The following is a 220,000-nucleotide window of genomic DNA, read 5'->3' on the forward strand; positions in this document are numbered from 1 at the left end:
CCTCTGCCTCCTGAGTACTGGGATAAAAGGTGTGAGCCACCTACACCCGGCCTGAGAACATCATGTTAGATGAGGAAAAGCACCAAGATTCAGTGTGATCCACAGTCCTACTCAGACAAGCTCGTTTTCATTTACTTTCTTTCAAGTCTTAAGTTGTATGGCTCTTCATAAAATAAGAGCACAGGACCTAATCTCTTCAAATACTGTGCTGAAGTAGAGTTTAAAGTCCACTTCATTTGTACCCAGGTCCAGTTTCCTCTGAAACACCTGGAAGCATTCCTCCTGAGAAAAGAAAGCAACTTGTGTGCTTGGTCGTATTCATAAAAATTGTACTGTGAACCTAAAACACAAACAAGTCATTGTGTGGGCATGTCTAACATGGGACCTGGATCCTGGTAGCTTTTGGAAAACCCATCTGGGGTAGCAGGAGCTGTCAAAGCTTAGCGAACTCTCATTTTGTAAAGCCTCATGGAGACGCACAGGTAGGAATGGTGATGTTACACTTGAAAAGGGCAGGTTATATTGACATTTCTTTTTAGAAAGCTTATGGCAGTGACAATGCAGGATAATGTGGCAACATTGGGTATCTCTTTTCTCCTACTTTCATATCTCAGTCCATATTCCAGTTTCTTCTCTTCCTATGTTCAAGTCACTACTCATTGTTTATAATCTATTTTCTTTGAGACCAGATAATTTGATAAATTAACTCGTGTTATCATTTGTACTGTTTTTACCCATCAAATATAACACGTTATATTTTAAAGTATGTTTTTAGAAACAATATTTAATTTTTAAATATATTTTTTGGACTCTGTTGAACCCCTTCGTCAGCCTTCATGTGTAGACTGTTTCACAAGCCTGATTAGTTTAATAGTGGGGGTTTTCATATGTACCCTGGAACTTACACAGCCCTTCAAATGATGTATTTGAAGGGCAGCCAGCTTTGCCTGCCTTTCTTAAGGACTTGGAAGAGGAGAAATGGGCTTAAGATTTGCACAGCCTGGAGGAGTTCCTGAGATGCGCTTGTCACCACACAGAGGATGGTAGGCCTGCTGTACCTCTATAAGATCCACTTAAGCAGCCCTGCCAGACTTCCACAGTGGCTGTTGGAGGAACAAACATTTCTTAAGGGGAATGTGACAGATGTTAGGTCTGGACAATTCTTTGTTATTCATAATGCTATTCTACATGGTAGGAAATTTTAGCATCCCTTGTTTTATCCCATTGAATTCTAAATGCATCTTCCTTCCCCCACTCCTGCCTGCTAGTCACTGTGGCAACCAACATGCTTCCCACACGTTTCCAAATGTGTCTAACAGCCCTGGTGAGAGTTATTAGCTGATTTTTTTTCTAGGAATTGAACCCAAGACCTTGCACATGCTAGCAAATGCTACATCCCTACTATTAGATGATATTTGTAAAAGTCTTCTCTAAATATTATTTTATTTTATTATATAAATGTTTTGCTTGCTATGGATTCCCTAAGACTGGAATTACGGATGGTTGTGAGGCACCATGTGGATTCTGGGGACCAAACTCAGGTCCTCTGCAAGAGCACCAAGTGCTCTTAAGTACAGACCCATCTCGCTAGCCCCTGGATGACTTTTTAAGGCATTAGAAACTTCTCTACAGAAAGCACAATATAAACTACTGGCCTCACCTTCAAAGAGGTTAAATGACCTTGGGCCGCCACTGATCATAGGTTCCAGAATATATATTGTGTGGGGGAGAGGCAAAAAGGAACACTCTCCTTCAAGATTCTCAATCTAATTCCAGCCCACAAACTCCTCATGCTTCAGGAATCCAGACCACAACAGTGGGAGGTGTCTCTGAGAGAGGAACCCTTATTGGGTGGAGAGCAGAGCTTACTGAGGAGTGTTTGGCAGTTTGATGTCACAATTTCTTAAACTGTGACAGCAGCCCTTGAAGACATTATTCCATTTGAGGGTAGCACAATTTTAGAATTCCATCAAATTGAAGTTGGAGCTGCTATCTGTCTCATGATCATTTTCCATCAATCATACATAGGGAAAAACTGGAACGGAAGTACTATGCTTCATATGACATACTAAATCAGAACAATAGTGGCTGAGGACATAGCTCAGTTGGTAGAATGCTTGCTTAGCATGGCCAAAGCAAGGGGTTGGATCACCAGCACTGCATAAATCCAGCACGGTGGTGTATGTCTGCGGTGCAAGCACCTGAGAGGCAGAGACAAGAGGAGCAATGCCATTGCCAGTTCGAGGTTAACCTGGGGTGCATAAGACTCTGTAAGACCTCCAGAAAGCTCAGGCTTCCAGGATCTTAGCCCAAGACCTCGGCCACCCCAATCACCAGGCAGAGGCAAAAGCTTGATGCAAACTGCATGAGGCTTTATTGTATTTAATGAGCTAACTCCATGTTAGCTCGGGTCTTTCATCCACCCACCATGGCGGATGGCTAGCAAAGACAGTTCGAAGAGGCTGCATGGAGATCTTATAGGGCAGCGTAAGGGGAGTGTCTAGGGGTACGGAGAGGCTCAGGATTGGTGTGCCTCCAGGCTTGGAGGGTTTGCCCTGTGTTGATTGGTTAACTGGTTGTTATGGCCCTCCCAGGGTGGTTGCTATGCTCTGTGCGTCATTGCTGTGCGCTTGTCCGTAAAGCACACCCAGAGCCATAAAGCATAGCACCACCAGCTAACTTCTGATTGGTTCCTTGCCACAAGGCAGGCATCTGACCTCTAAGTGACCAAGGCAAGGTCATAACAAGCACATGTTACTGTCATGGCTGCCGAAATGGGGAGCTGGTCCCTTCAACTCTGTCTCGAAAATAAAGCAATTCAATCATTTTCATATCGGACCCTGTCTCAACAACAACTGCAAGGCAGCAACAAATTCTACTTTTGAAAAACCCACTAAAATATTTTGAATACATATAATAAGAAAGCAGCATCAGGCAGTAACTTGAGGAAGAAAGGAGGTCAGCTAGGGAAGGCCACCAGGGAGGGGAATGAAGGAGAACAAAGTGTAAGAACACATAAGTATGAAGCCTCTTTGATGAAGCCTGTTACTTTGTGTGCTAACCTAAAAAATTAATTAAAAACAAAACAAAACAGAAAATCCAAAGAAATCATGTTAACCTAAATATTTCACAAACAACAAAATGCAAAAGAAAGTATTCCGTGACACGATTTTTGGTGAATCAACTTCTACTAAAGATACTAATAAGAATAAAAACTACTACATACTGCCATTAACAAAACATGTGGTGAGCTTATGGTGACTAAATCAAAGTTTCAGGGGCCATAAAAAGTTTCGTTGGGGGAGTAAAGTCCTTTTGTTTTCTCTGAGATAAGATACATGTACAGGAGGCTCGTGAACCCTCACTGTGCCATTTTATTAAGAAGTGCTCAAAAAGCATGATTTACAAGACAATCACATGGAGAAGAACTTCTTTAAAAATTAACTGAAGAAGTAAAACATGGGAGGTGGGTATGTAGCTAATTGTAGAGTACCTGCCAGGCATGCAAGAAACCCTGGGTTCAGTCCTCATTACCCATAAACTAGGTGTGGTGGTACATGTCTGTAATCTACACTTGGGAGGTAAAGGTGGTGGGTCGGAAATTCAATGTCATACTCAGCTGTAAGACAAGCTCAAGAACAGCCTGTTTGCAATGCAAGAGACCCAGGAGAGACACCCAGAGAGAGACAGAGAGACAGAGTCAGAGAGAGAGAATATCTGGACAATATGAGAAAATGGAAGGTAGAGAGGTATAGATTTGACAGTATCTATATATTTTAGAGATATTGACTTGCACTTTACATACAGATTATTTGATATATAATGTTGCAGCTCAACTCCCCAGAGGTGGCTAAATTGCTAGTTATATTGAAAAGAAAGTAAGTCAGTTCTGTTTCTTCCCTAGTGATCCATGGTTTGGCCAGCAGCCAATGTGGGGAATGAAACCTATCACACCATGGGTTCCTGGGTGTGCAGGCCTTGTGGATCCTGCAGTTTCTATGCCATGTTTCTGAGGTTGGTGCATACCATGTCAAAGACTCTTGAAATATAAATAAACGAAAAGGAATCCATTCTTTTTTAGTGTCACAGCTACAAGCATTAGTCACTGTCCCTCTGAACCATGCTCACCCTGATAAACTCTGATTACTAGCAATAATAATCATCAACATTCATTTACATATGCATCAATCACATGTGAAGGCCATTGTGTCATGTAATTATTATAATCAATCTCATGGCCTAAGCATTATTATCAACATTTTAAATGAGGGAACCAAGTCTTAAGAGTTCTAGCTTGTTCAAGACAACATGGAATCAATATGGAAATCCTGGTGGCTGAGGCCTGAGTCTGTGTACTGAGAGCCTGTTTGAGTGAGGGAGGGCAAGGCACTTCCAGATCAGCCTTCTGGTCTCCACAGAGAGAGACAGTGTCTCTTTTATCCCAGGTTGGCCCTGCATGCCTGATCCCCATGAGCTGGTATTACCTGGCTCCATTTGTTTTTAAGTGGACTATAATAGAAGCAGTAGCAAGGCAACAAGTAATAGGACAAGAGGAGACAAGACCAATGACCTGAGTTTAGAGGCTGCTGTGCTAGGATACAGGATGATGACAGGGTTTATACACTGAGTTGCTGTGCTAGGATACATGATGATGACAGGGTTTATGTAGTGACCACTCTAGATTCCCAAGGCAGGCAAATCACACAAGAGCAATAAAACTACCCAACATGCCAAGTGGTAGTGGCATACACCTTTAGTTCAACACTTGGGAGGCAGAGGCAAGTGGATCTCTGTGAGAGATCTACTTGGTCTACAAAGCGAGTTCCAGGACAACCAGGACTACAGAGTGAAATACTGTCTCGAAAAACCAACCAAACCAAACCAAACCAAACCAAAAACCACCCAAGAGGGTGTCAACCAGTTGTGTCGTCAAGTCTACATCTCATCAGGTTACTCTCCACTGCTCAGGAGTGCTCAGCTGTGGGGATGGGGGCAGCAAGAGTACTTTTCTTGAATGCCGCAATACAAGTCTTGTGGAATAGATGTGCTTCACATACAACTCCCAGTGACTTAGAGAATGTCTATCTCCCTCTTACTCCTGAGAGCCACAGAGGAGTGCCTCACGGGGAGAAACTGTTTTTTCTCCACTTTATTAGAGTCCCTCTTGCCAAAGACCCACCTCACTACAGCTTCCCTGAAGACCCCACCGCCACCACCATGAAGGTAAGCCTGTTGACCCCAGCTGTCATCTCATAGCAGAGCTTCTAGGAGGAGTACCTTCTTCTGCTGGAGACGTCACCATTACCACCCAGTTTCAAGAGTTTCTGTCCTTTTCATCATCTTGGCTCCAAAACTTGTCCAAACAGTGAGGAGCATCAGGTCTCCGTGTTCTGTCCCCTCTTTACACACATCCAAGGAAAAAGACATTCTTTCTCCACCATTAGAGTATAAGTAAACACACTTTGGCTTGTTGAAAGAAGTCTGGCCCCAAATTACACAATCAACAGCTTCCATGATTTAACCAGAATAGTCTGGTTTAGGTTAAAGGTACAGTTTTATGCTTGTTTATTTATAATTAAAATGAATCATTTTAGTGGGTCCCCCCAAACAAAAACAATGAAATAGTGACATTAAAGATAAATAAATCTTTTCCTGAAGTGATCCAAAATAGAAAAACAATGAAAAATTGTTAAGTTAAGCCTTGGCAGAGACACATTTTAACATACACATTTTTTAAAAATCCAGAATTGGTATTTGAAGTTTGGTGGCTGACATAGGTTGTAGCAAACACAGAACTGGAATCTAGGTTTTCTGATTCTCAACCCTTTCTTGGGGAGAGAAGGGAGGAGGAGGCTGAGAGAGGTGCAGTCCACCCCCTGCCCTGTGGAAGAATGAAGAATGGGCCTCTCTGTGCTGCCCTGTTAGCTTTTGGTCATTTTCTAGGTATGTGTCATTTCTGGCTCTTGCATTTTCAACACAGCCTACTCTGTGCACTGAGCTCAGTGTCTCCGTGGTTTTCTGGAATGCTCACCAAGAGCCTCTTTCAAAGGGAGAGCTGCACAGGCAACCCAAACATTGCACAGCCCTCCTTCTAAAAGCTGCCTGTCTGTTTTGCTTGAAATGATTAAATCACTACCAAGACTCGTTTTATTGTAGGTTAGATTATACCTGAATTCCTTTCATTTTTTCCTTCGTAGATTCCTACACTGAAGTAATTTTTCTACCTCCACATTTTTATCCTTGAATAAGCTATTATATGTTCCCTATAACCTAGAATTATTTACACATGCTTTCCAATAAGCCAGCTTCTGCATATTTTCATGAATGTTCAAGCCTTTTTGCTTGGTGTGGCTGCACAGAAATAGTGCTAATGAGCTTTTCTGCTCATTTCCCTCTTCCTCGTTCAGAGCAGTGTTTCTTTCCTCATTCTCATCAGGAAGCAGAAACCTACCTAGCCCTCTATCAGCTCCAGGAATGCTCTAGGATGCTGAGGGTGTGATGTGAGAAAAACTAACGGATAAATTTGTAGTAGCTATTTTTTTTCTACATTCCTGTTAAATGCCTGCAAGTCCAAACTGTTCCTCCCGAGGCACAGAAAAATTCTCCTCCTCCCCAGGTAGAGATGGGAGGAAGACTATCTACCTCTGCTGCCTGATGGCTGTTAGGATGCAGAACCTCATCTAAAGTAGGTTAGCACCCACACGGTCGGCCCTCCATGTTCATTGGACTTCATATTGGTAAATTCAAACAATTTAGAAGCAAAACTGCAAAACAGGACATTTGCATTGGTATTCATCCTTTTCATATACACCTCAATTATTAGCTCTGTCTAAACAACAGAGTACAGTAACTATATAGCGCCGATATTTCGTTAGGCCTAAGTTTAAAAAAAAGGAGAGTGCGCAGTTACAGACTTCAGTATGAATGAGAACCAGCCCTGGGGGCTCGGATGCAGCTCCTTTGGCAGAGTGCTTACCTGGCTAGAAAAGAGTACCAGTTTTATCCCTAGCGCTGTGTAAACTGAGTATGGCAGAGTATCCTGTAATCTTAGCATTTCGAGGAAGAGGCAGGAGAACCAGGTCAAAGTCATCCTCTGCTATATATCAAGTTGGAGTTGAGACTGGAATACATGAAACTCTAAATAAATGTGCCTGAGAATGGGAGTCCTGTACTTCTCTCACTTCCAAAACCTTAGGAGTCTACATGCTGAGGGCTAAGACCAGGGACTGGCCAGCAGCTGTGCAGGCACATGCTTTTCGAAATGTGAATTGGGATGTTAAATAATTTAGTGTCCTTTAAAACAATGGTGGGGGTGGGTAAGGACCTGAGTTCAGATCCTCCAGCACTCCTGTGAAAAGGGTGTGTGTGTGAGCGCAAGGTAGCATGTGCTTGCAACACCAATACTAGGAGGAGAAAGGGGAATCCCTAGGGCTTATCGGCTATCCAGTCTAGCCAATCAGTGAGTTTCTGGTTCAGTGAGCAACTGTCTCAAAATTAAGGTAGAAAGAAATAGAGGAAGACAGCTGATATTAACAACCTCTGGCCTCCATACATATGTACCCATACAAACATACACTCTATGTATTCTTTTTACACATATATACATAGAATATGCACATATGTATATATTTTATATGTACATATATATGTTTGTATATCATATATGTATATACATACATATACATATATATATGTATATATATATATATATATATGCATGCTGTGGCTAGATACCACAGTTAACAATATTATATAAGAGGTTGACAAACAGATGAAGAGAGGGCCAGGTTTGCCATGTCTTTCCTTTCCTTCTCATATTATCGTTTTATGATTCTGTACTTGTTTAACTTCTATGCTGAACATATAGGTCCATGGGCTTCATGAGAACCTCTCCCTTCTGAGGACCCTATAAGATCTGAAGCATCGTGTTCAAATATAGAAGATGCGAACCCTGAACCTTCCGTGTCTTTCTGGAGTTATTAGCGCCTAACCAAGGAAAACTCTAGTGCCCCTCCCTTGTCACCTTTTTATTATACTTTTCCTGGTTTCGAAATACTAGGATTGAAATGAGCAGTTACTATAAATAGGAGACAGGAGGAGTGTGCCCAGAGAACCAAGGTGAGCCTTGGAGACTGAGGCGGGATTTGGAATCACTGGGCAGGGCAGGGCTCACTTACCTGCATGGCTGGCAGATCTTGTGTGCTGCAATTGTGCAGGGGACAAGGACACCTCTTTGTGAAGTCCCACTGAGGAGGTAAAGGTTCTAATGGGAAGTGACAGAGCCCCAAACTCTCTAATGACAGAGCTGAAGATAGTCAGGGATGAACCCAGAATTATATATAGGATTCTTGTAGAACTTTCCAGGAAACAGTTATTCTTTACCTGAACAATGTCTTGTTATATAAAGCAGGCTTGTCTCATTGTCCTCCTGCCTCAGCCTCCCGGGTCCTAGGATTATGCAAGCACACCAGTATATCCCATAGAAACACAGAGGGGAAAACGTTGCCATTGAAAGTTTGTGTCAGCCAGGCATGGTGGCTCACACCTTTAATCTCAGGACTTGGGAGGCAGAGTCAGGTGGATCTCTGAGAGTTTGAGACCAGCCTGGTCTACAAAGTTACACAGAAAAACCCTGTCTCGAAAAGTCAAAAGAAGGAGGAGGAGGAGGAGGTGGAGGAGGAGGAGGAGGAAGATGAAGAGGGAGGGAGAGGAGGGAGGGAGGAGGGAGGGAGGGAGAGAAGGAAGGAAGGAAGGAAGGAAGGAAGGAAGGAAGGAAGGAAGGAAGGAAGGAAGGAAGGAAGGGAAAAAATGATGGGCTGCTAGAGAATGGCACTCCAAGGGAGGAGGCACTGGCCAAGGGGAGGGAATTTAAGGGAAAAAAGTCATATTGCAAAGAAGGCTCAAGGTGGCTAAGAATATTCAAGAAAAATGCTTAACTTAGACAAAGGCAATGGATCCAGAGGTCACCTAATGCAGGAAAGACAGGGGTTCCCAGGAAAAGCCTCCTACACTTCAGGAAAGGACTGCAGAGTGAGCAGTGGTAACTAATGACAATAAGACCAAACTTGGACTCCAAACAGAAAAGGATGTCACATTCCTTTCAGAGACCAATGCAGGGGACAGCTAAGGACAGGCCCTAGCCCTATGGGAAACAACCGAGTGAAGGGTGGTAGAAAACAATACCTTGCAGCAGCATTCTTCCAGGCTGTGCTCATGTGCTTGTGCGTTCTCTCTTCTGTTCGCAGTGAGTTCCTTCATCCTCCACCCCCTTTTCTCAAATCTCACTCCCACTCCGGGTCCCATGTATCTAGGGTGGCCTCAAACTTGTGATGTCATTGAGGATGACCCTGAACTTTGATCCTCCTGTTTCTACTTTCCCAGGGTTGAAATTGGAGTCATACGCTCTAACACATCTGATTTATGTGATGTTTAGTTTAGCAGCTGGGTTACTACATCCCTAGCTTCAAATTTCTCCTGAGTAAAGTATCTTTTTGCTCCAGAACCATCTGTGAATACTAAAATGAAATAGATGGGATAAAAAGAGGAAGTGAGTCACACAGGATGTAGGAAAGGCTCAGGATACCAAGGCATTACCTTTGAGAGAAGCAGTTCTATTCTCTTTTGCTTCTGGATATTTATTGGCTTAAAAAAGACACTCAAGATTTGCCATCAGATGGGGGGGGGCAATGCTCCCCAGGTTTCTCCTGTAGGGTAAAACTTTATTGGTCAGTGGATTTTATTTTGTTTTGTGTTTTGCCTTTGAGACAGAATCACACACTGTAGCCAGGACTGGCCTCAAACTAATGAGTCCTCCTGCTCTGGAATACTGAGATTGCAGGCATGAGCCACGATGCCATGCATGGCCATTAACTCATGAGTTCCAGTGACAAACACTTCCCCATGCCTTCTCTAACCTACACCGAAGCACTGAGAAGCTCAATCACTTAAAAATCTTAATGACCAGCACAGGGAAGAATAGCCCCAGAAGATTATTTGTTTTCTAGAGAGGAATGAACAGGGTACAACAAGGAGAGTTGACATTTAAGCTGAAGAGCGATTATAGGTCTTGCCAGAAGCAAAAAGGAAAGAGTTTCAAGCAGAACAAATGTTATGTGTCCAGACACTGACAGCTCCCCAAATGATCATTTAGAAGGGCCTTCAAGGCAGTAATTGGACTCAGCGGTGGGTTAGGAGCTGTTTGTATATAGCATTTTATATAAGATTTATAAAATATTAAATTGCTCATATCAAAGACAGGATAGACTTTATGCATGTTACAGGAGATAAACCCTGCAAATCTCCCATTGTGCTGGGACTCTGAGGGAGCCATGAGCTGAGTCTGGCATAGTTTGAAGATCTGAAAGAAGGCAGCCCCAGCTGAAATACAGAATTTCAGTGGGAGACCAGCTGAAGCTGGGGCTAACATTCAGAATCAGAAAGGCCTTGAAATAAACACTATGAATTTTTTATTTTACCCTAAGTGGATGGCAAGCCATTGAGAAGTTTTAGTTGGAGAGTAACAGGGCCCTAGTTATATTTGAGAAGGATCATTTTGGCTCCTGCTAAGGAGGACATGAATTGCAATGGACCAGAAGCTAACATCTGTTGAGTTTCTGTGTGTGCCTGTCTCAAAACAATATGCTGTGCGTGTACTCGTTATATCTCTTAACAGCTGTGAGAAGTGTCTACTTTGCCCTTCACCACAAACAAGAAAACTGAGGTCCTTTGAGATGATGTAAAATTTCCTTGAGTTCAAAAAGATACGAGGAAGTGAGTATCTTTTCTTCTATTGTGCATTGAATGCTCGGGTGCAGCATGGTCTCCATAAGAGCTTCCCCGGTGGTTTTTCATTTCTGAAGCTAAAGGCTGTCATATCAGAGGGTAGTGAGCCAGGAAGAGTTAAAACATGGTTCCACAGCAAGAGTGTCTATGATCCTGGCTCTTCACCTGACAGACACTGGAAATAGCCTTGTATGATCAAAACTATCCTAGGATTCTGCTCTTAAAACCTTTAAAAATATTTTCAAAATCAATATTAAATACACAAAAGAAATATTTTCATCATTTTGGCAGATTGTTTTTCAGGAAGTGGTTGCTAGGAGTAAAATAATTGTATTATTTAGAGAAAACGGTAGCATAGATAATCTTATGAATTATTTTAATTCACACGCGCGCGCGCGCACACACACACACACACACACACACACACACACACCCACACACACACACACACACACATTAAAATAGAGCCACTTGAAAACTATTTTTGACAGTATTGGTGCCAGGCCACCTGCTTTCTGTTCACTTGAGGTTGTCTCTTTTCTCTAATGACTCTCTGGAAGGACACACTAAGGGTGTTACCACAGCATTGTCCTGGAGACGGTTGGAGGAGTCTGACCACCAGGGTTCTTCAGAGCCAACATCTGTCACCACCAACAGTTGCACTTTCAATGGCTTCAGTCCCCTACCATAAGTGTGAATGACAGCCAACTGCACAGTGTGTGAGTTATGATCAGATACAGTTGCCTTTATATTGTGGAAACATTCACCTCCGGGAGGAAAACAACATTTAACCAGCTGCAGGTGACCAGATCTCCCCCTTCCTCACACCCATCCCACCTCACTCCCATCCCCAAGGTTCGTGACAGTTCTGGGCCCTTTGGCTACGTATATCATTGTCCTTCCTCATAATGCACCCTAAAATTTTTTTGACTATTAACTAACAGAATACAGTTTTTATTGCTCTTGGAAAACTGCCATATGGTAAGCAGTTTATAGCTTTAGTCTAATCACTACATTTAAACATTCTTTAACCATATTTGGTATTCCGAATGTGTCACCTGCAATTCCCATGATATCTGTGGGGGGAAAATAGACATGAGAATTCATTAGTGTGTGTCTGCTGCTCTCTAGATGAAAACCACAAGTCCATGTAACCAGTGCTCAGAGTCAAGAATTGGGACCCAAGAGGCACCCGGAGGTCACATTGGTGAGCTAATACTTTACAGATGTAGGAGCAGAGGCACTGACAGATCAGGACATTTGCCCAGGTCAGCCACTTAGATGATGTTTAGTCCCCTAAGTCCCAGGTCAGAAAGACCCTGAGCAAAAGACATCCATTAAATGTTGAAATAAAGAAATAAAAGTTTGCTTGCTTATTTATTTATTTATTTATTTTTGAGACAGGATCTCTCTGCATAGCCCTGGCTGTCCTAGAACTCAATCAGTAGACCAGGGTGGCCTCAAACTCTTAGAGATTCACCTGCCTTTGCCTCCTGAGTGCTGGGATTAAAGGCATGCACCAACACCTCCTGGTTAATAAACGTTTATTCTTTAGACTTGAAATGAACATTATTTATTGACTTTCTCACTGTAACAAAGACGTGATTTTCTTCTTGGCATGTGGGCAGATACTAGCAAATACATTCAATGAAGGCATGCCCCTGGCCCTCTTTACACAGAGGAGAAAACCCACAATTATCAGGAGACTATGTATTGCTAGGATCTTCATCCTCACGCTCATGCTCTCTTCTTCTCCTGACTGTGGTATCTTAGGTTAAGCCACCAATTCATGCCCCCTTGGCCTCCTGCCTGTCATGTTGAGAGCTTTCTATTCCTCATTCCCTCCTTGCTTGTACAAACTAGCATGTCCCTCCTTGCTTGTACAAACTAGCATCTCCCTCCTTGACTGTATAAACTAGAACTTCTTCTCCGAGGGTACTAGCAAAGCTTGTATGTTCATCCACACAACTATTTCCTGCCTTTGCCCCTCATGGGATATCCACTCTTCATATTTCAACCACTCTCCTGGATTAAGACGATATTTCTAGAAAGCCCTGTTAAAAAGTGATCAGTGTTAGCTGGAAGGTGCAACCATGAAGGCAGTCCTTTGGGAAAGCCAAACTGCATGATGAAATTCAAGTTGGAGCCTGTCTAACTCCAAAGTGTAAGTATTTTCCTTAGTATCATGCCTCTTGCAGTGGAATGTGTCATCTGGTCTCAGTGAGAGGTTTGGCCAATACCTTCTGACAGTACCTTCTGACCTTTGGAAACTCTTGTTTCCCTCGGGAACACAGCACACAGTGAGATGGCCTCTGTCAGAATACATAAGCAGATGAATGGTGAAGGCATCTTTTTAATGACTCAAATCACACTTGTCAACTTTGGAGTTAGTTGTGGAAGTAACAGCTAACCAAAAAAGAAATTCAGTATTAAAAGCATAAAATGTGCTTCCTTGAATCCATGGATTCAAATATTTGGGGCTTATGTTTTTTAAATGGCCATTTATGGGTTAACAATTTACGGTGCTGCCAGAAGACTGGCTTCTCCAGTCTAGAGTGCTTTTTCCTACCTTTCTCTCAGAGTGGATGGTTCAGTTACAGCAAAATACATTTTGCTGTGGTAATAGCCTCAAAATTACAGATACTTAAAATGACAAACTTGTTTTCTAAAGCACCAAGGCAGAGAGAGCAGCCACTAGTTTTAGACATTGGCAGTAACTGTAACAGAGAGAAGTAGATGGTAGAAAATTACACAATGGGTTTTTTGTTTGCTCATGGTTGTTTTATTTTCTTAAACAGAATTATGTAAGCCATTTTATGCAAGCATATAATATGTTTTGAACATATTCCCTTCTACCTTGCTGTCCTTCCCCTTTCTCACTATCTTCCTCCCATCAGGCCCTTTTGTTCCCCATGTCATCTGTACATATACCATTGTTTCTATATATATAAAGTTTAGGGCTCACAAGTGAGACAAAACATGTAATATTTGTTTTTCAGAGATGGGGAAGTCATTTGGTGTGATTATTGCCAGCTGTATGCATTTCCTGCCAATTACATAATTTCATGGTTTTCTTTTCTTTTTTTTTTTTTACTGTTGAAAAAATTTCCATTTATGACATGTTTCCAGTATAGAGCATAGCCTAGCCTGATCCTCCTGCCTTGGCTTCCTCCAGGTTAGGATTATGGGAATGAACTGCCATGCCCAGCCTGTGTATTTTCTTTTAATGTTTGTGATGACGTGTCCATGGCCAGTTCAAGTGGCATGGGTACATCCAGCTTCAGGAAGAAGGGGGCTGTGGTTCTATCAAGGAGACAGGATCTGCTTTATGAGTAACATGCCAGGCTATGTGGCATTCTCTGAGTTGGTTAAACTCTGTTCTTTTTGTTCTTAAAACAGTGCCCTTGCCCCTGCTGTCATCCTAGATCTTTCAAGGTATATCAATATCATTTTATCTGTTAATTACATATGACATACAATGTTTATATCCTCTACAAGCTCTCTGTTAATTTTGTTAATATATCTGCATGTTATCTCATTGATCTGTGTGACTTTAGACCCATCCATTGTGGTTGGTATGAGTACATAAACAAGGTTCCCGTAAGTCTTTCATAGTATAAAAATTCTAGTAATTATGAAAGCTCGTTTGTTCTAGCACATTTCTAATTTCTAGGTAATAAACTCTAGGTTGAAATTCGGGGCTCCAGTTATGTTATTATCCATGTTTCAAATAGTCTTAGATATTCTGAAAACTAATATAACCTAGAACTAAATAGCTTAACATTTGAAACATTTGAAATGTTTACATATCATAAACACCCTGTGTTTGCACTGCTTAATCTACTACCTGGTTAAAATACAGATTGAACCATCAACGGTTTCTTATAGTGCCTAAAATAAAATTCCAACGACTTACTGTAGTCCACATGGCCTTATATAAAGTATGCTTTGCCTATCTATCCAACTTTATTCCTGCCATGCAATTTCCCTTGTTTACTTAAAAAAAACTTTCTTTTTTACTCCAAGCCCCTTTTAGGGTCTCTGAATATCTCGAAATGAATATTTTAGCTATAAACTAAATGACTTGATCTCTGGTCTCAAAAACTGAATTACCATCCAGGGCTGTGCAGATATCCAAGGTCTGGTCAGCTGCCTGAGACCATGTTGGTGTCAGGGGGCCATGCTGCCATCAGGTCATACTGATTTGGGTGGCCTGTGCTGCCACCCAGGGCCATGGTGTTGTCCTGGCCTGGGCTGCTGCCAAGAGTCATATCTGGGTCCATGGTCCAGTTGCAGCTGGGGTCTGTGTTGATCTCTGTGGCCCATGTTACCACAGGGAGCAGTAAGGACCCTGCATGTTGAAATCCAAGAGCCATCCAAGAGCCACAACCCTTCACTGGCCCTGGAAGAGCTGGCCCTACCTCTCACTGGCCATTACAGCAGAAGAGCTGGCCCTACCCCAAAGGAGAGAACAGGCCCATACTTGGGAGAGATAGCCCCAATGGCACAGGCATAGAAAAGCTGGCTCCACACCTCAACTGAGGGGGGGTAGTCCCAGTGGCCTGGACTGACAAAATCAGGTACCACCCAGAGCCAAATCCAGGGCTTTGAGTTGGCCCACTCCAACATCTACCTCATCTATGACCTGCTGGGAGTGTGTGAAGTGACTGATTCTGCCAAGCCATAGCCACAGGATCTCCATGACTCAGGGCAACAGCAAGATATCCAAGGGGAGTTTCAGTGAGGGTCCAGTAATGATGGCGTATCAGAAGTCAGAGGCCTTGAACCAGATCGACAACCCATTGCAATGAACATTTGCAAGTAAAGCTGAGTGGACAAAAGGGTATACTATGTGACATACCACAGTTCCCAACGCCAGTAAGACTAATGAAGAGGTGTAGGGAGGTGGAAAGATGGAGGAGTAAAATGGTTTTGTGTTTTATGTTTGTTTTTTAAAATTTTCTTTTGGGGAAACTCTGCAGGGGAGAGATGGATATGGAGGGACTTGGAAATGAGTGGGATTGGGGTACATGGTGTGAAATTCCCAAATAATCAATAAAAATATGTAAAAAGTATAAATCCTTTCTAGTTAGAAGAGAGACACACATTAGCCATTGGTGTAACAAGATAAATATTTCCACGTAAATCATGATGTGAAGAAGATGAGCCCCTTAACTGTATCTAGAAAGGTCAGGAATGGCTTCTCTAAGGAAGGAGGCTGTGGTGCTATTTTGTTTGTGCTCTAACAAATAATGCTTGCCAGAGATCAGCAGACAGAGCTAGCAACTACTTAACCATAGAGGTTTGGAGGTCTGCACAGACAGATAGGAAATGATATGGCTGGATGGAGAAAGGAATATAAAGTGGGAGGAGACAGAAGCTCACTCTCTTTTCAGCTGAGAAGTTGGCAAGGTAAGGTGTGGCTGTGGCTTGCTCCTTCATCTCTCTGATCTTTCAGCATTTAACCCTTTATCCGAATCTGGGTTTTTATTATTAAGACCAATTAGAACTTGTGCTACAATTGGTGGCCAATGTGGGGCATGAAACCACGACCCTGCCTTCAGGCAGCTCCCACCACATGTACTGCTTCCACACGATCCCTTGTGCATTTTTTCAGAGAACTGGCTCCCTCTCCCCCCAGGGGTTTCGGCTTCCCCTAGACCCCCTTTACTTGGGCTGCCACTCTAAACTCATGGCTATATGTTAGCAGCTCCAGCTATCTTTAGCCAGGCTGTTCACTACCTGTGCCATCTGTTCAGACATTGTTGGCAGATTTGGTGAGACAATTGGGATTTCTTAAAGGGGGGAATTAGCTTAAAAAAGAGATTTTTTTCCCCACATTAAAAAATGGGAAATACTATTTCAATGGAGGAAGTGTATGATAATACACTGGATAGTTTGAAATGGAATAATTAAATGAGAGGATAACTAATTTAGATGGCATTTAGGTATTATAAATTATAAACATTATCAGTCTTATCATATTTGTTTTGTCACTAAAAAAGTTGGTTAATATGAGTGCTAAGACATATATTTTAGAAAAACTTAATAAAACAGATTATAGTGATATTCAAACCCAGACAGAGGAATTTTATGGAGAATCAATTTTAGCATTGCATTATAAGGTTAGAGAAGAACAGCCTAAGTTTTTCAAACTTTAATTTATCAAGTCACCTTACAGGAACAACTGACAAATGATAGATATTGCCAAGGCTGTGCAAGAGTTAAATGGACCTCTGTGGAAACGTTAAATTTAAGGAGATTCAAAGAAGCGATAGTCTCATATGGCATGCATTCATTCACCTTTTGTGAAACAGATGTTAAACTCATGGTCAACTTGTAACAGAGTTATCCCTCAAGACTGGAGAAACTTGGTTATAGTAGTTTTGGAGCCTGGTCCTCAATTACAATGAAGGAACTGGTAGAAAGATGAGGCTAAGACCATTGAACAACAAAGCAGGGCAAGAAGTATGGAAATTTACCAAGACCAACTTCTGGATTACAAAGGCAATCTCCATTGATGACCATACCCTGGCTTTATGCATAATGGTAGCTTAGAATACTTGGGACAGAATTGGAGAAGTAGGAAAAAAATTGAGTCATTCACTAAAGTTACACAGATCCCAAAGGAAACAACAGATTTCTTACAAAGACTGACTTGAGCAGTAAATAGAATGATACCAAATCCATAAGCTGGGCAAATAATAATTGAATCTCTGACTTCTGAAAATGTTAATTCTCAATGCAAAAGGGTAATTAGGCCATCAAAGACAAGATTAGCACACTTGGAGGAATGGATCCAAGATACAATCAATAATGAATCTCATGACCGTGATGATGATTAGATAGGAGAGGTGATTTCCAGAGGTTTGAAGAAAAATCAAAGTGTCAAGTGTTTCCGTTGTGGTAAACAAGGTTACCTTTAAAGGGATTGTAAAGAGGGAGTTCCTAGAAACATTGATTTTTCTAAGCATAAGTCAAACAGAACAGCCCCTCCCTTCTGTATTATGCAGAAGGTGTGGCAAGGTTAGACATTGGACTAATGAATATAGATCAACAAAGGACAGTCAATTCTTTACCATTGAGAAACACCTTGAAGGGCCTCTCGAAGGCTCCCATGTCAAAATCGGTTCAGTCATTTCCTGTAATCATGGAGGAAACTCCTCCCCAGAGAATTAAAGAACCTAATGCCTATTGTAATAAAAACATACTGCTCTTGATGACAGAAAAGCTATAGAATAGAGAACAAAATATTCAGGCAAACTTCTATAAATGAACAAAGACCAAAATTAAAAATACAAATAAATGACATTGTCATTGAAGGTCTTATAGACACAGGTGTGGATGTAACTATAATTGTGCCAGAATCTTGGCATCCAAATTGGCCTCTTCAGGAGGTAAATGTTCAGCTTTCAGAGATTGGAGCATTATCTCAGGTAAAACAGAGCGTGAGATGGGTTGTGTCCAATGTATAGGGCCAGAAGGACAGAGAGGAAAATTAAAGCTATATGTGGCTAACATGGCAATGAATTTATGGGGTCATGATTTGTTACAGCAATGGAATACTTAGATTAACATTCCTCCAATCTTAGAAACAAACCATAAATTAACATGTTTCTGGGAAAAATATTAGAAGGTATTATAAGGAATAGTCCCTAAACATTCAGATTATACAAGAGCAGGGTGCAACAGCTACTGATCTTTCAAAGGCACCAACAGCCCTATCTTTGAAATGGCTGACAAACAAACCTGTTTTGTTTGAACATTGGCCTTTCACAACAGAGAAACTGCAGACTTTAGAGCAGTGGGTACAGGAGCAGCTAAATGCTCAGCATATTGAGGAATCAACCAGCCCTTGGAATTCTCCTGTATTTGTTATTAAAAAGAAATCTGGAAAATGGAGAATGGTAACAGATCTAAGAGATGTTAACAAGGTAAGATGAATCAGCCAATGGACTCTCTACAGTCTGGAATTCCTTTGCCTTTTCTATTACCTAAAGGATGGCATCTTACAGTTATCAATTTAAGAGATTGTTTCTTCATTATACCTTTATAAGAAAAAGACAGAGAAAAATTTGCCTTCATGGTGCCTACTTTTAGTAATTCTCAGCCTGTTAAGAAATATCAATGGAAGGTTATCCCACAGAGAATATTAAATAGCCTCACCCTGTGCCACATTGGAAATAGTATGTAAGCAACTTCCTCAATCTGTAATTTACCATTATAAGGGCAGTATTTTACTAGCTGACTCAAATGTTGATACTTCGGAATGTTTGAAGAAGTACAGAAAATTTTGCCTTGTTGGGGATTTACAAATTGCTCCTGAAAAAAATACAAAGAGAAGATTCTATTAATTATTTAGGAGTAAAATACGTATACAAAAATAGACACCAAAATGTACAAATTAGGAGAGATCGGTTGCATACACTGAATGACTTTCAAAGAGCACTAGTAGACATTTCCTATCTATCGCCCACTATTGGGGTAAAAAATTATGAACTGAGTAATTTGTTCAAAACCGTAGATGATGACAAGGACTTAAATAGTCCAAGAGAATTATCAGATGAGGCTGAGAGAGAATTGTCTTTGGTGGAAAAGAACTTACAGGATGCACATGTGGATAATTTGGATCCAAAGCTTGATTAAATTTTGGTTATTTTACCCTCTAAGAATTCTCCTACAGAAATATTGATGCAGATGGAAGATATTATCTTAGAATGGATCTTTTTGCCACATAAGCAGAGGAAAAAAAATAAAAACTTATGTGGAAAAGGTCTCTGAGTTGATTCTAAAAAGAAAATTAAGACTTCATCAATTAGCAGGAATAGACCCAGCAGAAATTGTAGTACCTTTTTCTGAGGATGAAATTGACAGTTATGGGAAGAAAGTGAACCTTGGCAAAGAGCTTGAAGTAATTTTTGGGAGAGACTAACAACAAATATCCCAAAAGCACAAGAATTCAATTTATAAAGAGAACTAACTGGAGTTTTCCTCACATTATATGGGCAACACCAATATCTGGAGCGCCTACATTCTATACTAATGCAAACAAATCAGAAAAGGCAGGTTACAAGTCAGAAAATTTAAGCAGAGTGGCTCAAAGCCCTTATGACTGTGTCCAAAAGTCAGAATTATATGTTATTTTCATGGTATTAATGGATTTTACAGAACCTCTTAACACAGTTACTGATTCACAATATGCAGAGAGTTGTTTTGCGTATTGAAACCACTGAATTTATATCAGATGATATAGAATTGACTTTATTTTTTTTTCAGTTACAAGACATATACAAGAATAGGAATCATCATATGTATCACACATACAATCCCATATGGGTCTGCAGGCCTTCTAGCACAAGGTAATGATGAAATAATAAACTATTGCTAGGAAATGTGCTGGAGGCCTTAGAATTTCATTTAAAAAGTCATGTCAACAGCTAAGGTTTAAAAGGAGTTTTTTTATTTTATCACTTGGCAACAAATCAAGAAAATTATAAGGAAATGCCCTACTTCTTCTTAATACAACTAAACTCTACTACTGGCAGGATGTAACCCAAAGGGTACTCAAATGAATGAAATCTGGCAGATGAATGTGTTCCATTTTGTAGGATTTGGAAAATTAAAATATTTACACCACACCACTGATAGCCATTCAGGGTCTCAATGGGCAACTGCTTTGAGTTCTGAAAAGGCTGATACTTGTACAAATTAAGACAGGCAATGCTCCAGCATATGTCTCTAAGAAAATGAAACAGTTTTTTATTTATTACAATATAAAGCATATTACAGATAAACTACACAGTCCTACAGGGCAAGCAGTAATAGAAAGATCAAATTGAACTCTAAAGGATATGCAAAATAAACAGAGAGGGGTAATAAAGACCCCCAGGAATAGATTGCACAATGCTTTATGAACTTTGAATTTTCAAAATTCAAATGAGAAAGGAACCACAGTTATTGGATAATAGAAAAAACTATGAAATTAAGTCAGCCTACATACATTAAAGATGCACTGACCTCATAATGGAAATCAAGATATGTGTTATGTTGGAAAAGGGGTTTTCCTTTTGTTTCCACAGAAGAAAAGCTATGGATACCATCAAAATTGATAAAAATTAGATTCGAAGGAGAGAGACCTCTTGATTAGATGAGGTGATGGGCCGGGTGTTGGTGGCACACGCCTTTAATCCCAGCACTCGGGAGGCAGAGGCAGGCGGATCTCTGTGAGTTCGAGGCCAGCCTGGTCTCCAGAGCAAGTGCCAGGATAGGCTCCAAAGCTACACAGAGAAACCTGTCTCGAAACCTCCCCCACCCCACCCCCTCACCCCCACCCCCCTGCAAAAAAAAAAAAAAGAGGTGATGGTTCATCAAACAGCATGGCTGTTCAATCTAAACTAACTTTACAACTAACAAATGCTTATCCTTTGATCAGTTATAACTTGCCATGAGGAAACCTCCCCAAAATTAAGGTTGGGGAAGGGTTTCGTTTTTTCTCTTTTCAGGAGAATGAAGACATCCAGATAAGGAAACTGAAGACCACTGGACAAATAAGACACATAAGGAAAAAAGGACAAATTGTCCAGGAAAAAAAAAGTCCCAAGAAAAGGAGTAAATTGGCCTGTTAGTATATGCCATCTCCAAGGGATAAAAATTCATAAATCTTTCCAATTATTTGTTTCTGCTTTCCTTTACATATAATGCAATGGTCTTTTTGTAATTCCAATCCAATTGGAGTTGCAGTGTGGCTCTCTCCTTCTCTAAACATAAGCATGCTTGTTAAAGTAAACTCCAAAATCTCTGTCTCATTTCAGGAGAGCCACCTGACATGGGACAGAAGAAAAACAAAAATTAAGGGACTCTTTTATTGTCCCTTAATTTAATCTCACAATCCTTTGGTTTTATTTTGACTCTTTAACAGCTTATCTTAAAGTAAAAATATTATCTAAAAAATTTATAAGATTAATATACATATTTAAAACATTTTGATATAAATGGTCATATAGAGTACTAACTAATGCTAAAAAAAGAATTCATCTAGCTCCCTGTACATGATTTCGGGTTTGAGTCTCTACTAGGCAACTAGGAATTAAGTTTTTGTACTCTGGATGTATATGTCAAATATTGTTCCTTTAACCTCTTTGAGATCTGCTGCATATGACATTAAAATGTTTAAGTTTTCTGCAGTGAACTATGAACATGCCTAACAGCAACCTTTGAAGTCTCCAAAAGGATGATGGGGCCCCACAATGATAATTCCATCAGGACTATGATAATACCACTAAGCTGAAAAACACCACCTAAAGATCTGCTTTGGATTACAAATTGCTCAGGACAATTTCGAGGTGACTAGCTGAGATGATCCAGCCTCACAGACTGCTCTAGCCTGAACTTGAGACAAGCCCTGCTCTTTCCCACTATGCAGAGACTGAACAATAAATGATACAGCTACCTCTCCCAGGACTCGAGAGTTAACCCAAATTTTTCTCTTCAGGATCTTCTCTTAAAGATGCTGTCGCAGGAAGTAACTTTAAGAACACGATGTCCACATTTCCAAGAGGCAGGGGATGGTTTGGGGTTGTTAAATGGATTGTGGATATTTGTCATTGTTTAGGAGTTGTTGGTCACAAGTTGTTAATGGTGATGGTCAGGGAAAAGTTTAACAAAGGAGATTATATTCAAATTTCTTGTTTTGAAAAGAAAAAAGAGGCTATAGATATGATAGGATATAAGGTAGATTATTTAATCTACTCTCAAATAATGGGGTGACAGAAATAGGATAAAAAGTTACGTTATTGAATCTACTTTTCTTTAAAAAAAAGATTTATTTATTATATATACAGTGTTCTACCTGCATGTATGCCTGCAGGTCAGAAGCGGCACCAGATCTCACCACAGATGGTTGTGAGCCACCATATGGTTGCTGGGAATTGAACTCAGTAATTCTGGAAGCCAGTGCTCTTAACTTCTGAGCCATCTCTCCAGCCCTTGAATTTACTTTTAAATAAAAAAAAAAGCAACTACTAGTCTTAAATATTTTACATTGGCTTGGATTTTTTTATATATTATACAAATTTAAGATTATTTTTGTTAGAACATACTGTACATACATTTCTAATTTTAGTCAAGGTATTGTGCCTATAGAACTCATTTAACAATGTAATGCAATTTTTTAGCCCTTGAAAGTTATTACCAACTACTTAGGATAATAAGGAAATGCAGGTTAGTAAGCAGTAACCTATTCCAATCAAACATAGTCATATTAGGTATGTTTTCAAGGTCAAACAGATATATTTTAGATAGATAGGTCATCTTCAAACACTTCAGAGATCTACAGAATATGACACATAAGTTGTTTTAATGACATAGGTTCTTTTTATTTTTTTTATGACAATGAGATATGATTGCTTCTGGCAGCACCAATCTACTTCAAAGAAGATGATGAGCATCAAAGAAACTCCTTATGGAGTTTACTTTCATTATGGCAAAAGTTAGTCACTGGGCAAGAAATTGCTCTTGCCTTGACTGCTGACAGTATGCTGTCCAAATTGGACAAGAAGGACACAAAAGAAAGGACTGCTGAATTTTGCCTAGACAAGGTAAGACAGCCCTTCAGAACATCCTGCCTCACAGAAAAGTCTGGCAGATATGCTAGGCCTGTAGGCTGAAGACGGGTGCCCCAATATTGCAGAGGAAGCTTGGGTGACTCTCCAGGCAGCCAGCTGTGTCTGTCACTTCTCACAGTTTTCGAAGTGGCTTGCTTGCACTTCCTGCTTACTCAGGAATATTTCCTTCTCAGTTCTCTGATAGAGTTGAAGATTTTATAGTTATATTTTTCCTTGTTACCAGATTCAGAAAAGAAATTCACTAAAGAAGTGTATAAGGCTAAGAGGCATAAAAAGATTATTTGGGGTTGGAAATGCAAGTTTGAATAGAAAGTGAATTAGGTACAACCTTTTGGATTCACCAAGATAAGATTAGATATGGAGAACTTTCTCTTAATTTGTCAATTGCTAATGGACTAAACATTGTTTTATTGTATTTATTGCCTATATATTATATATAGTTCTTGTATTATTGTATATAGTTTTTCTTATATTAATTATAGCCTTCTTTTATTTTAGACAAAAAAAGGGGATATGTGGTGATATTTTGTTTGTACTCTAACAAATAAAGCTTGCCTAAAGATCAGAGGGTGGAGCTAGCCACTAGATAGCCATAGAGGTCTGGAAGTCTGTACATATAGACTGGAAGTGATATAGCTGGGCAGAGAGAGCAATATAAGGTGGTAAGAGACAGGAGCTCACTCTCTTTTTGGCTGAGAAGTTGGCAAGGTAAGGGGTGGTTGTGGCTTGCTCCTTTGTCTCTCTGATCTTTTAGCATTGACCCCCTATACCTGATTCTAGATTTTTATTCTTAAGACCAATTAGAACTCTGAGCTACAGGAGGCATCTGAGATGAGTCATGGGATAGAGAAGTTATACTCAGGTGGGTATGGTAAAGGAGGATAGGGTATAGAAATACATGGTGCTTTTAAAATAATCCACCGAACTGCTGAGTGCATTTAACGTTTCTTTGTCAAATTTCTCACCTGCAGAGATCACATTTTAAGTGACTGTTTTGAAGTTGATTTGAATCCATAAAGTTACCTTGGACACACAGGGCTTAGGACTCACAGATGAAAGGAAAAATAAGGTGGAGGAAAACTTATTATTCTTTTCTCAGTGTAGCTCAACATTTTGTTGGGGGGGCAGGGAGAGAGAGAAATCATTTGCAAAGTTAGAGGGGTCACTCTGTGTTCAAACCGAAGCTTAATTAGGCTTTATAATGTTTACTGTGTCTCTTATTAAATCTCTGTTTTTAAAAGCTATAAGGTATCAATGTGATCCCTAAACAACCAAGAGTCATCAAGCATAAACTGATTGAAATATAGATATATAATTTACTGTAAGTTTTAAAAAGTATGAGGGGCTGGAGCAATAGCTTAGCAGTTAAGAACACTTACTGCTTTTACAGAGAACTGGGGTGCAGTTCTCAGCACCCACATGGCAGCTCACAACTGTCTATAACTCCAGTTCTAGGGTATTCAATGCAGGCACCAGCACACACATGGAGCACATATATACATGCAGCCAAAACACTCATACACATAAAATTAAAACAAGTCTTTTTAAAAATGTGAGCAAGTAAGGGGATATAATAAATTCTACTTAAACTAAGTAGAGTCAAAGATACCGTGATGGCTAATCTTCTCTGTGGACTTGACATACCTGGGTAGTGGGAACCTCAACTAAAGAATTGACATTTACTAGCTTTGATCAGATTGACCTGATGACATGATGATGAAGCATTTTCATTGCTAATTAACGATGTAGGAGAGCCCAAAGCAAACCAGGACTGAAATAGACACAGAAAGTTTGTAGATGTGGCTTTGAATCAGTAGGATGTCTTAATAGAAGCCCATACTTAATCAAATTCACTTAAATAAGTAGATGATGTTTCATGTGCAACAAGGAGTCCCAGAGTTGAGTCAGTGGCCCCAGAATGCCATGGAGCTTCCAAGTTCTTTTTCTGTCTCTGCCTTTAATTGGCTTTGGTGATCTCGGTTTGCTATGAGGCAGGATCCCTTCCTGGTAGCAGGATGGTAGCTATAGATTCAAGGGAATTCAATGTTCGTGTCTGGTCAAGACCAATGATGGGCAATCAGCTCTGGGAAACATTGCTATTACCATGTGGACTATTCATGGTAGAGTAGGACATGTCTCCATTAGCCAAATTATTATTACAGATGTTCTGAATGTTGTCTCACTCTACCCCCAAAATGAGTGAACTTTTACATTTAAAAGCCATGAAATGTACTTTAGTTTTTTTTAAGATTTTATTTATTTATTTATTATGTATACATCATTCTGCTCCCATGTACATCTGCACACCAGAATAGGGCACCAGATCTTATAACGGATGGTTGTGAGCCACCATGTGGTCGCTGGGAATTGAACTCAGGACCTCTGGAAGAGCAGTCAATGCTCTTAACCTCTGAGCCATCTCTCCAGCCCAGTACTTTAGTTTTAAAATTTGCATATTTGTATCATTCGGGAAACCCAAAGGTCTAGCTAACTATGCCCATAATAGCTAGATTTTGCTGGATAGATTAGCTGTTGCCCTTTCAATGGGGACTTCTAATTCCTACCTGCTGTAGCATCACCACTCCCTAATGTGCTGCACCTTGTCTGCTTTGCTCAGGTTACCTACCTAGTCCCACACTCGAGGAAATTACTAACAAAGAAGACATTCTGAGCCCTAGGTGCTTTTGTGTCTATAAACATAATTTGCATAGGCATTTCTTTGATGGTTCAAAAGAAATGAGGTCAATGGCCAGATCTAGCTGGAGGGTATGTCTTCATCAACTCTATTATTAATTAGCCATGTACCCTTATTAACTTATAATTTTTCTAGTTATAAAATTAAGCAATTGACATGTGCCACTGGAATATTACAAAGATAAATTAAATCTTCATGTTTTTATTGATGAAAGAATTATTTTTTATGGTTGAGCTAGTCATTAATAGTTTTCTCTACAAAAATAATTTCAGTTAAATATATACCTTTGTCGTATCTTGTATACAATCTGCAGTTGAAACATAGTTTCATGTGAATTGTCCTCTTGAAATATATTTACAATGTAGCTCCATTGCTTACCAGTTGCACTACCCAGTGTTGACTGCAAAATTAAACTCAAGAGTTGCTTTAATAACTTATTCATTTATAATAATTGTTAGAGAGTTGTGATGGCTTTCAATGCTGACACAAAAATTCTCTTATTGCACTATTTCAAACAGAGTAAAAGTGAGTGTAACACCCATATTTGCTTCAGAGTTTCCAAATTCAATCCAAATTCAAATTGCTATTCTAAGAGCTCAATTGCAAAAAGGTTCCTTTCTTTTCATGGTATTCGTCAGTTATAAACATTGGCTTTGCTTGGAGTGGCCAGGTGAAGAAGAAATCCTTTCTCTGGACATGCCAATCAGTCTCGAAAGGAAAAGAGAGAAGGCACAACCAAATGATGACACAATGGTGACATGGCACGTTGTGTCCTCGCATGTTTTATTCAAGGCCAAGTACAAAATCCAAAAAAGTGAAATGGTGAAATGTCTCTTTGGGAGGGACACAGATATTTGGGGACTATACTACATACAGTCTGTTACAAAGTACATTTTCTTCTTGAGCAGGAATCACTTGACTGACTTTTGGACTATTTACAAAGCCACAGGCAGATGCTAATGCTTAAGTAATAGGACTGTTTCATCTCTGGGATGAGGATATTTGATTTAAATTTCCCATGCATCCACAGAAAAATAAGAAAGTCACTTTGAAACTTAATGACAAATTGGAGGTTCCATTGTTTTCAGTATAGTCTAAGTACAAACAGTACCAACTTACAAACTCAACTGACCAAAATCTTCACCATATCACTGAATGAATTGTCTGTTCCCCCCCTCAACTCCCATTCTAGCCACCAGGGGATCCTCAAAAAAGAGGGTATTTTCAGTTAGACTGACAGCGTATGACGCTCATATTTAATAGAATTCCATTATTTTTGTGTGCCATTACAATTAAGAAAGATACAATTTCATTTATATGGATGACATATTTGAGAAGGTAATGAAAAAGCCTAAAATGGCACATTTTAAAATGTAATTGCTACATGCCTGTGTCGTAACATGCAGATTCCCCCTCCTCCTCCCTAGCGATTCTTTCTTAATTTTTAGGTTATTTGTAAGTAACTGGTACCTCGGGAACCAAGTCCAGCTTGGAAAAAAATCAATCTTTGCAGCATTCCTTTACTGTCTTAAGATATTTTGAAATTTATTTTCTAAAAAGTAACTAAATGATTTCATGCAGGGGTGCTAGTTCTAATTCTTTAAATAGTATTTTCCAAAGTAGCAAAATAATTTGAAATAATTTCCTTTCTGGTTTTTCAATAATGGACATAAGAACTGATCACTTGGCAGAACAATTTACCACCAGAGGACATTAATAGCTAACAGAGCATTATTGGTATTTTCCTGGGTGCTTACATTTGTTGCCATTTAATCCCCACAACAGTCCTATAAACTCTAGTGTTACCCTCATTTTAGAAATGAGAGATTTACAATACTTAATGCAGATCTAAGTTCAACACAGGAAAAAAGCAGTCATGTTCCATAGGGTTTGCCAGCAAGGCCTAAAGAGGCCCGATGAAAGCAGGAAGTAGCAGCAGAAAGGTTCCCCGAGCCTTCTACATTTCAACAAAATTTCAAACAAACCAACAGAAAGAATGTTAGACAGGTCTTTTCAGCTTTCATCTAAGGCAATGTTCCTCAGCCTTCCTAGTGCTGCGACCATTTAATGTAGTTCATCATGTTGTGGTGACCCCAACCATAAAACCATTGCTGTTGCTATTTCATAACTTTAATTTTGCTGTTATGAATAGTAACATAAATATCTGTGTTTTACAAATGGTCTTAGTTGACCTTTGTGAAAGGGTGGTCTGACCCCCCACCATAAGGGTTGTGACCCACTTCACTGGTTGAGATCCACTGGTCTAAAGAGAATTACTTGCTGCTATCCTCTTGGACAACAAACACTAAGCTCACCATTTGTGAAGATGAAGATCAGAAATGTACAGAGAAGTTATATTACTATCTTGAGGCATTAGCCTTTCCTGACCATGAAAGACACAGATGCATAGGGCAAGCACAACATTCTCCAGGTTAGGGCAGAAACAAAGTGCACACATTCCAGTTTCTCCCTTGGATTGTTGATTACCTCACCAGGGCTGTGAGCTGCATCCCACTTTGCAAGGTGGAGGCCCAAGGGTGTCTCAGTCTAACTACACACTAACCTGGAGAATGTTTCTTCTTGCAGGTATTTCCTCAGATTTTTATATGAATATAAAGTGTTTTGATAGGGATAGTTTGGTTGGAAGGTGATATGGTTAACTTGAACATAATAGAAACACTATTTTCAAAGTTGTATGTTTAAAATACCATTGAAGATAAAAATATATAAAATGAAGAAAAGAATCAAAGTATTCTGTCATATTTTTATTCTATTTGTAGTAGTTTTGATCTGGTGTAGCTTTTTTTTACTAGTTGTTTTATTATTAGAGGTTAAATCTCAGTGGCCTCAAGTCACTCAAGTTACTTTTATTTATTTCTTCTTTTCCTATGTTGGTCTAAAGAGAATTACTTGCCAATCAGTCTCGAAAGGAAAAGAGATATGCATATGTGCACATGTGTGTACTATGCTTACCTCTCTGTGAAGTTCAGAGGTTCTGGAACTCACCAACTCATCCAGAGTGACTAGCACTGAGTCCTAGGGGTCCACCTCACCCCCAACACATCTCCAGGGCTGGGGTTACAGAGACCTGCAGGCCTGACCCTCAAGTCCTCATGCTTGTAGCCAACCCCTCTACCCACTTAGTCATGTCCCCAGCTGGTAATTGTTAAATATACTAGAAAGTGCTTAAACCTTTAATCATCAGAAGTCATTTCATTGAGAAATGGGAGAAACTAGAACAAACTTGGTTGGTGAGTAGTCTGGATGAAGTTGAGAAAAAGGAGGCAGTAAAACTGATAACTAGCTGTTTCTAAGAAATTGAACAACACTATGGTTTGTAAGCCATCCATAAATCAGTGGGGGGGAAAAAGTTAGATGTAATTAGGGACAGTATTTGCAACCTTTCCCCCAAAATGTTATGTTTTCCCCTAAATACATCATAATTTTGATTCACTAATATTAATGCTTTTGAAAAGTTCACTGTCCTAGTTTGGCTTCTTAATGCCGTGAAAAGACACCATAACCACAGCAACTCTGATAAAGAAAACATTTAATTGGGGTGGCTCACTTACAGAGTTTCAGTCCATTATCATAGTGACAGGAAGCATGGTGTGCAGGCAGATGTGGTGCTGGAGATGAGAGTGCTGCATATTGACCCAGAGGCAGCAACAAGTCAATTCACTGTGACATTGAGGGAAGCTTGAGCAAAAGAGATCTCTAAGCCCGCCCCCACAGTGACACACTTCCTCCATCAAGGCACACCTCCTAGAAGTGCCACTCCCTTTGGGGGCCATTTTCTTTCAAATCACCTATTCACGTTAAGCAATAATGAAACCCTCCCAAGTAATTTGCAATTGTCTTTTTTCCCCCACAAGGTCACTTTCCTCACATTTTTCCACCTAAAGAGCAGATTGAAAAAAGAAAAAACAAAACCCAATTTAAAAATGGCAAGCCTGTGTTACGTAACAAGTGAGTACAGACATTCTCTGGTTCCTAAAATAGCTCAACATTTAAAGATTCATCGGTTTACTAAATCTCGTGAACTAGTGATGCACTTTACACTCTTTCCGTCTCAGATGTCCTGTTAACTTGATGAATCTAAACATTTTTATTTTGGAGAGAAATGTGTGCGCAGGCACGGGGAATACTGTTTGCCCCACAGGTCTGAAAGGATAAATGTACAAAGTGATGCTGGGCTGAACCGGTTTTGAGAACTGGTATTCAGACGCTTCTATTTTAAACCAGTGAAACCGCTTTTAAAATAGAAAAAGTATCTGCAATTTTGCTTCCAAGCCAGCAAGCACTAATGAAATTATCGCCGTTCAAAAAATTTGGAAAATTGGTGTACATAAAAAAGAAATAAATAATTTCAGGAGAGGAGAGCCACCCTTACTCTGGCCTTTTCTCTTTTCTCGTCAATGTTTTAAGATGCATCGCTGAAAGGATTTTTGCTCATTTTTTCCAAAACATTTCACTTCTGGGCAGTAGCCAACCATGGAAAGTTTTAAGCACATTTGTGAGAGGGATGGAGCTCGTCAGGGCTGCCTGGGCAGGACCGATGCCCTCCGAAGGGTGGACACATCCCCCATCACTAGCTGGGGGGCGAGCAGTAGGCGTGGACCAGGCGATCTGCCACCGCCCGGCCTCGCTCCAGCCCTGGGCGGTTCGGACTTGCGCGCTCCGGCTTCCCCGGTAGCTCGAGGACGCGCATCCCGGGGGCGCACCTGCCCGGTGAGCGGCCAGATTCCGGAGGCGCGGTCCCCGCCTAGCGTGGCCTCAGGCGGCCTGAGGAGCCCTGCCGGCGGGGCTGGGCGGCCGGCCACACACGTCACTCGCTCTTCTCCCCGCCCTCCAGGACCCCCGGGACTGCGCACGGGCGCCGAGACAAACTTGACAGATTCCCTCGCCAATCAGGAGCGAGGTCGCAGGCTGCGCCAATGGGAGCGCGCAGAGGGCGGGCCGTTAGCGTCCTCCCGCCCCCGGCCGGTGAGCGCGGAATGTCTCCAGCCCTCCCCTGCGCGTCTGCCTCAGTGCGGAGCTCGCGGCGGCGGCGGTAGGACCGGCGGTAGGCGGCTGGCTCGGCGGCGGCAGCAGCAGCAGCGGTGGAGGAGCAGGGACCACACCCCGCCGCGGACCCTTCCTCCTCTTCAGTCCTCTCTCCGCCGTGCGCGAGACCATCCCGGGAGGAGCGCGGCCGTCCACGCCCGGAGCATCCTCTGGTGACGAGCGGGCGCCGGCGGCATGATGCGGCTGCGAGGCTCGGCGATGCTGCGCGAGCTGCTCCTGCGGCCGCCGCCGCCGTTGGAGCCGCCCTGCGGCGCGCGCAGCCCCTCGGCACGCTGTGCCGGCGCCCCCGGGCCGGGAACCGGCCGGCCGTGGGCCTTGTGGCCGCCGCGCGACTCCACCCGTGGTGGGGCGGGGGCGGCCGCGCCAAGGGCCCGGGAGCCGGCGGCCTGTCTAGCTCGCCCTCGGAGATCCTGCAGGAGCTGGGCAAGGGAGGCGCACCGCCCCAGCAGCAGCCCGGGGCGTCGCCGCCCGCAGCCCCGCCAGCGCCGGGCCCCAAGGACAGCCCGGGGGAGACGGACGCGTTCGGCAACAGCGAGGGCAAGGAGATGGTGGCCGCGGGCGACAAGTGAGTGGCGTGTGTGAGCCGAGGAGGGGTCGGGCCCGGGGCGGTGGGCGGCATGGCAGCCGGGGTTCGCGGAAGAGAAAGAAAGCGATGCCAGGCGGCCGGCGACGGCTGCCTGAGCCATGTGATTAGGCCCGGCCCCGCCCGCGCCCCTCCGCCTGCTCCCACTTCCCCTCGGCGCCCGCGCGGGTCGCCCCGGGACGACCGGTGGTGCCCTCGGCCCGCTCGCTCCGCGTGCTCAGCGCCCCTGCTCGCGGCTGCAACCCTGACCCGCCTCCGGGCTCGGCGAGGGTGATGCCCGCACCAACATCCATCTCTGGCGAGTGACATTGAGGAGTCCAGCGTAGAGCGGAGCCTCTACCCTCCCGACTCCCCTTTTTACAGGCCGTATTGCCCCTGCCTGCCTCCTCTAAGCCTCTGCCACCATCCCACTGGATGCCAGATGTGGAAGAGGGCTCTTAATCCTTCTGAGGTGGATTTTTTGGCGTGCGTAGAGCCATCTGGGCCACCGGAAATAATGCTTGAGAAATGAGATTAGGCGGAATAGGGACATGTGGCCTAGAGGATGAGGCACGCAGCACGGACCACCTGTTCCTACGGGGACCAGCAATGTCTGATGCCTTCTGTGAGAATGACAGTTTTGTGGTTTTATTTATTTATTTATGTATTTTTTTCAAAGACCAAATGAAGGGTGACAAACACGCAAAAATCTAAGTAGTTTGGGGAACTTAATTGTGATAGGATGTTGACTCGTGTGGGAATTTAGCCTCAACAAAATTGGGTTTTCTTAAATATGACACTTATCTGAGCGCTTTTGTAATATAAACAGATTTAGTTCTCCCAACTAGATAAACGTTGTCTATTTTTCTGACTTCGTACTGACACCATGTGTCCTGTCTTTGAATTTTGCATTTCTTCCCAGCTCTCCACTGTAGCTTAAGTCAAACTGAAAGTGTGAATTTTATAACCTCAAGCTCAGGCCTGCTTAATGTTTCCTGTAATTGATGTTGGGACCTTCCTAAAACATTCCTGGTTATTTTCCCAGAGTGAAAAAATGCTGTTTCAAACCAAAACAAACAAATAAAAAAACAAAAGCACTTAATGATGGACAAAAGTTGTGCCACAAACTAGCTTGATGATGATGAGCACATTAAAATGTGTTGGTTTAGGTAACTAAAATCCCATTTTGTGTTTTGTTTTTAAAACCCAGACTTTGGTTAAATTTGCATCTCTACTGTTCTGTTTTAGAAAGTAAAATGTGTATTATGTATGTTTAATCAAATACAGGGCTCACCTTACCATCTGGCTTATTTGCTTGTGGCACTAAACACGTTTATGCTTAACAGAATTGCATAGTGCATTTACTACCATTTAATAGTTGGCAGGATGGGAGATGCTTTCTATTAAAAGTATATCTGGTTCTTTGATCCCCCCCATCTTACGACTCTAGTGCCCTTTTTTAAAAGTCAGATAGGAAAATGAACTTTTGTGAATTATGTTTCCCCAGAAGTTTCTGGTTTCATTGCCCTATTAATATTAATAAATCATTTAAGAGCAGTAACTTAGGAAGGCTATTTTGGCTAATGCCCCATCCTGTTTCCCCTCATTTTGCCCAGCAGAAGAAGCCAGTTTTTAGGGAGGGAATTCCCCGAGATTTGCTCAGATTCCTGGAGAGTGTTAAGTGCCAATAAAATAACCTTGTTTACTTTAGTTAAGGGACTAGACTAGTGTGAGAGTATGTGTTTGTACCAACACTTAGATAACAACTAAACAGGTTCAGAACCACTTCAGAAAATCCTGAGAACTTTCAGTCAAGGTTCAAGCCATAATCGTCAGGAATTTATGTAAAGTGAAGATCAGAAGAAAGTACTAAGGTTTGAAGTTTCTATTTGATCTTTTTTCGAAAAGTAAAGTTTTGCATGTGAGAAGCATGTCTTTCACTCTAAGGCAGCTCCTGATTGACCTTTCTAATTTTTTTTTATCATTTCTAAATTCTCAGCCTCCCAAGCATAGGTCTTCCTCAGTCAGCAGTCCATCTAGATTGCCAGCACTCTTAGGACTGCCAGAGTTTATAGTGTTACTAAGAAATAGCCAGGTGAAAATTAAGAGTTGCTGTTTTTTATACAAGGCTTAGAACAGTGTTGGGCATATGTTAAAAACTACACTTTATTCATTTAATAAAAGTTTCTTTTAGTTTAAAAGCCTTTTGTGGGTGTTGATCATTGAATTTCAGACTCATGTGACAATTTTTATTTTTAGTTCCCACAGAAAGTTTCTCTTGAAAGAAACATGTCTTACACGAAGCTATGTGCTTTATGCAGTTTACATTTTAAAACTTTGCTGGGAAATAAGGTCAGACTAAACTTAATGCTTAACCACAGCACTCTCATTAGTTCATAGTGCTTTTCTTTCATTGGTTCAGCCCTTATATTTTATTAACCTTATCATAAATTGTAGTTGTTGGAAAGTAATAAAGTTGTCTGTCTTTTTTTCCAAAAACCAGTAAAACTCTGAACCCATATCACCTTACACTATACTGTCACAGACCTTCTGACAAGGTTGTTACATGACTAACATTTTAATAGCTTAGAGATAAGCATAATGATCTTTGCTCAAGCTTTCTCTGTAGTGATCTTAATTTATTATCACCATTCATTCCATCATTAAAAGCCAAACAGCTTGGCTTGCTTCTTTTCATTTTAAAACAGTTTAACAGTCTGCTTTCCTGGCCACTTTGGGGTTTCCTTCCTCACTGAAGTCATTATTGCTTTCCCCACTTTACCTTCTCAACAGAACAGGACTTCTATTCCTTTAGCTCTGATACTCAGCTTTGTATAGATAATGCCTTAGTTCTTAAGCCAGGCCCTATCCTTATATTTATATTTGACATGACTTGAAATTTAAAATTTTGTATTGCCAAATCCATCATTTTCCCCCCTAATTGTCTGTTTTGCACACTGTAAGGTTGTTTTTCTCGAACAACATGGGCTAGAATGGACATTATCAGTTACAAATGTATTGTGGCATTAAGAGCTTTGGTTAACTTGCATGCTGGCTTAACAGATTTAAAAAAGAAATCAGATTTATATCTTCTGTTAAGTGTGATGTTCTTGATTTCATCAAAGCCCAGAAATGTCTTTATTTTGGTGAATGATCCCTAGGAAAGGCTGGGGTGTGTATGTGTGTTTGTGTCCATTAAATTACCTTTGGTTTGGACAGTTTATTTTATTAGGTAGATGAAATAACTAGTATGTACTTTATGCAAAACACAACTTTTATAGGATGCAATATTGAAAACATTCCATTAAAATAGCCACGAGACCAGTTTCCCATCTGTTTGACTGGTGTTTTAAGTACAATGTCTTGTATTGCTGCTGTAAAGGCATAAATTTATTAACTATTTGGAGAGCAGTTTGGTAGTTGTTAGAAAAAAAAAAAAAAACACATGCCCCTTATTCAGTAATTATGTTTGCATGTCTCCAGGAAGTCTGAAATTATAAAAATAGGTTTTAATTACACAAGAGTATTTAAATTTAAAAATAAAGTGCACACAAAAGTGGTTTCACCCAGTTTCAATGGTATTGTATAGCATATTTTCATAGTTCCTAGTTGTAATAAGTGAAATGAGAGAAGCACAAAAATTATTGCATTGTCTTTTGTGAAAATTGAATATCAAAGTAAGATTTAATAATGCATACTTCAAACAGTACTAAAAATGAAATTTAGACAGTATTTGGCAGATGTAGATAATATATTTTGATTTTGGATAATAAAAACTGAAATAGGTGACTGATACTTTCATGATCCTGAATTGCATCTACTTTGAGTTTCTAAAGGTTAACATTTACAATTCAGTGCTAGAGAGATGACTCAGTGGTTAAGAGTATGTAATGCTCTTCCAGAGGACTAGAGTTCAGATCGCAGCACCATGTCCAGCCCTGTAACTCCAGCTCCAGAGGACCCAACATCCACTTCTGACCTCTGCAGACACCTGCAGCACATATACTCACATAAACAACTCATACTTAAAATGATAATAGTTGGAAGGACATCTAATTTTTTCTTTTGTGCTTCTTAGTCTTCTCTCCTTGTTTTGTGATTTCCCTAGGAGTAAACTTTTAAGTCATGCACTTTTCTCCTGTTTGTTTTTGCAATGCAGAGGATTAAGCCTGGACCTTGCACATGTTATGCTACTAAACTACCTTTCAACTCTTTTGTCTTAATGGGAAGTAAAAACAGTACCAGTAACTATGTCATGTTTTTGAACCCTAATATTTACATTAAATCAGGCATCACATAGCCATTGATAAACCTGTATATGATCTGTAAGTAACTTATAATATGAACAAATTTATATAAAGTTCAATTAATGCAGAAATTCGAGTCCTGATATTTTAGCTTCTTGCTTGCAGCTTTCTTTTATTGAGAAGTCTTGCCACCCACAAAATTTAAGGAGCTACCAAATGGAGTTCCACCTTTTTTTTCCTGGTTTTTCGAGACAGGGTTTCTCTGTGTAGCTTTGGAGCCTATCCTGGCACTCGCTCTAGAGACCAGACTAGCCTCGAACTCACAGAGATCCTACTGCCTCTGCCTCCTGAGTGCTGGGATTAAAGGCATGCACCACCAACGTCCGGCTCCTAGTATTTTTAATACAGTATCTTGCATATTGGAGCAAGATACTTTATTTGTAGAAAGGGATGACCACTCCTGTTGTTTGTTCACTCCTGTCCTAAAATGTAGTTAGTTGTAATGAGTTCCTTTCTCAGCATCAATGGGATGGTTAAGTAAATTAATCATTTCTTAAAGCTGTTTAAGGAAATGGAGTACTAAGAATACAAAAATTTCCATGAACCATACGATCTTTTAAAGAAAGATTAGGAAGAGTCATAGATGGACAACAAAAATGACAGTATTAGCTGTGCTTATGAAAATGGACACTGTTTTCCCACCTCTTAATAGTTGTGTCTAAGCAGGATTTCCCTTGTGAATGGAAACATCTTAAAAAACGGAAAAAATTATCAGTTTATTTTTGATAACCTGCTGCTACTGTTATCCTGATACCTCATTTCTGGTTGTATAAGAAAAATAAGACAATTGCAAAAATAAGACAACTGAGACAATTGCATAAAATGATTAATGCTGGTTTTGGGCTGCTCGTTTTTTTTCTCATCTAGTCATACAAGACCAGCACTGTAGTTTGCTTACCCCTGCATTAAATGTATTTCAAAAGGATTCTTTGGTACTCTGATTGGTTCTGCTCCATTTAAAATGGTTTTCTTAGGATAGATTAATTTTTATCCTCTTCATTTTAACAATCCTCCCTGACTTACCTTCTATACCCAATTTTTAAATAATAATAAAATAAACATAGTAATAAACATAGGTGACCGTTTTCGACAGTTTTAGGTATACAGGTCAGCAACATTAAGTACCACCTATAGTTTTTACATTGAGAATGTATTTATAGGGGCTGGAGAGATGGCTCAGAGGTTAAGAGCACTGACTGCTCTTCCAGAGGTCCTGAGTTCAGTTCCCAGCAACCACATGGTGGCTCACAACCATGCATTATGAGATCTGGTGCCCTCTTCTGGTGTGCAGATAAACATGGAAGCAGAATGTTGTACACATAATAAATAAAATCTTTAAAATTGTATTTATAAATACTAAGCGAGTGAAATTATGTTTTTATTAGAGTTTATAATGTTATTTTTAGCAGCTCATTAACAGTTAGAATTGGAAAATGGCTTCAAAGATCATTTAATTCTGCTTTGTTTTGTGTATTTCACAAAATGCCCCAGAAGAGTAAATTACCTAACGAAGTTTATAGTAGTCCCCCTCCCCAACTGCTATCAACAGTTTTGTGAAGTACTTTATTGAATTAATTGGTCTTTAGATTTAGGTTTGGGAAAGACCTTAAAAATCCGTCTCTCCAACTGCTGCCCTCCTTCCCCCCATGTTATGCTGTGTAAAGGTTGTTTGTTACCTCTATTTAAATACTTGGACAAGAGTTCATTCCTGAAAAGGGCCACTCATTATATTTTTAGAGCTTTTCTTTTTCCCTTACTTCTCCCTATAAATAAGTTCTGAATAAGTCATCTATAGTGATACCAAAGTAGTATTTGTTTAAAATAATCTCCTTGCTTTGTAAAAGATTCTTAGTTTGGTTTCTGTTGCTATAATAGACATATATTTTAGTTCAGATTTCTATTGTAACAAAACACAACAACCAAAAGCAACTTGGGGAGGAAAGGGTTTATTTTGCTTATACTTTCATACAGTTTATCATCAAGGGAAGTCAGGGTAGGAACTGATCGGAGGCCATAGAGGAGTGCTGCTGTGGATTGCTCCTCATGGCTTGCTCAGACTGTTTTCTTATAGCATCCAAGGCCACCTGCCTAAGGGGGTGGCAGCACCCACTGTGGTCTAGGCCCTCACACATCAGTCATTATTAAGAAAATATACAGTAGGTTTGCCCCCACAGCCAGTCTGATGGGGGCATTTTCTCAGTTGAGGTTTCTGATTCTCAGTGACTCTAGCTTGTGTCAAGTTGGCGTACTACTAGCCAGCACAGCACCATAACCAAAAGTAAATTGGGCAGGAAATATAGTTTGGTTTGTGTCATCTTACAGGTTAAGGCCAGAGCTTAGAGCAGAAACCACAGAGGAAAACTACTGGCTTGTTCAGGATAGGCTGGGACCCCTATTTCAACTAGCAATTAGAATGCCTCACAGATATGACTACATTCCAGTCTGATCTGCTCATTAGTTGAGGGTCCCTCTTCCCAGGTGACTCTAGATTTGTGTCAAGTAGACAGTGAAGCCATGAGGAAGCAGGAAAAAATGTCATCTGGCATATAGTTTTAAAAATAGTGTTTAACTTTTGAATTCTAATAGTAAAATACATGGTTATGACACCATAAAGGCAGTAATTTGGAGAGGTATAAGGCAAGAATGCTCTTTGGTGTGATTTCTGCCTTCTTGTAAGTTTCAAGCTATTTTCTTTGGGTGGTTTTAATTTTTATATTTTTGATAGAGACTTGCTCTGTAGCCCTGTCTGGCCCTGAACTTAGAATCCTGCTTTCTCTGACCTGAATGCAGGGATTACAGGTACAAGTTGCCATATCAATCTTTACAGTTTAATGATCATGTCTCTTAGTGATGGTTTACATCTTTTCCTATGGACACAAATTAGTTTCTTCTCTTTTAAGCAAGTAAATATTTACTCAGTTTGCTAGCTGTGGTAATAAAGGACCATTTTAATTTTTTTCCACTATGTACCATAAAGTGAAAGAAGTGTATATTTAGTGTTATTTACATAGCTTTTAGGCAAAGTAAATACCATTTACCCATGTGATAAATATGTAGAAAGCTTATTCTGCAGTTTTTAAAGTAATAAACTGCCATTATCTAAAGTTTTATCTGACAGATCATTTTCTGTAAATAATTTGTATGTTATTATTCACTAATCTTGACAGCTGGTTCAATTTTTCTTTAAATATTGGGTTGTCAGTATTATTGAACTCTTCTTTAAGGCTGTTAGATCAGGATAAAATCTAGGAAACATGCTTATGCCTTGATAAACAAGTAGGAAGTAAGATAAAGGACCCAGTAGTGCAGTATTTTGAATCCCACATTCAGAGAAACAGACATTGAAAATTCTTGTGCAACCTTGGGAAGGTTCTTAATCTCTCTGAGTGCAGTGTCTTTCTCCCTCTGTAGTCAGAGATAGTGTTACTCATTTTTGTCAGCAAGTAAATTTGTTTAGTACAAGAAATTATTCAATATTTTTGTAATACTTACATTTCTGTTACCAGATCATTAATTATAATAGATTAAATAAGAATGTTTATAAAACACTTAGCACAGTTATTATTAAAATAGTGTAGGTGCTTTTTAAAAACAGTTCTCTAAGGTCAAAATTGTGTCATGAAATGTCATTAGCATTTTATAAAGGTTAATTTTTAAAAATTGATGTACTTTTAGATTTTTTGTTTTTAAACGTTGGAGCCTATGAGGTGATGGCTCAGCTGATAAAAGCATTTGCCACCCAAGCCCAGAAACCAGAGTAGGATCATTGGTAACCACATAAAGGGAGATAACTGACTCCTGGAAATTGTTTTCAGACTTTCCTCATGCCCCCATGGCTGCTTGCACTCACACACAGTATTAATAAAAAATTAAAACCTTCAAGGTTGGTGCAACAGTGTTTTGAAAACATAGATGATATTGATGGCAATATTGATGTTTCTTTTAGAAGAAATTTTGTATGTCTTATGAATGTACATGCTTGTGAGTCAGCTATTTTATTGCTTTTAAAATGTGTGTGTGTGTATTGCAGTAATAATTTGGGAAGTAATTTTATTAGGAAATAATGAAATACTAGTAGACTTTTATTAAAGTTCATAATGTTAGGTAATGTTTAATCCAGAAATTATTTAGACATGTAGAAAAGGTCTTTTCAACAACACAGATAGTTATAAACGGGCATGATCTCTTAGGTGTTTTTCAACAAGAGTAATGGACATAATTTACCCATGAAAGTTGCTATTTATATTTACAACTAGTCCAGAATTGATGACATTAAAGACTTAGTATTCTATTGCATTTTTTGGCTTTCTGAAATATGATTATATATTTCTCTTATGTGCATGCATGCGTGCATGCGTGCGTGGGTGTGTTTAAGTGGGGGATTGGTCTGCCTTAGACCTGTGATTCTTTTCGAGTGTGAGACAGGGTCTCTACTGACCTAGATTTCCATCTGTAGTCAGGCTGCCTTTGAACTCAGGGAGATCCTCCTATCTGAGCCTCCCAGAGCTGAGGTTGCAGGTACTAGTTATGCCTTTCTGAGACCTGTTATTCTTACCATTATAATATTTATGACAGTGATTGATAATTGGGATAAAGAAGTATGTTTTGAGTTTCTGAAACTTTTCTCCCAGAATACATTAAATTAGTGTATGATAGTTTATTTAAATGCTGTTCAATAGATAGGAAAAATTGCTTCCTTTAGAAGTTTGGTAACTTTTAACGTTTTTCTTACATTAGCTAATTAAGAGTTTTAGTATTGCTGGAAAAATTTTCTTCTAATACTCTGATTTATGAGGTTTCATTTTTTTGTTTCTTTTTTTTATATATATAAGTGTACATTGCTTTAGAAATAACAAGAGATGGAGAGATGACCTAGTGGTTAAGACCATTTGTTGTTATTCCAGAGGACCCAAGTTTGGTTCCCAGTATGCCTGTCAGGAAGCTCACAACTGATGTAACTGCAGGTCTGTGATATCTGGTGGCCTCTTCTGGCCTCTGCAGGCACTTGCACACGCACACGCACATGCACATGGAGAACAACTAGTTACTATCAATTGAGTGCTTATATTCTATCAGAGTCCATGCTTACAGTCTATTGGAATCAGCACAGGCATGGTTTTTATTGCTGTAGTATTCTCAATAGCCAGGAAGTGTAACTGTAGATGCCTATCAGGTAGATAGATAAAGGGAATGTTGTGTGTATGTATGTGGAATTTATCAAGCTATAAACACAGTGAAATCATTTACAGGAAAATGTATGTAAATGGAAAGCATCATATTAAATGAAATAAGCCAGACTTTAGAAGGAGACATACTATATATTTCTTTCATAAACAGAACCTAGATTTAAAATTGTGTGTGTGTGTGATAATAAAAATGATCCAGCATTGAAAACTATTAATGCATTTTTTTAACTTTTTTTTTCCTAGTGTGGTTTCTAATAGTACTGATTTGATTTTGGTGAATCAGTGTTTATTGTGGTTATAGTATTTATGATAAATGTATCATTTCAACAATAGTTTGGTATAGTGGTTATTTAATAATAGACTTGATTTTCATCCATTAGACTAGTCACACAAGGATTAATTTTGTATTATTTTCCTTCTCCTTTAGTAAAATAAAACAGGGTCTGTTACCTAGCTTGGAAGATTTGCTGTTCTATACCATTGCAGAAGGGCAAGAAAAGATACCTGTTCACAAGTTTATTACAGTAAGTTTATATTTTCTTTCAACTTTCAAAGGAGTAATACTGAGTCAGTCACATACTATTGCTGAAATACACTTTTAATGTTTATCTAACATGTAAGTTCTGACAGTGTTTCTCTTGTCAGATTTTTACCATGTTCCCTTCAAGGTAATAAACAATGAAAGAAAAAGAATGAAAAACTTGTCCAGAAAGTGGATAATAGTAATATAAATACCACATACATGATCAAGTCTTTCATAGAAACTTTTATATACAGGATTAAAACTTATAGTTGGAATAAGCATATACATTATCTGCGCTGTATATTTACAAACTCTTATTTTTTTAAAAACAGGCACTCAAATCTACAGGATTACGCACGTCTGATCCCAGGTTGAAAGAGTGTATGGATATGTTAAGATTAACTCTTCAGACAACGTCAGATGGTGTCATGCTAGACAAAGATCTTTTTAAAAAGTAAAAATTTCTGCCAAACCTTTAATGGTGATTTGCTATGCTGTATGCTGATTTTGCTTTTAAAACACAGTTTTACATTTTAAAGATCAGTGCTTTAGTGTAACTGAGAAAAGGAATTTGTCAATATTTCTTTGAAGAACAGTGATGGCATATATTAAAGTTCTATTATATACTGGGTTAAAATCAGTTGTAATGAAATGTTGTTTTGTGCCTAGAGATTATATTCTGTTTGGGTATTCTAGTCTGTCTTCATGATTTGCTGACTTTTTCAATTTGCTTTGTAAATTTATTTCCATATGGTGATTTAGATGGTGAACATCAGAGGACTTCAGACAGCTCTGTAGTCTGTAGTCCTTATATATTTGCAATACCTGATTCTCTTTTTTTCAAATGTATTAATGAATGGGTTTTAGGCTTTTTGTTTTTTGAACAGTTGAGAATTTAAAACAACTTTGAAGGTTAAAACTTTGATTTGGTTGAATGAGAGTATTTTGACATTGCTGAATTTGTATATGTTTCTTAATCTTCTTACTGTATTTGTAAAACAGCGTAAAATTATAAACAATTTTAAGACATGTTGTTTTTTCCTAAGCCACAAGGTTTAAGTTGATGTAAATCCAAGGAATTTTTACATTTAATTTTAGAGTTAATTGTGTGTGTGTCTGTGTGTGTCTGTGTTTAATTACCTTTCTTTGGTGGATTTAGTGATTTGTTCCAGATCTCTCCTGGGGGTATTCCAGAATTCCTAGGAGGTATAAGTATTTAAGTGAGGTTCTCTGAAGTTACTGCCATGCTTGTGACACTTCTCCAGTTCTATCTTCTCATCAGAAGGCTCTTGGTTCTCTTATTGCAGCCAGTGTTAATGTGTAGCTATTATATTAATCTTGCTTTGCAATTGGCATTAGGAATTTGAGTCTGTAGACCTATTTGTGAAGGGAATGAATTCACCTCCAAATTTATTTGTGTCTTTGGAGTAAGGGTTTGTCTTATGAACTGTCTATACAAAGTACTCTTTCTTGATTATGGTGCCTTCTGGGAAGTTACTGTAGTTTATTTGTGAGTATAGTTAATCGATGGTAGGTTGGAGTGTGAATAATAGGTATAGGGAGCTGGCTTTGCAATTTTTAAGGGAAAGCACTAAATTGTACATTTAAGCCTGCTTTAAACTGTACTTTATGAACATTGTTTCATTGTAAAATTAGAAGCAATTTAAATAATCTCTTAGTTATGGCTTTGCAATTTTTAAGGGAAAGCACTAAATTGTACATTTAAGCCTGCTTTAAACTGTACTTTATGAACATTGTTTCATTGTAAAATTAGAAGCAATTTAAATAATCTCTTAGTTATGAACCCAAAGAACCACAATTATAAAATTCTGTTTGTAATTGAATTAATATATAATAATTACCATAACTTTAAACACAAATTCAAGTTTTAAAAATCTGATTATAATATAGGCAGTCCCAAACCTGACACTGAAACATAGTAGTCTGTGTAGTGGGTCATAGTCAAAAGATTTTTCTTTGCATTTCTAAAATGAGATAACTCAAAACCTCTGACTGTGAGCTTTTTTAGTCCAGAGACATTACTTCTCTGATTTCAGTATACAAATTTACTAGCTGAGGTGCTAAAACTAAAAAGTCTCATCTCCGTGCTGTTGGAAAGGAGTTGTTAAAACATGGAATTCCTTTCTTCTGAGAGAAGAAATTATAAAGGTAGATAATTCAGGTTTAAGGCAAAGTGTTGATTTTTTTTATGGAAAATATATCTACTTAGCTGTTATAGTAGAGGAACAAGTCTTGTATGTGACTTTTTTTTTAACATGGATTAATGAATTTGAAGGTTGGAGGCTGCCTATGTCTTTTTATATAATAAATGTTTTTATACTAATATATGTTAAATTTACAAGAGGAAGAAAATATTTGTGCTAACATTCCTCATTCACTATTCATTTTTAGACTATAGATAAAAGAACTGCTCTTTCATGTGTGATCAGTTTTTGAATTTGTTTTTAGAGATAGCAAATGCTTTGCATTTATAATTATTTGGTTTTCTAAAAAAATTATGTATTATTTATTAATGAAAAATTCCGTGAGGAAAAATTTTGTAATACAATGTGCATTGTATTCATAAGACCTAATTGTCAAGACAGTGATTGAACAAAGCACAGATAATGATTTTTACCTGCTGAAAGGTAAAAGTATTTTTTCCTCAGAAAAGTTGCCATTTTAACTTCTATTTTATAGTATACCGATGACATCTATTGTAAAATATTTTCCAAGGAAATCTTTACTATTTGGACAACCATCGTTATATGTAGTTGGATTCTTCTGAAGACTGAATGTCTATCATAGTAACTTACCATTTAAGGCTATTTCCACATGGTTTTTGCTGATAACTTATGGTAGAACAAGCACCATACACAAAATTCTTTGTACAGCTTTGTTGACTATAAATTCTCTTTAAAGGTGTTGATTAATTTGATTCTTTTGAGATTTATGTGTATGGGTGTTTTGCCTGCATGTATGTCTGTGTACCACATGCATGTATTTAATCAATGGTAATTTAATTGGTATATTACTCAACCTCTTAATTACATTTATTTATCTGTGAAGTGGGAAAATTCTTCAGAAAGTATTGATATTTTTAAGGGTAAACATGATCATTAGTAATGCCCATTGTTTTTCTTTTTCTTCAAAGCATGCTGATTTAGTATTATCATTTTATCTGTGAGGAATCCAGTTACATAAATATCTTCTCATAACAATGGTCTGACTTAGACATTTTCATTTTCTGTCTGTCTGTCTGTCTTTCTATCTATCACCTACCTACTCTGTCACCTATCTCTTAGTGTTTTTGCAACAGGTTTTCTCTGTGGAGCCCAGGCTATCCTGGAACTCGCTCTGTAGACCAGGCTGGCCTCAAACTCAAGAGATCCATATGCCTCTGCCTCCCGAGTCCTGGGATTAAAGGCATGCAGTACTACCACCAGACAATTTTTAAAAAATCGTATTATGGGCCTTGCCTTAAAGTATTTATTGTAGTTTATGTTGTAGCTAGACGTTGATGGGTAGAAAGTTGCCTTTTATCAGTTAAATACTCTATGAATTACTAATACTCAGAAATCGTAAGGCTGTCCAGCTCAGAATTTAAAATGCACCTGAGGACTTACTTTGTTTTTGAAATGGTTTTTAACAGTGAAACATTTTTTTCTTTAATGTGTTACATTTACATATAGCCTGGTTTTGGTAATATAAAATTTATTATACTACTTCATAAGAAATTTATTATAAAGTATACATTACTTTTATAAACATCATTACATGTTTTTCACTCATGAAAATTGGTAAGTTTGACCAGACCAAATTGGTTTTATGTTACAAAGCTTTCAAAGTGTTATTCAGGGAAAATATATGCAATTATCTTAACTTTTTGTGAAATACTGTCCAGTAGTTATACAGGAGCTAAGAAAGATATGTTGGAGTTTACTTAGTATTGAAAAATATAATCTCATTTGTGGTGTTTTAAAGGCTGATTTTTGTTAACCAATCTCATGTTTAATATTTATCAATTCTAGTAGGATACAAAACTTGTTCTAATACTTGAACCTCAAAGAGTGCACTGCCCTTTTACTATTGGACACAATTTTAGGCACATCTAATTTATTTCTAATCTGTTCAGGATAAGCTAGATGGCAAGAAAGTAGCATGGGGAGAGTATGTTCTAAAATTGCCTTGGATAATTATCTCCTTTAATAAAAATGTTTCTATTCTCCTGATTAGTGTGTTAGCTGGTAACTGATTATTAGCTGATAACTGAAAGGTGCCCACTCTGTTTCTATCGCATTCCACAGGTGTGTTCAAAGCAACATTGTCTTGTTGACACAAGCCTTTAGAAGAAAGTTTGTCATTCCTGACTTTATGTCTTTTACCTCACACATTGATGAGTTATATGAAAGTGCTAAAAAGCAGTCTGGAGGGAAGGTAAGGTTTGGATACACATTTTCCTAATGTAAATATTTAATGTAAAGACAATAAACCTGGGTATTTTGTTTATAAATTCAGAAACTCAGTCTAGCTACTGTATCTGGTACTTTTTAAACCATTTTAAGTAAATACTCTTTATTGTTATTCTGCCTAGAGTGAAACCAAGGCTTAAAAAAACTTAATTTGTAAAATGACTGAAGTGGCTTTATATTTTTTTAACTAATAAAAATGACTGACATTTTTGCAGATCTGATATCCATTAATATAAAGTAAAATATTTCTAGGTTTTAAAAATTATCCAGAATAAGTCAAATATGGTGGTGCCTACCAGTAATCCCAGCATGTAGGAGATAGAGAAATGAGAGTTAGGAATTCAGAGGATGACTCAACTGTGTTAGCAAGTATGAGCCCAGCCTATGAGCCTGTGCTACAGAGAAACCTGTAACGTGCCAGCCCTAACAAGTCAGGCACCTGTTAGTTCTCCCAACCAAGTATTGCAAGTAGCAGAGACGCTTATATAATCTCAGTGTTAGAAGGTCTTTATGTTCTTTTTTAGAGTCTGCCTGTTTAGGAAGAGAGATTGTATTGGGAATTAGAGAGTGTAAAGAAGTCACCAAATGTCATACTGGTACTCAAAGTTATGTTCCTAATTTTTACACATATCATTAAAAGACTGAAGCTCCTGAATGTACTATAAACAGCTAGTCTTGGTGAAAGAAAACATACTGCCTGTCTTGCCTATCTTGTGTCTCTTAAGTTCTTTCCATTTTGGGTAGGTTGCTGATTATATTCCTCAGCTGGCCAAGTTCAGTCCTGATTTGTGGGGTGTATCTGTCTGTACGGTGGATGGGCAAAGGTAAGTATTTAAAAATCTGTGGAGACCAATTTTAACCCTTCGATGTTGTATTAACCCCCCACCCCCTTGAGCTCACTATGCAACTGAGGCTGGCCTTGAACTTACGTAGCATAACCTACCACATTGCCCATCAATAATTTGCAAAGTGAAAGTCAGTTGCAAAATACAGTCTCTTATAAATTCATGAAAACCATATTTGAGAAGAGTTTGTATTTTAAGCAAGCTGCTGACAAATGAGGATCCTTGCAGGATTATCAGAAAGTGTTATGATGCGGGAGTACTGTGAAGAAAATGATATGATTTAAAAAAAATCTCGATTAAGAGATACCTTTGAAAAAATGCTAAAAAGTGGGAATATTTTTTCAAGAACTATTTTGGTGGATGGGGGGTGGTGGGTTTCATGAATAAAATATTTAGTATGCAAGTGTAAAGGCCAGAGTTGGTCTCTGGCACAAAATCCTGGGCAAATGTAGTGGTTTTCTCTAATCCCAGCTGTTGGGAGGGAGACAGAGAGATCCGCAATGCAAACACGCTAACAAAACTAGTGAATAGGCAAGCTTCATGTTCAGTGGGAGGCTGCTTCAGTAAAGTGGAGAGGATGAAGGGCTTGATGTCAGACACTGGCCTCCTCACACAGGTCTACCTACTCATATGCAAAAATGCACACACACACTCCTCAGTACAAAAATATTTTAATTTTGCTGTAAGTCAGACTTTAAAGGTCATTGTCAAGTTCTAATTTGGATGTCAGAAGAATTATGCTATAACTCTCGGTGTTTTTCCTACTGAAAAAACTTAGCTTAGAAATTCTTCCTTAACTTATAATCCTGCCTTAAAATTACTTTTTAAAATGAAAGTACACCTTAACATAAAAATGTATTCAACTTGTAAGTGTTGTTCATACAGCTTGATGAATTTATATTAGTGATAGAATTTTACTCCCTCCCTGTTTGAGTGCCAGTTTCTTTATATAGCTGGGCTGGCCTAGAACATACTTTGTAGCCTAGGCTATCCTCAGACTTTGTATCTTCAGGCCCCTGCCTCTGATTTGATTATAGGTATTTGTCACCATACTCAGCAGTACCCTAAGATTTAAGGCTATATGTAAGTCAGGTAACTGTAGAATTTTTAGGGTTTTTTTTTTTTTTTTTTTTTTTTGTAAACTTGAAAACTTTTTCATCTTTTTGTGATCTTAATTATCTAATCTGAAATATTCTTAAACAAATTCTTTTTTTTTTTTTTTTGAGGGAGGTTTCAAGACAGGGTTTCTCTGTGGCTGTCCTGGAACTAGCTTTTATAGACCAGGCTGGTTTTGAACTCACAGAGATCCGTCTGCCTCCCGAGTGCTGGGATTAAAGGCTTGGGCCACCATCACCCGGCTAGCATATATTCTTTTTAATGTTTAATTTATACACGCATTCTTGTGGAGATCAGAGGATAACCTGTAGGAATGTGTTCTCTCTCATCATGTTAGTCCCATCGATTAAACTCTGGTTGTCAGACATGGTGAGGGGTACCTTTACTACAGCAACATCTAGCCAGCCCTTAAACATCTTTAATGTTGAAGTAAACATTTGTGGTTGAATTATGGGAAAATACCTATGAATTAGAGTTAATATTGTAAAAAGAGCAAGTCCAATCATGCAGTTGTTTCTAGTTGATGCTAATTGTTTTTAAAATCTACTTTAATAGGCATTCTATTGGAGACACCAAAGTTCCCTTTTGTCTTCAGTCCTGTGTAAAACCCCTGAAATACGCCATTGCTGTTAATGATTTGGGAACTGAGTATGTGCATCGCTATGTTGGGAAAGAGCCAAGTGGATTAAGATTCAACAAACTATTTTTGAATGAAGATGGTAAGGAGTACCTACGAGTTGGTTGGAGAAAACTCATTTTTCTGTTTAAATCTCAGTAATTTGAATTCTGCTTTTGAAGAAACCTTTTCCTATTTTTAAAAATTCGCCATAGTTTCTCTGATATTTAGAGATAGTTTAATCACCTAATTTTCAAAATGGACCTAATTTTCAAAATGGACCTACTTTTCAAAATGGTTATTTAGATTATCTTATGCTGTTAACAAGAGAAGTGAAGAGATAAGGGCAAGAAATACATTTTACAGCTGGGCATAGTGTATGCTTGTAATCTTAGCAAATAGGAGATGCAGTGAGATGAACCTGGAGCTCAAGGACATTGTCAACTGCATAACAGATATGAGGGCAACCTTGGCTACCTGAGACCCTCCCCATTTATAAATAAATAACTTACATTATACTCACCCACCAGAAATTCTGTTAATGTTTGAAAATGTTTAGAATTTACTTAAGAACAACCCAGTGGGAACAGCTCATACTTCTGGAGTAGTCATAATTATTGTGTGTTACTAATTGTTTCTGTTAAAAGTGCCTGTTTGGCAAAGCTAGATTCACTTTCCTTAACAGTTCCATTGCTAGAGGCTCTGGCCCTCATTTGTCCATAAAATGTTGAACAACTCTGTTGAAATAAATGTCATATACTATAAAGGACATGCAGAAATGAGATAGCTTGGCTTTATCTCGTGGAGAGTAGTACTCTTTTTTCCATATTCACATAATGTGTGTGTGTATGTTCATATACTGCCTTCATACTTGAGAAAGTTCTGTACTGGGCTGGGACTAGAATTTGAGGATGTTCATATACTGTGGTTTTAATGCTAGATAGTTAAGATAGTGGGATTTGTTTCTATGTGACTTTGGTCTTTTGTCCTTCATAATACTTGCAATTTGGAAGAAATACATCAGATAATTGGATTTCTTAACAAGTCTCATTACTTGAGTCCCAGCATTCGAAGAGGGAGGAAGACAAAGGTAGATAGTATTTCAGTCTCAGAGTTTTTTGATCTGAGCCACATGTAGATTGACTTTATTCCTGTAGGTTGTCTTTTGTGTTTATCCTGCAGATGTGTGAAGGTTATGAGTTATTTGATGATTTAAGGTATAGAATTGAAGGAAGCAAGTGAAGTTTAGAAAAATTGTAAAATGAACTTTTATGTTTTCTTTTTGCCAAATTTTTTTAAAAAATAAAATGTCTCATTGTTTTATTAGAGTCAAATAGAGTCAAAACTACTTCTATGTTTTTCTTTCTATATTTTTTAGAGCAGCTATGATTTCTGTTTTTTACCATAAGATTTGTGCTGTTTCCATAATTTTTATGCTAATGTAAATGAGAATATATTGCCAACTTCATTGAGGATATCATATTCCGAAATATTTATTAGACCCATTAACATCCAGGTTTAATGAAAGAATTCATTCTGTTATTCCTGGGTGATAAGACATTCTATAATATAATCAGTACTTTCTTTTGGAAGGCAAGGGGGAAATAATCAAAGTCATTCTGGCAGATACATTGATTTGGAGGAAGGCATTTAAAGATCTAAAAACAAATGGAGGTATTTGAGTGTTAGAAATCTTTTTGAGGGGCTGTTTAGATGGCTCAGGGATTAAGACCAGCACCATTGGATTAACAATGTGCAGCGTTAGTTCCAGGAGATCTGATAGCCTCTTCTGGCCTCCTCCACCATCAGGCCATACATTGTGCAGAGACAGCCATCCACTGGGGGAAAGACCCATACATGTAAAATAACAAAGCATCTTTTGGAAAATTTAAAAATCCTCTTAAAAAAATAGATAAGATGGGAATTGGGTTAAATAAGTTTAAAATTAGTAATAAATTTTTTGCCATGTTCTCGAATGGCTTTAAAAAGTATGATTTATTGGTGATATAGTCTATGTAAGAAAACAATTGTAATGACTCAAGATTTTAGTGCTGGTTTTTCATAAGACTTGAAAAATAAAATTTAACAAAAGTTCTTGTCTGCCAACAATCTTGAAAGGAATGGTAGGAAGAAGGCTTCAGTACCCCACTTGTTCCTGAGTTCTCAAAGGATGCTGTGCTGTTGAATCATGGTTTATACCAGAACCAACACAAAATAGTTTGAACATCTTTTTCTCATTTAAAATTTCACTAGTAGATTGTAGTGTAGCTATGTAAACAGATGCGTTTGTGCCTCTATTCATTTCAGCATTATATAGTTATAAATATCACTTGTGCTATGTAAGATGATAATAAGGATTAATGTAAATATGGTGAGTAGGTAAGCAACAGTGGTACTCTATAAGCAGATGTAGTACTTTTAAACTGTTTGAAGTGTAAATAATTTTTGTCCTGAGATTGGAGTTGGCTGATACTTCCTATCATCATAAGTGAGGAAACAAGTTTATGGAGATGGCAGTTTTGGAAAATATCTTTTGGGAAAGGTTTCCTTTTAAAAATAATTTGATTTATTATTATGGTGTATAAATGTGTGTTGTGGGCTGAAGAGTATGTGCATACCACAGAGGTCAGCAGACAACATTGTGGAGTCTGGTCTCTCCTACTTTTATTTTACATTGGTTCTAGTGATTAGACTCAGGACCTCAGGCTTGTCCAGCAAGCACTTAATATGCCAAGCCATCCATCATGCTGCCTCATTCTTATCTACCCTCTACTGACTAAGATAACCAACTAATATTTACATAGCCTTCTTGTCCCATAATCAGCTCAAGAGGCTTGAGGTTACTTATTTAGCTAACACCGAAAGATACAGAAAATGATACATCTAATACATGATAGTAGAAGACAAAGTTAAGCTTTTTATAATCATGTTACCTCTGATGCAAAATTTTAGAAGACAGTTTTAAGTTTTGCATATTGTTAATGATATTAAATCAGAAAAGCCAAAATATGTTACATATACCGGATTTGAGAAAGAAGAGTTGAGTTGGTTTATATAAGATGGCAGCTGAGTTAACTGAGAAAGAATGGAGCTTGAGTGATTGAGGAAAATAAAGGTGAACGCTGTAAAATTGAGCTGTGTGTAGACTATTGAAAACATGTCTTGATGGTATAATTAGATTTAATTTTTGTGTTACTGCAAATTTGGTATAATACATAAAATATAAAGATCCAGATTAAACTGGGTACCTTTCAGAAATGCTTTTTAGTTCTTTAATATATGCACTAACAAACCTAATTTACCATCAGTTATGAACCAGTTTTTCATGAAGTCCTTATTCAGAGCAGTTTGAAAAAGTAAAAAACATATGAAGGAATTCCATTCATAGTTCATTGCCAAGTGCAAATAGATGTTTGTTACAATGAAATACATGTCCATAAACGGCAAATGTTTCACATGTTCATTTTTTTTTTCTTTTTTTTTGGTATGCCAAGGTCTAATATATGTTGTTAGAATACTTTAAATGCTAGTACAGTTGTTATTTCTATTGTTAATAAATGCTTAGGAATTTTAAATTGGTTCCTTCATTTCTGCTTTACTCATTTCATAATAGAAAACAAGCAGGTTTCGTACCCCTAAGTCTTACTTAGGCTGTTGTTAGATTGCAGTAATGTTGGTGTTCTCCTTTGCCAGTTTCTAGTTTAGGTGCTTGTCTTTGAACCAAAGTTATAGAATACACAGTAGATGACATGCCAGGAAATAGTTTATTGTTTGGAAAAGCCTTGAATGCAATTTATGTAGCATTTGCTCGATACTTATCATGCCCAGATATTTTTATCAACTGCATCAATACATATGGATATATACACACTGGCTGCCTTCTAGTCCTGATGATTTAAATGTGATACTGTACAAACCAAAACAAAAGAAACCTGAAATAACCGATTAACAAACTTATATATATAAGTACATGTATAGTGTAATTTAACATTTGTTCTTCTGTATTCTGCCTTCCCTTTGCTTGAGATTTTTCTTTCAGGTCAATAATATTTGTAAGTATTTTGCTTCCTTCATTCCCTCTTATGAATACATACATAAATACAAACATATACACACATAATACAGTCGTCTGAGAATGCAAGTGATATCGTTTCATATGTGTTTGGGGAAAGCATATTTCTTTTGGTCAGTGTATTTTGAGTAAGGTAAAATCTTAATTATATTGCAGTTTCCAATTTTAACAATAGGCTTTAGCATTTAGAACCAGTCTATATTAAGTAATTTAGAATGTAGTTTTTCTTTTAATTAACCATAAGCATTAATTGGGTACAACATGTGCTTTGTACCATAGAAGTAAGAATCAAACTGCCATGAATTTCCTCACAGACTTCATTTGTAATCTGAGCACAAATTGTTTCTTTTAGCAATTTTGAAGCTTATAACACATTATTGACTGTTGTCGTCATATTATTTATCTAGTAGATAATTTTGCTCACTTACTTATAATATTTTTCCTTGATCAATATTTCCCCATTTCTCACCCATACCTGGTAGCAACTATTATTTTCTGTTTCTATGAATTCCACATTTTTAGAGCCTATGAGTTCCCTATTTTTAGATACTATATTAAAGAAAATCATGTAACGTTTGTTTTTCTGTACCTGATTTTACTATTTGTAATATCCTCTGGGTTTGTCTGTGTTACTGTAAATATTTCCTTGTTTTTTAAGTCCAAGTAATATTCCTTTATTACATAGTATATTTTCTTTATTCATTCATTTACTGGTAGACACATAATCAATCTCATATCTGAGCTCTGGTGAATAAATGTTACAATAAAACCAGAGGAATTACAGAATAAAGCTACCATTTCCTTTTCATAAATGTGTTCAGAATGAATTTCTAGATCCAAAATTTGCGATTTTAAAAGATAATTTCTGAATTGTGGACTCCATTGAAGGAAATGAACTATAATGTACACAATCCTCTATCCTCTAATGACCTTTTAAAAAAAGAAAAATGTAAAGCCATGTGCTTTCTCTTTCTTACTCAGAATCTAGTTTTAAAATTTGTATGAGACATCAGGAGGATTACTGTGTGGGGAAAGGAGAGAACAATAGAGAAGGATGCATATGAACAGGGTACAGTACATGTGTGTAAAGACACCAAAATGGAATCTGTCACTTTGCAAATTATTCAAAATCAATGATACAAGTCGTAAATAGTGCAGTTTATTCATTGACAGTGTACAGTTTGAGGCTGGGTTTGGAATATGCAGACCTCATCTCTGGCCTCATCTCTCAGTTGTGCATAAGTGAGTCATGAGTTTGAGGTCAGCCTGGGTTATTTACACTATTCCAAAATAAAAACAGTAGCAAAAGTATACAATTCAGTAGCTTTTACTATATTTATAGTTATGAAATCATCACATCAAAACAAATTCTATATTCACTAGATATTCCGTTTCTTTTTAAGCCTAGAACCTAGCAATTTACTTCTATTTTTTTATTTGAGAAACTTCAGATAAATGGGATCACTTAATATTTGATCTTTTATGACTAGTTTTTCTTAGCTTAATATGTTCAAGGTAATAAACTTATTAAGTTTTATTCCTTTTTATAATATTCCATCATGAGTAATACTAATTTATCTACCTTTTAGCTGATGGTACATTAGACTTACTACTCTTGTTTAACAATATAGCTAAATGGAATGGCTGGTTCCATGTTGACTCTGTTTATTATTTTAAGGAACCATTTGACTGCTTTTTCAGAGCTCACAGATTTAGCTAAAGTCTTGTCTTGTAGAATGTAGCTTGCTAAATTCAAGGAACCCAGTAAATTTGTGTAGGTAAATGTGTGTGCTAGGACTGTGAGGTTCGATAAGCTGATCGCAAGGAAATGAATCATTACCACAGAAGTGGAAGTTTAAGGTAAGAACTCATGTAGCCCAGGCTAGTCTTGAACTCATGATCCTGAGTGCTGGGATTAGAAAAATGCACCTCCATATCTTGCTGGAAATATGTTTTCAAGTGGATATTTTTAATGCAAGAATTTTGTGATCATAATATATTGTGCAGTGAATGGTAATGTAGTAAACTTTTAACAATTGATTTAAGAATTAGAATTGTTAAGCTTTTACATTTAAGAATTAAAATTGGGAATTTAAAGAATTTAAATTTAAACTCTTAAAAACTTAAGAATTTAAAAATTTTAAATTTAAGAATTGAAATAAGTTAAGCTATTAAAAATCATTTTAGGAATCAGAAGAAGTAGGATTATGGGTTAACTTAAAAGTTAAATTTTATTTTTAGAAAAGTGGCTGGAGAGATGGGCCAGTGATTAAAAGAGTACATACTGCTCTTAGAGAGGACCCAGGTTCAGTTTCCAGCACCCACATGGCAGCTTTCAATTCTCTGTAACTCCAATTCCAGGGTCTCTTCAGACAACACACATGTATGTGGTGCATATACATATATGCAGGCAAATACACAGAATAAAAATAAAATATTCAAAAATACATATAAGAAATGGATCCTTTACTGCCAGGAAATGTTGAAGGTATGGAAAATACATGTAAACTGCCTGTAATCTTACTATTTAGACATATCACTAGTGTTTTTATTTGTTCTTCAGTGGCTACACATGCACACTCATTTGCATTAAGTCCAAGAACCTTTTTAAAATGTAAAATTGGGATCACATCATATGGGCTTTGTGGTGATACATTGTTGTTTATGACATAATAAAGCTTGACTGAAGGATCAGAATGCAAAGCTAGCCACAGCCATAGAGGCCAGGCATTGGTGTCACACACCTTTAATCCAGGACTCAGGAGACAGAGGCAGATGGATCTCTGTGAGTTCAAGGCCACTCACGGCTACAGGAGAGTGAATCAGTCTAAAGAGAAACAGCACTCTTGGCTTTAATCCCAGCACTAGAGAGGCTGAGACAGGAACAGAATCTCAGAGCAGACTTTCAGTGTCGTGGCATTTCAGGCTCCAGTCACCATGAAGACAGGATCTCCCCAGCCCTGGTAGAGGTAAGAGCTAGTGGTTGGCTGCTTTGCTTTTCTGATCTCTTCAGCTTGAACTCTAATATCTGTCTCTGGGTTTTATTATTTTTTCCACAGGGATTTTTCAAATATTTTAAATATAATATCATTCAGCTTAGTAGGTGTTAGCTATGTGTATGTGTTTGTGAACTAAAATCACAGTAACAGATATTTTCAATCATTATGAATCTGAGATAGAAATTTGAGAGTGAAATGGCAGGGTTACAGAATTTGGATGTGCTTTTAACATGACTTTTTACACACTGTTGTGTGAATTCTTTTTTACTATATGATTACCACAGAATCTTAGGTGTGAACAACTGGCTGGATTTGTACTTGACTCCAAACAATTCTCCCTGCAGAAGAGTACCTGCCCATCCATGAAAATGGTACCAACTATTTGAAACAATGCTGTCGATTTTGTTTTACAGATAAACCGCATAATCCTATGGTAAATGCTGGAGCAATTGTTGTGACTTCCCTAATTAAGGTAAAATGTTGACGTTTCCTTTTAACCTAGTAAAAGTTAATTGCCAAGGAATAAATATGTATTTTGGATTGTTTACATAGGACTATGATACATTTTCTCTTGGAATTAAGCAAATAGTCTTGTTAGGGTTTTTATTTGCTCCTCCCCCCAACCCTCCAGTGATGTCATTTCAAGGACAGAATGAAAAATATATGACCATGAATTCCAACCATTAGTTAACTTCTGGGTGTAAAGCTTTGGCACAGATTTAAGAACTTTGCAGATCAGTAGGAGTTGGGGTGTTTCTTTTTAAGGCTTTTAATATTTTTTCTTTCTCTTTGCTTCTAGAAAGAATTTTTTTCTAGAAAGAAGCAATTTCTATATTATATTTTTATTAGTAAATGTAGGAGCAAATGTCCTAATTTCCATTTAAGACATTTATTATAAAGAACAGTAAATTGTTTTTATAATTGTAAGCTGGGATCATAATTCTCATTAAAATTTCTTTCATTTGTTTTACTTATATCATGTCATAAGTAAAAAAAAAGTAAGGATTCTTCCAATTATTACATACTTATGTTTCTGTGTTTGCATTGTATGTTGACTTATTTATGTTAGTGTTTGTATTGCTTTAATAATTGGAAGCTAATGTTTTGAAATAAAGTATTTCAAAATGGTTCTTTTGTGTGATAGACTTATATTTATCACACAATTTCAGACCCCCTACCCTTTTCATTTTAAATTTCTAATTGTGTTACTTATTAAAATGAATTTTGTGTTTGGGACACTTACGTTCCTCAGTAAATTTATGCCTGTCTATTTCAGGTTAGAATAAATCATAATTCATGGACTTGTACATGGATTACTATAGATGGGGTACTCTGGATACAAACAAAATGCTGAAGGGTAAATTACAGGCTTAGCCCAGTTCACAGAAATTCATCTAATTGCTATAATAGAAGTCCTGTGTTAACTGTCAATGCATTTCAAAGCAGAAAACTACCATCTTAAAATATGCTTATTTTAGGGCAATGACTTAAAAGCATTGGCCCACTTAACTAATTAAGTTGATTTTATAATCTAGTTTTAATGTAGCTAGTTTTAGTAACCTTCTGCTATCTAGTTATCCTGAGGTGAAAAATTATTGTAGAAACCAGCAGTTCGGTTATATACAAGGCACAGCTCTGTGCCTAAGTGTCCTTAAGTATGAAATATACATAGTTAAATGAGCCTTTATCACCAAATCCAGTAAATGTTTTTTGAGAGAAAGTCTCACTAATTATTCAGAGTTGGGCAAGCAATGAATTAGAACTAATGAAAGTTAATCTACAATCTCTGTTAATGGTTAGCTTTCAGAATACTAGAATGGCTCTAAACCATTTTTGGGTCTTTCACAAAATGCCCAGATTCCATGATTTTACATATATTTTAGTGGGTTCATTTATCTTCTTGAAGATGATTCATGGAGTCCATCTTAAAAACTACTTCAGTGGAGTGACTGTCAGAGTTCAAGGTTCCTCATTTACATAGACTTAAAGGTAGACTGGGACAATTGAGATGAGTCCTTGCTATAGGAAGTAAGATCCTGTCACAATCCGGTGGGGAGTGGTCACATTGGAGAAGGTTAACATGCACTCCAATAGGGTCCTCTTTAGAAGGCATATGTAAATGATTTACAAAATGCCTCCATAACTGCATGTAGTTAAAATCCTTTGTTTGATTTATGGACTTCGTCAAGTACACTGACATGCTGCATGTGGGAATTGCATGTCTGGTCATACCACTCCATCATTTCATTAGTTTCACTTACCATAGTTAGTCATATGTCATAAGCCACATTGATCCACAGTAGGGTGAACAATTAGGAACAGTAAAGAAACACACAAGCAACATAAATGAATGAAGTTCAGGGTCCAATAGTAAAGAAAAGTCATTTGTATTTATAAATTTGACCGGTTTTAAATTTGTAAAATTTTAATTTACCAGCAAAGTTGGCAGTTCATATTTAAACTCATTATCTTTGAGTCTTTGTTTTCAGACTATGTTTCACAAGTATTTTTTTTTTAACTGAACATAATGTAAATCTTAAAAGGTAGAAACTTGGTACAGCTGTAAAACTGCCCTAGAAGAGACAACATTTCTTAGGTTAAAGAATTTAGATTTGTTAGGTATCGTTATGTGGTCTCTTTGTGATTATGTATATGAATTAGTAATGGTTTGAAGTTGAGTTAATAAAACCTGTGCCATATTTAATGTAGGGGATTGCCATTTCACCTAATGACATCTTTGACTTTAGCAGTTATAAAATCAGAAATACTGTGTTATTTTCACTTGTATAAAAGACAGTGATTTGTTGGCCATAAAATCTGCATCTATTTTTTAAATGGATGTATTTGGTGCCTGCTCTCCGAATACAAACAGGTTCCTTCAAAGGAGCTTGAACTTGAATTCCTTAAAGCAGGTTTCGTTCCATGGTTACCAGATACTTTTAGCTCTTGTCTTAACCTAAAGACTGTTTTGTTTGTTTTTCCATTCAAAGTTTGGGGCTTTGTTATGGTGCCATTGCAACAAATCTCATGTTACATCCCTCCCAAAAAAGTAGAGTCTTTAGTAAGACTCTTTATTTCATAATTTTGTAGTATTGATATTTTTTCCTTGTAGGATTGGTGGTGATCCTCAGGAAATGGGGGAAGAGGCAGAGCAAATGTTCAAAAGGATTAGCAGATTGTGGAAAAAGGAGGATTTGGACAGAAGGAACCTGTTGCATTAATTCTTAACCACTAAGCTTATAGGAAAACTCCAATATTTAAAATTTTAAACAAAGCTATATAGGTAAATACCTTTTTAAAAACAAATGTAATTTTACACTTAAAATGCACATAATTAAAAGACATTAAGGGTTACTCTTACTCGATTTTCTCCTCTAGTAGCTGCTAACTTTAAGGAAATACTTTGTTATAGTCTGTTTTATCTCATGATGATAATGTGTGATTGTGTGGTTTAAAGGAAAAAATGAAAATAAGAGGGATAGTTATGTTTAGATGAAAAGGCATATTTCATGTTTTTGTTTTTCAGTGATAAAACAGCCTAGTTTTATCTTAAAAGTTAAAGTCTGATGCCTTGAGTATTGGGGTAGGAAACTGAGGGCAACATATTACAAAATGATTGTCACTATTGCATTTTCATTTTGGAAATATAGTAAGCTACACTGTATTCTATATTATGTCTGTTCTAGTGGTCGTTCTAAATTTTATTACATGAACAAGTTTGCTTATGTGGGTTTTTTTTTCCCTATTTTAGGAAGCAATCACATTTTTTTTTAATTGCAACATTCATGATTTTGAAGTGTTGCTCTGTAAAAACTCAAGACAAATTTAATTCATCTCTATGCTATTTTCCATTTGCCACATTAGCCATAATCTGGCAGATTTCTTAGTAAAATCCACGTGTCTGTCATTTTTTGCAGTAGTGCCTGATGTCCTGGGCTTGCTTGGCACATTTAGAACACAGTAGTTTAGTGGCTTATTTACATAAGGTTTATATTAGTAGATACATTTGAGGGTTTTTTTTCTTTTTTTTTTAATGAAAGGTAGTTTTTTTTTCCCAACTGAGTTAATTGTTCTGTTCCTTTATTTTTAGAGATAATCTATAAAAATACTAGATCAGCAGGGCACAATGGCACATGTCTTTATCCCAGTTCTCTGAAGCAGGATCTCTGTGAGTCTGATGTCAGTCGTGTGTGTATCATGAATTCTAGGCCATCCAGAGGTAATAGTAGGGCCCTGTCTCAAAAGCCCTAAAACCCAGATCTAGAGCAATGTTACCTTTTGCTTTTAATACTAATTTGTAGTTTAGTAATATTTAATTTGGGGAGATTCTTCTGTGGCACCAAGACTATTTTATAAAATCATTTTCTATAACCTCTCTTTGCCTCTTTCTTCTGTGATCTCTAATATTTGACTTGCATGTCTACTCTTTATGACCATATTTCATAATAATTGGTAAACATTGGCTGTTTAATGAAACATTTTAGTTTTGCCAGGTATACTTGTTGCACAGTTATGAATTTATTCATGAATATGTTGTAAAATTAGATATTAAAATATGCCCACATAGTTACAATTAATTCTTTCAATTTATGTGTTATTTTTTGTGATGTTAGGTATCAAACATAGGCTGTGGGTCTAGGTGCGCTTTGTACCCCGACCTACCTCCCTAGCACTTAAATTAATTGTTTTAATAGAATTAAAGCTCCATAACCTTTGTTAAATTTTCACTTATACTTTTCATTCAAGAGATATAAATTATATAGTTTAACACACACATTTATATAAGTTCTTAATTTTTAAAATTTTTGAGCATTGCTTTTTACTCTTGTCAAATGGACTACAAGGTTTACTTTAAAAAATCATTTAGTAAATAGATTAAAATTTTAAAATATATTTACCCAGTTTAATTTCTTTAAAATTCTTCCAATTTACTGCAAATTTCTGTGACTGTTTTCAGCACAGTATGTAATAGTGCTTGTACTGTGAGCTTCATGCTGGAATAAATTTATTCCTGGTACATGAAGGGAGGACTAAGGGGCAAGGAGCATTGTAGTTTAAGAACATTACTTTCCATATGTGTTTTTTATGTTCCCTTCTCATGTGTTCCAAATTTTATTACAATTCACTGCTCTAGGGTAAAAATCTTGTTTGCTAATGAGACAGCACTTTAAAGTACTGAAGTTAGTAATATTAAGCCTGTGAATCAAAGTAATGCCTGGTAAAAATTGTTTTTACCAATAACAGTATTCTAGGTTGTTCCCTTTGTTTAGTTTAACAAAATTGAAATGAGTCCTACGCAGGTTGAGATGAACTACAATATTGATTACTATGTGAAAGGTTCAGGACTGAGTAATATTGCTGTAACGAAACCTTGTTCATGTCAATCTGCTTATTGATTATACAGACATTAAGAAACCTTTCTCATAAACTGTGGTGTGAGAATTCATACCATGTTCTGTCAGTAGAAACTATTATTTGACATATGAACTAAAAATCACATATAATTTTGAAGACCAAAGAAATGATGTAAAAGATAATTACACAAATCAGTGTGCAAGATGATTTTAGTAAATCAGGATCTTCTTTCAAACATGTTACTATGAACAGTTCAATCATGAACAGGCAGAATAGAATGACCAGCCCCACTTACCCATTCCCTGCTTCAGTTATTATGTCTATTCTTTCACCCCTCTCAACTTACTGTGCCATAGCAAATTGATTATCTTGTTTTTTTTTTTTCAGTTTTTCTTTGCACAAATGCTTTTTACTTAACATTTCAATATTATAATTAGGTCCCATCTATCCTATCTATTCATCTGTTGCAGGCAATCTTTCCAAAAGATAGGGCGGCAACTAAATTGTAAAGAATTAAGTTAAACCCAATTTGCAGGGTAGATAAGAACAAGCATTAATCAAATGCTTTTACATTTAAATGGGAAAGAGATACTCTTTAGTCATTGTAACCATTTAGCAGTTTATTTTTCCCTACTTATATAAATATGCTTAGGGTATTTCAGATCCCTATTAAAAACATTATATAATAATAGATTCAGAATGCAATAAGTAATACAATAAAGACAGGTTATTTCTTTTTCTTTTCTTTTTTTTCCAGGGCAGGGTTTCTCTGTGCATATTCCTGCCTGTCCTGGAACTCCCTCTATAGACCAGGCTGGCCTTGACCTCACAGAGATCCACCTGCCTCTGCCTCCCAAGTGTTGGAATTAAATTTGTTTTTTTAAAAACAATTTAAAAGCAAAATTCAAGTTTTGCAAGCTATAAAATAGACCAACTATGTGACCAAATCTAGAGTTGAAATGTTTTTTATATTAAACATTATAATTCAACAAAGAAAACTTGTATTAATTTTGCAGGGTACAGCTTAGGTTAGAGAATGAAAGTTTAATGTAACTTGTTTATTTTATACTAATTAGTTGTGTGACCAGTGATATTCCATGTGACAACACAGTTGTGCTTTTTTTTTTTTTTTGTGCTTTTTCTAAGGTTAAAAAGGTTTTCGTGGCTTAAATGTTGTTACATATTTTACAGCATTAGGATCTATGGAATATTTTGACAACCGCAACAGTTCAATGAAGTTGGTAATTTCTTCTTTTAATTATTTTTCATTGAACAGCTTTGGAGTTACATGTCTACATTTTTAATTTTGGTATATTATAAGAAAGCTTTAAAAATGTCAGGATGCTTTAGAGAAAATATATAACCCTGTTGTAACGGGGGTTACAATCTATCATTAAGTTATTTACATTATTTAAGTTTTGTTAGTGTCTAATTTGGATGACATACTCTGGTGTTTCCTCCCGTTGCTTACTATTATGTGTGTGTGACTGTACTTTCTAAATAGTTTGATTTGTAGGGTTTTATATATTTGTCAGTCATGACTTCCCATAGGGAGGATGGACCTGGCTTATTTCAGTAGATGACACTCTGGAAAAAACTCACTGTAACCACATTCCAAATTAGAGTGCTTCAGACTTTGAGGGTAGATTCTTAACAATTTGCTTTTTAAAATGGTTGTCAAATTATTTGATTTGAATCCTATTTTAGAAATTTAGAGATGTATTGTTTCTATTGGGTGCATATCACCAATTAATACGTTTGATTTCAGATCTACAGCTTACTGCTTTGTAAACTTCGCCGAGGTAAAATGAAACCATTTGGCTACTTGAACTGATCTTCATTACGCAGGCGTTTTCCTAATAATATTTGTGGTAGATAACATGTCAGAACTAGAAGTAATGAAACAATACATCTTCCACACTCTGAATTGGCATAATGTTAAACATAATTGAAGTTGATTTTTAGAACTATGAAGTAAACAGTTTTAGCTCAAGTAGTGTTATCAGTGAGAGTAACTGAGGGTAGAACTTTATCCATGCTAGTGTAATGTAGCCAGCATTTGCATATATTAGAATTAGAAAAGATGAGTCAGTTTTGTCACAACTCAGTTTTCTAACTCAATACTGGTTTAGACTCTGCTTTTCAAAAATACATTGTTCTTAATTGAAAAATCATGCTTTATATATTATATTTTAAGGGTGAATTTTTAAAAGTTTTTGAAACTCTGAAATTAACATTTTAGCAAACCACTTGCTGTTATGAAAGATAGGGGGTTCCAGGGTAACTTGTAGTCTGTAAGTCTGAGATTAGTAAATACATTCTTAAAATATATATTCCCTTTGTAATTTTTGATTTTTTTTTTTCAACATACGGTGTTGACTTGTACAAAAGTTTAAATACTAAGATACTCTAGGATTTCCTAGATGTAAAAGTACTGTGCAGTTCATTGATTACAATGGTAGCAATTTAAAGTTTGTATTGTATTAACTTTGTACTTAACCTTAGTAGTGTTTGTATTAACATACTTACCTTTCATTTCTTTGCAGCAAGGAGTAAATAATGCCGAGAAGTTCGACTATGTAAGTACAACACAGAATCATGCTTTTGTATACATTCTTCAAGTATTTAATTTTGGTTACTAATACTCTTAATTTGGTTTATAGGTGATGCAATTTTTGAATAAGATGGCTGGTAATGAATATGTTGGATTCAGTAATGCAACGTGAGTCTAATTTGTTGCTTGGGCTTTTATAATTGATCAGACTTCCTTAGATTCACCTGATGATTAGATTATAGAATTTTATTTTAATACTGTTTTACTTCTTACATATAACACATTCAAGCATACACATACTTTACATAGGCACATGCACACAGTCTACTTATGGCTCTAGAACTTACTTCAGTGAATGGTTACTTAGAATTTGATCATTAGAGTGAAATTAGTCAGGTCTAAATTACCTGAAAGAAACATTTAAAAGAAGCAGAGACCCATAGCCAAACCTATGCCTCAGGGAATCTTGTGAATGATCAGGGGGTTTATAGGAGCCAAAGGGGTCAAGCATACTACAAGAAAACCACAGAATCAATTAACCTTGAGCTCACAGGCTCATAAGGACACACAGACTGAGCTGCCAACCAGAAGAGCCTGCATGGGACTGACCTAGGCCCGCCCCCCATATATATATATATATATATATATATATATATATATATGTGTGTGTGTGTGTGTGTGTGTGTGTGTGTGTGTGTGTGTGTGTGTGTGTGTGTATCTATCTATGTGTATATTTATACAGATAGATAGATAGATAGATAGATAGAAAGAAAGAAAGAAAGAAAGAAAGAAAGAAAGAAAGAAAGAAAGAAAGAATTGTGTAACTTGATCTTCTGGGTAGAAGCAGGGTATCTATATCTCTGACTCTATACCTGCTTTTGGGATGCTTTCCTCTTAATGGTTGCCTCATCTAGACTCAATAGGAGAGGAAGTGCCTAGTCTCATTGCAAGTTGATATACCATGGCTGATATACTATGGTTGGGGAGAGAGACTGGGCGGAGATGAGGAACGAAGGGGAACTGATAAAGCTGGGGGAAAAGTTGATTAATTAATTAATAATAAATCAAGGAAAAACATTTAAAAATACTTTTCAAAAGTTTTAATAAATATCATAAAAGTAATCATAGACTCAGAAGGGACCTCAAGTTTATCTCAAAATACCTGGGCTTACTTAATTTTGGTTTTGGCTACAATACTTGTCTTACCTCATTTCTCTATATCTGGCTAAGGTGATTTTTTTTTTAACCTTAATTTTTTATTTTGAAATTTTTAGTCTTAAAAAAGTTGAAAGATGCCTGTCTTTTACTTATATTTAATGTGTGTATGTGTGTGCGTGTGTGTGTGTGTGTGTTCGTTTATACATTTGTTTGCATATAGATTTTTCTAATAGAGATGTATCCAAATTTTTCTTTGCTGAATCACTTGAAATCATTCTGTAGATGTTATTAATACTTCATCCTTAAATCACCCAGTACATATTCCAAGAATAAGTATATGTACATGTAAATTTCTGTGTGTGCATACTTCTTTATTTTTAATGAGTATGTCTTTGTTGGGGTGACTGTGGATGCCAGAAGAGGGCATCAGATCCCCTGGAGCTGGAGATAAGGCCTTGTGAGCCACCTAAGGAAGCCAGTCTGGTCCCTGCAAGCGTAGCAAATGCTCTTAATCATTATTCCATTTCTCCAGCCCCCTGTTATCCTACATAATCATATTATCAATGATACATTCAAGCATAGAACATGAGTGATTTTATTAAATGGCTGAATGTTGTTTATGGTATTCATAATTTTTAGGAGCTAATCAAATTTGTTTCTCTGTTGAGTCGCTAAAGCAGAACAGTTTAGTTTCTAGGCCTTTGTGTTTAAATTTTTATTTTGTGGGGTTGTAATTTTGTTTATTCATTTATTTTTGAAGGCTCAAGCTACTTGTTTTACAGAGCAGGAACAGACAGATTCTTTTGCTTGGAAAGACCAGAGGTGCTACTACCTCAGCTTACCTTTTTCCAGGTAGCTTTCTTGGGATCTCATAAAGAATTTTTGTGTCCTTAAATAAGCTAGGCTTTTGTGTTTTATTTATTTATTTATTTATTTATTTTTGTTTTTTTTTGAGACAGGGTTTCTCTGTGGCTTTGGAGGCTGTCCTGGAACTATCTCTTGTAGACCAGGATGTTCTCTAACTCACAGAGATCCTCCTGCCTCTGCCTCCTGAGTGCTGGGATTAATGGCGTGTGCCACCAATGCCCAGCATGTTTTGTTTTTTAAGGGATACCAAACAGCCTAGTGGCACAGGTAAATCCTAGCTTATCTGAGACCAGGAGATTGCTAAATTCAAGCCTACCTGGGCTGCAGAGTAAGATCTCAGGATAAGAAGCAAAGGAGGGCTGAGGAAAATAGGTCATTGGTGGAGCACTTCCCTAATATGCCTGAGGCCCTCATCTATTCCCTAGTGCCAGGAAGGAAAGGGGAGAGAAATGGAGGTAAGAGTTTTTCCATATTTATTATTTTCAGACTATAGAAATGTAGAAAGTACTGTGTCCACTTCTGTAATCCTGAGTGTCACTCTTAGTTCTGCTCCTGTTCAGTAGAAATATTATTCTGCCTCTGGAGTCTTTTAGGGTGATCTCTCACATCTACTGTATATTCTACCTGCATTATAAGTCATTCTCTTCTAGCTCCGCCAGGAATCTCCGTGTAAAATGTTAACAGAGAGCTTTAGGCGAGACTTCTCCCTGTCTATTCTGTTTCCTGTGCCAGACTCAGCCAGCTATATACATGCTTGATCACAGTCCTCCTTTCATATCCTTCCTCCTTAACTGCAGACTTCTTCAGTTTTTGTTCCAGTAATCTGCTGTATCACTGGATCCTCTTTATTTCCCTTTCCCCAACTGGTGTCTATTATTCTTTGAAAATACAGATCTGACAGGGAAACTTAGTTAAAAGTCTTCCAGCATGTGCTTTGTGTGCAGTTTTGACATTTAATACCTCTAAAAATAAGGGGTGGGGGTGGGGGTGGGGGGGTGAAGAGATGGCTCATGTTTAATACCTGTGGCTAATCTTCCAGAGAACTTGGATTCAGTTCCCAACACCCACACAGTGGCTGACAACCATCTGCAACCTTAGTTCCAGGGGACCTGATGACTTCTTTTGGCCTGTATGGAGGCCAAGCACCTATATATAGGCAGACAGAAAACTTTACAAAATATTTGACAGCTGATCTGTGGTACTTCGTGCCTTTAATCCCAGCTCTTGGGAGGCATAGGCAGGCAGCTGTCTTGAGTTCAAGAGCAGCCAGTGCTACAAAGAGAAACCCTGTCTCCATCACACACACACCCAAAATTGTCCTAGGTTCTGGCAATTTGATGGTCTTCCTTTATTTTCTACGTACCATTTCCCAGATGCATCAGATGTTAGCCATTCTTTCATACTTTTGTACTTGTTCTGCTTCATGGTATTTGCCACTGTTTAATCCAGTGAGTTTTCAAGGTTCCTTTTTATGTGACATGAAACCAAAATTCCATCAGTTCCCTCAGTATATTGTGCCTTTGTGACTCTACAAGGCAGTTTAGCAATCTTTCTGTTTTAGTTACTTCGTTCAGAATGTATGACGTTTAGGAAGGATGAGTTCATGTCAGTCCTTTCAAATAGTAAATAAAGACTTGTACCCAAGGCAGTAAAAACTGTTACGTTGAGAGAAATGAGACTAACTGCAGTCCTGAGTGTTAGATCACCATCTTTTTTATACTGTGTTTTTTGATAAAATTCAAGAGCAGTCATAAAGTGAAGCCATTTTTTTTTTCTTTTAGGTTTCAATCTGAAAGAGAAAGTGGAGACCGAAATTTTGCAATAGGATATTACTTAAAAGAAAAGAAGGTTTTTAAATTTTTGTTTCTATTTATAGTTATGTTTAATAAAATGACATGTAAGAGCTCAACAATAGCTTTTAATTATGTAAAGTGAAAAGTTTTGAAAGTACTCTTGAGTCGTGTTAATAAATTACTAATGTTAACATTAAATTGGTTTTATGTGTCTGGTAGTATTAAAATATTTGATGTTAGTGTAAATTCTGGTTGAAGTTTGATGCATTTCTGAAATGCAGTGTCTGACTAGTGTGGTTCAGTATGATGATAAATTACAAATTACTTATTCTTTTTCTCTTAAGAAAATTTAGGAATTTATATAAGATGACATAACTTTATATTTATGCTCTATGGATTCCATACTAATCTGCTATGCAGTGAAACATTTTTTATGTCTTAAACTGGTATATTTTCTTATGTGATTTTGCTTGTTTGCTTGAGTTTTCATTGCTTTTCTGTATTTGGACTTTGCTTTTTTTCAGTGCTTTCCAGAAGGCACAGACATGGTTGGGATACTAGATTTTTATTTCCAGGTAATTTTTACTCTTGATATATAATTTACTTTTGTAAATAGATACCACATTTTATAAAATCTAAAAATCTTGGAAACACTGACCCTAGGCCTTGAAAATAAGTTTTCCTTTACTTTCAAAAATATTGTGAAAGGCTGCTTAATATGTCCATATGTTCTAAGAATTCACACATCAGAATGAACAAGGAAAACAGTGTAGAAATACATTTAAATAAGGATTTGCAGTTCCAGAAACTGATTTTTCCCACTCTGTTTTCTTAGTTATTATATTTTCCCAAGGAAAACTATTTGGTTTTTAGAGAGCTTCAATCAGCATTTCACAATGTCATTCTCTTTTGCTATCTTGCTATTTTCTCTTACTGCATCTTCTTGATCCTGGTTTAATTGGCACTGGAATAGTTCAGCACATGTCACAAAGTATCTGTGTTCCTGTACGTTAAGAGTTTTTTATACTTATGTCATGTCAGGGAGCATCCCACACACATAATTTCCTATGGTTCAGTTACCTCTTTAATACAGCCTTTTTGAAATTCCTCCTGTCCCCATGTATTTTTACCTAATCAAGGTGTAATAGGAATATGCATAGACTACATTTTTAAGTTTCTAGTTTACTTTGTATTTGTCTTGACCTATGAAGGCACTTTGATTTTAACTTTCTAATATCCTTATAGGATGTTTAAGGGAGGTTGGTAATGAAGTTTGATGGAAGTACAGGTCCTAAATTTACATTTACTCAGTGTGAAAGTTGTACTGGGAATCCAGTCTATACAAAATTCAATTCAATAGTGACTTGTTTGGAAACTGCGCCCCATTTCATTCACCAGCAAGTACAACATTGAACATAGCATGAGCTGTGTGTGACTTCTCAAACTGTCACTTGTTTTACTGTAGCCAATAAAACACATATATAATTTTGACAATTATAGCTTAAATAATACTATGTATTATGAAATTTCGATTTCTTTAGTACAGAAATCAAGAGACAGCCATAGAGGTGCTCTCTTCTTTGGAGAACTGAATTTAGCTAAGTGAGCATCGAAGTATCAGGAAATCATTCTTAAATTGGCATTTGTCCAGTTAAGAGACTAATTTTATGACAAGCAAAATTTGATTAATAAATTAGCAAATGATGATGGGATTTTAAATTTTGTTTCTCCAAGCATTTCCCTACTCAGGCAGTGATAATAGGACTCTTCATCCTCTCTGTTTTGAGATGTGATCTGGCTGACCTGGAACTCAAAATGTAGACCAGGCTGGCCTCCAACTCAGAGATCTATCTGCTCAGTGCTGGGACTAAAGGTGTGTACTAACATACCTGGCTAAATCTTATTTAGATTTACCAAGTTTTTGCTCTGTAGGCTAGTGTAACCACTTGATTGTGCAGTTAGGGAAGTCAGTAATTAAAAATTAAATGTAGATGAATATTACTTTAGGTTTATGGGTAATTTGAGTTTGTGAGTTAAATTGTTAATGCTGTTGATGTTATATTTTAGTGCTGAGCTCAAACTCAGACTTTGTTAACATGGAAGGCGAGTGTGCTACTGTTCAGTAAATGCTCAGCTTTCATTTTTGTTAGTTTGATGGCATTTAGGTTAAAAAATTTCATTCTACCTAGGCCATTCCTATTTGTTTGTTATGTTATATCTGATGTCTAAATAAGTAACAAATGAATACTGATGATAGGGGCTTTAAATGGTAGCATTGTATAGGTTCATGGAGCACTCAGGCTGTTTTAAATATTTCTTTCTGTCCTTTATTTGTTGCTGTGGAATGATAAGGTTTGTTATAGGTGAAATGTCAAGTGTTTTATCATTATCATATCCCCCGCCCCTACATCCTCTGTGGGCATACAGTTAGTGATCATTTTTCATGTGACACTGTATGTCATACTGTTGATAGGTGTTGCTTTATCTTAAAAGATACTATGGCTTATTTCTCACTCTTACATTAACAATAATGATGAATAGAAAACATTAATATTTAAATAAGTTTGAATACTGTATAAAGTAGTAACAAAGCTTAGTGTTTAGGGTGCTTTGGCTCTTTTTCACCTAATTCAGTCACCAAAATATTATAAATTTTCACAAATCTGCATAAATCTAAAAATGTCTAGAACTTTTTTGAGTTGAAATCATAGAGTGAAATCATTCCTTTCGAAGCCATAGTTCAGATTTATAGGTGATATCAGATAAAATAGATTGTATAGAAGGCAGGTGAGATAAAATACCATAAGCCTAAATTTCCATAACACGGGTTTTGTTTTGTTTTTTTCCTTATTTTTAGCTATGCTCCATTGAAGTGACATGTGAATCAGCCAGTGTGATGGCTGCGACGTTGGCTAATGGCGGTTTCTGCCCGATTACTGGTGAAAGAGTACTCAGTCCTGAAGCAGTTCGAAATACCCTGAGTTTGATGCATTCCTGTGGCATGTATGATTTCTCAGGGCAGTTTGCCTTCCATGTAAGTAATTGCTGATTAATTTTCTAGGAACTAGTCTAGACTGGCACTTAAAAAATGCAGTTTGAACTTTGTTTCTAAAGCTGTTTACTATTTTTGGAGAGAGACTTGTTTCCAATGTTAATTGGTTACAAATAAATAAGGAGTAGAGTTAAATAGTATGCAAGATTTCCTTAAAAATTCAGTCACTTTTAATGTATAAAGGGCCACTACTCTTCTTCTGAAGACATTTTATGATACAAGGTTAGTCCCGACTTGCTGTGATTTTCATTGTGATGCTTGGCATTATGGTGGATAGTATTTCAAGAAGTCCTTAAACTCAGAAAATGCACACACGAGTTTTTGCTTAAGAGTACATAATTATAAAACTGAAAATGCTCTTTTTCTTTTTTTCTGGGCGGTTTCTCCATTTGAAAATGTTCTTTAAGCTTTGTGTATTTGGCACTTGTGAAATATGTAGGCATTTCTTTCTTGATCTTATTTATGTTACATCATAATGCCCTTCCATAAATTGTTTCTGTAAGCTTTTTTTTTTTTTTTTAAGAAATTTGTCTTTTTCATATATTTCTGTGTGTGGTTCATGCTTCAGTGTCTGCGCCTTGGTTCAAAGGATTGAACCTGGGTCATTGTACTTAGTGTCCAGCTCCTTTACCATACTGAGCCATTTTGCAGACCCTGCAGTTTTCAGATATAGTACGTCAGAGAAATGGATTTCATGTTACTCATCATTCACCTTTGATAATTATGAATACATGACCAATCTTGCTTTGTCTGTGTACATACTTGATTTTTTTATGTTATATTCTAGTATGTAATTGTAAACACATAGCACAACATTATAGTACCATAAGAACTTAACTACAGGTCAGGCGTTGGTGGCGCATGCCTTTAATTCCAGCACTCAGGAGGCAGAGGCAGGTGGATCTCTGTGAGTTCGAGACCAGCCTGGTCTACAAGAGCTAGTTCCAGGACAGCCTCCAAAGCCACCGAGAAACCCTGTCTCGAAAAACCAAAAAAAAAAAAAGAACTTAACTACTGTGGCTGGAAGGCAGAGGCAGGCGGATCTCTGTGAGTTCAAGGCCACCCTACTCTACAGAGTGAGTTCCAGAATAGCCTCCAAAGTTACAGAGAAATCCTGTCTTGAAAAACCAAAAAGAAAAAGAAAAAACTTACTATTGCATATAAAACTGTTAATGTCATCACTTAACATTACTATTAAATTTAATTTAAAAATACTTAATCATTGAGATTAGTTGTACTATAAATTATGTACTTCTACATTTTGTTTGACTTGGGAAGTAAATAAGGTTAATAATTGTTTTTGTTTTCTTTTTTCTTTCGCAATCTCTTTTTAAGTTACAATTTTTACCTAAAAACATCAAATCATTTATTCCTGTATATTTTCTCAGAATAGATTTTCCTCTGTACTTGTTCTGTTTTCTCTTGTATTTCTTATAAATTGGTGCATCTGATCTGATGGAGTTTTTTTGCTTTTTTTGCTTTGTTTTTTGCAAGATTACTGCAGTGGTTTATGTCTGTCAAGCATTTTTAGAAAAGACTATTATGTTTAGGATCAGTAGGCTTTTTTAGCATCATTAGAAAATGCAGCTATGTAAAATAACATTTATAGTCCCACAGTTCAGATTGAAGTACTTTAAATTACAAAATGTCTTTTTTTTTTTCCGTATGGTCCACTGTATTCCAAGCTCCTTTGAACCTCATTTATTGTATTATAAATATATTGTTACATATCTGTACAATACTTTTAATGTAGAAATTAGCTGATTTGGGTATACACTTAAAATATTTTTACATTTGTTTATTTGGGGGGGGAAGGTGAAGGTTTGGGAATTATTTACCTATTTATTGGAAGGGGAAGGTTGGAAGTGTCATTGTACCCTGTGGAGGTCTGAGGAGAGCTTGGTGGAGTCAGTCCTTTTTTTCCTTCCATGTACGTCTCAGGGATTGAACTCAGGTTGTCAAGGTTGCTCTTACATGTACCATAATTGTGAAGCAGTTCTCAAATGTGATTTAAATATTAAAATATTTATTTGAATGCACCTTTTATTAAATTAATTTTAGGTCGGTCTTCCTGCAAAATCTGGAGTTGCTGGGGGTATTCTTTTAGTTGTTCCCAATGTCATGGGCATGATGTGCTGGTCTCCTCCTCTTGACAAGATGGGCAACAGTGTTAAGGGAATTCACTTCTGTCATGTAAGCAAATTTTCTTAGTGGAAAGTGTGGGGGAGGGACATGCAAGCTGATTTTCTCCTTTACCTATTTTGTGTAGGGGCTTTTAATCCCCTTGCTACACTTTTCCTGTCTGTGGCATTGGAGATGGTTGTAGAGAAGCTTCAAATTCTAAAAACAGGTTCCATTTGGTTTCCTTTCAGAAAATTGCTTATTTTATGTGTATTTTAAAAAATTAATTGTATGTGCTTGGGTCTTTCGGTGGCTTGTATATGTTCTGTAACTGGTGACCTTTGAGGCTAAAAGAAAGTGTCACTTCCCTAGAACTGGAGTTACAGATAGTTGTGAGCTGCCACGTGGGTGCTGGGAGTGAAACCTGACTTCTTTGGAAGAGCAGCCAATGCTCTTAACTGCTGAGTCTTTTACTTTCCCAGATTATAATTTATTTTCAGTGCTTAAGAATTCTGCAATAGAGAATTAAAATTTCAAATCTCTTAACAGTTGGGTTATTAAAGCAACTTTACTGCAAATAAAAATGAAGACAAGTTTTAAAAATTATGTGCTTTTATTTTTGGTTTAGTGGTTTGTTACCAACTAATTTTTGCTAATGTTTCAGCTTTTGTGTTTATTTTCATTTATTACTTCCCAGAGCCCCAGTTGAGTGCTGTACATTTGTGGGTTTCCCAGTTGAAATTCTGCTTACTGTTCAGATTTAAGTATTTTACAGTCTAGAAAGTGACACTGTATTTTGGATAAGTGATTTTTAAGAGATGAATTTTATGGTATTTTTATAGTTATTTTACATAACTTGCCGTCATGTGACCTGTTAAAAATGCTGTGTTACAGAAAATAACAGTTTGAGTAACTGAGCCTTAATGTTCAGGTCTTACCCTGGTGTCATTCCTCTTCCTTACTCATTGGGTTGTTTGACTAGCTGGCAGTGTAGTTGCTAGGAGACAGTTGTGAAGCTGCATAGTGTAAGCATAATTTGTTGGAATATGAATAAACATAGCCAGTGAATAGCTGATTTCTTAAATGTATTCTTTGTAACTCTTTACAGGATCTGGTTTCTCTGTGTAACTTCCATAACTATGATAATTTGAGACACTTTGCAAAAAAACTTGATCCTCGGAGAGAAGGTGGTGATCAAAGGGTAAGCCAGTCCTTTCTTAGATTCTTCTCCATTGTTCTGTAAGACAGAGAAATAGACTCGCTTGCTTAAATCAAACTTTAGTTTGTTAACAGTCTCATGTCTTTGCCAATTTCAAATAAATAAGGTGTTGACATTTTTATTTTCAGTTACTACTATGTAGATAATTATTTTTTGATATTTTAACTGGTTTCTGCTGCTTTATGTAATTGTTTTATTGGAAGATTTTATGTACTAAGAATCTAATTTTTTTAATGCCTTGTTTTTACTCTTAATATTTGTCAGTAATTGTTTGGGATTAAGTTTGGAATTAAGTAGTACTTTGTGGATGGATATGTAAATGGAAAGGTACATTAAACTTCGTAAAAATAAGGCCACTGAAGACAAAACACTTTTCTAGAACATAATGATCCAATGTTGATGGAAGCAATGAAGCTCTAGTACTCCATGTAAATACCCTTAAGGTCTTGTTAGTTTATTATCACTGTTTGTGGCCTCATTATGTATACTTAAAAAGGAATACTTATTCCTTTTTAGAGCTTAGTATTAAGATAAGGATTTAATTTTCTTTTTCATTGGACCAAAGGACTTGCTGTTGAATTTTAATAACATTCATTGTATCCCACGTGAAGAATAAGATTACCTACTAGTACATTAGAAAAGCACTTACAAGTAATAATTTTAATATGTACTGAGTACATTTTTGTAAGTGCCAGCTTAAATTTGTGTTAGTTCCAGTCAGAGTAACCATTGATAATATTTGAGAACTTTGGAAAGCTGACAATGTAGGAAATTTCCTACCAATCAACATGAATAACATGTAAGATGATGTCAGATGGTAGTGGGTGAAGATATTAATGGATCTTAATAACTTTCATTGAAAAATACCATTTTATAGCTTGGACCTTTCATCACTCAAGTGCACTAATAAATTGTGTATGTTGCTTGAACAACTAGCATTCCTTTGGACCATTGGACTATGAGAGTCTCCAGCAAGAACTTGCTTTAAAAGACACAGTGTGGAAAAAAGTGTCACCTGAGTCAAGTGAGGACACCTCTACAACTGTAGTGTATAGAATGGAGAGTCTGGGGGAGAGAAGCTAAAGAGATGGGCTCTAGCTACAGAATTTTCCTTCTTTTAACTGCGGAAACATCCTTAGGCTTTTTCCCCCTCCTCAAGTATTTATTTGAGTTTTTCATTGTTAACAACCTTGGGTACTGGAGCCATAAAACTTAAACAAAATTTTTTTGCTTGTAATCTTTGTATAAAGAAATAAAAAGATTTGTTAATTTTTAGAAGATCATTTACAAATAAGGCAAATTTGCTTTATTTTTTAAAACTGAAAGAAAATGCAATTTCTTTAATTTCATTAAAATTTTAACTAGTCAAATAACCATATTGTCCTTAGTTCTAAAACCTACGTATTAAATAAGTATTGTTGGGTTTGCTTTTTCTTTTCCAGTTATATATCCTATCCTATCCTATACCTGATGGGATATTGGTAATGACAGTAGAAAGTACTTCCATACTAAATACAAAACTAGAAAGGCAAAGTAATCCAAATTATTTTAAAAAGTGCAGTAGATTATAAAATTAGCTTTGGTTTATACATATGCCAGTTACAGTCATAGATTGGCTCTGAGTATTTAAAATGCAGTTAAATTTTATGAAATACTTTAAAATGTGGCTTTGTTTTGTTTTTCAAGTCCTCTGTTGTGTCAGAATCACATGTATTAGGAGTGTTTCACATTCACTGAAACAGTCCAGCCAAAGAACTGCAGATGTGTGAGAATGGTGTGTTCTGTTGTTAAAAAGTTATAATGGTTAGTTGCTCAGAAAAGGAGGCAGTGAATATCTTCAAAATGGATTGTATTTTCATATTATTCATGTAAATTTTTGTTGTATTTAAGTATGAATGGTAAATTTTTGTTTCTTAGCTTTTAGTAATTTTACTATGTTTCATAAGTGCTAATGAATATTTCTTTTGTGATAAATTATGACATCTCATGGATTTTGTTCTTTTCAAACTTTTATTAGAGTACTTATGGAATGAATTTAGTCTGAAGGTATTAAGTATATACAACTAAAGTATTTGTTAAATCTGAATGCTTCTGTTTGTTTTAAAAATGCAATATTGAGAATCAAAACTTGTTTTCAAGAGAACCATATTCCATTTAATTCAATTGAGAGCAATTATACATACTTTTAAAATCTGTGTTGGCAAAGTGATATTAAAGTTCTGTAGAATTTATTTACATTTCTTCATCCATGTATCTTGTTTTTCACAATTTCAAGTTTATTTTGAAATTCATTTTTAAACTTGTAAATTTTAGACAAGTGGTTGAGAATAAATGCTGTATATCTTTTTAGAATTATGGTATATGCACAGTAGGGTAGGTTCTGTCAAATTAAATACACAGGAAAAAAATACTTCACTGATACAGATACTATATAACAAAGTACAGAAAAATCCTGATGATCTGTTTTGAGACTGGAAATTATGACATTAAGAAAAGGAGTTTCTTCCCAGAAGTGCTACCTAAAAACTTTGGACTAATTTAAGTTAGTTTAATTTAAAAATTCCATATTTAAATGATTACATTGCTCCAGTGTCAGATGCATTTCCTAACTGGATGCTTCAAAAGTCTTGCCACTTCCCCTCCTGTGGACATTGAGCATTTCTTTTAGTTGTACCCAGGGCCATTTGTGATTTAGGTCATTTCATTGAATGCCTTAATTGGAAGAAAAGATTGTTTTTTCCCTTTGTTCTCTATACTTAAAATTGGCTGTTTGATTCAGAAGTTGGCTCTACTTTACAAAATAACTGCTTTACAAAAATTTCATATTGTGTGCATATTTGTGTAAAATTCAAAATGACTTAATTTGTGGCACTTGATATATATAATTCTGGGAATTCTCGAATGCACACTTAAATATGAAGTGGTATAAAGTCAGCTGCAGTGTTAACTTATGAACAAGCATTCAGAAATGTGTATAGGAAGATACTAGTGTAAGAAGGGGTAAGATATTATGAATGTCTGCAGACAAAAAGGAAAGGAAAGCTTTGCCAGTTTGCAGGTGTGGCTCAATCCCTTCAGTAGTCTCAATCTCTTTTTAAATAAAGTTCTTTGAGAAGTACCCAGTATTGTTGGGTTTAATTTTTCCTGCCATTATTGATTCTTGATATTCAAGCATTTACATAATAGCATATTTTTCTTTTCTTTTTCCTGTTTTTTTGCCATCATTAACATTTCATTTGAAATGCATATTCTTCCTAAAATATTTTGTTTTTAGCATAAATGTTGTGCATTTTATCTTAGTGTTTGGATTAAAACATTTGTGTTGTTGAGCTTTCTTCATTTGCTTTGTATATTTAATAATGTACCTTTATTTTCCAGTATGCCTACTTTTTGTATTGTACAATAAATTTATTTTAAGCTGATTTTATCGTTTTTTTTTTTTTATATTTAAAAACACCAGTGACATTTAAAATAACAAGAAACACTTGTGGTTTTAACTTAGAAAAAAAAAAAACATTTTGTGAAGATATTGACTATTCTGAAGATTGCCTAGAAAGGAAACGTAAAAGTACCGAAAAGTCATTTGGGTTTTTATTTTTAATGATGTATAGTAGGGAGGAATTTTCCTTTTGGTTGTACATGAATTATTTACATGAACACTGCCACCCCCTGACACACGCGCACACACACACACACACACACACACACACACACACACACACACACACACACACACACACTTATAAGACAAAAACACTTTTTTCTATTTGTAGGCTGTTTTTGCTTCTGAGGAAGAATGTAATTAATTTGATTTGTTTAGTAGGGGGAAAACCATTGCCAAACCAATAGTGTATCATAGCCTTTGATTTGAATTAAATAGTTGTTCTCAGTAATACAATTTATATAGAGTGGGTTGACTAACACAGAAGTCTACTTTTAGGAACTTTTGTTTAACAATTTGGTTCAAAGTATCATCCAAATTACATACACTGTATGCACTCATTGTTGGTACATTTTTCTGTTTGGCTAGATCTGCTGTTCACATTTTAGAGGGATTCCCTAAATATATTTTAAGATTTTTGAAAAGGAAAGTATTCTTGTTTGCATTAATTAGCATTAATATGTGCGTGGCATTTAAAAAACCTTTCAGTACTAGTTAACAAGTTTTAGTATGGCTCATGTGATATGTGTAACAGTTTACGTTTATTTAAGTTAAAGATACATTTTTTTGAACCATCGAAAGCAGAAAAAATCTGAAAGGAGAAAATCTGCTTTGGACAGTGTAGTAATTTGTAAGAATAAATGGATGTGTAGAAAGAACTGCTGACATACTGTGTGTGTGTGTCTCATAGGCTTACCTATTTAAATTCATCAATTCTGAGAATGACCAGCTGTTCTTTCCATGTAGTCTTGTAGATATGATTTATTGAATTCCCGTTCCAGGGTTTGCCATGAAGAACTAAAGTTTTTGATAGTCCCAAATTAACAAAATATGTCACTATTCATATTGACTTTAAAAATTTGTGGTTTGTCTTGTTGCTGCTCCTATTCCCTGGCAGTGCTGTCAGCCAAAGAGAGTAGGTAGTTGGAGAGTCCAGGCCGAGGAAAAGCAGGAATGTCTGAAAGCCTGTAGGTCTGTTTGACTTTAATCACTTTGCAGCATTCACTATCAAGGATTATTCAATTTAAAATAAGTAATGCTACTATCAGCTTGAACAGTTCACTTTATAGATTGGTTTTGTTCAGTTCACTACAAATTTTAATTATGAGAATTTGCTTTTATTCAGTTTTTTAAAAAAAAATTATTTTTATTTTGTGTGCATTTGTGTTTTGCCTGCATTTGTGTCTGTGTGAGGGTATCGGATACTGGAGTTACAGACAGTTGTGTGCTGGGAATTGAACTCAGGTCCTCTGGAAAAGCAGTCAGTGTTCTTAACCGCTGAGCCATCTCACCAGCCCTTAAGAGTCTTGATTTATCTCCTAAATGGACTTAAGTTGAAGAATGGAATTTTTAAAAAGGTTTATGATTAGTTTACTTACATGTGATTTTGTGACCCTCTTAGGTCTCTGCCACCTTCTATTAAATCTTACGTGTGCATTGTGTAATGAAGTCAAAGCCCCCCTGAAGATGCAGTGTAAAAGATGCATCATGAAGTTTAGAGTTTAGTTCATGTTTACTCAGAACAGACATCACTCAGTCAGCACCATTATCTGTCGTGACAGTCTCTGATGAGGACAGTTATGTATGAGCATATATTTACATGTATTCATGCTCCATTTCAAATTGCAGTACAATTCAAAAATTTTTTATATTTCTTAGAAATTTAAATGTATTATGAAAGGTTCTTTTTTATCTGCAGATTCAATAGTTTACTAATGTGAATACTATAAAATGTCACATTTGAAGGAATTTCAAAAGCTAATAGCTAATGTAAATAAAGCTTTTCCATATATATTATGAGCAGATGGAAGAAAAATATTTAAGAAATGTTTATCATTTGCATTTTCTATATTGTATTTTTATATTAGTGCTTTTAAGTTGTGATTAGTAGATTTTTAAAGTATTATATACCATGTAAATAAAGCATAACTTCTTAAACTTCAGTAATGACTTTTTAGCACATTACCATTAATTAAAACAAGTAGAACATTTATTAAGACCTAGGTGTATTGTTTTTTAAAACTGATTTTTGTAAATTATATCTAACAACAATTACAAAACACTGAAAGTACATTGCTTTAAGAAAAAAATGTGACCTTGGTACTTTATAAGTTCATTTTAAGGGACCCGTGATATGGTAGAGTGCATGAAACCCTGTTTGAAACCTAGCACCTCCTAAATCTGGCAGCTAATCCCGAGCTAATTCTGTAGTGTTTGTTTAGATTTTTGTGAGCCAGGTCTTGATGGCAAAGGGAAATTTTTTATATTTAAAGTCATTGTTTTTATTCACAGACTTAATAATACTAGAGAGATGGCTCTTAAGAGTGCTTACCGCTCTTGCCAAGGATCTGGACCTTTCCTGCACCCACTGGTAGCTCACAGTCACCTTTACTCCTGTTCCAGGTATCCAGTGTCCTCTTCTGGGCTCCATGGATAACTGCATGTACTTGGTGCACACAAACTCACACACACATTCAAATATACACAGGATTTTTTTTTTTTTAAGTATTGGATCTTACATTGCTGAAATACTTTCAATTCTAATACCACAGTTGATTAAAATGACCTATTTTGAAAGACATAGCCTTGAAAGGAAAAATTTTACCTGCAATAGGCTTTGCTTTTATATCACATTTCTGGTGATTTTTATTCCTATAGTGAAACTCTTCTCTGCCCTGCAGTAAAATACTTGAGACTCTGAGTAATATGATAATTACATTTGTATTCTTTAAACATCTCAAGGGCTTTCTTCCTTTGGATTATAAAAGAGAAAATCAGTTGAGTTTTTGTCAGTCTTTGACATCCAGTGACTTGCTCTGATCTTGAGTGCCATTTTGATTTATTCAGAATCACTAGATGATCTTGAATGTAATCTTGAAGGCTTCCAAGTATAAGCTCCCACCCATATGCTAAGTGTTCTCTCAGTACCTTGCAGGTTGATTATAAAACATTTATTAAAAGTGCTCAATGTATTCTTTGTTTAATAATAGTGCAGTTAAAAAACGGTCAGGTTAGAAATGAATATTACAATTATACCCTTGTTCTAAACATAAAAATATTACTCTGGAACCTTTAAGAAAAAGTAAGTGTAGAAGAAGTATGACTCTAAAGTGCATTGTATCTGATGAACAGTTCTTCACTTAGTGGTTTGGGAATTTTAATTTTTTATGAGGAAAAATGTTATACACAGTGGGCACTTGAAATGCATTTCCTTTTTTAAAGGTTTTATTGACTTGTGAAATGTGAGACTTAGTTACTATTCAAAAAGTATTTATGTCCTAGTAGATGCATAGCAGTGTTGAGTATGTTCTCTCCCTGGGTTCATTCCCAGCACCAAGAAATTAAAAGGAGGGAAAAATGCAGTTTTTGTTTTCTAAGTCTCAACTGAAATTTGTCTAGTTCACTCTTCTTCCTATAAATGTACAGATACATGAATCTCGGCTTTTAAGTGTCTAGCTGTACTTCCAAATCTCTCTTTCACACATACCAAAAGTAGAAAGCTAGAATGTTAATTAACATCAATATACATGTAAATAATCATGATTGAACTATTCCATTGTAAAATTAAAATCTCAATCATCTGTCTCTTGTTAAATTTCTCTAGTTGTAGTTTACAATTAAGTCTTCAGTGTTTTGTATGTGTCTATTCACAGATCATTACTATGCAGAGTCATGGATGGGACAACATAAAATTTGACTCTAAAACTTTGTTTCCTTAGGTGAAGTTATTAATGTGTAAAACCATTGCATGCATAATTAATTGAATTCTATGGCTAGCCTGTTGATCTTTCTCTTTCTTAGTCAAAAATCTTGACTGAAAAATTCCAACATGTATTACCTTTAAGTATTCCTGTTTATTTTTGCTTCTGGTAGAATATGAGATGTTTCTTAAATTTTACTATGGTTACCCCTGAAGGGATTTTTATTTCTAAATTACCATCTTGCTCATATGCTTTCTTAGTAGTGCTGATATCTGTTACTTCCTTTTCTTTTTAACCTTGTAAAGTTAAGAAAACATACATGAAATATAAAGCCCAAATCTGTTTTATTCAGCATAGTATAATTTAGTCTTTATTACTTTACAAATTCAGAGTATGCATCTTGGGTTCATGATGGTGCACATAATTTACAGTTTAAATAAAAAATGAACTAAATTGTGATGACTGTTGGAACTGAAATGTAAATGTTCAGTTGGTGCGTTTGTGTTTGAGGGCTGTTTTTCTGTTTCTGTAATATTTGCCGTGTTTTGTCAGGCACCACTGTTAGACATAGGCTAAGCATTTGGGTCTTCTGCAGAATGCTTGCAGGTGCTAGGTAGCTTTAGTGTTAGTGTGGGCTGTCTTGGATGGTCCACAGCAAGCATGTTTTGTTTTCTTTAAATAGCCCTTTATACTTCATTCTGCATCATAACCACTATTTTTATATTTTTTTGGACAGTGTTTACTAGTTTTGTGGCTGAAGTTTTCTTACCCTAGTCTGAGTAAAGCTGGCTTTGTGAAGAGAGGCCATATTTCCTATATTTGATTTGTAGTTATTTATTTTTTTTCCATTTTTACTTTTAATAATGTTGGAGGTCTGAGGATATATACTCATGAATGCCGAGCCTGCTGGTACCGTCTTCCCCTAGAACTAGAGTCATAGGCAGGTGTGAGCCATCTGATGTAGGTGCTGCAAGCTGCTCTCTTGACCTGAGCTCACTCCAGCCTCATGCGAAGTCTAATTTACAAGTTTTAAGTGACCACATATACCTAAAATTGGCACAATTTCAAATGGGGAGAAATGCTTTATCCATGCCACCATAGAAGCCTTAGTTGTATAGATAGGAGCTAATTTTCCTAGGATTAGTCCTCAAAAGGTGTGGGCCTGAACTCGTGGCCCAGATTTGTTCAGTCAGTCTGCCTTTCTAGCTTAAACTGTCCCTTTTCTTTTTTTTTTAATGTCAGCAATTACCATCAACTCTATTGTGAAGGCTTATGTAAAACACTAGCAGAGACCATGTAGGGTCATTGTAATGGCTAACATATTGTGCTTGCTGTGGGGCTGCCCACCAGTGAGTAGCCATGTTATCTTACCGTCACGGGATCCATGAAACAAGTGCATAACTCCATGAGGTATTGTCTGGATAGGTTATGTTAAATTCCCTAGGTTCATATAGCTCTAGAAGTGTAGCATCAGGAAAGTAGCTCATTCTTGACCACTGACCATGCTTCGTCCTGTTGTGGTTCACATATTATCATTAAAATGAGAATATTCCATGAAAATCAAAGAGCTACTTTCAAAATGCCTATTTAGACCAATAATTTAAAGAAACTATGGTTTTCTGTAAGTTATTTTTAACTAATCGTGTAAGAGGCGCTTAAAAGCCTCTTTTTTTTTTTTTACCATATTCTGTGATTTTATATATGTATTGTGCATTCACTCTGAAAAAAAAGTCTCCAAAGATCCTCCTACAAGTGTGATGGGAAGCTTTGGGAAGTTTTGAGCATGATGGGGTGTCTGTTCCAACTCAGAAGGCTCCTATCTAAAGTGGATGATAAAGTCCCAATCTACTACTTAAATCATTCTTGTTTTCCATTGTTTAGAAATGTTTTTGTGTTCACCGTAGTGAATGTTAGCACTAAAAGTTTAATCTGGACAAATTAGTTTAGAAAGTATATTTTTAAAATTAATCCATCTCTGAACTGTCTTTCTTACTCTGATCTCTCAGGGCTCAAAGTAGAATTTACATCTGTTCAAGTTCTTGATTTTGGATAGGATATCATTTCAAGAGTAAGGTTAGCTTCTGCACTGAAAACTATGATGATTCAGTGACAGATGAGATTTCACTATTCACCAAAATCCGCTCTAGCTGTCCTTGTATAATTGCTTGGTTTTTACTTTAATGATGAAATAGAATGTACAGGGTGGGCTGGGTAGTTAGCACAATCATTCCAGAGTACACTGTCCTGAAGTCTGACACAGTACTGCAGTGAGGGGACATCCTATGAGAACTGTCCAGGTCATTTTTAGTTGACTCCTTGTCAGTGTACCTCCCATAACTTGCTCTGTTTCTGGTGTTGCCTTTGTAATAAATAAATGTAGTACAAGAGTAGGTATGTAGTTCATTCCTCTTAGGAATCTCTTTCCTGCTCGTGTGATTATAAGAAATGTGGTTTCTGGGTTTCCATTTCTGTGTTCTCTGTCTGTATTTTACATAGCTTCCAAAGGTAAAAAACCTCTAGTCCTTTCTCACTAACAGGAATTTTATTTTCTCTAGTGTTGTAGTGTAAATACATGCTTACATACATAGAAACATAATCCATATATATTTTCCCCTCCTGATATCCAAATTTATGTCCCCTCTATATAATGAAAACATAGAACCTTTTAAAGTTTTTCTATCAAGAACTAAATGGGGAAATGTTATTATTCTTAGCATTTCACTATGTTTTATTTAAATAGCATATATTTAGCTAAATCTGTTTGGCTATTTTAATTTTATGGAATAATTTCTATATAAATAAATTAATTAGAAATGTTTATTTTAAAAAGATTGGTGTTTTTATGTATATGAGTATTTTCTTGCATATACTTCTGCACCACATGTGCCTGCTGCTAGCTTAAGTCAAGAGGGCATTGGGTCTCAAACTAGTTTTGGACAGTTGTGGGCTACCATGTTCATGCTGAGAATCCAACCCATGTCCTCTGCAAGAACAAGAAGTGCTCTTAACCAGCCTCTGATCCACCTCTCCAGGCTCCAGGGTTTATTCCTTTGTATATGATTGAGCATGGAAAACAAACAGAAACACGTTTTTATGTGTCTGGTTTATTTTATATAACATGATCTAGAGTTCCATCCATTTTCTCACAAATGATGTGGTCTTATTATGACTGCATGGATAGTCTGTGTGCATACCCCATTTTTCTTACTGTTTATCAGTACGGACCTAGGTAGGTTTCATATTTTTCCTGTTGTGCGCATTGCTGCAGTAAAGAATGTAAAATTTTACTGTGCACTCCAGATCTTCTATCCACAGGTACTTCTCAGAATAGTTTAGGAAGCATGTATGAAGGTCTTACATGCCACCCTAAGGACTTATAGTGTACTTGAGATATATGCAAGGATAGGCTTAGCATCCAGTGGGTGAGAAGAGTGATGTCAAGTTCATTGCTGTGTCTAGGATGAGCAATGTGAATAAAACTAGTACCCTTCCACAGAAGCACATCTTGGGAGTAGAGAAGAAATGAGCTCCAGCTGTACTCTTTTAAAAGAGTAAAGTCTAAGTTGCAAGGGTCATTGTCTTCTAAAATAGAATCGGGTAAAAGCCGTTCTAAGACTAGCACTCTCAGCACCCTTAGATTCCGTGCCTGTCACCTTGTACTTAAGCTGGTGCTCTGCCTGAGCTTCACTGACCTTGATGAACTCATGACGAAGAGGGGAGAGAAAAGAGGCACCTCAATCAGGAGGAGACTTTCTCAGAAACCGACTTGGCACTCATCACTCCAGTGATGGGACTCTAAGAAAGCAATTTTATTTAAGCACATTGCTATCCCTAACAGATTATGCTACTGCAGCTGGTGCAAGTGGATACTGATCTGACAGCTGTGTTTGAGCTATAGGGTGCGTACTCTGAAGGTGTAACTGTGGCAGTGAGGACATTTAGGACAGGGCAGTAGGAAAGGTATGAAGTTACTGCTTAAGGAGACCTCAGATGGAGCCATAGGAAACTCTTCTTTCTGAGTAAGATAGAACAGAATGGACCTTTGCTAGGGAAAAGTAGCCAGTGGAGAAAACACAAGGACTGTCAGGAGTCTAGAAAAGTGTTTCTGGCAGTGGCAATACTGAACTCAATAGAGAGCGAAGATGAAAGCTTTGTGCTCATGTGTCTTTCCCCACCCCACCTCCCATGGTGTTAAGATGCCATTTCACTTAAGAAATGATGAGAGTAGATGCTATGGACTTTTTTTTATTGTTGCTGGGTAATCTAGCTCTGCCTCCTATTTTCAAAGAAGTGTTACTGGTGTTGAAATGTAAAGGTCCTAGAACTCTTTGCTACTGATAAAAATGATCCTGTCAAGAATTAGATATTGAAGTAGACCCTGGAGAGATGGTAATGAGGGAAAATACCTCCAATAAAACAGGACAGGGAAAGACAGAGGCAGATTTATAGACAGGATTGGGTTGAGAAGTTGTCTTAGCTTTTTTCCTGGAGAGTATGGGGAGGGTGCTGTCGAAAATGAATCATGAGCTTATAAGTAAACTGCAGGATTTCAGATGTAGAGGAGAAAAAGCAGGAGATTTGTCAATGTCCTTCAAATACTGCCGGGGCAGTAGCCATGGCAGTCTGCCATGTTGACTATCTTGCAAATGTACCTTGAATTAGGGTTTGGGCAGATAGCAACTACAGAAGACTGGGAAGAAAGGGGTTTTACAGAAGGTTTTAGCAGGCTTTGGAGCCTGCTTCACATTCTTTCCACACTGAAGACATACTTGACATTCTTTTAGATTGTCACCCTCCCCCCTTTTAGAATGTGGTTAAAGAATTTGGCATTGATGTATTACATACTCACAGGGGGGCTGTGTCTTAAAGTAAGTCCTGTGCCATGCCCACCTCACTTTCAGAATAAAAGCATTTCGAGAAGAATGCAAATGCTAGGCCAAACATGGGGCAGTTATGTAGTCACAGTGCTGAGAAGGCTGAGGCAGGAAGAAAACGCATTTTAAGTGCAAAAATAAGGATAGGTTGCTAAGCGATAACGCTAAGTTGCTAAGTCTTATGAAAGATGTTGGAGAATGTGTGTATGCACACATCCGATCTTAAACTTTGTTCTTGATGAGAGTAAACATCTTTATCCAGAAACTTTGTATATATGTTGGAAGTACTTGACATTATAATGTGAATAATGACCAGATTGGAGTGGCTGTGAAAATGCCTTGCAGGAGGAACACTACAGAAACACTGTGACATCTCTGTAAAGTACACACTGAACTTTTCACAGAATTGTGAAACACAGATAGGTATGGTTCTCTGTAGACCAGTGAGAATTAGGATTCCCCCCTAATGTCAAGGCAATCAGTGTGTGTTGTGTTTGCAGTAACTAGAAAACTCATGACCATTTGTCAGTGTAGTGGGCGTTCTAAAAGGGGTGGCCATTCAATTCTGAATTAAAGCCATCATTTACCTGTAGCATTGCCATGACTTTCTCAGAAGAAATACAGCCCTATTCCCTTTTCAGGACCTTGTTTGTGTGTATTTTCGTAGTTTACCCAAGATGGTCTTTGTGGCTGTCCTTGGGTTTCAATGGCCCTGATTGTGTTTTTTCTGAAGTAACAAGTATTTGGTAACCACTTTCTTGTTTTTATTACCGAGGCTCTTGGATTTTTTGACTCCAGAGGTTTGATGGGCTCATTTTTCTAGTTATCATACAAACTGTAAACAGATGTAGTAGCACTCTTACCATCCCACACATGTGGTACCTTGTCCTCTCTATAACACCTATATTGCCCATCTTCATGAAGCCTTACAGTCATGTGTATGGAGAAGTCCCAGAGAGTGAATGAAAACTGTTGTCAGAGTGATGTGGGTTCGCTTTAGTCCCCCACAGAAAGTGCAATAGGTTGCCTGTGCTCTTAGTAATATCTCCTTTTCTGTTTTACTGCCTTTTTGATAAGTGTGATACCCCAGGGCACTCAAAGTTACACTGCTGACTGCTTATATAACCCAGCATAGAAGGAGGATGCTTCTGGGTGCACTGCATCTCCCAGGCCAGTCATTGGCATTAGCAGGGACATATGAGCCACCAAGATAAGAAGCTGTGTGCTGCCAGTGTTTCTTAACTCGCATTAACCCAAAAGTCAGATTTCACTCAGTAGAGAATTCAATGCAGAAAACAAAGATTCACTCTTTAACATCTTTGCATTTGCTCTCAAACTGAATTCTTCCCTTGTTTTCACATCATTAAAATTTTTTGATTGACACTGTAAAAAAATTAGGATCTCTGGCTTCCTATCACAGCAGGTTTTCATCTTGGTATTGCAGTGTTTGCTTGGAGAGCTCTTGGCTTGATAGATGTCCCTGGCATCAGGCAGACTCCTGGGCCACTTGCCTCTTTGATACCTAACCAAGCCTGTCACTTGAATGCTTAGCTGTCAGTAGCAATACTTAAAGCCCTTGATGCAGCCAAGGAGAGGAAGTGCTCTTTTTTTTTTTTTTTTTTAAATGACATAATCTTAATTTTTTTTTTGTTTAATGGGTACTAATTTTTGAGCAAGACTTGTTAGATTACACATTACTGAGAAATTTTAACTGGTTTGCTTCAGTTTATTTTTGAGCTAAATAAAGAGTAGAATACAGTTTGGGGCTGTCATTTTTAGCCTTGTATTTTGAAAGTGAAATTCTTGTAGAGTAGGTGTTAGTATTCAGGCATCTGTACTGGCCTGTCCTTGGGATATGCTCTCAGCTATAGCCACTGAGAGCACCACCTGTGTACATTCACTCCGTTCCCCTTTAAAGGGGCCCTGCCCACCTCCCATTCTCCTCTCTCTTTCCCTCTGTCTGTTTCACACACACACACCCATCCCTCTCTTTCCTCTGCTCCTGTTCCCTAGGGCTGGATTCCCATTCCTGTCCCCTTTCCCTAATAAAAAAAATGGCCTCTGCTTGAACCCTGTTGCATGGAATCTCTCTGGCATACTGCTTTTCTTAAATTACAACAGTGGGAATTCTGTCTTTTACAGTAAAGTTGACTACTTGATTTTTCTATTGAAATTACCACAGGAGAACTTCCTGTGTTTATGGCAGGGAAATCAGAACTGTGACCATGAAATGGCTGCATCAGTCATCCTATAAGGAGTGTGTCTAAGCCCCTGGTCTGACTGAGCAGGTCAGTCTGCATTAGCTGTGTCTATATTTAGCACATGAATAGCTGTCCGAGTCAGTCACTGAAAGCTTAGGAGTGCTCAGGTGACCTCCTGCTCAGGTGGCTTCCTGCTCAGATGGCCTCCTCTCAGGTGGCCTCTGCTCAGCCCACTTAACCATACAAGCACTGTACGTAAGCTACGTCCTTGCTGATAGTTAAGTGTCAGAAGTGACAGACCAGACACGTCTGCTCACAAACACCACATGGGTTTGTTTTCTACCTTTGTTGTCAAATGTTCCTTTAGCCACCCTCTAATAGACGTCTGTTTTCATCTCAAAGGAAGAAAGTTTTTGATTACAGAAGCCCAAGAACTTATTTTCATTTCATGTTCAGAGCCTTTGAAGTCAACCAAGGAGAGAGAGGTGCTTTGAGTTTTTTGTTTTTTGTAATGACTGATCTCAGTTTTTTATTTGTTGTAGTTGGTAGTCATTTTAAAGCAAGACTTCTTGATTACATACTACTAGGGAATTTTAGAGTGAGACTTTTAAAACAGAATAGGATCTGAAGTCATGAATCTGCGGTCATGATGGTTTATTTAACAGGTGAAGTATCCATTCCATGCAACAGATACTAATGGGAGCAGAAATGGAGAACAGGTTGGTCAGACGGAGCAGCCTTTCAGTCACCTACTTAAGTTTTTCTTTAGAACCATTCTAACAGAGCTGGATAAGCCTCACGTAGACACAAACTAAGGAAGAAAAATCAAGGGACCAATTTCCAGCTGGTGATAGAGCTGGGCCATGCACTTGGGGTAAAAGTAAAACCAGTGACCCAGTCTTCCCCAGATCCCCTGCTCCTCCCTCCCTCCTCCTCCCTCCCTCCCTCCCTCCCTCCCTCCTCCCTCCCTCCTCCCTCCCTACCTCCCTCCTCCCCTCCCTCCCAGTATTTAGCAAAGGTCACTTGGGATTAGAAATAACTTGTTCAACTTCCTTCTCATCTTCAGCTAAGAATTTAAGATCTTTCAAGGACTCTGTCATGGCCAAGTGCAGAATTGACAGTGCAGATGTCTGATCACTGATTGTGTCATATGTCCTCAAGCCAAAGTTCTTAGTCTCAGCATTTAATAAACTGTCATCATCTACATATTTTAATCTGGCCTGTCAAGGATTCAAAAATAACAGTAAATGTTGAATTTCTCATAATTTGCCCACTACATAAACTCAACATGATATGAAATTCTAATAATTACTACTTAGAGATACAGTTAGGGTATTTGAGAAACAGAAGTCACAATTGAACTTCTAAAGAAGTTGAAGATATTGGGGTGTTAGGATTTCTGTCATATTTTAGAATAGTTTTAGCTGTTGCAGAAAAAGAGATTTGGGCATGCCAAGCATGCCAGTCAGGTGAACTCAAGTGAACTCTTAATATTTTTGTCTCACTGTTGTCATGACTTTGTTCAAATAAACTAAGATAACTGTGTCTGGTTCTGGCAAAGATTTAATCAGGGAAATAGTACTGAAAAACATGCAAGACAAGGGAACTTAGCATTTAATGTATAAGATGGCTACTTGCCCCAAGGGAGTTTTTCACTGTGAGGAGATATATACTAAATGTTAGAACCTAGATTTAGAGACCCTGTTGTCCCTGCCTTGTTTGGTCGGTTTCTATGTTACTAAGGAAGCAGAGAGGGTTTTAGGCCTCTCACAGTTACTGTTAACCCATTGTTTTCTGGACCTCTAGTGTCAAGAGGAGAGTTAGGGAAAAGCCTCTGTAACTCTCAGCACACCCACATCCTTAGGTTGGCCTGGGCATGAACTAGGGCCACACAGTGCCCCTTACCTTCAGCATCCTTACCATGGCCCTTCTAGAGGGGGTTTCAGTTTAACTGAAGAGAGCAGGAGATGGACTACCCCTAAGAAAATGTGCTACTCTTCTTTCATCTACTCAAAGCTCATTCCATGATTTATATAAACTTAAAGGTATGTGGTGTAGGATATAGATGGCATCTCCCTGTGATCCCAGGAGCTCACGGGAGAATGAGAGAATGAGTTCAAAGCCAGGACTTCAAATAGGGACTTTAGAACAGAAAATGTGTGTGAAATAAAGAGGCATTTGTGATGGATCAATAAGTGATACCTTCTAGTGCCTTATGCTTGGAGAGAGAGAGACACTTTGTGATCAAACTTTTTCTACTGATTTGGACCACATTCGGGCCTTTTGTTTTAATGAAAATAATAATAAACTTCCCTGGTTAGTTACACTTTAGTCAGTTTTGGTAAGGCAAGCTAGTGTCCCTCCTGTTTATCACAAAGCCACTGTATATATTCATTGCTTTCTCATTTAATTTCAATTTGTATTATCTCTGAATTGAAACATGCTTGAGGATTAAGCGTTAGTGAGCCTCAAATAGGCTAATTATGTTGTAAGATAAGCCTGTCCTAGGCCTTATAAGAACATTTGTTTTGGCACTTCTTTTTATCAGTGGCTAAGTGACTAAGCAAGGCACAAAAACTACCTTCAAATATGCTTGCTCTAAATTTGGGATTTTAAAAATAGAAGGACTGGCAGATCACCTTGCTTAGGTGTGCAAGGCCCCAACACTGAAAACAAGCACAACCCAGAACAAAGACATGTAGTTAGTTATGTGTACATTAACTAAAACAGATGAGGATTTTTACTGGTTAGAAAAGATAACACTTTAGGACTATGGGTAATATAATATTGATATGTACGTGAAGGTTTCTTCTGTAATGGGATAAGATACAAAGTAAATAAATCATAGGGTCAAACGTGATGGTGCAATAATGAGGCAAATATAGGAGAACTTCCAGTCACATACTGGATTAATGTTTAGAGAGGAACACCAGTGACATCTCATTGAGAAATGGATACGGGACAATGCTTTCACAAACCATGCACTGTGGCTGAGGGGCAGACTTTGTATTCAGGCTGTGGAGAAAGGCCTCTACTGATGGGTCCTGGTACATGCTGTGTGGCAGGGCAGGCAGGAGTCTGAATGGGTTCAATATGGAGAACAGAGACACCCAAGACAAGCAGGTGTGGAAACAAGGGCTTAGTGAGTGAGACAGCTCTGTTGTGTAGCAACTGAGAGGGAAAAACAGGTTAGCAAGACTGAAGAACGTTGGATGATGGGCTAAAGCTTCTCAGCTCCAGTGTTAACACTGAATGTTAGATGCTTTGGGAGCGGATATTCATTTAGTCAGTATTAGTGGCCACTTTAGGATATACAATGGACCCAGGTCACAGAGAAAACAAGAGATTTCTGCTCATATGGAGCTTATATTTAATGGGACAAAGATGATAAATAAGCTGTGTGCAGACAGTAATAGTTCCCCTGGGTAGAAAAATCAAAATGAGGGATAAGGAGTGAAGAAAAGGCAGGGTAAGTCTGCAGTAGTTGACCTGGGTAAAATGAAGAGCTGTCCTCACTGTGGGACAAGCATTCCTGGGAGAAGTGTGGGCTTTAAATGCAGAAATGATAAATAACTCCCTGGTGGGGTAAAGCTGTCAGGTAAGAGTTGATAGGGCAATCGAGGAATAGAACGTGTGTGTTCTGTGTGTCACTGCGGAGTTGGATTCTGTAGGTAAGATGGAAATAGTTTCCTGTGGGAGCCATTAGACAAGAACGGGTAGGCTGTTGCAACATGAAGCAAGGCTGTGACCTAGGCAAACCCAGAGCTGCAGTGACGAGTGATAAATGGTGGGTTTGTAAATGTTTTGGGGGATTTGTTGGGTAAGCTAGGTAGGGGTTGTAAGCACAGAAAGGAGTGTTGTGTGATGACTTTCCTGAATCAGTACTTTGGTGCTCAGTTCCTCTGGGTACAAGGCCCCCTCCCTTCTAGCAGGTACACCGTGTGTAGGACACTTTGGAAGAAGAGGGTTGGTGCTGGTTCTCTCCTTGGTTTTAGCCAACCATCCCTATGGAGGACCAAACAAAGAAAATGTATCAACTCTTGGCAATGTCTGGGGTTTAGAATGACGAAGGTCTGAGTTGTATCATCACAGATTGGGAGCCTGGAGGAGAGGAAGGCAGCACAAACCAAGATCCATTTGGGGACATGAAGATGAGGTACCTGTTTAATATCCTGGAGATACTGGCCAGTTGACAGGTAGACAGAGGACTCAGGCCTGTGTCTGATTCTTAATGTGACATGTCAGGTGGAGTCAATAGAGTTAGAAATTAGGATAAATTTATAATAAATAATAATACAGTTAGAATTAGGACCTTTGACCTCAAAGGTCTAGATAGGGAAGGCATTCTGACTAGTGGAATCTATGAACCCATCTAAGGGACACTGTGCTAAAAACAAGGACCGTGACAGCCTTTGGAGTATGACCAGGCCATGGAGAGTGGGCACAGCAATCAAGAGGAAGGTGTTCAGGGTGCTGCTGCAGTATCTTGGGAGAAGTCATGAGAAGATTTGGCTTGGGAAGGCATGAGAGCTTGGAGAGTACTGGTAACATACAGAATGTGGAGGTAATTCTCAGGGAAGTAAAAAAAAAAAAAAAAAAGTATTCAGAAAATACTTCCTAAAAGGGGAAAACTATAGAGTCAAATAATGAATGGATTTGTGTGTGTGTGTTGAAGCAGACAAGAGGAAGCAGTGAAGGAGGGAGATGAAGATGCTAGAAGCAAAGATGCTAGCAGCAGGGTGGCAGTCTGGACACTGCCTGCATGACCATGTGCAGAAACAGCACTGTGGTTTGAGGCAGGAATTGAAGGAAGAGAATCTGGTATTTTGAACAAGAGTGAGGGGAGTGGTGAAAAGGGGTTTATATGGTCAATGAAGTCATAATCACTATTTTGGGGCATCGGTGGGCTTCTTTAACCCTGGGCTTTGCCTGCAGAAAGTATAGAAGAAACTAATGAGGAAAAAGAAGCTGAGCAGAGGCAGACAGTGGGAAATGAGAAGTCTGACAGGTGGCCCAGCAGCACAGGGAAGTTGGGATTCAAACAGGTCCTGGGCTGGAGAGATGACTCTTCCATGAAGAGCATGGCTTGCTCCTGCAGAAAACCCTTGATTCACAGTACCTTGTGGGTAACTCAACAACTGACTTAACTCATTCCAATGACTCTCATGCCGTCTGCTGGACACATCAGGACATTCATGAGTGGTGACAGCAGAGCCATCGAAGTTACCAAGAGACTAATGGAACCTGGTTTTGCCACCTTTCCTAGAAGTCAAACAACTACAAATGGAGGAGTGATGTTAAATACGCTTTCAGAATCATCATGGTAATAGCTCCTTCCCCCACCAGCTCTGGAGCAGCGTTGACATAGAGGCTGGCAGCAGCAGTGGCAGGTGACAGAATGTGGAGCTTGTGGGCTGAAGGGATAGGCATGGAGGACTGTCGAGGTGACACAAGTCAGCAGTGATGTTTAGGGATGTGTCACTCTCATAGCTAGACAACTCTCACGCTTCAGGACTCCAAGAGTCTCATATGCCCATGAATCTCCAACAGCAGAATTTAGTATTATGTACGTATTAGGGCCTTTATTTTCCGGGAGAATCTTTTGGCTAGTGTTTAGGATATTATAGTAGGAAATTACCAATACGGAGTCAGGTAGAAATATAAGGGTATTTAATAGGGAAAAGCCTTACTTACAGAGCGAACCAGCCAGCCGGTGGTAGTCTGTACAGCAAGAAGCAAAGAGAAACCGAAAACGCAGACCCTTACTCACTCTCACCACGCCCTCACAAGCCTGCCCAGGTACTCCTGTAGCCAGCCCCTAAGAAGGCGTGGCTACAGCTTCCCCTACAGGATATACTTACTTTAAATGCTAAGTCAGAGAAGCTCAGCAATGTTCAATGGTCAGCTTTAAAGTCTCCAGGCTATTGAAAGGGAGCCATCAGGTGAAGGTAACGTCAAGTTTCTTGTCTGCAGGGAAGCATTTCCAGGATTGTGGCTTTGTTCCTAGAGAGCTGGGCCACACTGCCCCAATTAGACTAATGTGTCTACCACTGAGTCCCATTCAGTTGAGTCATCAGAATACTGATGCTACAGGGTGTAAACATGGCGCTGTATGACAGTATACAGGGTATAAATGTGGTGCTGTCTGGTAGCAGTGTCTACATGATATAAACATGGCAGTATATGGTTAGTAGTGTCTACAGGGTAGAAGCATGACAGTATAGTTAGTAGTATCTGGGTTTTAATACACAGATAATTCAGATAATCTGAATGAAAGCAGGACAGAGCTGGATGGTCTTAGAATTACTAGGCCTTTTCCATTTTACTCTAAAAACAAGCAGATAACTATCCAAAGCAGATACACCAGAAGCCTTGGAGCACTGTCCCAGGGACTACCCTTCAGGCAGGGTCCTAGTTTACATCAGTCATCTGAGCAATAATCATGACTCTGCAGTGAAGAGCAGCTTTGTTCTTAAGTTTACAATGGCACACACTAGCTTCTGTCTCTCTGATTTGCAAAAAAGTGGTAACTAGTGGGGACAGTAATGCTGCCAGGGCTGGACATTATGTAGCCTGAGTTGGTTGTAGTATGTAATGACTTTTGCCCATATACAGACCTATTCACAATAGTGAGACATGCTGTAGGAAGTTCCAGAAGAATTTTGTTGTTCTAAATGCAGATGAGTGTTGTGAGCTTCCAATCTGTGTCAATAGTCTAGTCTTTTCCACATATATCTTATTACTTAACTTCCTATCAGTCCTGGTAAAAGAAAAGTCCATGCATGTTCTTTAGATATGCACTCAAGATAACATTTGATCAATACAGCTGAAGTTCAAAGCACATGGAACTACACAGCAGTGGCAGGGATTGCTTTCTCCCGCAAATGTCTGTCTTTTCCTTGTTCACAGGTAAAGTCGGTAATAAATCTTCTGTTTGCTGCGTATACTGGAGACGTGTCTGCCCTCCGGAGGTACGCTGGCTGGGTGGATGTTCTGTGGCTTTGGGTGTTTGAAGGTGCATCTGCTCAAGCACCTGTCCTAAGGTTAAGGTGTCACTCCCTTCTAATAAAAGCCACCCAAACAAGGTATAAACTACCCTGCTTCCACTTAAGACCACCTCCTCCAGTGTATTGGACCTTCTTCTTGTCCTTCAGTAAAGCCCAGGTCTCTGTAGTAACTGGCCCACTAACTGTCTAGTGGTTCACTGAAGCAGAGCTCTGGTGAGGTAGGAGGCAGAATGTTTGGTGTCGTACATATTACCAGGACTAGAAAGGCCATGGACCATTGAATACCGAGTATGAATACCCTTTCAGAGTTGCAACTCGCGTTTAAAGTGGACATGGCTAAGCTGATTTCCATGCCGTTTAAAAGTCTTATCAGTATGTGTAACTCCAGGCAACGTAGGTTAAAAGACTGGGAGTCATACTGAAAACATGTAGCTTTTATAACTAGACATTTTTGCCTCTTTAACACTATTCTCAAGTTTAAGTAATAATATAATGAAGCTTAGTTGTGGGAGAGACAGCTAATGTTTCTCTTCACAGTAGCACAACTAAGGAAGAGAGTTCACATGGCATTTACCCACAGCTGTGTACTGGGTGAACTGGTTACCATTTAATGACACTGGTAGAGCATGAAACCTGAATGAGAGGCCTAGATTGAACTGCTGGAGTTAAACAAACAAACAAATCGCTGAATTAAACTGATCTTGTATAGTGAACAGCTGTTTATGAATTTTCAGGTTTGCTTTATCAGCCATGGACATGGAGCAGCGGGACTACGACTCCAGGACAGCACTCCATGTAGCTGCCGCAGAGGGTAATGCATGAACCACCCTTACAGTTTTTCAAGTTTTAATTCTACTCAAGACTAAAATATTTTTTTGTGTGTATTTGGGGGTTTTAGGTCATGTTGAAGTTGTTAAGTTTTTGCTGGAAGCTTGCAAAGTCAATCCTTTCCCCAAGGACAGGTGAGTGTTTACATTACCCTCTAACATAATTGATAACACAGTGTGAATACACAAAATTGTAGTGTTGAGCTGTAGTTACATGTGAATCCACCAAGGGGCTTTTGTAATAGTGGTGTCTTACAAAGGCAACACACAAAACCTTGATTTCTGCGTGACATCGAACTCTGTATCTAAGAGTGAGTGGTATCTTACTCAGAAAATTCAGGTTGGATGTATCAGCCCATATGAAGAAGACAATTCTTTGGATTTGAAAAGATGAAGTGAATTATGTTCTCATGGGACTAACTACACAGGATAAATACACAGAAGTATGGAAAAATATTTTTTTAAAAAAAGAGCTTGAGAGTGTTGGAATTGATTAGTATTCCTGGATTTGGTGCAATTATGGACGTTGGATTTTCAGTGGCCCATTGGAGGAAAGGACATTTGAAGCATTGAATGAGGAAGGGTATTCTGCCTGAAGTGGGAAGGACTACCAAGAACACCTTGCTCTTCTGTGCCCCCTCCTGGCTCACATGGCTACTTCCCAGCTTGGGGCTGAAGGCAGTGCTAAGCATGTATCACTGTGCCCACAATTGGGCATCCTCTCCTAGAGAGGAATAAGTGAGCCATCAGTGCAGGGTAAGGACAGAGGCTTAAAAGACTTCAAGGGAACCATACTTGGTGCTGTTGGATGAGTAAAGTTGGCCATGAAGCCTGAGAGCTGCACAAAGTTTGGAGCAAGTTGACTACCTCCCAGGTAGTCATTACTAAAAAGAATGAAGTTATGTTGGCAGTGTTCTAAAATCTCAAGGTAGTTGACATTCCTCCTGTCTATCCAGTATAGTGTCCACTATAGTTATCTGTAAAGTAAGAGACTGAAAAGTATCTCCCTGTGTTTATAACTCAACTCAAACACTACTTCATACATGTTGGAAATACTATGTGAATTCTTCCACTCCAAATTGGTCTCTAAGAATGTAGAAATACAAGTGTCCATCTTATAGACTAAGGTAGCTAAATAACTCAGTAACTGTGTGTTTAATTGTGTATCCAGAAATGAAGCCTAGACCCAGGAGTATTTTCCCCATGAAATACAATCAGTATCACCTAAATTATAAAATAGCAAGAGTGAAACAGTGTATTTGTTACCGGTGGTCTTTTCATTATGTAATGGAAGAGACGTAAAGAAGATGATTTAGCAGACCCCACCCCCCCAAAAAAAAAAAAACTGACACAAATGTTTGGTCACATTTGAGCCAATGACTTCCTAATGAAAGCCATATAGCAGAGTTCAGCTGTGTCTTGAGAAACATAAGAGACGCGTAAAGTGTTACTTACCTGATTTTAAACATTAAGAACAGGCCACTAGAAACAATTACAATGCTAAAGTAAGCACTTGTTGTTTTAGGCTGTGACCTATTAAGGTGAAAGGTTCAGGATAGATACTAAATGCTGCAAAGAAGCAAAAGCGGGAAGGTGGGAAGGAACAGGCGGGCTCATGGGTCGTGAAGGAGCCAGGGAGCATGCCTGGTGTTTGTTGGGTCTTGGGCTTTTGGGGTGCAGAGCACTCAGCTGACACTCAATTCTGTGGCAACTCTGCTTGTCCTTGAGTCTCCATCTCCTCCTCACAGTGTGGGCGGGGAGCTGTAGTCAAGCCAGTTGAGCCTGCAGCTTCCTGCCCTTTCTGGATACAATAGAAGATTGCTTCCCCTGGGCCGACCATGCTTATCTGACATAGTTAATGTCAAGAGGTTATTAGAAACCTGGAAGACTTCTAGAGTTTACTGTGACTTTTGAATTCTCAGGAACATACATTTTCTGTGAAAGGTTAGGATGATGCATGTTACTACCTGATTTTTAAATACCTGCCCCTCCTTTAGCACACGGATATGGAAATGGTCTTTTCATTGAGCTCATTCTGTTGTCCTCCTCGTTATCAGATGGCTGCCTCAGACCAATTTCTGTATTCTAAGTCCTTTTGTGTGTTTTTGCGGTTCTTACTTGTAACGCTGCTAATGTAGCTGAACTTGAATGGCCATGGAACCTGGACTTAGAGCCTGGGGATGCTGAGCAACCATCTTTATGTAGCAGTTCTGAGTAATGACACTGTCTGTGCTGTGCTGCAGGTGGAATAACACCCCCATGGATGAAGCACTGCACTTCGGACACCATGATGTTTTTAAAATCCTCCAGGAATACCAAGTCCAGTACACACCTCAAGGGGACCCTGACAATGGGAAGGAAAGTCAAACTGTCCACAAGAACCTCGATGGGCTGTTATAATGGTCTGAAATCACTTACCTACTGAGTTGTGGAACATGATTATGAAGAACATGTATATTTCTAGCTGGTAGTGATGTGTATTTTACAACATTTGTCATTTCAGTGTTACTGGAGTTTCCTTCATTGTGCGCACAGGACACATCTGATTTCTTTGGGAAAAATAGAAATAAAACAACCTCCCTTCATAATGTGAGCAATAGTTACCTCGTGCGTTGTACAATTTGATGTAAAAGAATAGTTACCAATGCTAGCTGAATGGTGTGGTCTTCATGATTTATGTGTTTTGTAAATTTTCAATCCTGGGTGATGATATGCTCATCTGCATTTATGAGTTGAGCTTTGTTGTACAGTCTGTCCACAGGGGTCGATGCTGTTATTAGACGAAAACAGTGTGATTTTTAAGACATTAAATATAGATTTAGTTTGAGTGTTTGGACAACCATATGCACTAACATGGTTGAGTGTTTAAAATGTCTCCCATCACCCCCACTTCACAGTGTGACTCATTAAATATTAAAATAGCTACTAACTCTTCATAGAATTTGCCAATTCTGATTAGATTTTATCAGGGAATCTGTTGTTTGGTGACCAAAACATATGTGTGAATATAGTCTAGCACTTTGAAACCCTTTCCTTTCTATAATAGTCCTTAGGCCAGTCTCTCTGTGGTGTTTAGCTATCTGTCTCTTCCCCTTAGCTGGGAAGGAGAGTGAGTGCTGGCATGCTATGCAGTTTTCAAGTTTCCTCAGCAAGTCATCAAACCTCACAGTTTGAGCATCAGAGATAGAGCTTAGCCATCAATCTAGAGAAGATGAACCAAAATTAAGACGTCTAAATTAGCTATCAGTCTTAAGAGTAAAGACTGTGTGGACTTGTAAGTTCCTTTTCAGCTTCTACAATAAAGAAAAATTCAGAAATGCTTTCAGTTACCAGAGTTACAGTGATACATTTAGGAACTGCTACAGGTAACATTTGCTTTTAGCCTACTGTCAGAAGTCTGCATTAGCTGGCACTCTTTCTCAAGGGCCGGGCATCGTTCTGGATTCCTTCCCTCTGTTCCTGTCTAGATTGTATCACTCAGTAAGAAGAGATCACTTCACTGTAAATTTAGACTCACCATTGCTTTGTTTTGGGAAAGTAATTTATGATTAACTGAGAAAACAGGTAAAAGGGACCTTAAGAAGAACACAATTTTTTAGGAATTGAACATACTGTACCGTGTTACACCTCCAAGAGATGAGGGGTATGTTAGTGAGGACTTCTGATAATTAAGCACATGTGTGCATGCATGTACACACACAAATGCACTTCTTGGAAACTGCTTGTGGAATAAGCAAAATTCTCAACTACACAAATACTAGTGGTTACCACACTGATACAGCCTCCCCTTTGACCCTCACTGTCAACACAGATGGCATCCGAATTTTCTGATGCCTGATGGCACATTAATCACTCCAGTAGCCTCCAGCTGCTCTGACCCTCTTTTAACCACCACCTCCCATTCTCTAGCCAGCGCCTCCCTTGATGAAACTGTGGCTAGTGTCCCTTCACTGAACCAGGCACCACCAACATGTTCCTAAGTTCCAGAGTCCGGAGAGGATGGTGAGTAGGCACCCTGTCCTGTCATCGCTTTCCTGCTTCCACAGCCTCTCAAGACAGGTGAACAGGTGGAACCTGGAAACTAATATGTAGGGACATCACCTCCAAAGTTAAGGAGTAAACATGTTTTAATTGGAATCAATCAAGATGACACTATTCCCAAAGCAGTTGGCTTTGCGTGATTCAATGGGTGACTTAAATATTACCAGTGACTTTGAGGCTTCTCTGAATATTATTCTGTATATTATTTGAAAACAAAAGTTGTCATCTTTTCTGAGATCAGCGCTGTTTTGTACAGTCTTTGTGGCTCGGTTAAAAATGCTCTTTTCCCTCATGGTGTTAATGACTGTTTGCTATTGGCTGATAACAATGAGAACATTTTGTTTAAGTGCTTGAATGGGCTGTTACTGCTGCCATCAGTAAACTCCAAAGATCTTTTTTGGTTTTGGCTTTACAATCTTGTGTAATTTTTTCTGTATCATGGAAACAGTACATGGCCATGTTGATTTGAAGCTGTTGACACTGCTGTTTCTCTGTCCCTGTTCTAACACCCATGTCTGGTGATACACTCCACCCCACTGCTGCCCACACTATGCTTTAGCTGCACAGCTGGGTTTGCTGTTCCTGCTGTCTTATCAGGGACGAAAAGACCTGATATTGGATTTAGGTCCCTCCTGAGGGTCCAAAGCTATGAATGTATTTACTTCCGATGTTCCCAAAATGAAATCTTAAAACTATAAATTGTAAGTATTCTGAAATTGGGAATTATTTATTTTAAATGAGGTCAGGTAGTGTTGCTTTTTACAGCATAATAAATACACATGTTGAAAACAAGCTGTGAGAAATGAATTTTCCTAAAACAACTTAAGGTTTTCTCTGCACTGTTGAGCTGTAAGTCTGTAGCCATTTTACATCCAGCCTGCTGTGAGCCAGGGAGCACCCAAAGTCACGTGGGATGTTTGGCCCACAGGACCAAGATGAGACCTGTGTATGAGGCCTCAGCTGTTGCTGTTAGTAGTGGGCAGGCTAGTTCAGCTCTCCAGAAGCTGGTACTGTGTGTATACAGTTAGCATGCTCAGGAGATCCCTGCTGCACTGTGCCGTTGCAGGCATCCTTAAAGGAGAGCATGTTCCCATGGAGCCTTGGAATCTACCTGCAGAGTAGATCCAGTGTTGCCACACTGGGATCTGAGTTGTACTAGCTGGCGGCTCCCCTGAATTCCTCACATGTGGGAATGGCTTTCAGTTCCAATGCCAGAATGCCCTGGTACTCTTGGGTTCAAAGTTAGTGTCTGGTTTTCTAACTGCAGAGAAAGTATGCAAACATCATACCAATCCCTTTTTCATTTTTATCAATGTTTTGTGCCACAAACCAAGCTGCTTGGTTATAGGAGCTGTGGCATTAGACCATCTCTATCACTGATATTTTAGAACTTGAAGTGACAAGTGAAATTATATGATCTAACCCACTCTTTTATTGATGAAGCTGGGACCCAAGAGTGAACCATGATGTGGAACTCTCAATCCCATATTCTTTCCCTGAACTCTAACGCACCGTTGCATGTAAAATACACATCTTCATTTACTTGAATTAGCGAACAGTTACAAGTTATAGTTTGTTGGATGAGTTTCAGAGCCAAGCATGACAGAGTTAAGTCCTGCAACATCAGTCAACTCCTACTGCACATGTATTTATCTGCAGATGGAAGCTTGGTGGCATTGCAGAGTCAATAGATAACCCAAATAGTGAAAATTTATATTTGTTAATATGATAATGATCATCCTATTTTATGGCACTTTTTTTTAAGGAGTTCAGGGTAATTTTGTTAACCCCTATAGTAACATGAGTAAGTTCATAAATCTTGGATGTTCAAGGAAGCAACCCATGGATGTACTGGGTGGCTCTTAAACACACTTTTCATGAATGGGAAATTATCCAGGTATGAGAGGATGTGAGTTAGGCTAGAGGGTGTATGTGTTTTTGGGATAGAAGGGTCTAGACCTAGCAATAATTAGGGTAGTTGTTTTAAAATGAGGTGACAGAAGCTAACACAACGGGCTGGAAGGCATTACAGGACTGCTCAGAGGGCTCATTTCTGTGCTGGAGTTTGACCTGACTGGGCCGTGTGGAGCAGCCACGCCTCGTGCTGCCTTTTCACATGAGCAGTAGAAGATCGGCTATGCAGCTAGGCAGTCACGACAACAAAAATATCATGACTTTATGTACAAGGCATGGGAAAGGCTGTAAACACTCCAGCAGTAAGCAACTGAGTGTTACAGCCCAAAGTTAGTTTCCCAGAACACGAAAGCTGGGTCTCACTGGTTATTCAGACAGTCAAGACTTTAAAGCAGTCCCAAGGAGCCCCGGCTTGCACTCAGTTTAAATGCTGTTTCTTGGAGTATACTTTCCTATAACATTTACATTATCTGTAGCTTTTACTAGTTGGAAATATTAGATTATATGCACTACATGAGTGTCTGGTGCCTGTGGAGGTCAGAAGAAGGTATCAGAGCCCCTGGAACTGGAGTTAGAAATGCCTCCTTGCTGGGAAGCATCCCTAGGTCCACTGCAAGAGCAACAAGGGCTCTAATCCACTGACCATTAAACTTAAATGGGTAAAGTGGCTACTGAAGGTAAGGCCCAGTATCTGAGAACATCTTAAGTTTATGACAGTGGGGCATTTGTTTTGTTTACTAGTGTCTTCCAAGCATCTAGAATAATGCCCAATTCAAGGCAGATACTCAATATATTTGATGAATGTTAAACAAAAGATGCCTTCAGGTAAATAATACCCTCAAGATGGGGAGCAGCCTCCCAGCTCCAAAAGTAAAGAACTTTATAACTTTCCAGCTTAGTCTGGCACCTTCCCTGTGCGCTCGGGTGTCATGGGTCCGCTCTGTTTGCCAACACATGCCTTCACATTCCATGTTAGTTTTCAGGCAGTCAAAAGATTTCATTTAGGGCTGGACAGATGGCTCACAGGTTAAAGAGCACAGGCTGCTCTTCCAGAGGTACTGAGTTCAATTCCCAGCACCACATGGGTGGTTCACAACCATCTATAATGAGATCTGGTGCCCTCTTCTGGTGTGCTGGCACAGAGGCCAACATAACACTGTATACATAATAAATAAATCAATCTCTAAAAAAAAAAAATAGATTTCATTTATGTAACACCACCTCAGAAAGTGCCTAAATACAACCAGTTTATCCCAAGAGCTACATGTATGCTCTATTCTTACAGCATATATCATATATGCTAGTATACCATCCTAAACATACTGAAACACACAAACATCCCTAAACTGGGACATGTTTGGTGACTTCTTATAACAGTCAATTACTAAGAATGTAAATGGGTTGTCTTCCACGGACTTAGATACCTCTCATGTCCCACCCCCTCTTTTTTCAGGAGTTATAAACTCATATAGCCCAGGCTGGCCTTGAACTTGCTGTGTAGTCAACAATGACTTTAAACTCCTGATCCTCATGCCACTGCCTCCTCACAAGTGACTTCATCACGGTGCCTGCCCACTGATGTACCTTAAACTGCCATAGTTACTGTGACTACCAGGACAGTAAGCAAGGGTAACACCTAAAAATTAGTATTATTAATCTTATTTTAAAATAGGCCTGATACATAAATGAGATATATATTAAACCAACTCACAAAACTAAATATTTTAAATATCTTTATATTAAATACTAATAGACTAACATCATTAAAGTCTCAGTTCAGCAGAGTGAAACTGTAACAACTATTCTCAATAGACAGTGTAAGCAATAGTTAGATTTCAGCATTCAGAAACAGTACTTTTTAAATGTTTAAATGTTTTGTCTCTTGATCGTTTCAATTTAAGAGTCTGTGCGAGCCCAGCTAGTCCCACTCTGTACACAGAAAGAGAGGAAGTCTCCGTTTCTGTGTGGGGCTAAAGAAAGGCCTGGACATGTTTAGTGCGGCACACACTTGTGTTGCGGGTTTGAAGTGGACTTGTCTCCACTGAAATAAAACAAACGATTACGGGACAATACAGCTGTGGTAGTGACAATGGAAGACAGCTACAGCTGCATGGACAGCAGTCTGTGACAGCTGCCCAGAAGAACCTTGCCAACCAACATCTGGCCCACTGCACTGTGCTGGTACCACTGAAGAAAGTGGAAAAAACAGCACATGCCATCAAAAAACGTGTGTGACAAGACACAGGACAGACCTTGGAACCTTTTATGAATGTAATTGTCAGAAAACACATATATCAGTGAAAATAGTTTTCAGTACTGTTATATAGATTATGTTTTGAAATTATTTGATACTCATATTTGACATAACAATTCAAGTCAGCTACTCCCTTTTTTTCTCCAATTTTATGGCTAATTAAGACAAACCGACTAAAAACAATAAAGACAGCCTATTTAAGTACATGAATTGAACTGCCAGATTTATCTAGATAGATCTCTAATTCCAACATTAAAAAAGTATCTGCCTTAAGAAAGCTGGCTCCCTTAAAGGATGTGCAAAGATAGTTTTATTCAACTGATGACCAAAATGACAGCACAAACCACTTAGCTTGGTGGAGTATATATTAAACAGAAACTACTTGTGAATTTGGAAATGTTCTTTCTTCTATGGGTGTTTAGTTTCATTTAGCCATAACCAACAACAAAGCTAACTCTCTGAAAAGAGCAATCATGCCTTTAGTTATACATGGCCAGGGCAGAAGGTGTTTCCTCCTGTTCAGAGGAGGATATCCACTATAGTTTGATATATCATTGTATATAAAGTGGGCTTTGACCTGTGCCATAGATAAAACAGTGGAAGACTTCCAGTCATAAAGCGGGGGGGGGGGGGGATACGCCAGTATCTTCAGGACAGAAATATTCCTACATCAAGAGGTCCCCATAACTGTGTTCAGTGATGTGTAGCAGTTGGGCACTGACTACACAGCATTTACTAGATGTTACTATATTCCTCACCTTTCCCAAAACACTCGCATTCAAGTCCCGATACCTTGGGTGGATCTGTTTTTTGTTCACAGAATCTATTTTGCATAAGTGACTTTCCGTTTCACCTTCAGTAAGATGCATGAAGTCCTTCAGAGTAACAGGTTTCTAATTAGAGAAATAGCTACTTGCTATCAACAGGGTGCAACAAATGTGTTGTTCTTTCTTGCATTTCCCTAGAAATACAGCATGTGAAGGAACAGTAGCAGGAGGGAATCACAGATGGGAAGAAAAATGTCTCCAGAGAAGAGAGAAATTCGTGATTATACTGCGCTCATCTGCAAAAAGACAAAATGAAGTTAGGTTGATTGTACAGATCTCATGACATGTGATTCATGTGTCTAACACCATTGCCCTTAGAGCAGGAGGATGCTTCCTACAGCAAATTACCACCATGGAACCAGAAGGGCTAGCATGTCCCATCCTCCCCGAACTAATCAGGGCCGCTTACATCACCTAAACTGATGGGTTATTCCTCTCTGACCTGCTGGATTAATTTGTGACTCAACCCAGACAGACTATATAAAGCTTTCTGCTGTTATGCAAGTCTGGGGACAGCAGCCTGGTAAACCAGCTCATTCAGAATGAGTGTGAGGAAATGCTGAGCCATATGCCTGAGGGAGACAGGGATAAGAGGGAAATGATGACGTTCCCTTAAAGGCCACTGAGTAGACAAAATAAACAAAACCTGTTTCCAATGTGGGCCAGAAAAGTAAAATCACTACGAAGCACTTCAGCTCCCTACCCTAGCCTGCCCAGCTGCCCTGGATACAGGAGTTTGTAGTTAGTAAACTGTCCATCAGACTACACTGGCCTGCCATGGCCTCTAACTTGCATACTGGTACAGTTCCCGTTGTCTTCAGGATGGGTGTGTCCTCTGGCTGCTCTGAAGACACTGCTGACACTGCCATTGCAGGGTATGCTTGTGCATGTGCTCCTGACATCATGTATTCTAGGGTGAGGGCCAGGCTGCTGCTACACATCCCTTAGTGTAAAGGCAGCCCCACAATTACGAATTCTCCAGCCCCAAATGCCAGAAGAACCAACACAGCACTAGACCACAAAGCCTCCTAGAAGTTCTTAGAAAGCAATTTTAGATAGAAAAGCCTGTTGAAGGGTTTGCCTCTTAGGTTGCAGTCTGGTTGATGGTATAAATCTTTAGTTAAAATGGTGTACTGTAGGAGCAGGGGAGAAATGGAGAAAGAGAAAGAAAACCTGCATCCAAATCCTGTCACTATGTGATTGGCTTTTTAACTTCTATAAACCTCAAGTTCTTCGTGTACTAAGTTGGCTAATAGCACCTCACACACAGGTTTGATCAAAGGAAGCATGTATAAAATGTCCATCACACTGAAGAAAATAGCAGACTGTGTTGGTATGAGCTCTGTCTGGACAAAGGCCTCTAGGAAAGTAGGCTGATTTTACTCCAGCCGCGAGAGGCAAGCCTGTTGTATGGAAATATTAGGCTACATAAATACCCAAGTCATATTATAGAAAGCCCTGGTATACTGGTCCTCATAGACAATCAGCACCAAGGCTAGACTGGCCAGCATTCCTCACCACCTCTCTAGTTCATGGCTACCACCTCCACACTTGGTGGACATAAGCCAGTTCAGAATTGAATTCACCTCAGAGCACACACCTAATTCCATTTGATTTGTGACAAAGTCTATGCAACCCAATATAGCCTCTAACATGAGATCCTCCTGTCTCAGCCTTGTAACTGCCGGGATTCCAGTCAGAGCCATCTCACTTAACCCTCATGATCTTACTCCAAGAGTTAACGTAGGACAGAAGTCATGAAAGGTTTGAGGGTGCTGTGGTCCTCACACACTGTGGAGCACACTATGGTGAAGTTAAGCTGCTTTGACAGGCCAATCTCTTTCTCACCTTGCCTAACTAGCCTCTGCTAGAGATTCCCTGAGACCCTTGGGGGTTCACCTGGAGACTACTATGATAAGTGGATATTTATCACATACTAATTTATTATATCTATATATCCTTATGTAGCGTCCATAAATCAAGCAAATAAAATAGCTAGAAGAGAATGGCTACAGGGAGCATCCAAAGATTACAAACCCATTTCCTGGAATTTGAGGGTGTAAAATGCCCCTACAGTATCACTGCACCAGTGTATTGAAAGCAATGCTCCTTGCACAAAGGAAGGAACTAATAGCTTAGTTTTTTAGGTCACAGGGAACAATGGTGATGACAGCTGGAACTCTGCATGCCAAAATCCAATCACAGGCTTCTTACCCAGCTCTGCCTTGCCTTCACCTTAGTAGATGCAAAGAGCTTCTGCCTGGTGCCACAAACACCACCCATCAGTGGTGGCACTGGTGATGTGATGGAATTTTCTGAGCAACAAAGGAGGTGTAAAAGCTCACCCTGTTTTTGGACCCTTTGATCTAGTTTACATTCTCTGAATCAGTCTTTACCATTACTCCACGTATTGACATTTACAGAATACTTTTCGCAGTACCATAAGGACACTGCTTCACACAGACTGCAGGTCACTTCCCCAAGACAGCAGCATTGTTCTGTGGTCACACAAGCTGAGCATTTCCTAGCTATCAGGAGGCTCTAAGGAAGTATTTTCTAAGCTTTTGAGTCACTTCATGAAGTGTTCTAAGTCAAAGTCACAGGAGACAGGGGCATCGATGAGGCACATGGATGTCCCTCTCCCTCCCTCCTGTCCCCTTCTCTCATTCTCAGTACTGAACACATTTTTGCTAGGCACAAAGTACACAATGAGGAAGAATGGCCTGCAATGGCTAAGAGAATTATTTCTGAAAGCGTTAATCAAGCTTTGAAAAATAAACTGGTCTAACTCCATGTGGAAAAGGGCTTAAAATTAAACAGCATCAGCAAGACTGCCAGTCAGCCAACAAAACACGTGGGATGATGGGTTTCAGGCTGAAAGGCAAGTGGTACTACTGGATCTGCTGAAAAACATTCTCCCCAAAGAAGATTCTCACTTTTGTAAACACCATGTTTTTCGTTAGATTGTGAAGCCCATCAACTCTCCCTCCCTGAACTGTTCCTTCTGTCCATCCTTCACAGCCTTGGAATCTGGCTCCATGAGTTAAATCTGAGCTACAACGCAGGCAGACGTGTTCACCATTGCTAGCTAGTATGGAATCGGTGTGCCACCAGGCATCTGTCCCTTCCTAAGGATAGCTCCTGCACCGGGACCCCTGCTAGACACTGCAGTCACAGGAATACATCTGCCTCTGAAAACCTTGGTCCCTTAATGTGTGAACTTTCTACTTCATAGGGGAAGGGAACTTGAGCACCTGGAATACTGGGCTTAAAATCCTACTGATGCTGCAGTTATCTTAAACACAGGCTCATCTTTTCAAAAAGCCCTTTCCTTGTCTTGGCCCAAGGCTGATCCTCACAGACAGACTTCAGACCTACTGCAGTACCAGCCTACCTCAGGCTTTCTCAGGGTGGGGATAACCCTTCAGACCTGCTCCAGTACCAGCCTGCCTCAGGCTTTCTCAGGGTGGGAATACCCCTGACGCAGTACTTACCATTCTATCAATATCAGGGCCCACTATCCGGGACATCTCATCAAACTCTTCTGGAGACATGGGAAGCAGGTTGTCTGTGGTCTGAAGTCTAGAAGGGTGGCTAGAAGAGAGAGAGGGGAAAGGCCAGTGTTAATACCAAGTTACGTAGGCAGCGGAAACGCTATCTTTTATCTGCAATGACCACTTCATATTTTTATTTCAGAAATGTGCACACTTTATGATGTATATCTGAAAGAGTACAGGTGATGGGAGGTATATGTCCCCAGCCTGGCCCCGGGGGTATACTAGGCTTTAGACATGAGTGAGCAACTGTCAGACTGAAGCCTACACCACTGCTGCCTGGTGAAGCCTCGGTGTGAAGATGTGCAGTGTCGTCCTGAGATGGCAGACTCTTGAGGCTTACCCCGGACAGAGCTAAGCACCAGAGAAGTGTCTGGGGAATCCCTCGTCCCTACCTTGAGGGTTGTATGCGGATAAGGCTGCTCCAGAGAGTGTTTTTACATGAAGGCTACATCCATTCACCCCAAGACAGTGCTGCAAGCCAAATAACTGACAATGACTTTCCAAAACTTTCTACCTTTTATGAAATGAAACAACAAAATAAAAGCAGGTGGAGAAAATGTATCTCAGTTATGACTTTGGCCTTTTCTTGATTGAAAAGAACTACTTTCCCATTCATCAATTTTTGTTTATTTTATTCATACTTCTTCAAAGTATCAATTTGGGGAGAAAGTATATTCCTCACATACAACTTTGTTTTATTTTTATTTTGTTTATTATTTTGTTGTTGTTTATCTTAAGGCAGTAAAATGCTGGTAAGCAGTCACGCTGGGACTAGTTAGGGTCTTTCCAAAAAGTCCAACTGTGGTGGCAACATCAACTACAATAGAAAAGCAAGCTATAAGCCAGTACAATCAATGGGCCCCAGCCAGGAATGAGGCTGGCCTGAGGTTTGAACATGTCAGTCTTCTGTGCTCACTTACACTTCAGACACAGAAATCAACTCAGTCTTGATGTATCCAGTTCTCTTAGGGTCATCAAGTTCCATTGGCTCTGGTGCTGGAAGCAAGCACATAATGAACACTTCACATTAGCAGAAATTATATGGGAGCAGAACAGTCACTCTGAGAGACCCATTCCTCAGTGTTTGACTTGACAGCTTATTGTCTCGAAACTTAATGTGGGCATGACCTTCCTGCCTAAGTTATATGAAATCCTAGCAGGAATGGTGAAACAGTCAGAAGAAAGCCAGGGATCTAGCCAATTTCCTCTTCCCAAGGCTTGTAATCCTACAAGAAGGTGAAGGAAGCCCACGCATACAAAGGTCTTACTGGTCTAGCTGATGGGATATGCACAGCTGTGGGGGTAGGCTGAAGGCTTCTTCACATCAGAGTCAAGACACTGCTAGTTAGACTTCAAAAGCTATTAGCTTTGTTGTCATGTTCCAAAACTGGGCGGGTCTGACTTGAATTTTTCCAAATGCAATCCCGTGAACTGAGAGGCAGACTGTGTCCAAAGAGGATTCCTATTCATAATATTCAGAACAATAGGCTCTAACAAGTAACTGAGCCCACCTGAATAGACCACTCACCTACCCTGTACCTCGGCTTCTTCCGTTTAACTCAAGCAGGCTAGAAATTAGTTAGCCTTGGTTCCTATCCCTTACCCTTTTATGTGGAAAAAGTAATAACAAATACACAAAACCAGAAATGGACTTTCCCAATATCCTTAAAACAGAAATGTGTATTCATTTCTTACTAGCCACATCAGGCCAAGCAATACACTTCATTTCAACTTTACTGAGTTTATGTTGTTTTTAAAAAGCCTGCTCCATCAATTCAAACGTGATGGGTTGGAAACACAACATGGGTTGGCATCTGTGCCATCATGATGCACCTATAGGATGGTGAGGAGCAGTGTGAGTCACTGAACTTGTCTGGGAGCAACTGAGCACCAGGAGGGACCTTGTTGCACTCTCCCTCACTGGGGACCACAGTTTGCTTCACACTCACCTTCCTTTGGCCTGGAGTAATACTTCCCAAAGGCATGGTCTTTGTCAATATTGGGGTACAGATACTTCAGGGGATTCTCTGGAATATTCTCGGCAGCCATCACTTTGTAATTTCGAATAATATCTGGGAAAGTAACAGCTGAAAGTTCTTTCTTCGTGTAGGGTTCAACCGCATGGAAGTCAGGTTCTAAAAGGAGGAAATCAGTGAGCCTCACCGAGTACCAAGCACCATAGGGAGGACTAAAGCTTTGCAGACAGATCCAGATGAGACCCAGGTGCAGCCTTCAAGGTCTGTACACCCAGGGCCTCTGTATTCTACAGACACAGTAATCCTGCCTTAAAGGAGGAAAAGCAAGCACTGCTTTGACTGGTAACAATGCACTTGTTGCTCTCTGGTCAGGGTCTAGTTCTAGCCCAAAGCTTGCATTCATAACAAAGCAATGCCTGTGGCAGATAACTAATCACTGCCTGGGTCACTGGGCTCAGCCTGCAGATCACATTATTAAAGATTGGCTCCCTTCCTACTTTTCCTTTCAGACTGAAAAACCCTGTTTTATTAAAGCAAACATCTCTAGAAACAAAACAAAGATGCTGTAAGCTACTTCTTCCCTGTAGCCCTCCAGGGCATAAGCTGTGCTTCAGTCCTCTATGTTCGGAGCCCAGGACACCTTTGAGTGTGTTCTGCTGCTCCAAGCTTGGAATTTCCCTCGGGTTTCTGACTATCCTGTAGCCAACGCTGCTCTGCTTAAGCTTTCCCAGCTGCTAAGTGTCTTCCTCTTCAACCAGTCTCCTAGTCCCATCTCTCAGTTGGCTTGGGAAATGGGCAGAAATGGGAAAAAATGAAACTGGGCAGACCTCAGCACCCACCACCTAGGGTAATCTAGCTTCCCCTCCAGTAGCAAGCCACAAGCAACTATCAGTTTGTTACTATTACTTTTCCATCTGTTCTGTTCTGCTTTATCACAGGAAACCTGCTGTATAACAACACCAAGGTTTTGGAGCATTATAGTCATTTGGCTAAACAGAAATCTAATATATGGCAGGCAGAGACAAATGGAGCAGCTCCTCTACCTGAAGGTGGCTGAGCTGCACCTCATGCTAGCAGCCCCTGTAGTAGTGTGGAGAAACCTACATTACAAAACTCACGAAGCCAGACCTTGCCCAGGCACACTATCCTGGAATGAGTTGAGTCTGAAATCTTACACTGTGGGAAATGTGATCGCTTCCAACAACTGGGAGCAGATAGTATTGACTCATATCCTTGATCTACAGGCAGCAAACCTGAGAGAAAGGAAAAACTTGGCCTTGTGCTTTCAAATGCATCATTTCCACAACATGCTCCAAGGCAGCTTGTCACCAGTGCTCTTGGTGGTTTAAGGCTCTTGTGGAGACTTAGCTGTGTAATTATAGGATATGCAATTTCAGTTTCAAAGCTACTCAAATGGACTGATCTGCAGTGATGGATTTCAGACATGCCTGGCAGGCTGGCCTGTGTGCAGATTCGCCTCACTCACCGCCTCCATTCTGGGATCGCTCCACCCACGTGAATGTGATGGCCCCTTCCCGGGAACTCTCACTGAACCTAAGCAGGAATGTCCCAGGCTGCTGGTCCTTGAGCAGAGCACGCTCTCGCTCCTTGCTGATAAAGCCCATGATACACCTGGACATTCAAGAGATGGAAAACAAAGTGGAAACATTTTGTATTTCATTCATGAGTTTAATTTTCATTTTGACTTACAATCTCAGAGAACTGCTGACACTTGAAAATAGAACCTATTATTAAAATGTATACTTTCAAAATGTTTAACTGAGACTAAAAGAGGCCTCTCCTTTACCCATGGATACATATGCTCAGGTAAGAGTCAAGATGAAGGTGGCATTGGTGTGAAGCTCCAAAGATAAATGATGGATCTTCTACTGTTACTCACTGGTTTTAAAAACCATGAAAAATGCTACGTATGCATCTCATACTGGAGATGTAGCCTCAGATTATAGAGTTTTATACACCAGCACTTATCAACTGAAAGCTATTGTGGAGTTATCAGTTGATCCTGGAAACAAATGAGCTAAACACCTTCTTCTTCTTCTTCTTCTTCTTCTTCTTCTTCTTCTTCTTCTTCTTCTTCTTCTTCTTCTTCTTCTTCTTCTTCTTCTTCTTCTTCTTCTTCTTCTTCTTCTTCTTCTTCTTCTTCTTCTTCTCCTCCTCCTTCTTCCTCCTCCTCCTCCTCCTCCTCCTCCTCCTCCCTCCTCCTCCTCCTCCTCCTCCTCCTCCTCCTCTTCTTCTTCTTCTTCTTCTTCTTCTTCTTCTTCTTCTTCTTCCTTCTCCTTCTCATTATTATTATGAGAGCTCCACTGTGTAGCCTTGGCTGGCCTGGAGCTTGCTATGATCACAGAGTTCAGTCTGTCTCTGCCTGCAGAGTGCTGAGGTTAAAGGCACATACCACCCTACCTGATAGGTTTTGCTTCTTTACTAGGGCAGTACAGTAAATATTGACAGTTTTTAAAGGAATGGATGAATACATTAATGGCACTTGGAGGCTTTTGTTTTTAATTTAGCTTTTAAAAAATACATACATATATTCTAAAGTATGCTTAATCTTATGGGGATTCTCCTCACACAAAGCCTTGACACCATTTGAGTGTGCTTCTCTGTGAAGAAGACCAAACTCCTTTCAAATAATGATGCCCAGCTCAGACCTTGTCTTGGCTTTAAGAGCATATGCTAAAACTATGTTCCCAAATTCAGAGCTTGGTGACCCTTACCCATCATTCCAGAGGCAGAGAAGGTGCTTTTTAATGAGTTCTAGGATGGTGTCGATCCAAGGCCAGAAGGAAAAATTTTTATCATTAATATTTTCCTGCAAGTATACAAATGAACAATCTGTTAACCAAAGTAGTGGCTTGCCCTGTCCCTTCCAAAGAGGCCCCAGCCCAAGCACGAGTGGCAGCTGTCCCTGAGTGGGGGATGTCTGGGTCCCCTGCCTCTGACTAGCTTACTGGTGCTCTTACTCTCCCTGGCTCCCTCTCCCAACTGCAGGACCCCCACAGGATGGAAAACAAGAGCTGCCCTCACACTAATAGGGGCCAGTGTGAGCAGCTCGGCTCCAGCTGGTGGCCCTGGCGGGTGTCAACATCCTGTGCAAGTGCCCTCAGCCTGAGGGTTCTGCACCAGTCACTGCACACATTTCACACGGCCTTAGCCAAAACCCTGCTGATTAAGAGGCAGCGTGTGGGCTGGAGACGCTTTCGGATGTGGGAGAATGTTATCGCTCAGGCAGGTGCTTCCTGTCGGGCTTTGCTTGGAGACAACCTCCTGAACTGAAGGAAAGTAAACAACTTGCCCTAGGCGGTTTGTGGGGGACAGACAAACATGCCAGAATAAGCAAACAGTGAACTATTACAGTGAGAAAGAGGAAAGCCTTCCCAGACTAGAAAGAACACAGGGTCACAGATGTAAAACCCACGCAGCACCCACCTTACAGAACCTTGTCCACGGAATAAGGCCATCAGGGCCAGCATTAGGACCTAGAAAACAAAAAGAGCCTTTTTATCAGACTGAAATTAATTTGACATCCTAGCCAGACTGACAGCTTTGTATACTTTGTCTGGCTCCTGAAGATGGAAGAACTTGCTGCAAAGGGTGACTGTGCCATGGTTTACTACGTCTCTGCTACATCAAGTGGAGATGGATCATCAATTACACAAAGTGGACACCACCAAGTAGTCTAAAATGTATGAATGGTGGTTTTATTTCACTCACTTCTTTGTTTTGTAAGACAGGGTCTCCCTGTGTAGTCCAGCCCGGCCTCAAACTCATCACAGCCTCCACTAGCACTGAGATTACAGATGTGCACCACCATACCTTACAGATGTGCACCACCATGCCTTACAGATGTGCACCACCACACCTGCCTGCTGCCTTGATTCTAATGGCATGGAGGAATGGGTGGGGTTATTGGGAATCTGATTATGAAAGTATGCAGAAAAAGCTGAAGCATTAGAAAGCCCTTCCATCTGCTGCCTTTTAGCTCCCCTTCTCAGACAGGACAAATCTCTAAATCTTGATACATGACACTGCCTTCCAAGCTGATCTCACTCTGGCATGATCTGTCTGTGCCCCCAGTCCCTACAAGGCTCTCTGGAGAAGCCCTGTGTCCCATCCCATCCAGCAAGGTTTTCTGTTGCTCCCATAGTTACCTACACAAAGTCTCCCCCACCAAAAGCCCTACAGATTAACTGAACAGTTCAAAGTAATACCAAGATCACCACTAGTGATCAGTTAACTGGTACTTGATTTTAATAAATTGACTTTAACCATAATCATGATTAGCCATAGAAATTAAACAGCACATGGTCTGAGCTATATTAAGTTCACTGCTTTCAGTTAAAGAAAACCACAGATAAGCAGCCAGCAGGGAAAAAAAAATCCTTGCATGTCATCAAATGAAAATACAGAACAAGATCTTAGACTTTTGTTAGCGTGCACATTTGAGAGAAGGCACTACTGAGGGCCACCTGGTTGAGAAGGGCCCAATTCTGCTATAGTCTATGCCACCCTGATACACAGACAACAAATTTGGACAACAGTATCAATGGAAATTTATAGATATGGTTCAGACACTCCTGTTCACTGGAAGGTCTATCAGTGACATGAGGCTTTAATGTTTCACTGTAGAATGCGACATTAGCCACAGTCCAGACTCTGCTTGACTGACAGAACTGTGCCTGCCACCTGAGACATGGGCCCACCTGATCCAAGACTCTGGGGTTTTTAAGCCTAGAACTTAATTCTTTGTCAGGAACTGTCCTCCTTTACTCCCTAAGGACAGTATGCTCTCATCAGTCTCATTGGTAACTTATTTAGGGCTCATATAACATATTTTCATAATTCAAACACTCCCCTAAGATCCTGTCTTGAAATGTTAAGAGAATGGTGGGGGATGGAGGGGCAATTAACTTGTTCCTTTACCAGGACTTTATTTTGTTTTCAAAGCATTAATCTCACTTGGCTATAGCTGACTGTAACTAAAAAGCCAACTGACTGTAAACATTCTCCTACCTTTAAGAAACAGAATAAAGAAAGATCGAAAGAGAAAGCTGACGTGGTACATGCCACCATACCCAGAAGTTTCTCTCCCAGCATGCTCAGCTGGTCTGCACTGAGACCTCTCTTGGTGACTGATGAAAACTGCCAGCTCAGGACCTCGGAGAGCTGGGACCAGCGTGCACACGGTGGGTTCAGGAAGAAGGAGAGGTTCTAGAAAGAAACACCCAGAGGCTGGGGTCACACGGGAGCCACCACCAACAAGCAGCATAGAAGCATCCTGTCCCAGACTCAGTGCTAGCTTATGTGACTGTCATAGCTGTCATAGCTGGGGATGAGAGTCCCAGAATTAGGATTATTAGAATCTATTTACTCACTAACATTTACTTATAACTCCAAAATCAATATCTGAGGCAACTTGTGGTCACAAACTGGTGTTCCCAAGCGAGATGGAACATTCTGGCTTTTTACTGTAGCTCACAATTGTTTTGGCCTCTCTTGTGATTTTTGTTGGTGACTTTATTGATTAAAATGGTGCCAATTGTTGTGCTGATGTGGTATGATGTGGGAAGCACAAGAAAGTCAGTGGTCCATATGGAGAGAATGTGTGTTAGATAAGCCAGTTGGCTATTATATAGTCAGTGGTAACGAGTGGATAAATACATTACATCAGGTGCCTTTAAAAAGAAAGACATGGAAGTACTTATGGGCTGACAGAAATGCTGTGCCTGGAGGTGGACAGAAGCTGAACTCTGCACTTGCCCTGGAAGCAATGATTCTGTGTTTAACAAGAGTTCTGGCTACTTTAGAGAGCAGGAGCATTTTGCCTAATGTGAGTCAACTAACCAATCACACTCCATTCATCCTCACTTAACAAATGCACACATTTTAAATCAAGCAATGCCAAGGGACTCACTCTATACCAGATAAATAAAATCATCGGCTGTCTGAGTTCATCCACATGGGAGGAAAACCACTGGTCTGCATGTGTGCCTGGCTACTTTCCCAGTCACTCTAGCTACTTAGTGATGCCTCAGGGTCACTGGGAGCAGCCAGCAGTGTCAGTCCTGGATAAAGCAAATGTGTTTTCCATACCCTGGGTTCTGTCACCAGCATGTTGTACCACAGTATAGAAGCCCAGCCACTGGGGAGCTGGCTGACATTGGAGATCACCACGACAGGCAGGGAGGTGGTCTAAAAGTGAACAGAGACCTTGAGATCATTTGAATCACAGTTCTAAGTTAAACACTCAACACTGGCTATCTCAATCAGAACACTGCTTTTATAAAATATTAAGGTTAAATTAAGGTTAATTTAAGTCTCTACCTTCCTGGATCACTAATGTCAACCTAATATTAGATCACCTTGGGGATGAGTGGTGGCTCAGCAGTTAAGGGCACTGGTTGCTCTTTCAGAGGACCCAGGTTTGATTCCCACCCCCACATGGTGGCTCACAACTGTCTGTAATTTGGGTCCCAGGGGATCCGATGCCCTCTTCTGGCCTCTGCAGGCACCAGACATACATAGGGTATACAGACACAACACACATGCAGGTAAAACATCAACAGAATGAGAATTTTTAAAATAGTAAAAAATTTAAGGTATCATCCATTTTTTAACAATTAGGTAAGTAACTCCGAAAGAAAAACTGAAAAACCAAACTTTGTGGAAGTAAAAATAAAGTGCATTCTCCCTTGGGAAGCTGTAAATCTTACCTCAAGGTCAATTACCAAGCCTGGCTGGCACAACTGGGTCTCAAAGCTAAGAGAGTGGAGTTCTTCGGTGACAATAAGAGGACCCTTGGAAAAGGAAAAGAAAACAGCTTGATCACTGATCCTGCAACTCTCAAAATCCCAACAGGTTGTAGAGATCCTAAAATCAACTGTACTCCAGAAGACTTCAGAACATAATAATCCACCCCAGATTTTAATATTCCAAGCTTCTTGGTGCTCTTTCAAAGGTATTTGTAATTATGGCAGATCTATTTAGAGAAAGAAACATCAGCGGGGAAGCAGCAACTACAAATGGGTTTACCCTCTTGACCTCCAGCCATCTGCCTGCTCACGTGGACTGCACGCCTCACGCGGTGGGAGAGGCAAGGCAGAGAGTGTATGTCTCCCAAGTGAGAGCCTCTACTGAAAGGGCTACCTAACCTACGGAAGCGTGGCGGTCATAAGTGCATTGGTATGCAGAAAGGAATGGTTTTCAAAGTGCCTTCTTACACATCTGTCCTGTAACCATCTCACCGTGTTGGAATTGTAGAGGTAGGAGGCGACAAAGACAGCTAAGGAGCAACAGTCATTGGAAGGTGTCTATGCTGCACAGACCAGCATTTGTCTCATGGCATCAGTGACCTCTACTGGTCGTGACGTGGAATGACAGCAAATGATGTGTGCACCAAAGACAATTTCAAACCAAGCCAGACACAGACACTGTGCTAGCTATCCATCTCTCATTTCCCCTTCTCTTTTCTTTTCTTTCTGTTGTTTTGAGACAGTGTTTCCCTGTGTAACAACCCTGGCTGTCCTGGATCTCCCTTCACAGACCAGGCTGGCCTCCAACTCACAGAGATCCACCTGCCTCTGCCTCCCGAGTGCTGGGATTAAAGGTGTGCATCACTACGCCCAACTGTCTCTCATTTTTCAATCATCACAAACATAACTTCTAAGGCCCAGGTTGTCAAAATGGATCTGTGACAAGGCAATGCTATTGTGTAGGAGACACAGTGGCAGGGAACCCTCTGCAACACTAGGTCTTCAGTATCAGCCACTGTGCTGGCTAATTTTATATCAACCTGATGCAAGCTATAGTCATCTGAGAGGAGGGAACTTCAATTGAGAAAAAGCCTACATAAGGTCTGGGTGTAGGGCACTTTCTTAATTAATGATAATGGGGAAGGGCCCAGTCCATGGTGGGTGGTGCCATCCCTGGGCTGGTGGTCCTGGGTTCTATAAGAAAGCAGACTGAGCAAGCCACAGGGAACAAGCAGCACTCCTCCATGGCCTCTGCATCAGTTCCTGTCTCCACGTTCCTGTCCATTTTGAGTTCCTGTCCCGACTTCCTTCAGTGATGGACAACAATGTGGAAGTGTAAACCAAATAAATCCTTTCTTCTCCAACTTGCATTTAGTTCATGGTGTTTCATCATGCACGAAACATCATATGTTATCATAGTAAACATAATTAAGACAGGCATGCTCAGTCTCTCACTCCAGATTTTTTGTGTATTCTTAGCTAAATTATGCTAACTTCTGGGTCTCCATTTCTTCACACAGATATGGACAATGTAAACGTCCATCATGCACCATCCAGTTGGCTGTCTTTGTGGGTCCAATGAGACTGTGGGTTAAACTGCCTTCCACCCAAAAAGTACAAAGGCATGGCATTTCACTATCCCCAAAGACACCCTGTCAGGTCTGAGGACCTGTGTGATGTGCCCCCTCCAAACACATCAGACCCACTCACAACCCAGAGATGCTTACCTCATTAGTTCTGTTGCCAGCATTTTTCTGTTCTTTCAATTGCTATAAAAGAAGAAACAAAAGGTAAGTTAATCATCACAGTCGATATCTTTATTCACAAATTGGCCCTGAGTCAGGACTTGAAAGATCATGTTCAAAGAAGAGGGAAGTGACTCTTCCAACAGCCTGGTGGGATGTGGGCACACTAAGAGAGATGCTGCCTTAGACCCAAGGTACATCAAGCACCTTCAGCAGTTCTTTCATGGCCCCGGCTCACGAGGCAGTTCCTTGCCTGCTTTGGCAATCTCCCAGGCTCAGTTTGGTGCCCCAGGCCCACTCATTCTCCCAGGCTAGGCTCAGAGCCCTAGCCCAACTCAATCTCCCAAGGTAGGTTTGGTGCCCCAGGCTCACTCAGTCTCCCAGGCTAGGCTCAGAGCCCTAGGCCCACTCCGTCTTCCAGGCTAGGCCCCGCACCCCAGGCAGACTTAGTTCACACTTAAATCCTTGAGGTGTAAAGATTAAGGTCTCTTTATTCCAGAAGACAACAAGGTAAAACACAGGCCAGAGCTAGGTTATAGAACCCAGCCAGCGCGGCCAGAACAAAAAGGGGCCAGCCTCCCCACGTGCAGCCCCTTAAGAAGCTCCCTTACGTCACCCCGGCTTTCCTTCACCACGCCCTTCTGAGCGAGTCCCCGGGTCCACCTGGTACCTGCCCCAGGACTATTGGGTGGGGCTAGGGTGACTCCCTACAATTCCCCTTTTAGTCTAAAAGAGGATTAAAACTTAATAGTGTAAAATATCCAAAACTAACAATCATAAGGGTGAAATACAAGAAGATACAATAATCTGCTATGGTACATCCTATGTCTATTCTAGCTAAGTCTTAAAGTCATGTGGAAAAAGTGTCTAACTTGAACACCTTCTTCCAATCCCAACTCTAAACAATAAGAAGGTCATTCTTAACTAGGCTTACACTACCCTAATACACAATAATGGGGAACGGGGGCATAGCATCTTCTAGGTTACTTCCTGCTGAAATGGGACGATGGTAGTCATGTGGGGGCCCTGTGGAAAAAAAATGCCAGTACAGGGAAAGTCTCTAATGAGTTATGTCTAGTCCATGTTAGATGAGATTTGTTTGATTGAAGATCTACGTTGAAATTCTGGATACTCATGGATACCCAAGCTGGACAGAGGCTTTCTCCTCACATGTAGCTCCCTAGCTAAGAGGTCTGTGGCTCACATGCTGATACCCAGTAAAGAAGGTGCCATTAACCTCCCTTCAGGCTCAGTCCCAGGACTGGGTTCATGGAGGCAGAAGGGAAGTACTGCCTTTCTCCATCAGTGGACTGGGGCTTCCTCTTGCAACAGTAGTAGGCAAGCTGCTACATACTTGGAAGGTGGGAGAAGTGATGAGGAACATGGGAATGGTTTCCTGGAGGACACTAAAGGAGCCATGGCAATGGCTCACAGACAGAGATGGTGAGTGCTTATATAATTAATATGTATGCCAGTTTATGAAGCACTTTACTGAGATCAGCACAGCCCCAAGAGTGTTTCTAGGGAGAGCCTGTCAAAAAAACACAGCAAGGAGACATGGGATATGGACAAGGGACCAGGGTGCTACAGTAGGGAAAGTCTAGGGACCACCACACTTATAAGAATTCAAAAAAACCAGAGGAAACTTTAAGACCACAAAGTGCTCTGCCTACCAGGTGTCGAAACTCGGCTGCCAGACTTCCGTTGGTGGACTCTTCCATGTTCATCACTTTTGTGTGTGTGCCCAAAATGTTGAACTTCCGGAATCTATACAACGCAAGACACAAATCCTCAAAATGCTTCAAACTACTAGACAAACAAGTCAGCAAAATACAATGAAGATGTCTCACCTACCCTTTCACTGTGTTTTTCTCGTTCACATCTCTGTAAAGAAACAAAAACAAAAACATGTAAATTTGAAATAAATTTTAATTGATACAAAATAGATGCATATGGTTACACAGATGTATAAATAGAAGATAAAAGTCAATGCACAGGCTGCTGCAGGTGGTACTGTAGTTACTTCCCAGCCCACTGCCCTCTTACAGCTTACTCAGTGAGTGTGTCTTCTTCCTCTAAAACAGGGAAAAAGGCGAGGGGAGGGGAGGGGAGGGGAAGAGAAGGGAGGAGAAGAGAGGGGAGGAGAGGAGAGGAGAGGAGAGGAGAGAAGAGGAGAGAGGAGAGGAGAGGAGAGGAGAGGAGAGGAGAGGAGAAGAGGGGAGGGGAGGGGAGGGGAGAGGAGAGGAGAGGAGAGGAAGAAAGAAATCTATGAGCAGGGGTGGTGGCAGGCAGAAGTCAGAGGCAGGAAGACCATAGGTTCCAGGACAGCCTGTGCTGATGGAGCACAATTGGTCTTGAAAGAATATAAAATACATACAAAATAACAAAATAATGAATATTCTATGCTTGCAGTTCCCCTGTCTTTTGTTCGTTCATCCCCTTCGTACTCCCATCAGTGAGGCCAAGTAACACCGGATGATCACAGGCAAGCAAGTCATCTGCCTTGCACTTCTCTCCCATACAGCCTGCTATCAGTCCTAAACCACAACACACTGAGGGGAGAGACCTGTTAACAAGTATGAGGAACTCAATAAACTACTGCACATCTTAAACCCTCTGCGTATCACATACTCCCTCTGAGCAAGCACCAGCAATCTATAGACGGCAATGCTCCACTGCCTCGGAAATTGAGAGGACATTCCAAAGTGACCAATCTTTATCTTATTATTCTCTATTGTTTTGAATGATCTCGAGAAAATACCAAGGTACTTCACCACCTGGGGAAATAGGACAGTTAAAGTTTTAAGCCTGAGGTTAAATTTTTCCCCCTATCTCTTTCAGTGCTGCCAACTAAGCTCAGAGCCTCACTTGAGGAGTCCCCTAAAACCTGAAGTCAGAACCATGGGAGAGTTCATATAAATACAAATCCAGTGATTCCCATCATGCTCTGCTCTGCTACAGAGACCATTACTAACGGCTTGGTCCCCACTGAGGGGAATCAAGATGAGTGCTAGTGTTAGGTCCTGAAGAGAGGGGGTTAGGTCACCAGGCCCCAGGGGACTAGAGTTTGCATTGTGGGACAGGATTGGACTTTGTAAGGACAAGTGGCTTTCCCAACTTGCTTCTTCTATGTGACTGTCACAGGCAATTCTGCCGAGTGATGTCATCCACAAGGCCCTTGTCAGTTTCCTGCCACCAGATCTTGAGTCTCCTAGACCCCAGAAATGTGAGATAAATAAACCTCACTTCCTCATAAAGTACCCAGGTCAAGTATTTTGTTATAGCAACACAACAAGGACTAAGCTAGTCATGTTCTCACCAAACAGCACGTATCAGTAGTATATGTATGTACAGTTCACTCCCAAAAGTTCACTACCCTTTCCATCTCAGCTAGGAGGTCAGTGTTTTTAGGAATAAAAAGTTCTACAAAAGGAATTTATTTCCTCCTCTGTGTAGAAAAAGCTTTGTGCTACAAAGCTGTCATGTGAAGTCTCAGAAGAAAAAGCAGAGCTGGAACAGAAAAGATGAGAGGCACACAAGAAAGAGAACTGAACTACAGCAGGGTGTGTGACGGGCTTCAGGAAGCACCCCAGCATCTCAGGGGGCCTGGACTAGCTTCAAGCAACAGGAGGGAAGGCAATGGACTATGCACATTCCAAGTGAACCTCCACAGGTCTTGATGCTTGCCATCATGTAGAAAGGTCAGGTCCATGAAGATGAACCCAGAAGTAATTCCAGCTGAATCCCAGATAGGAAGGAGGCCATGCCAGAACAGCCAGTCCCACTCACTGAGACCCCAGATAGGTAGGGAGGCCATGCCAGAACAGCCAGTCCCAATCGAGCTACCAAAGGACTACTTACAGCTTATATAATGTGAGCAATAATAAGCTTTGACGTTTCAAGCCACTGAATTTTGGGGATGATTTGCTACACAGCAAAAACTAACAGAATACACAGAAGAATAAAAATTCTACAAAAGGAATTTATTTCCTCCTCTGTGTAAAAAAAGCTTTGTGCTACAAAGCTGTCATGTGAAGTCTCAGAAGAAAAAGCAGAGCTGGAACAGAAAAGATGAGAGGCACACAAGAAAGAGAACTGAACTACAGCAGGGTGTGTGATACACAGAAGAACCAAGGATGACCACAGGGAAGGGAAAGACACAGCACAATGAAGAATACTCTTAATGGGTTGGGAAGAAACAGAAAGCCAGAGGAAGCTGGTTTGAATGAACCATAATAAATCATTTTGAAACAAGCTAAACCAGCACATAACACAGTCTCACAAAAGCAGTGGGTGTCTGTAGGAGAAGCTGTAGCCATGCCTGCTTAGGGGCTGGCTACAGGTGTGTCTGACCACGCCCAGATGAGAATTCTAGTCATTGGCCAAGCAGCATTGTACCTAATACAAGTTTCTGTGTATTAATTTGGGCCCTAACTCAGGTAGGCACCACGTGGCGGTGGGGCTGGGCCGCTTATGGCAGAAAGATTTATCGTAACAGGTGTATGGGATGGGGAGAGTGTTTCTTAAATGTAAGTGGTGTGGGTAGGTCAGCGCTAACTGAGATGTAGGAACTGAGGGTAAGCAGGATGAGGCTCCTTCACTTGGCCTGCCATAAAAGATCCCGCCCATTGCTAGGTTCCCACCCCTGCCGGAGGAGACAGAAGTGAATGCAGCAGGCTCCACAGCATCACTTCATCCCAGCCCCAGATAGTCACTCCAGAGACAGCCTCCCAACTGCTACAGACCGAAGTCTGGATCTTTGGGTGTGTGCTGCACTAAGGGCCTCTTCTCTGCAGCTGGCCTAACAGGTATGATGTGCAAAGTCCAACTACTTTAGACCTGAGGATGGCAATATCCTCTCCTCTGTGCTTTTGTTTATTCTAGTCAGGAAAGTACCTTCTCTAGGCAAAGCTCTCAGCCCTCAGAAAAGGAGCCAGTGATTTAAGTCTCCTAGGAAGGCCTGTGACGAATGGCCCTGGGGTAGCCTCTCCTCACTGGCCAGTCTCAGGACCTGCATGCAGTTCAGCCCTGAGTCCTGGGAAGAATTTCAGATCTGTTTATTTGATAGGGAGGTTAACAAAACCAGCATGTAAAATAGTATCTTAGATGAGATTAAAGAAATCTTACTTATCAAATGAGACTTTCACTTTCAAATTATAATTCAGCTCTTGTAATTTCACCAGCAGTCTGGAAAAAAAATAATAGTCATTACCTTAAAAAAATAAACTATCGACAAAAATTTATTTATTAAGCAAATTCCCCAACTGTAAGCATTTATGTAAACCACTCTCTTCACTTTTAGATTAGGGCTATTACAATGAACTGACAAGTTTGTATATATATATTTGGCTTTTCTTCTTATGTATATCTGTAGAATCCATTCCTGGCTGACAATTCTGGGAAAAATTCTAATACTAAACTCTAACGGAACACAACACCGACTTTACCTTCTAACAAAAGTTAATGAAAGCAGTGCTTTCGTATGTAACCCACCAACACAGTTCTAACCCAACTGCCCACTTTTGATCAATACTATATGGGCAAAAAAGTAAACATCAGTCCTTACAAAACTTGTATTTAATTTCCTGTGCTATTGGGAGAAAATATAAAGCACCACCAAGAAATTAAATTACAACTACTACCCATAACCAGAAAACAGCAGGACGGCACCCGAATACTGGTGGTGTAGAAGAGAGAGTAGATTAAGACTCCATGTACTCTGCTCTGATAGCTAGAGACTGTGGTGGTGGGGAGGGGCTTGCAGCCTCTGATGGGGAGCAGGTGATGGGGAGTTTCCTCTTTCCTACCAGTTATGAGTTCTAGGTTTCACTGGTGCTTATGTGGGCTGCTGTAACACTGCCTGCCAAAGAAACAGCTCCTATGTACACACAGCAGCAACCTGCAGAAGACAAGCCAGCTCTGCAGTGTCTAGTTGCTCATCCCCAGAGCAAAACTTGTTGAGTGCAGCCACTCCCTAGATGTATAGAGCATCTCTACAACTGCAGCAAGGAGTAAAGCAGGTGACATTCAAATATAATCCTAGTTTTAACAACTGAATTGCTGCATGCCATATATTTACACACACTTTTGTATGTGAAACACGCACACATGTTTTTATGTTTATGGACAAAATTATAGCAGAATAGACATGGAATGTTTACTGCAGATGTCCACATATATTAGATCATAGACCACTGATTCAGCCTGGTGAAGGACATGAATTCACTCACAGAAAACTGTACATGCCATAATCTACACTCACACACTATTTCAGTGTCTATCTGGGAGTCATAAAGCTCCATTATGAGCCTCTGCTTATCACAGGGAAGGCTTCTGGGAACTTTAATTGCGTGTTATACACATTTCTGAAATTCTAAGTTCCTCTTAAAATTAGAAAAAATCAGGTACATGTGTATATATGCAACTATACTAGTTATAGTTTGAGCATAATCCTTGGCTCTTCAAAGTAAGAGTTCATATTAAAATGCCTATTAGAAAACTGTTTTCTCTGGAGCACTCTATATAACCATTTTATAAAAGAAAATTAAAAGGCTAGATGTGGCGGTACACATACCTATTATCCCACCACTTAGAAAGCTGAGGCAGGAGGATTATAATCTAAATCAAGTCAGGGTTTAAAAAAAGGGGGGAGACAGACATAAATTCTGGGACAGGCAGCATATGGGACTATGTCTTCATTACCTCAACTTTACAGTGAACTGTACCCCAGTCTTCAAAACCAGTGGCCTCTGAGGATGAGTTGGCATACAGGGCTGCCGTTCCACCACAAATGAGCTGTCAACATTCAACAAAGTATAGATAAATTAGCATTTCTATAAAAGTTAAAGCAGTTAAAAAAATGACTTTTTTACCAAAGAGGAAATAGATGGAAAAATTGAAGGGCTGAAAACATTGGAGCACTGAAAAATATTTTGGGAGTCTGACAAACTGGGTAAGAAAAGTACTGTCTGCTCTAAGTGTGGAGTGGCCTCCAGGTCACTGGGAAAAGGGGCCATGAAGGTGTAGCCTGAGGGATCCATGTGGCTAGCAGGTAATGAAGGACCAGACCAAAAGCCAGCTGTGGGTCTCAGAGCCTAGGAAGAAAGGCTGCGAAGGGCTGGTTGGGAGGCTGCTGTGGGAGATTAGAAGACTGGATACGGGAGCCTGGCATACGGTGAGAAGAAGACAGGCATTCAGAGGTCAGACTTGCTGGGCTAGACATATGGACTGGCTGAGGGGCAGAAGGAGTAAAAATTACCACACTTCCTCTAGGAAGCCAAAATAAGGAAGAGGCACTGGCACAAGCCACGCATTCAGGAAGAATCGAGTGCCATTAAAAACTTGCACAGCCCATCAAACCCTTCCCAACTGTCTGAATGGCCATAGGTGTTCTGGATAAAGCCAAGCCTCCTGGGCTTACCTCTGAATGAGCTGCTGGAAGAGGACAAAGGTACGATCTGATAACACCTGCTTGTTTTTTGTAATAGGGTCCGGTTCATATGTGAATTTCTGTTCCAACTCCTCCAGCTTTTTAAGCTGCTGACGGACCTGCTGCAGACTCTCTGCAACAATGGTGAACCTGGGAAGGTACAAGACATGAGTCTCAGTGAGCCACAGTCCCAAAGCATCCTGGCTTAAAGACAATTGCAGAATCAACATGTGGTACATACTTCACACTCAGGGAGACATGGGAGATGGAGGCCTGGGGTAGCATTAAGCTCAGTGGCTTGTAAAGACTAGCATGAACTGAAGAATTACAACATGGTTCTGAGAGCCACTGTCCTGGATGTTTTGTGAACTTGACACAAGCTATAGTTTTCTGGGAAAGGAACCTCAATTGAAAGAGAGCCTCCATCAGACTGCCTAGGCAAGCCGGTATGCATTTTCTCAATTAATGACTGATGTGGAGGACCCAGACCACTGTGGATGGTACCAACCCTGGGCAGGTTATCCTGGGGTGAATAAAAAGCAGGCTGACAAGCCAAGAGGAGCAAACCTCTATATGGCTTCCTGAGTCCAGATTCCTGCTTTGGGTTCCTGCCCTGACTTCCCTCAATGATGGAGTGTGAGCTGAGAGTTCTAAGCTGAAATAAACCCTTTCCTCCTCAAGTTGCTTTTAGTCATGTTTTTAAATCACAGCAATAGAAACCCTAAGACCGCTATACAAAGCAAGTCTACCAGGGCAAGGCAGGGCTCCAGATGATCTCTAACTTCTAAGTATCTAGGATTTCAAAAAGGTAGAGCATGGAGGACAGACAGAGGACCAGCAAAGCAGATGCCTTCAGGTGACACAAGGCACTGAGGAGCCACTGATGCGCTTTCATGGAGGCTGACACTGCAAGGCCTCCTAGGGACACTATGAGGGGCTGGGGTTGGGGCAGCCTAGGAGTGGAGAGGACAGAAAGGAGAAGTGGCACAGGCCACACCCACAAGCCTGAGTAAGGAGGAAGCAAGTGACTGCTCTTGGGCTTCTCCTTCCTGATGGTCAATTGCTAATGTCACAGCTTCTAGACAGGTATGCGGGAGTGCTAAGCTATTCAGAGGACCAGAGTAGAAAGTCTTTGAGAAACGCCTTCTCCTCACTGAAAATACATACTTCTCCTGGCGGCTGGGACCCTCATCACCAGGAGGCTCCTCATCATGACATGAGAAAGTACAACGGTGTCTGGGTGCTTTGCTGAAGAGAGTCTGCCCAGTCTCCCGGACCCCTTCAAATGGTGCCTCACAGAGAAAGTGGCAATCTACATACTGAGAGTCAGGGCCACTGAAAGAGGCTTTGTGACTTATGGCAGCCACCATGTTCCAGAGAGCCCAGGGCTGACCAGCTAAGGGCCTAGGGAGCAGTAGCCTCAAAGTACAAGGGCCAAGTAGGGTTGGGGATTTCTTCTCTACCCATAAGCAATTTAGGATATATACGGACAATTTATAGATAAAGAAAAATTTTAACTTAATTTTAACTTAAAAAATAGTTCAATCTCAAAACAATAACCCCACTAGACCTCTGGCCCTGGGGTGCCTAGTGACTATCTTAGACCTCCATCCCCTCGATTTCATTCCAGGATCCCTCTGCTCCATCCTCAGCAGTTCTCGAAGGCTTTCCCTTGAACCACAATAACAGACCAGTAGTAAATTGACTGATGGACTTCTGTCTCTATTCTGTCCTCCAGCCTGCTGCCAGGGTGACCTTTCTAAACAATGAAGCAGAGATAATGCAGATCCTATGTAAGGGAGAATCCTGCTTTGCTTTCAAGGCCAGCAGATCGGTGCCGGTTCAAGAAGTGGTGAGATTGTCCAGAGTCAGCAGTAGTACCTTTTGCTGCCATGGCCCATCTCTGTCCCTTCTCCAGCCAGCCAGCAGGCCAGTTTGCATGCCCTCACTTCTATTCCTCCATCACATGAGTCTCTTGCTGGAACGAAGCGACTCATCCCCCTAAAGTATACCTTCACTCTCAGTCAGTGCAAAGCTCTGAGGGGAAAGCCCCAGACACCAATCTTCTTTGGGTGTCCAAGTCCCAGAACAGTGCTTACCATCCAGTCAACATATCACAGGGTATTTATTGGATGATGACTGAATGGATGGCCCATAAGAAACTATTATTTCATTTAGGGATGGAAAATCCCTTAAGATATTTCGCTTTTAGTAAGTATCAGGTCTCGAGTTGGTAAATGGGGTAGGTAACAATTATGTCACTTGGGTCTTGGTACAGTCAGATGATGCATGTCCAAACCAAACAGATGTGGCTGAACATGTGGCAACAGCCTTTCCCAAATGTTCTAGCACAAGGAGCTGAGCTGCATAAAGTCTCCAGTGCAGTGTTGATGGGGTCCATTCAACTCCCAGGTGCAACAATATTCTGCTGCAGGAAAATCTTACCAGCTTTGCAGCTGGTCAAGGCACGCGTTGGGTGGTCCCCCGATACAGGCACTCTGCTGTCTTCGCTTCCACTCCACTAACTCATCATTAATCAGGTTGTTCTGTGTGAGCTCGATGGCATTCAACAACTCTCTTATTTTGTGAACGATTTCCTAGAGGAAAAGGAAGAAGCAAGGGGGAAATAAATGCATTTGTAACTACTGAACTTGGAAAGATTTGTTTTAAGCAAAGCATGTCTCTCTTCATTCTAAGCAAAGTGGTAATAGATATAATTTTTCCAGGCCGGTGGGCTGCCTCAGCAGGGGAAGGTGCTTGCCAAGTCCACGCTTGATTCCCAGGACTCACAGAGTGGGAGGACAGGAGTGACTCCTGCAAGTTGTCCTTTAGTCTCCACCCACCACACTACATAAAATGCAATTAAAGAATGAAATTTCTTTTCTCTTTTAAACTGGGAAGCAGTTGCTACCTTTCTTTTATTGTCAAGCATTAGAAACATCTTGTGGAGCAGCAGCTGTTCTTGCTTTTGGTCATTCTTTGCCACACCGTTGGCTTCACTTTCTGTGAATGAAGGGACAGGAGTATAAATGTGCAAGCAGATAAATCAACTAAAGCCAAGATTCACAGACATTTAGGAAAAACATGGTAAAATGCAAAGTCTGACTATTGTGTGAATTCGACAGAATCTAGAATCAAATGGGAAAAGGCTCCTGGCGAGCCTGTGAGGGATTAGTGATTATGTTGACTGCAAACCCACCTGGACTGTGGGCAGACTGGTCCCTGGGCAGGGATCCTGGACTGTATAATGGAGAGAGGGAACTTAACTACTGCATACATTTGTCTCTCTCTGCTGCCTACTTGTAGATGCAATGTGACAGCTGCTCCAAGCTGTCTGACTACCCCTCTATAAAGAACTGTATCTTGAACTGTAAGCTAAAACAGAACCCTTCTCCCATAAGCTGCTCTTGTTTTTTTTTTAAAATAATTTATTTAACTTTATTTTATGTGCATTGGTGTAAAGGTGTCAGATGCCTTGGAACTGGAGTTACAGACAGTTGTGAGCTGCTATGTGGATGCTGGGAATTGAACCCTGGTCCTTTGGAAGAGCAGCTAGTGCTCTTAACCACTAAGCCATCTCTCCAGGCCCCTAAGCTGCTCTTGTTAAGAGTGTTTTCTCACAGGGAAAGATACATGATAAAAATTACTGAAAAAAAATGAGAAAAAAATATTCTAAGTATAAAAACTGTTAAAATCTTTCACTCTTAACCAAGTACCAGGTCTCAGCCCAAGTACCCACATGAACTAGAAAACCATAAATTTCCATGTAAAATTGGAAATCTATTATTTATGTCATGATCCAAATATTGCTTAAATGATTATAACAAAAAAGTGCAAAACTTCACATAAGTGTTCATACAAAGCACATCTGTGGCCTTGAGGGAGAAGTGGACTAACAGCTAAGGTTCCTTTTCCCCACTCATCTTCTCCCAGCTACACTAATAATCTCTCCCTATTGACCAGACGATTACTAGGGTACTGTGTTCTGTAGACTGGCCTTCTGGGGTCCTTTTAGTGATGTTGCTGTCACATTTGAGAAATGCTACACTATGGCAGTGTCTATGGGTGTTAGGATAAAAAAACTCCATTTGTGTACCATTCTATCTTTGCCAACAAATATTTTGTCCTCCTCCCTTAAAACATCTGACAATGCCTGGGAGCAATTTTGATTGTCACTACTGGGGGTTGGTGGGTAGTACTATGAGCATCTGGTGATTGAATCACAGATGCTGCTAAACAAACTATACAGCATGAGACAGTGCTGCAAAGAAAAATATCTGGCCCAAACTGTCAGCAGAACTGAGCTTTAAAACATATTGGCCCGAGTCATCAAGAAGCCCAAGGCAGTCAACCAATCAGAAAACATCTGGCAAATGTTCACAACCATAGACAGGGGAGAAACACAGCCAACAGATACTGTTTTAATTCTTACCTCTGTTCTGCGAGGTTTTGCACTTAAAGTCATATTCATCTTGTAAATCTTCTAGCGTCTTGATTTCATGTTCTATGCACTGCAAATAGAGATATAAATAAGTTTTCTACCACCCTGAAAGAGGAGCCAGTCTTACAGAACTTTAATCTTCTACACAAAATATCTCAATAATAAAAATGTAATGACATTTTTCAGATGGGTGGAATAAGCCTGTAGCTTCCAGCTGAACACGATGCAAGGAGAGGCGAGCCCTGGTATATCCCTCATTGACAGAACCATCAGATGAGAAAGGAAACAAAATCCAGGAAAGTGGCTTTAGCATCGGACTTTTTCTACGTTTTGAATGATATACACTGAGATACCTGGAAAGTTGATTAGAACATATTATAACATGGCCTCCTGGCCCCTCTGGTACATTGAACTGTACATATTATAACATCATTCTGGCCCCTATGATACATTACACTGTACATATTATAACATGGCATTCTGGTTCCTCTGGCAAATAGAAAGAACTGTACATATTATAACATGCCATCCTGGACATCTGCTACATTGAACTGTACATATTATAATGTAACACCCTGCTTGTTCTGGTTTGAAAGAAAATGCCCCCCCAAAGGGAGTGGCACTATTGTGCCAAGGCACAAGTTATGGCCTTGTTGGAGTAGGTGTGATCTTGTGGGAGGAAGTGTATCACTGTGGAGGAGGGCTTTGAGGTCTCATAAACACTCAAGCCATGCCCAGTCCACTTCCTGTTGCCTGTAAGATGTAGAACTCTCAGCTCCTTCTCCAGAACCATGTCTGCCTGAATGCCACTATACCCTGTCATGACAATATTGAAAAATCATCTAAACCTCTGAACTGTAAGCCACATAATTAAATGTTTTCCTTTGTAATAGTTGTTGTGGTCATGGTGTCCCTCACAGCAATAGAAACCTTAACTAAGACAGAACTTGGTACCAGGGACTGGGATATTGTTATGACAGGCCTGACAATGTGTTTGTTTGGAAGAATTTGGACTCCAGTACTTTGGGTTCAGAAAGCAGTGGAATGTTTTAAGCTCTGCTTAATGGGCCATACTAGTTGGAGCATAGATGACAGTGTTGCTAAGGGTTATTTGAACTGTGTGGGTCTGGCTCAAGAGGTTTCAGAAGAAAAGAATATTAATATGTGGCCTAGAGATCATTTTTGTGATATTTTGGTAAAGAATGTGGCTGCTGTTTGCCCTTATCTGAAAAGTCTGCCTGAGGCTAAAGTGAAGAAATTTGAATTAATTCCATCGACAGAGGAAATCTCAAAACAGCCTAGTATAGACTCTGTCATGTGGTAATTAGTGGTAACTCTAATGAAGATTTATAATGGAAAGGAGCAAGCTGAGCAAGGAAAAATGCAAGACATAGAACAATTTGAGGAGAAAAGGGGGTACCAGGAAGTAGAGTGGAGCTAAATCCTGTTTTCTTGGAGGCAAACAGATTAAGAAATGGAATAAAGGGAGTGGTGACATCAGGGCAAGATTTCACCCAGCTAAATTTCCAACTTGTGAAACAGAATTAAAGAAAAGCTTACAGCCAGGTGTGGTGGTACATGCCTTTAATCCCAGCACTCCTAAGGCAGAGGCTGGCAGATCTCTGAGTTTGAGGCCAGCCTGGTCTGCAGAGCAAGTTCAGGGACAGCCAAGCATAGGCAGTGAGGAATCCATCGAAAACAGAAAGTTGGTGAAGATGTAATTGAACAAGGGGGCCATGTTCCAACCCCCAAAAGCAGCAGAACTTGGCAGCTGCAGGCAAGTGGTTCTGGAGTTAAGCATAGAAGAATGAGGTTATGGAATTTGCCTCCGTAACTAAGGAAAGCAGCTGAGGCCAGGCATGTGTCAGGGGTGTCCCTGAATAGATAGATCAATGAGACAGTAGGAGCGCTGGTGGTATGTCAGTGAAATAAGTGGGCTGTCCAGAGCTACAAGTAGGAGAGGCTAGGACGACTAGCTTGAAACAAGCTGCCCTGGTCAAGCTCTAATTCTTGACTCTAAATACAATTGTGCAGTATTTAGACCCATCACCAAATCAGGAATACTTATTTCAAAGAGTTCAAGACCTTTCTCAGGGAGGCTGCATGAGTTTATCCTGATAGAACAGAAGTGAAGACTTCGAAGGACACAAGTGGGTACGGACTTACCCACCAATTCTGCTGTCACCATGCATGTGTTTTGTAGCTACCTTGATTCTAGATCACCTCCACACCCCAAGTACCCTGATTGGGAAAACAATTACTTCCCAGCACTGTGTTCAGACCCCTAAATGAGATGTCATGAATGAAATGTGTTCTGTGTTCATCAGAGTGGGTTCAATCCTCACACTATGAGCTAATCTACCAGACCTGTCTACAGTCTTCCAAAGGGCAGAAATAATATGTTTCATGCAGTCAGGAATGCTTGGGAAAGTTAATCTTGATCTATCTCTTCAGAATATTTTTATGGATTTAGGAGAATAGTGGGTCATTTAATTCCCAACATTTGAACTTTCATTTTAACTACCTGGGAAGAAGTTAACTCTAAGTGACTCAGAGTGAGTGCCTCTTCTGAGACATGAATGCTTGCAAACTTGTTAGATTTAACAAGAAGCCAACTATTATGAAGCTTCTTATGAAGTGTGCCCTTTGTCTTCTACACCAAGAAACATTAATTTCGGTGGGTGACTCTGAAACTGCAGCCCTCAATCCCCTTCACTTAGTGGGTGTAAGGACACCTTTCCACTGCAACCTCCAGTAAGAGTCACCCACCTCATTCTTTCACCACCAGAAAGCTGGTTTTTCACTTTTATTTAGTTGTGTTAAGTCCTCAAAAAAAATGCTGCTAGTCTTTGTTGTATTTCTATACTTTCCCAGTGTCCTACAAGTAAGCCTAAAGCAGAAATAAAATTAATTTCTAAGTGATAGTGTAATTTATCCTGCTGTGCCAGCTTTCTGGTCCCTTATATTTTAATATTGAGAGAGATTTATAATTTAAAAAGATTTCTCAAAACAAAAAAAATGTAAAAATTTCAAACTTACATCACCTGGTTCAGGTTCTAAATTTTGATTTCTCTGTTTACTTGCATGTGTGAGTGGGTGCCTGCATGAGTAGGAGGTGGGTGGGTTGGAGGTGTAGCTGCATGAATGTGGTTGCCCATGCACTCATGAGGAGGCCAAAGGAGCAGAGGAAAATGTTGGGCATCCCACTCTATCACTCTCTGCCATTTCCCTGAGACTGGGTCCCTCACTGAGTCTGGAGTTCGGCTGGAAGGCAACAAGCCACAGTGATATCAGTAACACCATAGTACACCCGGGTTACAGATGTAATTGGACACCCTCCAGCTTTTAAAATGGGTTCTGGGGATTTGAAGTCAGGTCCTCATGCTTATTCAGCAAGTGCTCTACCCACTGAATCACCTCCCCAGCCCTCACTTATCACATTTCAGTCTCGATGATTCAATAATCTCACAGCATACCTTGGGAAAAAAATGAGCTCATGGAAAACCTTACCCCTAGAAGTAAGAAAGGCGTGCCTGTGTGACTGGGGCAGTGCTGGTGTGACTAGTGTAAGCAGGTATGCCTGTGTGACTGGGCAATTCTGGTGTGACTAGTGTGAGCAGGTATGCCTGTGTGACTGGGCAATTCTGGTGTGACTAGTGTAAGCAGGTATGCCTGTGTGACTGGGCAATTCTGGTGTGACTAGTGTGAGCAGGTATGCCTGTGTGACTGGGCAATTCTGGTGTGACTAGTGTAAGCAGGAGTGCCTGTGTGACTGGGGCAGTCCTAGTGTGATTAACAGAGTCCTCTTACTCTGACACAGCTCAGCTTGAGCAAGAAATTGTATATTCACCCTACAGATGAGCCTCGTGTTTTTCACATTTCTACATATTCTTTCTCTGGATTTTCCTGGTTATTTCCACATTAAAGTCATGTATTTCTACTTTAGTGGAACAATTCCCTAACCGACCACAGAATAAAGCTGCTGCAAGAATCTGGGGTTCAGAAGGATGCTGTCTGAAACCCGAGTTTAGACCCTGCTCCTGTTACCCAGACCTACTGCATTACTGAACCTCTCAGCTGGGAGGCCTTTTCCACAAATAACTGTCATATGGCGTGGGGTAGACAGGGGTCCCCTTGGTCATTTGCTTCCATCAACTGTCTCAGGGCCTCATCTTAAAGTTGCTGTTGCTCTCTCATTCTAATCCAGTGTGTTGAGATATATTTGAAAGAAATGGTTTTGTTCATCTTCCGAGTCCTAGAGTAAACTGCTTTAGAAGATGGGTAACGTTCACCCTGGAGGCCCCATAACTCCAGGGACGCTTTGTGAGAAATACAGATACAAAGGGCTGGTGAGTGCAATATCTAGCTTGTTGGACAATGAGGGCAAAGTCAACCTTGACTGCATGAACCACAAAGAAGAAACAAAAGCTCAGTTTTTAGAAGCCAGAGCAGAGGCCATAGGCACGGAGCTGCCTGATCTGCTTGCTTCTGTTTAGAACTTTAGAAGAACTTTATTAGTTATTACATTAGATTTACACTCAGAGAAACTGAAGCCTTCCCTTCCGAACTTATAGAGACATGCATGTATTCACTCAGTACTCACCATGACTTGGTCCTTCACGTTTCTGACTTTGCCGTCCAGCTCCTTCTGTTTATCTAACATCACAGTGTTCTGAATATTCCCCGCCTGCGCCTTGAATGGAAAACACATTGTTGATAGCCGTCATTTTCTCTGCTGTATTTACTCACCTGGTTATATTCCAAAGCCAATTCCATACCTATGGACCGCCTACCTCTAAGACATTGCAAAATTTTACTACAGGCTCCCCATACATGAATCCAAAACAACAACAAAAACCCTCCTTTCCCAAAGCCCTGGAAGATGCTGGCAAACTACTAAAGTTACAGAAGTGTAGGCATATTCACATCAAGGGTTTGTACAGTTTCCATTAATTCGTGTAGTTTAATGGAGCATTAAGTATTACTTCAGGTTTGTCACACTCTGCACACCAGGTGTGCATATAGCTCATAACTGTCACCCTACGACCTTTGATTCAGTGTCTCCCTACACCAGCAACACCTTCGTCTGACAGCTTTCCGGAAATGCAAACTCAGGTCCTCATCCGGTGGCTAAATCAGAACTGTATTTCACCTCCATCCTAGTGATTCAGGGGCACACCAAAATTAAAAGGTACTGCCATTCAGGACTAATGGAGCTGCTGCTCAGTACAAAATCTGCAGTAAATACAGATCTGGGCTCTCGAGGGAGTCACCAACCCTGACAGAAGATTCAGAAATCAGCACCTGGGTAAACCTGGTTGTTCACCTATCATAGCTATGCTAGGTAAATGCCAGGCACTGTTTTGGACCTAGCTGTGAGTAGTAAAATAGCGCCTGTATTCATAGAGATCCTAACAAAAGCCATGTCCATCACAGCTTAGACTCTACCTAGTCTTTACCTCACATTAGGAAAGTTGGCCCTGTTGAAAGATGTAAGCCAACAAATTTTCCCCTTGTGCTTCTAGTTCTTCATTTATTACCTCTTAAAATATCTTACATTTTATCTTTTTTAAATGAACAGAAAACAACATAAAATTGCACATAGTTATGATTACTAGACACTTGAGTTTATCAACCACTGGGTAATGTTTTAGTCAGGGCAAACATGAATCATTTCTTCATGGTAAGCCATTAAGCATCATGTACAGTTTAGCACCACTGGCTTTCTGGGCTACATAGTAACCATTACAACAGTTACCCTACGGTGAAGCAGTACCCCAGAGCAGTCCTTTCTAAAACCTAAGATTTATAAAACATTTGGAATATATGTTTTTGTCCTGAGACAGTCTTTTTCCCCAGAGAAGCCTTGAACGATAACTGAGCATGACCTTGAACTCCTGAGCCATCTACCCCCACAAGTCCTGAGATTATAGGTATACACCACCACACCACACTGGATGTTTATTCTTACATTTAATGTAACCACATAGTAATCTTCACTACATTTAGTGGGAGGTCTACAATTTCCCAGTGCTTCAAGGTACCATCTTTATAACACAAATTTCTATGGGAATTTATTTCTTAGTTTTCCTGTTCCTTCCCATTTACCCACTCTTAAGGTGGACCCTCTGAGCCATGTTTCATTACGAATGGTTTATAGTATGCTGCCAGGATTATCCCATTCACCATCTTGGTTTCTCAGGCAATGCTGCCAGGACTATCCCATTCACTATCTTGGTTTCCAGGCAATGCTGCCAGGGCTATCCCATTCACTGTCTTGGTTTCCAAGCAATGCTACCAGGGCTATCCCATTCACTATCTTGGTTTCCAGGCAATGCTACCAGGGCTATCCCATTCACTATCTTGGTTTCCAGGCAATGCTGCCAGGGCTATCCCGTTCACTATCTTGGTTTCCAGGCAATGCTGCCAGAGCTATCCCATTCACCATCTTGGTTTCTCAGGTATTCCTTGCTATATTCATTTTTCATATGGATTTCAAAATCATTTTGTACAGCTTTAGAAAACAGATTACAATTTATATTGGGATCACAAAATTATTAATTTAACTCAGAGAAAGCTCATATTTGATGTTCTTGATTCTTATGCTTTTTGTTTTGCTTGGATTTTGGATTTTTTAGAATAGTTTCATACAGACAAGGCTGGCCTTCAGCATTCCGTGTGGAACTCCTAACCCCCTTGCCCCTCTCTCCCAAGTTGTGGAACGACAGCTTGCACACCACTACATCCACTTTAATTATTGTGCTTGTATTGTTTTTCCCCTCATAACTGTAGTGGCCAATATCACCCACATGGTACCAACTCACAGTGGAAACAGCAGCCACCCTTACCCTGTGTTTCTGATATACTGGAAATTTTTAGTGAAATGTTGTCCCTAGAACACAATGGCATGAGTAAAGGGACTATATTTTAGTGCATCAATGACAAATCCATCAATTCTTATTTATAGGATGTTTTATCAAGAATGGGATCAGGATTTTATCAGAACCTTCTGGAGTCTTTGCAGAAAAGCAAGGCTTTTTTCCCCCTCATATATAGTAAGACAGTGAATTATACTAATAGATCCCCCAGACAGAGTCTACCTTTGTAACCTCTAATAAACCCTTCTTGGTTCCATGCCCTTTTCCTTGGGGTTTTCATATGGATATTATACAGACATCCACAAGCAAATCTGGTCTGTAACTGTTTCCTGTCCCATTTTTATCACACTCCACAGAAAGTTTTCTTTTTTTTCTTTTCTCTTTTACATTTCAGCAGAAGTTTGGGACCTCTGACTGCTGGCAGTATCAGAAGTATGTGAAAAGGACTGGTATCCTCAGTCCCATATGTCACATCACAACAGTGATAAAAGAGACTTCTCTGGCCATTCAGAACAAGCCATTTCCTTGTGTAGCTCCATAAGGAAGCTCCTGCCCATCCAAGGAGATACACTGTGATCTACTTCCAAATCCCCAGATGTGGGTGCCATGTTGTATGTGCTCAGCTAAAGCATTATACCCAATGGAGGGAGAAGTCACTGGAGGATCCTGACTTCCTGGTCCCCTCCCAAACTATCAAAGGCTAGTTGGGTGACCAGGGGAGTGGACAGAAGTGCCAAGAATGGCATACACTCCCTCACAGCTGCCTTGCTGCTATATGCTGCTTAGTGGAAAAGCCTGGCATCTGAGGGGACCAAAGATCCTTTTGCTTCAATCCATTCATGTGACTCTGGGATTTCCCTCTCCCCTCCCTCCATGACTCTGCCCTACCCCCATTACTTCTTTGGGACCACACTGGTAGTCATTTAATGTCAGTATCATTAAGACAACTCTAAAGCTTTTAACAACTCAGGGACACTGCAACCACAAAAGCAGCAAAGGCAGCAGACAAAACATTTACATACATGTAATGCAAATTTTTTCTAAAAATGATATTTTCTAAAACAATGGGAGGGTAAGGTAGGCTGGGAAGATGGCTCAGTGGGTAAAAGCCCTTGCTGTGAATGCAAGAGGACCTGAGTTCAAATACCCAGCACTATGTAAAACCCAGGCATGTCAGAGTATTCCTATAACCCCAGGGCAGAGACAAGCAGATCCTGAGAAGTCACAGCCAGCCAGCCAAGCCCAAGGAAAGCTCCAGGGTTCAGTTAGAGATCCTGTCTCCAAAAAATAAGGTGGAGAGTTACAGTGCAAACAGGAAACTTCTCATGTCCTCCTCTGGCTTCAACGTGCTCATACACACACACACACACACACACACACACACACACACACACACACACACACACACAGGCACAGCTACACAGAAGAACAACAGGGAACAACGCTTATGGTGTCAATGCATCTATATAATTCTCACATTTGACTTGTTTACCCTGTTGGAGCCATGCACACTTATAAGGACATTTCATCTACATCCCATTGATCCCACTGTCCCCGAAACGGCATTATTTTCACACACATACCAAACTCGTCACCCTACTTATCCTACTTAAGTATGTCATACAAGTTTAACAACGAAAAGAAAATGTTAACCTCAGCAAAAGGGGAAACGGCAAAGAAATGTTAGACTAGACCATGGTAGTAAGGGTGCATTTTGTGCCTTTCACTTTCCCTGAGCTCACCCCACCCCACCTGATCCCCAATACTGAGACTTTCCTTCACACCGGAAGAGGCCTTGGCAAAGGGTCCAACCCTCAGGTTCATCTGGGAGGCTTAAAATGAACCTCTCCCCAAGTCATATACATTTTAACAGGAGCTCACTAGTGGGCAAGTCTTCAAGTCCTCTTGACTAGCCAGAGGGTGGGGCTGGTATGGCAGAGCAGAGATTGCCCCTGCTGCCTTATGCCTTCTCTAGGCTAGAGGTCAAACGTGAAGAGTGGTGTACTAATGTGCAAAGGTGGGCAGTCTGTCCTTCTGCCAAGCCAGTGTATCTGATACAACATTGCATGCTGCCGCTAGCATGAGAATCCCACAGAAATAAAACCTTCCTCTGTAGGTTTCTTATACACATGCCAGCTGGGAGGCAGGCATTCTCTGCTAGGAGTCAAGGCAGCCAGATTTCACTCTAATGCTGACACAATTAGGGTAGGTACCAAATGAACCATCAAGCTTGACTTTAGGACAAGTAATATTTACACTCTTAGCACACCAGGTTTTTTCACTGTCATAAGGGTATAGTAACTAAACTATCAAGGGAAGAACAGGTTCTCCAGGAATGTGACAAATGTGGCAAATGCTCATGAAAGAAGGGAGAAAGGCCTTCCCCAGCATTGTGCTTGTTCTCTTTCCCCACTGTGGCACAGTTCACTTTGTTATTTGTTGGTGAAATGCACAAGGCACAGGCTTTACTGCGTCCCCAGAATTTTCCTTCTAGAGTTAGAATGTTCTGGCTAGAACTCATCTGACAATGGTTCCACAGCTACCGCCTACCTTGTTCTCGTGGTTCCACAGCACTTCTCGAGAAAGGAATGAAAATGCCGCTACAACTGCAAAATCCTGATGAACCCAGTTGGCAGGAAGGCCTACATGATGACTAGTAAAACCATGACCCCAAACACAGTAATATTACAACTCTGATTCATCCACTGTTTGAGGTCTGAACATTTAACGAGTGTCTTCATCCCATTCAAAACAAGCTCTTATGTCCCTATTGATTTTTCCTTCTCCTCTCAAACCTGCTGTGTCCTGCAAACATCCTGTCCCTGCCTCACTCTGATTCCTCTTTCAGTAGACAGCATTCTCCAAGTGACTCAAGTCACAACTGTAGAGTGGTTATTCACTGTCCCACATACTACCTGAATCGGTGTGCTTTTTCTGCCTTCACGAACTCTGAGTATACCTTCTATGGCCACCCACCCCCAGCAAGGTTACCAGAACACAATGCTTCTGCCTGCTTTCACTCCTGACCTGAGCTGAAGACACAGCCCCACCCAGCCAAGTCATAACGCATCATGCTATCTTCACCACTACCTGCAAATACCTCACTAAGTACTGTTGATCTCACTAGGAATCAACTCCACTAGACAATATGACGCCTCTTAAAACACAGTTCTAGAAAACTCCTGGATCTCACCGTCTCTACTTCTTGAAGTTATAAAGTCAGAGGTGTATGCATCAGTGACTTAGGAGAGGCTGTGGTAATTTCTGATACACAACACCTTTCTATTCTAACAGTTAGTACCGGCTTAGAATAAAGTACCTGATTAAATCTTTGGGCATGTTCCAAAATCTTTCTCTCTTCCTTTAGACAGTTATAGATGATCATGGACATCTGTACGGGATCCTCCTGGAAGTTATCCTAGACACAGGTGGTTAGGATAAAAGTAAGTTTCAGAATAACTAACTGTAGGTTGTAATGAAATGGAATGTGAGGATCATAGACATTTTGGCAACAATGAAAGGCTTCCAAACTTCAAGTAAATTAAAAGTCAGATACATCAGAATCTGTAGTGAATTCTGGCACCTCTTCCTGTGTGGCACTGTTCTATTCCTCTGCAGCCTTGCTTCTAAGCACACAAGCAGGGGTGCTGTACACAATACCTGTCTCCACACTGCACATGCCATGCATGGATGAGCACACAAGCATGGATGCTGTGCATACATTCCCTGCCTTTCTACAGGTGAGCCCACAGCATGGGTACTGTGCACAGTACCTGCCTCCACACAGCGAAATGCCACAAGGTCTAAAATAGCCTGGCTCAGATTGGAGAGGACTGCATGTGATTAACTCAGGGTTTGAGACTACATACAAAGTTTCTGTTCTTTTGGTAACATAACGGCTTAATTATGGAAAACAGGGTCTTTGTTGTTTTCCTACTGTCATTCCAAATCTGAATAAAATTAATAGATTTTTGAATTTTATCATATTAAACAAAGTCTCTAGTAATGCCTAGGTAAATTTTATTTCATCTTTAATATGTGGCAGAATTACAAGTATATCAAAGAATTGTTTTAAATAAATTTCTGTTTATTTATTATCAATAAATGCCTGATCTATGTATAACTATTTTATATACTGATATGCATAAAGTTGTAGAAAAATTTCTTGGGTAAAAAGAGGCCATGAAGTAGAAAGTCTGTAAAATCCTGGTTTAGTGCAAATTTTCCTATTCCTCCAAAAGCTTACTTTCTGTCTACTAAATCTAACCTAAGGATTTTTTTTTTTTTTTTTTTTTGGTTTTTGGTTGAGACAGGGTCTCACTATGTAGATATAACTATATAACTGTCCTGGAACTCACAGAGATCTACCTACCTTTGACTCTTGAGTGTTGGGATTAAAGGTATGTGCCATCATACCCAGAGACATATTTTTATAAAAACAAAATACTCCTTTCATAAATTGGGACAAACTTACTTTAACTTACCAAATTTGAGCAATTTAAAAAGAAAATACTGTCATATGTGGATCGTAAGGGTTTGGGGCACTATTAAGTGTAAGATCCAGGGCTTCAGGCAGGCTATGCATGCACTCTGACTGTGGAGCCATACTCACACCTCTTCATAAATGCTGTAGTATCCATCTGCCTGCAATCTTGAAGCCAATTGTCTCATGTCAGGAAACAGAGACAATGTAAATGATGTAAGAACTATTCATGATAGTCTTCAACTGATTCCTCAACATAGGAACTGAAGCACAGCTATATTTTTAACTAGAATAAAAGTATCCATCTCAATTTTTCTGTTTTCATTGTCAAAGCTATTTTGCAAGTTCTGGCAACCATGTTCTTATAACAAGTTACCATTAAGCAGCCTGAATAAGAGCAAAATTTTATAATATGATTTTCATTCTCACTGATATGAACTCACAGATACGTTCAAAAAGAAAACAGAAGAGAAGGTTTCCAATTAGCTAGGGTGAAATGTTGGGTTGTGTCACATGAAACCTTTCATATTAAAACAAGAAAGTTCTATACTACAGAATAAATGTGGCAGTCAAGATCCAATGGTAGGTAGACAAGTCTGTCAGAAAGAAGCAAGGCAAAGTGGGTCTAGTTCAAGTCACTCACCCACTTATACCTAAGCCTTGGGTAAGCCAAACCTTCCCGGGTTATCTTCACCTAGACCCACAAGGGCTTAAGATTTAATTGATCACTAAAATTACTTGGTATAAATTAACAATTTTTTTTAGCAAAACCAAGTTTTTACAGCATCACACTTAAACCTGAAAACTCGTGTGTTTATAAAAATGAATTTAAAGTGTATTTATTTATGCTTTATAAACATTAGCCACATAAAGCAAGTGTCTTTGTTCCTGTAACTTCTCTAAATGCCAGTGAGTGTGTACTGACTAACATCTGCCAAGTGGAAATAAGATTTTAAGTAAGCACAGAGATACTTCCAGTAACGCACAAAGCCAGGTCATACCTGAAGATTGCGTTTGCTTTTCCTTATGTTATGCTGCAACAAAAAATTATTCTCCAAAGAAAAGCGGCTATATTGATCATCCAGCTGAGAAAGGAGGTCATGGAAACGGATGGTGGCAAAGGAATCATCGTTGGCAGCGTGCTCCCTAGGAGATGGGAATGTACATCTCATTCTAGAGACTGCTTCAAACACACAAAAGAAATGCTGCTTTCCCTACTGAGATAATCGAAAGAGAATGAGTTTCTTAAGTTCATTTTTTTTTCTTTTTAAGTTGACATTGTATTTATCAGCAATTTGCAACTGACATGAAAAACTACAGAAAGCATCAGAAATTGTACAGAAAAACTATTCTGATATTTATGCCCACAAAGAAACAAAATCAGCAGAGGCCTGGATTTTTTAAGTCAAATACTTTCAAAAGTTTAAAACTTTTGCCATTAGCGAACAGTGCCGAATGAATTTGGTTTTACGGCTACGGGGGAGATTCATCGTCTGTAAACATAGCTCTGAGTTAGTCCATCAACAAATATCTTTAAAACACAAACTCCATTCCCTAAGCAGTGAGTTTTGCTTACCAGTCTTGTTTTTCTAGCCATTGGGCCAGGTACTGTCTGATTTCCATGGGAAAACTGTCATCATACAGCTGGTGAACCTGCTCCAGGAACTTGGAGTCCAGCTGCTGAAGTTCGTACCACTGAGACATCCTCTGTAGGAAGAACACTCGTGTTTACAGACAGCTCCAGCTCCAGGAGAAGTTTCTATACCAGTGGTTCTCACCCTTCCTAGTGCCATGACCCTCTAATACAGCTCTGCATGTTGTGGTGACCCTTAACCATAAAATTATTTTCATTGCTACTTCATAACAATTTTGTTATTGTTATGAATTGTAATGTAAAATTTTTTTGGAGATAGAGGATTGGCAAAGGGATCATGACCCACAAGTTGAAAACCACTGCTCTATCCTGTTGGTCTCTGAAAAATAGGACCTGAATGGTATGAATGGTATCTATACCCAAAATTTGGTTATTTTTTTGTTTTTGTTTTCCATTTTTTATTTGAATTAGAAACAAGATTGTTTTACATGTCAATCCCAGTTCCCTCTCCCTCCCCTCCTCCCCTACCACCCTCTACCCCAAGTAAAACCCTACCTATCACATACCCTTTCTGCTCTCCAGGGAGGGTGAGGTCTTCCATAGGGGGTCTTCAGAGTCTGTCATATCCTTTGGGATAGGGCCTAGGCCCACCCCCATGTGTCTTGGCTCAGGGAGTATCCCTCTATGTGGAATGGGCTCCCAAAGTCCACACCTATGCTAGGGACAAGTACTGATCTACCACAGAAGGCCCTATGACCAAAATTTGTTTTTTATTGGGTTTTGGAATCCTATTTTTTCTCTGCAGAAAGCATATTCTCAGATCTTTATTCAAAGGTCAGGGAGGCCTACTTCAGCAGTCTTAGTTCAGAGGTAACCCCCTCTGCCCTGGAAGACACTACCCTTCCCTTGACATATTTTTCTTCAGAGTGTTTACTACCCAGACTCAGCACTTTTTTTCTTTTTACTTCATTCTTTTTTTTTTTTTCATCTGAAGAAAAGGAGAGGGAACAATGTCTGGTACAAACTGGGTAGCCAATAAATATTTAAAAATGAATTTCTACTTTTTGCCAATCAAGTAGAAAACATTAATAGAATTAAGATATCACAAAAGCACTTTCTAAAACTTCTTCTACAAACTACAGTACATTTTAAAGCCAGTATTTTAGGATTATTACACTTTGTTTATTGCCTGTTTTGTGCCACATCATGTGGGTGGAGGTCAGAGGTCAGCCTGCAGGAGTTGGTTCTCCTTCCACCACGCAGGTCCTGGGAACACGGCTCAAGTCCTCTGGCTTGGCAGCAAGAGCTTTACCCACCGAACCATCTCTCTGACTTAAGTTGATATTTCGTATTTATGATTCATATGGTAAAGTATTTTTGTTAAACAAATTTTAAAAGAAATAAACTTTCTTTTGAATATGGCAGGCACATGTAGATAACATCAGGATATCAGCCTCCATCCTTTCTCTACTTTTTTGAGATAGGAACTCTACCCATTTTGGTTAGACATTCTCACCAGCAAGCCATGTGCTCTCTAGTACTGAAGTCACAGTCACATGTCATTACACCTGGTTTCTTTTTTTCTTTGTTTGTTTTAATGTGGGTATTGGTGATCTGTATGCACAGCAGGAGCTATGAGCAGTGGAACCATCTCCACAGATGGAAACAACAGCCAGACCTGGGTGACCTGAAATCACAGCACTTGGGAAAGCTGAGCCAAGAAGGCCATGAGTGCAAGGTCAGTCTGAGCAGCACAATGAGTGCAAGCCTAGCCTACAAGGTTACACAGTGAAACACTGTATCAGAAAAAGAGAAATATTCAAACAGCATTGCTAAATGCCATTTGAAAGAATAAAGAAGATAATTAAGAAGTCATTTTTTACATTGCAACCCTAGAGGTTAAAAATTACGGCAATCCCTAATTGAGGAAAGTCTTAAGAACAAATTTTGCATGACCATCATGTAACAGGACATACACCAGTGCCCACCAGCATTGCCACATTCAGAGTGGTGAAGCGAATCTAGTTCTGTCAGACCTCTGGAGAAAGGTCTGTGTTGTCAGGTGGGGTATGGAGGTGCAGGATAGATACCTGTTTTCAAACACTCATGCGCAGGAATAGTCATGTCTGTTAAACAAATGTCCCTCCAAAGGACAGCAAGGAAATGTCTGGACTATGAAGTCAGCTACCATTTCAAATACCATTAAAAAGGACCCCAGGCCATCATTGAGGCATGTCTGTGTAGCAATTTGATTTTTTACATCTGGTTTATTTACTTGTGTTGACATTCAAATCAGTGCCCTCTCCCCCAGTAGAGGCATGCCTGAAGCAGATGTGATGGACTTTCAGGCCCCGGGGCCTGTGTAACCTCTTATTAGCCAAGTGCTCAGACAACTTACTACTCTGCACAGGTGCTTGCAGGGACTGTGTGTGCTAAGCATACATAGCACCAAATACAAACCCGTGCATCAACAGATTTACCTTAACAAATCCAGCTGGGACTGGCAATACCCTAAATCAACTAGCTCAAACTGAGTTTGGGGGTGACTCCTTCCACTGAAGTCTTAGGACCAATTGTCTCCATGCCTCCTACAAACATGCTACCCTCCCAATCTAGCCTGTGCCTTGCTGACTGGAGTACCCTGCTGCCAACAATCAAAGTTCTAAGTAAGTGGCCCTTCTTTCTAAAGCTGGCTGTCACGCTTACATCTAGCTTCTTTTGGCGCCAGCCTTGCTGCATTCTGCTCGGCTATTACAGCATCAGCTCCAGTCTTCCCTGTGAAACATACGGCTGTCTCCCACAGCATTGTAAGCATAGAGCCTCAGAGGGGATAGTTTTGCTATTTTCATCCTCTGGTCCCCGAACAGCGACTGGTATGTGGCCTAAATCATAAGTGTTACTGTGTACGGAACAGTATGTTCAACTGAACTTTGTATGTTTCAGTAGGCAATGGAAAACAAAAGGCAAACCCTATGATGATCCTACAAGTTTGAGGCCAGCATCCTCACTGAGCAGCTAGGGCTCAAGTCACTTCTGCCAGATAAAAACAACTTTCGCCCACCTGTACACCTACCCCAGGGCTCTTTGGTGGTGCCCAGGAATTATTTTTAAATAAGTATGCCATTAATGGGTCTGCAGTAATTAAATAACTGGCTAAGGGCGGCTGCTGCATACTGAGGTTCCAAATGCATTGGTTTCCAAGAACACTTACTGGACTGCGAGTGTAGGCTGGGGATTCAACACAAGCAACCACCACACACAGCAAGTTTGGTGCCTGTTGCACACACAGGGTGGCAGCGGCTCTGGGGTTGGGACAGTACGGATGCAACTGTGGAAAGAAGAAATCGTTACATTGGTGGAAAGTGGCTATGAGGTAAGGCGAACAAGGGTTAAGGGGGAAGTTGCAGAGTCTTCTGGGGAGAGATTTCTATTGCACAGTTACCCCAGCAGTGCGAATGGACGGGGTAAGGGCTAGGCGGTGGTCCTGTTCACGTTCTCTCCGCGGGGTGACAGGTCATCTGAAGGCAGTGGACTCCAGGCCTAGGGAGGGGCACCCCACTCCCGCCCGCTCCCGCACCCGGCGCTCACTTACTGCACGCGGGTGCCCGAGTCTGGGCAGATGTTCCTGTGCCTCTCAGCTGTGTCCCAAGAGGGTCTGAGGGGCGCGGTCGCCGTGGTAGCCCAGGCGCCTCAACAGACTGAGAGCAGAAAAACGAAAGCACCGGGCGGGAGAAAAGGCCGGAGGGCGTCCCGCCTCTTTCCGCACCAGCCAATCAGAGGCGAGATTTAGCCGGCTGTTCCGCGGGCGCGCCGCCTCCCCCCGCGCTGCGTGGTTGTTGCTCGCCCTTCCTGTCCCAGCTCCCCACCCCGGCTGAGAACCTGGGACTCCTCTGAGCCGTGCAAACCGCAGTCTGGAGGTTCTGTTTACAAGTTTGGAGAACAACGAGAGGGAAGCTGTGTGCTTACAGAGGCTCAGTCTCGAGACCCTGCATTAACTAGCCGCATCGCCGAGAACGCAAAGTTGGGGACTAGGATTAACCTTTGTGTTACTAAAGCCAGAAGACGTCCGCTTAACTTGCTGTTTAAAAATCTTCAACACAAGGACTTAACTTTAACTCAGCAGTTAAGAGAACTTGTTCTTGCAGGGGAGGGAGATTGGATCCCCAGTGTCCACATGGAGGTGCCAGATCTGGTGCCCCTGATATCTACAGACACCAAGCATGCAGACGGTGCACGTACATAACATGCAAGTAAAACACATGAAATAAAATGAATAAATCTAATTAAGAAGTAAAACAAACAGACAAACAAAAACCAAAGCTTTAACCCAGCTGACACCTCTGTTGTTGAAGATTTTCCCCCTTAGTCGTCATGACTCAGAACCTCTTGCCCTTTCCTGCCTCTCTGGACTTCTCTATGGCCCCCATCTCCTTTACCAAACCACTAAGTGCGAAAGTCAGGACCTTACCTGCCCTTCTCCCATTGTACCTTTGATGGCCTCCTCTGTAGCTTCCATGTCCTGGATCACTCCTAGATGTATACCAACCCTTCCTTGGATTTCCTCCACGCTCACAGTTCCCTGTCCTTGGACACTTCTGACTCTATAAGCCCATTATATTCAAAACAAAAGCCACCAGCTCGCTCCTCATACCTGTTCTTACTTTGGAAATGATGTATGACCAGTTACAGAAGCTATGTGCCTTCTCCCCGGTCCCCAACGCTTGGTCCTTAAGCCTCACTGGGTCTCACTCCTGTTTCCTAAGTCTCATTTTTGACTTCTCTCTACCTCTTGCACCACACCTATCCTCTTGCCTGGATTACTGCAGTAGTTTCCCAAAAGACTGCCTTGCCTCAGCTCTTTGCTCTCACTTAATTCATTCTCCGCCTCGTCATTAGAGTGATTTTTATCTAATTGCAAAGCTGACCATGTCATTCCACTCTTAAAAAAAAAATCATAATGGCTTTTCTTTTCTCAATATATTTTATAAAGCCGTGTTCCCCTGTCACTTTCTCCAAACAACTTGTGGCACTCACTCTTTTCCTTGCTTGCTTCAGCATTTTCATTCTTTGAATGAGCCAAACTCTTTCCCTAAACTCAGCCCTCTCACCGGTAGTACTCTCTTTGGAAAGTCACCTGAGCCAACCTCTGTGCTCTCCAAATTATTTGATGGGTAACCCAACAATGTCAACTCAAATGTCACTTCTCTACATAGGTAGAACCGAGACTCGACTAGATCTTCTTGGAATGTACACCTATAGAATCACTTGGCTCCTTCAAGTAGATGGAAGTCGAATCAAGCCTTGAATAGCCCGGCAAGGATCTAAGTAATTTCCCAGGGAGGTGCGTATATGCATGCATGTTATAGCCGTGTCTTTCTCCATCTTTTTAGTCTATTTTCTTGTGGCACATCCACTCTCACAAAGCCAGCCCAGAGCTGACACTTAGTTGAGATTCTCTACAAATGTCCCTGCCCTTCTTCCTGTTTGGTCTCTCCTTGTCTAATTATCCAATTAAATTTGTCTATATCTTGTCCTCAAAGATTTTATTTTACTTCTCTCATTTTTTTAAGTGCCCAAGTCCTATTATCTCGAAGAGTTACAGTTTCTGGAGGGAAATCACTTTCTTATTTTATAGGTATGACCATGTAAGATATCAGCTGCTAAACTGGACAGGAGAACGCAACGCCCATGAGGCTTCAACCCTACTCAAAAAACCACAGACAACTGAGGAAAGCTGGGAGCAGGAGTGGTCCTCTTCAGGGAAGAGGTTGTCTAATACCAAAAAAGTCAGCCCTGAAAACACACATACAAGTAACATGAGACTGAACAGACTATACTTAAGTTATATACTGCAGTAACAGTTGGAGAAAAAAGAGGCGTTCTGTGAAGGAGAGTGGAGAGGGGGACATGGGAGGGCTTGGAGGGAGGAGAGGGAGATATGTTGCAATTATTATATTCTCAAACTTTAAAAAATGAAACATGTAAGCAAAACAAACATATAAATAGACAAAAAAGAAATCCCAAACGCAAACTAGAAACCTAGAAGAAAGAAACATCTAAATACATGATACTATCTTACAACATTCAACTCACAAAGCTGAATCTTTGTTACAACAGTATCAAATATACAAAAGACATAAAGCTAAGAAACCACAATGGCATATGGTAAATTATAATTTTCGAATCTTTTTTTGTCTTCCTAACTTGTCATGGGTTCCCTGAGAGCAGAGCATTCCTCTCTCTGTGCCCTGACTCAGGCTTGTGACTTCTTCCAGCAAAAGGAAAGGTGGCAGTCCTGCTGTCCCAGTAGGACCTGAAACTTGCCATGCTCTTTAGCTTCGATTTGTTACTGTTTTCCCATTCTCTTTCCAGGAAATGTTGTTCCCAGGTGCAGAGAGCTACTCCTATAGCCTGGCCCAGGGAAAAGGCTCTTGCCATCTGGAGAACTGCATGTTCACTATCATTGTGTTTCTGAGATTGTCACAACCCTCTGAAACAGCTACTTTACAGATGACCATATAACCATTTTAACTAATGGTAACAGGGTTAGAAAGCTGTTGACCCTTTTAGCAATGGGGTAAAATTTAAAACAATAAATGCAAAGACTTGCATGGGACTTGAAAGAAAAAGCCAGGATATTTCGTTTAATCACTGGAAATCAATCAGAAGCATCAGGTAAGAAGAAATTATGCTTTACCAAGCCAGAACTGGTATGTAAACAAAAGGAAGTCCCTGGTGGTAAGAAACCTAGGACCTACGTTGTACAACAAATAATGAAGACACTGGAATAACTCATGATTCATGATGTTGTGGGGAAGGACTCTTAAAAAGCACTCTGAATCTCTTATTTCTAGAACATTCATTTTTTCCTTGGCGGGAGGGGGGAACAACAACAACAATCAAGATCATTCCTATTCCACACTGACCCTTTCTTGTATTCTCTGGTCACCCACTTACATTAATTGGCCATACCTAACTCACTGCACCAAGTATTTATAGTATTAGGTATTATTAAATAAATATTTACAATAACTACAAATAGAAACATGCAAGTAGAAATGCAACCAGGCAGGGCAAATGGATACTATCATTTACACAGTCCTTCTAATGGGGGACTTTCAGCCACGACCATGCTTGCCTCTTCTCTGTTTCTCTCTGCAGTGTGGCAGTATGCTTACTTCCTTAATAGACGGAGGGGACATTTTCCCCAACCTTTGAATCTGGACTGACCTGTGACTTGCTTTGAACAATATTAGGCAATAGATGTGACATTGTATCAGTTGGAGACTAGCATTACATTGTATCAGAGCCCAGCTACTTCTGGACAAGTAAGGCTAGCCTTTGGAGGGATGAAGGACAACCACCTGGGCCACTGTGGGGTCTGTGCTGTTCTCCAGGGTTAGGCCTTAGATTTGTGAGAAAACTCAGGTCCTGACCCAGATGAACATTGGCTAGTCTTTAACCAGCAGTGGTAAATGGCCACGTTTTGCCACGTTAAGTTGGGGACACGTTGCATTTGTTGTATGTTTGTTATATACCAGATCACTGGGGTAAGGAGCAGAGCATGTAAGAGCTGAATTCTAAAACAAAAGCTCTCAAGTGGAACAGGCCCATTTCTCTTTCCCAAGGCATATCTCCTCCCCCGCACCTCCCGGGAGCATCTCTTCAAGGAATGCCTTATCTTGCATGTGCTTAAGACACTCTCATAAAAAAACTTGCTAGGTTTGGGAAATTTCTTCATAGCTTTGATCTGTTTCAAAATGGCAGATAAATATCCAACATATCATTATAGAAAAATGTTCACAGACTTCCCCTGGCCGATCAACTGACATTCAAATTAAGCTATCCTTCTTGTCAGTGGTATTGCCATCATCCAAATGTCTATCCATTGGAATTCCTAAAATTGCCTGCTAATGCTTTTTCACTTCTGCTTGCCAAGTGTAAGTCTTGCTACTATGTAGTCCTAAGAATGTCACTTCATTGGGTGTATGCCATTTGTTTGTCTGGAACACAGCTGAACACAATGGAAATACATTGTGTTAAAAATTATTTTAATTATTTGGGTTTAGATTTTGGATAGCCTCTTATCTTGGTGTGTGTTTCCTTCTCAACTAATAGCAACTCTAGGACCCCCTGAACCTTGCAGCTTGTTGAAATACAAGACACATGTCACATTTTAAACTTATTGTGTGCACGTGATATGCTTCTTCCCAATAAAATGCTGAGGCTGGAGAGTTGGCTTGGTGGTTAGCAGTATATTCGCTTTTAGAGAGGGCTGGGCTTGAGTACCCAGTACCCACGTTAGGCAGCTCACAACCACCTGTAACACGTTTCTTTCCCAGGGGATCCCATACCCTCCGGCCTCTGAGGGCACCTGCATACATGTGGTGCGCAACACTCATGTCGGAACACACATACTCCCATAAAAACAATAAATATAATTTGTAAAAGCTTGTACAATATTCTTGGACTTACAGGAAACCTACCATAAGGAAACGACCAGATACGTGTGAAAGGTTTGTGCTGGAGGGCACTGTTACCAAAGCTCCATTTATGTCAGTGAAAAGTCTTCTAGCTGACAAATTGAAGCACAATTCATGTGACAGAATATCAAAGTTATTCTGACAAAGACTATATTACATTGGAAAATATACAATTAACAGCTAAATGTTAAAAAAAAAGAATAAAAGGTAGTCAGAATTGTAAGGGTCCTGCAAATGTAAATAAATAAAACCCAGGGAATATAGTCTAAAATGCTAATGTGAAGGTGGTGGATCACTTTCACATACATTTTTAAATGTCCACGAATCCCTCCCAGCAGCGGCCTGGCCGGGCTTTAGGACCCTCCGCGGCCTTTCTGTGCTCGCCGCTAGGGGCGCTGCGCCGTGCGGTCTGCGGGCTGCAGCCCGGCGGCGGGGGAGAAGGCGGCTGCTGGGAACAGCCGCACCACGTGCTTTCGGGGAAACCAGCCGGCACCGAGAAGCCGTGGCTCTGAGAAGAAACCGAAAAGCGAAAGCACCTGCGGCAGGCAATGCGCAGGCGCGGGTCCGGGGCTTTCCCAAGCCTGCCCCACCTCCGCGCTTCGCCGGGCCGCGCTGCGCCGCGCCGCGCACTACGCAGGGTGTGCATGAACGCGGAAGGCCATCCCTCGCGAGCAAAGCGGAGGTTGGGTGGACGTCTGGGGACTTGGAGGGAGTGCTGGGTCCTCGTTCTCCTCGTCCTTCCTTCTGGTTATTCTCCCTCCCCCGCGTGCACACGGGCTACCCCAGATCCGGAGTCGGAGATAGAGATGTGGATGCTTCATCCCCGCCTGCCACCCAGGGTGATCACAAAAGTTTGGAAGAACAACAAAGGGCGGAGAATAGCTCAGTCACTGGAAAATGATTCTGACCTCGGTTGACAAAGAAAAAGCACTGGGCCCCGCCTGCCATTTTTATGACTTAACTGAATCCGGGAGGCAGCGGGATTGAGTTCTGCAGCTTGATTTAGCCACTAAGGGCGTTTAGGTGAACTTGGCAGTAGTGAAGAGTGTGGAAGTGTGTGAGGAACCTGCCTCACTGGCACACACCGTCAGGCCTCTTCGGTGAGGACGCACACAATCCGACTTCCACACCCTAACATGCAGTTTGTACAAAAAATTCCACAAGGCAAATCCACGTTTCTTTCCCACATTAGAACACTGGACCAGCAGGGTAATATGCAGACCCCGGGGGAAAATGAAATGTGCTGCTAAGTGCAAAACCTACTAAGGATTTTGAGGCAACAGTCATGCATCAACTCAAGAACAGAGTTCTGTAGAAGCCTTTCCACAAGGAGGAACACGGTGGTGGTGGCGGGGGTTCTTCATTTCAAAAGAATCCTTGTTAGTTGTTCATTTGAACACAAACTTAGATATAATGAAGGAGCAGATTTTATACTACCCCTCCTATGTTTAATTCTTTTGGTTTACTACAGCATTGGCAATCGTCTTCCCCACAGAGGGCCCTACATAATTTGGTCCCATCTGCCTCTTTTTTATTTTTCTCATTTTATCTCACTCTGTCCATACTTCACCAGGCTCCTCTCCCTTCACCCTTGGCTTCCTGGGTTCCTGAAATACCCCCAAGGTTTTACCTCCTGGCCCTTGGAAGACTGCTAACTGGCCGAGTTCATGGACTGGCCCCCTGTCATGCTTAGTTGGGTCAACTCCTTGGCAAAGCCTTCATTGGTCATTTCTTCCAATAACGTTTTATAACCCTCATAACACTAAACCTGCCCCTCTGTATTATTGTCTGTTTTCATTTATCCTCACCAGAGCATAGTAATTTCAGGAGAGACCTTTGCTGTGCTTCAGCTTTGCTCGACCCACATTTCATGAAAGAAACCTAGAGTCCCAGTGCATCTCTGTGTAACAATCACCTTCTGTCCTATAAATACGTGGAATGACACTGTATGCTCACCGTGGGAGAATTGAGCAAATAGACACAGAAATTGCTTTGTGTCTATGTGACTTGAATTTGAAATCCTGCATGAGAAAGGCAACACTTGATACAGAGCAGTTCTCAGAATTATTAAATGCATTATTATCGTTAACACTGGGGTTAATTCAACTATTCAGACCTGGCCCTTGAGCCTACTGGGCTGTGCATATGTATTCTGAAAAACTTCCCTACAGAGTGTAAATGGGGCCAGTCCTTTGTACCGCCCCCACATTCGATGCCTGTTTACCTTGCCTAGATGGTTTCTATATTTCTTCACATTTGTAGCATATACGATGTTTAAGGCAATGACTGTCAGTCCTGACAAAATGCTGTGTGCGCTTGCACAAGTAGCAATGGGCATGGGTTTAATGCAGGCAGAGTTATGGACTATTTCAGGGACACTGGATTCACCTGTGAGTGGGCAGACATGGGGGCTGTTGGGTACACATGGGAGATCCCTAGTCAAAGCAAAGTTAGGAGTTAATAACACATATAATTCTAGAACATTTATCAGCGCTTAGAAGTTCAACTTGCTGTAAAAATGAGAGGAAGTCCGTTCTAGGCTGTATGACAAACAGGTGTGTTGTGGTTAGACAGGGTTGGTAAAGGAGACTGTTCCATGAGTTTAGAGTTTGTAGATACTGTAAAGAGAATTCTAAATTGGTCTCTCAGGAAAACCAAGAAGCAAAGAGAAGGAAAGAACCATTGTTCTTTTTGTGTTCTAACACTGTCACTGTCTATTAAGATTAGACTGTGCTGGCCTCTAGGGATCTTCCTAACAGGGCTGTCTTTGTCCCATGCATGCAGCAGACACATGAGATATGCAATGACAAGGAAGCACTATGCTGGGCGACTCAGAGGAACCTGTGAAAAAGTCATGACATGACCTGAGCCTTTCTCCCATATGCTAACACGTGCACATTTGATTTGAAGGCTATGTGGAGCCTGAAGCATGTGCGAACATTATCCAGGGGAGAAGGTTGACAGATTGGAGAACAAAGAGAGGTAGCAGAGGGAGGCGAGGTTGTACGAGCCTCGCAGATTTTGGAAAGATCTGTTGAGGTTCGTTGTCCTTATTCAGAGTTTAATGTTAAATACACTTTTATATTATGGACCTTTTTGGCAGTCTGACAAAACCTATGAACATCTTCTGAGAATAATGTCTTTAGTTAGTGAAATAAAATTTGTAAAATGAAAAAGGAAATGAGTTACATTGAAATATATCTAGTGTGAACTTGGTGATGCATCAAACCAGACTGGAACCAGCTTTGTGACACAGTGCAAGTGCTTCTTCATGAGTGACCTTACATAGGATCTAGCAGCAGGCCTGCTTAATGCAATTTCTAAACTGTGCTTAGCACATACAATATTTTGAGGTAACTATGACTGTAATATGCCATTAAAGTGGCATGAGTTATGATTTGCTGCCCTTAATTCAAAATTGATGGAAATCTAAAGTCAGCTAGAAGTTAGTGGAAATAAAACTATCAGTTTTGCTGTTCAAATTCACGGCCCCCTGAATTCTATTCCTCTACTGCAGAAAAAAATGTGGAGTGTTATGAGCCATCCTAAGACTTCAAGCAGGAGTGAAAGGATTCCATTTTTGTTTTTATTTTTGTATGCTGTTTGCATGTGTGAGTGCAGTCACAGGATCACAGAACCCATGTGGAGGTCAGAGATCAGCCTTCAGGACTGAGTTTTCTCTTGCCACCTGGTGTTTGAGGGGGATCTCTTGTTTCTGCCAGGCTACACACTCCAGGCTGCCTGATCGTTGAGTTTCTACACAATTCTCCTGGCTCTGACCTCTGTCTCACCAGAGCCTACAGATGCAAGCTGCTGCATCTCGTTACTTATGTGTGCTCTTGGGATCAAACTCAGATTGTTGGGCTTTTGTGGTGAGTGGCTTATTTGTACCTTTATTGCAGCATCCTCTTCGTGATTTCATGACCCTATGGATTTGTTAGCATTCATACTGACACAATAAAAAGAAATCTTGTTGTGTGTTAAATTAACCGACCAGGCAGATTTAAAAGAATGCAATCAGTTGAATCACTAAATGTTCAGGTTCAACTTTTAAAAGATACCTGTTTTTTTGTGAAAAATTGGAGCAAGTGTGAACAGTACCCAATTTGCTAAGTCTGGACTGTGTCATTATCTTTGCTTGACCCTAAATTCTATCACCTCTACTTCAGGGAGTGCACAGGCCTCCTGAAACAGGTGAGGTGAAGAAAAACCCTTTGGTTACACAGGAATGTGGAGGCCAGGTGCTCCAACCTTTCCCTTGAGATATGGTCTCTCGCTGGCCTGTGGTTAACCTACTAGGTGAGGCTGTCTGGCCAGTGAACTCAGGGATGCTACCTCCCCAGCTCTGGAGTTACAGATGGAGTAGTGCATGCTTGTGAGTATGCGTGTTTAATGTGAGTTTTCAGCCGTAAACTCGGGTCCTGGTGTTAGCAAGACAAAGTTTACTGACTGAAGTTATCTCCCTAGTTGAAGTGATACTAAAAATGATTTGGAAAATGTGTATCTGTGATTGATCTGGGACCAGTGAGAGAAGGGAAATATTTTGAAGTCAAATCTGTATCTTATCTCATTAAAAAGCATCTTATTTGCTATCAGCTTGTCGTGGACTGAGGGTTTTTGTCACCCAAGTTCATGTACTGAAATCGGGGTTTAAATCAGAAACATCCCCCACGACTTATACTTTGAATGCTTGGTCCTGGGCACTGTTTTGAAGGTTATGGATCTTTTAGGAGGCGGGGCCTAGCTGGAGGAAGTAGATTCCGGCCTTTGAAGGCTAAATCGGACTCTTAGTGGCCTTTGAAGGTTAAATCTACTCTTAGTTCTGGCTTGTCTTTTCTTCTGTCTGTCTGCTACAGTAAGAACAGCCTGGCCCTTTTGTCCCTTTGGAGCTGCCCATCCCATGTGCCCCTTCATGATAGACTGAAACACGTCCTCCGTGCTTCTCTCAAGCATTTGGTCAGAGGCTCTAACCTGGGCTCTTACAAAGATGAGCTCTCAGGAATGGGACTGTCACCCTCACATGAGCCCCCAGTACACTGCTATTTGATGACACAAGAAGATGAGACACTGCCTTTCTGCTCTTGCTGCACCTGATCTTGTACTTGCAGCTTTTGGAACAGTGAGAAATAAGCTCCCATTGCTGGAGCTGTACAGTCCCGGTACTTTTATAGCAGTCTACACTAAGCCACCTGTGGTGGTCGTCTTTGGTGGAATTATCCTCTAAATTCTATTCCATTGCATTTCCTACTCATATAGCTGTTTAATGTGTACTAAACAAGTATCTCCAGTACACCTCTGGCCAAACCCTGTCACTCCAAAAAGATGACCTCTGGAGCACAAGCCTCACTTGAGGAAGGGTTTCGAAACCCTGCCTAAACTTCAGAACTTGGTTTGAGGGGCTAGTGTTTAAGGGCATGTACTGCACTCACAGAGGACCCATACCCGTTGGCTTACAACTGCCTGTAACCGCAGCTTCAGGGAGAGCCAATACCCCTGGAGCCTGAGGGTACTTACACATATGTACTCATGCCTGCCCTACACGTGATTAAAAATAATATAAACTAAACTTAAAAAGAGAACTTACTTTGATTTTCTGGATGTAAATATAAATAACCACTTATTGAATTCATATTGAATTCATTGTCTCTATTAAGAAAGCAAACCACCAGCTTCCATGGACCCTCTAGTCTAGCACAAACAGCACATGATAGCTATGAACACATAGGGAACCATGGCATTCTGTCACCAAGCTCTATTTTGAAAACTTTCTGCAGTCTCTGCTAGGTAGGTAAGAGTTGGTGATACTTCTGATAAATTCCAGGGATTGAGAAGCTTCTAAACCCCTGTTTGACATCTTAGTCCAATGCGGCATTTCCTGGTGGGAAATTACAAAACAGATTACTGTACTGCCCAAATTTATAGTATTTCCTTCAATTTGATGGTCAGTTTCAGGCAACTTCAGGAATCTGATTTCCAGAAGGCAGTAGGAACTGAGAATGTTCTGAAGTTGACAAGGTCCTCGTTAATCACATACCCAAGACTACTATTGGGAGCAGAGGGTAAAGGACTAGGGTTGGTAAGCTGGAGGACTGCTCCATAGAAATAGCCTATGGCTTAGTTGGGAATGTGGGTGAGTAGCAAATACAAAGATAATAATTGGCTATAAGTGTGTGTGTGTGTGTGTGTGTGTGTGTGTGTGTGTGTGTGTAGATGAATACATGAGAGTAAGCGATGACATCATAGACCATAGGCTGAACTATAGTGCCCAGAGCTTATTTATATTTACTCAGTAAAGTGTCTCCTTTCTCTCCACCAGAGAGACAGAAATGTCTTGACCTTCCTGTAGTCTCAGGTTAATATGACCAGAGACTAGTGGAATCAGAAGGGACTGATGAACCCACCCAGTCCAACATGTTCTAGAGGTGTAAGCTGTGCAACCTACAGGGGACGTCAGGAATCCAAGGTCCAGGCTGCTGTTTGCTTCCCAGCTTTCATTTCCTAAGACTTTTACCCATCTGTCCACTTACAGTGTTTTTAATGTGAGTACATTTGCCCAACCTACAGGGATGACTCTGGGTCCTTCTTCCTTCTGAGAGACCCAACCTTGGTAGTGGCACCAGTAGCTGGGAACATCACAGATGTGATGAGGTTGGCCTGGCAATCTGGAGGCTTCATGATTCACCCCTGTGACCTGTGAATCCCTGCTCTTCATGTCTCATCATTCCTTCATCTTGCATCTACTTTGATGATTCTTATCTGGGTTTTCCAAGAACCCTTCCTGTGGTTTTGAGTAATTCAGATAGGACATTGTATTCTCCACCCACCCTGAAAAGTTAACATAGCTTCCAGATCCAAAATCATAAGACCTGAGAAAGAAAATCAGAAACAAACGCACGTAAAGGACTCTTCTGTTATATTGGTACTAACACTGGTTTCTTAAAGCTGTCTTTCTTGCAGAAGCTTTGGTTTTTAGCATTTTGGTCACAGTACCTCCCAGTTGGGGGTGTCACCTAGTGAGAAGAAAGCTTCGGACATCTACTATTTTCTAGAAACCCGTATTTACAAAGCTGAAGAAATAAATTGTGGTCTTTGGTGAAGAATAGTCTCCTTTTTCATCTGCTCTCTTCTCTGAAGAGTCACTTTACACTGTCACTCAGCAGAATACGGAGACTTCATCTAAAATTGAAAACGGAAATGAATGTTAAGGAAGCTGTTTTGCAAATAAATCAGTTTCGAGGGAGTAAACACTGTTTTGTCTACTAAACAATATCTGTAATCTTTCTACCAATTAACTAAGAATTCATTAAAGTAATCAGGGCTGATCAGCCTGAAATAAAAGGCATAATTCAAGTAGATTAAAGACTGTGTTAAGAAGTCCACTCGTGGGGACAGATAAAGTGGCTCAGCAGGTGAAAGCACTTGCCCCGAAACACACAGTAATTAAAAACTAAAAAATCCTTTCATCACAGGAAAAATAATCATATGAAAATGGATGCAACATGTAGCAAAAGTTCAGCAAGCTATAAATAACTTGGTAAGTTAAGGACATCCAACACTGCATGGATTTCCCATCCTTAATACCATTTGACTTCTAGCCAGGTACCAGTTTCCTGGGCATCCAGAACCCTGCAAGGTTTTGATCTGGAGTATGCAACTTATGTAAATTGGGGACATTGAACCCTTTGACAGCATTGGGGAATGGATGCACTCCAAGTAAAACTATAGATGGTGTCACGGTTCTTAAAAAATACTTATGCTCCGGATGGAGAGGTGGTTCAGTAATTAAGAGTACTGGCTGCTCTTCACGAGGACCCGGGCTCAATTCTCAGCACCCACATGGCAGCTCACAACTGTCTGTAACTCTAGTTTCAGGGGATCAGACACCTTCATGCCAATGCACATAAAACAAAGTTAAAACACTTATGCTTCTATTGTTTTTCATGTTCTAGATGGAAAGGCCACAGAGACTAGCTATGCAGCAGTCAAGAGAAGTTGGAACCTGTGGGTCTTGAACTTCTTAAGTTGCTGCCAAAGTAAACTTATAGGCTTTTGTTGTGTGTGTTGGGGAGTGGTATGGCCAATGGAGAGAAGGACAGGGATATTTTGGCTCTCTGGTTTTGTAGTAAACACCTTAAAGCAGTTCTAGCAAGCTACTGTGCTTGCTCTTAGTTTCTATACATTTAGCAATGTGCTTGCCACACAAACAGCACCTTTTGTTACAGGCTCTTGAATTTATGCTTGCAACCATGCTTTCTCCTTTCCCAGGCAGTGCTGCAACCCCTGGGATTCACATGCCACCTTTGTTTCATTGTCAGCACCCTAGACCATTGAAAGGGGGAGGACATACCGCAGTTTCAATTGTGGCAGGGCTCAGGTTTTCTCTCAGCACAGCATATACACTCGGAGACATGGGGAGAAGGTCTGAAGGAGACTGTGGCTCCATGGAATCACTTCGGCTTAAAGAGATAACAGGAGAATATTACAAGGATTATAACATAATAGCTTGTGGTAACTTGCTGTGTCCAGGACTCGTCTAGTGCTTCATCTCTTTGTGACACTGAGCTGCCTAATTCATCACTTCATATCAGAGCATTCAATCTGCTATGGAATATATGGCATATAAAAAGGCAGCTTTATAATTCCAGCCTTAATAGACTGGAGAGTGTGCCCTGAAGACAAGCTCTATGTGTTCAAAGGAATGAGACACAAAATGCCTTATTGAGCATTAAACATGCTTTATCCTCAGTTATATGGACTTTGATCTGCCCTTAAATCTTTGAGGATAGCTTTTTGAGAAAAGTCAATTCAATAATAAATATTTTACATGTGACTAAAGTTACTCACATTGTTGAAATGGGGATAAAAACTGAAGGAACATAACCTTTGTCTCCCCGTTCTGTTGGCCTTGAAACTGAAAAAGAAAGGCACAGTGTTGGGAATAAATGTTAGCATCAGTGATAAAAATTGTAAGAAAAACATCTAGGAAAATATCTGCAATGCTTATAAGAAAATAAATAATGTGGTTGTCTTGTAATTCACGAAAATTTTTAGTTGAATGGAAGAAATAGCCACAGAGGTGAATATGGAAGGCACAGGCAAACAACGAAGCTTTTAGCAAGCTGATGTGACTTCACATATTAATGACTCTAAAATGTCTGGTGACAAGTGAGACTCTATTTCATCATCTGCCCTTTCTGTTGCATTCCAGTTTGTCAGTAGCATATTAGGAAATTCATAGTGCTGTAGTGTCTATCTGAGGTCCTGGCCTTAAAGGTTTGGTTATCAGTCTGTGGGGCCACTGGGGAGTAGTAGGACCTTTAAGGAGTGGGGCCTGGAGGAAGGGAAGTCATTAGGTATGTGCTTTATAAGGAAGATTGAGACACCAGCCTCTTTCTTCTCTGCTTCTAGGTCACATGCTCCCAACATGATGTCTCATTGTAGGCCTAAAGGTAATGGAATCAACCTCCATAGACTGAAATCTTCCAAACTGTAAGCCCAACAAACCCGTACCTTTGACTGACACACATAGGAACATAGCCCTTTTCATTCAAACACCCATCATAACCTTATTACTAGGCAGAGGTTTTGAAGCATGTTCATCAGCTTGCCTAGAAGTAACGTTACACCATGATAACCACCATAGTACCACAGTAACACTAATGGGCAAACCTGGGTCTTCTCGGGTGCACCACACTAATCTAGTGTCAGTACAGTGTCCCAGCTTTAACTTGTTGTATTGACATTTGTGTTTTGTTCTCTTAGACATAGAGTGAAACTGAAAGCTAGTCTTTTGCATTTGTTTCCTTTTGTATTTATTTGTTTCAGATGAAGTTGGGTGGCAACAAGTTACACTGTCTGTGGTAGCTGTAGTATATTCCACCAGACAGTCCTCCATTATTCACTACAGATGAAGAGCCTTAGAGACTTTACAGTGTTATCCCCTGGTACCTGTAGGGGTCTGGGCTCTAGGAACCCTGGCAGGTACTGAAAGCACAGTGCTCAAATCCTTTGTGTACAATAGTGTTGCATTTGTTTTGAATTTAAGCACACCTTTCTGTGTGCTTTAAATCACTTCCAGCTAACAATACTGCTTCAATATAAATGTTATTTTAATAGTTGTTGTGATGTACTGTTTATAGAAGAATGAAAGAAGGTTTCCATGTTCAATGCAGTTGGATTTTGAAAAGCTGGTTTTGATCTTTGGTTGTCTGAATAAGATGTGGAAACTGGACACAGAGGCCAACTGTGCTTTCATGAGAGAGAATAGTGAGTCCCCTTACCTCCGACAGCTGAGTTTGTGAATTTTCTTTTATGTATTCCATATTTACTGTACCTGTTTGGACAGTTACTCTTTTAGACCCTTAGGGTACATGTAAAAAAAATATGCCAAGGCAGGAGAATGAAGCACAGATCCCCATTTCTCTTTGGCAGAGAATCAACACTCTGCATAAGGATTACAGTAAGGCCTGATGGGATGTGTGACTCAGTGTTACAGTATCTGCCTAGCATTCATTAAAGCCTGAGTTCTATCCCCAGTCTCTCTCTCTCTCCTCTTTCTCTCTCTCTCTCTCTCTCTCTCTCTTTCTCTGTACACACACATACACACACACACACACACACACACACAGAGAGAGAGAGAGGAGAGAGAGAGAGAGAGAGAGAGAGAGAGAGAGAGATTACAGTAAGGTGAAAAACTTAAATCTTTCCTCTCAAGTTTTATTACAAAATACAGGTCTACAGACCTGCCACATTTTTCTGAAAGCTTGTCATTATCATCTCTTCCTTTCTCTGAGCTGCAGAAGTGCAAAGATCAGTACTTCTGTTAAAGAGGATGAACTCCAGGCTCAACAAAGGGCTGGTTTGGTGTTGGAGAAGTCTAGTTGCAGCTATGACTATTACTCCACTAACCACTGACATAGTACTTCATTTCCTAAGACTCTACCTCCATCTGACCCTTGGATATTACAAAGATCAAAGTAATGAAAAAGAGGAACTTGGTTTGCTTTGCTCTGATATGACATTATTTTCTAAAATCTCAAGAGAAAAAGTAAATACAAAGGGTATCACCTTCACACGGCTGGGAGCTGTAGTGTTTACCGAAGGCTTTGTCTTTGGGAATGTCAGGATACAGGTACTTCAGAGGGTTTTCAGGAATGTTCTCAGCCATAATAACCTTGTAGTCTCGAAGGATGTCAGCGAACGGCAGAGCTGACAGTCGCCCTTTGTTGTAGGGTTCTACGGAGTGGAATCTCACTTCTCCTGAAAACACAGAAACAGGAATATTTAGGTGTTTTGTAGTCATTCCTCCTACCCCCATTATCTCCATAGCTAAAAAGTATGACCTTCTGAAGTCTGCTCAGTGCAGATTGTCTGTGTGATAGAGGGTGGCAATGTGGGCTTTCAGAATTCAGAGGTACTCGGTGATGGGCCAAATGGGCCAATTCATATTCAAACCAGCAAGTGAGTGTGACTACATACCGTTTTCAGAGTGGTCCACCCAGGTGAAGGTAATGCCTCCAAGATGGCTCTCACTGAATCTTAACAAAAATGTCCCAGGCATTTTATCTTTGAGCAGAAGCCGTTCCTTCTCTTTGCTAACAAAGCCCATAACATACCTAAAATTAGAGCAAGGGGCAAGACAGTCTCATCTGATTGTTATTGCATCTTCACTTTTTCATTCATGAAGAATAGACTAACACAAGCAACTACCAAGCTCTCATATCATTACATAACACACACATACTTTACAATGCATGCATATGTAATATATATATATATATATATATAATATATATATGTATATTCTACAATATTCTCGGAAGAAACTACAATTGTGTTTTTCCCCTAAACACACTTTAAAGAAAAAAAAAGGGAAAAAACATAAATAAAGCAAAAAAAAAGTACTCATATGAAAAACAGTCTGAAAACTCACCCATCAATCCAGAGGGGAAGAATGTGTTTTTTAATTAGGTCCAATATTGCTTCAAGCCAGGTCCAGAAGGTAAACGGTTTGCCAGGCAAGTGTTCCTATCAGGAGGAAGGCACACACATGAGAAGGGCAATAACTGAAGCCCCACCCTGACAGAACCCGTTCAAACTTTCACAAATGTTCCCTTTGAGCAGGATGGGACCTTCTATTACAGTTGCCCTCATCCAGGAGCTCCTCCACAGCATAGGCAATGGCATGGAAAGCAACATCGGACAAAGAGCTTTCCAAAGGACATCGCACTCCTGTATGTACCTTGCAGAACTTGGCCCAGGTGAGGTGACCATCACTGTAGTTAGACTGAACTAAAATGAAAGAAAAACAAAGAACAAAATTGTGACAGCAATGAGACTGTTCATTCTGTGCTTGACTTAGTTTCTTCCCCTCCTCCTTTGCAAGCGTGTCTTATGGACTTGCAGTGGAGATACAGTGTATGAGTGTTCTATAAGGTCTCATGTGGTATCCTGGTGCCAAGCAGTTCAGAATCTAATAAACAGCTGTATGAGGGAGGAGCCAACAATGGCTTTAGGAAGCTTGGTGAATGGCAATGGTTCGATAAACTGGCAGGGGGCAAATGGAAGCCACCCCAGGGAGGAAGGACAATGGAGACAGGTACTATGGGAAGAGCAAGGCACTTACTGGGAACAGTAGAAGTCGCCTAAGGGTGGTGATTCACCCATTAAAGTGAAAAGAATGAACTAGAAATCATGTAGGCAATAAACAGCCAACAACTATTTTGATACAGAACACTGAAAAGAATAATACTATCTAAATTCCAAGAAACTACATTTCCGTGGATAATTTGCTAACGATCCTAAGAATACAGTCGCAATCCATACTAATCTATACTATTGCTAGTAACATACTAAAATATTTAAAAGCATTAGCTACTCAGTAACAAAAACTTACCAATATCTACAACTGCTGTTTATGAACTCAAGATGAAAAATTATATTCAGTAAGTGTTTACATTGACAAAAGACCGGATGTGTTTGACTACCTACTGATGAGCCTATAGGTGCTGGTGGCAAGCAAGCCAGCTTCACATGAGCCATTCTGAGGCCACAGGTTCTATGCAGATCAAGCTTTGGTACTAGTTTAACTGCAAATGCATACACAATCAGTGTGAGCTCTCCCTGGTGCTGAGGGCACTCGCTTGTCAAAATTAAGCCATCTTTAAGAAATTGAGGCAAAGCTTCAACTGCAGTTAACACATGAAATGCTGACGACGTCTGCAAAATTCAGACACTGAAGTGTCCCTAATGTGCAGAATTAGGTCATTGCTAGTGGTTTTAAAATTTCTGTTACACTTCCTGTACTTGGCCCAGTATGTTCTAGTTGGTTAACATTGCCATGAATGAGTCACATTCAGAGGAAGTGGCTTAAGAACTCCTGGAAATCCCGTGTGAATGGAAAGGAAGGGCTGTGGAGGAGAACTTGTCTGATCACAATGTGGCTCTGCTGCCTCCTAGCTGTGGAGCAAGGCTGTGACCTCTGAGCCTCAGTGTCCTCAAAGCAATACAATACTGTTGACCCCCCAGGAACACTGTGAGAATTAAAAGTGAAATGACACTTACCCCTGTGCCTGGCAATATATAGTAGGCATTTAATAAAGTGTGACAATTGTTATAACATCAACAGTAGTAATGTAATTGCTTTAAAACACTTAGGTGCCACCAACAGGCAAATCTTCTGTGTTAGCCAGCTCTTACCTGTGAGCTTCTCTGCCAGCATATTGAGCTGGTCTGAATTAAGGCCACGACCAACATAGGATGAAAACTGCCAGCTCATCACTTCCAGGAGTTGACTCAAAGTGACAGACGGAGGATTATTGAAGAAAACCAAGTTCTGAAATAAAGTCATGGAAATTATACCTGTTAATCTCATGAGGAACACCACATTGAATACATCATAGTCCTGATTTAAATTTGGAGTCAAGTGACCTCAACAACACAGATTGCTTTTAAGATTGATCTTTTCAGTGCTTTTGTTCCTTAATATAATACAAGTTGGGGATCCATCTTTACCTGATAGAATCATTTGACATCTCCAGACATTCTCTTGACTGCCAGCTCAACTAGCAAACAACTTATACAAGTAGTTACTGCCCAACAGCAACTGGACAGATAACCTTCCCTGAAACACTATTCATCTTAAACATGTTTAATTGACTCATCATGAAAGGGGGCAGTACATCCAACAAAGATCACAAGACAGGAAGAAGAGGAGGGAAGTGAAAGAATTTCTAGGGACACCGTTCTCTCCTTGAGAATTGTGCCTGGAAAATGACCAGTGAGGGCGGCAGAGTCTAATGAAGGCATAAGAGCTGGCATTTGAAGGAAGGTGAAGTTAATAAGTCAATTTTAGTTGTTTGGTTTGGTTTTGCAAAGAGGCTGTGACTTCAGTGTTCAGATCTTCACGTTGGAGCTGAGTTGCTCTGGGAGGGTGTTCTGGTGGCACTGGTGGCTTCCTAGCAGATGTTGCTAAGGAAACCCAAGTGTGATGCCACACTGAAACTGGAAGAGAGAGGCACCACACTTTCCTCCCATGCCCTAAAGTTGGAAGAGATAAACAGACACGTGGCTCTTAAAGGGAAGTGTCATTTAGTGCCAAAGGCTGTTCTTGGCCTTAAAGAGCAGAGAATTATTCAGTGGATTATTTGGCCTGAGAGGAGTCTTAGCCCCCAGAAGCCTTCCTCTTTGCAGTTGTTCTGTCTCAGTTGCCTGGGCATCTGGGGAATGAGAGTTGAGCCACTGGGAATGAGGGTGAATAGGGCTGAGCCATTGATCTGTCTCAGATACCCAGATATCTGGGGATGAGGGAGAATAGGGCTGAGCCATCCATCTGTCTCAGATGTCTGGGCATCTGGGGATGAGGGTGTATAGGGCTGATCCATTTTCTGTGTGGTTTCCTTTTAGGAATATTGCATTAAAGGGAAAAGACACTGGCCTATTTAGTGATCAAGTCTTATATAGTCACCCAGTGGAAAGAATTCTACTGGCAGTAACTGACTTGAATAAAGAAGGAAGGTTTTATTTGAGTTGTTTCTTCTGGAACTAAGTACTTGGCAATGCAACACACAGTCTGGAGTTTCATTTTCCCTGTCTTAAGAACAGAGCAAAGGAGAGCGTGTATAATCTCTCCTCTTCCCTTCCCTGGTTTTGGTGTAAAAACATCTATAACCACTGGCACAGTGACTAGTCCATTTTGGCCAAGTGCCTCAAATAACCACCAGATGGCACTAACATCCAGCCTAAACCTAGAGAGGCTCAAATCTATACCTAATCATCTGCAAAATTTGTGCTGTCGGAACTCAGGCAAGATTGATGGACATCCTGGCTACTTATTTGGAAACTAATTCTGTGCCTTTCTAGAAGAGCCCAAGAAAAAATGTGCCTAGAAGTGAAAGTAGCCAGATAGCAAGTTCTGACATCCATTAGACAAAAATTATGGAACAAGGTGTTTCCCTGCAGTCTAGTTAGCGTAGCCATAGGACAGCCTTAGCATTCACAGTGATGCAGTCCTGGGGCTGGACAGAACTCAGAAATAATAGCCAGCTCCTGTAATAGTCACTAGCCAGAACTCTCAGAGTCCAAGTCTGTCAGAACACATGACCCTCTCCTGGTCATTATAATTAATTTTGAGGCAGAATCTTGCTATGTAGCCCATGTTTGATTCAGACTTGCTTCCAATCACAATCTTCCCACCTTAGACTTCCAAGTTCCTGGATTCTAGATGTGTGCTACCATGCTCAGCCCGAGTCGACCACATTAAACAAGACCTGACATCAGCTCAAACCGAACATGACCTAACGGGACTCACACATCTAGAAAAACCCTCACCACCACCACATGCACATTGTTTATTAAAAGAAAAGGTTAGGTAGGATGAGAAATGGAGAGATAGGAATATCAATTTTACCTGGCAATCATTGGTTGACACATTGTACCAAATGATGGCGGCCCAAGCATTGGGCAGTTGGCTGACATTAGAAATCATCACCACAGGTAACGAGCTTGTCTAGTTTAAAAGAAAAAAAAAGAGGTTTTTACAGGTAGTCCAAACTTGCATTGATGCTACTCTTATACTCTTGTTCTTTTCTTTTAGAAGGCCATTTCACGTTAAGCCTCTTCTTCCAATCCTGGTACCCAGGTGCCATGTGAAGAACTTTTGAGCACATACAAACCAGAGCACAATAAGAAAAGGAACAGGAACTTTTCCTGGGCATCTGATGCTAGCAGTCAGTTTCCTCAGCATCTTCCTTGACATTGAGAAATGACTAAACTTATTTATGTCATACAATGCCCCAACAACCAAATACAACCAAAGTGCCTTTAGCGATGATTTAGCAATTACCATCCTTTTAAGCTGTGTTAAAGAATTTGATCTGAAATTTACTTTGGGGATGAACCACTATAATCAAGTGATTACCTAGCGCCTAATTGAAGTCCATATACAAGTAGGAGTTTTATTTAAAGCTGGAAAGGTGCACTATGGGAGTTGGAGCTGCTCCATTTGCTTCTGCAGAACAGTTTTGTACTATCGAGATGCAGTTTTCTATTGTAGGAAGTAAGCAGGCATTCACAGACTAGCCTGGGAGGCTAACCACTGTAGAGTAGTCCCTTCCTAATAGACATAAAATTCCTGAGGCTAGTAATATACTCAAGAACTGAGGAATCAAGCAGTTTATGGAAGTAGAGGCTTAGGGAAAAGGTGTGGAGGATTTTACACACATCTGAAAGCTGCAGACGAAAAGGAAAGGCAGACTCTAAAGCAGTACATTCTGAAGCAGAATTACACCCAAGATACCTGAAGTGTAGCATGTTAACCTATACACTGATTTATTTATTCAACATATATGCAGCCGTTAGCATGTGCTTGGAGTTGTGTCCAGATGACGGTATACAAACAAAGCATGGTGCCCTGACTTCAAAGAGCTCATAATTAATGTGTTCATTTTAGTCCCCAGAGGTTTCTTTATCCTCAGAGTTCAATGGCAACTGCTAAGTGATTATAAAACAACAGACCACCAACATTCCTACCACTTTCCTTTGTTCATCACCACAGAGAAACTTTCCAAGAGATTTTAATATATAACTTAAATTTTTGACAATATATCACTCACTAAATGACACAATTCAAGGATGGGTTATTTCTCTTTATGCTTTCTATTGAGTATTCATGATTCATAAAATAACAATGGGGTAACAAATTATTCAACATATATTGAATTCACAATGATCATGAATTTTTTAAATCATTTTTATTTAACCAGAATGGCATCCAACTACTTACTGGACATTTGATGCATTGTTTTCCCAAATAATATGTGAAGAATATACAAAAACCTAGAATGACTAGGCTTTCATTATAAATGATGACTTGATGATGAGAATATTACTAGTGAGTAGATGTTTCTTGAAACACCTACCTCCAAGTCAATGGTGAGGCCATAGAGGCAGATCTGGGTCTCGAAGGCTATGGAGTGCAGTTCCTCTGTCACCATGTGGCAGCCCTATAGGGAAACAAATAAGTTGTTTTCTCACAAATACAGCTTTTCTATTAAAGATCTGGAATGTACTCAAAAAATACCTATTATTGTTTTTAAATAATGTGAAGTTAGAAAATTTGTCTTTTCCACAAACTGGTTTTCAGTTTCCAAAACATGAATTCTTGCTTTTAAAACTCTGGCATATTTTCATTAGTTGAAATGCAAAGTCATTCTTTATTCTAATTTTTTTAAAATTAGTTCTTTGGATTTGCTAAATGACTAATAAAATTAGCCATGTACTTATACGTCTATAGGAAGAACTTATAATCTCATAATGAATTGGTTGGAAAAGAAATCAAGACCCTTCTGGTTAAAGATGGCATATGAGATACATACATTTTCTTCTGTTTGCTCCAGAAACTTTAATAAGATTCCAGAAAAACAAAATTGTCATCTAAATTCCTAGTGAGAGGCAGAAAAATGTGGAAAAGTTGGAAGAGGTTTGAGGCTCTTAACTGCTCTGAGGCTGAAAAAGAGGCCCAAACAGGCCAGGTAAGAGCCCCAGCCCATGCAATGACTTCTATACCACTCCTTGACCTAGTCGAGTGACAAGAAGATTTCTCAGGGCAGATGAGTCAGTGGAATTTGCGTTCTGGGTAGAGGACAACTTGTGGGCAGAGGTGCAGGGAGGAGGGTTCTGTGGAAATGTGTGCTCAAGTCCAGTCCCCATCTGCAGTTGACATCAGGAAATACATCTTGGATGTGGACCAGACCAAAGGCAAACTCTTTTCAGGAACTGCTCCCCAAGAAATATCCAGCTCCTAACAATTCATCCTTGATTTTGCAGCCTCGACATATGCACAGGACTTCTAAATGGATTCTATGGCCTCGATTGTGAAACGGCACGCTAATAATCATTAGACATTTGACAAAGTCTCTCACATGAAATACAAGTGCAGAACAAACAAAAAACAAAAACAACCAACCAACCAAACCTCTGAGGAAGTATAAAAAGCAAAAGCTTTTATAAAAAGTGAAAAATGTATGCCAGGCTCAGTTTGTTCAACAAATAAATGACAAATGACCCATCGTAATGAGTGGCTATTGCCACCACTCTGTGCCAAGCAACCCTATAAGAGTCCAAAGATGCCAACCACAGTGGATAAATGAAAAGTCATACCAACCCCCATCACTATATATTTCCAGAAAACTGGAGATTAAATGGGAAGTCTAAGGTTTCAGGAGTACAGAATCAGAATTTAAAATAACTAGACAGTTTTTTTTTTAACTCTGAAGAAAATTATGTCTAGCTCAGTATTCTATACCCATCCAAATTCTAGTCAAGTGTGCCCACAGAGAGTATTTGAGGTATTGTAAAGCCTCTGGTAGCTATTTCCAGAAAACCTTCTCTCTGAAAGCTACTGCAAGAATTCCTCTAATAATCAAAAGAAAGCCAGTCAGTTCAGAAAGAGGAGGACATGGACCTAGCCAGAAGAATGGGAAGAGACCCCTAACAGACAGATGGAAAGAACTTTAACAATAGAAAAGGAAGCCAAACATTCAAGCAAAGACAAACCAAGTAACAGCTGTGCAACAGAATTGGAAGGACTAGAGGGAGAAATTACAGCCCAAATCTGGTCAAAGCTGTATTTTTAAATAACAGAAAACTTCACTAGCCATGAATATGGGATACAGTCATTGAAGAAAAGGAAAAGAGATACTCTCAGATTGACGTGCTTGACCAGAAACAAGGGAGCTTCTTGTTCTGATGGAAAGTTTGGGGTTACGTGAGTGACGGGTTCTAAAATTAATTAAGTAAAAACTGAAGGAACCACTATATCCTGAGAAAACTGAAAACAATGCAGGAACAGGAATGTAATCATAGAATGCAACTTGACTCAGATGTTAACTTTTATATAATCATATTCTTTTGTATGGTACTATGAAAGTAGAGGGAAATTTATATGTATCAATACTTGACATTAAAAAGGTCATAACTTAATCTTGTATTCAGGACAGAATTTAGGAATGTAATATGCAAAATTTAAAAACTCAAGAAATACCAGAATTATTCGCAGCTCAAAAAAGGAATTCAAGAGAGGAGTTTAGGTGGGAATGACTGGGAGAGAAATTGCCATTTTTCTCTGCTGACACCCTAAAGTACTTTTCTATGGCTACAACCAGTAGACCTGTCATCACCTAGGAGCTTATTAGAAAAATGGGGTGTCTAGCCCAGGCTTACAGAACCAAATTTTGCATTTTAACAAGAACTACAGGTAGAATTTGGGAAGCAATTATTCTTGATGCGGCCCATTAACATTTCATTTAGTCTCAAAAGGGACATGGGAAGTTCTGTGATAGAAACTTTAAACCATTCATAAAACAAGCCTAGAAACAAGTGGGCAGAAATGGACTTGTCTGAATGTAAAAAGTCAGGTGAGTCCTCAGAGGACAGGGTCACCCTGGGAGAAGTGGAGGAATAACACTAAGTAGGAATAACAATTCTGAATCCACTGCATTAATTTTAAAATAATAAAAATTAGCCAAATATGATATAAGTAAGAACTACATGAGAGAACTTTACTAATGGCAATCATGTCAAACTTAGGATGTGTTATTCAGAAGAAAGCACAGAGTGGTAAAGTCTTCTCTTCGTTGGGCTAGAAGGTCGTTATATGCTTGATTGCCAGGATGTAGTGAAATGAGTAGACTGAGTCACATTACACTAAATTAAGAGAAAGTTATGTGTAATAAATGCTGCTTCCAAATCCCTTAGGCAACCACTGAAAGCATTCCTAGTACATGAACACACCAACTAGTACATAAACATACCAACTAGTACCTGATCATACCAACTAATACATGAACATACCAATTAGTACATAAACATACCAACTAGTACATGAATGTACCAACTAGCCAATTTCCCTTCCCCACACAGCACTGACATCTATTGTTGGTCTTTTGGTTGAGCGTAAGACTAAGGAGCTGGCTTCTATTAGGGCACCAAACTGCATCAAGACTGTTTTTTTGAAGAAGAGTAAAGCTCACTAGCTATAAGGAAAGGTGCTTACACTGGGCATGCACATCACCAAGTCAGGGACCCTGACTTTTCATTTGGGGGTGTTCTTCATTTTTTAAAATCCAGTGCAATGGTAGATAAGCATGGAGAGGACTCCAGCAACATGCAAATGAAAACCCAATAAACATTTAAATTTAAATATTTAATGACCATAAATTAAGTCAACAAACTGCTACAATGTGTCCAGCCTCTTATTTTGACATATAGCCTTCACCTAACTTAACTGATTATTAGTTCAGCACCTCACAGTTGTATATACTTGGGGGACTAGAAAAGCACCATCTCCCCCCACCCTCATTCTAATCTGTAGCTTAACTCATGTGATTAAGTATGTGGCTAATAGTTATTATGGCTATTTTCCTCTGCTTTTTTTATTTTTTAAAAAAAGCTCTTTAGCATGCAAATGTGGGGTCTTAGAACACACACATACACACACACACACACACACACACACACACACACACACACACACACACGTATTTGGGAAGGAGCAGGGTTATGGTCATGGAGGGGTAATAAGGAGAGAGGAAATGGTGTTATATTTTAATTTTAAAAAGAGAGTAGGCAAAATGAAGCTACAAACAGAGCAATGACAGTCAGGGTTGTCCATTAAACTTGGAAGAAAATTTCGTGCTTTAGGGTTTTGTTTTTTTTAAATCTAGATGACAAGAAGTCTTTTTGGTGATTCTAACCAATTTATGTTGTTTACCTGAAATCCCCTGATCCATTAGGATGCACATTTACAAGAGAATACAGCAATGAGGCCAATATCCAATACACAGGACTGGATAAAAGAAGTCTGACAGAGAGATACATCATTAATTTCCAGCACTCCCACGGCCATCAATCAAAGTTGTCATTATTTTGTCAGTGCAGTCCAAGCCAGACAACACTCAGCTTCATAGTCCTGGAGTCGTTTCCTCAGTCTGTCCCTATTATTTTTTTTTCTGCTGACTGTCTAGTAGCACATCCTGGAACCCTCAACAACATGAACAAATGCTTGAATCTTCCAGGAAGGAGAAACTCTTGTTTGTTCCTTTGTGTTGGCTTGTCTGATTGCTTGAGATGGGTGTCCTGTAACCTAGGCAGGCTTCAAACTTGCTGTGAGCTGGCGCATACCTTGAAGTCTTCTGCTTCCCCCCTCCTCTGCCTCTGAGTATGGAGATAACGAGTGTGCACCACATCCCGTCCTTTGCTTGTTTAACAAGCTATAGCCTACATAACAGCACAGGCACAACTGTGGCACTTAGGAAACAACCCTTCCAGCAAATATTTACCTAGCATCTTAAAAACAAAACTAAGAACTGGCTTGGATGCTGGCAAATAATGAGGAGAGAGAGTTAATGGTACAATCCCACCGTCACAGACTCACATGAAGTGACAAAGTCTTCTCCACATGTATGTACGAGGATACTGAATGGACACTGCGGGCAGAAAGGGCTGGGTTTATAGGAAGCCGCTGATAACACTGTCTCTCCTAAAGAAAATGTTACCACTCCTCCATTCAGTTCTAAGGAAAACCACTTGCTGTGAAATGCCACGGGCTAGTTGGGTCCTGAGTAGTGAGTGCGCCTGTGTTTGAGAACACTGAACCATGAAAGAACATCTGTCTGGCTGCTTGGTGAAGTGAAACTTGCCACCTGGGCTTTACTAATAGGTTCTTTGTACATCACGACTTTCCACCACCTACAACCACAACACCTCAGTCTGTGGCTAAAACTTACTTATTTTACAGGATAGAGCGATAGCTTCAAGGTCTGGTCACTTGAGAGATGACAGAATCATCTTATTTATTTACTTAGTGCTATTGTGACTCTTCTTGGGAAGGGACAAGGGTGAGAGAGAGAGGCAGTGATTGCCAGCCTCAAGGTATGCTGAGACATTCCAAACCAAAGTTCTAAAATTCATTTAAAACAATGTGAAGCTCCTCCCCTTCTGTGCTCCTGAGGACTGTAAAATTTTAGTCAAAGAAGCTTATTTAGAGACTATCTATTCTAATGAGTTTTAAAAAAATTTAAAAAAAAAGATTTCTCTGTGTGAGTGTGTGTGGCGGCGTGAGGGGCACATGCCATGACTTGAGTAGGGTGGTCAGAGCACAACTTGTGGGGGCCGTTTCTCTTCTGAACATGGGTCAGCATGCTTGGTGACAAGTTTTTATACTTACTGAGCCATCCCATTAATAGAGCTTCTTTGTTTTGTCAAACCGCAAAACACATTTTAAAAATCTCCCATCTATCTGTGCTCCCATCTGAAAAGAAGATTAAGTAAAGCCATCCCAGAATAAGCAAGGGTGAAGAACCCAGAGCAAGGTGGGGAGGCCAAAGGCCCATTTGGTCCCCTGGGTTTTTGAGAACAGAATGAGTCTCAGGCAACTTCCTCTCCTTGCCTAAGTCAGTTACAGGGTAGAGACATTAAGGGATGTGTCATCCCCAACACCTTGCCATCTTCTTTGTCATTTAACAGCTACCCAGTATGAATCTCATAACCACAAAACACAACTTAAGGATCCAAAGTTGTGTGTGTGCTTGTGTTTGGTGTGTGTGTGTGTGTGTGTGTGTGTGTGTGTGTGTGTGTGTGTGTGTGTGTGTGTTAATGGTAGGGTCAGTGCAGGGGACCTTAGGTGGTACCACGAAACTCAAGACAAGAAGTTTCCAAAAGGGGTCAAACTTGAAATGCAGTCTGGGGAGGACTTGCGCACTTGAGACAGACTTGCAGATAGATAGGGGATGTGCCCTCCCGTGAAAGAGGCCATGTTTCCAGTTAAGCATGTGGCACGTGGACAGAGAAGGACAAAGGTCCACAGTTGTTTCAGGTCATTGAATGTGTTTCCCACCGATGTAATACCTACCCTCCCCAGAGTGGGCAGATAGATCCCTGATCTGCATGAGCCACTCCAACTTCGGCCCATATACCACCGAGAACTAACTCACACATCATCCCCACATATTCCTGTCAAAACCCTGGGAAGCATAGGGTAACACTAACTATGTTCTGTAGAGAGGAGCAAAGTTAGCTTTCCCATGAGAAGCAGAGCCCAAGTCAAGTGCTGTTTTCACAATCCTCAGAGGCATAGCAGGGATGCAAACAGGGGCCCAGCAGGTAAAAGGCATTAACATTTCCTAAGGAATTGTTATGCTAATTTCTTTCTAGACTCTGCAAGGAGTCTATGCTGAGATAATCCCCATTTCTGAACTAGCAGGCAATGTGTGAAGTGGGGTAGGAGGAGATGCTCCCCTCTTCCAGAGATTGTAAGATCCCAAAAGGATGTATCCGAGAAGGTTGAGCAGTACAGACTGCCAGGGTTTAATGTTGATCCTTGTCATTAACTGCCTGTGCAAACCTGAGACGAGTTTAGCTCCCCTAACTAGAATGTGTATGCTACCCACTTAATAGTGTTAGCACCGAACACCCAGTACATCAGGGGGAACTGGTAAATGAATTCTCAGCAGGGTATGCACAATCGCTGCAGGTGCTTCTAGATAAGCAATAGCAACCTTTGAAGCTTGAAAATAAGATCTTGGTATCCTTGCTTCCTGTCTTCCTAAAATGTGGAACTATGACCATTGGCCCTGTGCCTTTATGAACACCACCTCACGCATACTAGTCTCCCTTTCCTCATGTTCCTTTGATCATTTCTACTGATTGACCAAATCCCCAGTGTCTGGTTCGTCTTTCTCCACGTTTCCTACCAGTCAACTGTTTCTTGAGCCCACAAAACAGCATTTGAGCCCACAAGGTTTGTTCTAAATGTACCTCGTTGTCATACTAAGAGTATGTCAATAGGGGGAGCTCAAAGAATATCTTAAACAGTGGCCCTGTTTTGCAAAGTTGAAAAAATAAAAAAGAAACAAAGTCATCGTACGGCTGTATGATTTTGTTATCAACTGGAAAATAAGAGGACATAAATTCAAAGCAATATAAGTAGATATTCTTAATAAGACAGTGCTTGGATTTTCTATAGAGGAAGACGATTTACTTAGAGTTTTGTCTCCAAGGAAATCCTGGTACAGATTTTGATTTCACGTGTGATAAAGATGACAATGTAGTGCAAGAGTTGAGCTATTTAGATGTATTCCCATTGGATCTGTTTTGCTTAAGAAAAGTTCAGAATAATTGTGCTTGGTTTGTTCAGACTTGTAAATAATAACATTCAGGGATGTCAAGCTGAATGAAATATTACGACTGTGTTCAAAATTCCACCGAGGTGTGCTTGCGTAATGGCCTTTTGTTTATAACAGTAGTTCAGGAAACCTAGGAAAAATCTCTTGGGAAAGAATTCCTCCCACATGTTTGTTTTGCTAGAACCCTCAAACTCAAAAGCTCCATTCATGTCACTGGGAAGAGAGACTTGCTTGAGGCTCTGCTTGAAGCAGTGTCTACTCTTGATAGGCCACAGCGTGTGGCAATGTCTAAGGTACCACTGAGAGGATGAAGAGTTCCTAGAGGAGAACATGACTGGATGTTAAACCTGGTGGTGGGTCATGTGGCTTGGGGTGTGTGATAGACTACCACTGGATTTATACAGTTCTTCCCAAGGATTCCAACATCTTTGTCCTAAGAGCCGTGATTTAAAAGCCCGGTGACTGGATCTGTACAAACAGGACTGTAATGCCCCTAATTGCTGGGCAATTGCTTCAAAGAGTCAGGTTCACCTTAGCAGCATCTCCAGGCAGGTGTGTCAGGTGTCATCTCCTCTCTTAGAACATAAGAGTACAATATTTCTCTATCGTATGATTCCAAAGGTAACATTTTCAGTCAGTTAGGAATGTGGACTCAAACTTACATTTCCCATATTCAAACATGAAGATAAAAAACATAATGCCAAATTTCCAGGCCAACTCAGAAGATGGCCTTCTCAGTCAGGACTTGACCAATCTATTGACTGGAATGTGGGTGTTCAGACTGGCATATTTGTCCAGTTCAAATATGAAGTATTTTTAAGACCAAAGTAATAGATACTACACAATAAAAGAATTGTTTTTCAGCTATGATTTTCATGTAATGTGCCATGATTTTGAAACTTATTTCACATCTGTGGGAAAATAAATTATTTTAAGATAGCTTACCATGATGGAGAGCTAATTAAAGAAACCATGATACCTATATATTATATAATATAATGAAACAATTTAAATCATGTTCTCTAAAAGGATTGGGAAAGATGAAAAGCTCTTAGCCATATGTAGCCATGCCAATCAAAAAATTATGAAACAATATATATGACATATTTTTTGTTTTGTTTTGTTTTTGAGACACGGTTTCTCTATGTAGCCCTGGCTGTCCTGGAACTTATTCTGTAGACCAGGCTGACCTTAAACTCACAGAGATCTACCTGCCTCTACCTCCCGAGTCCTGGGATTAAAGGCATGCACCACCACTGCCTGGCTGACATATTTTTGAGGCATACAAGATTAGCCTGAAAAACCCAGAAGGTTAATGTTTTCTCTGCAGGGTGTTTTTTTTTTTATTGTTATTGATGTGTTATTTTAATTTCATCCTTCAAAAATTCCCATATTATCTGCAATGATCAAGCTTTATGTATACAGTCAGGGAAACAGATTTGATTTGATACAAAAATTAAGCAGTGTAAGAGCTTTGGGGAAATAGTGTTGCAGGATGTTTCCTAGAAACATTTCCCAAGAGTTACTGTAACCCACCTCATTTCCTTTACTTCCAGCGCTGGATTTCATTTCCTTGGGTTGCTATGTGAAAGAAAACAGTTGAGATGGAGGATCATTAATCAGGAACATATCAAGTTGGTTACACCTACTACTGTCATCACGTTCACAGTCATAGTTTTGGCTTCTTTAACAATAACTCGTATCATTTCACACACTGAAGCCTCATTTAGCTGCCTAGAGCCATCAGAAGTTAATACTGAAAACCAAACTAAACCCAAATCATCACATATTTGCTTTTGTAGATGTCTTTCTGCTAACCAACACTCATGTGGATGCTGGCTAAGTGTTAATAAACCAGAGAAATAGTATGTTTGTGGCAAGAAAGGCAACAGGGTCTTTGGAAATCTAAGAAGAGAGAGAGAGGGGGGGAAGAGAAGAAGAGAGAGAAGACAGGAAGAGAACTGAGAACTCTAGGTCAAGAGGAAGTGGTAAACAGGATGGGGCGTGGTCAGAGCTTTCTAGACAATGCCAAGGCAGACTGTACAAGGGTGTGTTGGGAAACCCCAAGAACAGCCCGAGGTTGTTCTGAAATGAAAGTGCTTTCTGCCACACGTTATTGGATATCACTTCCTGGAAGACTTTAAAAATGAAAGCAGAACAGCTCTACACTTAATATAGGTCTCTGCAGTTGTTGTGATCAGCATGGGCCAGTCACAGTGGATGTTTGGCAGTGGTGCATTGCAGTTGTTCAGAACTTAACTGTCAGGTTTCCTGTTCAATGTCTTTTCTACTGCTTTAATTTTTCAATGATGGCAGCTTTGTTTCTCACTATGGTACTTAATGTTACCATGGTGAGAAGTAAGAAATTACGTAAGAAACTTCTTTCTTTTTACAGAAAGTAAATTAAGAAACTATGGTATTCATGTAAGGAACACAACAAAATACCCTGAATTATACAACCTGTTAGCAAAGCTTGAGTAGTGCATGGGTGAGTGGGTGGCTGGGAAGATGCTGTTGTCATCTTATTTTCTACCTACCAAATGTCTAAATTCTACGGAGAGGCTCCCATTGGAGGATTCCTCAATGGACATGGCTTTGACTTGAGTTCCACAAAGCACAAATCTTCTATTGCTAGAGAGAAAAAACTTCACTTTTAAAAAAGGTTTGGGTCAATGTATACTTAATAGCAAGAAAAAAAATCTGCAAAGTAAATATCTTACCTTAGCGTTGAAACATTCCTGTAAAATCAAGAAAAGCCTTTAAAGTAAGCTGGTTATTAGACCCAGGAAGATATTTCTAACTACTTTAAGTTGCACCATATGGAGCATCATCTAAGTCTTCATAGATAAATGTTTGAACTTGAAATCAAGTATTTGAAGTACAGTGATATGTAAAGTTAAAGAAATAGATACAAAAGCTCAAAATTACTACATAAGAATTTAAAAAATCATTCATTTCGATATTTGAAATGAAATTAGAAAACTTACTTGTCTATTGATGCTTTAACTTTCACCTGATAGTTGAGTTCTGGTAATTTTATTAGTAGCCTGGGAAGAAATAAGAATAAAGAATCAAAGATAAAAATTTAGAAGTGGTAAAAGCCTTTTCTACATTTAAATTATTAGATATCTTTCTAGCATATACACGTGAATAAAGCATTATCTCCACTTCCATGTTAATGTGCTTTAAAATATAGAAACCACTTGAGCTTGCTCTGTGACTCTCCTGGCACTGGTCCATGTCACTACTGACAAACACTTGCTGTCTGCACATTTTTTTTTCAGTTGGTAGGTGCTAGATAGATTGACCCATTCAGAAAAACAACTGCATGGGTTGAAATCCGGGTGACATATATATTTAAGAAAAGTTCTTGGCAAGTCTATTAACAGGACTCCAACTTCTCCCATACTGCAGAAACAAATGTTTCGTAAACTTAGCAAAACTAGATAATTCTGATGGTGAAAATATTGAGAAAGATCAAACTTCTAAAATGAATATAGAAAATCCCAATTAAATTATATTTGCAATTTCAAGAATAGTAATGTATTTTCATATCAGCAAACATTCTTATAACTAAAAAAATACCTAACTTCCAACAAAGGAACAATTCATGCTCAGATGAGAATTCCTTCTTTTGACATCAGCTCTTCTATTCTTTTGCTTCCCCACCCCCAAGTCCCAAGGTATACAGATATGCTTATGTCTGTGGGTTCCTTGCATCTTCAGACACACTCACTCATTTACTTACTTATTCATTCATTCATCACTCATTCATTAATTCATCCATGCATGCATGCATTCATTCAGGCCTTATGCATTCATTCAATATATGCTGATCTCATTATGTATGTTGAGTATAGACTCAGATATCTGAAAACTCTTGAGCCAAGATTGACTAATAGAGAAAGGTGGGCATAGCCATGTGTAAAGAAAAGAATCCAGCCAAGCAGATGTGGTTTATAGAATATGGAGGCAATGCATTAGAAATAAGGATACAAAGCCATAGCTCATCCACAGCTTAAGCAAAGATGTGCACGCTGTGAAGCAAAGGCTTCTTTGATGTGTTGACTGAACCACAGGTTGGCTCCAGAGTGGAGTGTGTTCGTGTGAAGTCAGTAGTAGATGGTGACGAGGGTGTGCGGGCTCGTGGACATGGACATATATTTTTCTTCTCCATTGTACTCCTTATTCTGCTCCAGAAAGGATCTGGTCCACTGCAAGGCACTGATGACAGCTCCCAGAGCAGTGAGTGGTTCTCAAACTGTTGGTCATGACCCCTTTTGGGTCACATGTCAGATAATATCTACATTATGATTCATGACAGTAACAAAATTACAGTTATGAAGAAGCAATGAAGTAGCAATGAAAATAATTTTATGGTTGGGGGTCACCACAACGTGAGGAACTATATTAAATGGTCACAGTGTTAGGAAGGGTGAGAATCACTGCCTGAGAGTCTCCCATGTCACCCTCTCTTTGAAACAGGAGAGCACAATGCTATGGCAAAGAGCAGCTTTAGAGGGAAAACTCACATGACAGTGTGTACAAAGATCAGGGAAGGAAGAAGAGGACCCAGCAGTCAAGCTGAAGAGGGGACAGGACACCCACTCCAGGACAGTGGTCTATGCTCAGGCATCATTTCAAACAAGTGCTTCCTGCTACCTGCTCAGGGACCTCTTCCACTCTGCATGTTTCCTAGATAGTCCTTAATATCTTCTCATTTTGTCATACAGCATTTCAACTTCCTTGTCATCTACATGGGTGTCTCAAGAGAAAGTAGGATATCCAGCAGATCTCCATCCTATCTCCCTTGTTACTGTCTCTTGATTTCCATAGAGGTATGGAGATAGGGAATGAACAACTTTTAAGAATGAAATTTTGAAAAGGAACCTGGCTAATCACTTCTGTTTTCCATTCTTGCATCTTGGTGCAAAATTCATACAAAGAAAGCAAGTGAGACTTTTTTTTTTTTTAGTTTTTGGTTTTTGGTTTTTGTTTGTTTGTTTGTTTGATTTTTGTTCATGACACAGTTTCTCTGTGTAGCTTTGTAGACCAGACTGGCCTCAAACTCACAGAGATCCACCTGCCTCTGCCTCCTAAGTGCTGGGATTAAAGGTGAGCGCCATCACCACCCGAGATGTTTAATCAGGGGTTTTGAAATGCAAACTAAAAATGCCTTTGCTTAAAAAGCTGGGTTCCAGTGCTGCCAGGTGACTAAGAGTTCTGTCATAGAACCCTCAGTTGCTCTCCACCATGGAATCAATAAAGATTTCTTAATTTGCTCAGCATTCCTAGTGATTAGGAATGTGCAGCTCTGGGCCTGGAGTTTAAGGCACAATAAAAATCTTTGAAAGCAAGACTGAAACACATTGTCTTAAGTCTACTAGGGAAAACCTAATTTTTCATTGTTCATGTTCATAAAAACGTACCAAATACACAATGAAAGCTCAGTGAAAATCATGCAAGCCCACGTGTCTCTAAATCAGGAGCTCAACAAGGATATACTGAAGACTATAGTGCTTGGATTTTTGTGGGCAACCGAGCAAGCCATTTAACTGGGTAATCACAGGGGAAGCATGTGCCACTCATTTCCTGGATGTTCCGTCTTCCACCGTCTTTTCTATTCTCTCTGTTCCACTCTGTTACAGAGCAGACTCAGCCACTCTTTGTGTATACTCACTCTCCCACAATTCTTCCCTTCTGTCTTTCCAGTCTTTTCTCATGTTAACCTTTTCAGCTATTAATCCCAGAGTGCCTGATATTATGATTGTGTACTCTCATACAAATAGCCCTCATGTCTTCATTAATATCCCACATTGCCATGTTCTTGACAAGCAAGCTCTCATCATAACTTTTCTGCAGGGATTTGCCAAAGTTCAGCCTGGGTCCTCAGCGGTGCTCTATGAAGAATGGCTGAATGTAAAGGGCCTTGATTAACAGTGGCTGCAGTGCTGTAGACATAAAACAACAGAATGGGCTCTGCCTACCTCAGTTTTGCAGTGAACTGAATGAGGGTTTTAAGTACCATCGGCCTCTGAGGGTGTGTTGGCATGCATGGCTGTCGCTCAACCACAAATGAGCTAGATGAAAGGGAAATACCAATTGAAAAGGTTAAAAATATTAACCACAGAGAAACTGGATGCTATTTTCCCAAAAAGTCCAAACTTTTTACACCTGGAAGATGCTGAAACCCCCATTCTACTCCAGTCTTCCCAATAGCTTCTCAAGTCATTCGTGTAAAATAACTGAAGGTCATCCCTAATTAACAATAGTAATTCTTAATTACCAGTTATGGGCTCAATAAAGATTCATGCTTATCCTATATATAACAAAAGATACTTAATTTTATGACATTTTGGACTGAATGTTGGGATTTATGGCCCCCAAATTAGAATTTTTTTCTCAAGTGACCTTACACCCAGGGCTCCCCACCCTCATTTCTTGGATCTGCTCTCAAAAGAAATCTTTAGTCTTCTCTAAAATGTGAAAGTTGAGTATGAGGTGGGTGACGGGGTTGACTAGCTTCTGGGCAACATGTTGCTGGTTAAGGAGTAAAGAGTGGAAATGTGGTCCTGGAGATCTCTGGGGCTCCACCACTGCGTCCTGGGGTCCCTAAAACTCTGCCCCATGTGGAGCCAGGGTGACAGTCAAAGCCACACACTTACTTCTTGAAAAGGTTGTAAATCAGGAAGGTGGCTCTCTCCAACAGGTGTGCTCTCTGGGTGGGGATCGGGTCTCCTTCATAAGTCATCTTGGTAGACTGCTCCTCTAATTTTTCCAGCTGTCGTCTAAGTTGGAAAAGACTTTCTGCCAACAGGGTAAAGCTATGGAACAATAAATGACAGGTTTTTTTCCCCCTACCTAGTGACTGAGCTAGTTTGGCAACTGATCATATTTCATAAATAGTAAACAATTAAATGATTAAATTAATTAAACAGATCACTTAATTCCAATTATGATTTATGACAATTCTTTATTGTTTTTTTTCTAAACCTTCTCTTCCTGAATATGTATCATGTTAAATCTTTTCTAATTTGTGCTTTTAATTTACAGACACCCTTTATGAAATGCTGTCAGCATCTGGAGCCAAATCCCTTTTAATTGGCCTCTAGATTCTGTTAAGTGTTCATATTAAGAACATGGCTTTCACTAAGTCAGAGACAGGCCAATTTAGAATACAGGGTACAAGCCATGGAGCATGTTACATGTAAAACCCACCTTCCTCTCCACTCTACACATTTACAGTTTCTGGGTGTTAGTGTAAAGTGATGGCTGAGTCATTCTGACAGAAGTTCCACAGTGTTTGGGAATGCTTGCTCCTAATACCTAAGTGGACTTGTTCATTATGTGCTGATCTTGCCCTAGAGATGGAGGTGAGGTCAGGTCAGCTGGAGAGGAACAGGAAGAGGAAGGGGGTTCCACTGGAGGAGCAGAGTACTTCAGCTGTCCTTCCAGCCACTCTTCTCTCAAGCATTAGACAGATGGGATCAGGGGAGGAGCAGGAGTGGTGGCCCCTGCTAGGTTTCACTGTAGGCACCATTACTAAACGGTCTTCATTATTCCCTTTGTTGCTTGTCTTTTTTTCACAGCAGTTCTTGGGGTTTACAGAATTGAGGAAAATGAGTATGTTTTAAAAAAGAGCGCACGGCTTTACTTCTCTTGAGGAGTAAGCCTAAAACAAGCAGGGGCATGACACACTTCCATTTTCTGCAATTATCCCTTAGAAAGGAATTTTGAGTTTTAACTGATTTTGTTTCTCCGTATGTTTTTTGACTGTTCTCTTGGACAGTCTTATTTTGTATTTGAATCAGAAACCTTTATCAACATTATTATCTTGTAAGGCAAAAAGATAGTATCTATATTTAATGTCATGTCTGTATTTTAAGTAGCAATGTCTTGTGTTGACTGCTGGAGATTATGTCACTTGTTATTGTGTTATAATTTTGTATAGGGTCTTGCTATGTAAACAAGGGTGGTTTGGAACATGTGTGACTTCCCTGAGATGGTAGTCTGTGTCATCATACCTAGCTTAACTTTCTTTTTAACTGGCCAGCAAATGTTGTGTATATTTCTAGTTTTACACATGTTATTTTGACATATTTGTATATTGAAGGATGGCCAAATCAAAACTAAAACATATGTATTGTCCCACACAACCTTCTTTTTATAAGAACAGAAAATTTACTTAGTAATTTTCAAGTGTATAAGCTATTGGTAACTACAGTCATCATGATGTATTTTTTCCAACTAAAATTTTTGCATCCTTGACCAACATACTTAAAAAAGTGAATGTGTCTGAAAGCATAAAACTAAATGCTTAACTCATAAGACACACATTTTAAAAACTTGTTTTTGAGATTTTTGAAGCTAATGTTTATTATATCCTTAAGGCAATTCATTGTTGGCTTCAAAAAAATCATTTGTGTCCCTTTTAGGGTCCCCCTTTTTACCTAGTTTCTCTGGGGTTATGGATTGTAAGTCTAATTATCTTTTGCTTTATATCTAATATCCACTTATGAGTGAATACATATTGTGTTTGTCTTTCTGGGTCTGCATTACCTCCCTCAGGATTTTTTCTAGTTCCATCCACTTGCCTGCAATTTTCAAAATATCATTGTTTTTTTACTGATGAGTAAATGTAACACATTTTCTTTATCCATTCTTTGGTTGAGGGGCATCTAAGTTGTTTCTAGGTTCTGGCTATTACAAATAATGCTGCTATGAACATAGTTGAGCAAATATCCTCGTGGTATGAATGTGCATTCTTTGGGTATATGCCCAAGAGTGGTATCTTTGGGTTTTGAGGTAGAATGAATGCCAATTTTCTGAGAAACCACCATACTGATTCCCAAAGTGGCTGGACCAGTTTGCACTCCCACCAGTAATGGAGGAGAGCTCCCCTTACTTCACATCCTCTCCAGCATAAGGTGTCATCAAGATCTCCTGGGTAAACTGTGAGGGGGGCATAAAAGGTGAGGATCCAGAAGGCAGTTTGAGGGAGGGGTGGAGAGGGATAGGGAAAGCAAAGAAAGAAATCCCTCTTGATAGAGGGAGCCATTTGGGGGTTAGAGAGAAACCTGGAGCTAGAGAAATTCCCCAAAATCCACAAGGATGACTCCAGCTAAGAATCCTAGCAATAATGGAAGTGTCTGAAGGGACCTTCCACTTTAATCAGATTAGTGGCTACCCTAATTGTCATCATAGAATCTACATGCAGTAACTGATGGAAGCAGATGCAGTGAGTCACAGCCAAGCACTGGGCTGAGCTCCTGGAGTTCAGTTGAAGAGAGGGAGGAGGGATCATATGAGCAAGGGGGGTGGGCAGTCAAGATCATGATGGGGAAACCACAAAGACACTGAATCCAAGCTAGTGGGAGCTCACAGACTATGGACTGGAACCTGGGGAACCTGCATGGAGCTGAACTAGGCCCTCTGAATATGGATGACAATTATGTGACGATCTGTTAGAGGGGCCCCAGCAGTGGGATCAGGACCTATCCTGGGTGCATGAATTGTCTCTTTGGAGCCCATTCCCAATGGTGGGATACTTTGTTCAGCCTTGATACAGGTGGAGAGGCTTGGTCCTGCCTCAATTTGGTATACCAGACTTTGTTGACTCCCCAAGGAAGACCTTACCCCCTCTGAGGAGTGGATGGGGGGGTGAGAGGGAAGGGGATGGGGGTGGGAGGAGGGGAAACTGGGGTTGGTATGTAAAATTAAAAATACTTTTTTAAATAAAGAAAAAAAATCATCAGAGTCTTTTAAGACATGTATGCTTATTGAGGAATTCTTAGGCATGGGACATGCTTCCTTTTCCTTCCCAAATGAGGGAAGCTAAGAACACTGGCTGCCTCTGTGCTCAGCAGTCCCCAAGCTTGGTGAAACCTGCGCTCCCTGAGCACACTGAAGCCTGCACTTCCTGTGGTTTTCACTAGAAACTAAAGTCGATCGCTTTACCAGTTTTGAAGCTGGTCCAGCCCATTGTGGAGTGGGCCACCGATGCAGGCGATCTGCTGCCGCCTCTTCCAGTCCTGCAGCTCTTCTGTCAGCATGGTGTTCATTAGCAGGTCCGACTCATTCACTATTTGTGTCATCTTACTGAGCACTTCCTAAAGACAGACGGCAGGTGAAGAGACCTACAGAACACCCAGGTGCCAACTCTGCTTACAAAGCACACTGCTCTGAGAGATGAAGGTTTGACTAAAGTCAACCAGATGTTTGATCAAGACTAGTTTCTATTTGGTATAGCATTGCCTTTCCAAACAATAAAGTCATTACAGTTGGATAACGTCACAAGAACTGTGGCCACAGTTGACATTCTCGTGTCCAATGGGAACTTCTGGCTGTCCTAAACATGCTTTTGAACACTTGTTTGCATGTGTACCAGAATTGTGCCTGTATGCATGTCCAGATGATGTGTGTGCAGTCCCTGCAGAAGCCAGAAGAGGTGTTGGATTCCATAGGAGTGGATCACTTAGCAGTGAGCCACCATGTAGGTTCTGGGAAGGGAACCTTCATTGTCTGGAATAATGGTTCTTAACCCATTACTCCAGCATCTGTTTTTACTTTTTTTATGAATGTGATTATCCATCTATTTGTAAATACACTGATTAAAACTTGGGTCTTTCTGTGTTATTTTTTTTTCTTCAGACTTTATTTGAGCTCAGGGAGGCATAGTGAAGTAACTTTCATAGGCATAGGGATTAGGAGATGGAATTTTCAATAGCATTGTGAGTTTGGACATAGCGTTTAAACTTGCTAAAATTTAGTTTTCTCATATATGTAATTGGGTGGATGGGATAAACTGTTTCAGAGTTCCTTCTCTCTTGAATTTTATTTTTCAAGCAAAACAAGGTGGCACATGTCAGACATAAACAGATTAGCCATAAAAGCCTGACATTTTAGCTTGGACTAATTTCTCACATGCTTGCAATATTATGTATTCCTAGTTATATTTATAATCAATTTAAGGTGAAAGTAAACTTATTTGGATCCATATCAGTTTATTCACCAAAAAGTGATTGTTTAGAAATGAACTACTGATTCAACAGTTATTGGTTAAATCCCAATTGCATTTACTTTTAAAGATAGGTTAGAAAATTGTAATAGGAGTAATTAGTCTCTTGAAAATATTTCATTGAGCTAAAAAAAATACTTATGTTCATTGCCAACAAACTGCTCTGAAGTTTGGGAGATTTCATGAATAGGACAGTATTTAACAATGTCATCCTCAGAATGCAATATAAAACACTAATTTTTCCAATAAAGTTTTTCGTCACCAAGTAATTTTTAACTATAAATATGCAGTGTAACCCACTTCAGCCTGCTAAATAGTGAAAAATAAAACTTGGTTCAGCTCCCACCTTAAGTTAACGAACGACACCTCCAGCAGCATTTCACAGGCTTGGGGGGGGGGCAGTGTGACTGTGCAAGTTTACTCAGTCATGGAGGACAGTTCCTGGAAACACTGGCATCTTTTCCTTCAGTGTAAATGGAACTGATAAAATCTGAGGCCTTGGTTGTGTTTGGTAAGATGAGGTTTAGGAAAAGAAGCCTGGCAAATGGCAGATTAAAATTCTTCACCAACCTTTCTCTTGAAGTCCAGGCTGTTAAGCATTTCTTGCAGTGTCAAAACTTCTTGGTTCATCAAGATACTATTCTTGTCACCCTGATCTGCAAAGGGGAGGAGAGCAGATCCAGAATCATCACCACTGGGGAAAGCCTTTTATTCCCCAAAGTCCCCATTGAGATCCAGCCCCAAACCAGCCCTGGACAGGACCAGGGGCCTAGGCTGTCAGAGACAAAATGGGCTCCCAGCATGAGCATAAAAGTCCAGTCTGGGAATGTTCTCATCCTGCCAGGAAAGAATTCCAGCCAAGAGTGCATAGGGACTCCTTATCTCTCTATATGACAGAAGGAGGATGCCCTTCACCTGGTACTCATTTTGGTGGTGGACAAAGCAAGGTTTTTTAAAAAATATATTTAAATTTAAAACAATCTTATTTTACACACCAATCCCAGTTCCCTCTCCCTCCTGTCCTCCCTTTCCTCCCACCCACCCCCATCCCACTCTCCATCCACTCCTCAGGGGGTGAGGCCTTCCATGAGGGATCATCAAAGTCGGTCACATCATCTGGGGCAGAACCTAGGCTCTCCCCTACCCTCTGTGTATCTAGGTTGGGAAAGTATTCCTCCATAGGAATACTGACTAAAGGGTGGGTTTTTTTGGTTTTCTGTTTTGTTTTGTTTTGGTTTAGTTTTTTGAGACAGGGTTTTTCTGTGGCTTTGAAGCCTATCCTGGAACTAGCTCTTGTAGACCAGGCTGGTCTCAAACTCACAGAGATCCACCTGCCTCTACTTCCCCTGTGCTGGGACTAAAGGCATGGGCCACCACTGCCCGGTTATGAAGGAAGGGTTTTTAATGGGCTTGTTTTACTGGTTCTGCCTGCACTAAGGAAAAAAAAAATGCTTGTTAGATATAAGGAAAGGGGATTCCTTGTGATCAAGATTAAATCACATGACTCATTCTGCGGCCACTACCTATCTCTCCCCAATCCATTCGTTCTCTGCCTGGTAAAGTTATTTAGTCTTAATGAACTTATAGGAACTAGTAAAACTAAAATTTCTGTTTTTTCATTTTTCCTTAAAAAATGGACTAGCCTCACAGCAAAACTGGTCAAGGAAAACAATAGAAAATAAAACAAAATGAAAAATTAGCCCATTGGATGGGGAGATATGCAATATCTATCATATTGCTTAGTTTGAACATTAAACCCATTGGTACACAGCAAGTGCTGAGGGTGGAGATGCTTATCTAACTTGTAAAATTGCAAAAGAACAACAACAACAACAAAAACAACCCAAAAACCAAATTTCTCTACAAATTGTCACTAATCTTCAGGATGTTATTTCTGGTTGTAACAGTTCACAAATTCTCCCCTTCTTGGAAGTTGTGGGTATATTGCTTTAGCAGCTGAAAGTTCACTAACCAATACTTTCCAGTTTTCTCTACAATTTGTTTCTCCTGTTATCTTTCATTTCACTTGTATCCATGTGGGAAAACATGGTTGATTTAATTCATTAAAAATGATTGTTTTAGGGTCTGGAGAGATGGCTCAGAGGATAGGCGCACTGCCTGCTGTTCCAGAGGTCCTGAGTTCAATTCCCAGCAACCACATGGTGGCTCACAACCATCTGTAATGAGATCCATGCCCTCTCTGACCTGAAGGCCTACATGTAGGCAGAACACTGTATACATAATAAATAAATAAATCTTTTAAAAAATGATTGTTTTAAAACATTTTTGGTGTCTTTCTGTGCCATCACACAACCCAGGCTGGCCTTATTCCGGTGCAGCTGAGGGTGATCTTGAACTGTTATTGCCTCCACCTCCTAAGTGATGGGTTATAGGTATAAATCATTATGCCTGGATTCACTTTTTAGTTCTTTACAATGCACATGAAAACTGACAAATATTGAGGTAACATAGAAAATAAATGCTACATTCAAAATAGTTTGATTGTTTAATAAATCTTGTTATACTGCAATTCTTAAACTTCATAGTTTATGTGGAAATTGTAGTAAGCCTGTCTTCAATGGTACTTGATGAAATATAGTGCTTCCAGACTTTTCTAGGATCACAGATCCCTTTGATAAGTGGCTAAACTTAAGTTGTGCTATTTCTTCTAAAGAGAACATTGCAACATGTAAATAATCACGAACATTTTGAATATTTTATGGCAGTTATGACATCCTGAAGGTGACAGGAGAATATAAAACATCTTCTTCAGAAAAATTAAGTATTTGATAACAGTCATCCATACTGCCTTTCCGGTATATGTAACACTTGATTAATTAAAGGGGATTCTGTAAAGTAGATGTTTATATTTGCTTTCTTTTAAAAATATTTTGAAATAATGTAAAATATGACAGGGTTCCCATCTTTCCTTGTGATGGTTTGAAAGATAATAGCCCCATAGCTTATATGTTTGAATGCTTAATCCCTAGTTAGTGGAACTGTATGGTAAGGAATGGAGCAGGTGTGGCCCTGTTGGAGAAGGTGTGTCACTGGGGCTGGGCTTTGAGGTTTCAAAAGCTAATGCCAGGCCCAGATTCTCTCTCTCTTTCTCTGCCTATGGATCAGGACATAGCTCTCAGCTACTGCTCCAGCACCTGCCTGCCTGCATGACACCATGTTCCCCACTATAAGTGAGCCCCAATTAAATGCTTTCTTCTAAAAGCTGCTCTTTTCAGGACTAGAAAAGTAAATGTCTATCTAATGTCCTGGGTTGTCTGACACAAGCACAGCATGATGATCAAAACAGACAGAGTTCTATCAACTAATTTAGACAGAACCAACTAGAATGTCAACAATTATCCCAATAATTGCAGCATAGATAGACTATCAATCTACTATTGCTTGTATATCTCAGGTCTTATATTTTTATTTTCTCCACCTATTTATTAAAAATCATCTAACTATAAACAAACTTAATGTTTAAGTACACAGAGTCAAATAAATTCAGCATCTTTCTATTTTGACATTTATTATGTTTTAAAAATGAAACTTTAAAATTGCATATATAATTTCTAATTCTTTGGAAGTTAAAATAAATACATATATGTTTGTGACTATGTAGAGAAAGTGTAAGGTATTTTAACCATGTTTATCTGTAGATTGCGAAGATTTCGGGTGATTTTTATTTTTTGCCTAATTTGTAAATTTTCTTCTATGACATTCTACTTTATAATTTTTGAATATTATAAGAACTCATCTAATATCAGCAACTCCCTGACTGTATTAGATGATTATTTTATTTTTATTAGTTGGTTTTATTTTTCTTTTGAGGAAGTTTCTTGCTATGTGTCTCAGGCTGGCTTCCAACTCTCCACTCTCCTGCTTTAGCCTCCCAATCGTTTGAATTCTAGGCGTGTGCACCACACCCAGCCTGAAGCTCTTGACTCCCCAGAATACTCTTCCAGGGCAGACACATACTGCAGTGGGTATAATTTCTCATGTAACTTGTAATTTGCTTTGAATCGGTTAGTAAATACATTATGTATATAACCTAAATGGAGAGAAGGAACAAGCAGAACTGGAAATATTCTTTGTCTACATTCCTCAAAAAATGAAATTGGTAGGGAGCTCACATAAGGGTGATGATCAAATTATCTTGCAGCTCAACTCCAACCGGTGAAGAAGCCCAATAATTATGCTGCTTTTATGTCCCCCTGTAGAATCATAGACAAAACAATAACTTACCCATTGTCTGAATTGTTTTATACCTGTAGTCAAATTCATCTTGCAGATCTTCTAAGTATTTGGTGTCTTGTTCTGTCATCTTTATACAAAAGAAAACATGCTCAAAAGAAAATACCAAACTACGTTGCAATGTTTAAGCACCCCCATAGAAACATCATATGTACTTCTAAACAACACACTGGAAGTCCCAGCCTCCAACAGTGAGTGTTGGAAGCCTACACATCCAGCGAGCTACTCCACAAGACAGCTGCATTCTGATGAAGGCCAAGTTAAACATTCTCTTCCACCTTTAAAATATTTATATTTTATGTTTATGACCACACATGCATGCAGTGTCTGAGGAGGTCATCAGATCCCTGGAATTGGAGTGACAGAGTTGAGTTGCCATGTGGAAACCAAACACAGGTCCTCTGCAAGAGTAGCAAGCTCTTAGCCACTGGGCTATCAAGCTCTTAGCCACTGAGCCATCTCTCTCTCTCTCTCTCTCTCTCTCTCTCTCTCTCTCTCTCTCTCTCTCTCTCTCTTTTCTTCTTCTTCCTTCCTGCTTAGGAATCGTCCAGCATCTTTTTTTTTCATTTCTCAATTAGTTACAAGAGCTACTAACCACATAACTTCATTGCTGGAGAAAACTGATCCTTTTTGTCCTCTCAGGTTGTCCTCTCTATACTAGTGTACAATAACCAGAGAAGCACAGCTTATGACAATGATGCCTAGGCAGCTTTTCTTTCTATTTTTTTTCTTTTTTTGGTTTTTTGAGACAGGGTTTCTCTGTGGCTTTGGAGGCTGTCCTGGAACTAGCTCTTGTAGACCAGGCTGGTCTCGAACTCGCAGAAATCCACCTGCCTCTGCCTCCCAAGTGCTGGGATTAAAGGCGTGCGCCACCAACGCCCGGCTTTCTTTCTACTTCTTAAATATGCCTGGATTTTTAAAATTTCTGTCTTTGAGTTTTTTTTTACCTTTTTCCCCTCCAAACCCATTAATGTTTCCAGTTCAATCATAATAATTGAGATCTTGAGTATTGGCTTTTCATGTATCATCTTCTCTAGCCCTCTCACTACTCATCAGGAGTATCACTGTATCCATTCTTGCTTTTGCAGACAAAAGAAACAGAGGCTTGAGCTAGGTGATGGCCCACACCTTTAATGCCAGCACTTGGGAGGCAGGCTGACCTTTGTGAGTTTGAGGCCATCCTACTCTACAGAGTGAGTTCCAGGGCAGCTGAGAGAGAGAGAGAGAGAGAGAGAGAGAGAGAGAGAGAGAGAGAGAGAGAGAGAGACAGAGACAGAGACACAGAGAGAGACAGAGAGAGGGAGACAGAGAGGGAGACAGAGAGAGACAGAGAGAGGGAGAGAGGGAGACAGAGAGAGAGACAGAGAGAGGAAGAAGGAAGGAAGGAAGGAAGCAAGCAAGCAAGCAAGGAAGCAAGGAAGCAAGGAAGGAAGGAAGAAAACACAGGCTTAACAATGTGAAGTGAGTTGCCTGTCTAGGGAGACCTAGCAGCATAGCTGTGGCCCCCAAATCCAAACCAGACTGCCCAATTGTGCATTTAGACTGCTTCCCTCATCCCAGGAGGTCTTCTCTGAGGAAGCACACATCCTTCCCTTTCTCCACAATTTCTCAATTTTGCCATTTAAATTACTGATTAGGGAAACTACCAAATTTGGGGTCGGTATAAATTTATGTCTCAACCCTGTGGCTTACTGAGTTTATGACTTGAGCATACATCTATGCTTCAAGATTTAGCCTCTGCTTTTGTTTGTTCTTTGCTTGTTTTGTTTGCTTTTGAGACAGGCTCCATGTTTCCCTGGCTGTCCTGGAGCTTGCTATGTAGACCACTCTAGGCGAGATCCTCCTGCCTCTGCCTCCAAGTGCTGGATTAAAGGTGTGCACCACAGTTCATAAAATGTGTCTGCCCCTGTTTATAGATGGGAGGGAGAGAATAAGAAAGGGAGGAGAAGAGAGAGGAAGGGGAAGAAAGGAAAAGGAGTGGGAGAGGGAGAAGGAAAGGTCAGAGCCACATTTGCTTCAGGGAGTCTTGTCATGTCACGAGCTGAATATAGTGCTTAAAACATTGCCTAGTCTCAAGCACATGCCTCGCCAACATTAGTTATGACTACTATTTTCCTTGGTCATCTCATGCTCTTGACGTTTTAAAGCTTAGGAAAGGTATTGGCTATTGACTATGCAGCGTACTGTCCACCTGATGACACCACCATAGTATTCTCAGAGCTTCATCAGGCCTAAACTTTACGTGCATTGGCCTCTTTGGCAACCTGCCACAAAAAATTATTTCCATTTTTCATATAAGAAAACTCATAAACACATGGCAACAAGTACTCGAGTGAGAGCTCAGAGCCATCTAGATCTAGTTTAGCTTCAGGGTTCCTTGTTTTTAACTCCACATCAGCACACTTGCAACGTTTCACTTGAATGTTACATTTCTCAAGAGCAAAGATCTGAAGAAATCTGTGGACTACTAAAAGACAGGGCACTCACTTGCTTGAGAGACATATATAATTAAATAATATAGTTTTAAAGCAAAAACATATTGTTTGACCTCAGAATTAAAAGATGCTTTCAGAGTCTCTTAAGCACAAAGCTAAATAAATAAAAAGTACATTAAACCATGACTTTAAAAATCAACAATCAAGTAATTAAAAGACTTCAGATATTGTCATCTGTTATAGTAACTTTTTTGAAAAAAATGATAATAATTTGCAAAAGTTCTCATGATGGTCAAAATCCTTTTATGAATGCTGCATTCCAGAACACTCTACAGAGAGGTGGAAGTTATGGCCTCAGTGGCAAAGTCCATTGGTGGAAAACTACTGCTTTGCCTAGGGGTCAGGTCTGGCATCATGGAATCAGAGCCTGTGTCCTAGATTGGGTTCAGGGATCTAGTGAGGGTGTGTTCTCAGAAAGAACTTCCTGAATAGGAATAAGGTAGGAAGGAGCTGAGCAAGCACATGGGCTGTACTGGGCTTCAGCTTTGATCCCGTAAGGAACTCAGGAGCATGATCTGACCCACAGAGTTAACACCAGCGTGAGTGCAGGGCCTGGTGTTTCCTCTTTGGCTGTGCCATCCACTCCATGTCTGAAGATGGCCTAGCCTGCCATGGACAGGCAATTTCAAAGAAACACTTAGTAGCCAATATTCACAGACCTGGGATGATCTATGGGCCTGAGGGAAAAATCAGGGCAGAGCTATAAATGGTGAACTTTGGATGCACCAACTTCTCAGGAGTTAACAAGGAATCTGAGAACTATGGAGCTCAGTGGCAGAGAACTGGCTTAGCATGCACCACGTCCTAGATTCAGTCCTAGCATATACCACTACCCAGAAAATAATACTGGAGACATCTGTGTATTTGATTAATATCCATAAGTATCCTTATTATAATACAATACAATAGCCGTCTGCTTTTACATACTCATGGAATCAGTACAGTCCTTGTTTTAACACCAAAGAATTTTCAGGCACTGGCCTTAGGTCCACTGTGAGAGTCTGATTCTATTTTGCCATGGTGGGAACAAAGACATGTCTGCTTGTTTGCTTGTGATGGAAGATCATTAAACTGCTGGTCTGGAAGTAAATGCTCATAAGTCCATTCACTTAAACTCTGCCCACAATTTAATGCATGGAGAGCATTACCTTGATATAAGTTGATTTAGTTTTTAGAGAATTGTTATTTCTACAAAAAGACAACACACAAATAAATACTACATAGGTTCTGGAAAGGGAAACTGGTATTATCTTTATATACAGCACAGTGGAAAGTCTGTCCCACTTAAAATAATCTTTTCTAACTCAATAAAACTAACAAATCTATAAGACCAGTGAGGAGGACAAACCAAAATGTACTAATATCAAAGGAAATAAGTGACATGATAGGTTCTACAAATTAAGGATAATAAAAGAATATGGAGCTCAATTAGCTGAAATGTATATACTTTTTAAGAACCACAAGTTACCAAACTTACTCTAGAAGGCATAGACAGTGTGACAGCTCAATATCAGAAGCAAGTTGAATTTAAAAGCCTTATCATGTGAGAAACATGAGAAGTGTGTGAGAAACACAGTCCTCTGACAACTGTCTGCATTGGCCTGTGGCACACAGGCTGCCAATAGCCTTTCTAGGCATCTACCTAAAGCCATTCACCTCAGACATCTACATGAAGCCACTTACCTCAGACATCTATCTAAGCCACTCACCTGTACGCTGTTTTTAATGGCAGCCACTTTGTGCTCTACATTCCTCTGTCTTTCTGAAACTGAGGAACTTTGTAAGGATTTCTCCAAAGGTCCCTGGAAAAAGAATATGAAATTTCACTGTTGTTGATAAAACATGTTTACGGTTATTGCAAAGGATATACTACTTTGACCTGAGATTTAGATCAATGGGATACAAAATACTCAATAGTCACTAAAATTCCTGTTGAAAGAGCTGGGAATATAACCCACTGGCAGAGAATGCACAAGGCTCCAGGTTCCCACTCCCAGAACAGAAAATAATTATGCTTGTAGTGTCCACAGTCAGAGCAACTCAGGATTTTCTCAGATTCCATGTTGAAAAGACAAAGGGAATGTTTGTTCTGTGTCTTTATTCCTGTTGGTTTGGGACAAGCAGTGCCCCATATTGGGTGCCACTTGACCCATACACATGCCTCCTCATATTGCATTCCACTTGTCCCCAACCAGTAGAAGACAAGAAACAAAGAAGAAGGAGCAATAGCTGAGACCAGGAGATCTTTCACAAACTGATCACTTATGCCAAGGAACTTCATTAAGGAGTACAGCACCATATATACTATTTGGGGGAAGGGGAAGCCAAGGTCAGCAGGGACCTAAGTCAGGCAATATTGACAAAGAGAACATTGGATACATCAGACAGTTGTCTAAGGATAGATAACCACAGTCCAGGAGTAAGAGTTGGGTTCCCAATAGCTACAACTTGGCTCCTCCAAGGCAATAGCTCCAGCCTTAACCTGCCTTGATAAGTCCACTCCCAGACATGGACACAGAACTAGTTTCCTTTGTCCTTTCATTGGACCTTAGAAAAAGTCTTGGGTCATTCTGTCTCTGGACACTGTAGAAAATACTAAATGACATGATGTAGACAGTATTATAATCTAAACAACCGAGCAGATCATAAAACACAAGACATAATTTCTATTTAGATATCCATGTAGGTATATATTTAAGAATATGAATATAAGCATAGATATTTTGAATTAAGTAGGTATGACAAAAACAATACATACACCAAAATGTAATAATAACACTAAATTTTACGATTTGTAAACAATTTTATTCTGTGTGTGTGTGTGTGTGTGTGTGTGTGCCACATGTGTGCAGGTGATATCAGAGTCTGGAAGTTTCATGCCCTGCAGCTGGAATTATGGGCAGTTATGATGTACCCAGTGTGGGTGCTAGAAACTGAACTGGGGTCCTCTGAAAGAACAGCAAGCACTCTTAACCATGGAGCCATCTTTCCAACTCCTACCTTCATGATTTTTTTTTTAAAAAAGTTCATAATTTCCTACAGTCTATTTCCATTACTCTTGAACTTCGTGTAATTTTAAATTAGTGTTATAGGATCACATGGGCTTAAATTATCAATTGAGGGTGTTGAACATACTGAGCTGTGATTTATTTTTACTTTAAAGCAAAGGGAAATCACTAAAGGAAATGGAAAAATGATTTGGCTAAGCAGAAAGGCCAAGTGGCTCCTCCAAGCTCCATATCTTGGCCACACTATTAATCTGACCCCGAGTAGGGCCTTAAACACAAAGTTCACAGCTATTTGAAGATGGGAACAAGGCATGTGAGTGGCTCCTGCACCATACAGATGAGCAGAGAAAAGGGTTACAAAGGTTGATAACTTGAAAATACACAGCAGAGCAGTGGTGGAACCTCAAGGAAAACCCATGCTTTCAACTCTGGGTGGAGTGTCTTATAACCATCCCACATCCTTCAGATTAGTAAACATTTCCCTTTCAACACATCCATCTCCATTATTCCATTATTTGTCTACCTACATGAAATGCTTTTTAAAATGCTCAGTTAATTGTTTATGGTAGTATGCAATATTAACATAATTTTAGTTACTTTGATTAGTATGTACTTCAATGTTTTGATAATATTTGATATTTGGAGAAAGCAGAAGGCACACATGAGACAGACACACACACACACACACACACACACACACACACACACACACACACACACAGTGTGAGAGTGGAAGGGGGGAGGAGATAGGAATGACATATATGTGACAGATATATGATGGGGAATGTACTGTGTATGTTTGTCTTATTGTTTGTTAAATAAAGTTCTGTTTGGCCAATGGCAGCAAGTTAGACAGGACTAGGAGTCAAAGAGGATTCTGGGAAATGTAGTAGATAAGTGATGATCCAGGCAGGAAATGACATAGCAAGGAGACTCATAACTAAGCGAGGAAACAGGAAGTGTCCCCTTTTTCCTCTTCCTCCTCGAGCAGTGCAATGTGATCCACTGGCAAGGAGGGACACCAATAAGGCATCCGATAAGATAAATATTATAAAATATATAGATATATGATAATTAAGACTGAGCTAACAGATGAGAATCCTAGTCATTGGCCAAGTAGCATTGTACCTAATATGTCTCTGTATTATTTTGTCCATCCACACAGCGGGCAGAACTCGGGCGGCTGGCAGAGACTGCCCACGTGGCGGTAGGGCTAGGACAGCTTTTGGCGGAAAGATTTATCGTAACAGGTATAAAAATGGACAGCTTAGTTTTCAAATGAAAACAATACCATTTTTATCATCCAAGAATAATTAGTTGTTAAAACTTGAAAGTCCTCCATAAACATCCATAACCTGATAGTAACTTGAAGTTTAAACAGTTAAAAATATACTTTTGTTAGCTCTTCATACATTGTATGACTAAAGTATGGAGAATACATTTAGAAAATGTATTGTCTTATGAACTTTTTTCTTACAGGATTAACTGAAAAAGTGTGCTTTAGAGACTGTTGATTCCTTTACTTCTCTTTGCTTACTGCAAAGGTTCTTACTGCATTCAGAAGAATGAGATAAAATATACTGTTAACTACATTAGGGCAAAGAACAGTCAAACAAGCACTTAGTGAACTTCTGTAAGTCAAAATTACTGTTGATGGAGTAGGTCCTGAAGTGTCAGTCAAGTCCAGGCCGTGAAGACAAACACGCCGGGGAGGCAGAGTCCTAACTGGAACTGGGAATTGGGAATCTAACTGAAACATGGTCACTGTGTTCTTAGATTTAATATTGTAAAATCTTAGACCAGAATTTAGCTATGGAAACAGAAAGGAATCTAGAGTGACCAGTCTGGTGCCACACATCTGTGGCCCCCACACTTGGAAGGAGAACAGAAAAATTCCAAGTACAAGGCCAGTCTTGGCTATATAGAGATCCTGCACTACATGAGATCCCATGGTCAAAATATTTTTAAAAGGGGGGGATTTGAAAAGACTTGGTAATTGTGTCAATACAGAAAAAAGACAAGAAACTTTTCAAAGATGAGCCCAAGACCTTGGGCATGAGTGCCTGGAAGGCTGGTGGAACACAGAAGAAGCTGATTTTGCAGAAAACTGAACTCAAGGAGAAAGCAAGATCACAAACTCAGAAACTACTACCTGGCAAGCCACCAATGCACACAACTATGGGTCAGAAAACATTACCTGGATAGGCATGTTGGCTGCAGCCAATATTCTCCTCTCTTCCCTTAAACAATTCGAGATTACCACAGCTACATGCATTGGATTTCCGTGAAACTTTCCCTGAAAAATAGTAAGCAAAAGCAGCATAAAATGCTTTGAATAAACACATAAAAGTCATAAGGCAGTGTCATACTTGAAAACCAATAATAATTTCCCTATAAAATTATTGAGGTCTGTTCCAAAATCTATTCCCTTGCAATGCCATGAAAACCTAGACTCTTTTTCAGGGGGAGTGGGTGGGCTGTTTTTTGAGATAATGTATCTCTATGTAGCCTTGGCTGTCCTGGAACTCACTCTGTAGAGCAGGTTGGCCTTGAACTCACAGAGAGCCACCTGCCTCTGCCTCCTGAGTGCTGGGATTAAAGGCGTGCACCACCATTTCCTTGCAAAACCTAGACTCTTAATGAGAGAATGCTACTCTCTTTGCTCCTTTATTTAGGACCCTGAACACACTGGAGGGTCAGTTTACATTAGGCACTAGGCAGGTCTTAGACACAGTGGTTATGTCCTTTTGGGTTCTCAAAAAAAGGGTACTAGCTGTACATGTGGCAGCTCTCTGCTTCAGGCTAACAGTCTCCGTTGTGATCCACAGTTGATGACATTCCTGTCAACTACCTCATACCTAACACTATATTCAAGCACAACTATATATACCCACATTTCAGCAGTAATATTTTGACACTGAAGCATGTGTACATTTTATCACCAAGGTTAATGATGCATATATTGTTAACTGGCAGCCTGAGGCACAAATCTATCCATCAGATACATTGTTGTAAATGGAAATTATGAATCCCTTCAGGTTGTCATAGTGCCTAGTAATGAGCATGCACTCATTTATCCTACTGCGAGAGCTGTGTTCTCTAGCCTTGATTTGCAGGACTCTGTAATATCATCATTCAGCCCGTAGTGTTAAAACCTCTTTACTAGACTCTTTTGAGGCAAGATTAGCAAGAGGCACAGGAGACAAGCACACTAATTGAATCTCTGCCCTCCTCTCTTGAGGTGATACTGAGACCCATGAAATGACCAAAAGGTCAATAGCAAAAAAATTAACAGTCCAAAAAGCAGAAAATTAATACCAATCAAAAATAGATTATACAGACAGCAGCTAAACCAAAGGGTCTTTCTGGGGGGGGGGAATGAGGGCTGTTGGTGGTAAAACATTATGGCTGTGATAATACATCAGATTCTGTGTCGATTAACATCTCCGTTTGTGAAACTTGGGTAGAAAACCAACTATTCGGGTCCCTGTTCTTCCACATTCACTCTTTAAATATATTTTCCTTCCTTAAGTCAGAAATTCTAGCAGAAAATAAGGGGATTGACTGAAACTCAGAAGGCACAGATATGAAAGTGACCCCGTTCAGTATGTGGGAATACTATGTTTCTATAACATCTACAATTTCAGAGACTATTTGAGTTTGTTCCTACTAATCTTGATATCTCTTGGATCTTTTCATTTGCTTGCCTTTAAATGTTCTTCTCCCCAAACCTATGTCTTCTCATCTTTTCCCTGAAGAGCATTAGAACATGTTTCATTGCTAAGAAGAAAGAGTTATTTTTAGGGCTAATTTGGAAGCTCTGCTATTAATATAAATCGAGAATTTGTCCTTCTGGGATGAGGAGTCCCTCTGATGCTGCAGGTACACCGTGTTGTCTTTGTTCTTCTCTTGATGCAAGATCTCCCATTGAGGTGCTGTCCTCAGCAGTCTGCTGTGCTGAGTTCATCTTCATTCTCCTGTCAAACTCAAACTTCCATTACCTTCCTTTCTGCTGTCCTTCATGCCTTGTGAGGTTAAGTCATTTGCTTCTTTCCTTTGTTATGGGACAAGCATCAACACTTTTTTTTCATCGAAGATTATGTTTTTACTTTCCTCTTCAACACCTCCTAATTCAATGCCTCACTTAAATATTTGAGACAAAATGTCTTGTGAAAAAATCACTGTGTATTCAATATCAAATTGCTATTTCACTTTCCTCAGTATTATGACCTCTTCATGCCCACCTTTGGGTAGTGATTATGTATATAGAACTCCAAACAGCAATAAAATTATTCCCACCATGTGTTGGTGACAAGAGGAGGCATGCAGCGGTGCCCTACTTCTTTCCATGCAACAATATTGTGAAGGTCACACTCTCTGCAGTGTCCTCGTACTGCTTCTGAATGTCAATCAACAGAGGATTTTTAATTGCAGCAAAATCAGCTTTATTAGTCATTTCCCCAGCGATTAAGATTTTTAATGACATGCTTAATAAACCTTTTACTAAGTTTCTGGAGTGGGGATTTTTTTCTATGTCTTTTTGAGTCTAGATGAGCACTGGGATATTGGGTTGTAAACATCCTTAGGGCTGTGAGTGCTGCTACAATTTGATCATGGCGCATGCTAGCCAGTCCTTCTATTTGTAAAACAAGGGTAACTTTGTAATATTAGTAGTAACAACACTAGTAACCCTAGCATACTAGCTTTGTTAATTGCAGTTTATTTGGAGCTTTTTACTGAGGAGGGTTTCTTTTATTTTTTCGTTTAGATATGCAGTTCCAACAACATTCATTGAGAATCCTTTGTTCCCACTTTGCTGGCCCAGTTCTGCCATAAGTCCTATGTTCCCACCAACATGAGAGGTCCTCTTCCTGTCCTTGGTTCCATCTTAGAGATCCGTCTCTGTGCCATCAATGAAGTGTCACTGGAGATTTCTGGGAAGTCCTGATAGCAGCAGAATAGGGCATTTTGCATTTCCACACAAATTTCAGAATCAGCTTGTAAGATTCCCCTATACACACACATATCTCACACATTCACAAATCTCTCTCACACACATCTCACACATTCACACAATCTCACATACAATTTCACACACACACACACAACCACACACATCTCACATATTCACACAATCTCTCTCACACATACACTCACACATTCACACAATCTCACACATACACTCACCCACACACCTCATACTCACACAATCTCACACACACATACCTCACACATTTACACACACATACATATACATACACACACCCTCACATATTCACACAATCTCACATATTCACACAATCTCACATACAATCACACACACACACACACACACACACACACACATCTCACACATTCACACAGTCTCACACATACACTCACCCACACACCTCACATACCCAATCACACACACACATACCTCACATATTTACACACATATATACACATACATACACACACACACATACATACACCCTCAAATATTCACACAATCTCACACATTCACACAATCTCACATACAATCACACACACACACACACACACACACACACACACACACACAATCTCATACATTCATACAATCTCATACACACACACACCTTTCATACACCTCACTCATTCACACACACACACACACACACAAACACACACACACACACACACACACACACACACAAACACACATACTCATACACCATTGAAAGTTTCAGTATCATTGGTACTTTAAAACAGTTAAGGGGGATTTGGCATGCATATGGTTTTGTTCTGATCCAGTCACATCATGATATTAAGTGTTTCTCTATTACACATTCTTAATTTCTCATAGGAGAACCAAGACATCTTTTGTTGGCGTTACTTCTATTTAGTTGATACTGTTTTGATATGAGAATATCTGATACCTTCCTGTTGTGGCTGATATACAGAAACAGTTAAATTTGTGTCTTGATTTTGAATCTAGCAAAGTTGCTGACTCCTATAGATTCTAATGATGTATTTGTAATTTTAGTTTAAAATTCTAAATTTTTACCTGTAGATTCTTCTAGATTTTCTACACTTACTAATCAGCTCTTGAACAACATTGGTAGAATCTCCATCCTTTTCAATCATCTCATTCCCATCTAGCCTTCAAGATTTGTTTGGAAGTGTACTGGTTAATTTCCAAACACAAGGATTTTTGTCTATTTTTCCTACAACATAACATCTTTTTTTTGTTTATTTGTTTTTTTTGAGACAGGGTTTCTCTCTGTAATAGTCCTGGCTATTCTGGAATTCACTCTGTGGACCAGGCTAGCCTTGAACTCACTGAGATCCAGCTGCCCTGCCTCTCAAGCGCTGGGATTAAAGGCGTGTGCCACCACCGCCTGGCTTCACAACTTCTAATACCCTTTCATTTTGACAAGATAGACACTACATTGGCATCAGCCACTAAGTTTGTTAATATCTGCTTTGTGGCCCAGCATATGGATAACATGTAAAAATTTTATGCTAACTTGCAAGGAATGAGTGTTTTGTAGTTGTTGGGAACAAATAATTTATTCTGCTTTGTTAAGCCAAGAGTCATTTTGCATGAATTTCTGTCTTGGTGCTGGTGCTGGTGCTGGTGCTTGGTGCTTGTTTTAATTATTGATTTTATAAGTTACTGAAAAATTATGTCAAAAGCTACTTTATAAGTTGTTTTTCTGTTTCTGATAGAAATATTTAGATGTATAATATATTGCTTGTGATTAAAATCCTTCATAGCTATGAACTGACCTTTATCTCCAGTAAATTCTTACCTTAAAGCAAGATGACTAACTATGACATAATACTTTTTAGTCACAAACATTTTATCTTATTTCAAAAACTCTATTTTAAAGTGGATATAGATACTTATTGAGTAACTAGCACCATACATACATAAAATGGTAAATACACATGAAATAAACATGACTAACACATTCCCAACCTTTTTTTGCATTTTAAGAATTAACTTTTCTGAACCTCATTTAAACTCAGATTCATAGGCTGCTGTATTTTTCCACAGAGCAGTCCTGCAGGCTGTCCACGCGCCAGTGATGCATTTCTCTAGAGTACAGACAACTCCTCTTTCTTTTCTGTAAGGTGTCATACTGGAAGTTCTCAGTAGCTGGTTTCCAGACAAAAACTGGCCTTTGAATCACTTTCAGGAGGCCAGCTGGCTTGTTGACTGACTGCACTAAGAGTTTTAGTGGTCTAGTCATACTGTCATGATTGGCAATTGCATCACTGTGCAGTTGGAGAGATTGCTGTGAACTATTCACCTAACTGTCCTTATCCACCTACCACTATGGTTCACTTCCATGACACCACTGTGGAGCTCTTCTGTTTATGTGCAGGAGTGTTTTTCCTGCATGTAAACATGTGTACCCCGTGCATGTCTGGTACCAGCAGAAGTCAGAAGAGGGCATCAAATGCCCTGAAACTGGAATTACAGATGATTGTAAACCACCATGTGAGTGTGTGCTGGGAATTAAACCTGGGTCCTCTGGGAGAACAGTAAATGGTCTTAACCTCTGAAACATCTCTCCAGCCCCTGTTCTTGTCCTTAGATATTGTTGTAGAGCTTAAATTTAAATAGAATGCAACTGTAGTAATCAACTGATAGAAAGTAACAGTGATGTTGCTTTTTATGATCTGAATCTTATGCCCTTTAAAGATTATTTTCTTTCTTTCCTTTTTTTTTTGAAGATCCCAGGAACTGCAAATAATGTAATTTTAGGTCTTGTCAAGGCAAGTCTGCCTCCCACCCTCTGTTTGATTAAACACATCTCACTTTTTGCAGTACTGTTGTGCTGGAAGTGAAGTGCATCCTCCTCGGTCAGCAGAATGCTTCTGATACAGATGTATGTTTTAAAGGTGATGCTGTGCAATGTAGGATGCTTCTGATACAGATGCATGTTTTAAAGCTGATGTTATGCAATGCAGGATTCATTTCTTACAGTTTCTGACCCTTCAGAGTTCTTTATCTCTTCTAAGGAATCTGGCCATTGATCTTGCCATTGCTTCTGTGGGTGTGACCGACACTGTGTACATCATGAATTCAGTCATAGAATACAATCTCCTATCTCCTGGTAGGTGAAGAATTCCTTTCTTAATCCTGTAAAGCATTTATTGTTGCTTTCCAAGAAAATAGGAAGCTGAGTCACTTAACCAGTAACAAATATGTATTAGACAAATGTCAAATGTTGACGTGTTCTTGACTCATTCTGTACCCATAGCTATTTGTTCGAACTATAAATTGTTGTGTTCTAGTTTGATGACATTTAAAAAGCAATTAAAAACATGTGTTATTACAACAGAGTGTATAATTCAAATCAAGTGACAACCACACGAATAGCTATGACCTAATTTCACATCATGCACAATAACAATGACACAGGGACTGTCACATGGTAACATCAATTAAGAGGTGCTGAATATAAGAGGCGTCATCTGATTCAGGGGGAGGGTTCTCAGTCACTGCTGATGGGGTGGTAAACAGCAAACACAGTTTGGCAATTTCTGATAAAACTAAACACACTCTTTTCATGGCAGCTGGCAATCACTTTTCAGTATCTATTTAAGGATGCTGAGAACTTGCTTACATAAGACACCATCTATACATGGAAGTTTGTGACAGCTATATTAATAATTGCTAATAGTTAGAGGTGGCAAACATCCTTCAGTCGGAGAATTGATCATATAAACTATTGTACATACAAATAAGATATTATTTAGTACTAAAAAGAAGACAAAAATCAACTCAAATACACACTGCTAAGAAACATGTCAGTCTGAAAGGGTTCTGGTTTTATACTTTCAAGAAAACTTAAAACTAGGGAGGTAGGGCTAGGCAGATGGCTCAGTTAGTGCTTGCCACATAATAGTGCTTGCCACATAGTGTGAGAACTTGAGTTCAGTGCCTTGAGTCTAGGCATGGTGGAATGCACTTGCAATGCTTGCACTGTAGGGCAGAGATGGATGGGTCTCTGAAGCTCAACTGGCCTGTCAGAGTAGATGATTAGTGAGCTCCAGGTTTGTAAAAAGGCCCTGTCCCAAAACTAAAGTGTTGAGCAACTGAGAAAGACACTCTGAATTGATCTCTGGCCTTCACATTCATGTGCACCCGCATGAACACATGTACTCACCCCCCCCAACACACACAAAGCAGGAAAATAGTAAGAGAGTCAGTGGTTGCCAGGGGTTTGGAGGGGAGGAACACAGAGGATATGGGGGAGTGGGATGTCTTGTGTAACATTCTTGTGATGGAGACACGACATTGTTAAAACCCATAGAACTATAATGTAAATTATAGATCTTAGTTAATAATACACTGTCAGTTCATCAGCTATGACAAATATATCACATTAACACAGTATTTAAGAGACTGTCTAGTGGGAGAGAGGATGGGAGAGTAGGATGTATATAGAAACTCTATACTTGGCCACTCGGTTTTCCAGGAATCTATCTATCTATCTTCTATCTTCTATCTATTTATCTATGGAAGTGACAGTTCTTACCCTCTCTCTCCTTAAGCTGCCCTCTAGATAGAAATGAAGTAAAATAAAGTGCTTTCTCCTTACAAAGTTAGACTTAAATAGCAAAGGATGGCCCTAAGATCACTATGTAGCTGTGGATGACCTTGAACTCTAGATCTTTCTGCATCTCTGTCTCTCTGGTGCTAGGGTTTTGGGTGTGTCCCAGACATTCCCAGCACAAAGCTGGCTTTGATGAAGCAGAAATGAGCTGTAGGTTCTCAAAAAAAATTTTTTTTTTGAGAAAAAGTCTCACTATGTTCCTAGGCTGGCCTGAAAAATCACTATTAGACCAGGCTAGCCTCAAACTCATAGTGATCTACCTGTCTTTGCTTCCTGAGTGTTGGAACTAAAGGCTTTTGCTACTACACCCAGCTTCCAAAATGTATACATTTTTAATGACTTTTATTCATGCCAACACCAACACACTTTAACTAGCTAATATGTGTGTTCATTTGTATATTTCTTAAGAACACACTTCCTAAAGGCACTAAGAGTGTCTTTCTGTAAATTCTGAGTACATTCTTGGTACAATGTTCTATGTCTGTTTTGATCGGCTGATGTTGATTGTCAGCTTGACGGACTTACTGAAAAGTCATCAGGGAGACATACCTCTGGGTATATCTGTGAGGGAGTTTCTAGATTATGTCAGTTGGGGTAGGAAGACAACCACAAATGTGAGTGCCACTGCTACATATGCAGGGGCTCCTGGACTAGGCACTTGTAGGAAGTTAAGGCCTACCAGGCCTAGAGAGTTGCTGTCAGTGGTACTGATTCTGCCCAGCCAATGAGGGGCAACTATGGATCTCTCCTGAGGCCCTAGCAACAGGAGCTGTCAGAGGTACTGATCATGCCTAGCCAATGAGGGCAACTACAAAATGTCAGCAGATCAGAATTCCTGGGTGCTGGGAGAGTATCTAAGTTTGTATCCATTGCTAAATAAAGTCTGCTGTTCCCTTTCTACCTGACTCCCCTGAGGCCTGTGTCATTGACTCGGAGCCTTCTCACTCCTTTCCCCAAGGGAGCCATTAGAACCCAGCCACAGGCGCTGCTACTAGTTTCTTATTCCTGACTATAGGTACAGTGTGACCAGCTACCTCACACTCCTGCCTTTCTCAAGTGGCTGTTGTCAGGCACTCTGTCACACAACAAGAAGAGGAACTAATGCACCCATGAAGACTAAATCTACTTGACACGATTGCTCTGTACAGCCCCAGCCAGAGGACCTGACTCTGCCTCAGACATTAACTTCGTGACTTCATGTAAATGGCATGTTAATCTTCATTGCTTCATTTGCCCTATTAGTTGAGAGACTAATGCTTGTGAAAGCATGCCAGACAATTGAAAGACCTTTGCAAATTGTAAAGCACTCTAAATAATAGAGGGTTTCTGTATTGTTTCAAGGTTACATTAGGGAGTTTTAACTCTCATACACATAACAACAACAACAGAGAAACCAAACCACTAATTTCTTCCTAGTTTAACAGACATAACCAAACTGATTTATCTGTGTTCCAGGAAGTATAAAAGGAACTCAAATATAAAATATAAAACTACAAAATAAAAAAGTTTCAGAAAATGTGAAACTGTGCTTTTTTTTTTTTAAATAAATGACAGTTTGGGACTTTCCTGTTATTTCTTGAGGACTCAGAAGAAAGGCACCAAAAGTAGCTCTGAATAAAATAATTAGCTCTCAGCTCACACCTGTTAGCAAAGCCATCAGCAAATGCTACATTTTTCTTGCATAGAAAAGGCAGGGAAAGCAAGTGCCCAGCCCTCAGCACTGATAGCCTTTGACAGCAGGCTCAAGATGGAGATTTTTACCTCTGTTACAATTCTTTGGTATTAGAATTTTTAAAAAAATATTTAAGCATGTGTTGGTTTAATGATTAAAACTAAATAGAAATGATGAAGCATGCACAATATTATATATATATATATATACACACACACACACACACATATAATATATATATATATATATATATATATATATATATATATATCAGATCTTTCACTTTGATTTCTGCAGAATTTTGATTTTGAAAATTGTCAGTCAAGTCAAAAGAGAAGTTGGAGACCACTCTGATGACTAAAATTCCATGCCCACAGGGAATTCAAAGTTAAGTAGGAAATGAGCAGAGGTAGATACTAAGTTTTCATTCATGCTTGAACATAAAAAAATAGTCCCTGCATTTACGAAGTACCTACTGTGTACTGGGTACTTTACAGGCTGCTTTAATCCCAGGTAGATCTGACAAGGCACACAGTAGGAAGCACAGGTGTTATGTCACTTGTTGGTATTATATCACTTGTAAAGAGTCATAGAACCATAAACTCAAGGAAAAGCAACCTCAAACCCAGGTGCTTTTCAAGCTATAACTTTGGGGTTTCCAAATCACTACTACCTCAAGACAACAACAACCTGATACCTTTTTGGTTAATAGATTCTGTGAACCATAAACTGCATTTATTTTACTTTGTCAGATGTTCTATTATTTTCTAAGAAACACGTTCAAGGCAGTTACCATTTATAGAACCTGAAGACAGGTGCAGTACTTAAACAATTAGTAGAGATGTGCCATGCGTTGATTATGAAGTAGGTGGTTTTGGCTGAGGCCACAGAGGTCTGATGACTTCTGGAAGTTCTACTTGTTGATAAAAGCTGCTGAGTGCTCCCTTGTGCCCTTGCGGGACCTAATCAGGAAGGCCAAGGATGCAAAGCCCTGACCACTCTTGCCTCCTGTTCCCTCTGGGAAAATCTTAGTAGCAGCCTTGATGAGGTAATGCAGGTCTTCTAGCTAAAGGCTGGGCTTGCATTTCCAGCCATAAAGGGAGCAAGTTCCTCAAGTCCAATGTTCTCCTTGAGTAATGCAACCCACTGAATTTGCAGACACCCTGAGTGAGCTGTAGGACTCCTAGTTGAAAGCAAAATTACAAACCATGTTATATCATCTTTGTGTTGCTGGATGCCTGTCTTTAAGTCCTCCCAAAGAAATGAATATATAAAACTGTTCTTGAGATTGGTTTGGGAGGAGAACATCTTCTGGTTGTATAATCTTCTCATTATACAAAAAGACAGATTCCTTGGCCATCTATTTCTTATAGAACCATCCCATCACCTTTTGTCCTTTATTTCCAGGACAATAATTCATCCGCCATTGTCATTATAAAAAAGTATGCAAAAATATAGAAGGAGATAGACTATTAAATGTAAATATTGATAAAAAAGTATATATCATCTCTCTTGATGATATAATGGTATATATAGGAGATAAAAGGACTCAATTATATTATGAATAAACAAGATGACACAGTAATCATCTAGAGGGGGGATTGCATTTAAAAATAGCAAGAATACTTATTAAAAATTTTAACACATCGTACTGAAATAAATATTAGAAAAGCAAGGCATGTTCAAGTTGATGCAAATATTACACAATGTATTCAAGTATTGAGGTATCACATGATACTCCACAAATATGCATAACATAATATTCATATATCTATAAATTGAAAACAATCTTTTCTTAAAACTAAAGAACAAATATAACAAGAAAAATATAGGTCTTTTACGAATTAAGCGAGGGTCATACTAAAAATGTTAAAACTTCAGAAAGAGTAACAAATACATAACATAAAAACGTAGAATTCCCAAATGTAAGACTTTGTCATCAAAATGAGAGAGGGAGAGAGGGAGAGAGAGAGAGAGAGAGAGAGAGAGAGAGAGAGAGAGAGAGAGAGAGAAATAGAGAGAGAGAAAGGAGGAGGGGGAGGAGGAGGAGGAGGATTAAGGTCAGGGCCCCAGGGATTGCTTTAGAGATTTGAGGTTGAGGAAATGATTTAAAGAAGTGATCCTAAAATGTACTTGGAGGAAGAAATGCCTAAAAATAGCTAAAAGAATTACTAAAATACAAATTTTCCAGTGCTTGAAGCATCCAAGAATGTTCTAATTGTTTTGTTTCACCCCTTTAATTTTTTACAGCTGTCTGTTGCCGTCTACTTTCATGGATAATGGGACCAGGCAGAGATACGATTGCACCACTAGAAAAGGCTTCAGAGGGATTCCCAGGTGTTGCATGGCTCTTGACAGTATGTTCCCACGTTTGCTGCTTCCACACTGATGGGGGGGGGGCATTTGCAGATTCTGAAATGCACCAAAACTGCAGTACACTATATTGACAATAATCAGCTGTATTGATAAGCACAATGCAAGAAAGAATTGTGGGGAATATGAGAAAGTTGGGGCAGTTCCATTCAAGTGAGAAAAATGAGTCGTGTCTGATGGCAAACACACTCCTATAATCCCAGAATTTAGGAGGCTGAGGTAGGGAGACATCAAGTTCATGGCCAATCTGATTTACACAGTGAAACCATGTCTCAAAACAAAACAGACAAAATTTGTAACTTGTTTACATGTGTATCAATTCAGAGGAAAGGAAAGGCTTTTTGTGGAGAATTCCGTATCAATTAAAAGATGAGTTTTTAAAAAGTATTAGATTGACAAAGTTATATGTATAATGTCAAGATTGAGGGGGCCCTTTTAAACCAAGACAGTACTTTCAGAAATGGTGTTAAAAAGGGGGGGCTTTTCATTGATTGAAAGGGGGTTTTGGTGTAAAAATAATGAAATCAAAAGACATATGGTAAATTAAGGAAATATTAACTCATATGAATTATTAGTATGTGCAAAGATGTTTTTAGGGTTTTAAAAACTTACGTACACACACACACACACACACACACACACACACACACACACACACACACCTTTGAAGCTGATGGAAAGCCCCGTGGAAAAGAACAGGGAATTCACAAAAGAGTACAACCAAGTGTGGGAATGGATGCCCAGCCTCACAATTATCAGATAGATAGAAAGAGAGGAAGAAAGAAAGAAAGAAAGAAAGAAAGAAAGAAAGAAAGGAAGGAAGGAAGGAAGAAAGAAAGAAAGAAAGAAAGAAAGAAAGAAAGAAAGAGGAAGGAAAAGAAAGAAGAAAGAAGGAAGGAAGGAAGAAGGAAGGAAAGGAGGAAATAGTTCTCTAAACATTGGCAAAAAATGAAAGATAATTACAGCTGTAGTTGGAGGCAGGAAGATAGCTCAGTGAATAGAGGTGCTTGATTTGTCATGACTGACAGTCTGAGACCTCCACAGGTGTACCCTGGGATGCACACCATATACATATCACACACACACACACACACAGGCACACATGAACACACACAAATATAAACAGCTCTAGTTAGTGAAAATGCAGAGAGACATTCTTTCCTATTTTGCTGATAAACTGTGAATTTGTGACATCTTAGAAAAGCAATCTCATATGGACCAAGTTTTAAAATGCTTATGATTTTAACTAGTAAGCACATTTCCAGGCCCCTATCACTGTAAAACTTAAAAGCATGGCTCGTGATGTATGAACAACTGGAAGTGTGGAGATTACATACTGAGCAGGAATTGCCCGGAAAATCGCAGTGCACCCACACTGCGGACTGTTTGTTACTATCGGTAAGACAGGATTTCTGTGAAGTGAAATTTGGAAAGCAGAGAAATGAATAATGAAGTTTCGCTTTTGTAACTGGTAAACTCTTGACATCATCACTTACAAAACTCTGTAACCACATGCACACATTCCCATGGGCATAATTCAGATACTTTCCACTTTTATTTACTCATGGAATCATGGATATGAAAGCCTGTATATTTAGCTGTTAACACTGACTGACGTCTGCAAGGGTGGTTGGTGATGGTGTGCGCGGAGGTGAAGAATAAACAAGTGAGAAAAAGTTTAATAAAGCCGTATATGTGATTCAATCTGCTTCAGGGGAAGTGATATTTGGGTGTTTATGCAGCAAAAGTACAAAAAGATGGCAACTGAAATGTCATTAGTGGTTGCATTATTTTGGTGGAATTTTAGGGTTCTCTTTCCTTTCTTTCTTTCTTTCTTTCTTTCTTTCTTTCTTTCTTCCTTCCTTCCTTCCTTTCTTCCTTCCTTCTTTCCCTTCCTTCCTTCCTTCCTTCCTTCCTTCCTTCCTTCCTTCCTTCCTTTCTTTTTTAGACCTGTCATTATCATTTGAATTCTCAGGAAGACCTGCATAATTTAAGCAGTTAGAAAAACATAAAGCAGTTTTTACTCTAATGAGTTTTATTGGTAATTTTAAAAATTGGTTCATACAACGATCAAAATATAGGGCATTAGAACCTAAAACAAGAAGTGGAGAATCTTCCAATCAGAAGAAATAAAACTATTCTGTGGGTTGACATTTGAGAAGCAGCCTTCAAAGCGCTAATACATGTTCCATTGAACAAATGTAGAAATCCACCCCAAGTGTGGTGGAAGCATGAATACTAATTGAGACACTGTGAAAAATTAAACTGAAAGTGTTGCCAATGGCCCATAAATAATGGAGGGCTAGTGCTTGGATGACCTGTAAGCCAACTGCAGACAGGAGGACAGGACCCGGGACCTTTTCAGAGTGCTGAAGCTGGTGTGCTGACACATAGAGTGAACTTCACAGTGGTCTCTGCTGCTCTAAATGTCTGCATGTGGACACCCTTCTCCATCAGAACACTGTGAGAAGACGTTAATAGAGTTTCTGTGTTTCTCAAATGTCAGCCTCTTAGGGTGGCTGGCCCTGGCCTCCATGGCCATCTTCCCATTTCAATCCAAATGTGTTTGCCTGCGTCCTTCAGTCCCTTAGAGCACATTAAGGAGATGTATTCACATTTCTCTTATCATTTTGGGTGCAAACTTATACCAAGTGATGCATTTGTGTATTTTGTGTCCTCTGGGCATGAATGATGCACTTAACAGCCTGACCCAGCAGCATTTGAACTCAGCTTTTGTGGTGATGGTTTACCTAAATGAACGCCCTGGAACGTCTTTAGGATTTGAGGTTGAAATCAGAGCTTTAAATCCTTTCATGCCATTGTCACCAGTGACATTTAGAGAAAGGCCACTCTGCTTCCTCTACCTTGATCACCCCCCCACCCCCACCCCGTGAAAGCTCAGCCTTGCTTTCTCTCCTAAGTGGTGAGAACTAAGTGGGATGTTCGCATGATCACAATCAATTATTAAATTAAGGTCAACTGTATATGTGCTTTTGATTGCAGAAGTAAAACTATCCTTTGTGGGAAATTTTTAAAATGCAAATTCGCTAAGATTCAGGGAAATCCACAAGAAAATAAAAATTATCTAAATCCATGTGTGTATTTCTCCATGTGTGTATTCTATAGGCATACATTAAAAATACATTTCATAGCATGCTATGCATCATTGTTAATTGGCTATTTCACCTAACTGATGCTTCATTACATTAAAATTCTCCAATAATGTAATTTTAGTAGTGACTTAGTAAATTTAGTAATAATTTAGTAAATTTAGTTAGTTATTTTAACCCTGGACTGATGTTTTAAAAAATAATTTTTCCATTTAGAGTATTGTTTTTCACCATCAAAGTGCTTTATTATTAGCCCAAACTTGTTAGAACACTTAAATCTTTCGCATTAATATTTTTACCTTGTCAGGAAAATGAACAAGATACATTAAAATACTCCACACTCGCCTATTTTTTGTTTATAATTTCTACTTCATAAAGTAACTTTAATGTTGCCTAATATGTCCTAGATTCCATAAACTTGATCCATAAATGTTCACTTGAAATTGTCTCTTCTAATATTATAATATTTGTCTCGATTATTACTTTGGGGTTTAAATTTGACATTTTTAAAAATGGCTTCATAAGTTTCATAAGCAGTAAATTAAATATTACATGTCCTTAGTGCCAAATTAATGTCAGATCTATTTTCTCATTTTCATTCTATGTTACAAAATAACATGGTGACAATACTTTGTTTTGTATTATTATATACACAGCATTTTACTTTGGCTTCTGCCAATACCTCATGCACTGGGTGGTTGCTTATAAAGATCAGGGCTAAGTTTTGTGCTGATTCCAAATGAAGTCATATTAATAACAAGAGGACTCCATCGGCTGACATTACCACTTTAATACACTACCTTCCGCTCTGTGGGTTCCCCATTTCTCTTGCTTGTCTGTCACTACACAATCTCTGTTGCCTTTGCTCTTATGTTCTCCAAACGTTTGGGTACATAGTCTATTGTGCTAACAGCAATGACTATTCAACTTACCGGACGTGCTTTTGCACAGAGCCTTATTTGTATTGCCACCCCTAAGGAGAACTTCACCTTCACTGCTGAGTGTGGGCTGCTGTGCTGATAGGATGGGTCCTACCTCTACCCAATTCCCACTTCCACCATCTGCACTGTCACCATTTCATTAGCACCAATCACAGTGCTCCACGGTGAGGACACTGCCACTGAAGCCAGAATTTTATTATACGATTAGAAGCTAAAGTTTTAAAATTTCCAGATAATAAACTTGGAGTATCTTAAACATTTATTCATTTGTTGTAGGGGGAGTGGGGTATATGCCGTAGTCCTTGTGGAAGTCAGAGGACAACTTGTAGTTGTTGAATCTCTCCTTCTAATTTAAGGGTTCCAGAATTGAACTCAGGTCATCAGGCTTTGTCTTAGTTACCTCTCGATTACTGTGATAAAACACCATGACCAAGGCAACTTATAGAAGTAGAGCTCATTTTGGCACAGTTTTACAGGGTGATTCCATGACCATCCTGGTGGGGAGCATGGTGGCAAACACAGCACTGCAGCAGTAGCTGAGCGGTCATATCTTGAGACAAAAACCACCAAGCAGAAAATGAGATAGGAGATAGAGACAGAGACAGACAGGGACAGAGACATAGACAGAGACAGAAGGGAGAACACAATAACTGGGGAATGGCATGGCTCTTGAGACCTCAAAGATCATTTCAGCAACACAACTCCTCCAACAAGGCCACACTTCCTAATCCATCCTAAAGTGATCTAACAAATGGGGGGTCATTGTCATTCAAACCACACAGGTTTGGCAGCAAGTGCCTTGATACATTGAACCATCTCCCTGGCTCAAATATTTCAAATTTATGCCTACATGGTTTCTTAGTTAGCTAGGAAAGTGTTCTAGGACTTATTCTCAGTTGCCATTCTCTTTCTCTTCCATTTTGTTTTCTCTCCACCAATTACTTGTGTTGGCTCTTTTGATAATGCTATCCACACATCATGTTCTTTCATGTTCCCATATGGTGACTCCAGTGTCTTCTTTGTGCTCTTCATGGTGTCAGCTCTATCCAACATTTTAATTCTACCCATTTTCTTTTTCCCTAGCCACTATTGTTCTCTTCGTGTATTATTCTTTTAAAAGTTTCATTTTAACCTATTTGCTCTCTTAGATTTCTGCCTTTCCTAGGAAGTTCTTCAGACAACAGAGTGTTAATAGATCATTTTCAGAAGTCTACTACTTCTGATACTTAAGGCATGCTTGGAGGTTTTTGTTCTGGGGAGTCAAGGTTGGTTTTGTAAGCTTTATCTGCCCGATCCTTGTGTATGTTTCATTTACATTTTAGAATTAAAATCCAGTTATCTCACATTTTAATTATATATATATGAGCTTTAATGGATATGGTGTGTGTGTGTGTGTGTGTTGAAACAGGGTTTCTCTCTGTAACAGCTCTGGCTGTCCTGTAACCCACTTTTTAGACTAGGCTGGCCTCAGACTTAGTGGTCCTCCTGCTTCTGCCAACCAAGTGCTGGGACTAAAGGTGTGTACCACCACAGCCCGGCCCTTTCATATACTTTTATCTGAAATATGTAAAATATTTTCATGATAATTATAAACTTGAAGTCCTAATTTGGACTCTCTTTACAGTAAATGGAGACCATCACAGAAAACCATAACTAAACACAATCCAGATATCAACAGCCATGGTGAGCACAGCCCCACTGGCTACAGGAGCATCACAGCTCCTGCATCTATGGCAGCTCCTGAGACAGGGAGCTGACACAGTCACAAAGCTCAGGGAACTTTGTGAGAGGGAGGCAGGAACACTAACAGCCAGAATACCAGGACAACTGCTGTCCGTCAGTCTCTCCCAGAAAACGGCTGCATCAACAGGACAAGAACAGCATCAATGGACATGGAAGGGAGAAAATTTCATGGGGTCTGTTGCATGATAAATAAAAGACTCAGAGATAGATATTGGGGTTCAAGCTTCAAGCTGAAGATCAGTAAAGCAAAGCAGCAAAGCAGCAAAGCCAGTCGATCTTACCTCTACCCAGCTGAAATGACAATCCCATCTCCACAAATCCTCAGAGGCAAAGGCTTTCAGATCAGTCTCCTCCTCCTTAAATTCCTTTCTCCACTCAGAAATACCTCCTATCTCCACCTCCCTAGTCCTGGGATTAAAGGCATGTGATTCCAGGTGCTGAGATCAACTTTGTGTGAGCTGTTTCTTTTAGGACTGTATCAATTTTGTGTAGTCAGTGTGGCCCTGAACTAACAGAAATCCATCTACCTCTTAATCCTGAGTCCTGGGATTAAAAGTGTGTGCCACCACTGCCTGGCCTCTATGGCTAACTAGTACAGTTTCTTTGATATTGTGATCTCCAGTGGCTTTAATAAATCATAAACAATATATCACCACAGGGGTCCCTCTGTTAGACAAACAACCACAGACAACTGATAACTGCCAGGGGAGGTAGAATGTACTTCCATGGAGGGGCCCTCTTATTGGTTGTCCAGTGCAGAGTGGTCAGCCCTGAAACCATACACACACAATCAACAAAAAATGGACCTAGCAAGTGGCATTTATGTATGTTTGTGCATATACATACAATCATATGTTTGTATGTATACAACATTATTCAAAGAAAAAGAAGCTATCAATTTGGGGGAGGGGCTTGAAGGAGAGTTTCTGGGAAGGGTTGAAGGGTAGAAAGGGAGGAGGAAAAGTGATGTAATTCTATTTCAATTAAAGACATTTATATTTCTTGAAATAACTTTTAAACTAAACTAAAAAAATAAAATACAAGCAGTTCAACGGCCCATTTCCTTTCATTTATCTCCCCTTTTCATCTTAACTCTTAACTTTGAGAAAAATCTCATCGAGTACTAATATGCCTTTAATATCTGTTATTCTCTGTTTAACTTAAAGGAAACTGTTCAGACAGTAAGACATATGGTTTCCCCTGGGCTCCTGTCTTACAGCCTGTTCACCCATCTCTGGTGAGCAAGTTTGAGATTGTGAGCGGCAAGGACTGGAGTATTCTAGGTACCAGAGCCTTTTATAATCTTTTAATGTAAAATACCACTCAAATAGCCACACAACACAGTTTTGTGAAAAAATGCATCTCTCCATCTAAATTTCACAAACAGAGCGATGCATGGGGGCCTCATAGTGTCAAAGCTTACCACTGTAAGACTATGGGAGCTGGTATTGCCTGCTTTCCATTTGTCTTCATTTTTCCAAATTTCCAGTAGTTAATAAGACAAAAAAAAAAAAAAACATTCTTCTAACTAAACAGAAAAGGTCCCACTGCTATAGGAACCACAAATGATCAATGTTTTCCTTATGTTCTGGTCTAACAATTTCTGGGAGAAGATAAGACCGTATTGTAGACAATAAGTTCTATAAATACTTGTCATTTTTATTTATTTACCAATAAGGAAAAGGTTCACAGTGGGCACATGTGAAAGATTTTGGTTCCTTTACTTGCATTGGCCTGGGTGACCCAGAACTCCCTGTGTAGCTCAGGCTGTCCAGGAGCTCACAGATGTCAGCCTCTGGAGTCCCCAGATAGCCCCATGCACCCAACTGTGAAAATTACCTTTGTTTTCCAGACTTGGGATTTAATGGACCAGAAACTTCAGTACAAGATTCTAGGGCTGAAATAAGCATTAAAGACATACCACAGTCACACTGTATACAGCATCATCTCTTCAGCCAGCAGAACGGCTCAGCAGGTAAAACATACCTGCTGTGCAAGCCTGAGGACCTGAGTTCGGTTCTCAGAACCCACAGTAAGAGGAGAGGCTCTAATCCTGAGAGGTTTCCCTTGACCTCCACATGTGCACCAAGACACACATACGTCAGGACTAGTGCATGCATGCACACACATGTACAAAACATACATGCACAAAAATAGTACAAATAATAAAGTAAAAATTTAAAAACATGGAATATTCCTTCCCAAATGTCCATGAAAATGCATATCATCACAGCATAAAGCAATATCCCTTGGAAGGAATAATTATGACAATGAAAAACTCTACTATACTGCCAACTGGTGGAAAGCATATTAAATATGACTGCTGGCTGGTGTTTGAGACTTTGTCACACTGAGACTCAACTCTCCTGGTGCTCCTGCTTCTGGATACAAAATTGTGTCTTATTTGGCTCCTAGAAGCAGGATCGGTGTAGGAACAGGGGCAGGTAGCACCAGATTTGGCATT

The 220,000-nt window shown here is 39.8% G+C and overlaps 3 protein-coding genes and 1 long non-coding RNA gene across 5 annotated transcripts in view; 2 read left to right on the forward strand and 2 right to left on the reverse strand.

Moving 5' to 3' along the window:
* The first annotated feature begins 31,341 nt into the window (after positions 1–31,341).
* On the forward strand, positions 31,342–100,708 carry Gls (glutaminase). Its single transcript, XM_027396856.2, is given in 19 exon segments — positions 31,342–31,393; positions 31,396–31,732; positions 41,650–41,746; positions 42,078–42,199; positions 46,053–46,182; positions 46,962–47,041; positions 48,734–48,897; positions 56,279–56,337; positions 63,767–63,799; positions 63,884–63,942; positions 67,581–67,647; positions 68,117–68,167; positions 70,450–70,626; positions 72,706–72,837; positions 73,874–73,966; positions 95,331–95,392; positions 96,163–96,239; positions 96,327–96,390; positions 98,499–100,708. Coding segments are annotated over 19 exon segments (2,013 nt in total). The 3' UTR covers positions 98,656–100,708.
* Positions 100,709–103,930: 3,222 nt separating this feature from the next.
* Positions 103,931–147,917, reverse strand: Stat1 (signal transducer and activator of transcription 1). Of its 2 annotated transcripts, XM_027396857.2 has the most exons (25): positions 147,757–147,917; positions 147,376–147,492; positions 144,147–144,277; positions 143,572–143,716; positions 141,407–141,505; positions 135,813–135,902; positions 131,201–131,279; positions 129,680–129,771; positions 129,214–129,365; positions 126,760–126,918; positions 126,042–126,134; positions 124,467–124,526; positions 121,194–121,223; positions 121,013–121,106; positions 119,322–119,363; positions 117,556–117,639; positions 116,936–117,034; positions 115,918–116,053; positions 114,272–114,321; positions 113,560–113,654; positions 112,311–112,456; positions 110,798–110,983; positions 109,769–109,844; positions 108,786–108,885; positions 103,931–105,527 (listed from the first exon to the last, which is right to left on the reverse strand). In XM_027396857.2, the coding sequence occupies exons 3-25, from the start codon at positions 144,272–144,274 to the stop codon at positions 105,513–105,515; spliced, it is 2,250 nt and encodes a 749-aa protein (XP_027252658.1). In that variant the 5' UTR covers positions 144,275–144,277; positions 147,376–147,492; positions 147,757–147,917; the 3' UTR covers positions 103,931–105,512. The 2 variants fall into 2 exon arrangements, with proteins under 2 accessions (XP_027252658.1, XP_035296837.1); XM_035440946.1 differs by lacking the exons at positions 103,931–105,527; positions 108,786–108,885 and adding an exon at positions 109,523–109,665.
* A 104-nt stretch (positions 147,918–148,021) lies between these two features.
* On the forward strand, positions 148,022–152,396 carry LOC118238421. Its single transcript, XR_004768664.1, has 2 exons — positions 148,022–149,505; positions 149,800–152,396. It is a non-coding gene; the product is annotated as an uncharacterized LOC118238421 (long non-coding RNA).
* A 7,153-nt stretch (positions 152,397–159,549) lies between these two features.
* LOC100769249 (signal transducer and activator of transcription 4) overlaps positions 159,550–220,000 on the reverse strand; it is an 88,264-nt gene continuing 27,813 nt past the window's right edge. The window contains exons 3-23 of the mRNA XM_035439224.1: positions 200,299–200,397; positions 196,803–196,895; positions 192,590–192,668; positions 188,915–189,000; positions 187,285–187,436; positions 183,993–184,151; positions 183,315–183,407; positions 180,315–180,374; positions 180,048–180,065; positions 179,865–179,958; positions 178,864–178,908; positions 170,065–170,148; positions 168,555–168,653; positions 166,346–166,481; positions 164,889–164,938; positions 164,580–164,674; positions 164,126–164,262; positions 163,715–163,906; positions 161,492–161,558; positions 160,995–161,103; positions 159,550–159,823 (exon numbers count right to left, since the gene is read on the reverse strand). Of these exons, the coding sequence (XP_035295115.1) occupies positions 159,797–159,823; positions 160,995–161,103; positions 161,492–161,558; positions 163,715–163,906; positions 164,126–164,262; positions 164,580–164,674; positions 164,889–164,938; positions 166,346–166,481; positions 168,555–168,653; positions 170,065–170,148; positions 178,864–178,908; positions 179,865–179,958; positions 180,048–180,065; positions 180,315–180,374; positions 183,315–183,407; positions 183,993–184,151; positions 187,285–187,436; positions 188,915–189,000; positions 192,590–192,668; positions 196,803–196,895; positions 200,299–200,397 (1,974 nt within the window). The 3' untranslated portion in view covers positions 159,550–159,796. The remainder of the gene's footprint in view (positions 159,824–160,994; positions 161,104–161,491; positions 161,559–163,714; positions 163,907–164,125; positions 164,263–164,579; positions 164,675–164,888; positions 164,939–166,345; positions 166,482–168,554; positions 168,654–170,064; positions 170,149–178,863; positions 178,909–179,864; positions 179,959–180,047; positions 180,066–180,314; positions 180,375–183,314; positions 183,408–183,992; positions 184,152–187,284; positions 187,437–188,914; positions 189,001–192,589; positions 192,669–196,802; positions 196,896–200,298; positions 200,398–220,000) is intronic.

This window comes from Cricetulus griseus, chromosome 2, assembly GCF_003668045.3.
Source record: "Cricetulus griseus strain 17A/GY chromosome 2, alternate assembly CriGri-PICRH-1.0, whole genome shotgun sequence".
In the NCBI taxonomy this organism is placed as follows: Eukaryota; Metazoa; Chordata; class Mammalia; order Rodentia; family Cricetidae; genus Cricetulus; species Cricetulus griseus.

What these genes read in the sequence shown, in the direction of transcription:
- Stat1 (XM_027396857.2), bottom strand. Translation starts at nt 144,274, where the DNA reads ATGTCTCAGTGGTACGAACTTCAGCAGCTGGACTCCAAGTTCCTGGAG. An exon ending in CTGGCAACAGAACTAATGAG is followed by an intron (nt 117,640 to 119,321) that starts GTAAGCATCTCT and finishes TCCTTTTCCAAG; the next exon opens with GGTCCTCTTATTGTCACCGA. An exon ending in CTCTGCCTCTGGAATGATGG is followed by an intron (nt 112,457 to 113,559) that starts GTAAGGGTCACC and finishes TTGAATGTCCAG; the next exon opens with GTGTATCATGGGCTTTATCA.